The sequence below is a fragment of the Musca autumnalis genome, unplaced genomic scaffold (assembly GCF_047663935.1).
Source record: "Musca autumnalis isolate F117 unplaced genomic scaffold, ASM4766393v1 scaffold_3, whole genome shotgun sequence".
Taxonomy (NCBI): Eukaryota; Metazoa; Arthropoda; class Insecta; order Diptera; family Muscidae; genus Musca; species Musca autumnalis.
Genome location: NW_027411866.1, coordinates 36,963,033 through 37,251,390, shown reverse-complemented (window position 1 = coordinate 37,251,390; position 288,358 = coordinate 36,963,033). Strand labels below are relative to the sequence as shown.

Below are 288,358 nucleotides of genomic sequence, written 5' to 3'. Positions count from 1 at the left end.
ATGCTCTTGCTAAAACAAAAAAAAAAAAAAAAACAGTACTTGTCTATGTGTGTGTGTGGTTATTATGTACATGTAATTGCCTAAGTAGCTTGTGGTTTTATATTTGTAATCACTTCATTTTCTTTTAATTCGTGTTTAATTTTCGTTATAACAACAACAAAAGGCAAAGGAGTTGCTAATTATGTTATGTGTATTAATTTTTTAGGTTAGGTTTTTTTAGGTTATGTTCTCTCTGTAAAGGGTATTTAATTTCGAATTATTTTTAATTTGTTGTTGTTTTGTTTTGTGCTTTAATTTATCGTTTATATATTAATGGAATTACTTAATCTTAAGAACCAAATATAAAAAAATATTTTCTTCTCTATATTTTATATATTAAAAAAAAAATAAATAGTTATTAAACAAAATATTACAAAATAGCTGAAGATGTATAAAAAACACAACTCCTTGCTTAAATTAATACTACGATATATAAATATATTTAATAAATATGAAACCATAATAAATAAACACTAAACTAAAGTTATATATACATAGTCAATAAAATAATAATTTATTAAAAATAATTACCCATAAACCACACAACAAACACAAAAACAAAAATTATATAAAATCAAATAAGGCAAGAAGCTTAACAAAAACAAAACATAAATTAAAAACACAACACAAAAAAAAAAACTTTCTTAAACAAACAACAAAATATATATAAATATACATAAAGTAATATTAAATATAAATAAAGTTAAATATTAGTCAGTTATTATTAATTATTAACAACTAAAAAAATAATAAAAACTATTTTTTAAATAAAAAACAAAGTCCTATATTATTATTAATAAAATTAATAGTCATATGTAGATATATATGTATGTGTAACAATCAAAAGTAAATGAGCAAAAAAAAGTTTAAAAAATTTAATATATACATAATAAATAATAATAGTATATGTAATCTTTTTATAAACAAAAACAAACAAACAGAAAAATAATTGCTATTTTTTTCTTTAACTAATGCTTATAACCAATAAAAATAAATAAATAATATTAACTATTAAAAGCATAATAATAATACTACAAATATGAATTACAACAACAAGCTAGATATGCCGTACATTAATATGCAAAAAAAAAAGAAATATAATTTTTGTTTTGTTTAATTGATTTTTTTTTTTAATTTTCAACAGTTCCTAAGTCAAATTTATATCTTTTTAATTTTTTCTTTTTATTTAATTTTCCCCCCACAATTTGCCATGTTTTTTTTTTTGTGAAATTTATCTACACATCAATATTTCCTAATAAACTAGTCTAATAAGACTGAACGAATATCGGTAATATTACAAAAACAAACAATTGTGCATTTAATTTTGTGTTTTTTTTTATAATTTTTGAGGTTAACAGATTTGAATTGGTTTATGACATTTGGTCTCTGAAGGGTCTTAAGAAGTACCCTTGCCCTTGGAAAGGGTCTTACGAAGCAATTTTTCCCTTGGGAAGGGTCTTATGTAGCACCCTTTCCTTAGAAAAGGGTTTTACGAAGCAACTATTCCCTTGGAAAGGGTCTTAAGAAGTACCCTTTCCCTTGGAAAGGGTCTTAGGAAACACCCTTTCCCTAGAAAAGGGTTTTACGAAGCAACTTTTCCCTTGGAAAGGGTCTTAAGAAGTACCCTTTCCCTTGGAAAAGGTCTTAAGAAGTACCCTTTCCCATGGAAAGGGTCTTAAGGAGTACCCTTTCCCTTGGAAAGGGTCTTAAGGAGTACCCTTTCCCTTGGAAAGGGTCTTAAGAGGTAGGTACCCTTTCCCTTGCAAAGTGTCTTAAGAAGTATCCTTTCCCTTGGAAAAGGTCTTAAGAAGTACCCTTTCCCTTGAAAAGGGTCTTAAGAAGTACCCTTTCCCTTGTAAAGGGTCTTAAGAGGTACCCTTTCCCTTGCAAAGTGTCTTAAGAAGTACCCTTTCCCTTGGAAAAGGTCTTAAGAAGTACCCTTTCCCTTGCAAAGGGTCTTAAGAAGTACACTTTCCCTAGCAAAGGGTCTTAAAAAGTACCCTTTCCCTTGGAAAAGGTCTTAAGAAGTACCCTTTCCCATGGAAAGGGTCTTAAGGATTACCCTTTCCCTTGAAAAGGGTCTTAAGGATTACCCTTTCCCTTGAAAAGGGTCTTAAAAAGTACCCTTTTCCCTGAAAAGGGTCTTAGGAAGGACACTTTCTCCTGAAAAGAGTCTTAGGAACCACCCTTTCCCCTGGAAAGGGTGTTAGGTAGCACGCTTTCCCCTGGAAAGGGTCTTAAGAAGTACCCTTTTCCTTGGAAAGGGTCTTACGAAGCAATTTTTCCCTCGGGAAGGGTCTTACGTAGCACCCTTTCCCTTGAAAAGGGTCTTAGGAAACACCCTTTCCCTAGAAAAGGGTTTTACGAAGCAACTTTTCCCTTGGAAAGGGTCTTAAGAAGTACCCTTTCCCTTGGAAAAGGTCTTAAGAAGTACCCTTTCCCATGGAAAGGGTCTTAAGGAGAGTACCCTTTCCCTTGGAAAGGGTCTTAAGGAGTACCCTTTCCCTTGGAAAGGGTCTTAAGAGGTACCCTTTCCCTTGCAAAGTGTCTTAAGAAGTATCCTTTCCCTTGGAAAAGGTCTTAAGAAGTACCCTTTCCCTTGAAAAGGGTCTTAAGAGGTACCCTTTTCCTTGGAAAGGGTCTTAAGAAGTACCCTTTTCCTTGGAAATGTCTAGCCACTTGTAGACCTGTCGCTCCATTGTGATCACACTTACTTTCAGAAAGGGTCTATAGAAACACACTCTCTTTCAGAAAGGGTCCATAGAAACACACTCTCTTTCAGAAAGGATCTAGAGAAGCGCACTTTCTTTCAGAAAGGTTCTATAAAAGGACAGCATCTTTCCAAAAGCGTCTATAGAAACACACTCTCTTTCAGAAGGGGTCTATAGAAACATACTTTCCTTCAGAAAGGGTCTATAGAAACACACTCTCTTTCAGAAAGGGTCTATAGAACAATTTCTTTCAGAAAGGGCTTATATAAGCACATTTTCTTTCAGCAAGGGTCTGTAGAAGCACACCTTCTTTCAGAAAGGGTCCATAGAAACACACTTTCCTTCAAAAAGGGTCTATAGAAGCACCCTTTCCTTCAGAAAATGTCTATAGAAGCACCCTCTCTTTCAAAAGTTCTTGGAAAACACTACATTCGTTGTCGATCTTATGTGAGTGTTCTAGACCAAGCCCTTTATAGTGGACGCTAGTATCGTTTCCTTCATCCATTATGGAGCCGTCGTTTGGAATGCCAGACCGTCGAAAAGAGACTTTTTCAGTCCCGTCATCTCTACATCGGATAACAACAGTAATAGCTTAACAACAGTAATAGCTGTGGGAGATTTTCACTTTTATTTTCTCGCCCTATTGTAAGAGAACAGAGAGGAGCCAAGAAACGGATACGCTGTTACAATTTTAAACAAAATTCATTTAGAATATTTCCATATGCCTGTTCCAGAACCTGCAAGAAGCTACTAGTTTTTACTACGATAACATTTTTTCCTTTATGTTATCGAAAAATATTGTAAAAAATAGTAGATTATTGCAGTTCTGGATCACACCACATATTTCAATTTCAAAAGTTTAAATTTTTCGTACTTATTTTGACTTCTCCCTGTATATCGGAATGCAATACTAACTCCCAGCCTATGGAACTCCACATCAAATGTTTGGCAGCGCGTAGTGCTCTAAAGGTAGAAACACGATGAAATACGCCGCTTTTTTCACGCTCAGTTTCATGTAAAAGATTAAAGGCCAAGTACGTACTACCTAATTCAAATGCTGCCAAATTCATTTGAATTAGGTAGTACTTGGCCTTTAGTCTTTTACATGAAACTGAGCGTGAAAAAGTGGCGTATTTCATTGTGTTTCTACCTTTAGAACACTACGCGCTGCCAAACATTTAATGTGGAGTTCCATAGGCTGGGAGTTAGTATTGCATTCCGATCTGATTGTGGTGTATTTCTAAAAGTCTATTTTGCTGAAAACCTGGGAGTGACACCTAACAAGAGATTTATATGATGGGCCTTATCACAGTGTTATACATTCAGTTTGTAACCGATCGGCTTATTACCTTCAGTTTTTTTTCTCAATCGAGTTCTTATACAAATAGAGTGCGATTAACCCTCTCTAGGATTTCGCTTGTGGGAAATTTCTCACTTCCACTATTTCTCTCTATTATAAATGATCAGGGAGCAGCCTAAAATAATGGAAAGTATACATGATTTTCGAAATATTAATCCTCTGTTGGAGACCAGGATTAAATACACACATTTTTATTTAAAAAATTTAAAGATGTCGTTCTTATTTTGGCTTCTCATTTATAATAGGGTGAGATAGTGAAAGTGAGAAATCTTCCAAAAGTGAACATTTGTTTTTTTATTTATGAATGCGAGAAATCTCCCGCAAGTGAAGATTTATAATTGGACTGCATATTTCTGCTTTCCAGCATTTAATTTTATTGTCATGTGTTAACATTTAAAAGTGAGAGGTGAATTGAATCAAGTTTTACATGCTCCTCTCAATATAAACCACCACCTCATGAGCTATTTCTACAGATTTATTTGCCTTTAGCTTAGAGTGGTGTTTGCCTACATGGCTCCGGATCTTCCAAGTCGATCAGTCTTTCGAGTATCTTGAGGAGAAAGGAGGATAAGTTAATCGGGTATGTTCTGAGGCACACTTCAATCACTTCTCAATCATTTTGTTCATATAAAGAAACATCATTAAAATGTGCAGTTTTCTTTTTTTTTTGAAGTTTCAGGCACCAATCTTGACTCACTAAGAAAAAAAATATATTTTTGTAATAAGAACTGCGAAAATAGTCTGTAATATTCGCGAACAAGTCTCAATCGGTACTTAAGCCAAAATGTTTGAACTTTTGTCGACTTGTGGGAAATAACCGAACCCATTCGAGAGTTATCTTGCGCACTAACCACTTTATTTTAGTTGCTTTTTGTAGCTATAGGGTAAGTATCTCTGGAAGTATATGAAGTACCCGAAAGAGAGGACCGATATTGTCCATGTTCGTAAAAATATTACGAAGTGCAAAGCATTCACCAAATGAGTTACTCCCGCAAAGAGTTTTAGTGCATGCCATTTAAGCGATAAATTTGAACTTTTAAGTTGTAGGCCAAACTTCGCACTTAATTCAGAAGATTTTTCACTTTCTCGCTCTTTTGATCGTGGAGGAGCTAAAAACCGGATATTGGGAGTTATTGTGAACGTAAATTACCCGTCAGTCTTGCCTTTCCGCCGTTTCAATTTAAGGGAGAAAGTGAAAGGAACTAATGGGGAATTTTCTTTCAGAATAAAGCCAATTGTGAACATAAATTCGCGTGAGTTTTCTCACTCTTTTCTTTTATTTTCGTAATTAAAACATCAAACAATTCATAGGTATTTTTGTTCTATATTTTAGTTTAAAAAAATTAAAGTTTTCGTTCCTTTTTGTCTTCTTCCTGTTCATTTATAATAGAGCAAGATATTCAAAGTGTGAAATCTCCCACAAAGTGAACATTCAAATGTGCGCTGAATAAGATTGGGCAAAATGTTGCCAGGCGTCTATTATTTACTCCAAACATGTTAGCGGGTTTTGAAACTATAACCTTATTTAATTGTACTATGTATGTATGTTATATTATTATTATTATTATTATTTTTTTTTTTTTTTTTTTTTTGAATATTAAGGTGACGGCTTTATTACTTTGTTAGCTAACATCGACTGAATGTGTGATTGTCGGAAAAAGTTGTCCTAAATTTGTAATAATTCGTTATATTTATTTCTCTAGTCATAATTTCTTGTGGTCTTTGGGCAAGTTCAGAACAAAAATATTTTTTGTATAATTTTTATTAAAACAATCAGAGCAATCATGAAAAAAAACTATTCCTTGCGGAATTCGTTCCCTTTCCCCAATTTTACAATTTTTTATTTCCATATTTATGTACAAAAAAGAAATATTTTTGTCGATTCGCCGAGAATATTCCAGAACTAATTGATTCTAGTATTTTTCATCGTTTTTAATTATTGATTAAAAAATCATAATAATAATTAATAATTGTTCCACAAACATCCCATAAGGGACAAGGGAGACTTCTCTCATATCAATGTGTGCACCCCGATTCATATTAGCTCAATGATATTGGACGTGTCTAAGACACAACTTTTGTAGAGACGTTTTACATGGCTGAGGTGTATTTTGCCATCGTTGAAAAGTGTTTTGATGTTGCCTGGCCGAGGAATCGAACCCACGACCTTATGTGTGCAAGGCGGGTGTGCATACGATTGCACCTCGGTGGCACATTTCTAAATTATTTTCCGTGGGTACAAATTTCGAGATTTCACAGACTATGTTTTCACAGCAAAAAAGATTTCTGTAACTCATTTTTCGCTTACCGATAAAAATCGGTAAAATTAAAGCGCAAATTTATGAATGAAAAGTACCAGTAAAAGTTTGAAACATTAGAGCTTCGTTCTCGTACTTTTTAATGGTAAAACTCGTAAAAGAGAGAACTGCAAAAATTTTTTCTGACACACAAGTTTTTTTAAATAGTTCGGGAATGGAAAAATGGAAAATACGTCAAAAAAACTGGAATAAATGTCAAAGTCGGCGTATCAGCCAATCAGACGCCGGCAACCATGTTACTATTTTTTTACTCGCCCAAATTTGTCGTGTAAAAAGTTTTTAAAGAGAGCGTCAATCAGCGCCATTTTTGATTAAAGAGAAGTGAACATTTTACAACTTTTTTGTGTACGGGAACGCTTTTTCGAGTAAAATGTGTAAAAGTCGTAAACATTTTAAAAACTGTTTAGTTCTGGAACACAGCTTAGGTGTGTACGATAACTTTCCCAGCTATAATTACTCAGTCAGTTCCAGTAACCTCTCTCAGTGAATTTTACTCTCTCCCAGGAAGAAAAATTGCAGAAAGTTAGTCCCGGTCCACACTAGAGTGATTTCATTGGAAAAATTGCATGAAATTATGCGTCTATAGATCGACTTCCATAGTAGAGTATAATCACAAAATTGCTGTAGTGGGGAATTCGATTTAAGAACACCTAATTTCATAAAATTTTTTAATGAAATTCACGCTAGTGTGGACCGGGACTTATCGAACAGCATTTTGCAAAAACTTGCAAGAAAATCAGCTGTTTCCGAAAATGTATGAAATTTGTTTTTGTTTCTTTCGATATTTTAAACCAAACGGAACAAAAACATAAATTTTAAAATTGCAGTTTACTTAGTCCCAATTTACATTAGGCGAGTTTTCTTGCGGCAATTGCCAGTTTGTTGGTGAGAGAGGGTGCTGAGAGGCAAAGGGTTACCATATGCCTCACCTCTCTCTCCTACAAAATGACAATTGCCGCAAGTAAACTCGCCCAATGTAAATTGGGACTTATTTAATGCTTTATTCCTATCTACAACGCTTTAGAATCTAAAAAAATTTGCAATTGTGAAATTTTCTTGGTCAAAAATAGGTGTGTACGATAACTTTCCCAGCAAAAATTACTCAGTCAATTCCAACAATCCCTCTCAGTGAATTTTACTCTCTCAAGCAAGAAAAATTGCAGAAAGTTATCCAACAACAATTTGTAAAAACTTGCAAGGAATCAACTGTTTTGAAAAAGAAGTTTTTGCATCAATTTGATGTTCTTGTTTTCCATGATTTTTTTTTTATATTTTTCAGCTTTTGATGTTTAATTTTTTGATATTTCAATGTTTATTTTTGTTTTCGCCAAACAAGAATAAAAAATAAAACAAAACAAATGTTTTCAAATCAGCTGATCAGACTTGCAAATTTTTGCGGGACAAATTTTCCCAGCAAAAATTTGCAAGTTCTCAGTCACAAAACTCTCCAAAAATCTCTCCAAACTCGCTCTCTTTTGCTGGATAATTTTGTTATCGAACAGCATTCAGCAAAAATTTGTACGAATTTGTACAAATTATTGGGTTATCGTACACACCTTATAAATGATCAGGGGAAAGAAAAAAATGGAGATTCATTTTGAAAATTAAATTATTAAATAATATACAAAAATTATTGTTCCCTATTTTGATTTTAGAAATTCGGTGTTTTTGTTCTTATTTCTCCCTGTTAAATTTCCCTTCCCCCAATTTCACAATTTTGCAATTCTATATTTATCCCCAAAAAGGAATATTTTTGTCAATATTTTTTGGCGAGAATATTCTATAATTAAGTGATTCTAGTAGTTTTCAAGGTTTTAAGATATTGATTTTTAAAAGAATTTAACTTTTAAAATTATTTTCCGTTCGGAAAGTTCTGAGGGAAATATTCATGATTGCCCTGATTAGGAAGAGATACTGAACGTGGGAAATCTCCCAAAAGTTAACATTTATAAAAATTTTAGGCATCGGATTTTGCATATTTTTCAAATAAAAAAAAATTAATATTTTTGAGTGATTTTATATATGTATATTTAAGTCACATTTAATGGCCTGTTTCTCTAAGACGATTCGAATTCAAATTCAAATTCGTTCGAATTACTACCAAACTCCTGTTGTAGTAAGTTATAGTATATAGAAAATAACAATTCAAATATTTTTCAAAAAACAGAAATTTGTTAGTAGTTCGAACGAATTTTTATTCGAATCGTCTTAGTGAAACAGGCCGTAAGAAAAATATATTAAAGTAGTTTAAAATGTGGCGAAATATATATTTAAAATCACATAATAATAGCTCTGTTCCTTTACGTGCCTGAGGTTACCATTTCTTACCATTTTTAACCTGCAAAGTGTTCCTTTACTTTAAAAAGCATACAATTTATATGAGATCAGTTCACCACTTTTACCATTTTTTGCCACTGTTACCATTTTTAAAAGTAAAGGAACAGACCAAAAATAAGAATTTTCCCATTATAATTTTTGAAAAATAAGCAAAATCCGATGTCTTATAATTAGACTGTATAAATTGCCTGAATCACTTCCAGATTGAAAAAATTAAAGGTGTCATTAGTCTCGGTCCAAACTAGAGTGAAATAGTTTAATGGAATTATGCGTTCTGACATCGAGTTCCATACTAAAGTAAATTTATGTAATTGCTGTAGTGGGGAACTCGATCTAAGAACACCTTATTTCATGGAATTTTTCATTGAAATCACTCTAGTGTTGACCGGGACTTAATGGGTGACAATTTTATCTTTTTTGTAAACCACAAAGACATATTCAGTCCAAGTTATAAAACTGTAGAATGTATATAAAAATTTAATAAACAAAAAAACAACGTATCAAAAAGAATTATTAATTATATTAAATACCATATATGTTTATGTAATAAGATTTAGTTAGTAATTTAATATAAATAAATAAAAGAAAACATGAACTAATTAATAATAAATTAATAAAAATACTACCATTGCTAAATAAATATTAATATAAATGAAATAAATGCATTAAAATTAAACGAAAAAAATAAAAATAAATTACAAAAAAAAAAAAAAAACAAATCTATATTCAATGAAAAGGGGGACTTTCCTGATACGAACTCGTGTAGGTGTCGACTTTCATGTTTAAAGTTTGTTTGGTTTGGTTTTAGGACGCGCAGCTATCGTTGTTGGCAGCTACTTCACTCGGAGACCTTGAGGTCCATTGTGATCATCCTTAAAGAAACTGTGTGTTGTGGTTGGACTATATGTGATGATGATAGATGCTGGACTATTACGGATTTGTGGATTTGTTTGTGAAGTTGATTGTGTAGGTGATGCTGTGATGATGGATGTAAGTTTATAGGTTGTTGTTGAGGTTGTGATGATGGATGAGGTTGTGATTATAAGATGGGTGTTGTAAGTGGTGACTGGTCTATTCTGAAGTAATATATGGTGGTTGGTCTATTGCAGGTTTTGTTGATGTAGAGTGGTTTAGTGTGATGGATGCGATGAGTAATGGATATGGGTGTGCGGCTGCTATGGTTGTGGCAAAGATGTTGATGTAGTGGATGTGATGCGGATGTGGGTGTGTTGCCGCTGAGGGTGTGGTTCAGAGTTGAGCCGATTTCCATCCCCCTGTGTGAAGAAGAATGAAAAAACAGAGATTAATTAGTTTTTTTTATTTGAAAATTTTGCCTATTAGGCGAAGGCGAAAATTAATTAGTTTTGTTTGCCAAGCTATGTGAGATTTTTGGCAAATTGGTACATGTAGATGGGGTCTATGTCGGAGAAGAAAGTCAGAGTATTTATCTCATATCTACCGAAGAATCGATGTCTCCTCGTGAGGAACGAGGGGCACCTACATAAAGGGTGTTTTTTAAGCTAGATAGAACTTTAAATTGTAAAACGTAACACAAAAAAATAAATTTTGATGAAACTTGAACAACGCTACGAAATTATCCAAATTTACTTTGAAAATCAGTCGTAGATTCGCGCAACTTATAGACGACTTCGTCATTTGTATGGCGTACATAATCGTCCATCTGAACAAGCCATTCGTCGAACTGTGGATAGATTTAATAAGCAAAATTGCCGCATATGGAGTGAGAACAATCCACAAGAGACCCTACAGACTCTATTACATCCAGAAAAATGCACCGTATGGTACGGTTTTCACGCTGGTGGCATCATCGGACCTTATTTCTTCAAAAATGAGGCCGGAGCTCGCGTTACGGTCAATGGAGATCGTTACCGCACCATGATCAATGATTTTTTGTTTGAAAATATGGATGACATTGATCCGGAGGAGATGTGGTTTCAACAGGATGGCGCTACGTGCCATACGGCGAACGCGACCATCGACTTATTGAAATCAAAATTTGGCGATAAGTTGATTTCGAGAAGTGGACCTGTCAATTGGCCTCCAAGGTCGTGCGATTTGACACCTCTCGATTATTTCCTGTGGGGCTACGTGAAGTCACTGGTTTATGCTGATAAACCAGCAACAATTGATGACTTGGAGGCCAGCATTGTTCGTGTTATTCGTGACATACGGCCAGCAGTGCTCGAAAAAGTGGCCAAAAATTGGACGTCCAGAATGCTCTTCGTCAAGAACAGCCGCGGTGCCCATATGCCCGAAATCATTTTCAAATGTTAATGTCACTTATTGATCTTTCGAATAAAAAAAATTGATTACAATTTAATTTTTTGTGTTATTTTTTACAATTTCAAGTTCTATCGGCCTTAAAAAACACCCTTTAGTAGATGCTCGACCGTCTCTGTTTCTTCTGGATCTTGACATCGCCTCCAGTATTCTACACTACTGTTGTCCCATCTAGAAGTTAGGGACCTGACCATGTTATGACCGGTAATGAGACATACAGTGGTCTTTATCCCTAACTTATTTAGTGAAAAAAGAGAGTTGGTTCTATGTTGAGAATAGCTGGGCCAGATTGCCTTGGATACCTTACAGCCAGGTTCCATTTGTCATCTTTGCCCCGCCTTCTCAAGGAAGTAACCGCGAAGTTTTCGGATGTAGTAGCACTTTGGTGGTCTGATAGATGACTCAACTAGTAAGTCAGTCGACTTAGAGCCACCCCGTCCGCCTCTTCGTTTCCCTTTATATCACTGTGTCCTGGAACACAGCAAAGCCAACGAAGTCGCGAACTTCAAGCAGAGCATTTTTGCGGTCGAGGATAGCTTTTGAATTTATGGTCCATGACTTGAGAGCTTGACTATCGACAAAAATAGTCAACGGTCCTTTACTATGATAACATTTTTTACTAAAGTATAAAGCAGTTCTGGAACAGACCATAAAAATTCTTTATGTGGAATTGAAGTTAATTTCTGTTTATTTTAAGAGATATGAAGCCATATGAACAACATCGCTCATAACAACTCCCAACACTCGCCTATATTTAAAACAAATCTGTAAAAACAGATCTTCATCGGTTACAGTAAAACTCAAAATCAATGCACCACTCACTTAGAAATATAAACACGCCTGACGAACTCTAACAAATTGGATAAATGCAGTGCTGGAAAGCAGAATTATACAGCTCAATTATAAATGTTCACTTGCGGGAGATTTCTCACTTCCCCTATCTCGCTCTATTGTAAATTAACAGGGAGGAGCCAAAGTAACGGAAAGTATACTTTCTCGAAGTGAGAAATCTCTCACAAGTGAATATTTCTTATTGAGGTGATACCAATTCAAGTATTGCGGTGGCGAAAATTAGAATATCTTTGGAACGACAGCACCTATGGGCATGGATGCAACTTAAGCGAGTTGGGAGAAAAAAAAACATTGTTCCACAACATCCCATACGGGACAAGGGAGACTTCTCTCATATCAATGAGTGCACCCCGATTCATATTTAGCTCAATGACATGGGACCTACTGTTTATCGCCGAGTCCGAACGGCGTGTCTTAAGACACCACTTGTGGAGAAGTTTTTTCAAGGCTGAAATAATCAGGAAATGTCGCCAACATTTCTGAGGGGTATTTTGCCACCGTTGAAAAATGTTTGATGTTACTTGGCCGGGGAATCGAACCACCGACCTTCTGCGTGCAAGGCGGGCGTGCATACCATTGCACCACGGTGGCACGAGTTGGGAGCAAACATTAAATCTAGCGACTGGATAGTCAAGGGGATCTTAAAGCCTTCAAATCTGCAACCTTTCTTCCAGAAAGTGTCGATAGAAGTCAGAAAGGGTCTATAGAAGCGTCCTTTCTTTCAGAAAGGGTCTATAGAAGCTCCCTTTCAGAATGGGTCTGTTCCAGAACGGTACTTACTAAATGTTTACATTTTATTTATTTTTTATTGACGTTGCTGCCAAGCGCTATTATTGTGTTTGCGATCGATTCTATTGATATCGATCGTCATTGTGATTATGTTTCTGTTTGTGATGTTGATAGTTATCGCAGTTTCCTCCATTCTCTCTCTTAGACAATTTCTGATTAAGGAATTTGATATTTGCAATGCCATTATTCTTCGTATTTGTCTTTTTGCAGTCAAAGAAAAAGGTGAAAAACTGCGGCAGCAATGATATTTGTTATTGTAATTTGTGTTAATGACTACATTTTTAGAAATAAACGCGATCTACTGTATAAATTGTTTTACGCAGTAAATATAAACAAAATTTGTTTAGCGTTCAACGCAAGCCATCCTTCTTTGACGTTTAATCCATAACAGGGTCTGTAGAAGTACGATTTCTTCCAGAAGGAGGGGTATATAACACACCCTTTCTTTCAGAAGAGGTCTATAGAAACACCCTTTCTTTTAGAAGGGGTCTATAGAACAGTCTTCACCAGCAACAACAAATTCAACCGCTGCGTTTGTGTTGGGCACACACACAGGATTATCTATCCCTCTCTAGATAAACATCGTGTGCGTTCATTCATTGCCATGGTACAATAAGAAAGGTAGATGCATCGGCGAATTGCTACAACAAAGCAACTATTTTTGTAATGTAAACTGTCAAAATTTTCGCCAAAAGGTCTCTTTTTGTCTCTTTTTATCGCTTGTGTTTGTCTATAAAGTGTAGACATGCTATCTCTTACTTATCGAATCATATGGTTTTTTGTTTTGATTTTTCATGGCGAATTCATAGTTTTTTGACGTTTTAGATTCGATCAGCTGGGCTGAGGCATCTACCTTTCTAATTGTACCATGTTCATTGCTAAAACAAAGAAGATGATCGGTGGTGAAAGCAACGCTCAAACTCACCACAATTGAGATTGTGTGTGTTCACACAGACACAGCTCGCGAGCCCAGTGGTGATTAACACTGCTATAGAAGCATCCTTTCTTTCAGAAAGTGTACACAGAAGCATCCATTCTTTTAGAAAGGGTCTATAGAAGAATCCTTTCCTTCAGAATGGGTCTATAGAAGCATACTTTCTTTCAGAGAGGTTCTATAGAAGTACTCTTTCTTTCAGAAAGGGTCTAAAAAAGCGTACTTTCTTTCGTGAACGGTCTATAGAAGCATCCTTTATTTCAGAAAGGATCTATAGAAGCATTCTTTCTTTCAGAAAGACTCTGTAGAAGTATCCATTCTTTCAGAAGGGGTCTATAGAAGCATTTTTTCTTTCAGAGGGGGTCTATAAAAGCATCCTTTCTTTCAGAAGGGGTCTGAAGAAACACCCATTCTTTCAAAAAGAAGCATTCAAATCCATTAATCATTTATTTAAAAATATTTTTCCTTGTTAAAATTCTTAGCAATAACTAAAAAATATATATTTTTTTTCAAATTTCTTTCGTTTTTTTTTTTATTTTACTAAAAAATCAGTAAAAACCTCTTAAAATAACTATAATATACAACAAAACAAAAAAGTTAACATAATTTCTTCTCTTAAACAATTCTCGCCCTTAGAGCAACATTACTTGGTATTTCAACATTGTTGGTTTTGAGTAAATTAACCAAATTACGCAAAAAGTCTTGTGATATTTTCATTTCATCATCCGCCTCCAGGCGTTCGTAGAGATTTAAGGCCGCCTGATAATCATTTGATTTTGTGAAATTATTCAACAGCATATTGTAGATATTCTGTTCATCAATGACACGATTTAAACCTCTGGCTCCCCGGGCTAAACGCAGCAATGTTTTCACTGCACCCTCTTTACCCAAATGTTCGCAATTTTTCAGCAGCAAATCTTCATTAATACGGAATTCTGGGGTCAACAATAATCGCCTCAATTGATTATCTGACCCAGATTCAGCAAAAGCCAATAGAAGACCACTGTTCATATTAACAGTACCATGTATCTTGGTAATTATTTCGGTAATTTCACTTAGAAATTGTTGAGCCTCCTCGGCGGTGCAGTTATATTTGGCACGATCCTCTTCGCCAGCATTGCACAGACGTACAATAAGGGAAAGTAACTCAAATTGCAGTGGTGTGTGTTTATATTGTGTGGCCAGTTGTTTGAATTCCTTTAGGGCTCCAGCTAAATCATTTCTTAGCAAACGTTCTCTAACAATGGGTCCCAATATGGCATTGTGGGTACGACAGTAACCTAACTTTTGTATAAATGCATATGTTTCGCGTGTCAAGTTGCGTTCAGGGGATAAATCTTTTTGGCTGGCGGCATATTGGGCAACATTTGTTAGCAGATTCCAAACATTTTTCAATATATAATCACCACCCACAATACGATGTTTTAAGGAACGTTCTTCCAATAGATCCTTGGCTGCATCCAATTGGCCACAAGACACCAACAACGAAGCATAGTCCACAAATTTATGTTCATCAATTTGGAAACCTAAAATGGAAAGAAGGAAAAAAGGACATATCATGAACGGCCAAAAAAAAAGAGCAACAATATGAGGTAAGGGCAGCAGGACAATTAGGACTTTATAATCAAAACTATTTTTTCAGAAGTTAAAGTGACATCTGCGCTCTGGCAAAAACAACTATCAAAGTTTCTCATTGAACCATTCGAAATCTAGCAAATTAATCAAAAATGTTAATCAGATTTAACCTCAACATTTGAAACTGCCTTTAGGGGCAGGCTTCCTGTTTACAATGTGGTTCTTTGAAAAGAGCATCCAAAATGTTTTCAGATAAAATAAAAAATAAAATAATTTTTTAAAAAGGCCATGAAAAGCACATCCAGTCTATGCTTATTCGGAATACCCAGTATATTTTGATTTCTGTGCTGATCGGATTTAAATATAATTCTTTTGATGTCTTACACAAAAAAGGCGAAATTGGTTTGGGTCCACTTTACAAACATAGTCGAGGTAAAGAGATTTTAATGTAGATAGATGAAATGGGTATCAGAAATGCTTGCAAACAATTAATATACCGCGCGCCCAAGTATATCCATATTCATTTGGTGGTCTCATTTAAATTTACTTATTCTTATTTCTAATGCAAAAAATGTCAAATTTGTTTGGACCCGTGTTGCGGACATGCTGGGGAAATACATGGTTCTAATGTGAATTGTCGAAAACCACTCCTATTAGGAATTTAATGTGTTATAAGGGTCCTTCGGTAGTCATAATTAAAATCAATTATTTTTATGTCCAACTCAAATGGGGTGAAATTTGTTTGGGTCCACTGTGCAAACATAGTCGAGGTAACGAGCCTACAATGAGGATGGATGAAAAGAGTATCATAACGGCTTCCAGGTAATCAATATACCGAGCGCCCAAGTATATCCAGATTCCATTGGTGGACATATTTAAATTTCTTTCAAAAAGAATTCTTCAATAGTTAAATTTGCTGTGAACCCATCCATGGTGCGGATATGCTTGGGGAATACATGGTTCTAATGTGAATTGTCGAAAAGTTCACTTCTTGGCCACGCCTATTAGGAATTTAATGTGTTATAAGGGACCTTCGGTAGTCATAATTAAAATCAATTATTTTTATGTCCAACTCAAATGGGGTGAAATTTGTTTGGGTCCACGGTGCTAAAATAGTCGAGCCTACAATGAGAATGGATGAAAAGAGCGTCAGAAGTGCTTCCAGCTAATCAATATACCGAGCGCCCAAGTATATCCAGATTCCATTGGTGGACATATTTAAATTCAAAAAGAATTCTTCAAAAGTTAAAATTGCGGATATGGTCGGAGAATACATGCTTCAAATGTGAATTGTCGAAAAGATCACTAAAATACTTCCTGGCTACGATTTCCATATGTTATGTGGGACCTCTTCCGCAAGGTGAACATGTTAAATATTGTTTTTTCAAGAGTGTATCAAACTTCTTCAATATAACACTTCACTCAATATAACAACTGGCTTAATCATCCTCCGATTCCTTCACAATACAAACCAATGTGCAGACGATGCCCAAAACAATACATACCTGGATAACTTTCGCGTATGGTTTTCAAATATTTTTGAGCATTAGGTAGATCCTTCAATTTGGTATACATATCAAATATGCTAGCCAACATGCCGGGACTTGTTTGGACCTGAAGTTGATCACATTTTTTCTTAATTTCTTGAGCACGTTCTAAACGATTTTCCCGAACACATAACTGCAGCAAACGTCTGAGGACACCGCGCGTGTTCATTTGTTTTGCTTCCAACTCAACCAAATGACATTCCAACTCATCCAAATTCATATCACGTGGATGTTTTATAAAAGATGATGTCATGGGATCTTCTTCTCCGGAAGAAGAATTATGTAAACTCAAGGAACGTTTGGTCATATCCTTTAACAGCTGATTTATTGTTTGCATACTATTGCTATTGGTTTCCAGTGTTGTACTTTGATTCAACAATGATGTAATGGAGGATACGGCAGTGGGGGATATTTTAACACCACATTTGTTCAGTTCGTTTAGCAAGCGCTGAACACTATTAAGATCCGAACGCACACGAACTTGAGTGTTAAGTAAATCGATTAAAAATTTCCCCACAACATCTTGCTGGCGTTCCATATTCTTATTGGCCAAAGTATTTATCAGTTTGGCAAAGTGGTGATAACGTTTAGTGGCCCGAACATGCACAGCTACACTAACCAAGGGTGTAATGAGTTCAGAGACTTGTAACTTTGTTGGATATGCCTCGAGAAGGGGCACCACATCAAACCATTTACTTTGTGTCAGCATGTGTGATACAATTGGTGTCATTACCAGTGATGTTTTGATGCCGACCTCTTCCATCTGTTTTAAAGCCATTTGGGGATTGGTAAGGGTTATCGACAGTCTGGGCAAAACGTATTGGCAAATGGTATCATGATCGCACTCCACTTTAAAATTTTGCATTATTTTCAAGGTTCTTAAAATACCCGACTCATTGTGTCGTCTAAAGTTATACATCATCAAGGGCCAAAAATAATGTGTCTTTAGTGTATGACCCTTTTTCTGTAATTCCTCGAATATGGGCAATGCCATGGGTGGTGAACGCCTAAGGGCTATTTCAGCTGCAATGTAGAGAGCTCGAGAATTTTTATTTGTCTCCTCCAAGTGAGCAGCCACCTCTATGATCTTTCCAACTTCACAATTTGAACGGAAAAGGGCATGTAATAGGAAGACACCATAGGTATCAATACTTTGATTCTCCTGGAATTTAGGATTGGGCAAGGCATCAATCACCGTCATTACATAGTCCAGTTTGCTAGAAGAAAGATGGAGATGCCTTCATAAATTTCCCATGTTCACAAATTCCCATAAAATTACTTACTTGTTGTGCAAAAACTCCACACAAACTCTACGCAATGCCAAGGGTACCTCCACACACTTAACATATTCCGATTTCAACTCCTTAACCAATTGCTTGACAAATTCCTGGGAACCAATTGGTGATGCATTTACACTGCGCAACATGTTCAACACCTGTTCAGGTTCAAATTGTCCCCTGTAGTCTTGTAAGATACTCAAAGCCTTGTCCTTGTCACCATTTTCCATAAAGGCTACAAACAATGTTGACTGGGTATTTATGCTCAAAGATAAACCAGCAGCGGCCATGCTATCCTGTACCGTCTCAAAACCTTGCATATCTTTGGCTCTGGCATGTGCTAGCAAAAGGGAATTAAAATCACGTTCCGACAAAGCCATTTGCATAGAACGCATTTCAGCCAATATATCTGTCGTTTGCTTAACATTTCCAGTTGCTCCTGCAATGACCAATAAATCTGAATAGATTTCCTTAGGTGAGCCCTCCAATTTTTCATATTCTTGCAACAAAGTCTTGTAGTCACTGAGCGGATGTTGATTGTATTGTAAAACATTAAGCAAAATGTGATAGTGGTCCCTGGTAATCATCTCGGAATCTTGCAAATACTTCCAAACCTCTTGAAAATTGGCCATTCTTTCCGCTGCCGTCACCGAAGGCATTTCGCAGCCACAAATATTCAACAAAAACAAACCCTGTTCATGTGACAACTGTTTACTGCCCGAACTGCCCGACTTGATTTGTTCTAAGATCGCTAAGACCGGTTGTAGTTGTTCACTGCCAATGAAGCCATTCCATTGATAGAAAGAATCCAGGCGTCCCAATACACTTTCCAAGGTGTGTTTAGAACGAAATTCACGGTTTTCGGGAGTCGCAGCTACATTTGGTTTTTGATTCGAACTCTGGGTAGTTGTGGAATATTGTTGGATATTGAGAATATTCCTCTTCTCAATGGTTGCATAACTTTTGGTGGCTGATACTGTGGCCCAGTCGCGCTGCATTAGGAGGGGCATCCTTTGCAGTATTCGTAGAGTTTGTATTGATCGTAGAAACATGTTGTCGTAATTATTTAATGAGAGTTTTATTTAAGAAATTTAATAATCAACCGGTCCACACAAGCCACACACAATATGATGGATGTGACACGCTTTTTACCTTTGGGTTTACCTTGGTGAATAAGTGTTCAATGAAGATACGAATGTGGAGATGGACGAGAATGGCCAATAAAAATTGGTAGCCAAAACAAAACTGCAGACTGGGCATATTGTTACGAATAAGGCATGAGAAATCAGATAATCAGCTGATCACAGTGTTTCAAAGAAACGAAACAATATCGTATAGTGTGTTATCAATTTAAAGTGCATGAAAAAGGTACAAAGCCTTTTATTTGCAAATTATGCTATTGAGAGGGAAACGTTTGGTTTGACTGCGGCATTTCATGCTGTAGTTTATTCTGTTTCGATTTAATCCTTATTATGCTTAGTTTACATTTGGCGTCGTTTCGTGATTTCGAAGGCGTTTCGTGATTTCGCGCGGAATCAAGCAAAATTTTTCATGATTTCGCATACAAAAATGAAATCCTCTCATTTCGTGATTTCAGCGAAATCAACATCGAAATCACAGTACACATGATATACAACCCTGCTTTTGCCTAAAAAAGTACCAAAAGTTGCAACACTTTTCACGTATCACAATAAACAAGGTAGATGGTCAATTGCTGCAACAAAAAATTTTATTATCAAAATTTGTAAACAATGTGAAAAAATACTAAATTACTTTGTTACAATGATATTTTTTATTGTGTTCCCGTACTTTTTAATGGTAATGGTAGAAAAAAGAGTGAATTGTCAAAACTTGCTTCCCCATACAAATTTCTTAAAAAATAAGGGAACGGAAAAATGACGGAAATTGCAAAAACTCCAGCATAAATATCAAAATCAACGTATCGGCTATCATATTAGATGCCAATGAACATGCTTGCTGCTAGTTTCTACTAGGCCAAAATTGTATGGCAGAAAACAGAAGAAGAGGGTGTTATTCGGCGCTATTTTTGTTTAAAGAGAAGTGCAAATCTTGCTAGATTTCGGAGTATGGGAACGCATTTTTAGCACTAAACGGGAAAACTACTGCAAGTACTAATTTTGTGCAGGTTCTGAGCACAATTTTTATCTATCAAATGGCCTGTTCCCGTACTTTATAAAGTGGTAAAAGTTGTAAAAGTCGTAAACGATTTTCATATAAATTTTGTGTAAGGGAACGAAAATGTGTAAAAGTGGTAAACATTGTAAAAACTTTTTAGTTCTGGAACAGAGCTAAAATTTATTATAACGAAGTCTCAACGATAAAATCATTTTTTGATATTTTAATTAATACGATATATAGATCATTTTGCAATAATTTTCCAAATAAAGTTTTAAAGTTCTATATTGTCGTATATTTTTGATGCTTAATTCAATTTACAACAACTTGTTTTGAAAATTCATGTTCGATCAGCTGCGCATATGCATCCACCTTGATCATTGTGATATGTTTGAAATCAACAAAAAAATAAGTGTAAACACCGGGGTGTATTTCAGGATTTCGTGAAATCCAGTGGATTTTGGAGCGCAAGTATAAACTTGGCATTATCCTACTTATATCAAATTATTTTTTTCATTCACTTTACATTAATGACAACACACGATTGAGAGATAAAAGCTTCGTTCCAGTACTTTTTTAATGATAAAAGCTGTGTTCCAGAACTAAAAAGTTTTTACAATTTTTACGACTTTTACACATTTTACTCGAAAAAGCGTTCCCGTACACAAAAAAGTTGTAAAATGTTCACTTCTCTTTAAACAAAAATGGCGCTGAATGACGCTCTCTTTAAAAACTTTTTACACGACAAATTTCGGCGAGTAAAAAAATAGTAACATGGTTGCCGGCGTCTGATTGGCTGATACGCCGACTTTGACATTTGTTCCAGTTTTTTTGACGTGTTTTCCATTTTTCCGTTCCCGAACTATTTCAAAAAACTTCTGTGTGAAAACAAATTTTTTGCAGTTCTCTCTTTTACGAGTTTTACTATTAAAAAGTACGGGAACGAAGCTAAAATGTGCAAAAGAGAGAATCGTCAAAAATGAGTTCAACGCACACATATTTCCAAAATGTAAGGGAATAGAAAAATGGCAGAAACGTCAAAAAACTGGAACAAATGTCAAAGTCGCCGTGTCAGCCAATCGGAAGCCGGCAAACTTGTTGCACATATTTGCTCGCTCAAATTTGTTTCTAAAAAGAGAGCCATTCAGCGCCATTTTTGTTCAAAGAGAAGTGAGCATTTTGCAACTCTTTTGGTGTACGGGAACGCATTTCGGGGAAAAATGTTCAAAATGTGTTAAATGTGTAAAAACTTTTTAGTTCTGGAACGAAGCTAAAACCTCTGTTCCTTTACGTTCAAGAATCTTCAAGTTTTTTCTACTTTTTACTGAAAAACCGATCCTTTACCTTAGACACAATAAAATTCATATAGGAGCAGTTTCATATAGGAGCAGTTAAGCTGAAAACAGATACAACGTTTGATTAAAGTTTTGCGTTGGGCGTTGAGAAAAAAACAACAACAACAGGGCGACGACGATACCAAAGTCCAGCGTTTATCTGTTTGTCGGCATATATTTCAAATGAATTTGAATTTTACGACATCATGTCCAACAGTGTAAAAACGGCCAAAACGACACAAAACTTTAATCAAACGTTGTATCTGTTTTCAGCTTTACGACTTCTTTTGCCGATTGTACCATTTTCAGAAGTAAAGGAAAATACCTAATATATTATGGTCAGCTGATTATCAATTTTCCCATTGCTCTTTCGTTACAATCTCCCCAATCAGGATTTTTGTTTTGGCTATTTATTTTCATCAGTTTTTCTCTTTTATCTTCTTATTCATAGTACATGTTCATACAAGCATCTTATCATTTAATCATAATCTGCATCCGGTTCGTCTTTGGAGCAATAATCTCATAATCTTAAATGTGGGCGAGAATTATTTTTGTATTAAGCATCTTCATAACAATATTAACGTCAGCGGTCTCCTCGAATCCTGCGGACACCTGCCCAAATCTTCCCAAATACCTCCTTGACACCCTTACCAAATTACAATTTCCCAACTGTCCCTTTGACATTGGTAACAAAACAAATTCTATTTATCTCATCTATGATGTGAATCGACCAGAAGGCTTCAATTTAAGACGTGATGTCTACATTCGGCTGTCTACATTTGTTCGCAAGTTACAACGCCGCAAACCGGGCTATGAAAATGTTCGTCTGGTCTTGCCTCCATGGCCTCGTTTATATCATTGGCGTTCACATCACATCGAACAAGATCACCTGCCATGGGAACATTTCTTTGATATTGAGAGTTTGCGAAGATATGCTCCAGTATTGGATTATCCGGAATGGATTAATGAAATGCAACAACTGGGATTGGAGGAAAATAACCTTGTACCGGTACATAAAATTCTCCAATTGAAACATTTTAAAGATATGTTTGAAAATGGCGTATTTAAAGATAAATGGGAGTTCAGTGGAGATTGTGAGGATGATAGCAAACAAGCCATACAGGGATCTTTCCTAAAGCAGGAACCAATATTATTGAAAGACCCTTCAATACAATGTGTTAACTTTCAAGGAAGTGCAAATCTTTTGAGTCAAGTTATACAACGTACATGGCGTAGTTTGGAGAATGATGGTTTACCCAAAGTTATTGCCATACTCAATGCGGAGGTGGTCTTACATGACCATTGGGCCGATAGAGAATTTTGGAGAGCTCGACGTTCAATGCGTTTCGCAAAGAACTTAGTGGAAATCGCCAATAACTTTCGCCGAACAAATTTCGACAGTAACGATGAATTGGATTTGGTACAACGTCCAGCAATGTGGGAATATGAAAGTCCTAAACATAAAGGACAAGCTCTTGGTGGTCCATATCTTTGTGTCCACCTGAGACGCGGAGATTTCCTGTATGGTCGTGAAACAACAACACCCTCGCTCAAGTCTTCAGCTTTACAAGTTAAATATCATTTGTTGAATTACAATCTCAGCACAGTCTTTCTAGCCACCGATGCCACTGCATTTGAAATTAAAAATTTCAAATCTTATATACCAAGACATCGTGTTGTGCGTTTTGTCACCGAAGATCTTCATCAGAAATCCCTGGTAAAAGATGGTGGCATTGCAATAATAGATCAACTAATCTGTTCACATGCCCATTACTTTGTGGGTACATATGAAAGTACTTTTACCTATCGCATCTATGAGGAACGTGAAATTTTGGGGTTTCCCAAAGAAAGGACATTCAATACCCTGTGTAAAAAGTCGACAATGGAAAATTGTTCGCAGAATTCGGTCTGGCCGATTGTTTATTAAAGGAAGGTACATATATGTAAGTCCATATTTACATTAGGCAATTTTCCTTGCGGCAATTGTTAGTTTGTCGGTGAGAGTGTTGAGAGGCAAAGGTTTACCAAATGCTTCACCCCTCTCTCCATCAAACTGACAATTGCCGTACGGAAAATTGCGTGATGTAAATACCTATGAACTAAGTTTTGCAATTTCAAAAATTGTGATAAAATGTATTTAAAAAAAATTCTCATATGGAATACAAATTTGTGTCACTCAATATTGGGGGGCTTTATAACGCTTTATGTAGAATGTAGTTAATAATAAGCTATTTTTAAGAATCGCCAATAATTTTAGCTGCTAATTGTTATTTTTAATGATGCTGTTCATAGAAATAAGTCAATAAAAAAGTTATGGCATATACGAAAATCAAATCTTAAGAAGCTCTTTTTGAAACAAGAATTTTTTTAATTCATAAACGAAACAACACTGCCCAACATTTTACAATGTTGTGTCTTTCATATTCAACAAATAGCAACTACAAACCTGATGGTCCCCGCCTGCGATGTAAGGCACATTTGCATGTCATCACCCTCGACCAAAAAAAAAAAAAACGATTCTACAAAGAAATTATTAAAAAAAAAAAACAATTTTTGATTTGAATTTTTCGTAACATTTTTATTTGTATTTAATTTTTATTGTTTTTAAGATACCTCATGAAGTTGTGTCTGTGTGATTTGTTTATTATTTTCATTCTTATATCATCTAAATAACTTAATTGTATGTTTTTTTAAATATTTTTTATATATTTTATCTTTTACTTTCATTATTTTTTTGTCTAAAACATAAAAATAATAAATGTATTAAGTGAAATGTTTTTTTTTTACTTTGCAGATTTCATTGTTTTTTATTTATTTTATTCTGTTCTGTCTATATGTATGCATAATGATTATTAAACTTAGATAGTTGGTTTTGTTATTTGTTCGCTCCATTTTATTTTGTTTTTCTTTTTTATTTTCTTTATAGTTTAAAGAGTTTTATTATTAAACAGTATATAGGCACTTTCTCTTAAAATTTATGTGTATAATTTTCATATACATACATATGTATGTTTTGGGTATCCACCCATACTTTCAATATTATTTATTCAAAAATTGAATAATTATAAACCCACATAAAAAGGAATTTGTTTTTAAAGAAAGTTCTTTTCATTATTTATTAAGCAAGAAAATGTATTAAGCTGAAAACAGATACAACGTTTGATTAAAGTTTTGCGTTGGGCGTCGAGAAAAAAACAACAACAACAGGGGGACGACGATACCAAAGTCCAGCGTTTATCTGTTTGCCGGCATATATTTCAAATGAATTTGAATTTTTCGGCATCATGCCCAGCAGTGTAAAAACGGCCAAAACGACACAAAACTTTACCCAAACGTTGTATCTGTTTACAGCTTTAGTATTAGGTCTGTCTAGTTACTTTCCCAGCAAGAACTTTCTTGGAGAGTAAAACTGAAAACACATGCAACGTTTGAGTAAAGTTTTGTATTGGGCGTTGAGAAAAAAACAACAACAACAGGGCGACACCGACATCAAAGTCCAGCGTTGATATGTTTGCGGCATATATTTCAAATGAATTTGAATTTTTCGGCATCATGCCGAACAGTGTAAAAACGGCTAAAACGACACAAAACTTTACCCAAACGTTGGATGTGTTTTCAGCTTAAGGAGTTGTTATTCTCTTTTGCAATAAAACTGTAATGGCTGCGGCACATACGGTACGTTGTGGGTCGCGTCACGCGTTTAAAACAACAACCACATGAAAAAGTGTAAGTGATGCCAAGTTTGTTGTTGAAGTTGCGTTGCGTTACAACAACCACATAAAAAAAGTGTAAGTGAAGCCAAGTGTTTGCAAAAACAACAATATGGCTGACGCATTAAACTTAAACATAATTTAACTGTTTTGGGACAACGCGTGTCCCATCGTGGCACATACGGTTCGTTTAATGACACGTTGGGACACGCGTTGTCCCAAAAAATTAAATTATAAAGCCCTCGGCACATACGGTCCGTTTAGTGACACGTTGGGACACGCGTTGTCCCAAAACAGTTAAATTATGTTTAACTTTAATGCGTCAGCCATGTTGTTGTTTTTCAAAAAACTTGGCTTCACTTACACTTTTTTCATGTGGTTGTTGTAACGCAACGCTCAACGCACCGTATGTGCCGAGGACTTAAAGCCCTCGGCACATACGGTCCGTTTAGTGACACGTTGGGACATGCGTTGTCCCAAAACAGTTAAATTATGTTTAACTTTAATGCGCCAGCCATGTTGTTGTTTTTCAAAAAACTTGGCATCACTTACACATTTTTCATGTGGTTGTTGTAGCGCGACGCACAACGCACCATATGTGCCGACCGCTTAAGTCTGTCTGGTTACTTTCCCAGCAAGAATTGTCCAGCAAGAACTTTCTCAGAGAGTAAAGCGCTCGGCACATACGGTGCGCTGTGCGTCGCGCTACAACAACCACATGAAAAAACTTGGCATCACTTACACTTTTTTCATGTGGTTGTTGTACCGCGACGCTCAACGCATCGTATGTGCCGAGCGCTTAAGGGGTTTTTATTCTCTTTTGCTAGAAAATTGTAAAAAGTAAACAGACACCTTCCCAGCAAAAACCAGCAAGCAATCAGCTGACTTGCCAAAACAGAATAATTTGTCCGCCAACAAAGGAAGCAAACACGTTGTATTTTATTAAAAATAAAAAAGAAAATGTAACAAAAAAGTGTTTTTCCACTTTACAAATTTGTTCTCCATAAAACAATACAATTAGACTATGTTATTTCCACAATAAAATTGTTTTTGATGTTCACAAACATAAATCAACAAAAAACTAAAAACGGCTGATTGATTGTTTTCAGGAAGAAGAAGAGCTTGCAAGTGCTTGCTAGAAGAAATTTGTCCAGCAAGAATTTGCAAGCTCTCAGTGAAAGAACTGTCAAAATGTCTCTCTCGAATCGCTCTCTTTTGCTGGTTTTTTGTGTTAACAGACGACTTCCAGCAACAATTGGTACAAATTGTTAAGGCCTGCGTACATAAGCTGCTCTGCCTGATTGCCTTGCTTTCCTGCTTCATTTTTGACATAATAAAAATAAAAGAATAAAGAAGGCCGAGGAAATTTCGAACTGGGTTGCCCTTTTCTTTTTTATTCTTTTATCAGAAGTAAGCAAGGTAAGCAGGCAAGGCAGCTTATGTACGCAGGCCTTTACAAATTTTAGGGTAACCAGACACAGCTTATGTTTAACTTTAATGCGTCAGCCATCATGTTTTTCAAACAACTTGGCATCACTTACACATTTTTCATGTGGTTGTTGTAGCGCGACGTTCAACGCACCGTATGTGCCGAGCGCTTAAAAAGTAAACACATACCTTCCCAGCAAAAACACGCAAGCTATCAGCTGACTTGCGAAAACAGAACAATTTGTCCGTCATTAAAGGAACCTAAACAAGCAAAAAAATTGAATTTTATTAAAAATAAAAAAGAAAATGACCCAAAAAAGGAATTTTCCCTCTTGCTTGCTATTTTGACAATAAAATTGTTTTTAATTTTCACAAACATAAATCACCGAATAATTAAAAACAGATGATTGATTGTTTTCAGGAAGAAAAAGAGTTGCATGTGCTTGCTTGAAGAAATTTGTTCAGCAAGAATTTGGAAACTCTCAGTAAAAGAACTGTCAAAATGTCTCTCTCGAATCGTTCTCTTTTGCTGGACTTTTGTGTCATACGACTACCAGAACAATTGTTACATATTTTAGGGTAACCAGACAGACCTATTATCTTGGTTGTTATCATGGTACAATAATACAGGTAGCATTATCATGCCAGCTGATGGTAACATAATGTGTCAACTTCATTGAATTGATGTCAAATTTTGACACCTTATGTTACCAACAATTGCCGATGCGGCTACCTGTGTATTTGTACCATGGTTGTTATCATGAATATGGATCAAGTTCTGGGTATTTCAATGGTACATATTTGTTATGTTCCAGAACTGCAACAATCTACTAATGTTTACTATTTTTTCCGATAACATAGAGGAAAAAATGTTATCGTAGTAAAAATAGTAGCTTCTTGCAGGTTCTGGAACAGAGCAATTTATTATAATAAATATTTTATTTCGTTTTTCATTAAAGCATAAATCACCAAAGGATTGTCTACCATATTTATTTATTCAATTAATTTTGTAATACAAGCCATCAAGGCAAAAAACATTACAAAGTTATAATTCAACTGAGTAAGATAATAAAATTATAAAATTAAAACATCAAAGAATATAAGTAAATATGGTTCCCCAACCATGAAATTTGAGAAAGAATTAATTAATCAAATAATAAGTCCTAGTCAGCAGTAGTCATACATAAAAATCAAAGTGCCTAGTTTAGGCAACAAGGAACTGGAGAAGTTTAAACTTAAATAGATTGCTAGAATGAGAGAATACCCATAACTCCGTTTAGTCCCGGTCCACAGTAGTATGAATTTCCTTAGAAAAATTCATGAAATTAGGCGTTCTTAGCCCGAATTCCCCACTACAGCATTTTTATGATTTTACTCATGGTACAATTACTTAGGTAGAAACATCGCTACAACAAAGCAACTTTTTTGTAATGTAAACTGTCAAAATTTTCGCCAAATGGTTTCTTGTTGTCTCTTTTTATCACTTGTGTTTGTACGGTGAAGTGAACACATGCTATCTCTTACTTGCCGAATCATATGGTTTTTTGTTTTGATTTTTCATGGCCAATTCCTAGTTTTTTGACGTTTTAAATTCGATCAGCTGGGCTGAGACATCTACCTAAGTAATTGTACCATGATTTTACTCTACAACCATGGTACAAATACACAGGTAGCCGCATCGGCAATTGTTGGTAACATAAGATGTCAAAATTTGACATTAATTCAATGCAATTGACACATTATTGCTCTGTTCCTTTACGTGCCTGAGGTTACCAATTCTTACCATTTTTAACCTGTAAAGTGTTCCCTTACTTTTAATAGCATACAATTTATATGATAGCAGATTACCACTTTTACCATTTTCTGCCACTGTTACCATTTTTAAAAGTAAAGGAACAGACCATATGTTACCATCAGCTGGCTTGATAATGCTACCTGTATTATTGTACCATGTCTACAAAGTCCCTGTTTATACAGGGAAAGTTGATGGGAAAGAAAATTGAGTTTATGGGCGAGGGAGTAGAGAGGAATAAGAGGGGGTACACACACCTCTGTACTGGCAAATTCTGTTTTATTTCGTTTTTCTTCGTATACAACCTGAAGTTGGCTGCATATTTGTTTTTGCATTTTCTTTCATTTTATTTTCTATGTCGAGAAACAAACAACAGCGGAGACAATTGAAAAAACCCATTTGGAGGAAAAACAATTTTTTTAAGCAAAAACAATTCGAAATAAGTGGAAACATCAAAATTAAAATGCAATTCAAGGGTTCCTTTAATAATTAATTGTTTATCACACACGTCCATTTTTACTTTTCATTACAATTTTGCCTTGGCTTTGTTTTTGAACAGCGCAATGAGAAAATGAGTGTGAAGAAGAATAAGAAAAATTATAAAATTGACACAAACATGGTTTCCGTGTCTAAACAACAAGGAAATTTTAAAAGAAATTGAGAAGAAAATTTTTCTTTCCAGTTTGAATGTCTAAACACGGTCAAAGGAACTCGATCTAGGGACGCATAATTTCGTGCATGGTAGAATAAAGTAAAGGTAGGCCACAGCTAACAGCTGATTACAATTTTTTTCTTTTTATGGCCTAATCTGTCAAAAGCAGGGTTGACATTTTGTACTGTTTTTGACATTATGCAATCATAAAGGTAGATGTATCGCTGAATTGTTCCAACAAAAAACTTCTGCTGTAACACTATATCTTAAAATTGATTGATTTTTTTAGCAAAACTTACGAATGAACGATTTATCAAATATTGATATTAATTTAAATTTGTTCCAAAAGTACAGGAATTTAAAAATTACATTTTTTGTAAAAATTCTGATGACATTTATCAGCAAATCGGATGGCAGCAATCACGATGTCAGATTAGCCAAACTTGTCAAATAGAAAATAAGTGAATGACATTTCTTTCACTGTCATAAGTTTGGGAAGAACTTTTGCTATTTTTGGAACACTTTTCCAACGAGAATATTCTGAAGCCTAGCTAAAGAAATGTTTTTACACTATATGGCACTTTTAACATATAAAGAGTGAAGCTCTAAGTTCCATATGTTTTTGTAATACGGGATAGTTATGCAGGTACATCTACCATTATTATTGTACCATGCCATTTGACGTTTTAAGCCATGGCTGCAGGGTGATATTTTTTAATGATTTTCATACCTGGCCTACCTCTACTTTATTCTACCATGATTTCGTGTCAAAATTTCAGTGAAATTACTGTAGTGTGGCCCGGGACTTAGTGACACGTTGGGACACCCGTTGTCCCAAAAAAGTTAAATTATGTTTAAAGGCCTCGGCACATACGATCCGTTTAGTGACACGTGTCGTCCCAAAACCGTTAAATTATGTTTAACTTTAATGCGTCAGCCATGTTGCTGTTTTTCAAAAAACTTGGCATTACTTACAAATTTTGCATGTGGTTGTTGTAGCGCGACGCTCCACGCACCGTATGTGCCGAGCGCTTAACTTTAATGCAGGGGTGAGCACGCCTGTGTGCTAGCACACAGGCAAATTGTGAAAACGTACTCTTAAGGCCTGCGTACATAAGCTGCTCTGCCTGATTGCCTTGCTTTCCTGCTTCTTTTTTGACATAATAAAAATAAAAGAATAAAGAAGGCCGAGGAAATTTCGAACTGGGTTGCCCTTTTCTTTTTTATTCTTTTATCAGAAGTAAGCAAGGTAAGCAGGCAAGGCAGCTTATGTACGCAGGCCTTTAGTTTTTTGTGAGACCTAAACAATTACAAGTTTATGAAATTTTTTATTTATATTTTTTTAATAATTTGCATCGTGGACGATTTTATACACAATTAATGTTTAAAAAATGTTAAAATAAGTAATGAAACATTAAGAAAAATTAAATATTAATTCTCCCTTAAATTTGCCTCTCTCTCGATTTGCTCAGCTCTGCTTTAATGCGTCAGCCACATTGTTGTTTTTAAGAGAGTGAGAGAAGAGGCTACCAGACAAATTTCTGCAGGTAAAAAATGGTAGAACTCATTTTTCGACATTTGTTTGAAGATTATTTCACAATGAAAAAATGTCAACGAAAAAACAGAAGAAAAAGAAAAATTGGAAGTTGTTATCTGGCTTTATTTGACATATGTTGTATGAAAATGACAACTTAAATCCACTGGATTTGCTAAATCCAGCATAGTCTAAATCAGGCATTAAGCTGAAAACAGATACAACGTTTGATTAAAGTTTTGTGTCGTTTTGGCCGTTTTTACACTGTTGGGCATGATGCCGAAAAATTCAAATTCATTTGAAATATATGCCGACAAACAGATAAACGCTGGACTTTGGTGTCGTCGTCGCCCTGTTGTTGTTGTTTTTTCTCGACGCCCAACGCAAAACTTTAATCAAACGTTGTATCTGTTTTCAGCTTTATGATTTCACAACATCTTTCGATGTAGTCCAACAGAGCTATGAAAAATGCACTCCGTTCAACACATTTTAGCTGTGTTCCTTTACTTACCTGAGGTCACCATTTTTAACCTGCAAAGCGTTCCTTAACCCCGAAAAGTGGCAAAACTGGAAGCAATTTTAAAGAGAGTGAGAGTGGAGAGAGAGCGAAAATGGCTTTCTCTTCTACCACTGGCTACCAGCAAAATTTCTGCAGGTAAAAATGGCAGAACTGATTTTTCGACTTTTGTTTGACGATTAACGACGAAACTGGACGAAAAACAGAAGAAAAAGTCGAACGCTGACAAAACTAAATTAAAAACTGAAATAAAAGACGAAAATTGATTTTTTATGTTTTTTGTGACATTGCTGTCAGATCTACCATTTTTCCGTTCCTTTACTTTTCTGGTATAAATTTTCATGAGAGAGCAATTTTGACACTTTTCTCTTTTACCACCCTTATGCTTGGTTTACATTTACGAAATCCACTCGATTTCAACTGTCAAATCCATAGGTTAAACGTCAAATGAAATCCAGATGAGATTTCATTTGACATTTGAGCTATGGAATTGACAGTTGAAATCGAGTGGATTTCGTAAATGTAAAGGCCTGCGTACATAAGCTGCTTTGCCTGATTGCCTTGCTTTCCTGCTTCATTTTTGACATAATAAAAATAAAAGAATAAAGAAGGCCGAGGAAATTTCGAACTGGGTTGCCCTTTTCTTTTTTATTCTTTTATCAGAAGTAAGCAAGGTAAGCAGGCAAGGCAGCTTATGTACGCAGGCCTTAAACTTAGCATTACCATTAAAAAAGTAAAGGAACAAAGCTTTTATAAGCAGTTGCTGTAGAGATCCCTACAGAAAAAAAACAGTTGGTTGATCCCTACAAATTTCTTTAAAAGATAAGCAAGAGTATATACATTTCGAAGAATTAGTTACCCAACAAAAAAGTTTGGAAGTAGTGCAATGCAGAGTTATGATTTCAATACATCTTTCGATGCAGTCCACACGGAGTTATGAAAATGCACTGCGCTCGATACATTTTGGAAGCAATCGCTTAAAGATCCCTAGCCAAACAAGCCAATTTTTTGATCCCTACAGTCGCAGTCTTTTTTTCTGAACACAAGAGTGTTAAAATTCTAAGAATTTGTTTTATAAAAATAAAAGAAATACAAATTAAAGTTATGAACATTGCTGTAATTCACGAGACGTAAATTATTATTGAAGTGGAGTTGGAGTTTTTTTGGAAATCTGAACTGAAGTAGGAGGAAAAATGAAAAACCATTTGGATGATGAAGCAATATAAATTTCGATGTCATAAAAAGCAGAGTAGAGGAAGTAAACTTAGTTACGATCAAATTTAATGGAGAGTTTTTATAATTTGTGTTAATGTAATAAAGTTAATATTCTTGTTTTACACGAATAAGCAATGTAGTATTTTATTTATTTTGGGATATTTGCAATGGCTTGCATTTTATAACATCTTTAGACTGCATTTAAATTCAATCCAAAACACTACATCAAAGGTAGTGATTTGGATCGAAAATGGAGTGCATCCTAGCTGCGCGCTCTCTTGCAAAATTCATAGGTGAAGGAAAAGATGTACTCCAGCGGCAATTGTTCTAGTGATTTAACTGCATCCGCGGATGCAAACTTTTTGCTGGATTATAAAATAAAGAAATAACAACTTAAGTTGCGAACTTTTTTGCGGTAATTCACGAGAGAAAAATTTTAAATGGAGTGGAGTCCAGTTGGAGTCCATGTCGAAAGCTGAACTACTGATGCGAAGGCAACATAAAGTCCAATTTACATATGCACATTAAATGATTTCGTTTTACGAAATCCTAGAATAAAATGAAGTGTATTTACATCTGTTTTTTTGCGCCATTTGCTTACGCACACAATCGCACACACACACTTATACAATAACACAAACACACGCACACAATATATTTATTCAGAGAAATAGGAATTTCACAACACAAATGTGTATCAAATAACTTAAATTAATTCTAAAAACAAAAAAACATAATTTTTGCATGTTTTTTTAAACATTTATTTTCACTTTTGTCATCGTTTGAGTATTTTTGTTTTTCTACAACAAACACAAATAAACAAAGACATCAAAAACAGTTGCATTTTTTGGTAGTTTATGGCGAAAAGGCTGGGTTGCATATAATAGTATGGTGTTTTCGTGTGTTGTTTAGAATAAATGACGCAGCTATCGTCATTTATTTTTGTATGGTAAATGACGCAAAATGTTGCAAATAAATGACGAAACAGCTCTAAATGACGAAAAAGTTGCTAATGTAAATTGGACATAAAAAACCTTTAGGATGATGAAGCAAAATCAGATGCGCTTGGATTAAATGGAGATTGAATGTGATTGAATTTAATGGAAACTTTTTTTAATTTGTGTTTATATAATAAAGTTCTTTGTATTATTGTTTTACACAAATAATAAATGTATTTTATTTATTCTGGGATATTTCGCAATGGCTTGCATTTTTATTGCATCTTTAGACTGACTAAAAATGCAGTCCGAAGAGTGCCTTTAAATTCAATTCAAAACACTGCATCAAAAGCTGTGATTTGGATCGAAAATGGAGTGCATCCTAGCTGTTTGCTGTGGAAGCAAAATGGAGTGCATCCTAGCTGTGCGCTCTCTTGTAAAATTCATAAGTGAATTCATAGGAAAAGATGTACTCCAACGGCAAATGTACCGTACACTTGTAGTGTTTCAACTGCATCCACGGATGCAAACTTTTTGCTGGGAAGCTACAAGAGAGCGCGCAGCTAGGATGCACTCCATTTTGCTTCCACAGGACACAGCTAGGATGCACTCCGTTCCAAATCACAAATTGTTATGTAGTATTTTGGATTGAATTTGAAGGCACTCTGCGGATTGTGTTTTTAATCAATCCAAAGATGCAGTATAAATGCAAGCTATTGCGAAATATCCCAGAATAAACAAAATGCATTTATTATTTGTGTAAAACAAGAATACAAAGAACTTTATTAAACACAAATTAAAAAAGTTTCCATTAAATTCAATCACATTTGAGTTTACTTTCTCCGTTTTCCAATTAATGCAAGCGTATCTGATTTTGCTTCATCAGTAGCTGCTGTATCTCAGCAGAAGCACTTAAAGTATACTTCGAGGACCTCCTAAACCCCGTTTGCAATATTTCATCAATTCTTTTCGCACCCAATATATCTAATGATTTGCTCATGGATAGTGCATTTACCATCGAAGAACTAAAAGAACAATTAAAGAAAGTAAAAACAAATAAAGCACCAGGTGAAGATCGAGTTCCCTATGAGTTTTTTATACACGCAACAGACGACTTTCTAAAAAAGTTATGCAATAGTTTCAACAACATTCTAAATGGTTTTGACGATTTTGAAACGTTTCGTTCTGGCATTATTTTCCCAATCCACAAAAAGGGAGATGTAAATGATGTTACCAACTATCGAGGAATTACATTCATGAACAGCGTTGGCAAATTAATGATCGGAATGATAAACCAGAGAATAACTGAATGGGTGGAGAGAAAGAACATTTTAAACGAGTTTCAAGCTGGTTTTAGAAAAGGTTATTCGACGGTGGACAACATATTTAACCTGGCAGCGATAACTAAGTTAAAAATAAACGAGGGTAAGAAGGTTTACGCTTTTTTCGTAGACTTCAAGGCTGCTTTTGATAGAGTGCCAAGTGATATGTTAATATATAAATTGTATGAGATTGGGATGTCTACAAAGGTCGTTAATTTTATTCAAAAAATTTACGAAAATACAAAGTCTGCAGTTTGGTCAGGTCAAGATTTATCAGATTATTTTGAAACACGTTCTGGAGTAAAACAAGGATGCTTGCTATCCCCAATTCTGTTTGCTATTTACCTCAACGATCTGCATGAGTATCTGAAAGGAGGAATTTATATAGACGACACAAACATCCGCGTACTAATGTACGCGGACGACATAGTCATTCTGGCCGATAATGCATCAATAATGCAGCAAATGATCAACAGATTAGAATCGTATTGTACGTTATGGGGAATGGAGGTAAATCAGACAAAGTCCGAGATAATGGTGTTTAGAAAAGGAGGCAAACTATCATCAAGCGAGCAGTGGGTATACAAAAACGAACAAATTCGAATAGTTAATGAATACAAATATTTGGGAATACTGCTAACACCGAAATTCGCCTTTACTAAACACATACAGAAAAAAGAGGAAGCAACAAAACTGTCTCTGCTATCCACCTGGAAACATTTTATTTCAAAACCCTCGGTGAATGTCAAGGCAAAATGGAAGATGTTCTTGGCTGTATGTCGATCAATTTTTAGTCACGGGGCGCAAATCTGGGGTAATGCCTACTTTGGCGAAGTGGAAAAGATGTATCGTTTCTTTATCAAGAAGATATTGAGTCTACCGGAGTCTACGCCAAATTACGTGATCTCACTTGAAACAGGATACGAACCTGGGTACATATATACGTACTCTCTGCACCTACAATATTTGTCGAAAGTCTTATTTGATTTAAAGAGTCACAGATTACCTCACATACTCGGAAGGAAATTGGCCACCAAAAACATATCCTGGTTTAAGGATTTCAAGCAAAAACTGTTAGAAAATGACATTGATCACGCTAATATAATGACAAATAAGATTTATTGGATGGATGCAGTGCAGAAATTGTTGACGGAGTTGAAATCCAAAAATATAATTGAACATACTGAAAAAGCAGAAGCTAGTGAAAGTCGGATATATAAATATCTGAACTTTAATGTTGGACCTCTTTATTGTAATGATAAGTACAGCCAAGAGCAAATCTCATTAATAATGAAGGCTAGAGGTGGCTTACTACGGCTAAACTGTAAGACATGGCGAACTGATGAGGAACAACGATGCTCCTTATGCAATACTGGGGAAGCAGAAACAGTAGAACACTTTATCGGACGTTGCCCAGTTTTAAAAAATATGCGTGTAAGGCATTTACAAAAGCCCTTATTGTCAAACCTTGAAATTATTAGTATATTAAATGGTGGTGAAGAATTTTGCTGGCTTCAGTTATATAAATTTTTGAAAGAATCATGGAAATTTAGAAAAAGCTTAATTGAAGAATTCAATTATTAACAAAACACTTGTTATATATTGTCAAATAAGCACTCAACTATCCAGCAGACGGTTCATAAAACCATGCTGTAAATATTCTTTATGTAACATAAGATTTATTTATTTAAAAACAATATTTTATAATGATATTAAAAATCAAATAAAGAATCATTGAATTGAAAAATTGAAATTGAATACTAAAGGTTTTTATGTTGACTTCCCATCACTAGTTCAGCTTTCGACATGGACTCCAACTGCATTACACTCCATTAACAATTTCCGTCTCGTGAATTACAGCAAAAATGTTCGCAACTTCAGTTTTTATTTCTTTATTTTATAACAAACTCTCCGAAATGTATACACTCTTGTTTGTCTTATGAAGAAATGTGTAGGGATCAACCAACTGGTTTTTTCCGTAGGGATATCTACATCAACTGCTTATAAAATGTATGTTACGGAGTGCATTTTTCATAACTCTGTTGGACTACATCGAAAGATGTTGTGAAATCATAACTCCAATTGCACAACTTCCAAAATTGTTTGCTTGGTTCTTTCAGGTTCTGGAACAAAGCAATCATTGACATGTAACCTCCTCAAGGTCCGAACGACGTGCCGCACACTAAAGCACCGTTTATAGTGGCGGTACAATATTTCTTAAAGCCCTAATAAATGTGTGCTATTTTGATTTCAATAACAAAAGATTGAAGCAGCTTCTCCTTTTTCGATGAATTACCAGCGACCCCAAACATTTTTGAAAGAATTCTCCTTTCTGCGAGAAATTATGCATGATGATATCGAAAAATTCAATTGAAAATCTGACGAGTTTTTATTCATATTTTCCAAAAAAATAAATAAATGTGAAAAAATATTAGTTTTTTAAATTCCAATAATTTATAGTCATTTCCTTATTTTGTTTACACTTACCAAAGACATAGAATTGTAAAGATTGGACATAGTGCATAACACAGTTCAAATTTACTATTAACCCATAGATGGTGTTTGTGTACAACAGACAACTAACAGAACACGACGACAACAAAAACAAGTATAACATAATTTTATGCCACAATATTGGAACATAACATTGTGTTAGACCTCCAGCGCCATCTGCCGATGTATAGTAGCAATGGAAATATGTCCAAACTCTTATGTTACACGCTGAAACTTTCATACGAAACTTTCCCATTATTTTGGCGTTCTTAGGTCGAGTTCCCCATTACAGTAATTTCATAAAATTAGTTTTGTATGGAACTCGATCTATGAACGCCAAAATAATGGGAAAGTTTCGTATGAAAGTTTTAGCGTGTAACATAAGAGTATCTTGTTATATTTTAGCCCTGTTCCTTTACGTTCAAGAATCTTCAAGTTTTACAACTTTTTACTCGAAAAGCGTTCCTTTACTTCAGACACAATACAATTCATATGGGAGCAGTTTTCAACTTTTACTACTTTTGCCGGTTTTACCATTTTCAGAAGTAAAGGAACAGACCATTTATGTCTTTGCATTTACCGTTGATACTAACATTAGGCGTGTTCGTTTACTCAACAATTTGTACAAGTCCAGTAACTTCTTGAAATCGACTAAGGTCTTTTGCATTGAACTGTAGAGTAAACGAACAACATCCAGTAACAATTTGTACAAATTTTGAGTAAACGAACACACATATTACAAACAAAAACAAATTTCTATGTGCTTGTTGGTTAGTTGTATTTGTTGTAGTATTTACTTTACCTGAATTGTTCTACCATGGGTTTGTTAACCCTGCGTTTACAAATGCCAGTATTGGCATGACAATAGCAAAAATACAAACCTTTTTCACAAATACCTTTATACATTTTTAAATATGTATAGAGAAAAGTATGAATGTATTGGTGAAAATGGTTTGTTACTTTGCTATTGTCTTGCCAATACTGTCTATGTGTAAACGCCTAGTAAAATGCATTTACATTTACAATTGGTCTGTTCCTGAACTGCAAGAATCTAATATTTTTTACTATTTTTTCCGATAACATAAAGGAAAAATGTTATCGTAGTAAAAAATAGTAGCTTCTTGCAGGTTCTGGCACAGTGCTAATATTTTGCCTTCGTAATCCGAACAAGCTTACATTGGATAAAAGATAAATAATAAAAAAATGAAATAAAATTAAAAAAATAAAAGATGGACCCAACAACGGGATGCACATTAGAACTGTTTGTCGGGTTAAAGCCTTATGTGTATTTTACACGATATGTTATTTTAAATATGTGTTGTCACTTTGCATATACATTTTGAATACAAAATGTGACAATCCATATCCAAAAAACATATCGTTTAAAGTACCCATAATTAAACATGAAACTACAGGTCTGTACGATAACCCAAAAGTTTGTACAAATTTGTAAAAACTTTTACAAAATGCTGTTCGATAACAAACTTGTTCCGTAAAAGAAAACTGAGAAGTACTTGCAAGTAGTTACAAGAACTTGCAAAGTTATCGAACATGCCTTATATAGTATTTGGGGCAAATATGTCATTTATTTGATATATATTCAATGGAATTGGCAACTTAAAGTCAAAAACTCAAGTCTGCCAAAACTCTTTCAGCTCTTCGCTTATTTTTTCTGTTTTGTTTAAGTTATTCCTGGTAAAAGAGTAGAAGGCAACGGCCAAACTAGATTTTTATTCTTTATACTTTATCCAAAAATGGCAGGTCAAGAAAACGAAGCAAGCAAAAAAAAAAAAAATACATAAGATTATAGTATAATATGATTTCACTATAAGTTTCAATGCAGTCCACACCGAGTCGTGAATAATTTCATTTTTGGTCTGTTCCTTTACTTTTGAAAATGGTAAACCGGCAAAAGTAGCAAAAGTTATAAACTGCTCCCATATGAATTGTGGTGTCTGAAGTAAGGAAACTCTTTCCAGAATAAAGTGGCAAAACTTGAAGATTCTTGCACGTAAAGGAACAGAGCTTTTATAAACAGTTGCTTAATGCCGGTCCACACTACAGTGATTTCATTGAAAAAAAGCATGAAATTATACGTCCCTAGATCGAGTTCTATAGTAGAGTAATATCATGAAATTGCTGTAGTGGGGAACTCGATCTAAGAACGCATAATTTCATGAAATTTTTTCAATGAAATCACTCTAGTGTAAACAGGAACTTAGAGACCCCTACAAGTAGCAACATTACTTTTTTCCAAAGACAAAAAAGAGTGAATAAATTCCTAAAATGTTGTTATAAATAAAGAATAGAAACTAAAGCTTTATAAAATAATATATTTATTTGTTATATTAAATGTATGCTCTGTTCCAGAACCTGCAAGAAGCTACTATTTTTTACTACGATAACATTTCTTCCCTTATGTTATCGGAAAAAAGAGTAAAAATTAGTAGATTCTTGCAGTTCTGGAACAGACTAGTAATGTTATTCATCAAACTTAATAAAACATAAGGTCTGTTCCTTTACTTTTGAAAATGGTAACATTGTCAACAAATGGTAAATGTGGTGGCTGCGATCATATAAATTGAATGCTTTTTAAAGTAAGGAACACTTTGCAGGTAAAAACTGGTAACCTCAGTCACGTAAAGGAACACGACTACAATAAATTGCGCTTTAATGAAATGTCTCTGCGAAGAATTTAAAATTATATCATAACCTTACTTTTGAAAGTTTTATTGTTGCAAAATTCAAAATAAATACATCAAAAAGTTCTGTTTTCATCGTCAACTAGATTTAGACTAGATATACTCTATGCATTTAAATTGATCAAAGAAAGTAGTTGTTGTTTCAAACATTTATTATAACAAATTATTTCTTAAACTAACTTAGAATTCGTCTAATGAAAAATCAAAAAATTAGACTACGTCTTTTATTTTGTTTAACATGTTAAAGCAATATTTTAATTATTTGATAGTGTTCTTGTTCCAATATTTGAAGTTATTATTAAGAAATAATATATTTTCATAATAAGAAAATTTATTAAATCGAGTCTTTTTATTGACGAAGATATATTTTTTCAATTCACTATTCAAAAAAGATTTAAAATACAATAACACATAAAATGAAACAAATTTTACGTGGTCTAATAAAGTTAGTTCAAAAATAAAATCACAAAAAAAAAAATAAAATATAAACATTTTTTTATTTGTATAACATTTTATTTTGGGTTATAATAATAGTTTTCTTTTAACATTTATGAATATATGTTTGTATTTTGGTACGCTGTGTTATTTAAAACTAATCTGTAAGCTACTTTGGAAATTATTTTTAGCAAAATCGGAATTCTATTGCAACTAAGGGTTGAATAATAAAAAATAAAAACATGTAATTTACATTACATTTCGTAAAATATTAAAATGATCCAGTCTAATACTTTGTTTACATTGAATTGAATGACTCATGTTTTATAATATGTTTTTTATACTATGTTTACATTTACGAAATCCACTTAACCGGATTTAATAAACCCACTGAGTTTCAAAAGTCAATTCCATAGCGCAAACGTCAAATAAATCCTCATGAAGTGGAACCCGGCAAAACTCTAATGTAACCGTACTATTAAACGTCAGAACAATATACACAATCTGTGTATGTATGTACTGTTTGAACAATATGTTAAATATGGTATGTTCCAGTACTGCAAGAATCTACTAATTTTTACTATTTTTTCGATAACATAAAGGAAAAAATGTTATCGTAGTAAAAAATAGTAGCTTCTTGCAGGTTCTGGAACAGAGCAATAGTTTAAAAAAAAATCGAATTCAATGATTTTTAAAATTGTTTTTAAAACATTTGTGTGGAAGAAATTCTTCCGTTTTGCATTTGAATAGACATTTATGCTTTGTTCCAGAACCTGCAAGAAGCTACTATTTTTTACTACGATAGCATTTTTCCCTTTATGTTATCGGAAAAAATAGCAAAAATTAGTAGATTCTTGCAGTTCTGGAACAGACCATTAATGATATCCACAACTCGATTAGGTGAATAAACCGTGACACTTCATTCATTTTTCGCGTTTTTTTATAAAATGCTCAAAAATTGTCTTGTAAACAAATCCACTTGTTGCTTTTCTCTCTCTCTCTCTCTCTCTCTCTAATGCTGGGTGTACCTTTACGAAATCCATTCGATTTCAGCTGTCAATTCTATTGCTTAAACGTGAAATGAAATCCAATGGATTTCAAATGAGATTTAATTTGACGTATACACAAAGGAATTGACAGTTGAAATCCACTCGATTTTGTAAATGTACTATAATTCTTGCTCTGTTCCAGAACCTGCATGAAGCTACTATTTTTTACTACGATAACATTTTTTCCTTTATGTTATCGGAAAAAATAGTACAAATTAAGGGCTGTTTACACCATCTATCAATGTCATATGAGCTGTCATTTCTTTCACCCATTCGACATTCTCTATGTTTGTCAAAATTGACGTCATCCATACAACTTTCAATTTGTGCGTTCATACCTACAAGTGTTATTTTCGTATGACATAGCCTATAAATATAATAACAGCTGTTTTTGTCATTGTTTACATTTATTGTTGAGTTACAAATTTGAGCAAATTTTTAATTTTGGTTGAAGGAAAATGAATATCTAACATGTTTGTTGTGGTAGAATAGGTTTTTGGGGTTATAGAGGCATTCATGTTTTGCCACAAAGCAATAATTTCCAACACTGCTCCTTTCGACCAATCGATCTAAAAATAACATTATAAACACCCTTTATTTACTTTTCTAAATACTTAAATATACATAACTTTCCATTTTCTTTTTTAAAAGATATTGTTTTTCAATTTTTTTTTTTTTTTTTTGAGAATGCCAGGTCGATGGTCAGACTAGCACGATTTCAACATGGCGACGTCAAGTTTATAGGCGAGGGGTATGAAGTAGTGAAACCCATGTACATGGTTTTCTGTGTTTGTTGTGTTGCCTCTTCTTGTTGTTCGTTGCAAGATTTTTTCTTTCATTTTCTTTCATTGTGATTTTCTCAAGCCAACGTTAACAACGAAACAAGCATAAAAATATTTAACAAAAACATTTTATTAATGAAATAGACAAGATTTAGCTATTACTATTAATTTAATTATTAATGTTAATTATTTTGTGTTGTTGTTTAGTTTATTTATATATGTTTGCTTTGTTTTTTGGTATGAGAAACACAACAAATGCGAATAGTAAAATAAAGGGACACGAAAAAATCTTAAATTTCATGTTAACTTGTGTGGACACTAACGAAACTTGAAAAGAAACTTTAACGAAATTGGTTTCAAGAAACCTTGCTAGTCTGACCATCGACCAGAAAACATCTGATAAATTTATGTTTACATACGAGAATGCCGTATCAAATAGAGCGCTCCCTAAATGAAAAATTTACATATGAGTTGCCAAATCGTTTTGATAGATGAAAATTTTCATAGTGGTCACACTATAGCTCTGTTCCTTTACGTGCAAGAATCTTACACTTTTACCACTTTTTACTCGAAAAGCGTTCCTTTACTTCAGGCACAATAAAATTCATATGGGAGTAGTTTACAACTTATACTACTTTTGCCGGTTTTACCATTTTCAAAAGTAAAGGAACAGACCATATGTGTACAACATTCGCAGGTAGAAAATTTGACATCTCATACGACATTGATAGATGGTGTAAACAACCCTTTAGTAGATTCTTGCAGTACTGGAACACACATTCTATAATTTGTTTTCATCTAGATCTTATACAATGGATTTAAATAAAAAATCTTTTGAACCCTGCACTTACCTGAATTCCTAAACTTCAAAATTACTTAATTATTTTTGTTTATAAAACCTTTTTTGAGCATTTTATAAAAAACCACGAAAAATAAATGGAGTGTCAAGGTTTCTCCACATTACCTTTGTTCCTTTACTTTTTTAATGGTAATACTATGTTTACATTTACGAAATCCACTCGATTTCATCTGTCAATTCCTTTGTGTATACGTCAAATGAAAACTCATCTGAAATCATCATTTGACGTTTGAGCAATGAAATTGACAGTTGAAATCGAGAGGATTTCGTAAATGTAAACATAGTTTAAGGGTGGTAAAAGAGAAAAGTGTCAAAATTGCTCTCTCATGAACATTTTTACCAGAAAAGTAAAGGAACGGAAAAATGGTAGATCTGGGAGCAATGTCAAAAAGAAACATAAAAATCAATTTTCGTCTTTTATTTCACAGTTTTTAATTTAGTTTTGTCAGCGTTCGACTTTTTCTTCTGTTTTGCATCCATTTTCTTATTCATTGTGAAATAATCGTCAAACAAAAGTCGAAAAATCAGTTCTGCCATTTTTTACCTGCAGAAATTTTGTTGGTAGCCTGTGGTAGAAGAGAAAGCCAATTTCGCTCTCACTCCACTCTCACTCTCTTAAAAATTGCTTCCAGTTTTGCCACTTTTCGGGGTTAAGGAACGCTTTGCAGGTTAAAAATGGTAACAAATGGTAACCTCAGGTAAGTAAAGAACACAGCTATTATTGAGTCGTGGATATGATTAAATTTTTGTTCCAATGCCGGTTTTGCATGGAATTTCTTTCTTAATTTCGATTGTATTCAAAATTGTTTGGCATATTTTTCAAACAGTAAACACACATACACAAATTGTGTATATTGTTTTGAAGTTTTAGAGACACTACAAGAAAAAAATTGTTATTGACAGGTAGCTTTTGCTCTGTTCCAGAACCTGCATGAAGCTACTACTTTTTACTACGATAACAATTTTTCCTTTATGTTATCGGAAAAAAAAAGAAAAATTAATAGATTCTTGCAGTATTGGAACAGACCATTTAACATACTTTTCTAGTTCTATCATGGGGTTAACCTTCATTGTCCGGATTTAATAAATATCCTGGGTTTCAAAAGTCCCGGTCCACACTAGAGTGATTTCATTGAAAAAATTGCATGAAATTATGCGTCTCTAGATCGACCTCCATGTTAGAGCAAAATCATAAAATTGCTGTAGTGGGGAATTCGATTTAAGAACGCCTAATTTCATGAAATTTTTTAATGAAATTCACGCTAGTGTGGACCGGGACTGACTGAACAAGTTTGTTATCGAACTGAATTTTGTAAAAGTTTGTACAAACTTTTTGGTTATCGAACAGACCTATTCACTGTTACATCAAACCTAGCCTAACCTAATGCTAGGTTTACATTAACGAAATCCACTCGCTATCAACCGTCAATTCCTTTGCATATGCTTGGTTTACATTTACGAAATCCACTCGACTTCAACTGACAAATCCATAGGTTAAACGTCAAATGAAATCCAGATGAGATTTCATTTGACGTTTGAGCTATGGAATTGATTGTTGAAATCGAGTGGATTTCGTAAATGTAAACTTAGCATTATACGTCAAATGAAAACTCACCTGAAATCCATTGGATTTCATTTGACGTTTAAGCAATGGAATTGACAGTTGAAATCGAGTGGATTTCGCAAATGTAAGGGCAAAACCTAGAACTTTGCGTGTTGCGTGTGCGTATAAAAAACCAAAACAAAATACATGTATTTCAATTTGAAAAAAAACAAAATACATGTATTTCAATTAAAAAAAAAGAACAAAATACATGTATTTCAATTTGAAATACATCTATTTTGTTTTTGTTTTTTTATACGCACACGTAAAGTTCTTGAACAAGAAGGCCGAAAACACAACCAACTTTTCAGTAAACTTGAACATCATTTCTGATAAAAGGATAAAGAAAAAATCGATCTATATTGCCTTAGTCGATGGTCAGACTAGCAAGGTTTCTTGAAACCAATTTCGTTAAAGTTTCTTTTCAAGTTTCGTTAGTGTCCACACAGGTTAACGTGAAATTTAAGATTTTTTCGTGTCTCTTTATTATACTATTCGCCTTTGTTGTGTTTCTCATACCAAAAAACAAAGCAAACATATATAAATAAACTAAACAACAACACAAAATAATTAACATTAATAATTAAATTAATAGTAATAGCTAAATCTTGTCTATTTCATTAATAAAATGTTTTTGTTAAATCTTTTTATGCTTGTTTCGTTATTAACGTTGGCTTGAGAAAATCACAATGAAAGAAAATAGAAGAAAAAATCTTGCAACGAACAACAAGAAGAGGCAAAACACCAAACACAGAAAACCATGTACATGGGTTTCACTACTTCACACCCCTCGCCTATAAACTTGACGTCGCCATGTTGAAATCGTGCTAGTCTGACCATCGACTTACTCTTTCATTCTTTTATCAGAATTGACGCCCAACTTTACTGAAACGTTGGATGAGTTTTCGGCTGAAGGTTGCCAAACTTCAGACTAAACGTCAATATTGTTTAGTCCCGGGCGACACTAGAACAATATCACTGAAATTTTGACATGAAATTATGAGTCTATAGTTTGAGTTCCATAGTCCCGGGCCACACTAGAGAAATTTCAGTGAAATTTTGACATGAAACTTTGTATTTTTTGGGAAAAACACATAATTTCAAGAAACTAGTGTACACGGTTTCATGTGTTCTGCAATTTTGCTTTGTTGCAATGTTCGTATGAAACAAACAGACCGTTTTATTTTACATTTTCTTTTACTTTCATGTCAAAATTTCAGTGAAATTACTCTTAGTGTGGCCCGGGACATAGTAGAGTAAAATCATGAAATTGCTGTAATGGAGAATTCGGCCTAAGAACACCTAATTGCATGATTTTTTTTGATTTTTATTTATGTCCGTTATGAAATTAATAACCAGAGATTCTGTAACTATTTTTTTTACTCTTATGTTACACATTGAAACTTTTATAAGAAACTTTCTTTCTTCCTGCGCCTCCGTTCTCTCCCAAAAGCTGTGAAAGTTTCAACTAGAGGTGGGCGATTGTCGTGGTCGTGGCACTAGAAAACACGACACAACAACAAATACGCAAATAAACAACAACACTTTAGCGACGACTAATGCTTGGTTTACATTTACGAAATCCACTCGATTTCAACTGTCAATTCTATTGATTAAACGTCAAACGAAATCCAATTGATTTCAGATGAGTTTTAATTTGACGTATACGCAAAGGAATTGACAGTTGAAATCGAGTGTATTTCGTAATGTAAACCAAGCATAAAGCCGTAAACATATCCAGCGTTTCGGTTAAAGTTGTTAAATCTACTGAACTAGTTCAGTACTATAGTTCGCTTGCGTATGATTTATTTCATTAACACAAAGAGATAATATAACTCATTCGCAGTTCGTTCTTGAAAATGACCGGTGTTCACTGAACTATATTGTGAACTAGGTCGTTCAATTGAACTAGATGTTAGTCCCAATTTACATTAGGCGAGTTTACTTGCGGCAATTGTCAGTTTGTTGGTGAGAGAGGGTGTTGAGAGGCAAAGGGTTACCATATGCCTCACCTCTCTCTCCTACAAAATGACAATTGCCGCAAGTAAACTCGCCTAATGTAAATTGGGACTTAACAACTCTAGTTTCGATAAAGAGCAAGGGTAACATAGATCGATTTGTTCTTTACTGAAACGTTGAATGTGTTTAAGGCTTAAGTACTAAAGGCCGTGGCACAGTTATGGCCCCGGCACATAGGTTCCGTTGTGCGTCGCGTCAATAACAACAATCACATGAAAAAAGTGTAAGTAATGCCAAGTTTGCTCTTGAAGTTTTCATGTGGTTGTAGTAACGCGACGCCCAACGGACCGTATGTGCCGCGGCCTTCAGTCCGTTGAGTGCGCGTTACAACCACATGAAAACTTCAAGAAATAACTTGGCATCACTTACACATTTTTCATGGTCTTGTGCCAGACTATGAAAATTTTCATGAAAATGTTTTGAGTTTATGGGTAAGAAGGGAGAAAGGGAGCTCTATCACCTCCTCTCTCTCTCTTAAAAGTTAAAATATTTTCATGTTATATTTTCAATGTTTGGCATAAGATATGTGGTTGTTGTTTAACGCGTGAAGCGACTCACAACGGACCGTATGAGCCGCAGCCTTAATGGGCCAAACACATACGGTCCATTGTGTAACGCGTCGAAAACAACAACCACATGAAATATGTGTAAGTTATGCCAAGTTTGTTCTCGAAGTTTTCATGTGGTTGTTGCAACGCAACACTCAACGCGCCGGCCTTAAGCTGAAAGCACATACAACGTTTGAGTAAAGTTTTGCGTTGGGCGTTGACAAAAAAACAACAACAACAGGGCGACGCCGACATCAAAGTCCGACGATGATGTGTTTGCCGGCATATATTTCAAATGAATTTGATTTTTTCGGCGTCATGCCCAACAGTGTAAAAACGGCTAAAACGACACAAAACTTTACTCAAACGTTGTATGTGTTTTCAGCTTTAAGCCCTTTGGCGTTGTTGTGTCGTCTAGTCTAGTGCCACGAACAGTGTTGTCTACCTTTATTTGTACTTTTCATTAATAATTGTACGTTTTAATTTTATCGATTTTTGCCGATAACCAAAAAATCAGTTCCATAATTAAATTACAGTTCTTCTCGTAAAGTATTCAGCTAGTTCCATGGTCCATAAACAACGGCACTTAGACCTATTTCAGACGAGCCATCAATGTCATATGTAGCGAAATAGAAAACATTTCATATCTACCCACACAGACAGACCATGTGGAGACGTAATTTCAATGCCTTTTTGTGGTGTGATTAAAACCCAAGTATTTTTAGAAACTTTGTCTTGTCTAACTCAAGATCCTGTTTTATATGTCTGACTTTGCAGATAATAAAGAAAATCAAAAACCCATTTTTTGTTCGTTTATAACCTCATATTTTGAATATTACCATAATAGGCCTTTATTTTTATATATAGACTGGATCATTTTTGTTTACAATTTAATTTTGGCTATAGCACTTTTGTTATTACAATTTTTGTTTGTTTTTTAATTGAAACTAATTTTATTTTTATACTTAGTTCCCATATAACATACGATGTATATGTGTGTTGTGTATTTTTGTATATAAAAACATTTTGATTTTGTTTGGTTTTGGTTTTAACAGTTTTTGTTTGTGTTAAGTTTTAGTTGGACATAAGGCTCTAGAATTATTTTAAACATATTTTATGCTATATAAGTTATATATACTATATAATGTATGTATTTATAGACGAGAATTTTTTTTTGTTATAGCTTTTGTTTATTTTCTTTCTGTTTTGTTTTTTTTTTTGTATTAATAATAATGCGTTTTAAACACTTTTAAAATATTGAATTTATGTTAATAGGTTTTTTTTTGTTTTTATTGTTTTGGTAACAAATATAGGCTTTGTTGTGGCTTGTTTTTCTTTTGTAAAGTTCGTTTGTAAAGTAGTAAAGCAAAAACGAGAAAAACGGATTTAAAAAGGAAACGTAATATATGCATTAAACTAAAAGAGCAAAAAAAAACGTAATATATAAATATATTTATAATATATATAAAACAATAGAGCAAACACTTATTTACTAAACATTTTCTTTTTTTGTGGTAACATTATGTTTAACAATTTTTTTTTAATATTTTTCATTTATGTATAGATTTTTTTAGATGATATTTTCACTAGATTTAACTATTTAAAGTTTAATTGTATAATAATATTATGTATATATTTTGTTTGTCTGTTTTTAAAGATAATTGGTTTGATTTTTTCTTAATGTTTTTATTTTTGTTTTTTGGAAGTTGGATAAAACAGAGAAGAATAATGAGTTGCTTAAAAATACAATTTGCAACGTAAAAACAAAACAAGGCAGCTAATATCTTCTAACAACTTCAGTGACATATTTCGGGGGGACAATTGGAAATGGTTGTAATGATAATGATACATGCATATATTTTTGTTTAAAACAATATTATTGATATAACAATGATTTATTTCCCTATAGATAGTTTTTCACTTCAACACCATTTCCAATTGTGTGTGGGGGGTTTTGATTTGGAGGTTAATTTTAGTCTCTTACCAAGTTCATCTCATCCAGGTAGCCTTGCGCTTGATTTTGGTGCGTAAACTCTTTAAGGATTTGGGTTTCCTTGTCGATGTTAGGCTATGATGATGTAAACTGTGATGGCTACCACCACCGCCGCCATAGTGGGGATGATGGTTAACAGCAGCTGTAGCATTTCCATTTGTAGAGGAACCAAAATAACTTTGTGTATTATAGCCTTCATCCAATAGTGATGATGATGTTGAATTGTTAAGTCTGTTGTTGTTATTGCTATTGTTGTTGCTGTTGCCATTATTAATACTAACATACGACAAATTTGCTGCCGCCGTACTAAGCAAGGCCATTTTGCTCATATTATGCGGTTGTTGTAGAGTATGAAGATGATGTTGCTGCTGTTGCTGCTGATTATGAAGATAATTACTGTCTCTATTATTATCCATGGTGGATATGTGGTATTCCTCCTCCACTGTGGTCGAAGGTGGTCTTTTAATCGGTGAGTTAGAGCTAAGACTGGAGTTTTGACTATTGGTGGTTGTAGAACTAGTATCAATACCTGAGGATAAAGAAAGTGAAAGTAAGGCATCTACACCATCACGATGGCGTTGTTGATCTTCCAATTCTTCGGGTGTTATATTGTGGCTGTGAAAGAGGAAACATAGGCGAATTATTAATAATATGTTTCCATTTTATGTCACTCTTATAATCTTTACCTTTCTTCGCTACTTTCATAAGCAGCATCGGAGGATGCACAATTACTTTGATTATCAGCACAGCCTTGTTGATGATTTGTTAATTGTCCATTACCATTTAATATTAATGATGATGTGGATCCACTTATTAAGGGCGTTGAAGCACCACTGCCTGTGCCACTACTACCTCCAGTACCAGCGGCACCACCAGCAGAATAGGTGTGATCCTCACTAGGTGAAGATGTAATAACTGGAGCTCTAAAAATAGTTAACAAACAATTTTAAATTAGTTGCGTTCATTTTTGTTTTAAGGTGGTAAGTGACGTTATAACCACAATTTAACCTCACTTTTATTGGAATTCCAATAGGTATCTGTTTCTTGGTTCTAATAACCTCCTGCGGGACTTTTCTCAACCGGTTTACAAAATAGTTAGCTATAAATGCATTATTCTACAACTATAAATTGGTTGAAAATTCATCTATAGATCAACCAGATCGAAAACTAAAAAAATGGACAACTGACTATCTCTGCATTATTTTTCAACTAGTTATTAACCAGTTTGAAAATAGTCGGTTACAAAGCATTTTTTCTACAACCAACTATATAAGTAAAAAAATACTTTTTCACTCTCTTCAAGACAAAAACAACATTTTTAAACTGACTATAAAAAGTAAAAAAAAATTAGATATAAATTAGTTAAAAATAGTTGGTTTATAACTAGTTAAAAGTAATGCAGAGATGGACAATTATCCACCGCCTAGCTCATCCCCATGTTCAAATAGTTAGTTGGCGTAATGGAAAATAATCGAAAAATAACCACTTGTAGTTACTTTTAATCTAGTTATAAACTACTTTTAAACTAAATTATTTCCCCGCAGGGAACCCTTAAGCCTATGAAACCACTACATTTATTTTTTTCTGGTGAACGTTTCAAAAGAATCTGTTATTTGTATTTTTAATAGAAATAAAAACGAAAATTGTAAGTGAAGTTGACAACACTGTTGCTTTCAGTAAGTCTAGGTCATGTTTACATCAGTGTTCCATATTGATTTATTTGATGTTCATTTTTATTTAAATTTTACACTGTGTAGAATATAATTGAGATGATTATCACCATAATAAACAAATTACACTAGCGTTTATTGTCCCGAATAACTGCTCAATCTTGATTTATTTGATGTTTTAATTGTGAAAATATACACAAATCAAATAACGAGATTATTATTATTATGATAATTAGTTCTAATGTAAACGTAGCATAGGACTTACAGGTAACAGCAGTGTTGTCAACGATAGAAAAATTAAAAAAAAATGTGTTAATTTTAAATAATTTCTATAGTTAACTAAAAACAGTTACAGAATTTCACTACCGAGATCGACATGGTAGAACAATATAAGGTAACAGCAATACCTAGCTGACTGAACTGGGATGTAAAGCAATGTCGTGCTTTGATATTGTTAAAGTTACGAAGTTTTTCGGCAATTCACACACTCATGACCCGAACGCAGTTTTTATCGAAACAAATTAATTATTAAAACAGCAAAATACAACATTTAAAAATGTATGAAAAACAACAACATTTTTAGAAAAACTGCAAAACATGAATGAAAAGTAAACGGTAGATAAAGTTTCCTATTAATCCAGAAAACCATATTAACCTACATTTATAAAATCTATTGGTCTGTTCCAGAACTGCAAGAATCTACTAATGCTTACTATTTTTTTCCGATAACACAAAGGAAAAAATGTTATGGAAGTAAAAAATAGTAGCTTCTTGCAGCTTCTGGAACAGACCATTTAAAAGGAAATAGACAAAAACAAACTTACCCATTTTGAAAGGTTTCCTCGAAAACTTTTGGTCCGTGTTTTAAGGCTAACATAGCAGTGGCTGCATTTACATCATCAATACTTTCAGCACCACAATCACGGGCTAAACGTTCGATACTTTCATAATTACTGAATGTACCCATTAATGATGACGATGATGAATTGTTATTATTCGCTTGGCAGGTATTTTCTGTTTGTCCAACAACACCGCCAGCAGCATTTCCATTTGGAATGGGACTGCTATTCTGATAGATGCCACAATTATTATAATTGTTATTATTATTGGTGTTGTTGTTGCTATTTTTGTGTGGTGTTGAGGATAAATTTGTTGTAAATGTATTTCCTTTGGTTGTTGTACTATAATCGGACGGATATTCATCATCTGGTACATCGGGTACCACATCACTGATGTCTTTAAAAGCTTTCGATAAGTTAGGAAATAGATTTGGATCAAAACGTGAATTAATATGGGATGTTGATGAAGCTGTTGATGATTTTGAACCACCGAGAACATCATAACCGCCACCGGCACCATTAACATTGGATGACATCATTGTTGTACCACCAGGACTTTTTAAATTGATCTTATCCGCTGATGAATTTTGAAAGAATGGTGAACGATTTAAGGCTTGGATAAGATTTTGTCGCTGCATTTGTTCAACACGCCACAAGGAACCTTTGCCCATATTCTAGAACAAGAATAGATTACAAATATAGAGGGGTTGACAACTGAAATGGAACACGCAGAAGAAGTAAGTTCTTCTTCACTTACCGGTGCCTTTTCCACCTTTACAAAACTTTTGTTCAACGATAGATTATGGCGTACACTATTCTTCCAGCCCGTGGGTGCGGTCTTAAAATAAGGAAAATGTTGTACAATCCAAGCATAGATTTCCTTAACAGGCAATGCCTTTTCTTCCGAACCTTCTATGGCCATAAATATTAAAGAACTAGAGGAGAGAAAATGAAGATAAAGTTAAAAATAAGTGGAATCCTATATATCGAACTCTTCAAAAGCTCATATTTACCTAAAACTATATGGTGGCTTATTATGGGTATGTACCAATGGATCATATGGCACTTTATTGGCATGTTTTTGTTTTTGTGGTGTTGTAACAATGTTGTTGTTGTTGCTAGAACTATTGGTATTAATTGTTAAAGAGCTGGAAGAAGATGATTTTGGCGTTAAAGGTGCTTGTTGTTGTTGTTGCTGCTGCTGCTGATGTAATTGTGGCGTTGAACCATTTATTCTTTGGCTTGAAATGTTTGAATTACTATTGGATATTTCGAAATCTTTTAGAGAATCATTGTCATAACTTGAATAGGAGGTAGGGCTACGTATTGCTTGATGTTGTTGCTGTTGCAAATGTTGTTGTAACTGTTGGGGTGTACTTAAATTATAATATTCTTTGGTTGTTGTTGTGTGTTGCTGTTGTTGTTGAGGTTGCTGTTGTGTTTCAGGTGAAACCATAAGATTTGGCGAGGAACTGAAAAGGAAGAAAAAGAAGTTAGTAAAATTATAATTATAATCCAAAAACAAAAATCTTATAGACCTCAAAAAGTGTTCCAAACACGTCCTAAAACCCAGTATCAAATGTTCAAAGTATTATTTAACAATCCACCACTAGCGACGATGTGAAAGATTCTCAAAAACAATAACAGCCTGTTTATGTATGTCGATAAGAAAATGAATACCTAAGAAAAACCACCAAACTCGAGTGGGTTTTTTAAACTTGTTTTTTTGTTTTGAAGCAAAAGCAAAGGAAATAATATTTCCAAAACTAAAGTTTGGGTGTGCTTCATGCGCACACATTTTCGTTTCGAAATACATAAACATGCTGTAAATGTAGGGGTCAAAGATGTGATAGGAAAATTTTCCGACTGAAGGACTCAAACTTTTCTACAAAAATCTTAAAAATCAGTCAAATTATCGTGTAAAACGCCTGTTAGACTATGAACTTGTACTATGATTTAAACTATCAATCCCATAGAATATACGTCATACAAAATCCAGTGGATTTAGAACTACGATTTATTTGACGTATACACTATGGAATTGACATTTGAAATCGAGTGGATTTATAAGTCTAAACGTACTATAAAATACGCAATTAAGCTGGAAACACATACAACGTTTGGGCAAAGTTTTGTGCCATTTTGGCCGTTTTTACACTGTTGGGCATGATGCCGAAAAATTCAAATTCATTTGAAATATATGCCGACAAACAGATAAACGCTGGACTTTGGTATCGTCGTCGCCCTGTTGTTGTTGTTTTTTCTCGGCGCCCAACGCAAAACTTTAATCAAACGTTGTATCTGTTTTCAGCTTTAGTGTTTTATAAATCTGTGCATTTTACTTCAAATAACGCTATATTTTTATGTTGTGTTTCTGAAAAACGCTGCGTTAGCATTATTGACAGTTGTGCATCAATAACGGTAAACTAAAACTTCCGCTTAAAGCCATGTTCACACGACAATACTTATTTTGTTGTTTGTTCTCAATTGCATTTAATGCATCTTTTAGGATAATTTTCGTGCCATTTATTATAAATAAATAACAAGTGAAGTGATCTCAGTGTTTTTTTTACAAGGCACGAAGATACCACATACTATTTTTTAATTAAAAAATTGCAGTTAAACTTTATATTAGAACCGGCATCAACAAAACAAATAATAGTCGGTTAATTGTTTAAATCATTTTCAGGGGTTACCTTCTTTATGAAGATTTATTTGACATATACGCAATGGACAATTGAAATCCAGTGACATTTAAAACCCAGTGGGTTTTTTTAAATCCAGTTATATGTAAACGTACTATAAGATAAGAATGATAATGGCCAGTAGATGCCACTTTGAACTGAGTAAGCGCAATTCAGCTGCTACTAACTGATCAAATGGAAAGCTCAAATGAAGGAGAATAACCCGCATGGATATCTTAAGATTCCGGTAGAATTTATAAGACCCTGATTGCAACCTGATAAACATTGTATTTTTGTCTATACTTACACCACAATATGTTGTTGCTGTTGTTGAGGTTGCTGCTGCAGATGATGATGAGATGTGTTATTGTTGTTGTGGGTGGTGGTAACAGTTAATGGTGTATTAACCAGTGGCAAAGCTGGATGACTGACTAATGTATAACCCGGAGGTATACCCGTTGTAGTGCATATTGTAGAATTAGGTGAAGCAGCCGATGATGAGGAATTTGTAGAAGAAACCGCTATAAAAGGTGCTGCTGCAGTCGATGAGTTTGAGCTACTATAATTGAGAGCTATGGGGGTCGAAGAACCACTTAATGTAAAATAGGAGGTTTTACTTAACGGTGGACTATTACCACCATTAATAGCTGCAGTAGACAAGGATGAAGATAATGAGGTATTGGATGAAGCTGGGGAGGATACTACGGTTATGGTAGAACCCAAAGCAGCGGTGGCCATACTTGAAGAGGATGGATTGTTTGCTACGGTTGTAGTGGTTGAGGTTGTACTATTTGAGGAGTATGCAGGAGACGAGGAGGAAGATATGCCACCACTACTGCCACCACCTCCTTGATCTAAAACATTCATTTTCTCTCTTAAATACTTTTTGTGGGGATGATGGGTTGTGCTGCTGCTAGTTGTGGTGCTGCTGTTACTATTATTATTAGTGGAGGAAGTTGTATTGGTATTTTGTTGTTTATGACCTTGATAAATTGTTGTGTTGTTGCCATTTGTTGTCACTGTATTTAGGTTGCCATTAGTAACATTGCCATTGGCAACAATTGAAGTGGTACTGGGCAAAGTTAATTGCTTTGATCCACCCCCAGCACCCCCGCTGGCAACTATTAAAGGAGTTGCACTGGATGCCGCCGCTGAAGATGCAGATGATGTAGACGACGAAGAAGAAGGCACAAAAGTAGTATGATTATTGCTTAGATTGGTGGCAACCAGGCCACTGGTATTACTCAATATTTGGCGGCTGGGTATAAAATTGGTACCAGCCTTATATTCCACCACTGTGGTTGTACCACTTGGACCCACATGCACCGTTGTGGTGGCACCCAGTGCTGCAATATTTCCATAAATTGTATGTGATTTTAGATCTTTCAGATCACTGGCACTAAAACGTTTAAATTGTTGCTGGAAATCACTGACACTTAGTGTGGTAATTTGTGTTTCGGCTGGTAATTCAGCAATGGCCGCTGGAGTCGCCGACGAGTTGGGTGAAACATTTGTGGCTATGACCTGTTCCTCACCGGCCACATGATGGGGTAATTCCTCAATTAAATCATGGGCATTGGCGGCATTAACAATACAAATGTTGCTATTGGTAAAAAAGGAACGATGATGTTGTTGGTGCTGCTTGGCAGCTGTTGAGGCTGATGATGTGATAGCAGGAGTTGTTGTCGTTGTGGTACTGCAGCTGTTACTGCTGGTACTTGAAGGCGTTGTGGTTGTTACAATTTCTTTTATTAAATTTGAATTATTCAACCAGGCTAATGAATGTAATTCTTCATCATTGTCATTAGTTGTTGTTGTTGCTGCTGCTGCTGCAACAGATTGATGATGTTGTTGATGTTGCAGGTGATGATGGGGACTGCTGTTTTGATGATGATGGTGCTGCTGTTGCTGCAGCTGATGTTGATTATGATGTTCTGTTGGTGGCTCAAATGGTTCTGTCGCCAACAGCACAATATTGCCATTGTTGTTGCCATTGGCATTATTTGTTGTTATGGCCGTTGTACTACCATCATATGCTGTAAATTGGCCATTACGATTTTGTTGCAAAAGGACATACTTTGAAGTGGCCGGCATTGTTGCTGCTGCTGCATTAAATGCTGTCGAGGCTGATGTATTGAAAATATGATGATGTTGTTGTTGTTGTTGCTGTTGATTGGAGACCTTTGAGGCCGCCGCCAAAAGATTACTCAAATTATTTGTGCTTGCTGTTCCTGCTGTTGTGATATTTATCGATGATGATGATGACGTTGGAGGTTGTTGTTGTTGTTGTTGCGGTTGCTGATGATGATGTAGTTGATTAATATTTGTTCCTGTAGCAGCAACTGCTCTTAAGCTATTTGTAGCCGCTGCGGCTGCAGCAACGACAGTGGCTGTTGTCACTGTTTGTTGTAAGGTACGAAATTGGCTCAAATCATGAGACGTCAATATTTGTGTGGGATTGTCTGGCGACATTCTACAAGAAAAAGAATAGACAAAAAGAAAAAAACAAAAAAAAATATTGTTAGTTATTGATTACAAGGGAAGGTATCACAATGGTATACATGTAAGTACTAATGTCAAACAAATTTATAACGAAACGAAATTGCAGACTTTTGCTAACTTTACAGGTGTTCTATAACCCCACTCTCTAATGATAATTTATATGTACCTATGTAATTTCATTTATGTATATATTAAAACATCTACAGCTACTTGTCTTGATATTATTTATGATGACGTAAAATACCACCCATGCTCCATTAGAAGAAAAGGAGGTTATTTAAATGACAGTAAGATATCTTATCTTAAGTTTGTCAACTAAAAGTTTCGCTTTCACAATCTTTAATGGCCCAACAAAACATTAGCTCACGTGCTGAAAAATAATATTAATAAGTTCTTATTGGCGCTTTATGTTTAATACAATTTAATTCTACTCAAGTATTGATGTTAAGAGCACATTTTCCGAAGGTACAACAAAATTTATCAAATTCAATTTAATTATACAGTTAATTTAATTATTTTCTCTTTTAATAGCTCTGTCTGGTTACACGATATTTAGTAACAACGAGAAGGACAAAAACACCACCATAAAGTGAAATCAAAGTAGGTATCAGCCAATAATATGCCTGCAAACATGCTGCTAAATTCTACTGTCCGGCATAAAATGGGAGAAAAGAGCGACGGTTTGAGTTTAGCTAGTTTCTGTGGTATGGAAACTGTCTAAAAGAAAATTGCAAAATAGTACGATATAGTATTATTTTGCAGTTACTGAAATACAACTAATATAAGGGCTTCACAAATTTCTATATATGTTTCTTTAAATAACGCAACATTAGCACTATTGTGATAGGTTTAATTGCTACAATGTTCCTTAGAAAACGCTGCATTAGCAATATTGATAGGTGTGCACCAATAACGGTAAACTTGAATTTCCGCTTAAGCCCATGTTCACACGGCATTATTTATATTGTTCTTTCTCAGTTGCACTTATCATCCTTTACGCTTGGTTTACATTTACGAAATCCACTCGATTTCAACTGTCAATCCCATTGCTTATACTATGTTTACATTTACGAAATCCACTCGATTTCATATGTCAATTCCATTGTGTATACGTCAAATGAAAACTCATCTGAAATCGATTGGATTTCATTTGAAGTTTGAGCAATGGAATTGAAATCAGTTGAAATCAAGTGGATTTCGTAAATGTAAACATAGTATTAAACGTCAAATGAAATCGAATGGATTTCAGATAAGTTTTCATTTGACGTATACGCAAAGGAATTGACAGTTGGAATCGAGTGGATTTAAATTTCGTGTAATTTATGATTAATAAGAAGAGAATGACGATATCAGTGTTTTTTTTTTTTTTTGGACACGAAAGTTGGATCTCAAATTGTCAATGTCAGTAGCTGAGCAAATTTCTTCCAGCAAGAACAAAACACACAACCTTGTCGTTGTCTTCAAAAAGTCCCGTTTAATTCAAAGTAATTGCATTTCATCTCTTAAATAGTAACAGCACATTTAGACTTTACTCGATTTAGAAAATTCAGTGGATTTATCATTTCCATACAATATATGTATGTCAAATAAATAAATAAGTGTATAGTCTAAAAGACGTTTAATTTTGGAACTATAACAGATTGCTGTTACATTAGGTAAGGTAAATTAAGCGTTTTTAATACCAATGCTACGTTTACATTACATGAACATTCAAATGAAATGTCATCAATGAAACGGAAATGTTATTATAAAACAGTTTATAAATAATAAATTCGAATGTTAATACAAATTATATAACATAAAATATTAAGTTATGTTTATTTTTTAAGAAAAATACATTCCATTTAATGATCACCTGCCCTGTGTGGAATATTATGTGTGTTCGTTTACTCAAAATTTGTAAAAATTGTTACTGGATGTTGTTCGTTTACTCTACAGTATAATGCAAAAGACCTTAGCCGATTACAAGAAGTTACTGAACTTGTACAAATTTGTACAAATTGTTGAGTAAACGAACACACCTATTATTACAAATTAAATTTGATCTTTTAATATCCTCACAAAATGTTAGGGGGCCTGATGTTGCGTATATTTTTTGTTGACAAACTAGATTTTCGAGCAGAATAACATTACTTACTAAAATAGTTGAATTAAATGCCTCTGTTTTGTTATCAATTAATTAGTTAAAGACGTCGATTCAATATTCTCGATATTCACTATTTTTTATTGTTTATATAACACACTGTTTTTTGTATGGCAAAATAAGAAAAGAACAAATGAAAATAGTTGAAAACAAAACAAAAAAAAAAGGTGGCTGGTGGTGTTGTACACATACAACACCTCACACTATTTTATTTTCAAGTACCATCAAAACAACTACACATATCTATAGCACATATCTGTTGTTCCTATTGTGTGTACGAAATAGTTGGTTTTTTAAGTAAAATTAAACATTATGTAGATATGCACAAGATAGAATGTAAAATCACTTATAAAAAATCTAATACACACCATGATATTGTTATTTTTAAATATAAATCTTTTATTTTAATTTTTCTATTTAGGTTTTATTTTCGCTTCTTTTAAATTATTTTTATTCCATTCTTGTTTTTTATTGTAATTCTGTTTATTTTTTAGCGTCCACCATTAAAACAAAAAATAACAAACGGAACGCGCAAAATATACAACACGAGGCGACGAAGATTAAAAAAGAAACGAACAACCCAACCGACCGTAACAGAAAATTATCGGCCCCGCTATGGCATGCGAAGCATCAACTAAATTGTCAACTGAACTGAAAACAATTAGAACGTTTTCTGTTTTCTTCGTTTCGTAGTCGACGCGACGCAAATGAATACAAACACCATTCAAAAAACTAAAAAAAAAACTACACACACTTCACTCTCCAAGCCAAATACCGAATGAGCAGAACAGAGCGGCAGCGGCAATGGGGGCAAACATTAACGTTCAAAAACAATAATAACAACAACAGCAACAAGACAAAATCGTCTGCAGTCAATAGTTTTTTATTTGGCTTTGATGAAAAACTCAAATAGACGACTACTACACCAAACCAATACACTTGCAGTCATCGTCATTTGCTAACATAAAAAACAACAACAACGAAACTGAACAGAATATTTACGCATTTTTTAAATAATACTAATAGAAACAACAACAACAACGGCGATATTCTATGCTACAAAGTTAAATAACAAGACAATAACAATATTTAGAAGAATACACAGAGAAAAAGTGAACACAATTTTAAATTGTAAAACATAAATCAAAATTTATGGTAACCCCCTATTTGTTTTCATCATAAATGTCACATCATCAGCTGTGCAGGAGGTATTGAGGAAATGGACAAACGGTAACTTATAGCGCATTTGCATTAACCCTGCTTTCATGTGTAACAGTACATTTAGACTAGATTTAGTATTCAGCAAATCTAGTGGATTTAAGTTGACATTTTCATACAATATTAGTCAAATAAATCTAGATAATGCACCACTTAATCATAGTGTAGGTGTCTAGTCTAAAAGGTGTTTAAGGGAACGCTTTCGGTTAAAAAATAAGCTTCGTTCCAGTACCAGTACGGGAACGGAAAATGGCAGAAGCGTCAAAAAACTGGAACAAATGTCAAAGTCGGCGAATCAGCCAATCAGTAGCCGGCAAACATGTTGCACATTTTTGCTCGTCCAAATTTGTCGTGTAAAAAGTTTTTAAAGAGAAAGCTATTCAGCTCCATTTTTGTTCAAAGAGAAGTGAACATGTTGCAATTTTTTTGGTGTACGGGAACGCATTTTGGGGAAAAAAACTTATTGGTTCTCGAACGAAGCTATAGTAAAACATCAAGATTCATGCAGACCAATATTGTTATTAGAATCACAGTGAAGTGAGCACCAGTTTCAATTACTTTTCTCGAAATGTGAGAACTGGAACGCTTCTAGCTCAAATTTTAGCAATATTTTGCAGGTTCTGGAACACAACTAATATAATGGCTGTGTATATCTGTGTATTTTTCTTTAAATAACGCACCATTAGCTCTATTGATAGTTTACAATTTTTAAAAAACGCTACATTGGCATTATTGGTAGTTGTGCACCAACGGTCAACTTGAACTTTCGCTCAAACCATGTTCACACGAGACTATATCGTTATTCCTTCTCAATTGCACTTTGTATTAAAGCTTTTTGCCGGGTTAGAGTTGGTTTACATTTACGAAATCCATTCGATTTCAACTGTCAATTCCATTGGTTAAACGTCAAATGAAATCCAATGGATTTCAGATGTGATTTCATTTGACGTTTGAGCTATGGAATTGACAGTTGAAATCGAGTGGATTTCGTAAATGTAAACCTAGCATTAAACTTCGTTATGAGCATTTATTTCACATATATGCTATGGAATTGATATTTGAATGCCAGTGGGTTTATTAAATCCGATCATATGCAAACGCACTATTAGCCACTTTTAGGGACAATTTCGTGTAATAACAATTACCTAAATATCCAGCAAAACGTTTGAAAGACATAATGTCATTGGATTTTGATAAATCGCATAATTTAATACCCCGTTTAGACTATGCTTGGTTTAGCAAATTCAGTGGATTTTGGATGGATTTTTCAGTTGTCATTTTCATACAATACATGGCAAATAAATCCAGATAGTGCACTTTATCATCGTATAAGTGCATAGTCTAAACCAAGTTTAATTCCACGTTTGCACTTAATCGGATTTAATAAACCCGCTGGGTTTCAAATGTCAATTCCATAGCGCAAACGTCAAATAAATCCCCATAAAGAAGGAAAAAAATTCTAATGCAAACGCCGTTTAAGTTGTTAATTTTATTGAATAAATCTGTCCAATAAATTACTTATTTTCCAAAAAGCAGTTGTTTTAGATGGCAGCCTAAAAAAAGTTTAGTTATTTGACTCAAGCATGAAGAGCTTATTATGTTCTAGAATAAAACTATAACAGCACATTTAGACTACGCTGGACTTAGCAAATCCAATGGATTTAAGTTGTCAATTTCATACAATGTCGTATAATCTAAAAGACGCATAAGTATGATGATTTTTCACGTGTTAAGAGGTCTAGAAGAAAATCTATAGCATCAACAAACCAAACAACGCCACCAGGCATAAAGTGGACTGTGCACACCACCAACATATGTATATATCAACAACAGACATACATCCATATATCTGTGTATGCGTATAGTATGTGTATTTAATATATGCACACAAAGTCAACTATAGTTTTATTTGTACGCACATCAACAAATGATAAAGTTATTGATAAGATAAGCGAACAAACTAAACGGGCAAACAGGCAAATTCGAAATGGGCTGTTTCGTCTTTTTTTATTTTCCTTCCTTTCCTCTACAACCTAAGACACGATCATATAGGGAAGGGGGCGGGTGGTTATATCAACATATATGCATAATATTTGGTATGGGTTTTTGTTGTTCTAACCATGTGTGCAAAATATTAGTAAAGCAATTTCTAGCAAAAACAAAAAAAATGGGCGTGTTATGTTAAAAATTTTCCTTTTCAGTATTGCGATTCTCTAACTCATTTTTTTAATTACCGACAAATGTCGGTAAAATTAAAATGCTTGTAATATCGGTATTTAACGATGTTTTTCGGCAAGTTAGAGACGAATAAAAAGTAGTCGTAAAGTTTACCGATAGCAACAGTGCTGTCAACTTTTATTTGAACTTTTCATTCATAATTTTGCGTTTTAATGTTACCGATTTTTGTCGGCAACTCAAAAAATGATTTAGAGAATCGCACTACAGGAGCCAGACACAAGAAATTTTATGGAAAAAACTGTGAATTTGTAAAAAAGCGGTGGTGAAAAACTTGAAAATTTCCTTGTTAAATTCTCTTCTATGTATAGAATAAATTTCATAATAGGATACTATTTCTTAATCTAAACATCATAATAGAAATGTGTGTATAAGAAAGTGAGTGCGTATGTCTGTCAAAAAAGAAAACAAAAACGCGACAACAACCATAGTTTGTTGCGTAAACAAATCATTTTTTACTTTTGTTTGCTTTCATGTTACGCCAAACACGCCAAATATATCAGTGGAAAAAAGTAAAATACACTCAAACCTACATAAATGTGCTGTATGTATGTATGATGACAAGAAGCTCTAATATAAAGTGACAACAACCGCGGAAGGTCTTGCTCTTCTTCGTTTTCCAAATAGTTTAGACGCAGCAAACAAACACAGCCTAGCTTTTTTTTTGACAAGTTTAAATAAAAGTTAACAGGTGGCATTATTATTTATTTTGACATATACACATATGTGTTCAAATATACATACATACATACAAATGTGGTAAGTTTATCTTAGTCTTAAGAAAGCACAATGGGATGTCAAAAAATCAAGGAAACAAAAAATAAATTAATTACAATTGTGATAGTAAATCATCAAGGCCAGAAAAGGGTTTATAACTTTCTGTTAACTAATATGTAAAGCTGCATTTACATCTAACATGTAAAAAATACGTGATTTAAGTTGTCAAATCCACTTAGTAGCTGTCAAATATATAACGTATTTGGCCCAAATACTTATATTAGATGTAAGTGTAAATTAGGCCTAATGCGTTAATGTGACATTAGTTTATATAATAGTACGTTTGGATTTACAATATCCACTTACCCGGCGTTTACAAATGCCAGTATTGGCAAGACAGTAGCAAAAATACAAACCATTTTCACAAATACATTTGTAAATTTTTAAATCTGTATAGAGAAAAGTATGAATGTATTGGTGAAAATGGTTTGTAACTTTGCTATTGTCTTGCCAATACTGTCTGTGTGTAAACGCCTAGTTAGTTTCAAGGGTCAATTGTATAGGGTATGCGTCAAATGGAATCCACTGGATTTATGACAAGGATAAAGTAGTCAATTACACTTCCAGAAGGAGATTAAACCGCCAAAAAACTCTAATCTGAACATGCCATTAGCAATATGTGTTCTAATGTCATGTTTACACTAGAGTTTTTTGCTGGGTTAACCTTCTTTATGAGGATATAGTTCACCCATGATACAATTAGTCCCGGTCCACACTAGCGTGAATTTCATTAAAAAATTTTATGAAATTAGGTGTTCTTAAATCGGGGAATACAGCAATTTTATGATTTTACTCTACTATGGACGTCGATCTAGAGACGCATAATTTCATATCAAAATTTCAGTGAAATTACTGTAGTGTGGCCCGGGACTTAATAAGGTGAACCGGAAACTACAATAACAATACTAGTTAGATTGAAAGTCCTTCAAAGTGTCACAATTTTTGTGTACAAATAATTCACAGTAATAATGAATTTGACAGATTGGGTGTAAACAGCTAGGGTTTCTGTTCCACCTTATGTATTGCATCGTGATTTGACGTATACGCAATGAATTTGACAATTTTAATGCAGTGGATTTACTAAATTCAGTTATATGTAAACGTAGTATAACCTTTAATACACTGTGTCATAAAACATAAACATAAAAACCCAATATGTATTTAGATTAAAATAAACATTTGTATAAACAAAATTTGTTAATAGAGATTAATTAATCAAAAACGTCAAATAATATTAAACTATATATTATTTGACAATAGTTCGTACAAATTAGAACAATTTGTATTTTCTGTTATACTAATTGTTTTGGTGGCAAAATTGTATTAAAATAACAGAATTCAAAAGAAAAATACAAGCTTCTTTTTTTGAAATCAATTTACCTTAAATTATATTTTAATACATTATGGAATGTTCCAAGACAATTTGTCATTTGCCTAAATTTAAACATATCTACATATTTAATTTTTGAGTAATTGCCAAAAGTTAGTTTTCTTTTTGTATATTATTTTTCCACTTGTTCTAAATAACTTTTTGGTGTTTTTCAATTTGCATTTTTCTATTTCATTTATTTATGACACTCAATACGAAAAATCTATATGTGTTGACATGTTCTTTTTTAATATTTTTAACGGAATAATCAAACAAAAATGTTGTATGTTCATATATTTGTAGGATAGTGAATTTTGTGTTATGTGGATTATTATGTCTCGGTATCAACAAATTTCATAGAAGTTCTCTGATTTACTTGTAGCAATGTAGTAGATGGTTATTGTAATATCCAGAAATGTCGCTATTTGTCAGTGTCATGTTAATGTCGAAACTATAGTATCGTAAAACCTTACAACAAAGTGAACACGGATGTCAGGGTGCCGACGACACTATTCCTGAGGATCAGTCTTCGTCTTCATTGGTGGTATAACATTTTCCCCCAGAAATTTGTCGGTATAGGTCCAAGCCTGCATTTAGCCCCCACAGAACGGTAGCTCCCGATTTTCGGTATTTTGAAGGTTGTGGCCACAATAACCCACCGAAATGGCTGAAATTCGTCGGTATTGGCCCACGCTTATATGTATATAGGCCCTACAGAACGGTTCCTCCAGATTTGCGTAATTATGAATGTTGTGACGTCAATATCCCACCGAAAGACTGAAGTTTGTTATTTAGTCTTCCATGGGGTTATAAAATATTCCAGAAGAGAATTATCAGTATAGGTCTACGTCTTCCTATAACCCTATAGAAGCGTACCTCTTCATTTTTGGTATTTTGAAGGTTTTAGCCACCTTATCTTATCGAAATATAGAAAACTTGGTATTTAGTCTTCTTTGAGTCTAAAAACTTTCCGCCAGAAATGTGTAGGTATAGATCGATGTTTTGATATAGCTCCCATAGAACGGTACCTTCCGAATTTCGGTATTTTGAAGGTTAGCCACATTGTTTTACCGAAATTGCTGAAATTTGGTATTTAGTCTCGTAGTGGAGGGTATAACCAGTTCAGCCTGGCCGGAATTGAAGCGCGTTCTTACCTGTTTTTTTTTTTAATTTTGTTTTGTAAGCGTTCGCTTTTGTTAATTTTTTTGCCTATAATCGTCAAATGTCGAGAAATCAGTTCTACCATCTTTACCCGAAGAATTTTGTCTGGTAGCCTGTGTTTGAAAACCATATTTGTTCTCTCTTTCCCTTAAAAATTGCTTTCAGTTTTACCACTTTTTGGGATTAAGGAACGCTTTGCTGGTTAAAAATTTTAACCTCAGGCAATCAAGGAACACAACTAGTAATAAAACACACACTACAATAGAGTAATTACACGAAAGAAATGCCATGAAATTATCCGCTCTTTGTTAAAGTCCACATGTTATAGTCTAAACGCCTGCCTTAAAGGAAAGTTTAAAGCAGTTTGATATGTGCCCAAGACGCTCTAAAATTTTAGCAACATATATTGTAACGTGTGAAAGTTTTGGTATTTTAAGCTTAATTTACAAATACGCAATATATTGTTTTAGTATTTTACACATTATTTACACTCGTACCGCTTTTGGGTAAACAATTTATCCCTTTGAATATCTAGGGAATTGACAACTCAAATGCCTAGTTTGATGTAAATGCTAATTTTGTGCCGTATAACACCTTGATGTAAACGTGGCTTAAGGTACCTGTCTTTTGAATGCGACCTTATGCTAGGTTTACATCTAAATCCAATGAATTTCAGTAGTGGGATTCTGTAATGCCAAGTTTACACTAGCGCTCCAAAATCCACTCGATTTCACGAAATCCTGAAATACACCCCGGTGTTTACACTTATTTTTTGTTGATTTCAAACATATCACAATGATCAAGGTAGATGCATATGCGCAGCTGATCGAACATAGATTTTCAAAACAAGTTGTTGTAAATTGAATTAGTCATCAAAAATATACGACAATATAGAACTTTACAACTTTATTTGGAAAATTATCGTAAAATTATCTATATATAGTATTAATTGTGTATAGTACTAACAAATGAAAATATAAAAAAAAAAATTTATCGTTAAGATATCATAATAATAAATTTTGATAAATAAAAGTTGTGCTCAGAACCTGCACAATATTAGTACTTGCAGTAGCGCCGAATAACACCCCCTTCTCCTGTTTTCTGCCATACAATTTTGGCCTAGTAGAAACTAGCGTTGCCGTACTTCGAAATCTAGCAAGACTTGCACTTCTCTTTAAACAAAAATAGCGCCGAATAACACTCCCTTCTCCTGTTTTCTGCCATACAATTTTGGCCTAGTAGAAACTAGCAGCAAGCTTGTTCATTGACATCTAATATGATAGCTGATACGTTGATTTTGACATTTATGCTGGGGTTTTTGCAATTTCCTACATTTTTCCGTTCCCGTATTTTTTTAAGAAATTTGTATGGGGAAGCAATTTTTGACAATTTGCTCTTTTTTCTAACATTACCTTTTTAATGGTACGGGAAAACAATGAAAAATAGCATTGTAACAAAGTAATTTAATATTTTTTCACATTGTTTACAAATTTTGATTCTAACATTTTTTTGTAGCAGCAATTGACCATCTACCTTGTTTATTGTGATACATGAAAAGTGTTGAAATTTTTGGTACTTTTTTAGGCAAAAGCAGGGTTGTATATCATGTGTACTGTGATTTCGATGTTGATTTCGCTGAAATCACGAAATGAGATGATTTCATTTTTGTATGCGAAATCATGATAAATTTTGCTTGATTCCGCGCGAAATCACGAAACGCCTTCGAAATCACGAAACGACGACGAATGTAAACCAAGCATAACTCATTTTTGCTGTTATCGATAATTGTCGGTAAAATTAAAATGCTTATAATTTCGGTAATTACCGATGTGTTTCGGTAAGTTAGCGACGAATTAAAAGCAGTCGTACAGTTCTGCCGATAGCAAGAGTGTTGTCAACTTTTATTTGAACTTTTCATTCATAATTCTGCGTTTTAATTTTACCGATTTTTGTCGGTAACTCAAAAATTGTGTTAGAGAATCGCACTACAGATGAGATTTCAAAGGAATTGATAGCTGAAATCCACTCAATTTCGTAAATGTAAATGTACTATAAGACCAACCCTACTATAATAGTTTTTTGCTATTTTAACTACGTCATTGTTAAATAGTTACACATTCGAACTAAGTAGGGAGACACAGTGAAGGAATTTAAGTACCTTGTATACTTTTTGTTATAATTTCTTCATACAACTGGTAATAGATTTACCATTTTCACATATAAACATTTACACATACAATACGTTTATATAGGTATTGTATATTTTGTATTTCTGTGTTTTTTTTTTTTTGCAAATGCAAACAGAAGTAATAAATGCCAAGAAAAAAACAGCAAAACAAACACAAAACGGAAGCGTTAAAATCACCATAGTTACCTAAAATGTAAACAAATACAAAAATATGACAATGGAAAAGCACCACAAACAGAGACCAAAGTTTACTTAGGTTAAGAGAAAGGCAAATCATATCTCGTGAGAGCAACAAAGAGAGAAAGTTTATTTGTGGTTAAGAGTGGGTGATTAGACGAAAAATGGGCGCGAAATACATATATGAAAAGAAATGCAACCAGGAAAAATAATGCTTAAAATGTCATCGTCATCATTATTTTGCCTCTAATACATATTTTCTTTTCGAAGAGGCATGGTTATACAATTAGTATGTGGAAAATAAGTGGTTTACTTATAAATACCAAAATGCTTTACTTTGTTGTGACTAATTTACCACGTTGCCAGATGTTAGATTTGAACGGGGAGGCTTTCGAATTGTATATGTATCATAATGCATTTACAGGGTGACACAAAAAGGGCGTGCTTGTTATGATAAACTTTTCCATTTGAACATAAATAATGTCAAATTGTATGAAAGTACCCCCAGCAAAATGTTTGGCGGATGCAGTTGAATCACTACAAGTGTACAGTACAATTGCCGTTGGAGTACACCTTTGTCTATGAATTTTACAAGAGAGCGCGCAGCTAGGATGCACTACAGCTAGGATGCACTCTATTTTCAATCCAAATCACAGATTTGTAGTGTTTTGATTGAATTTAACGGCATTCTTCGGATTGAATTTTTAATCAGTCTAAAGATGCAATAAAAATGCAAGCCATTTGCGAAATATCCCAGAATAAATAAAATACATTTATTATTGTGTAAAACAAGAATACAAAGAACTTTATTATATAAATACAAATTAAAAAAGTTTCCATTAAATTCAATCACATTTGAGCGAATTTGGCACATTACCAGATTTTATTTGCTAAATCCAGCCAAAATCTATCAGATTTCACATATAAAAATAAATCCTCGTATTGAGTGGATTTGTTTAAAATCCGGCATAAATCCTCGTATACAACTCTGTTTTTTGCAACATGTTGCTAAGAAATACAAAAAGTTGCAAGCTGGCACAAGAAACAAGGTAGATACATCGCTGAGTTGCTACAACTAAAATAATTTAAAATGTCAAAATTTGTAAACAAGGCGGCAAGACTAAAGGCCTGGGTACATAAGCTGCCTCGCCTGGTTGCCTAGCTTTCCTACTTCATTTCTGACATAATAAAAATAAAAGAAGTAGGTCGAGCAATTTTCGGACTGGGTTGCCCTTTTATTTTTTATTCTTTTATCATAAGCAGGCAAGGTAAGCAGGCGAGGCAGCTTATGAACCCAGGCCTTAAGTCCCAATTTACATTAGGCGAGTTTACTTGCGGCAATTGTCAGTTTGTAGGTGAGAGAGGGTGCTGAGAGGCAAAGGGTTACCATATGCTTCACCTCTCTCTCCTACAAAATGACAATTGCCGCAAGTAAACTCGCCCAATGTAAATTGGGACTAATATTTACGATGTCTAAACAATAGGTCTGTTCGATAACCCAAAAGCTTGCACAAATTTGTACAAACTTTTACAAAATGCTGTTGAATAACAAACTTGTTCAATAAAAGAGAAACGAGTTATCGAACAGACCTAATAAAAGAATCCATTATTTGCTCATTAGTTAGCATTAGTAGCATATTTTGGCGTATTTTTTGTGACGAATTCAATTTGCAACAGCTTATTTTGACGTTTCAAATTCGATCAATTGAACAAAAATCAACTGACTGTCATTCAAATCTTGCTAAAGGTATATCTAAATGCCGTGAGATTTGTACTGGATTTATTAAATCCAATTGAGGATTTATGGCTAGTCTAAATAAGCTATAATTCAGTACGTAGCCTTTTTGTGTGGACTGATATCTCAAACCTAATTTTCACGACACTTCTAATGTCACGTTTTATAAAAAATGTTTGGATTAAAAATGCTTGTAATGCTTGGTTTGCGTATACGTTCAATGAACACTCATCTGAAATCCATTGGATTTCTTTTGACGTTTATGCAATGGAATTGACAGTTGAAATCGAGTGGATTTCGTAAATGTAAACTTATTATAAAAAGATTATATATTTAATGTCGTCGACATCTTACATGGTCCCGGTCCACACTAGAGTGAATTTCATTAAAAAAATTCATGAAATTAGGTGTTCTTAGGTCGAATTCCCCATTACAGCAATTTCATGATTTTACTCTACCATGGTAAAAGTAAAGAGGTAGATTTAAATTAAAAAAATCTATAGAACCCTTGTTTTTCTTGAATTCCTAAAACTTCAAAATTAAGCAACAAGTGGGTTTGTTTACAACACCAATTTTGAGCATTTTATAAAAATCGCGAAAAATGAATGAAGGACCAATGTTTCTCCGCATAATCAAGTTGTGGATATGATAAAATGTTTGTTTCAATGATAACCTGACGAATTATTTCCATACAAATGTTCCAAAAATAATTTTAAAAATCATTGAATTCGATTGTTTTTAAAATTGTTTGGCATTTTATTCAAACACCACACACACATACACAGTTTGTGTATATTGTTTTGAAGTTTTAGGAATACTCGAATGAAAAAATTTAAACTGACATAAAGCTTTGGCTATCCTTTCTTATTAAACCATGTACTCTACTATGGAACTCGATCTAGAGACTCATAATTTCATGTCAAAATTTCAGTGAAATTACCTAGTGTGGCCCGGGACATGACTCGTTTTTTTAAAGCTGTTTGGTGTAAATGTGTGATGTGATCTATACATTCTTAGTTTGGAGAATATAGCTAGAATCATGGTTTAATTAGAAAGTTTGGATAAAGCTTTGCGACAGCTTAAGTTATTTCTTTCGATTGTTCCTAAAACGTCAAAACAATAAGTGTGTCTGCGTACTCGATAATTTGAAATAATTATTACAAATTTTTATTGAATGTTGTTTTTTTACACAAATGTTCAGTAAAAGAGAATGAATTGAGAAACTTGGTTTGAAATTTTTATTACTGAGAACTTATAATTTTTACTGAAGGAATTTTGTTCAGTTACATTTTGTAGCTTTAGGCAGTTGTCAAAAGTTTCAAATATTCAAATATCATAATCGTAATTATTAATCAAATTGAAAATTTTTACTGAATGTTGTCTTTTTACTTTTTTATTTTTTCCTTTGAAAGAGTATAAAATGCTTTACTCTCTAAAAAGAAGTTACTGAGTAATATTTACTGAGAAAGTACAAGGACCAACCTAATATACACAATCTGTGTATGTGTGTGTACTGTTTGGAAAATATGCCAAACAATTTTAAAAACAATCAAATTCAATGATTTTTAAAATTGTTTTTAGAATATTTGTGTGGAAGAAATTTTTCAGTTTTGCATTGAAACAAACATGTATTCATATCCACAATTCGATTATGCGGAGAAACTTTGATACTTCATTTTTCTCGTTTTTTTTAAATGCCCAAAAAAAGTATTATAAACTAATGCCAAGTTTACACTTGCGCTCCAAAATCCACTGGATTTCACGAAATCCTGAAATACACCCCGATGTTTACATTTATTTTTTGTTGATTTCAAACATATCACAATGATCAAGGTAGATGCATATGTGCAGATGATCGAACACGAAATTTCAAAACAAGTTGTTGTAAATTGAATTAATCATCAAAAATATACGACAATATAGAACTTTACAACTTTATTTGGAAACTTATCGTAAAATTATCTATATATCGTATTAATTGTGTATAGTACTAACAAATGAAAAAATAAAAAAATGATTTTATTGTTGAGACATCGTTATAATAAATTTTGATAGGTAAAAGTTGTGCTCAGAACCTGCACAATATTAGTACTTGCAGTAGTTTTCCCGTTTAGTGCTAAAAATGCGTTCCCGTACTCCGAAATCTAGCAAGACTTGCACTTATCTTTAAACAAAAATAGCGCCGAATAACACCCTCTTCTCCTGTTTTCTGCCATACAATTTTGGCCTAGTAGAAACTAGCAGCAAGCATGTTCATTGGCATCTAATATGATAGCTGATACGTTAATTTTGACGTTTATGATGGAGTTTTTGCAATTTCCGTCATTTTTTCGTTCCTGTATTTTTTAAGAAATTTGTATTGGGAAGCGATTTTTGACAATTCGCTCTTTTTCTAACATTACTATTAAAAAAGTACGGGAACACAATGAAAAATAGCATTGTAACAAAGTAATTTAATATTTTTTTCACATTGTTTACAAATTTTGACACTAAATTTTTTTGTTACAGCAATTGACCAACTACCTTGTTTATTGTGATACGTGAAAAGTGTTGCAAATTTTGGTACTTTTTAGGCAAAAGCAGGGTTGTATATCATGTGTACTGTGATTTCAATGTTGATTTCGCTGAAATCACGAAATGAGATGATTTCATTTTTGTATGCGAAATCATGAAAAATTTTGCTTGATTCCGCGCGAAATCACGAAACGCCTTCGAAATCACGAAACGACGCCAAATGTAAACTAAGCATAACCCACTTGTTGCTCCTGCATTTACTATTTTTGACTTTTTAGAAATTCAGGAAAACCCAGGGTTCTATAAATTGTTTTCATTTAGATCTACCTTTTTACTTATACCATGACCAAATATCTTTATTTTATAATTTTGTTTCTACATTTTCCTCCGTGAAGAAAAACAACTTAAATGCCATCACACAACCTTTGTTGTGATTCCTTTCTATGAATCTCCCACATTTTTTGTTTCCCTCATAATCATACATATGTACAAATGTATGAAATATGTGATATGTAATCATAAAATAAGAAGGAGAGCGGGGTGATTTAAGAGTCATATATCGTGCATATACGCCACATTTACTGGGCGTTTGTCTATAAGTAATAACTGCAGTGATTACCCTAGTTGTGACAGACAATTATGTTAGTACATACATATGTACACGACGAGCAAAAAAAAAAAAAACACTCACAATTCTTGTAAATGTCATGCAGGGGTTGTACACTTACCCATATAGAATGTGTCCCTTTCATAAGGGTTGTTAAAAATGTGACACTTATTTGTTTGTGTCACTTTATCTAATATGTTTTTATGGGGAATATAAGGGTATACATATGAATATGAAGAAAATTTAATTGAACACAATAATGCGGTACATTTCCCTGGTTTTAATCAGACATTTACATTTAATACATTTGTATTTCTTCTTTCTCTCTTAAATGAACACTCAAATCAATCCACTGACACCCACATTGGAATTTGTCAATGCACAAAAACAGAGAATTGTAGAGAATTTCCTCTCATCACAGTGACATCAGAGAGAGTGGCACACAGCCAGCCGGTTATATTGGATATAGAAATGTCATTAATTATAATGGAATTCAATGCGAAACAACAAATGATTCATTTTGTCCATTAAAAAATAGTTATATTTATTCTATAGTTGGCACATTTTGTTTCTCTCTCTCTCCTTACCCTGCGTTTACAAATGACAGGACAGTTGACTTCATGTATTGGTTGTCAAAATCCCAAAACTTGCCTTTATGACGTAGGCGTCCAGACAACTGCAAAAACAGTTGTAAAATTATGAATGAAAATCATCGAATTCCTTTTGTTTTCCGTTCACAAATTTTGTTTTTGTTCATGTTCTTTTGTTTTCAACACATTTCAATTATTATCTCACACATTTTTACAAAAAATGTCAAAATTTTGTTAACCCGGCTGTCTGTGAAAGAATGATGGACAGCTGGGAGACAAACGACAAATGTATGTATGTGTTAGTAAATCAGAGTTGTATTTGAAGACAAACTGTCTAGTGTAAACGCCTAGTTATATTTATTGCGATTCTTATGCTAGCATATTTATTATCATTGACATCCATTTGGATTCATATAATAATAAAATTACAAAGAGTGTGAATAGTAGTAATCTGCCCTTCAGTTTGTCAGTGCCTCTCATATTACTCAACGGAGTGTAGAGAACATCAGTGCGCCTAAAAGTATAAGTGAGAGGTTCACTTTGTTTTTTTAGTGGATAAACAACAAAAAGACCCCCACAATGTCAACAACAATAAAAGAAAAACATCAACCGGTTGTATGTGTGAAAACATAATGAAAAAGTCAACGCTTTGTGATGAAAATTCATTGCAACCACAATAGCAACAACAATAACGTTGTGTAGGTACATACACAGTGACCATCAACATAATGCAAAATAACAAAATTGAAACTAAAATCTTCGGATATTCCTTGAGGAAACTTTCATATGGTACTCACAACAGTAATTTCATAAAATCACTTTAGTATGGAACTCGACCTAAGGACGTCTAATTGCATGAAATTATTTCATTGAAATTGCTTAAGTGTAGGCCAGGACTATGTCTCACGGCCTTAAAATGTTTCACATTACTTATAGCGCGTTCACATTAGAGTTTTTTGACTCCTTTATGAGGATTTTTTACGTATGTATGTATATGCAATGAAATTAACAATCTTTCATATAAATCCATAAGATTTACTAAATCCAGTAAAATGTAAACATAATAATGTAAACACAATACATAATTGTACTTTTATAGCAATACTCCGTTTAGACTATGTCTTGTGCCAGACTATGAAAATTTTCATGAAAATGTTTTCAGCTTATGGGTAAGAAGGGAGTCTGACAGTGTCTGACACAAGAGTATGCTTGGTTTAGCATACTTTCATATTCATATTTGTAAGGGCGAAACCTATAACTTTACGTGTTGCGTGTGCGTATAAAAAAACAAAATACATGTATTTCAAATTAAAATGCATGTATTTTGTTTTTTATAAGCACACGCAACACGCAAAGTTATAGGTTTTGCCCTAAAGTAAATCGAGCAAAGGTAACATAGGTCCGTGTTTAGACACACACATTTCTCGGGAAAGTAAATTCAGTTTTTAGGCAATAGGGGGTAGGAAAGAGTATTGAGGAGCTCTTTCCTCTCCGCTCTCTCCCAAAAAACTCAATTTACTTTCCCGAGAAATTTGTGTGTCTAAACACAGAATAGCTCGAATGGTAAATAGATCTTGATTGGACTTTAACGTCATATAATAGTAGGCTTACACATAACTGAATTTGGCAATACCACTGGATTTCGAATGTCAAGTTCGTTTACACATAACTGGACTTAGTAAATCTAGTGGATTTAAAATATCAAATCCATTGCGTAGATGTCAAATAAATTATCATAAAGAAGGTTAACCCGGCAAATGGTCTAATTTATACCAGCCATAGCATTTTATTTCAGAATAACGCATATAAATAAATAAAAAACAATTTCAAATTTAACTTTGATTAATAATAAAGTAATTGCAAATACAAACTTTGTTCAATAGTTCAAACTGATTGTCCAATGGTCGTGGTCTGCCTAAAGCGAATCAACCAAGCATTTGTTCTCCTTCTTTCGTTTTCAATACTTGCGTTTTATTCATTCTTATCAGAGAAAATGTAACAACAGCAACAACAAATTTATGTATTTATTTATAAACGTCAATAAACTAATACACAAAATATGTACACAGAAATAACCAAACCGCACAAGATGGTGCCTACAAAAAAGAAACACATACCTACTTTGAATTGAATACCAACATACATACTTTAAAACATATGAAATTAATAACATCCTCATAATAAAGATAAAAAGTGGACATAAAATAAATTAAAAGATATGTTCAAAAGAATTCAGCGACAAATTTTTAACGTCTTAAAGCATATCTGATAAATTTCAAGTTTTTATTTTGAAAAATGTCAACGACCAAAGCGCAAATTTGTGTTTAAAATGCATAAGTAGTATGCCCTACATTCAAGATTCTTTTATTGGAAAAGAAAACTTTTAAAAAAAACTTGTAATTTAGACAGAATAGGTCTGTTTGATAACCCAAAAGTTTGTACAAATTTGTACAAACTTTTACAATATGCTATTCGATAAGAAACTTGTTCAATAATAGAGAAATGAGAAGCAGTTGCAAGAAGTTGCAAATACTTTTTACTTGCGAAGTTATCGAACCAACCTAATGTTTCTTTATGGAAGCCTGAATACCATGGTACAAATACACAGGTAGCCGCATCGGCAATTGTAGGCAACATAATATGTCAAAATTTGACATCAATTCAATGCAATTGACACATTATGTTACCATCAGCTGGCATGATAATGCTACCTGTATTATTGTACCATGCTGAATACAATAGCCTAAAACTTGGTTTAGACTATACACTTATACGATGATTAAGTACATTATCTCGATTTATTCGACATATACTGTATGGAAATCATCTGGATTTGCGCAAATGTATCCGCAACTCATCTTCCGCATTTGGACTAAAAACAATCGTACCTTATAGTAAGTTTACATTTGCGTATTGGTCAAATGAAATCTCATCTGAAATCCATTGGATTTCATTTGACGTTTAAGCAATCGAATTGACAGTTGAAATCGATTTGATTTCGTAAATGTAAACCTAGCATCAGATTGCTAATAACCTAGGCAAATTTATATAAGGTATATGCATGAATTACAATAACTAACAAATTTACAAAAACAACATTGTTGTTATTGAACATTAATTGTCAAAGAAAATATTGAAGATCTATTTAACAGGTCACGTAAGTAGCACAACAACAACTCATTTTTGGCGGAAAATTCTTCAATATGTCAAAATGTTTGTTTACGATTTCATACAATTTATTCACAATAACAAAAAATTTGACAGATTGAAACCAATCAGCTGGACATTTTACACCACCTTATTATTTCATCATGGGTGGTTCCAATTGTTTTTTTTTTTTTTCAGGAAAACATAAATACACTTTGATAATCCTCTAAAATAGAACAAATTTGAATGAAAATGTAAATATAACGCATTCAGAACTCTCGTAGGTAATTTTTATTACACGTTCCGGATGAAAAGCAGTATTTTATGGTATCAAATTTCGAAGTTTCAATTTTCATGAGTAGACCCTATTACATTTTGAAAACTAAATTCACAAAAAAGTAAGAATGCAGCTGAATACACTTTTACCGTATATAAATATGTCCCAATTTACATTAGGCGAGTTTACTTGCGGCAATTGTCAGTTTGATGGAGAGAGAGGTGAGGCATATTGTAACCCTTTGCCTCTCAGCCCCCTCTCTCACCTACAAACTGACAATTGCCGCAAGTAAACTCGCCTAATGTAATTTGGGACTATGCCTTGCTAATAACTACATTCATGGTACAATAATACAGGTACTACACCGAAAAAAGATGATTACCACACTACTTGTGTGGTTGTGAATAAAATCACATTGGTATGGTAAATGGAACAATTATGCGGAAAATACATACAACGTTTCAGTAAAGTTGGGCGTCAATTCCGATAAAAGAATAAAAGAGCAAGGGCAATATAGAACGAATTTGTCTTTATTCTGTTATCCGAAATGACGCCCAACTTGACTGAAACGTTGAATGTGTTTTTGGTTTATTGTTATTGATGTAACACCTTATCCCACCATAGAGTTGTTAAAATCTAGTTCGTTTGAACGACCTAGTTCACTATATAGTTCAGTGGACACCGGTCATTTGTATGAACGAACTGCGAATGAGTTATATTATCTCTTTGTTTTCAAGAAATAACTAAATTGCAAACGAACTATGATACTAAACTAGTTCACTAAATTTAACAACTCTATTGTTATTATGTCTATAGCTTCGTTGCCGTACTTTTTAATTGTAAACCTCGTAAAAGAGAGAACTATAAAAAATATTTTCTCACACAAAAGTTTTTTGAAATAGTTCGGGAACGGAAAAATGGAAAATACGTCAAAAAAACTGGAACAAATGTCAAAGTCGGCGTATCAGCCAATCAGACGCCGACAAACATGTTTCTATTTTTTTACTCGCTCAAATTTGTCGAGTAAAAAGTTTTTAAAAAGAGCGCCATTCAGTGCCATTTTTGTTCAAAGAGAAGTGAACATTTTACAACTTTTTTGTGTACGGAAACGGTTTTTCCGGTAAAATGTGTAAAAGACGTAAAAATTGTAAAAACTTTTTCGTTCTGGAACAAACTCTTATGTTACACGCTAAAACTTTCATACGAAACTTTCCCATTATTTTGGCGTTCATAGATCGAGTTCCATACAAAAGTAATTTTATGAAATTACTGTAATGGGGAACTCGACCTAAGAACGCCAAAATAATGGGAAAGTTTCGTATGAAAGTTTCAGCGTGTAACATAAGAGATAAGAAAATGTTTATGTCATTAAATTATTAGATTTACAGGTCCCTAATCATTAATTAAATTCAGGCATAAAGTGCACGGGCAACACATCAAATCAACAAACTCATGAAAGTTTTTTTTTTTATTTTAACAATAAAATCATTAGACGAAGGTCACACTAGCGCTGTTTCAACATGGCGACTTCGAGTTTATTGGCGAGGGGTATGAGTGAAACCGCTGTACATAGTTTTCTGCGTAGTGCGATGTTACCTCGTTCTATTATTCGTTTTAGGAAACTCCTAGTGTGACCTAGGACTAAGCTTAATTCATCTTGTATATTCAAAGGTATACAGCGTTATGTTCCAATAACCTAAGCAAACACTTTATACCCCGTTTGCACTTAACTGGATTTAATAAACCCAGTGGGTTTACATTATCTCGATTTATTCAAACTTCAATTCCATAGCGCAAACGTCAAATAAATCCCCATAAAGAAGGTTAAGTCGGCAAAAAGCTCTAAAGGCCTGCGTACATAAGCTGCTCTGCTTGATTGCCTTGCTTTCCTGCTTCATTTTTGACATAATAAAAATAAAAGAATAAAGAAGGCCGAGCAAATTCCAAACTGGGTTGCCCTTTTCTTTTTTATTCTTTTATCAGAAGCAAGCAAGGTAAGCAGGCGAGGCAGCTTATGCACGCAGGCCTTAATGCAAACGCCGCTTTATGCTTTTTACCAACAATGTCGACGACAGATAATGTCAATCGAATGATTCAATTAACCTTGATATACAGTCAGAGTCAAAAGAAAGTTTACACCTCACAAAAAGTTGTTAATAGCATAATTACACCGGTATAATGATATAATAAATATAAAACACAAATACAATTTTTTAAGTGTTTAGTGTTGAATTAAAATCCAGAAAATATTAGGCCTTGTATAAACTTAATTATGAAATAAATGAAGATAGATAAAACAACCCCCAATTTTAAGAGTCAAAAGAAAGTTTACACTCTTGCCAAAAGTAAGACATTTTTTAAATTCTTTAGCTTGGCATGCCTTTATTTTGGCTTTTTAGCTTGTTTTTATTCTATTCGAGTGTCTAAATAATAAATCCACCAGTATTTTGGTGAAATCCGGTGATAATACCACATTGGACCCGAAGTACAGCTTTCGGGCAATTTTGGCACAAAATGGGGCTTTATTTAACATTCTTTTGGATTTTTTTGGTAAGTACTCAATGGATTTGAGTTCTAGAGACCACAATGAGTGATCCTAGAGGCATGGGGGTAAAACATAGCAATACGTTATCCATAAATATGGGCGAAGCCTTCATATCCCTGCCCACATGTCAGACCCCCTTTGATATAATCCCCATTTCAGTTCACTAGGATCTGTGATCTCGTGTCAATATGAGTATATGATATTTTTCTTGTACCCTTGAACCCATACAAACTGTTTCTTTGAAGCCCGCTTCTATCAGACACCCGATGAACACTTATAGGACACTCCATCAAGTTTGATTTTGTATACAACATTTTCACCGTTAAAAGCTTCGTTCAAATTTTTCGAAAGTTATGGCATATTTTGCGACGAAATATGTGAAAATGGTTATGATAGTTATATAAAAAAATTTTCCCCAACTATATTTGGTGAAAAAATCCCAAATCTGTGGAAAAATATGAACGAAGCTTTTAACGGTGGAAATGTTGTATACAAAATCAATCTTGATGGAATGTCCTATACATGTTCATCGTGTCCCTGACAGAAGCGGGCTTCAAAGAAATAGTTTGTATGGGTTCAAAGATACAAGAAAAATATCATATACTCATATTGACACGAGGTCACAGATCCTAGTGAACTGAAATGGGGCTTATATCAAAGGGGGATCCGACATGTGGGCAGGGATATGAAGGCTTCGTCCATATTTATGGATAACATATTGCTATGTTTTACTCCCATGCATCTAGAATCACTCATTGTAGTCTCTAGACCTCAAATCCATTGAGTACTTACCGAAAAAATCCAAAAGAATGTTAAATAAAGCCCCATTTTATGCCAAAATTGCCCGAAAGCTGTAATTCGGGTCCAATGGGGTATTGTCACCGGATTTCACCAAAATACTGGTGGATTTATTATTTAGACACTCGAATAGAATAAAAACAAGCTAAAAAGCCAAAATAAAGACATGTCAAGCTAAAGAATTTAAAAAATGTCTTACTTTTGGCAAGAGTGTAAACTTTCTTTTGACTCTTAAAATTGGGGGTTGTTTTATCTATCTTCATTTATTTCATAATTAAGTTTATACAAGGCCTAATATTTTCTGGATTTTAATTCAACACTAAACACTTAAAAAAATTGTATTTGTGTTTTATATTTATTATATCATTATACCGGTGTAATTATGCTATTAACAACTTTTTGTGAGGTGTAAACTTTCTTTTGACTCTGACTGTAATTTTTGTTTTCATTGATCTGGCAACATGTCAAATGCTTTTTTTTTTAAAAGGTCTTCAGGTATGGGCATGCAAAGCATAAAATTCTCCCTCTCTAACACTATCTGCTTACTCTCTATAAATATATAAATAGTAAACAAATATATTTTTGCAAATTTCTCATGAAAAAAATAAGAATTGAAAGAAAAAATGTGTACCATATAACAATTGGAGAAAACAGTTTTATGATAACCTGTAATAAGTTGCATGTAAGTGTTTAGCTACGGTTGTTCTATTGTTTGTATGTATGTAATTTGACAGCAATATGAAGTATTGGGCCCAATTAAAATCTATTTCACAATGTAATTCTTTATTGCAGCTATTTTATATTACTTTTGTTGTTGTTATTGTTTGCATATTTTGTTGGTGTTGTTTCTGATTGTCAACAAACAACTACGTTGTATAGTTGTTGATGTTTGACTTTCTAGATACTACCTTGTATTTAATAATATAAACATCGCACAAACGACGCCATTATACGAATAAATACGACCGACCAGTTTTTGAGCGACGACAACAATGAAAAATAGTAAATGTTCTCAAAATGTTATTAAACAATTGAATGGAGAATCTTCAATACACAATCAGTAAGAATTGGTGCTTGTTGTTGCGGTGTTGTGTAAAAACATACACAAAAAACGATGACACAAAGTGAGAATATAATAATAGAAGAAATGAAAACAATAAAGAAAATGCGACGACGACATACTACATTTCGTTGTCGTTGGAGACGATGACAACAACAATGACTGTGCGAATAACGACGACCTGACTGGTCTGGTGGTCTTCTGGTCATGACGATACCTCTTCTCATCGGTTTTTGCTTTGCTTTGTTTTCTAACAAAAAAAAAACCATGTGAAAATGCTAACCAATTCACAAATGCCGAGAGAAAAAGAGTGTGGTGGAGCTTTTTTTACAATAATTTAAAATTTACATGCAATTCGTTGACGCTGATGTCTGTTTTATTTAAGTAATATTATAGAATGTTTACATATAAACGGACTTAATGAATGCACTGGATTTCAAATGTCAATTCCATTGTTTATACTTCACATAAATCCTAATAAAGCAGATTAATCCGGCAAAACGCTATAATGTGAGTGACGTTTTAAGTCGCACTTACACCAAAAAACGACGTTTGCATTGGTGCTTTTTGTCGGGTTAGGCCTTGTTTATAGCTCTGTTTCTTTACGTTCAAAAATCTTCAAGTTTTATATGTTTTTACTCGAAAAGCGTTCCTTTACTTCAGACACAATACAATTCATATGGGAGCAGTTTTAAACTTTTACTACTTTTGCCGGTTTTACCATTTTCAGAAGTAAAGGAACAGACCATATATTATAGCATTTTGCAGAGTTAACCTTCTTAATGAAGATTTTGAAGTATACGCAAAGGAATTGACATTTGAAACCCAGTGGATTTGTTAAATCCGGTTATGTATAAACGTACTATTAACATTTTTTATGAGGATTTATTTGATGTTTACGCTATGGAATTGAAATTAGAAACCCAGTGGGTTTATTAAATGCAGTTGGGCGCAAACGGGGTAAAAGGGGATTTAATTAACGCGTTATTTATATTGCCAGTTTCATTGAATACCTTTCAAATAAATGACATACAAATTTTTTAAAACACTTATAAATAATAATATATAGTTTACATTAAGCATTTTATCGGATTAATGGTGCTTATATACCTAACGAGATTTAATAAACCCAGATGATTTCAAATAAATCATCATAGAGAAAGTTAACCCGACAAATAGCTCTAATGTAAACGGCATATAACGCTCCTTATTGACGTACATATGTATGTGCAATAGAGTTGGCAGAAAATACTTGAACAATGATTTAATTGGCACATATACATAACTTTAACATCTTTTGAAACAAGATAAGCAAACTACTAATAATTTGCCTTTAAGATAAATTGAAAATTTTGAATATTTTCCTGAAGCAAAACAACAAATGTTATAATTTAATTATATGCTTAAAAACTTAACTTCAAAAAAAAAAAACCATAAACAAAAATGACAAATTTGTAAGATATAAACACCGATTAGATTAGAAGCATTTAGTAGCTATAGCCGTTTTTTCGTTTTCACGCACGTGTTTTTGTATTTGTTCTAATTTCAGCTTATGTAAATCGTAAAGAAAAAAGAACACAAAATGTAGATGAAAAATTTCTGGTTATATTACTATACAACAACAAAAAAATAAAAAATTCTAGAGACAAGTGGAAGCTCAACACAGTCACACAACTGTGAAGAGAATGATACAGGTTTTGGCCTTTTGGCCCCCCACAAAACAAGAGAGAGATGAGACAAATAGAAATACAGGTGGAGCAAGAGAGTTTAACACAGAAACTGTGTATGTTTTGCCCTGTCATATGGTGATGTAAACAAGTTTTTGTTATGATTTTTTTTCGAATGAAATACTATTGAGAGAGTCTGCTAAAGATAGAGAACGAAAAGAAAAAGGTTAAGTTTGCGTAAACAAATGTGTGCTGAGATGCCAGCCAGCGAGTATTTAGCGGTACTTTTCGTAGTTTGTCATTCTTTCATTTGCATTATATATAGACAAGTAGAAAAGGGTTGCCAGATACATGTGCAATTGTAGTCATAGGTAGTTAATGTTTTCGCATTTATTGACGTATATTAAATGAAATTGACAATTTAAATTTTATATCTTATGCTAAGTTTACATTTACGAAATCCACTCGATTTCAACTGTCAATTCCATAGCTCAAACGTCAAATGAAATCTCATCTGGATTTCATTTGACGTTTAACCTATGGATTTGACAGTTGAAATCGAGTGGATTTCGTAAATGTAAACCAAGCATTATTTACATTCGAGATTTTATAGTGACTTCATCGACTTTTTGTGCGAAAATGAAATCGGTTCATATCTTGATTGTAGCGAAACCATTCGCGAAATTGCATTGCATAAAACGCTGTTTTTATCGAAAAAAAAATTGTACCAAAGTTTGCAACAGTTTTTGCATTTTGTTTGTTCACATTTGGATTAACTAGCATAAAATTTCCAGTTTTCTAAATTTTTATAGTCAAATTCAATTTACAACTTATAGCTTGTTTAGACTATACACTTATACGATAATTAAGTGAATGATCTCGATTTATTTGACATATTTGCATGGTACAATAGTGTAAAAGGTAGGCCACAGCTAACAGCTGATTACACTTTTTTCTTGTTATGGCCTATTCTGTCAAAAGCAGGGTTGATATTGTTTACTGTTGTTGATATTACGCAATTATTAAGGTAGATGCATCGGTGAATTGTTCCAACAAAAACTGTTTTAACACTATATCTTAAAACTGAAAACAAGGACAAGAAATTTTATTCGCGTGGCTAAATAAAATTGTTGATTTTTTAATATGCAGTAATACTTGCGAATGAACGATTTGTCAAGTATTGACATTTATTGAAATTTGTTCTAAAAGTACTGGGAACGAAAAAATTACAAATATTGTAAAATTTCTAGCTGAAATGTCGCCGTATCTGCAAATCCGATGCCAGCAATCACGATGTTAGATCAACCAAACTTTTCAAGTAGAAGATGAGAGAATGGCATTTTTGTTTTCGCTGTCTTAAGTTTTGGGTACAACTTTTGCTATTTTTGGAACACTTATCGAGCAATAATATTCTGGAACATAACTAGTGATTTTCATTTTTTACTCTATTTGGTACTTTTAAAATAAACAGTAAGGTTCTAAATTTTATGTTTTTGTAAAAACGAGTAACTATACATATACCTTTATTATTGCTCCATGTCATTTGTCGTTATAAGCCATGGCTACAAGGATGTATTTTTCAGCGATTTTCATACCTGGTCTACCTCTACTTTATTATACCACGATATATTGTATGGAAATGACAACATTAATACTCTGGATTTGCTAAATCAAGCCTAGTCTAAACGTACTGTTATTCATGTTCGATCAGCTGTGTTGTATAATGTCAAAATAAAGACGAAAATATATCCAACGTTTCAGTTGGGTGTCATTTCTGATAGAAGAAACGTAATAGACCTGTTATAATTATAAAATCAACGAATCTACCAAAAAGAAGCCCAAATTTATCGTGTAAAAAGTTTCCAAAAGGAACGATATTCTGTGCCTTTTTAAAGAGAAGTGAACATTTCGTATTTTTTTGGAATATGGGAACGCTTTTTTGGGAAATGTGCAAAAGTGGTGAAAATTTTAGAATGGCTTTTTCATTCCGATATTTTGCTCTATAAAATTGTATTAAAAATAAGTGACGATCTCTCAACTAGAAGTCTCAATCAGTCTAATTATGCGAACTCAGCCGGAGGTATTCAATACCTGCGAAAACAATTTTATCAGGGAAATCTTCTTGGCCCAATCACGAATAACATTCGAAAAATAGTGGAAATTTAATTTGGCAACACTGAAGATTCTTTTTCTTAAGGTGTGAACAGAATGAAATACGCCGCTTTTTTCACGTGCAGTTTCATGTAAAAGATTAAAGGCCAAGTATGTACTACCTAATTCAAATGCTGCTTCGTTCATTTGAATTAGGTACTACTTGGCCTTCAGGCTTTTACATGAAATTGAGTGTGATAAAGCGGTGTATTTCATTGTGTTTCTACCTTTACTTTGTGTGCCCATAAGCTGAAAACACCTCCAACGTTTGAGTAAAGTTTTTGTAGAAGAATAAAAAAAAATGAAATTTGGCAGCACTTTGTCTTTTATTCTTTTACTAGAAATGATACAAAACTTTACCCAAACGTTAGATGTGTTTTCAGCTTGATTGCTGAGAAAATTGTATGGCTCAAAAAAAACAAAATACATGTATTTAAATAAAAAAATCTGTAATATAAACAGGCTCTATGACCTAGTGCCAACAGTTTTGCAAAGGAGATTTTTTGGAGGAATCCCATATTTGAATAAAGCGTTTATAATACCTAATTTTCTCCCTCGGAATTTTTTGCGTGCGAATTTTTTGTTCATGATAGGAGGAAATGGAAAAGGAAAAATTCCGCACGGAATAGCTACATATTCATGATTGCGTTGAATTATTTGGGCGAATTTATAATTTTCTACCTTCCTTTATTGATACCTATGAAAGCTTTTTCACTCCATCAAACAAAAAATTTCAAAATTTGACAATAAAAAAGGCCTGGTACTTTCCAGCCAACCAGCCATTAAAAAATAATTTACAAGGCCATTCGTACAATGAACAAACCAACCAACACACATACAGTGTTGTGCAAATATATACAAACAGTGGAAGAGAGAGAGAAATGTCTGGCAATTATTAAACAGAATGGCAACTCTAATATTGTATCTCGCACTTTTATTCCTTCTTGTTTGTTATGTTTGTGTGGGTATGTTTGTTTGTTTATCTATCGCACTTGGGGGCAGGATTATTATTAAAAATAAATGAACCGTAATAGTGTGCTCTCACAAAGTTTTTTTCTACTCTCTCTCTAAGTGGGCAACTCTGCAATATATACATGTTTCTCTCCTTAAAGAGTTACGGCGACGTTTCATGGTAAGGGGAATAAAAATTAATAATTCATACTAAAAAGACCGATTCAATTTCTTTTAATGGTAATTTTGCCAACTATTTTGTTGATATAGAATAATTTATTGCCTAAAAAATTTTGCAAGGCAAGACAAATTATTTACCCATAACTCTCTCCGTTTGTGGAAACTTCTATCTGAAATATGGCTAACCGCTATGACTAAGCTTATTCTAAAACCCAGGTTTCAAGACCATATATAGGTTTTTATTAATCTTATTTATATATTTTTGAAAAATACTATATTTTATATAAAAACAGCAACAACCATATTTACATACATACTTCTTATTTAAATCCATTTTTTGTTTTTTTTTTCTTCTGTATTTAATTCTGCATTTAAATTGTATTTTATTAAACACACACTACCATCATCAACAAAATAAAGTAAAAAAAAAAACGTTCAACGTTCTTATTTGGTGGATTTTGTTTTGTTGTATTCGTAGCTTTCGCTCCGCTCGCTGGGGTTTTTTGTTAAACAAATTATCATTCACTTTTTTCCCCTTAGCTTCTTGTTATGTATATTTTTATAAGCAGTGATTCAAAACCACATGTTTTTTTGCCTTGTATTCCACATTAAAAATTTCAATTTGTTGAGTATTTCAATGACCGATCAATAACTTTCAATCAAATTTTTTCATTTGATTTTTGTCAGAAAACACGTTTTTGTCAAGACACACATATTTTTATTACTTTTTCTGGAACATCACACACATAAAACTTGTTCTTATTGTTTTTCCTCGTTTTTTTCCAGTTTTATAAAAATTTCACAAATTTTCTGCATTAAACATTTAAAGAAATATAACAATCCCATAAAAATACACTCAAAAATAAAATAATAACAATTTTATAAACTTTTCAAAAACTTTTTTTTTTTGTTTAAAATAAATTTTCTTCTTAAGCCAAGTGGGAGAGAGTACGGTGAAAACGTTGTTTTTGCAACAACGACGCCTTTTGTAATGATTATTGTGCTGTTGTGTTGTCGTCGTCGTGGTTTGTTTGGAAAAAACAAACACACACAATTTTCAATTCACATTCTGTTTTCGACGCCAACGACATCGTTATACGGCGGCATTTAGCGGCGATTGGATGTTTGCCTCGATGATTTAGTAGTAGTGTCTGGTGCTGCTGGTCCGTTGTTGTGGGTCTCTGTGTACACATGACGGTATTATGGGTATGATGAGTTATATTGAGATATTGTTTTTGTTGGGGATTGGTTGTCAGGCTGTTGTTGTTGTTATTGGGATTTTTTTTCGTTTGTATTGCTGCTACTACTCTTTTTAGCTTCTATATTATTGTTATGGTTGACCCACAAACAACCAGCATAACGAAACCCATGGATAGCCGTTAGCCACCAGCAAAAATTCTCTCACTCTCACCCTGCAACCTTACCCCAAAAATAAACATTACTAAAATCTCTTCATATCAACAAATTTCACTCTCCCACCAATAATACACTTAGCTCTCTTATTGTCTAGTTGTGACCGCTCTCCACTTCAAGTCTCTATTCATTCAATGCATTTATTTAGTTTGAGTGGGATTTGTTTACCCCAGAGAGCGTAGAAATAATGTTGTTCGGAATGTTGTCACCACTCATCGGAGAGAGAGAGAGAGAGAACAAAAACAAATCATCATAAACAAAAAATCCACGTTGTTTAGTGCAAAAAAATAGAAAGAAAACAAAACAAAAAGATAACATCTCTCTGAAATTGTCTACCCCACATTTCATCAGTAAAAGAATGCGGGCTCAGGGTTGCCAGTGTCCTAAAAAAACAATGTGAGTTCTGTTTCCGAAACGAACGGGAATTAAATTTTGCAAAATAGGTACTATAGTTTTTATTTTTATCGTTGTGCACTGGCGAATAACTTCATGTAAGTTCATGGTAGAACAAAGAAGGTAGAGTAAATACTACAACAAATACAACTCAACAACAACCACATAGAAATTTGTTTTTGTTTATAATGTTAGTGTCACCGGTACATGTAAATAAAACAAGGAAATTTCTATAAATTATTAGAATTTATATAACTAATATTTTTTCACATTTGATAGAATATTTTGAAACACATGAATGAAAATTCGTTACATTTTCAATTTGAAAGTATCCATATCATTCTACTAAATGGATAATTTCTCAAATTGATATGGAGAAGTCTTTACGGGAAATGGTTTTTTTTCTAAATGATATAGTTTTCTTTAAAAAATATATGTCCCTAATATACATCGAAAATAGAAACAAAAATATAAAATGTCGCATGGAATTTGATACTAACATTACAGCCCAGTTTAATCAGCTGGGTATTGCTGTTACCTTATATTGTCCTACCATGATTTAAATTAATCATAAAGCCACTTCTAATGTCAATCTACCCGAACAGCTGCGAACCTTTTGTATTGCAGACGTCCGATTATTGGCGGAATAACATTAAAAATCTGTTTCTAAGAGGTAATTAGTAGAAACCGCATCATAACTATGGCAGGCATCATAACTATTATAAAAAAACAATCCAAACACATGATGGCAGCACTACCACCGAACAAAGTATAGTTGGTCTAATCTACAGTCGGTTGCCGAATAAGTATGGATTCGAGTATTTACAAATAAGGAACGGAACTATTTGATGACTAACAAAGGCTATGTTTGTTAAAAGGATAAGATTTGCACAATGGAATGTCAGAACGCTCTATCAATCTGGGAAATTTGCTGAATTATCGAAAACATGTGATCGACTGAATATCAGTGTATGTGGTCTCAGCGAAGTCAGATGGAATGGATGTGGAGAGATGCGCATTAGAAACGGCGATATACTATTGTAATCCGGAATGCCGAACCAAGATGATAACCACATAATAGGCGTATGTATATTTTTGACAAGGTCATGTTACTGCCAACATAAGAACCAAGTTAATAAAATTACTGAAATCCAGTGCTACGGTCCCACAGAAGAGACTGATCTATCAGAAAAAGATTCATCTGAGCAGCCTACTTGCCAATATACCAAAGAAAAAATATTGTACTATTGCTTGGAGATTTTAATGATCATGTGGCATCTGACAATGATGGGTACGAGAGTATTTTAGAAACACACGCTTTGGGAAACCGAAACATCAACGGCGAACTGCTTTTAGAACTGGGAAAGCAAGTAAAAAAGGAAAAAAAGTCTTACAATGGAAGAATGAGAAATGAGGCTCAAACAACAGCTAACAAGGGGAACTCAAACCAACTCTACAAAATTATAAGGAAATTGAGTGTCAAGGGTAAACTCATAACTAACATGCCTCATGGTAGAACAAATATAAGGTAAAGTTAATACTACAACAAATACAACTCGAACATCAACCACAAAGGAATTTGTTTTTGTTTTTAACGTTACTGCCAGTTGTATTTGTAAACAAAACAAGGAAATGTCTATAAATTATTGGTATTTAAAAAACTAATAATTTTTCACACTTGGTTGAATATTTTGGAAAACATGAATGAAAATTCGTTACATTTTCAATTTTTATGTTTCCACATCATTCCACAAAATCCATAAATTCTCGTAGAAAGTAGAATTCTTGCAGAAAAGTTTGGGGTCGCTGGAAATTCATAAAAAAAGGAGAAGCTGTTTCAATGTTTTGTTTTAGAAATCAAAGAAGCACATGTTTATTAGGGCCTTATTTTTTTAAATTTTAACAAAATACCTCACATATTAACAAACGTTGTATCGCGTCTACAAGCGGGGATTTACTGCGCGGCTTATCGTTCGAACTTGGAGGAGGTTACATATCGTTGATATGAAGAAGTCTTTCTGGGAAATAGTTTTTCCGAATGATATATTTTTTTTTTTTTTCTCAAAAAATATATGTCCCTAATGTACATCGAACTAGAAATAAATGTATAAAATGTCATATGAAATTTGACACTAACGTTACAACCCAGTTTAGTCAGCTGTGTATTGCTGCTACCTTTTCTTATTCTACCATGAACATGCCTATAGAAGATGAAGCAGTGTATCTCGAGACATCAAAAGACGACCAAATAAAAATTTGGAAAAGTTATCTTGAAAAAAACCTTGATTTTGAGTTGGGAAAATTGCTCGCCAATGAACGAAGATGCCATGCTTCTGATATTGCCAAAGTGGATGCGGAATTACAATTGCGTGATGAAGTGACACAACAACAACAAGAAAGTGCTGTCGACGACAAAGTACTGTGGGGCGAAGAAGATATTAGCCAAACGCAATATTTTGTAATCAGCCGAGAGAAGGATGACGTCGAAATTTTCAGAGGTGATCCTAAGGCAAGGGTATCCAAGAAAGGTATCAATGAAGTGCAAACCGTTGGCAGGCGAGTTAAACGTAAAATTCGCTTAGAAAGAATCGATGGTGGTGCTCCCGCTCCCGTGTCTCAATGGTATGCAACGAGTGCAGCACATGAACCAGCCAACATTGTTATGAAATCACTAAAATGGCAGTGTGGCGAAAGCATAAAGAGGTCGCCGTGTAATGCCGTTGTTGAAGAAGCTGGCGGTGCAGATGGTTTCAAGCGCACAGTTATAAGTCGTGTATCATATCATGGTGCTACCGGAACCGGTGCCAGAAGTTGTCTCCAAAACGGGTCCAGTTATGAAGAAAGATTTATTGGAAAACAGTATCCTACAAAAAGAAATGGGATATACAAAATGATTCATCGATGGAAGAAAGATCCACGTCGTCATAGCTGGTTGCTGAAGGTGTTGGGTGTTATCACCTAGACATAAGTTCTTATAATTCTCTATATTTTATGATTAATTTAGAACCTACGTAATGCCTTCAGCAGTTCGAAAATATAATATATAAAAATATTATGTTAATGATAATATCTCTATTTGCAACATATTTACATAGTTGTTAAAAGATTAGAATACTTTGAAGCCAGAAGAATGTTTAGTTTTGTATCTAAAATATTTTGTGTAAATGAAGTCAGATAAATAGCCGATCAAGAAGGTGTTCAATGACGGACCTGCAATAATTGTTAAAAGATTAGGATCTTTTCACGGCGAGGAGTAACCAAGAAAAGAAAACAAGTGTGATACTTGTTCTTTCTTTTCACAAACATGGCAATCTTTGTTCTTCTAAAATTAAAATCTCAATCAGTATTGTCACAAAAATTGGTGACTTTTTAATATGGTTGTTGTTGGCGTCTCATTAAACATGTTCACTTTTTTTATACATATGTGGGTATGTACTTTAGTTGTTACTTTGTTGTGTTTATGTTTATTGTATGCTTTCTTTTGTGTTACTGATTTGTAAACAGTTTTGTGACTCACTTCTCTCTTTCACATTTTCTGCTCTCTTGTAGATGATTGGGGCTTGTATTTTTTTTATAGATTATTGTTGTTGTTTGTATATATATTTTTTTCAAATGTATCTTTAGGTTAGTGAGCTTTTTTGTTGTGTGTTTTGTTTAATTTTTTTAATAGTTAAAGCAAGCACTAACACTGTTGCACACGCGAGTGAGTGCGTATATTATCTAGCAAAAGGTAACAGTGAAAAATAATAAGACTGTTGTTGTTGTTAGAAAAAAAATGAAAACAAACATACAATTGAAGAAAAGGAGAGCAAAATAGTGCGGCACCGCGGCAATTGTAATTGTTTTTTGGGTTTGTTTTGATATGTGGATGTGAGTCGGTCTGTCTGTTTTCTTATAACTATCGGAGTTCTTATGCAATTAACACTTGCTTCCATGGTGCCGCCGTGCCCATGATACAGGAAGAAGGGGGAGCGAGCGGCGGGGCAGTCATCTGTAACTTGCATGTTTTACTAATATGTACTGGTAATATTGCTGAAAAATACATACAGAAAAATCATATTAGTACTCCCCTTGCATATTGAGAACATTTAATTCAATTTGAGTCGTCATTGAGAGCACCAAAAATGTAGAACAATGTTTGTTTTTGCAATAGAATTCTAGAAAAAAACTGAAAATGCTGTACTCTACGCTATTTTTTCTTGGTTAAATACAATCCAAAAATTGTATTATATTGTATTGTTGCCATCCCTGAACTTGTCTGGTAGCCTGTTGTCCTGAAAACAACAGAACAATTTCGGGTTAGCGGCGCTTGAAAAGAAAACGTCGTTTGCATTAGAGCTATTTTGCCGGGTTAAACTTCTTTATGATGATTTATTTGTGGTTTGCACTATGGAATTGACATTTGAAACCCAGTGGGTTTATTAAATCCGGTTAAGTGTAAACGGGGTAGAAGCTTCCATCAGAACGTAAAATCTCGTAGAAGATATGAATCATAAAAAAACCAATATAAAGAAAGCATTACAAAAAATGCCAGGTGTCTTAAGACACGTACCATTTAGAGTTGCAACCTTAAACGGCGTTTGCATTAGAGCATTTTGTCGGGTTAGCCTTCTTTATGGGGATTTATTTGAAGTTTGCGCTATGGAATTGACATTTTAAATCCGGCTTAAAGCAAACGCACTATTAACGTAAAAGAATTTGATATCAGTGATCAGGTGACACATTTCTCCTTGTATATGCTCCATAGATAAGCATGAATCATCCAAAAAGGTATCAAAAATACAAAATTGACCTGTAATTATTTCTTTATTCTATTATACGCGAAGTTGACTTATTGCCTGTTGTCCTAAAGCAGTGTTGCCTACTGCCATATTGGAGTGCAATTAGGTATTACATTAGGCGTATATTTACTAGATAATATCGTCCGTACAAGGAGATTATTAAGAAAAATAATCATAAGATAACTAAACGATGAGAATGTTCATAAAATATGCAAAAAATTTGCAATTATAAATTATTTGTTATTAATGCTATTTTCGTTTTTCTTCAAATGCAAACAAAATTGTATTGTTTATTTTTTTGCAAATCACACAAAAAAATACCACGAAAACGCTAAACATACACTTTTATATAGTTGTTGTTGTACACTAATCACCAAATGGTGGCTAGAAGTAGTTTCAAATCATCTCTGTTTTGTAGATAGTTGGTTGGTATGTATTGTTTCTGTTTTCATTTTGTTTTGTTTAAAAATAAAACAATGTCTCTCTCATTTGTTGTTTCTGTTTGGACGCTATTTTATGTTTTAACAAGTTAAAACAACAACAAAAATTGCTAATATATTTTTTTGTTATTGATAGAGGTTTTCTTGGCGTTTAGCAAACGCGCTTTCTTTTCCCGTATTTGAGTATGTGTATGTGCGCGTTCGTTGTTTTTGTTATATTTATAAGTTTTTGTTAAATGATTAGCATTTGGCGTCGTTCCCAATAAGAAGAGCAGCAGGCAAGCAAACAACGGCAGGCTAAGATTGAAAGCAGAGAAAGAAGCACATATCATGCCCAAAAAGAAACACGTTGTTTTTCTTTTTTCTTCAACAATGTGCTTTGATTTTGTTGTTGTTAAGAATGCGTTTAGCGTCGTGAACACCATCATCAGTTTGTTGTATAACTTTCATTTTTTATACTTGCCTTAGTAGTCCAACGTCGCCGTCGTGGGTCGTACACATGCGGCCGCATTAAGTTTAATTGTTGTTGTTGTCAAATTATATTTTTATCTTATCTTGCAAACAGTTGCGAACCTAATTAACCGCATTAATGTTTTTCTTGTTGTTATTGTAGTTGCTGAGGAATTCAAATGTTGCTGCTATTTGGGCACTACCTTCTTTCGGCTCCCTCACAAAAAAACTAGCCAAGTTGCCAAATGATAAAAAACTGGCGTGCAAATAAAAAACTTTGTTGCAAAAAACTGTTCACCATGTTTCGGCCAACAAATTTTATGTAGATCCTATAAATACTCTTAGAATAATCGTGAAACGATTTACAGAAGGCTTTTGACTGTATGTCCAACCATATTGTTTCAAATCTAGGCGTTTACACAAGACAATTTGTCTTAAAATACAACCCTGATTTACTAACACATACCTACATTTGTCGTTTGTCTCCCAGCTGTCCACTATTTTTTCACAGACAGTGGGGTAAAAAAATTGTAACATTTTTTGTAAAAATAAGTGAGATCATATTTGAAAATTTTCGTACAAAATATGAGAATGGAAAAAAGAAATTGATGATTTTCATTCATAATTTTTCAACGGTATTTGCAAGACGATGGAAATTTTCAGGTCATATGACATTGATGGCTAGTGTAAACACGGCTTAAAATGCGTTATTTATTTGACATATATGTATACTTGTAGTTCTGGAACAGAATAATTTTTTATCTCCGTTCCCATACTCTTTTAATGGTAAAAGTTGCAAAAAACAACCATTCAAACATCAAAGTTCAAACGTCAGTTGCTAAACGTCAACATTTGTTAACAATAAAGCATTATGTTTTGTTTAAACGATAAAAATACTCGCATAACTTACACAAAAGTTGAATGTGTTTTCAGCTTAATAGATTTAATCATATCCATTGTTCCAGTTTTTTACGCTAATTCATTTTTCCGTTCCCGTATATTTTGGAAAAATTTGTATGTCTTATGTTAGACTACGAAAATTTCATTAACGCGAAATCGAGTTTATATGTAAGAAGGTTGAAGGTGGTGAAACTCTGTACACAAGGTTATGCAATTCAGTACTCACACGCGCAAAATTTGCGGCCAAGAAACATCAAATTTTCAACGGGGACATTTCCTGAGTATTTCAGCTGTGTAAACTTCTATACGAGTGATGTCTTAATAGGCCATTTTGATATGACCTCATTAGCCGGATTTAATGCTTGGTTTACATTTACGAAATCCACTCGATTTCAACTGTCAATTCCTTTGTGTATACGTCAAATAAAATCTCATCTGAAATCCATTGGATTTCATTTGACATTAAAGCAATGGAGTTGACAGTTAAAAATCGACTGGATTTCGTAAATGTAAACTTACTATAAGGCATTATCAAAATTTATTTGCTGAATCCGGCGATAATCTACCAGATCTCCCATACAAAAATAAATCCTAAATCCTCGTATTGAGTGGATTTGTTTTAAATCGGACATAAATTCTCGTATACAACTCTGTTTTTGCAACTTGTTGATAGAAAATGCAAAATGTTGCAAGATGGTACAAGAAACAAGGTAGATGAATCAGTGAATTGCTACAATAAAAATAATTTAAAATGTCAAAATTTGTAAACGAGACTGAAAAATTAAATTTGCTTTGATATACAAAGTTGGTTTTAATCAACCAAGACTAATAATTACGATGTCTAAACGATAAAATAATTCTTTATTTGCTCATTAGTTAGCATTAGTAGTATAATGTGCTAACGTTTTCAATATTAAACAATAAAATGAATTTTTTGAGAGGAATTCAATTTACATCATCTTCTTTTGACGTTTCAAATTCGAGCTGATACATATACCTTGGTAATTGTGCTATGAACAAAACTTAGCTGACAATCATTTAAATCCTCCAAAGGTACAGTGGTGGCCAATACATTTGCAACAAAATTGCACGTTTCAGGAATTTTATTTAAAATATTTTTTTGAAAGTAAAATTAAGTATTTTTTGCAATTATTTATAGTTCGTCGTCTCAAATATAAGAATATAAAAGGTTTTGACACGTTATACAGCAAAAAATTTGAAAAAATATGAAAATACATAACACACCATAAAATTCAATGGTCAAACATATGCAACTGAACCAAATCCGATGCAAAAATCTTCAATATTTTGTAAAATATAATTTTATTGTATGATTCAAATCATGTGTATTTGTTTTGGGAAGATTAAAAGTGAATAAAATTTTGAAACTGATATCAGCCATACGTACTTCTTCGGGGGAGTGGCGGGTCGTACGGGAGAAGCATGGTTATGGGTCCAAGGGTCAAAATTTTCAAAACTAATTGAAATTTCTTCACATTTAAGTTGTCAATTTAATAAAATCCCATGTTTAGAATGCAGTTGCATTATTTATTTTCAAAAGCCAAAAGTCTGGGTCTTGAAAAACATATGATCGTAGGGATTTGGTCCATATCAGTGTGATGGATACCCATTAACATTACATTACAACTACGGTGTTTTATACTTTTTTGATTGAATTTTTGATTGTATTCTTGTTATTTGAGCATTAAATAACTGTTTTTGTCATCCTATTCCATTATAAACGCATTTTTTAAATTTTTCTGGGATTCCACATACAAAGCCTAATTGTTTTAAGGTAGAATTAGACGTGACATAACCATAACGCCATATCAATCAGCTGATTGAACCAAGCCTATGGAAATCAATGTATTCGATTAGTAGTAACATAACGTAATGCAATAGCCATAACCATAAGAACCAATTGGGTTTTGGTTTTCTATGGTTATGCCTATGTCACGTCTAATTCTACTTTTAAAATATTTTGGTTGGACCCTATTTACATTAGGAAATTTTCCTTGCGGCAATTGTCAATTTGTCGGTGAGAGAGGGTGTTGAGAGGCAAAGGATTACCATATGCCTCACCTCTCTCCTCATCAAGCTGGCAATTGCCGCAAGGAAAATTGCCTAATATATGGTCTGTTCCTTTACTTTTGAAAATGGTAAAACCGGCAAAAGTAGTAAAAGTTGTAAACTGCCCCCATATGAATTGTATGGTGTCAGAAGTAAAGGAACGCTTTACGAGTAAAAAGCGGTAAAACTTTAAGATTCTTGCACGTAAAGGGAGCTATAAATATGGACTTGGTTGTGGTGGCAACCAAAATCCAAGTTTAAGCTGTCTGGCCACATATCAAATTATTTTAGTAAGTAGTGTCAATTTGGCGTTTTTTATAGTTAAACCTCACTCTTGTTTTGTGTAGTTTACAAACAGGTTCTACTGCACGGTTTACTTGAAAAGGATAACTAAAACGGCGTTTGCATTAACCTACTTTATGAGGATTTATTTGACATTTGCGCCATGGAATTGGCATTTGAAATCCAGTGGGTTTATTAAATCCGGTAAAGTGCAAAGGGGGCATAACTTGACCGTTTTTACCGGCACCATTAGTACGTTTAGATTTAAGAAATCCATTGCATTTGCAATATCAACGTATAGGTAAAATCGGTTTTATGACGAGGATTTATTTGACGTATACCCAGTGTCATTGACATTTGAAATTCTGTAGATTTCGTACATCTAATAGGAAGTTTACATTTACGAAATCCACTAGATTTCAAATGAAATTCAATGGATTTCGGGTGAGTTTTCATTTGGCCTATAAGCAAAGGAACTGACAGTTGAAATGAGGTGGATTTTGTAAATGTAAACAAAGCATAAACGTGCTATTAAAGGAGTTTTGAGTAAATAAAATTATTACTGAGCCTTTAATCTTTACTGAAAATAATTAGAAAACCCGTTCATATTCTTAGGACAGTTGTAAATGTTTTTTTCTGAATTTCCAATGAGGTATTAAAAAACAAGTAAATATCAAATAATATGAGACACGCGTTTTTTAAAGTTGTAGGTCCAAGGTTGCAATGCGACGATTTCAAAGCCACATGTTTGCTATTATCGCAATATTTCATACGTTTGTTGTTGTTGTCGACGTAAGATATACACATATATACCTACACACATTGTGTGTTTGAATGTACATAAAATGCATACACACACGCATACGTATCTTACCGCATAGCCAAGTATGTTTGTACGTATATTTGTTTATTCAATTCTTAGCATTTGGCCCAGTTTCTTCAACCAATCAAGAAAGAAAAAAATTAAAGATAGCCGAAAAAAGTTAATAAAAGATAGTCGAAAAAAATAGTTTTTGTTTCGGCTGTTGCCGTGTTCAAGGAAAACACAAAAAAGAAAGGTGTGAGTTTGGCATTTTGATGTTTATACTGGCCGATAACTTTGATATTATCTTCGATTGCAATAAAAAAGCAACTACAAGTAAATGTGACTAGTTATAATTTATAATCTTCAATAATGTCACTATTTGTTTACAATATTGATCAATACAATTAAGCTAGAGTAAAACGAGTTTGTTTGCGGGATTAATACCCAGGTTACACTTAACCAGATTAACCCAGTGGGTTTGGATTTCAAATGCCAATTCCATAGCGCAAACGTCAAATAAATCCTCTCGAAGTGGGTTAACCCGGCAAAACAACTGTAGTGTAACCGTGCTATAACCTACTTTATGAGGATTTTTTGACGTATACACAATGGAATTGTCATTTGAAAACCGTTGGGTTTATTATTATCTTCAAAATTCTAAATATAAAGGAAAACAAACACATGAAAACATATTTTGGCATTTCACAATAAATGTTCAAAGCAAATATGGGACATGTTGTTAGTGGTCACTGTTTTACAATCATACTAAAAAGAGTAGAAGATGATCTACATCTAAGCATTTGCTACCCAAGGAGATGAGATTGAAGAAAATCGCAAAACAGAAAAACTAAAAACCCACCTGGCAACTAAAATATTTCTTTTGCATGCATGCAATTTTCAATGGGAGGTTATAACTATTTACCTATAGTTACCCAAGTAGCAGTTCTACCAAGCAAAAAAAAAAAAAAAAAAACATCAGTGACGTTGACGCTACTGATGGTGATAGTTATGGCGGTGGTCGTAGTCGTCGTTATAGTACATCATGAACTGGCTGTATGGTATGGCAGGTTTTATGGGTCTCGTGGTTGAATGATTAGTATGGTCTTGCTATTACACAGTCATTATTTGTTGAGCACAGAGTGAAGAGGGGCGAATATGAGGCGACGACTCACTATCTGTATCTACGCGAGTCACGAGTCTATTATGTGTGATTATCATTAATTTAATGTATGGGCAATGTGACGAAAACAAAACTATGTTGGTTTGTTTTTTTTAAGTTATTCTTGCTATTTGTTCTGCCAAGAAACTAAAATAGACACTAACAGAGGCAAGAAATTAAATATGATTTATAAATTATATAGAATCTAGAGTAATAGTACATTTAGACTATGCTGGATTTAGCAAATCCAGTGGATTTAAGTTGTCATTTTCATACAATTTATGTCAAATAAAACCAGATAATTGCTAAATCCATCATAGTCTAAATCAGGCATAACACTGTAAATCATCTAGAGTTAGACTGTAGAAACACCCTTTCTTTCAGAAAAAAGGGTGCTCCTATAAAGAAAAGGTGCAATATGAAAGTAAGGGTGCTTCTTTGCACTTAAGATTTCACAAATTTTTCTTCGATAAAGTCAATAAATAAAAATAATATATATTTAAATGTAAACAAGTATCAGCGGACATCCACTTTAATCCTCTCAATGGTAAATCCAATAGATCCATTGGGTTAATCTTCATCTGCTAAAACCCTGCGTTTTCACACAGACTATTTTGGACAGACAATAGCAAAGTTACAAACCATTTTCACCAATCCATTAATACCCCAATAGAATATCGGATTGTAGATGACATTTTCGTCGACGATTCGTTGAAGAATCTATGAATTTTTCATGTACGACAACATGCATGATCATGTATTGCATTGTGTCTTGGCAACAAACCCAAAAATTGCTCAAAAAAGCTAGCTTTGAAATAACAGTACATATAAATAAATCCTCCTTAAGAAGGTTCCACCGACAAACAGCTCTAATTTCGACACCTCCAAATAATAGTATGCTAAGTCTAAAAAGTGAGTTTTGCAGGAGAAGCTCTCAAAGTTTGTTTATAACTTCTGTTCGGATTTAGTAGGGCCGTCAATGACAAATAGCAAGGCAATGTCTGTAAAGCAGTCGTCAACGAAATAACGGGGTTTTTGTCTTCCAAGTCGCCATTGACAACAGCTTCGCTTAACTTGTCGCCCATGTTGTCGTGCATGAATACTGGGACACTTGTGTGAAAAAGTCGTCAACTATCGCACTCTTGTCTTAAAGACACTTTCTATTGGGACTTTGCTCAAAACACATTTGAAAATGTGTAAATGTATAGCTGAAAAAGGTATGTATTTTTGCTATTGTCTGCTCATGGCAGAATTAACAGTTCAGTACTGTGAAATGTCAAAAATGTTTTCCAAAAATAAAGCGATTCACATAACTTTTTTCAACAAAATTTCATTAGGAAGGTATTCAGAAAGGTAAGTCAGGTAGTATTCATAAAGGCAGGTATCCTAAAAAAATCACAACTATTAATTTAAAGGTTTGTCCTTTTATTTTTGTGTTTTCAATTTCAACAACTTTTTTGACAGCTTGCAGTACATCAGCTGGTCTGATGCGGGTACCTTGTATGCCCAAATCTGTCGTTTGTAAACGCCTGGTTAAAGCATGATACAATAAGAAGGTAGCGTTATCAGCCCAGCTGATGGTAACATAATGTGTCAATTGCATTGAATTTATGTCAAATTTTGACATCTAATGTTACCAAGGTTAAAGTGACACTAAAATCTGCCTGGCCACATATCAAACTTAAGCGGGGTACACACGATCAGTTTTGACTGTCGATTTTTCGGAATTATCGATAACTGTCCAACCGTACAGCAACCACAAAATATTTTGTGGTTGCCTGATGTCTGACAAAAATGAACGGTCACATTGGCAAGCAACCGATTATTTGAGCAAAACTGACAGCCAAAACTGATCGTGGGTACCCCGCTTTAAGGCATGGGTACATAAGCTGCCTCGTCTGGTTGCCTTGCTTTCCTGCTTCATTTCTGACATAACATCAAATAAATGGACAAAGAAGGCCGAGCCAATTTCGAACTAGGTTGCCCTTTATATGTCAAAAATGAAGCAGGAAAGCAAGGCAATCAGGCAGATCAGCTTATGTACGCAGGCCTTTAGAGATGGCAAACTATCGACATTTCCAATATTAGATATTTTCGATATTTCATTTCAAAAAAATCTATAGCTATCGATATTATCGTTAATTTTTCATCACCATTAATTTGGAAATAAAACTGGCGGAAATGTCTAAGCTTTTTTGATATTTTGCACAAGCACTGCACAGATATATAAAGTAAAAAACAAAACTGCTTTTATTTGATAAGAAGTCACAAAAATACAATTTACTTTTCCGAAAAATTTGTACCGTGTGACTAAGGACCTTTTTTCTCTGATCCACAAAATTCTGTTCATCTGTTCATTTCCATAGATTTTAGGTTAAAGATTTTTAATCCGTAATATCAATAGGCAAAACTTTCTATCGATATTGAATATTTAAAAAGTAGACGATACAATCGACAGTGCCATCGATTTTTTGCCAGCTCTAAGTCCGTATTTAGTCCCGGTCCACACTAGCGTGAATTTCATTAAAAAATTTCATGAAACTAGGCGTTTTTAGGTCGAATCCCCCACTACACCAATTTCATGATTTTACCCTACTATGGAACTCGATCTAGAAACGCCTAATTTCATGAAATTTTTTAATGAAATTCAAGCTAGTGTGAACCGGGACTTACATTAGGCAATTTTCCTTGCGGCAATTGTCAGTTTGATGGAGAGGGAGGTAAGGTATATGGCAGAGATGCACACGAAAAGCATGCTATTGTTGGCAATTGTATGGGAAAGAGAGTTGTGTTTAACGTTTTCGTAAAGGCGTGTGCATGGCTGGTATATGGTAACCCTTTGCCTCTCAACACCCTCTCTCATCCAAAAACTGACAATTGCCGCAAGGAAAATGGCCTAATGTAAATTGGGATTAATCAAATTGTTTTAATAAGTAGTGTCAATTTAGCGTTGTTTTTATTAACACCTTGCTCTAGTTTTGTGTAGTTCACAAACTAGTTCCACTGTGGGATTTGCTTGTAGAGGATAACTGACACCACCGATAGAAGCTATAGATTGCAATGGTACCTTAAACTTGGGACCTTATGGTACGTTTAGATTTACGAAAAACACAGGATTTAAACATTTATGTATGTTATGCCTGATTAAGACCCGTTCTTACATCTTGTCTGTAAAGTCCATTTTTGTTATGCCTTACTTTAAGAAAAGTAAGGAATAAAGTTCGCAATATCAAGGATTTGTTATTACATCTTTCATTTAGAATAAATGTTATATTTTGTAAAAATATGGCAATATCAAGCAAAAAAATCTGCATACGTCAAATTACTCAAAGTTTGCCTGTTTGCAGCATACTCCCGGGCGCACTTTAAATTTTAAAGGAAACACAAAGTTCCTTTTAATTTATCTGACACTTTTTTAAACCAAACTTGTAAGAATAAAAAACGGTTTATCTGTCTGATACCGGCCAACATTTAACTACAGAGAGGATATAATAACGTGCCTTAGAATATTCATAAATCCTCCACTCGATTTAATAAATCCAGTACAACAAATCCTACAGCATTTAGATATACCATTGTAGGATTTATATGACAGTCAGTTGATGCATTATTTTGCCATCGCCACTATAGACATTTGCGGATGTCGAAACAAATATGGAAATTTAAAACAAACGTTAAAGAACTTTTTATTTAATTAGTTCCTACTTCCTTCTTTTTTTCAGTTTTTGTTGTTTGCCAAGCAAAATGTATACAAACTGCACGTGAAATAAAGGGTGTCCAAGTAGAACGATATTTTGAAATTTGGCGCCATTCGAAGTGTCATTGTTTGACATTTGAACAATTGTTATTGTTTGCTAGTAGAAGGTACGAGGTTAGTAAAAATGGAGTGCTACACGAATGAACAACGCATTATCATTGGTATTGTAGAGACAACATGAAAATGCTGATTTTGCCGATAAAATCATCTTCATTGACTAGGCCTATTTACATCTTGATGTGTTCGTCAATAGGCAGAATTGTCGCATTTGGGGTGAGGAAAATCATCGAGTGATTCACGAGAAGCAAATGCATCCGTTTCACTGTTTGGTGTGGTTTTTGGGCTGGAGGAATCATTGGACCTTCTTTATGAAAATCAAGCAGGTCAAGCGCAAACAGTCAGTGGTGTTCAGTTTTTTTCTTGCCTAGAATTGAATAAATGAATGTGAAGGACATGCGGTTTCAACAAGACGGCGCGACATGTCATGCAGCCAGATAAACAATTCAATTTCTGCATCAGTCATTTCCCGGTCGTGTTATTTCGCGTTTTGGAGACCAGAATTGGCCGCCTAGACCGTGCGATTTAACATCTTCAGATTTTTTCTTTGGGGTTTTTTGGAAGTCGATGGTTTACGCGAATAAGCCGAATGACAAAACAAATCCACTCAATGCGAGATTTTTTCTGTATGGCAAATCTGGTAGATTATGACCGGGTTTAGCAAATAAATTCTGATAATGCACTAAATCCGGCTAATACCCCATTTGCACTTAACCGGATTTAATAAACCCTCTGGTTTGCAAATGTAAATTCCATAGCGCAAACGTCAAATAAATCCTGGCAAAAAAGGTTAACCCAGTAAAAAATGATTTGTTTGCTTGCCTCACGCTCAATTTCATTTAAATGAACAAAGGTCAGGTACTATCTGATATAAATGCGATCTTGGATTTCTTTATTCTTTTACACATGGTAGAATAAAGTAAAGGTAGGCCACAGCTCACAGCTGATTACAATTTTTTTCTTTTCATGGCCTAATCTGTCAAAAGCAGTGTTGACATTTTGTACTGTTTTGGACATTATGCAATAATAAAGGTAGATGTATCGCTGAATTGTTCCAACAAAAAACTTCTGCTGTATCACTATATCTTAAAATTGAAAACATGGACAAAAAATGTGTATTCGCGTGGCAAAATTGATTGTTGTTGAAATTGTTGATTTTTAATAGTAAAACTTACGGATGAACGATTTATCAATTATTGATATTAATTCAAATTTGTTCAAAAAAGTTCGGGAATGTAAATGTTACGATTTTTTTAAAAATTATACTGATATTTATCTGCAAATCGGATGCCAGCAATCAAGGCCAGCGTACATAAGCTGCCTCGCCTGGCTGCCTTGCTTTCCTGCTTCATTTCTGACATAATCAAAATAAAAGAATAAAGAAGGCGGAGCAAATTTCGAACTGTGTTGCCCTTTTCTTCTTTATAATCTTATCAGAAGCAAGCAAGGCTAGTAGGCGATGTAGCTTATGTACCGAAGGCTTTAGTTCCATATGTTTTTATAAAACGGACTAGCTATGCAGATACATCTACCATTATTATTGTACCATGCCATTTGACGTTTTAAGCCATGGCTGCAGGGTAGCATTTTTCAGTGATTTTCATACCTGGCCTACCTCCACTTTATTGTATCATGCTTTTACAGAAATTGAGGCTTGGATAAGCCTGAATTGCTCATTGTGTTCTCACCTTTGTGCAAAGGCCGTTTGGTAACTCATATCTAAATAGCCTATGAAAGTGGCAACCCACGTTTAATGGCCTGTTCCCGTACTTTATAAAGTGGTAAAAGTCGTAAACGATTTTCATGTAAATTTTGTGTACGATAACGCAAAATGTGTAAAAGTGGTAAAAATTTTAAAAACTTTTTAGTTCTGGAACAGAGCTTGAATTGTTTTAATAAGTAGTGTCAATTTAGCGTTTTTCTACTAAAATTTCAATCTGTTTTGTGTAGTTTACAAAAGGTCTGTGCGATAACCCAAAAGTTTGTACAACAGCTTGTTTATATTATAGATTTTTGACGGATTAACCTTCTATATAAGGATTTATTTGACGTATAGACAATAGAAGTGACATTTGATTGGTTATGTGTAAACGTACTATAAGTCAAAGAACCCATTGGATTATGGGGATTTATTTAACATATAAGCAGTGGAATTGAAATTTGAAATCCAGTGGTTTTCGTAAATCTAAATGTACTATAATAACGTAAATCTTTAAATCCACACACACCCACACACAAAATCTCAATATTTGTTGTTTGTACCGTCATAAGTAGTCCATTATTAGAATTTCATCAGTTTGCAAAACAACTGAAAGTTGAAATAATCACGAGAATGCCTATACATTTCTATAAATAGACAAACAAATTTTTAAAACATGTAAAATAATGTCACGAGATCTAAATTAAAAATCCATTTAGAATTTTTGTTTGCAAAATTAAAGTGTTTGTATACACACACATATTGACCAGAAAGAACAAAATGTTGTCAATACCAAGGCATATTTATAGAAGGTAGAAGTGACAATCAGCTGTATTTTTATTTTCAAAGTGTAATAGGGTCTACTCATGAAATTTGAAACTTCGAAATTTGTTACCATAAAATATTTCTTTTCACCCAAAGTCTGTGTTTAGACACACAAATTTCTCGGGAAAGTAAATTGAGTTTTTGGGAGAGAGCGGAGAGGAAAGAGCTCCTCAATACTCTTTCCTACCCCCTATTGCCTAAAAACTGAATTTACTTACCCGTGTGTCTAAACACGGACTAAACGTGTAATAAAAACGGCCTACGACAGTTCTGAATACTTTATATTTACATTTTAATTCAAATTTGTTCTATTTTATTGATTGATTCCGTATTTAGCTTCTTCAGAAACCGAAAAACGAAATTTTTTTCGGAATGAAACCACTTTTAGTTTCTAAAGTGGAATAGTATTTGTTGGAAACATGTCACTTTAAAACACTCCAAAAACACTTAAAAATAATAAAAATATTGTTTTATTAAGAAAATTTCATTTAATTTCATAATTGTTTATCCTTTTATTTTAAAAATTCGCACATTTCCATTATTTCTCAATCAAAGAAACCAATCATTAACAAAGTATTGCCACATAATTTTTTCGTTGCTAATTTGTAAAAACTAAACAAGCTGGCATTACGAATGATAAATCAAAAGCTTTGTTCCTTTACGTTAAAGTTCCTTCATGTTTTACCATTTTTAACTCGAAAAGCGTTCCTTAACAACAAAAAGTAGTAAAACTGGAAGCAATTTTTAAGAGAGTGAGAGAGAGCCAAAATGGCTTTCTCTTTTACTACATTCTGCCCGACAAATTTCGTTGTGTAAAAAATGGAAAATCTGTCAAACTGCTGATTTGACATTTATTTGACAATTAAGGCAAAAGGAAAAAAAAAGAAACTACGCGCTTTGTCAAAGCAAAATAAAAATAAATTAAATAAAATAATAAAAATTTAAACCAGTGGAACAAAAAATAAAAAACAGTGAAATTTATTTTGTTTGTTATTTTGTTTTTAAGCAGCCATTTTTGTTTTTTGACATTGCTGCCAGATATACTATTTTTCCGTTTACGTGAGAGCAATTTTCGCAGTTCTCTGAGAGAACTTCCCTCTTTTGCTACTTTTACTATTAAAAAAAATTAAGGAACAAAGCTAAAGCAATGATAAAAGAAAACAAAAGGCGAAAGAAGTGCGCCTCAATTACAGAAACAATAGAAAAATTGAAAATCCAATAAAAATTAACTTTCTTTTCGCACAAAAAATGCTTTTTTGCACAACATTTTCACAATTCCCACATCTACAGTGTTTACTAATCATATGTTTTTGTTTTGTTTCTTTTGATTCCTCTAATGTTGCCATATTTATAATAATAAGATTTTCGGAATTCACCAAATCGATCGAAATCTGAAGAAGCTAAAACAAAAACGATCGAAATAAAAGTACGAAATTGAAACCATTCCGATCAGAATCTGTGACATGCCTGTTAGTTTTTCCTAAAAAATGTTAAAACGACCCTATTATTCAATATATTTGTTTTTACTTTTATTTTCAATAACAACAATGTTGTTTTTGTAAAATTGTTAGTTGTTGCAATTCATGCAACTACCAATATGCCTTGCATTAATGGGTACTTTACACGATATGTATTTTACATATGGGTTGTCACTTTTTATATACGAAATGTATACGCAAAGTGACAACCCATATGTAAAATACATATCGTGTAAAGTACCCATAAGCTTTTTAAACTTTTTGTCCCGATTTACATTAGTCCATATTTACATTAGGCAATTTTCCTTGCGGCAATTGTCAGTTTGTCGGTAAGAGAGGGTGTTGAGAGGCAAAGGGTTACCATATTCCTCAGCCCTCTCTTCACCAAACTGGCGAGTTTATTATTATTATTAATATCCAGGTTCCTAGGTGGAACATAGGGCAACAAAAAACTGGCGAATTTACTTGCGGCAATTTTCTCGTTCCTTGCCTCTTGCGCTTATAAAAGGCAATTCTGTTCCGACAAGTTTGTTTTCAAAACAAAGAAAATAATGTCAAATGCGAAAAATATAAAAGGAATTGCCTTAAAATTGCCGGTACGAGCAATTTTTTCCATTTCCATTCCCCTTACGCGTTTCTCCTACAAAAAGGGACTTGTCGCAAGTAAACTTGCCTAATGTAAATAGGGACTTTAATAATAATTTTCAACTCATGGTAGAACAAACCAGGTAAAGTAAATACTACAACAAATAAAGGTTGTTTTTTAAGCCCGATAGAACTTGAAATTTTAAAAAATAACACAAAAAATTAAATTGTAATCAACAATTTTTTTATTCGAAAGATCAATACGTGACATTAACATTTGAAAATGATTTCGGGCATATGGGCACCGCGGCTGTTCTTGACGAAGTGCATTCTGGACGTCCAATTTTTGGCCACCTTTTCGAGCACTGCTGGCCGTATGTCACGAATAACACGAACAATGCTGGCCTCCAAGGCATCAATTGTTGCTGGTTTATCAGTATAAACCAGTGACTTCACGTAGCCCCACAGGAAATAATCGAGAGGTGTCAAATCGCACGACCTTGGAGGCCAATTGACAGATCCACTTCTCGAAATCAACTTATCGCCAAATTTTGATTTCAATAAGTCGATGGTTGCGTTCGCCGTATGGCACGTAGCGCCATCCTGTTGAAACCACATCTCCTCCGGATCAATGTCATCCATATTTTCAAACAAAAAATCATTGATCATGGTGCGGTAACGATCTCCATTGACCGTAACGCGAGCTCCGGCCTCATTTTTAAAGAAATAAGGTCCGATGATGCCACCAGCGTGAAAACCGCACCATACGGTGCATTTTTCTAGATGTAATGGAGTCTGTAGGGTCTCTTGTGGATTGGTGTCACTCCATATGCGGCAATTTTGCTTATTAACAAACCCGTTAAAAATTTGTTTTTGTTTGTAATGTTACTGTCACCGGAAAATGTAAACAAAATAAGAAAATGTCTATAAATTATTTGAATTTAAAAAACTATTAATTTTTCACATTTGATTGAATATTTTGGAAAACATGAATGAAAACTCGTTAGATTTTCAATTTGAATGTTTCCATATCATTCCACCAAATGCTTTTTTCCCGCAGAGAGTATAATTCTTGCAAATATGTTTGAGGTCGCTGGAAATTCATTGAAAAAGGAGAAGCTGTTTCAATCTTTTGTTTTTGAAATCAAAGAACACATGTTTATTAGGGCTTTATTTTTTCAAACTTATCAAAATACCACACCATATTAACAAATTTTCTACCGCCTCTATAAGCGGTGTTTTAGTGTTCGGCATGTCATTTATATGAAGAAGTTTTTTCTGAAGAATATATTTAAATCCCTAATATACATTGAACGTAGAAATAAATATAAAAAATGTCTTATGGAATTTGAAACTAACATTACAAATATATTTTGTTTATTGCTAAAACCCATTGATGATATGACAACAATCTTTTTACCATTTTTCAACATTTTCTTCTAGTTTCTTCTTTTCATCTAGTCCAACAATATTTTCTTCTTTTTTCGTGTGTTCTTCCGGGTTTTTTGCATATAAAAGCCCACACAAAAATGTTCTTTTTATTAACCTAATATTGTTCTGTTGGAAGAGCGAAAAAAAACATAAAAACAAAAAAAAATCTTTTCTCTCTTTGCGGAGGAGAGGAATGTATATTTTTTTGAGTTTTTGAACAAAAATATGTTTTTTATTGCGGTTGTCTTTTGCTTTTGGGGTTAAAAATAAAATGCATTTATAAATACAAAGTACAATAAATTCAACAATGTCTTTTAAAATAGGCAGGTATGTACGAACGTGCATACATATCATATGTATGTTTGTATCTGTATGTGTTAGAAATTCAATTTCATTTACATGTTTTTATTTTAACTTCCTCATAATAATGGGGGTCATCATTGGTCAAACCAAAGTCTCGTGGTACGGAAGTAGGGACACATACATACAAACACTATGATTTTGTTCATTGTTGTTTTTTGTTTTCCTGTTATCTGCTATGCCTTGTTTTGTTTACATCGGAAACTGGTATAAAAGAAATGTGCAATCGATTTTCATTAGCATGAAAAAGGTTACTTTACTGGGAGTATTTTCAAAATGGTGCATATTAAATGCCCTAAAATCAAATCAATGACGCGCAAAATTCTGTAGATGCTAAGTCATACCGCTTGCTTTAAAATAGTTTTTATATGTTTTAAACAAAATATCCTATTACTTATGGAATTCTGTAACTCATTTTTCGAGTTACCGACAAAAATCGATAAAATTAAAATGCTTATTATTTCGGTAATTTCCGATTTTCTTCGGTAAGTTTACAACCAAAATAAAGCTGACGCTAAGTCCTATCGATAGCAACAGTATTTTATTGAAACTTTTCATTCATAATTTTGCGTTTTAATTCTACCGATTTCTGTCGGTAACTTAAAAAATGAGTTATAGAATTCCACTACTGCTTGTCATCTAACATTTCCTTAAAATTTGTTTGTTGCTTTTTTATTTCTTTTTTCCTATGTGTGTGAACACACATGCCTATTTATATACATATATAGACTTAAAACAAATGCCACATTTCGTTTAGCGGCTTTTAATAATGTGGCTAGGGTGTGAAATTATGACACATTCAATTATGTAGATATGTTGTGTTGTTATGACATTTACTCTACTTTTAGAAATAGACACAAATTTTACAGTGGTTCGATTGTTTACCTGTTGTAGGAAAATGTGCATGTTTTTAAACTTGTATTTAACGGAAGTGACAACTTAAATGATGATTTTTTTCTAAAATCCATTTGAGGTTAACTACCCAGCAAAAAAAATAGAAGTGGTGCAATGTAGAGTTATGATTTCACTACATCCTTCGATGCAGTCCACACGGAGTTATGAAAAATGAACTCCGTTCGAAACATTTTATAAGCAGTTGCTTTAGGATCTCTACAAAAAAACCAGTTGGTTGATCCCTATAAACGACACATTCCTTCAAAAGACAAACAAGAGGGTATACGTTTTGAAGAATTTGAGGAATTTTATATGCCATTTAGATATGACACCATTAGCCGGATTTAGCGCATTATCAGGTTTTATTTGCTAAATCCAGTCAAAATCTACCAGATTTCCCATACAAAAATAAATCCTCCTATTAAGTGGATTTGTTTTAAATCTGGCATAAATCCTCGTATACAACTCTGTTTTTTGCAACATGTTGCTAGAAAATATAAAATGTTGCAAGCTGGCACAAGAAACAAGGTAGATGCATCTGTGAATTGCTACACTAAAAATAATTTAAAATGTAAAAATTTGTAAACAAGGCGGAAACATTAAATTTGTTTTGATGTACAAAGTTGATTTTAATCAACCAAGACTAATATTTATGGTGTCTAAACGATAAAATAATTCGTTTGTTTATTTTAGATGCGATAAAATAATTCTTTATTTATTTTAGATGGGATAAAATAATTCTTTATTTGCTCTTTAGTTAGCATTAGTAGCATAATGTGCTAACATTTTCAGTATTAAACAATACATTTGTAATTTGACGTATGTTTTTGAGACGAATTCAATTTACAAAAAATTCTTTTGACGTTTCACATTCGTTCAGATGGGCTGATGCATCTACCTTGGTAATTGTTCTATGAACAAAAATCAGCTGACTGCCATTTAAATCTTCCAAATGTATATCTAAATGCAATGAGATTTGTACTGGATTTATTAAATCCAGTCGAGGATTTATGGCTAGTCTAAATGACCTATTATAGAAAAAGATGAACACCAGCGGCATTTGCACTGTACACTTGCACTTATTTAACTGCATCCGTGGATGCAAAATTTTAAAGGGTACGTAATCGAAAGCAAAATTCGCCTTTTATAGTACGTTTACACTATAGCTAAACATCCATTAAAAAAGAAAGGGCATCATAATTCAAAACTGGCTCGGCCTCCCTTATTCTTTTATTTACATCTAAAGCCCGCGGCACATACGGTCCGTTGTGCGACACGTTGCGCGTTGAAAACAACAACCACATGAACAATGTGTAAGTGATGCCAAGTTTGTTCTTGAAGTTTTCATGTGGTTGTTGTAACGCAACGCTCAACGCGCCGTATGTGCAGCGGCCTTAAGAGATTTAAAAAAGGGGCATTTACATCTAATAGATTTTAAAAAATGGGTAATAGCCAGTTTATATTGTTACGAATGATAGGTTTATGTTAATTTAGTTTAATTGTTACGTAAAGTTTTATTACGCAGTTACTTTATTTAAGCAACAACAATTACCATGTAGAATTCTCTTCATCATTCTAGTTCTTACTTTACCTTTCATTAATGTGCTTTTGTTTGTTTTGCCATAATCATGTAATTATCGTTTAGTTTGCCACTTCTTGCATTTGTTTGTTGTTGTAATTACATCATTAGTGTGCTTATCCACTTGTATTGATCTTCGCCCATGTATGTGAGTATGGTTGTTCGCTTATGGGTACTTTACACGGTTTGTTTTTTTACATATGAGTTGGCACTTTGCATATACATTTTGTATGCGAGAAGTGACAACTCATATGTAAAAAACATACCGTGTAAAGTACCCATTAGTGCGAATGTGCGTCTGTGTGCTCGTTGCACAGATTCGAGGTGTTACCAGATGTTCTGGATAATTCCCGAACAGGGAGATTTTGGGATAAATACAGGTGGAATCAGCAACGGCGAGTAAGTTGTGTTTTATAGAGCTGGCAAACTATCGATAGCCGCACCATTCGTAGTTTCGATATTTCTTATAAAAATATCGATAGTATCGATACTATCGTTAGTTTTTCATCGCCTTTATTTGAAACCAAAATGGTGGATTTTAAATGTCAACTACATAGAGTATACGTCAAATAAAATCCACTGGATTTATTTGTAAAGATTCATTTGACAAATAAGCAAGGTGACAACTGAAATCCAGTGGATTTCCTACATTTAAAACGCCATACACATTAGACCTTTTTGTCAGGTTAGCTTTCTTTATGAAAATTACAGCCTGTTTATGTATAACCTTTCCCTTCCCCTTTATGTTCCAGTAAACAAAAACATTTAAAACTTGCAAATTCATAGTTCGTTTGCATTTACGAAATCGAGTTGATTTCAACTGTCAATTCTTTGGGTACATGGCAAATGAAAACTCATGTGAAATCCATTGGATTTTATTTGACGTTTAAGCAAAGGAATTGACAGTTGAAATAGAATGGATTTCATAAATGGATTTCATATAGGGGTTCAATTTTGTTCCTCGAGAGCAAAAACGCATCATTATTTTACAAAAGAAAAAATGCTTCGTAGTGTCATTGTGCGGCAAAAAATATAAAAATAAAAAAGACTTTTCAGTTATAATTGATCCAAACAATTTTCATTTGTGTTGACTCTGGCGTTATTCTTTTGATTATTCTTTCATTATTACTAATGGCGGAATTCTGTCGATAATATCGATAGAAAAAATAGCTATCGATATTAGCTCAAAAAATAAAATATCGATAGTATCGATAGTGCTATCGATATTTTGCCAGCTCTAGTGTTTTAAGCGTTGAACTGAACAGATCGGTTAAAGAAGTGTTGCGTGCTAACTAGAGACAAACTGTGTGCTTGGTAATTAAAGTCAATTCCGAATAAGTGTAATAAAGTAAATAAAGCATTGTAGAAACGTAATCTGAAACGAACCCTGTTTTATTTGGTACAAATCGTATCGGGGAGTAAAACAACGTCTACACGGAGATTAGTTAAACCTAATTTCGTAACAATATTATAGCTTTTTGCAGGGTTATGTCTTATATGACTATTCATAAAACCTCCTCTGGATTTAATATTTTTCTGCGTGGAGATACTTGCAACTACTGGTACTTTTCCAGCAACAGGTTGCAGCAAACAGAGTTGTATACGAGGATTTCAGGCGGATTACAAACAAATCTACTAAATTACGAGGAATTATTTTTGTATGGTAAATCTGGTAGATTATGGCTAGATTTTGCGAATAAATGCTGATAAGTCGCTAAATCCGGCTAATGTAGTCATATCTAAGTGGCTTATTAACTTTCTTTATGAGAATTGATATGACGTGTACGCAATGGAATTGTGGGTTTATTGAATCCGGTTGTATGTAAACGTACTACAATGTTAGGCCATGTTTATACTATGGCTTTTTGCAGGGTTAACATTCTTTTTGAAATATAAGCAATGGAATTGACATATGAAACCCAGTGGGTTTGTTAAATCCGGTTATATATAAAAGTACTATAAGTTGTCAATTCCATTCCATGCTAGTGTTAAGTTAATTTTAAGGTAAGGTCACATTAGGCAAATATTTGCTCCAACGACCGGCAGCGTGCGCTTACTGAGGGCAAGTGAGCATAAATGTCAATGCATTACTTATCACTTGCTCCCAATAACATTACACACATTATCACATTACGCACATTATCGGTCGCTGGAACAGATATTTGTCTAATGTGACTTTTCCTTTATGGCCCCAGCACATACGGTACGTTGTGCGTCGCGTTACAACAACCACATGAAAACTTCAAGAACAAACTTGGCATCACTTACATTTTTTCATGTGGTTGTTGTTTTTAACGCGTGACGTAACGCACAACGTACTGTATGTGCCGGGGCCATTAGTCCTTTCCTTTAGCATACTAAATGGCAAAGGCATGATGCCGAAAATTCAAAATCATTTGAAATATATGCCGGCAAACATATCAACGCTGGAATTTGGTGTCGGCGTTGCCCTGTTGTTATTGTTTTTTTCTCAACGCCCAACACAAAACTTTAAAAGTTTGAATGTGTTTTCAGCTTGAGGGCCGGGTTACAACACCCACATGAAAACTTCAGGAACAAACTTGGCATCACCTATACATTTTTAATGTGTTTTTTTTTTGAGTTTGCTTTCGTAATTTTACGAAAGATGGTTTGGTACCCAGAGTACTCATCACCAAAACTGATTACTCCTAATGGGTACTTTACACGATATGTTTTTTGCATATGAGTTGTCACTTCTCCAATACAAAATGTATACGCAAAGTTACAACTCATATGTAAAATACATATCGTGTAAAGTACCCATAAGACTGGTTATGTATAAGACTGGTTACTTGTTATCTTCGTCTGTTTTGTTTTGATACGTTGTTTCGATGCATCGTATTTGTTTACAATTCTATCTTGGATTTGTGGTTAATTGACACAATTCCTTAAAGTTTTCAAACGAAAAGGTTTTCAGTAATGAGGGTAAATCTTTATATTTTTGGAAGATTCTGTACTGCGCCCTCAGATTGCTGTGGTTGGTGCACTGAAATATAAGATGCGATTTAAATATATTTTGCCGTAGGTATGACCCGTCAGGAGCCGATTTTTTAACTTAATATCATGAGGAGACATTTTTTGGGAGGTGTTGGAAAAAATTGGAAGAAGTGTGTGCCTTTAGTTGTCGAAATCTCTCTGTATTCTGTTACCCATTCTTGATATTTTTGGTCCTATATGTCCGTTTTGTGACGCGTTGCGCGTTCAAAACAACAACCAAATGAAAAATGTGTAAGTGATGCCAAGTTTGTTTTTGATGTTTTCATATGGTTGATGTAACGCGACATTCAACGTATCGTTATTCAGAGCCCTTATGTTAAATGAATTTCGTTCCCATACATTTTTAATGGTAAAGGCCTCAGCACATACGATACATTGTGTGCCGCGTTACAATAACCAGATGAAAACTTGAAGAAAGCGTTTGGTAATTTCTACCTGCCATTTACCGAGGCGTGTAAATTTTGAAAACTTGTGGTAACATTGGTGACTTTCATTCATTATTTCGTAAAAACATTGCCACATAAAAGTTTTTTTACAATTTTTAACACATTGACAACGATCAACCAGGCAAAATCCTTGGTGTACATTGGCAACGATCAACCAGGCAAAATCCTTGTTGTAAGTAACGCCCGTAATTTCTTGCCCTAGGTAACCGGGTAGGTAGGTACGCCTAGAAATTACGGGCATGAGGGGTATTTGGACACCGTTGAAAATGTATGTTCCTGGGCCGCATGTGACTACTGAATTACATAACCTTGTGTACAGAGTTTCACCACCATCACCCTTCTTGCATAGTCCCGGTCCACACTAGCGTGAATTTCAATAAAAATTTCATGAAATTAGGCGCTCTTAGATCGAATTCCCCACTACAGCATAAGACATGCACATTTTTCCAAAATAAACGGGAACGAAAAAATGAAGTAACGTAAAAAAACTGGAACAAATGTCAAAGTCGACGTGTCAACGAATCAGAAGCCTACAAACATGTTGCACATTTTTGCTCGCCCAAATTTGTTGTTATAAAAAGTTTCTAAAGAGAATTGAACATTTTGAAACTTTTTGGCATATTTATGATTTTATCTTTTTCTGTTGCCATAAATTATCTTCTAAAGATGATAAGATGCGCTAATGTGTTTGCTGTGAGTCACTGTACATGGCAGATGTCATCATTAATGGGGCCATGAATACCGTCTAATGTGTCACTAGCTAGTACTAAATTTGTTAAAATAATTTTGTTTATTTTTAACACAACTTTAACATATTAAATCAATTTTCGTGTTCGAAATAATTTCATCATGTAAAATGCGTATTAAAATAAATTTTGTATATTCCATTTTACGCTAATATCACTACGAGATTGCTCTCAATTGCACTTGTACTCACATTTAAGAAAGCAAATAATAGATGAATGTCCTCCTTTTCTTGTTTTTGTATTTTTTACAACTTTTTCTTGTATAATTCGTCGCCTATCGTTGCAGTTTTTGTTTTGCTGTATATTTTTGTTGTTGTTGTGTAAAAGTATTGAATGTTATAGCCATCCACACACGAATAGCAATCGTTTGTTTGTAAGTATTTGTAAAAATTAAACAAAAAGTTTCAATTGTAAGCCACACTGTGTTGTTGTGTCGGTTTTTTAACAGAGTTTTGTACTGTGGGGTGGGGTGTATTTTGGGGGATACTAAAATATTGCACTTGTTTTCTGTGTTATTCTTTTTTATTCACTGTGTTGATACATGCGATTTCATGATGATTTTCTTTTTCGTTACTTCTTTATTAATTCGTTTATAATTTCTTACTTTTTTTAATGACAGTACTTTTTTTAAGTTGTTTTAGAAGTTTTTTTTTATAAAGAATTGTTTAGCTATTTTTCATATTTGTATTTAGTTTTTCTTCGATTTTTAACACTCATAATAAATTTGCAAATTTGTAATTTCTTTGATTTCTCCACGTCATTGTTGTTGATGCTCTTGATTGTTTTTTTTTTAATAAATTAGTTTGTATCATATACAAATAATAGAATATTTTATAAGAATTTTGGGCGAAAAACGCAACCGTATGCTTGCTTGTAAGGCACAAAACAGATTATAAATTACGCCGCCGCTGTCGCCAGACGCAAATCGTCAACAAAACAAACACACAGTAAAAATGACAACAACAAAAACGAGAAAAAAGCTAAGCAAAAATAAAAAACCAAAACAACGTAGAAAATCGCATCGTGTGTCTGTTGTTGTCATGAGAGAGTCAAGAGTGTTGCCAATGCTTCATAACATCAAAAGGTCCTCAATGAAAAATGCACTATGGATAAACAGAATATCGGGATATATAAAACATAATGTGGCTCTGACAACTGTCAAATAAGGGCGCATTTACAGTGCGTTTACATTTACGAAATCCACTCGATTTCAACTGTCAATTCCATTGCTTAAACGTCAAATGAAATCCAATTTCAGTTGAGTTTCATTTGACGTATACGCAAAGGAATTGACAGTTGAAATCCACTCAATTTCGTACTATTAGGCTACATTCTATTATAGTACATTTATATATAACCGGATTTAAGTCGGTGTATAGACGTTCAAAGTTATTGGGAAAGAAAATTGAGTGTATGGTAGAGGGAGTAGAGAGAAATAAGAGGGGTACACACACCCCTGTACTCTCAAATTCTGTTTTGTTTCTTTATTCTTTGCACTTTTTTGCATTTGCTTAAACAATAAACAGCAACGCATACATTTGTTTGTGATGAAAAATAAATTGAACAAAAAATTATCAGTAAAAATTTATAGTAAACATATACATATGTTTTTTATTTAATTTTTAATTAAATTTAATTTAATTTCTATAAGAAATATCGCCTTAGTATTGGCTTTGAATGATAAAATGAGTGTGAAGAAGAATCACAGAAAATTGACAACAACATTATTTGCGTGTCCAAAGTGCAAGGAAATTTTAAAAGAAATTGAGAAGAAAATTTGCCATTCCAGTTTGAACGTATAAACATGGACTAATAATATAAACGTGTTCTCTATTTCCCTGTAAAACACTTAATAGAATTCGTTCTCGTGTATTTCATATGACAAATACCCTTAACAGGTGATAATACAAAATTATGCCAGTTCAATGATGTTGATTAATTTCACCTTTAACAAATCAATTTCAATTGACAACACTTAATATTTCATCAAACAATGGAAACGATGAGAGATTTTTTTCTCATTCTCGCCGCTTCATTGTGTACGTCAAAGTGCGAAGTAATCAAACAAAAGAATCAAGTGTAAACATACAACAATTCATGTTGTTGTTATTTATTTATGTTTGTTTATGATGACAGGATATTTGTTATTACTTTGTCATCAGTGGTGATATGTCATGGGACACATTTCACTCTCTCAAAATTGTTGTATGGAAAAAGTGATGTTCTCTTGGAGTATTTTTGTTTTGAAAAACAATGTCAAAATGACATTCACAAACAGGGACAGTGGTTCAAAGTAAATACAAACTGGAATTTCTATAATGAAAATTTTTATCAAAAAAAAAAGATAAAGAAAACTTTCAAAAAAAAAAAAAAAAACTGTTATCGAACATCGTTTCTGCAATCGAAGAAATTTTAAGCTGGGTACACATTGTCAGTTTTGAATGACAGCTTTGTTGGTGCTTGCTAGTGTGGCCGTTCATTTTTGTCATTCATCATGCAACCACAAAATATTTTGTGGTTGCTGGACGGTTGGACAGTTATCGATAATTGAAAAAATCGTCATTCAAAAATGGCAATGTGTACTGTACTTTATATTGGAAAAAATATTTTTTTAACAAAACATTGCTGTCGACGAGATTTTCTGTAGTAAATAGGATCTGCTCCGGAACCTAATAGAATCTAAAAAATTTACTACGATAACAAATTTTTCCTTTATAATATCGCAAAAAATATATAGTAAAATTAGTAGATTCTTGCAGGTTCTGAAACCAAACATTAAATTTTGATGAAAAACCACATGGCTTTTAAAAAGCTTTTCCATAAAAAAGATGTAATAGTACGTTTATATATGTATAACCGGATTTAACAAACCCTCTGGGTTTCAAATGTCAATTCCTTTGCGTCTACGCCAAATAAATCATCATTAAGAAGGTTAACCCTGCAAAAGGCTATAATATAAACATTGCCTTAATTCGTATAGGTACGTAATTGTGAGAGCGAACAATGTAATAAAAGTAATGGTATGAACATTGCACTACAATTGCTTTTATCGAACAATTTTTCTTTTGTAAAATTTGTTATCGACTGGCTTTTCCAGGGTAAAATTAGTTATCCAACAGTAATTAAATTGTAAAAGTTGTTATCGAAAAACTTTTCCATAGTAAAAATTATTGTTGAACCTCTTCTTCACAGTAAACCACTTCTTTTGAAAGCGTTTCTGGGAATATTATATTTTCTTATAATGTTTCCCTCTGAATATTCTATTTTCTTATAATATGTGCGTTCGTTTACTCAAAATTTGTACAAATGGTTACTGGATGTTGTTCGATTACTCTACAGTACAATGCAAAAGACCTTAGCCGATTACCAGAAGTTACTGAACTTGTACGAATTTGTACAAATTGTTGAGTAAACGAACACACCCAATGTTTTCCTCTGACACACAGTAGCTTCGTTCCAGAACTAAAAAGTTTTTACACATTTAACACATTTTGAACATTTTTCCCCGAAATGCGTTCCCGTACACCAAAAAAAGTTGCAAAATGTTCGCTTCTCTTTGAACAAAAATGGCGCTGAATGGCTCTCGCTTTAGAAACTTTTTACACGACAAATTTGAGCGAGCAAAAATGTGCACCATGTTTGCCGGCTTCCGATTCGCTGACACGCCGACTTTGACATTTGTTCCAGATTTTTTGACGTTTCTGCCATTTTTCCGTTCCCGTACATTTTGGAAAAATGTGTGGGTTGAACTCATTTTTGACAGTTTTCTTTTTTGAACATATTACCATTAAAAAAGTACTGGAACGAAGCTTATGTTACCATCAGCTGGCATGATAATGCTACCTGGGGCTCAATTCTGTTTCTATGAAAATGTGAAATGAAAACTTTTATAAAGGAGAAAACTGTCAAATGAAAAAAAATATAAAGGAAATATTTTTCATTTCAAATTTTCATAGAACAAGAATCCAGCCCCTGGTCCCAATTTACATTAGGCGAGTTTACTTGCGGCAATTGTCAGTTTGTGGGTGGGAGAGGGTGTTGAGAGGCAAAGGGTTACCATATACCTCACCTCTCTCTCCATCAAACTGACAATTGCCGCAAGTAAACTCGCCTAATGTAAATTGGGACCTGTATTATTGTACCATGGATACCACACTGTGAAACACGTCGATTATTGTAGTCGTGTTCCTTTACGTACCTGAGGTTACCAGTTTTTACCACTTTTTACCCGCAAAGTGTTCCCTTACTTTTATAAGCATACAATTTATATGAGAGCAGTTCACCACTTTTACCATTTTCTGCCATTGTTACCATTTTTAAAAGTAAAGGAACAGACTATCTGTTTTTATCCCATTTCAACGCTTAATTCTTTACCCCGCGTTTACACATGACAGGACAGTCGAGTTCATGTATTGATTGTCAAAAACCCAAAACTTGCTTGTGTGACATAAGCATCCCGATAACTGCAAAAAAAAGTTCTAAAATTATGAATGAAAATCATCGATTTCTTTTTATTTTTCGTTCACATATTTTGTTTTTGTTCATGATCTTGTGTTTTCAACACATTTCAATTATAATAGGTCTGTTCGATAACTTCGCAAGTAAAAAGTACATGGAAGTTCTTGCAACTACTTCTCATTTCTCGTTTACTGAACAAGATTGTTATCGAAAATGTCAACAATTTGTTAACCCGACAGTCTGTGAAAAAATGATGGACAGCTGTTAAGTGTTAGTAAATCAGAGTTGTATTTGAAGACAAATTGTCTAGTGTAAACGCCTAGTTAACAAAACTAATGCATGGTACAAATACACAGGTAGCCGCATCGGCAATTGTTGGTAACATAAGATGTCAAAATTTGACATCAGTTCAATGCAATTGACACATTATGTTACCATCAGCTGGGTTGATAATGCTACCTGTATTATTGTACCATGACTAATGTTTACTGAGATATAGTCAAGGTGGAACAATAAAAGGTAACAGCAATACACAGCTGACTAAACTGGGTTGTAACTTTAGTGTCAAATTCGAAATTTTATATGTTTATTTCTATGTCGATGTACATTAGGGATATATATATATATATATATATATATATATATATATATATATATATATATATTTTTTTTTTTTTTTTTTTAGGAAAAAATGTATCATTCAGAAAAAACGACGTGCCGCACAATAAAACACCGCTTATAGAGGCGGTACAACGTTTGTTAATATGTGAGATATTTTCTTAAATTAAAAAAAAAAAAAAAAAATAAAGCCCAAATAAACATGTGCTTCTTTGATTTCAAAAACAAAAGATTGAAGCAGCTCCTCCTTTTTCGATGAATTACCAGCGACCCCAAACATTTTTGCACGAATTCTACTTTCTGCGAGAAATTATGCATTCAGTGGATTGACGTGGAAACATCCAAATTGAAAATGTAACGAATTTTCATTCATGTTTTCCAAAATATTCAATAAAATGTGAAAAATTATTAGTTTTTTAAATTCAAATAATTTATAGACATTTTCTTATTTTGTTTACAATTACCTTTGACACTAGCGTTACAAACAAAAACAAATTTCTATGTGGTTGTTGTTGAGTTGTATTTGTTGTAGTATTTACTTTACCTTATATTTGATATACCATGGGAGATGGTAAGTATTTTTTTTTTTGACCATACGCAATTACTATGTAGACAAATTACAAGAGAGGATCCTTTTTGATATCGATATACAAATGTAATGGCTGTTCCAGAGCCTGAAAGAATCTACAAATTTTTACAACGACAACAAATTTTCCTTTATGTTAGAAAAATATAGTAGAAATTAGTAGATTATTGCAGTTCTGGAACAGAACAGTATTCTGTAATAATTGTGTTCATTTTGAAGAGTATCACTGTAGTTTTTTATTGTTTTTTTCTTTTCTGATTCTATAACACGATTACTAAGCACACAGTACAGCTATAAGCATGACCAAAAAATACTGACCACATGGAGAGTAGTAGCTCAGTTGTATGTAAATGTTGAGCGTTCACAACGATGACGTCTTTACTAAAGTACCTCACACAAAAACAATATTCAACAAACTCAATTTATGTACATTTAAAAATATTTTAAGTGTAGATAGATGAACATCTTTAATAGGTTTCAAAGATACTTGTCAACAAAAAATATGTATATACAAACATAGGTGTTTCGTTAAACAGTTTCGTTTCCATTTGTATTTAACGTATGTATATAAAAACAAAACAAAATGTTCCAGAACTGCAAGAATTTAATAATTTTTACTATTTTTCGATATCATAAAGGAAACATTGTTTATCGTAGTAATCATTTGTAGATTCTTGCAGATTCTGGGACAAACATAAAATCAATAAAAGTCACATATTCGTACCTATATAGAAAATTTACATTATCTTATAGCTTGTTTACATTGGAGCGTTTTTTTACATAAATGTAGAAAACCGCTCCAATTACAAATTATTGTGTTCAGATATCAGATATGGAAAACTGGTTAATAAATAACTCGTATGCAACACATGCCACTTTTGCAGCTTTTGGGAGAGAATGAAGGTGAAGGAGCCCCCTTTCTCCGATCTAAGAACGCCTATCAAATGATAATGTTTTTAGTGCAAGTTTCACCGTGTGGCATAAGACTAAAAGGGTGAGCTATTTATGTAACGCCATGTTTACATCAAAGCTTCTTGCCGGGTTTAACTTCTTTACGAAGATTTATTTGACGTATACGCAATGTTTATATGTATGTAAACGCACTATATTGCTGTTTCTCTACTCTTTTAATGATCATAATTATTTAAATATTTATTGTTTACTATTTTTTCTTTCTATTTTGTTATCTATTTTTTTCATTCCACTCCAGTATAGGAATTTTGTATAAATGCATACATAGATGTTTGTTGACACGCGCGTGCTCAATAAATGCGCAAAAAAGTAAACAACAACAGTGTTTCTGCGAATAACAAACAAAAGGCAAATATAAAAAAAATATTACGTTTACATTAGAGTTGTTTGCCGGGTTAACCCACTTCATGAGGATTTATGTGAGGATTGCGTTATGGAATTGACATTTGAAACCCAAACGCACTGAGTTAATCCGGTTAAGTGTAACCGGGGTATAAAAATTAATTATAGCAACAATAACACTAAATTTATTCTATGAAGGTATGCGAAAGTCATATGATTAGTAAGAAAACTAAATGTGTGGTTGTGTGCTTCACACATGCAATGAATTCTTTAATATTTTTTTATTTGAACGGAGTATAGCCACATTTGTTTTGGCAACAAAAACATACATAGGCTGTGTTTAGACACACAAATTTCTCGGGACAGTAAATTGAGTTTTTTGGGAGAGAGCGGAGAGGAAACAACTCCTCAATACTCTTCCCTACCCCCTATTGCCTAAAAACTGAATTTACTTTCCCGAGAAATTTGTGTGTCTAAACACGGACATAGTAGCATACAATTTTAAACAAAATGCTATTAGATTCTGAAAAATTTACATACTCACATATGATTACATATGTATGTACATACATGCGGAGGTGCGAATATACAAGTATGTAATAATCACTTGTTTTCATATGTTCTACATTTATTTACTATAAACAAAAACACGTTTTTTTGAAGGAGAAATTATGTCGCAGAGAATTAAACAGTGAGAAGACAGAAATGGACCTTGAAGGAGCACGAGAGTAATATTACTGCAATACAATAGGTTTGTCTGGTTACCCTAATATTTCTAACAATTTGTACCAATTGTTGCTGGAAGTCGTCTGTTAACACAAAAATCAGCAAAAGAGAGCGATTCGAGAGAGACATTAGGTCTGCCTGGCTACTTTCCCAGCAAGAATTGTCCAGCAACAACTTTCTCAGAGAGTAAAAAGTTTTTATTCTTTTTGCAAGAAAATTGTAAAAAGTGGACACCTTCCCAGCAAAAATCAACAAGCAATCAGCTGACTTGCCAAAACAGAAAAATTTTTCCGCCAATGAAGGAACCAAAGGAAGCAGAAATGTTCCTATTTTATTGAAAATAAAAAAATGCAGTTTGTCTTTGAACGGCTCACAGAGCACACTCATTTTAATTTGTGAAACACGCCTACGGGCTATAATTATTTTATTCCAAATGGCGGATTGTTAAACCGTCGTATACAAACCATTTTTTTTCTTAACAAGGATATATTTCGCAAAATATTACGTTTTCTTCGCAGAAGAAGAATTCGTAACCTCCGCATGGCTAAATGCCAATAAGATTACCCGACGAGTTGTGCGAGATTATTCAACGCAAAGACGATTATTAAATAAAATCTGATCGGATAAACAGACAGACGTAGAAAGTCTACATTTGGCATGGCATTGTATCAACTAATTCCACCGTTTTCTTTAGAGCTATGGTGATGGTGTGGAGGGAGTAAAATCCAAAAAAAAACGAAAATAAGCCAAAAAAAGGATTTTTTCCACTTTGCAACTTTGTTCTCCAAAACACAATACAATAACAGTTGTTATTTCCACAATAAAATTGTTTTCAATTTTCACAAACATCAATCAACAAACATCAATCAAAACAGATGATTCATTGTTTTCAGGAAGAAGAAGAGTTGCAAGTGCTTGCTGTAAAAGAACTGTCAAAATGTCTCTCTCGATTCGCTCTCTTTTGCTGGGCTTTTGTGTTAACATACGACTATTTTGACAGTTCTTTTACTGAGAGTTTGCAAATTCTTGCTGAACAAATTGGTTTCTAGCAAGCACATGCAACTCTTCTTCTTCCTGCAAACAATAAATCAGCTGTTTTTAATTATTCGGTTATATGTTTATGCAAATTGAAAACAATTTTATTGTGGAAATAACAAGCGTAATTGAATTGTTCTTTGGAGAACAAAGTTGCAAAGTGGAAAAAATCCTTTTTTGGCTCAGTTCCGTTTTTTTTTTTTTTTTTTTTTTTACTCCCTTCTTCAAACCTTCACCATAACCCCAAAGAAAATGGTGGAATTAGTTGGTACAGTGCCATGCCAAATGTAGACTTTCTACGTCTGTCTGTTTATCCGATCGGATTTTATTTAATAATCGTCTTTGCGTTGAATAATCTCGCACAACTCGTCGAGTAATCTTATTGGCATACATACAGTATGCAAAGTTCATATTCGTACACCCCTAAAAAAATGGATAAAATCGTTATAAATTCCCTATTTTTGGTGCAAATATGAAATAATTGATAGGAATTACCGTAACGAAGAAAGATTTAAGAATAACAAAACATATTTTTAATTTATTCCGTCATTTAGGTATAGATGGCGCCTGTGTGGGTGGCAAAGTTCGTATTCGTACACCTATAAGCACTATATATTTGGAGTTTTTAAGGATTTTCAAAGCTGTTCGGACCCGTATTCTAAAACTTCAATACATTTAATGTCAAAAATATAAATTGAAACATGCGATTTTCACCAAGTAAAAACCAAAAATGTGTTTACTTTACCTAAGCCCGGATTACGTTTCTTTGCATTTCCAGACGCTGACAACATTTATTTTCATATAAGACCTCAAATATTTTTACAGAAGGACTGCTTTTAGCTATTTTCGTCCAAAATTCGGGAATTAATTACAATAGTTAATCATATTTAGCACATTTTTCTTAAGTATTTCAAATATTCGTCCGACTTTTTATTCGTGCAAATTTTTTAATAAAATTACCGTTATGTTTACATATTTCTATAGCAGAGGCATTCTAAAAGAAGAAAAGAAAAAAATTTTGCGGTATTTTGCTTTGAAAATCCTTAAAAACTCCAAATATATAGTGCTTATAGGTGTACGAATACGAACTTTGCCACCCACACAGGCGCCATCTATACCTAAATGACGGAATAAATTAAAAATATGTTTTGTTATTCTTAAATCTTTCTTCGTTACGGTAATTCCTATCAATTATTTCATATTTGCACAAAAAATATGGAATTTATAACGATTTTATCCATTTTTTAGGGGTGTACGAATATGAACTTTGCATACTGTATCTTTATTCTTTTACATAAATTGAAGCTTGGGTAAGCATGAATTTCTCATTGTGTTCGCACGTTTAAGCTGAAAACACATCCAACGTTTGATTAAAGTTTTGTGTTGGCGACAGGGCGACGCCGACACCAAAGTCCAGCGTTGATCTGTTTGCCGGCATATATTTCAAATGAATTTGAATTTTTCGGCATCATGCCCAACAGTGTAAAAACGGCCAAAACGACACAAAACGTTACCCAGACGTTTTATGTGTTTTCAGCTATACTCTTCGAGAAATTCTTGCTGGACAATTCTTTGCTTTGTTCCTTTATTTTTCTAATGGTAAAAGTGGTAAAATTTTTAGCAAGCGAGAGTTAAATATGTAATGTTATGAATGAAGATGTTTTAAAGCTGAAAACAGATACAACGTTTGATTTAAGTTTTGCGTTGGGCGTCGAGAAAAAAACAACAACAGGGCGACGACGATACCAAAGTCCAGCGTTTATCTGTTTGCCGGCATATATTTCAAATGAATTTGAATTTTTCGGCATCATGCCCAACAGTGTAAAAACGGCCAAAACGACACAAAACTTTACCCAAACGTTGTATCTGTTTACAGCTTTACGTTATAATAAGATTTATACAGTTGAATCGATTATCCGGAAACCTCCATTATCCGGGATAGAAAATAAATGTTGGTCTTTTTGCCATTCCCTATATTTTTCGTTTTAAACTTCATTATTCAGGAGTAAAAATACACTTTGCAATTCATTTAATTAAACAAACAAAAGAAAACTGGAAATTCTCCCCTATTACACAATTTGTGTATCTATGGTATCACAAAGACCGTGGGACAAAGTCAATTCAGATGAATCTGATGATGATGTTATTATGTATCCGTCTAAAATTGGTGGATTATATGCTGTTTATATTAGAGCTTTTTGCGGGGTTAACCTTCTTTATGAGGATTTGTTTGACGTATATGTAATGGAATTTACATTTAAAACCCAGTGGGTTTGTTAAATCCGGTTATATATAAACGTACTATTACCTTTAAAAAATATAATACAAATTGCAGATTTTATTATTGTACAATATTATGCCATTTTTACTTAAAAATATGTTCGAACACTGCATAAAAACATTTCCTCCATTATTCGGGAAAATCGATGATCCGTAATGCCTCCGGTCCCGACCATCACGGATAATCGAGGTCCGACTGTATATTTAAACATTTATTTTAATTGAGGACGCAGTTTAAAACACGATCGTTCTCTTTGAACTCTTTCTTTCACAGTTTTTAGTTTTGTTTATTTTGCAGTTTTTAAATTTGTTCTGTCAGCGTTCGCTTTTTTCTTCTGTTTTTGTTCATTTTTTTTTCTTCATTGTCAAATAATTCTCAAACAAATGTCGAAAAATCAGTTCTACCATTTTACCCGAAGAAATTTGTCTGGTTGCGTGGTAGAAGAGAAAGGCATTTATGGTCTCTCTGCTCTCCCTCTCTTTTAAAAATTGCTTCCAGTTTTACCACTTTTTGGGGTTAAGGAACGCGTAAGCAGGTTAAAAATGGTAACCTCATGTGAGTAAAGGAATACAACTCTTGCTGGGAAAGTAACCAGACAGACCTAATATAAGCAGCATTGCCAATAGTTTCCTTTCCTCAATACCAACTTACTTGAATACTAATGCTCTGTTCCAGAACCTGCAAGAAGCTACAAGCTTTGTTCCAGAACCTGCAAGAAGCTACTATTTTTTACTACGATAGCATTTTCCCTTTATGTTATCGGAAAAAATAGTAAAAATTAGTAGATTCTTGCAGTTCTGGAACAGACCGAACTTCTGTAGAAAAAGTCCCAATTTACATTAGGCGAGTTTACTTGCGGCAATTGTCAGTTTGTAGGTGAGAGAGGGTGCTGAGAGGCAAAGGGTTACCATATGCCTCACCTCTCTCTCCTACAAAATGACAATTGCCGCAAGTAAACTCGCCCAATGTAAATTGGGACAAAGGCTATGAAATAGAGCTGGCAAAAAATCGATGGCACTATCGATAATATCGATATTTTTAAAAATACAATATCGATAGATAGTTTTGTCTATCGATATTATTGGATTAAAAACCCCTAACCAAAAATTCATTGCAATTAATAGAAATTTCGCGGCTTTTCGGTTTTGTGGATGTAAGAAAGTAAGTCGGTAGTCACACGTAAAATTTGTTCGGAAAAGTAAAATGTATTTTTATTAAATAAAAGCAATTGTTTTTTCTCCTTTTTGATTTCTGTGAACTATTTTTGCAAAATGTCAACAAAAGCGTAGACATTTCCGCCATTTTAATTTCCAAATTAATGGTGGTGACAAATTAACGATAATATCGATAGCAGTCGATTTTTTAAACTATCGAAAATATCTAATGTTGGGAATATCGATGGTTTGCCAGCTCTACTATGAAAGCAATAACTTTTCCATCCCAGCAAAAATTTTGGAGTTGGAGTACATCTTTTCCTATAAATTCACTTATGAATTTTACAAGAGAGCGCGCAGCTAGGATGCACTCTATTTTGCTTCCACAGCACACAGCTAGGATGTGTGTTTTGGATTGAATTTAAAGGCACTCTTCGGATTGCATTTTTAATCAGTCCAAAGATGCAATTAAAATGCAAGCCATTGCGAAATATCCCAAAATAAATAAAATGCATTTATTATTTGTGTAAAACAAGAATACAAAGAACTTTATTATATAAACACAAATTAAAAAAGTTTCCATTAAATTCAATCACATTTGAGCTTACTTTCTCCGTTCTTGATTTAATCCAAGCGCATCTGATTTTCTTTGATCATCCTAAAAGTGTTTTATGTTGCCTTTCCATCACTAGTTCAGCTTTCGACATGGACTCCAACTCCACTCCATTAAAAATTTCCGTCTCGTGAATTACCGCAAAAATGTTCGCAACTTAAGTTGTTATTTTTTTATTTTATAACAAATTCTTCGAAATGTATACACTCTTGTTTAACTTTTGAAGAAATGTGTAGGGATCAACCAACTGTTTTTTTTCTGTAGGCATATTTGCTTATATTTCATAACTCTGTTGGACTACATCGAAATATGTTGTGAAATCATAACTCCAATTACACAACTTCCAAAATTTTTTTGCTGGTATGGTACAATTACAAATGTAGATGCCTCAGCCCGATGCATCTACCTTTGTAATTGTACCATGGTCTGTTCCTTTACTTTTGAAAATGGTAAAACCGGCAAAAATTTTTAAAAGTTGTAAACTGGTAAAATTTGAAGATTCTTGCACGTAAAGGAACAGAGCTATTGTTATCGTAAAACTATTCTATAGCACAGTACACATTTGGGACACGCGTTGTCCCAAAAAAGTTAAATTATGTTTAACTTTTGGTCTGTTCCTTTACTTTTAAAAATGGTAACAGTGGCAAAAAATGGTAAAAGTGGTGAACTGTTCTCATATAAACTGTATGCTTTTAAAAGTAAGGGAACACTTTGCGGGTAAAAAATGGTAAAAACTGGTAACCTCAGGAACGTAAAGGAACACGAATTTTAATGCGTCAGCCACATTGTTGTTTTTCAAAAAACTTGGCTTCACATACACTTTTTTTATGTGGCGACGCTCAACGCATCGTATGTGCCGAGCGCACATGTTTTGAAAACCAACAAATTATGAAAATGAAAAGCTTTCATTTATTTGTCACACGAATACAAACGTCAAGGGATATGAAAACCAAATTGTGTCTTCTTTCATAAAATCGACGAACGCATGGACAAAAACTTACTGTAAGGCCAAAACGCAATGGATTTTTCTTGCTTGCGTCGTTTCATTTCTGCTAAAATAATAAAAAACCGCAGAAACGAATTCGAAATAGGTTGCTTTTTAAATTTATTCTTTTATTAGAGTAAAGCGAAGAAAGCAAGCGACGGGCTGATTGAGTTTGGGCTTTTAAGGTGCAAACGCAATGGGAGATTCATGCTTATCCAAGCCTCAATTTATGTAAAATAATAAAGAAATGCAAGATCGCACATTAATTTGGTAATTATCTTTATCAAATCAGCTGACTTCTTGCAAGTTTTTGCAAATTGCTGTTCGATAACAATCTGCAAATTTTTTGCTTCGAGAGAGTAAAATTGGTGGAGAGACGTTACTGAGAACTTGCTTAGTGCTTGCAAGTACTTTTTACTTGCGAAGTTATCGTACACACCTAATCTGCCACTTACATTTTGTAAGTCCCGGTCCACATTAGAGTGATTTCATTGAAAAAATTGCATGAAATTATGCGTCTCTAGATCGACTTCAATAGTAGAGTAAAATTATAAAATTGCTTTTGTGGGGAATTCGATTTAAGAACGCCTAATTTCATGAAATTTTTGTAATGAAATTCACGTTAGTGTGGACCGGGACTAGTTAAACAAACATTAAATCATATCAACAACTCGATTATGTGAAGAAACCTTGACACTTCATTCATTTTTCGCGTTTTTTATAAAATGCTCAAGAAAGGTTTTATAAACAAACTCGCTTGTTGCTTTTGTGTTTAGTACCGGTCCACACTAGCCTGAGTTTCATTAAAAAATTTATGATATTATGCGTTTCAAGATCGAATTCCATAGTCCAGATCCACACTAGAGCGATTTTATTGAAACAATTTTCTGAAATTATGCGTCCCTAGATTGAGTTACATAGTAGAGTAATAGTACGTTTACATATAGCCGGATTGCTTATATTTCCAATAAATCCTCATAAAGAAGGTTAACCCTGCAAAAGGCTGTAATATAAACATGGCCTAATACCATGAAATTGCCGTAGAGGGGAACTTAATCTAAAAATGCCTGTTTTCATGATTTTTTTTTCAATGAAATCGCTTTATTGTGGACCGGGACATAGTAGAGTAAAATCATCAAAATGTTGTTATCAAACAACTTTTCTAAAGAAAATTTCGTTTTCGAACAACTTTTCTATAGAATATGTCCTTAACGAATTACTTTTTATAGAAAAGTACGAACCATATAAATTGCAAGAATAATAACGTTTTATAAAATCTATATTTTTTTGTGATATTATACCCCCTAAATGGGGGTGGAGGCACAAACAATGTATAAATGTATTAATCAATAAAATAAATAAACAATTATGTGTGAAGTTGTTAGCATATGCAATTAACACAATGCAAATGAAACTGCTTAGAAAATTTAAGTAATTTTGTGTGTAAACAATAAAAATATCAACCAAAAATAGAGCATATGAATAAAGTTCGCTTTATGCTCAGTTCACGTTTTTGTTTTTGAAAAAAAAATGAGCTGAATAAATTTCAGTTTTAGATTGTAGCAAGAGATAAAAGTGAACAGAATGCAATATGAACAGATGAGTCTAGAGAAAACATCTCAGTTTCATTAAAAAAAAAAAAAAACATTATAAACTTTTTAGTTGTACACGAACAAATACATGAATAAGCATAAATATAAGCCACAAGAATTGTTTGTGTATGATGTCCAAAATCAATCAGTCAGTAGTTTTACATGACGGACATGACGGAAACGAGATCAAATCACATGTGCATGTTAATTTATCTTCGAAGGTTGTCTTGTTATTTTGATGACGGACCGCCAAAATGGAATTGCTGGCGCTGAAAACTGATATTACATTTAAATATTCAAATTCAAACCAATTGCGGAGGATTTTTTTCAATTACTTTAGAAAGTGTTTACATATAACAACAATGGTATTTGTCATAGGGCCGTTATTTCAAGTTTGAATTAGTTTGTGGCTGGATTTTATCGGACATATCAGTTTTTGCTGAAAATATCAGCTTATAGTGCGGATCAAAAATGAGTAAATGTTCACTAATTTAAAGTACAGTACACATTGTCAGTTTTGAATGACGATTTTTGGCAATTATCCATAACTGTCCAACCGTCCAGCAACCACAAAATATTTTGTGGTTGCATGATGAATGACAAAAATGAACGGCCACTCTAGCAAGCAACAACAAAGCTGTCATTCAAAACTGACAATGTGTACCCAGCTTAACCGTATTTTGTAAATAATACTGAGCAACACAAACAAATTAACCATATTCTGCCACTGGGCGTGATAGAAGACCAAAAAAGAGATAAAACGGTGTTTGCATTATGGCCTAAACACACCCAACGTTTGAATAAAATGTTGTGCCATTTCTGGTAGATGAATATAAGACAAAGTGCTGCCAAGTTTATATTTTTCTTTATTCTTTTACCAGAAATGACACAAAACTTTACTCAAACGTTGGATGTGTTTTCAGCTTAAAGGACGCTGCACATGCGATCCGTTGAGCGTCGCGTTACAACAACCACATGTGGTTGTTGTTTTCAACGCACAACGCGTCACGCAATGGACCGTATGTATTTGGCCCTTTACTGATTAAAGCCCTCGGCACATACGGTCCGTTTAGTGACAGTTGCGACACGCGTTGTCCCAAAACAGTTAAATTATGTTTAACTTTAATGCGTCAGCCATGTTGTTGTTTTTCAAAAAACTTGGCTTCACTTACACATTTTTCATGTGGTTGTTGTAACGCAACGCAGAACGCACCGTATGTGCCGAGCGCTAAAAGCCCTCGGCACATACGGTCCGTTTAGTGACACGTTGGGACACGCGTTGTCCCAAAACAGTTAAATTATGTTTAACTTTAATGCGCAGCCATGTTGTTGTTTTTCAAAAAACTTGGCATCACTTACACATTTTTCATGTGGTTGTTGTAGCGCAACGCACAACGCACCGTATGTGCCGAGCGCTAAAGAGTTATGTATGTGTTAGTAAATCAGAGTTGTATTTGAAGACAAATTGTCCGGTGTAAACGCCTAGTTATTACTTAAATATTTCAGTTTTCATTCAAAACGATGGGTCTTTTCTATTCGTTTATTTCTGATGTATTCGTTCGTCTTACTTTGTAATGGAAACCAAAAAATTATGAAAATGAAAAGCTTTCATTTATTTGTCACACGAATACAAACGTCAAGGGATATGCAAAACAAATTGTGTCTTCTTTCATGAAATCGACGAACGCATGGACAAAAACTTACTGTAAGGCCAAAACTCAGTGGATTTTTCTTTCTTGCGTCGCTTCATTTCTGGCAAAATAATAAAAAAAAACGCAGAAACGAATTAGAAATAGGTTGCTTTTTTCATTTATTCTTTTATTAGAGTAAAGAAAGCAAGAGATAAAAGTGAACATAATGCAATATGAACAGATGAGTCTAGAGAAAACATCTCAGTTTCATTAAGAAAAAAAAAACATTATAAACTTTTTAGTTGTCTACGAAATAATACATGAATAAGCATAAATATAAGCCACAAGAATTGTTTGTGTAATTGTAATTAATTTGGTTTTAAGAGAAGTGAACATATTGCAACTTTTTTGGTGTACGGGAACGCATTTCGGTGACAAACGTTTAAAATGTGTTAAATGTTTAAAAACTTTTTAGTTCTGGAACGAAGCTATTGTGTATATAATTTCGCAGATTAAGTCCCAATTTACATTAGGCGAGTTTACTTGCGGCAATTGTCAGTTTGTGGGTGAGAGAGGGTGCTGAGAGGCAAAGGGTTACCATATGCCTCACTTCTCTCTCCTGCAAAATGACAATTGCCGCAAGTAAACTCGCCCAATGTAAACTGGGACTTAGGAACACTCGAAAGAAAAAATGTAAACTGACAGATGGCTTTAGCTAACCTTTTTAATTAAACCATGGTTCACACCATTTGTACAAAATTCAGATTTGTAAAAAGTAACAGTTGGTATGCACCATGATACAATTATAAACAAACACAAGCGATAAAAAGAGACAACAAGAGATCATTTGGCGAAAATTTTGACATTTTACATTACAAAAAAGTGACTTTGTTGTAGGAATTCGCCATTGTTTCTACCTTTTTAATTGTACCATGGTATGCACAAATTTGTAACATGGTGTAAGAAAGAAGGTGATACAATTGGTCTGTTCCTTTACTATTGAAATTGGTAAAATCGGCAAAAGTTGTAATCTGCTTCCATATGAATTGTATAGTGTCTGAAGTAAAGGAACGCTTTTCGAGTAAAAAGTTGTAAAACTTGAAGATTCTTGCACGTTAAGGAACAGAGCTTATAATAGCAACCTATGTCTTCATTTGCTGCCAAAACATATTTTTAATCAAAAATAAACAACAAATATTTCGCTTCTATAAAAAATATCTGTGTACAACATATTTGTTTAAGCTTCGCGAATAATATTTTAACGTTTTCTTCTAACCTTTGTGGATATTTCGCGCAAAAAAAAATTTGACAGCAAATGAAGACTACAACCTAACTTCAACTATTGGATCACCTTGTTAAATTCGCCTTGATTTGTAAAAAACATACCGTGTAGAACACCCTTAAAAATAATTCTTTGGGGGCGTACATGGTACAATGAAACAAGGTATTCGCTTCAGCTCAGCTGATGTACCGCGAGCTGTCAAAAAAGTTGTAATTGAAAACAAAAATAAAAAACAAAACTTTAAATGAAAATTTTTGATGGGTTTTTGTAATAATGCCTTTAATACCTGCCTAATGAAATTTTGTTGAAAAAATTATGAGAATCGTTTTATTTTTGGAAATCATTTTTGACATTTCACAGTACTGAACTGGTTTTTGCTGTAGTTGTTGGCTGATGCATTTATCTGGTATGAGCCAGATATGAACGAATAAACGAAAGGAACGAAATGAAAGAAAGAGCCTAGTTACAAGTTTTCTTTAAGAGAATATTTCAGTTGAACTAGTTCGTCCCAAACACAGGACTCACTGTTAATAGGTGTGTACGATAACCCAATAATTTGTACAAATTCGTACAAATTATTGCTGAATGCTGTTCGATAACAAAATTATCCAGCAAAAGAGAGCGAGTTTGGAGAGATTTTTGGAGAGTTTTGTGACTGAGAACTTGCAAATTTTTGCTGGGAAAATTTGTCCCGCAAAAATTTGCAAGTCTGATCAGCTGATTTGAAAACATTTGTTTTGTTTTATTTATTATTCTTGTTTGGCGAAAACAAAATTAAACATTGAAATATCAAAAAATTAAACATCAAAAGCTGAAAAATATAAAAAATCATGGAAAACAAGAACATCAAATTGATGCAAAACTTTTCTTCTTCTTCTTTTTCAAAACAGTTGATTTCTTGCAAGTTTTTACAAATTGTTGTTCGATAACTTTCTGCAATTTTTCTTGCTTGAGAGAGGTTGCTGGAATTGACTGAGTAATTTTTGCTGGGAAAGTTATCGTACACACCTAATATTGTTTGTCCCAATTTAGTCCCAATTTACATTATGCGAGTTTACTTGCGGCAATTTTCTCGTTCCTTTTTAAACTTGCCTCTTGCGTTTATAAAAGGCAATTCTGTTCCGAAAAGTTTTGTTTTCAAACCAATGAAAATAATGTCAGATACAAAGAATATAAAAGGAATTGCCCAAAAATTGCCGGTACGAGCAATTTTCTTCCATTTCCATTCCCCTTGCATGTCTCTCCTACAAGTAAACTCGCCGCAAGTAAACTCGCCCAATGTAAATTGGGACTTTATTGCTAAAAACAAACATTTATTTTTTAAGACATATTTATAAAAATGCCTCTCTATGAGACAGCAATGCAGGGGCTGGATTCTTGTTCTATGAAAATTGGAAATGAAAAATATTTCCTTTATAATTTTTTTCATTTGACAGTTTTTTCCTTTATAAAAGTTTTCATTTTACATTTTCATAGAAACAGAATTGAGCCCCAGGAAAGCACCTGTCGTGCTAGATATTGGATCGGCTTATACAAAGTAAGGGAAAGCGACCGCTAAGTCCCGGGGCACACTAGAGTAATTTCACTGAAATTTTAACATGAAATTATGCGTCTCTAGATCGAGTTCCATAGTTGAGTAAAATCATGAAATTGCTGTAATGGGGAATTCGGCCTAAGAACACCTAATTTTATAAATTTTTAATGAAATTTGCTCTAGTGTGGACCGGGACTAAGCGGTCGCTTTCCCTTACTTTGTATAAGCCGATTTGGATTTGCGGCAGAAGCATATCCGCGGAAAATTATACCCACAGAAGTCATCTTGTCATCGAATGGCGAGACTCTCTTCGAGATTATGGTGACAAATTGCAGTTCTATGATCGAAATTTTATTTTTTGAAACTTACTTAAATTAAATTTTTCCCAATTCACATGAGAAAAGCCGTGAATGTTTCTGAATAATGCAAACATATTTGATAGGTGTTGGTTTAGTCTGATAAATAAGAGCCCCGGTTATAAGGTGGAACAAAATTTAGTGTGAGTAAACCTTGCAATTCCATATAAAAATATTTCATATTTTAGATGAGAAAAATTAGATTTTTTCTGAATGGCGCAAATATGCGCAATTTTTTATGATTGAATCTGATATTTGAGACTCAAGCGCATAAAACATTAGAAGAAACTATGGTCGGGAAACGACGGGGAAATAGACTTTTTCACTATTGAAATTGTAGCAATCTTAAAAATTATCATAAAAAATTTTCATAAAGAGGATATGTATCACCACTATTAAAGAGCAAAGATGTATAACCAATCTGAAAATTTTAAATGCTAATCTTGTTCGGAGACTGTACAAAAACAATAAATCTTGAAAAATATAAATTTTCGCGAAAATAATGTCATTTTAGTGTTCACCTAATTTCTTAGTTTTCGAAAATTTACTTTTTGTTTTCAGTATGGCTGAGTTCAATCGACTGCTGCATTGGATTGGTTAATCTTACAAAGTCGAGGATGGTTATAGCAAATGTAGAAAAGAGTCTGATTGCCGTTTATCAAAATTTTTTCATAAAAAACGATTTTCATATTTTGAGCTTTGAGCAACTTTAGGCATATGTTTCCCCTCTGTGCGCTGGTAGCGCTTCATTTGACCTACGCATTTCCACGCAATTGACCAAAAACCCAAGCTATTCAAAAAAATCGACTTTTTTGTAATTTTCGACTTTTGATGAAAAATTTAAATATGCGATAAAAATTTAATCAAAAATGTTAGAATCATATAAAGTCAGGGATTTGTTAGGAATATATTAAGAGTATTTTCTCAATCAAAAACCAAGGGATTGGCATGTAAGGATACACCAATATTACCTTCCAAAGTTTTTGGAACTTCTTAAAGGCCCGATTGCAGGAAAACTATATGTTTTAGAGAATAAAGTTATTTTTTAAAAAAATGCTTAAAAAATCTCAAAAATATAATTTTCATAAAAAATTAAATTTTTCTCGCAAAAAAAATCTCGGCGCTAAGTGGGTTAATATACCATTATGGTTTCTTATTTTTCCAGATATTTATTGGTTAGTCCCAAGGAACGAAAAATAGTCGTGGTTGAAAATGTGTTTGGCGAAACAATTATGAAACATTGAAACATTGACCAAGGCATTGTTTCGACATTTTGAAGTTGCGTTGCTTCTGTCTTGTATGTACCAGAATCAGGAACAAGTTGAGTTGACGCAATATGCTCAATTTTTTTTCTTTTCGACTTTTACCACCATTTTTTTCGATATGTCAAATATCGTAACAACAGAACAACAGAAAAATTGTTACATATTAATTTTTACAAACATACATCAACCACAAATTAGAAACAGATGATTGCTTGTTTTCAGGAAGAAGAAGAATTGCTTTGCCAGTTGCTGCTAGAAGAAATTTGTCCAGCAAGAATTTGCAAGCTCTCAGCGAAAGAACTGTCAAAATGTCTCTCTCGAATCGCTCTCTTTTGCTGGTTTTTTGTGTTAACAGACGACTTCCAGCAACAACTGGTACAAATTGTTGCAAATTTTAGGTTAACCAGACAGAGCTATTATGTCCTATGTTGTTATATTTAAATTTCAAAAAATATCAAAGTAGCTTTGATTTTTTTTCATATTTGACTAAAATTAAGAATTGTTGTGATGACATTTATAACCACAGCCCAGTTCGCTTATATGGTGGGGGCGAATGTGTTGAGGTACCCCACCACACTCTTTATGCAAATAGCAGACTTTTCAGGGACTCTCTCAAATACTCAACATGCTCATTACATCATTCTATAGCAATTCAAAATGTATCGGTCGAGACTTTACATTCGATTTTAAATTATTTGAGCTATGGCGAGTGCTATGTATATCTCAGAGCTACACTGGCCAGAATTCGAGCCGGCTCTAAAATTTTTGGGAGTCTGCGGTAACTTCGCTTACACAGGCGGCGTGTCGATTGTTCCCGAAAATTCTAATTATATAATAAATGTGCCACAGTTGCCTATACAGGACCTCCTGCCTTTGGTGCTGGTCCAGAAGGTGGTGTTGTTGCTGGTGCGAGTGCAGAAGGTGGTGTTGCTGCAGGTTCAGAAGTTGGTGTTGCTGCTGGTGCTGGTCCAGAAGGTGGTGTTGCTGCTGGTGCAGATGGTGGAGCTGCTGCTGCTCTTATAATGGTTCCTGAAGATGTCTTTAGTTCTGCAGGTAGCGATGCTGATTACGAGGCTCCTAAAAATGACCACGATGCTGTTGGTGATGAATATGTGCCTGGCAGTGAATATACACCAAGCAAAAAATATGAAAGGATTATGATGAAAACGAAATGGAAGAAGCGGTTAAAAAAATATGCGCAGGCGAAATGACAATTCCGCAAGCTCACCATAAATATGAAGTCCCTATTTCGACAATGCGGTCTCGTCTGATTAAAATTCCTGGAAGCCCACTATTTCATTTAAGCGAACCGCAAAACCACGTGCAAAATGCAGAAAATCAAGGTGGGTTTGGGGGTAAAATATAACAAATTCACACGATTGTTAATGTCCTTTTTTCTTTGCAAGATGAATTGCATCAGTTAATGGTGATTGGATCTCTCTCTATGTTTGCATTGGTTGCTTTGGTGTGTTGTTGGTGTTGAATGAATAATTACAATCTCTTCAAATCGTTTCCGTAATATACATACATATTAGAATGTTAACTCTTGGACTTGATAGAAAAATATCTAAATCATGTTTTATTAAACATACATAAAACAAATCATAAATATCATCATGATAATTCATATCTGTCAAGTGCAAAAATGAACACGAAACCTACAATCGAAATCTCTTTCTCTTTGTCTCAACAACTTTACATCTCTTTATTGTCAAATTATCATTAGACAGCGGAATTTTATGCAACCCCAATTTTTGGTCCGTTTCATGTAGAATTTTGGGGCTAGGCATATTTTTGGCTTCTGATTACATTGCAATCGAAACATATGACATATGCAAAATTATGCAGTATGCATAAAAATTTGCATATGCAAAATTTATGCATTTTGCATATTTACGTATGCAACAAATATTTCAATAATAGATACAAAAAATGTTTGTGTGTAAAATGTTTCTGTTAAAAACTCTCTTAAGACAAATCAATAAAATAAAGAAATGTATGATTTAACTGAAAACAATCCAAATATATGGGAAATAATTTTAAAACTAAAGAATTTTAAAAATCCACCTAGCTTCAATTTAAATAATTCAAACCTAGTTTAAATTTAAATAAATGCAGTTATTTTTTATTCATTAAAATACTATGAAATATAATTGATATTGCAGTATGTAACAAGAATCATTTCCAAATTGTCCACCGTTAAATTTCGCCGTTTTTCTGAAAATATCATTTTGTAAGTCGAAAAACTTCGTTCGACGTCACAAGAAGTCATTTGTGCAAATTTTTATTTCATAATATTTTCCTTGTTTACATCTTCGAAATCAGCCAATGCAGCATAGTTGTTTATAATTTTGTTACGATGTTTAGGTGTCTGAAAATCGGGATTTCTTTCCAATATTTTACTTATTGCCTGTTTCACTAAGACGATTCAAATTCGTTCGAACTTCTTCCAAATTTCTGGTTTTGAAATTTGACTCATTTGTGTTTTCAGTCAAGTACATTTTTTATACAATAACAGGCGTTTGGTCGCAATTCGAACGAATTTTAATTCGATTCGTCTTAGAGAAACATGTTACCAAATCACCGGGTATTGTTTTTATAACATAGTCTCAGCATCATTAAATAGTTTAAATTATTCATTTAAAGGCATGCCCTTTTCTTTCATAGGTTTAATATTAAAATAAAGCTGTTCGAAATTATTTTTAATAAAAACTAAGTCGTTAAACAGCTGATCATTTTCCAATAAATTTTGTGCAGATTTTATTGAAGCGGCTTCATCAGGGTCTAGTGATTCAATTACCTAAAACGGTAAAGGATTACCTGATTATTGACAATTTAACGTTTTATAATGGGCTACTTACACTTTTTATGCCATTATAATTATCAGAATAGAATACTGCCGCTTTAATCCACGTTCCCCATCTCGTTAGTATAAGTTCTGGGGGAAGTTCAATATTTACCATACTTTTATATAAAGTTATTCGATGTGGAGCTTTCAAAAATATTTTTTAACGCAGATATATAATCATTGACCAAGGGAAACGCTAATCTTATTGATTCCGATATTAAATTGAGAGCATGTGCTATGCTAAGCATGTTTGATACAGAACTTTCAAAGTTTTACCTGCTTTAATCATACAAGAAGCTCCATCACTCACAAACAAGATAACTTTTTCTTCATTCTTATCGCGCCATAACAACCGGAGTCCACTGTTTACAAGTCTTGTTATTGAACTAGGAGTGCCATGTTGGTGGTTTTCCTGCTACTTGTGGTGATTTTTGACGTACAAAACCCACTGTTTAAGCAGGAATGTTAACTGTTTTTCTGCTTCATTTCTGACATAACTTAAACCAAGCAAAAAAGTTTGGATGTAGTGCAATGCTGAGTTATGATTTCAATACATCTTTCGATGCAGTCCACACGGTGTTATGAAAAATGCGCTCCGCTCGATGCATTTTAGAAGCACTCGCTCAGGCCGTGTTTAGACACACAAATTTCTCGGGAATGTAAATACAGTTTTTAGGCAATAGGGGGTAGGAAAGAGTATTGAGGAGCTCTTTCCTCCCCGCTCTATCCCAAAAACACAATTATTTTCACGAGAAATTTGTGTGTCTAAACAAAGACTTATAGATCCCTAGCCAAGCAAGCCAATTTTTTGATCCCTACAGTCGCAGTTTTTTTTCTGAACACCAATGCCAAGTTTACACTTGCGCTCTAAAATCCACTGGATTTCACGAAATCCTGAAATACACCCCGGTGTTTACACTTATTTTTTTGTTGATTTCAAACATATCACACTAATCAAGGTAGATGCATAGGCGCAGCTGATCGAACATGAATTTTCAAAACAAGTTGTTGTAAATTGAATTAGTCATCAAAAATATACGACGATATAGAACTTTACAACTTTATTTCGAAAATTATCGTAAACTTATCTATATATCGTATTAATTGTGTATAGCACTAACAAATGAAAATATAAAAAATGATTTTATCGTTGAGACATCATAATAATAAATTTTGATAGATAAAACTTGTGTTCAGAACTTGAAAAATATTACTACTTGCAGCAGTTTTCCCGTTTAGTGCTAAAAATGCGTTACCGTACTAAGAAATCTAGCAAGACTTGCACTACTCTTTAAACCAAAAAAAGCGCCGAATAACGCCCTATTCTCCTGTTTTCTGCCATACAATTTTGGCATAGTAGAAAATAGCAACATGTTCATTATCATCTAAATACGATAGCTGATACGTTGATTTTGACATTTTTACTGGAGTTTTTGCAATTTCTGCCATTTTTCCGTTCTAGTATTTTTTTAGAAATTTGTATGGGGAAGCAATTTTTGACAATTCGCTGTTTTTTTCCAACATTACCATTAAAAAAGTACGGGACACAATGAAAAATAGCATTGTAGCAAAGTAATTTAATATTTTTTCACATTATTTACAAATTTTGATACTAAAATTTTGTTGTTGCAGCAATTGACCATCTACCTTGTTTATTGTGATACGTGAAAAGTGTTGCAACTTTTGGTACTTTTTCAGTCAGAAACAGGGTCGTATATCATGTGTACTGTGATTTCGATGTTGATTTCGCTGAAATCACGAAATGAGATGATTTCATTTTTGTATGCGAAATCATGATAAATTTTGCTTGATTCCGCGCGAAATCACGAAACGCCTTCGAAATCACGAAAAGACGCCGAATGTAAACCAAACACAAGAAAGAGTGTCTAAAATTATATGAATTTGTTTAAAAAATAAAGATACGAACATTGCTGTAATTCTCGAAGCGCAAATTATTTTTGAAGTGAAGTTAGACTTTTTTTTTGGAAATCTGAACTGGAGTTGGAGGAAAAATTAAAAACCATTTGGATGACGAAGCAATATCAGTTGCGGTGTCACAAAAAGCAGAGCAGAGGAAGTAAACTCAGTTATGATCAAATTTAATGGAGAGTTTTTATAATTTGTATTAGTGTAATAAAGTTAATATTCTTGTTTACACGAATAAGCAATGCATTTTATTTATTTTGGGATATTTGCAATGGCTTGCATTTTATAGCATCTTTAGACCAAAGCCGACCAGGAAGAGCGAGCGCTTAAATTGTTTATGTGTGGGTAAAATTACACTGACAGGACAGAACAGGGTGATGATTTTCATATTGAGTATGAAATGAACATAGTGGTGGGTGTGTGGGTTCGAATCGTTGGCTTTCCTTTTTCATTTGCATTATAGATCATAAAAAAGCTCGATTAATAAATTAAAAAAACATTAATACTAAAAATGATCTTCGACTAGAAAGGCAAAATTTTCAAATAGAAAAAATATATTGTTGGCGCGTTCGCTTTGTATGACTAAAATTAAAAATAATATACAGTGAATCACAGTCAAAAGTATCCACTTCAGTTTCTTTTATTAAAACTGCGATTGCTAAGAGTTAATTAATGATAGCGATTTCGTTCTTTTTTATATTTTTACATTAGGGTCTTAACTTAAATATAATAAAATAAAATTAACGAATTTCGGGTAAATTTGAAATATCTTCCATTTTTCTACCAGTATCTTCAAAAAAAGGTAATACTGACATAAAAACTTCTTTAAAAAACCCCCCATCTTCAAAAGGTCTACATTTCTTGGCCAATTCCAAAGCAATCTTATATGAGGCCTTGATTGTGGCATTATCATAATTGCCTTTGTCTTTTATATCTATCTATGCTTTAGACCCATGGCATAATAAGAGAATGCTATTTTGGGGTTTTGTATGGGAAATAAAAGAATAAAGAAGGCCGAGCCAATTTCGAACTTTTTATCTTTATTCTGTTATTTTTGTTATGTCAGAAATGAAGCAGGAAAACAAGACAACCCGGCGAGATTGCCTTCATTTCTCTTTATTTTTACAATTTTCCCACTTGTTATTACTTCTTTCTGAAATGATCTCATTTAAGGCCAATGCCTGAATACGTCCGTATTCCCAAAGCGTTTGTGGGGAAAAAAGTAGAACACATGTATTCTTAGTCCATATTTACATTAGGCGATTTTCCTTGTGGCAATTGTCTGTTTGTTGTTTGTTACCTTTCTCACCATCAAACTGACAATTGCCGCAACGAAAATTGTCTAATGTAAATATGAACTTCTGAATACTAACGAAATACATCGAGCGTATTTTATTTCAAGTTGAAAAAAATCAACTCTGACAGAACGTATATGTTTTGTATATATGTATGTGTGTGTTTTCTATTTTCAAAACAAAAGCCAAACAAGTCATGAAAGTCAACTTATTGTAAAAGAAAATTATTTGTGTCTACGAATGAAAAAAGTTTAATATGTTTTAATCGCGGTTTTGTGGTTTAAACTGGATTTCGGTCATAACGTTTTTGGACGCCCAAAGAGCGCTTTTGTGGTAAGATGGTGAATAATTATAGTACGTCGCGTTGAATATAAGGTATAGGCGTAAAAAATTATTTGTCATAAATTTGATAGGTTTCCCTGTCGCCTAACGGAAGCTAAACGATAACAATGTAATCGACAACAATTTCTGTAATCGGCATGGTTTCCGTTTTTTTTCCACAGCATCATATATCGGCGTTGCAAAGAGACCGGCTTTGTTGTCTGTTATACCAAAAGATAAAGAAAAATACAGAAAGCGACAGACACACAAGAAAAACAATTAGGGGAACAATTAAAGGGAAAACAATTTATACAACTATTTCTACAAAGTTTGCAAACTTTAAAAATATTTTACGAAAAGAAAACATTAAACTTTACTTGGAAACAGAATTCAAGGTTTTTCATTTAGTGTCTATATGTCAAGATGAAGATGTGTGGCAATACATAAGCACCAAGAAAAATTGCGCGAAAACAAGAGACAACAAAAATGCTTCTACAGCGGCGAAAACAAAATTATTTGCGATCATATTAAGTGCGGAAAATAACAGTAGCCGATAGATAGGAAAAAATAGCAAAACAAAAAGGCAGTAATGTTTTTGTAGTGTTGGTGATTTCGTATTTATTTCGTCGTTTGTATACAAACAGAGCAAAGCAAAAAAACAAGTTTAATTTGCTTTCTTATTTTGCAAAGAAAAACTTTCTTCAGGATTGTGAGATTTATGGTGGAAAGTTGCTGTATTATTGTCAAATAATAGTTATTTTTTGGAAAATGTCAATTATGCATTGCTAAATTCAACGTGCACACTATTACACTATTTCTATGACATAAATCATGGTAAGTTTTTTTTTCTTATTTGCTTAGTATAAAGTTTCTCAATTTCCCTATTTGTGAGGTACAACGAGGTCAATGTTGATAGAGTGAGAAGCGTTTCTTTTTGCTTATGGATGGATTGCAGAGGTGTGGGTTTCACGGTTTTCCCCCACCACGTTCATCGTTCATATTTTTTTCGTTTTCTTTTGGCTTTTTGTAATCTGTTGCCGTATTGTTTTAATTAGAACTAACTACTTGTGTAATAGCAAAATAGGGCAAAATTTATGAAAATATATTTCCCCTTTGTTTATTGACAGGATTGATTACCTTTCCTACACTACCGGCAGTAAAAAAGCTATTTCAATGTCTTGAAAGAATAACGCTTTTAATGCATTGTGCAAATAGTTTAAGGGAATTTGTTGCCAGTCTTGTATGTCTAGATGTGTTATAAGGATAATTCCCTCAAGATATCCTTGATTGGCCTATTTTCCAATTCTGTTTCTCAATAAGAATGACCAACATTACTAAAGAATCCCCCACACTGTTTTAAAAATAGCATTGGCTTTGTAGGTCCTTGGTGGGAGTCCTTGTTATCATCATTAACAAGTGACTACATGGGGTATTTGCATGTGTACAATGTTCAGTATTTGTGTGTCTTCAAATTTTCGTCACCGTAAATACTTGGAAATCAGTAGATTGTCCATTGAAGAGCACAATTTGTAGCATAAATATGTTTGCCAGAGCCGGTTCAAATCACACAACCCTGTGGTGACTCCACTAATAGGACAGATATAATAAACATTTAACATCCACTTTTTCATAATCATCTCATCAGCAAACTTTGGGCTATAGAAAAATTATTCCATAGGGCATAAATATACTACTCTCCCAGCTGGCGGAAATTTAGAAGATTTATGAAAATTGTATCATAAATTGATTATTCTAACAGCTGGCGGAATTTCCTCCTTTTCCTCCTGATTACAAAAATGAAATGTTCGTTGGGGGAAGTCCATACTTACCGAGATGTGGGCCTCTGAAATTCCGAAAATTCCTTTGTTTAAAGGCCTGCTACTTGGAAAAAAATTTACAATTTCAAAGAAAATATAGCTCCCGTGCGCGAGATTTGCTCCTGTCCATAGGAGAAAGTCTTAAATCCCCGGCCGAAGGCCGTCTACTTGTAAAAAAATTTACAATTAAAAAAAAAAAAAACAGTTTTTTGGCCAGCTGGGAGAATAGTAAATTTGTTCCAAGCTGTTTGATAAGATTATTTTTTTTATAAAAAAGTTATTCGACAACAACATTTGTTACATCAATAAAAAAATCTATAGAAAAGTTCTATAAAATTTGTCTATAGAAAAGTTGCTCGATACCAAATTTTCTATGGAAAAGTTGTTCGATAACAACATTTCTTTAGAAAATATGTTCAATAATAACATAACAATACTTTCTATAGAAAAGTTGTTGGATAACATTTTCGGAAGAAAATTTATGCGGACCATACTTTTACTGCCAAACTGCGGCTGCCGATGAACCCTTTGTGTACGTGTGAGATTGAGTAGTGTATTGCATTCCTTCAATCCACATTCCAGAAATGATAAATTTTCCTCCAAAACACGGTTTTTAGTTGAAATGTTCAAAAATTGTTAATTTCCCCACAAATAATATTTATTATTTTCAATAATTGTTTTTTTGATCAATTCGAAAATAAACAAGAAATTAAACCCCTTCAATACTATTACAAATGCTGTCCTGCATGCCCACAGTGTATGGGCCCCATTATTCGATAAAAAGTTGTTCGATAAAAGCATTTTTTATAGAAAAGTTGTTCGATAACAATATTTTCTAAAGGAAATTTGTTCGATAACAGCAATTTTTACTACTTTTGCCGGTTTTATTATTTTCAAAAGTAAAGGAACAGACCAATACATAGAAATGTTGATCGATAACAACATTTTCTAAAGACCTAAAGACCAACCTTTTCATATGCATTACTTTCTATTGATATGCAATCCTGCAATATTTATTATATGGTTTATATTAAACGCTTTTATTTTTTAAGTTTTAACTGTTTTTTATTTAATTGCATTTGTTGCTTTTGCCTATCTTTCTAGACACTGCCAAAACTTTTCACTTTGACTTCTAAAGAATTTAATAATTTTGATACAATGTCATTTGAATCACCCGCCGCCCATCATATTTCAACATCAAATGCACAGCAACAACAACAATTACCAATTAATACAGAACAAGAGATTGTAAATACTAATGCAACAAGTACTTCTTTGCCACCACTCACCCAGCAGCAGAATATGGAACAAATAAATCACAATACAATGTTTAATAGCACAACCCCAGGTATTGGACAACAACAGATGTCATCTTTACCTAGAGATGTGGACCTAATGGTTGAAAATGTTATGCCTGGCATATATTTAACAAAAAATTTCATTTCATGGCAAAACGAACAACTTAGAGCTCATGGTTTTACCCATGTCATCATTATCGATAAACATATACAAGAACTGTACTATCCACACCAACAACCGGAAATCTTTAAACTTTGTGCTAACGATACGGCAGGTGCAAATAAAAGATCGAACACCATAAGTGGCTTACATGATGACAGTTCCTCTTTGCTTAGTAGCTTTGGGGATTATGATCCCAATCCAAGAGGTGGTGCTGCGGCATTAAATTTTGGCAAGGAATTTGATGTTATTGACTTGAATTTTGGTGAGAAGTCATATCTTACAACTGTCTTGCCCAACTGCTATAGGGCTGTGAAGTTCATCAATAAAGCACTACAAAGTGGTGGCACCATATTGGTGATTGACTGTAATGGTGGAGAGCAGAAATGTTTAACCATCATTGTGGCCTACTTAATGTATAAACATAATATTAGTTTCAGGTAAGTGTGTGTGTGGAAACAAAGGCGATATCAATCTAGTCCAACTAATATTGATTTTATTCTTTGCAGTAACGCCTTTGCCCGCCTTAAAGAATTTTACAACAAAGCTGATTTGGATCGTTTCTATATAAGCCAGTTATATGAATATGAACCTATCTTACAAGTACAACGCGCCCAGTCAAGGGGCCACAGCTGTTCCCGAGAGCTCCATGCTGCCATTTTAAAACGCAAAAAGACCAATGAAGATGATGCTGCTGATGTTGGCGGCTCAGAGAATCATAGCCAGGCTTTTTCTTTTTCCTCCACATACACAAATGCCCACACGTTGTTGGATAATTGTAATCCTTTGAATCGTTTTGATAGCACACAAATGGACATCAATTCATCCAACACCATTAATAGCCGTAGTGTTGGTATAAAAGCCTCAACAAAAACAAATTCATCATCAACCACTTTTACACAATTTATGGGCGGTACAACAAGAACAGGTGGTTGGTATAATTGGGATGATTATGCCATGGAATAAGTTACATAGATTCTTAATGCAGTTTAGTTCAAAACAGAACAAAAAAGAGAAATTGTTTAACCTTGCGGTTTACAAAGTAAAAGCAAACAGAGAAACGATTTTAAAAACAACTCCCTAAACGAAGGTGCTACTAATGTAAACATTTATTGTAAAGTGTTTCTTGAAGAAAAGCTATATGGTAGAAACCCTATCTAAATTTTATACATTCGATGCTATTCCAAAGAAAGTTTCCTCGATAGTTGTCTGATAACAAAATTTTCTATAGAAAATGTGTTCGATAACCACATTTTCTATAGACAAGTTGTTCGATAACCACATTTTCTATAGACAAGTTGTTCGATATCAACACTTTCTGTAGAAAAGTTTTTCGATAACAATATTTTCTATAGAGAAGTTGTTCGATAACAAGATTTTTTATAGAAACATTTTTCGCTAACAACATTTTCTATAGAAAAGTTGTCCGATAACAATATTTTCAGTAGAAAAGTTGTTCGATAACATCCTTTTCTATAGGAAAGTTGTTCGATAAAAACCTTTTCTAGAGAAAAGATGTTCGATAACAATTTTTTCTATAGAAAAGTTGTTCGATAACAACCTTTTCTATAGAAAAGTTGTTCGATAACAACCTTTTCTATAGAAAAGTTGTTCGATAACAACCTTTTCTATAGAAAAGTTGTTCGATAACAACCTTTTCTATAGAAAAGTTGTTCGATAACAACCTTTTCTATAGAAAAGTTGTTCGATAACAACCTTTTCTATAGAAAAGTTGTTCGATAACAACCTTTTCTATAGAAAAGTTGTTCGATAACATTTTTCGCTAACAACATTTTCTATAGAAAATTTGTCCGATAACAATATTTTCAGTAGATAACATCCTTTTCTATAGGAAAGTTGGTCGATAACAACCTTTTCTATTAAAAAGTTGTTCGATAACAACCTTTTCTATAGAAAAGTTGTTCGATAACAACCTTTTCTATAGAAAAGTTGTTCGATAACAACCTTTTCTATAGAAAAGTTGTTCGATAACAACCTTTTCTATAGAAAAGTTGTTCGATTGCAACCTTTTCTATAGAAAAATTGTTTTCTATAGAAAAGTTGTTCGATTGCAACCTTTTCTATAGAAAAATTGTTCGATGACAACCTTTTCTATAGAAAAGTTGTTCGATAACAACCTTTTCTATAGAAAAATTGTTCGATAACAACCTTTTCTATAGAGTTGTTCGATAACAACCTTTTCTATAGAAAAATTGTTCGATAACATTTTTCGCTAACAACATTTTCTATAGAAAAGTTGTCCGATAACAATATTTTCAGTAGATAACATCCTTTTCTATAGGAAAGTTGGTCGATAACATCCTTTTCTATTGAAAAGTTGTTCGATAACAACCTTTTCTATAGAAAAATTGTTCGATTACAACCTTTTCTATAGAAAAGTTGTTCGATAACAACCTTTTCTATAGAAAAGTGGTTCGATAACAACCTTTTCTATAGAAAAGTTGCTTGATAACAAACTTTTCTAAAGAAAAGTTGTTCGATAACAACCTTTTCTATAGAAAAGTTGTTCGATAACAACCTTTTCTTTTAAAATGTTGTTCGATAACAACTTTTTCTATAGAAAAGTTGTTCGATAACAACCTTTTCTATAGAAAAGTTGTTCGATAACAACCTTTTCTATAGAAAAGTTGTTCGATAACAACCTTCTCTATAGACAAGTTGTTCGATAACAACCTTCTCTATAGACAAGTTGTTCGATAACAACCTTTTCTATAGAAAAGTTTTTCGATAACAATCTTTTCTATAGATGCTCGATGTTATTATAGAGAAGTTGTGTAAAAACTATAAACAACATTTTGGAAATATATATCGATAACAATAATTTATCTAGAAAGTAGATATATTATTGTTATCGATTACATTTTATACCGGTAATCTTTTCTATTATTCAATAATATTTTCCCTATAATACCTCACACTTTGAGTGGTTCTGTAGCCCTTCGCATGTTTAAATCTAAGTATAATTGTGTATAAGAAATATATGTAAATAATTTTAAATTTTATACAAAACAGTTCTTTTTATTGCGAATCAATTCCTATTTTCTGCAAACATACAAATCACAATAATGAGTAACATTTACTTTTCTTCAGCTTTTGTAAAAAAATGTCATTCATTCTGCATGAAAAATAAACGAAAAATATTGCAACAATTTGGGATTAGAAGGGTACAAAAAAAAAATAGTTTCTGTTATACGAAATGCATAAGAACGGTTAGTACCCTTATTAATGGACTACTATTGTAAAGAAGAAGTAAATTTTTATAGTATCATTTTATACTTGCAAACGAAGAGTACAACACTAACAAACTGAAAGTAAACTTTAAAACTGATCTTGCTTTCTTTTCAATGTCTTGAACGCTAAATAATTTCTTATAGTTTGCAGTTTTATTTGTTAAGTGTTTCATAAGTTTTTAGTCAATCGACATTAATTATATTACATCATTTTTTAATTTGTAATTATCTTTCATGTGATAAGAATTTCACCGTTTACTCTTAACATCTTAATAGTGTATATGATTTATACATTTTGTTTTTAATATAAATAAGTTTCCATTTCATCAACCAACAATCACAATACAGATTTTCCATTCGCATACATTCTCGTCTTGTATCAAACCATTTATCTATAATTTTTTTCCCAACCTTAAGTGATTTTATGTTTTGTAGAATGAGCAGAAGAATTTAAATATTATAAGAAATTATTAATTTTTGCATAAATTCGAATATATATTTACATACAAGTATGTATTATGTATAAATAAATGAATTTTCTATATGTTTACAAGCTGTTGTTTTGTATAACGTTCTATTTTGAGGTTATAGTAAGTTGGTATTAGTTTAAATCTTCACCGTCTATACATTGGATTGGGATTTTTTCAGAATTACTCTATAACAACATTTTCTAAAGGAATTTGAACAATAGCAACATTTTATAAAGAAAATCTGTTCTATAATTTTTTTGTTATAGAAAATTGGTCAATAACATCATTTTCCGTGGAAAAGATGTTCGATAACAAAATTTTCCATAGAAAAGTAGTTCGATAACAACATTTTCTACAAAAGAGTAGTTCGATAACAACATTTTCCATAGAATAGTTGCTCGTAACAACCTTTTCTGTAGGGAAGGTAGGCAGCAACAGCTCAGAGAATCATAGTCGGGCTTTTGCTTTTTCCTCCACATACACAAATGCTCACACGTTGTTGGATAATTGTAATCCTCTGAATCGTTTTGATAGCACACAAATGGACATCAATTCATCCAACACCATTAATAGCCGTAGTGTTGGTATAAAAGCCTCAACAAAAACAAATTCATCATCAACCACTTTTACACAATTTATGGGCGGTACAACAAGAACAGGTGGTTGGTATAATTGGGATGATTATGCCATGGAATAAGTTACATAGATTCTTAATGCAGTTGAGTTCAAAACAAAACAAAAACGAGAAATTGTTTAACCTTGCGGATTACAAAGTAAAAGCAAACAGAGAAACGATTTTAAAAACAACTCCCTAAACGAAGGTGCTACTAATGAAAACATTTTTTGTAAGGTGTTTCCTGAAGAAAAGCTATACGATATAAAATTTATATGTACATACATTCGATGCTATTCCAAAGAAAGTTTCCTCGATAGTTGTCCGATAACAAAATTTTCTATAGAAAATGTGTTCGATAACATTTACTATAGAAAATTTGATCGATATCAATACTTTCTGTAGAAAAGTTTTTCGATAACAATATTTTCTATAGAGAAGTTGTTCGATAACAAGATTTTTTGTAGAAACATTTTTCGCTAACAACATTTTCTATAGAAAAGTTGTCCGATAACAAGTCGATAACAACCTTTTCTATAGAAAAGTTGTTCGATGACAACCTTTTCTATAGAAAAGTTATCGAACCACTTTGCTATAGAAAAGTTGTTCGATAACAACCTTTTTCAATAGAAAAGTTGTTCGATAACAACCTTTTCTATAGAAAAGTTGTTCGTTAACAACCTTTTCTACAGAAAAGTTGCTCAATAACAACCTTTTCTATAGAAAAGTTGTTCGATAACAACCTTTTCTATAGGAAAGTTGTTCGATAACAACATTTTCTATAGAAAAGTTGTTCGATAACAACCTTTTCTATAGAAAAGTTGTTCGATAGTAACCTTTTCTATAGAAAAGTTGTTCGATAGTAACCTTTTCTATAGAAAATTTGTTCGATAACAACCTTTCTATAGAAAAGTTGTTCGATAGCAACCTTTTCTATAGAAAAGTTGTTCGATAACAACCTTTTCTATAGAAAAGTTGTTCGATAACAACCTTTTCTATAGAAAAGTTGTTCGATAACAACCTTTTCTATAGAAAAGTTGTTCGATAACAACCTTTTCTATAGAAAAGTTGTTCGATAACAACCTTTTCTATAGAAAAGTTGTTCGATAACAACCTTTTCTATAGAAAAGTTGTTCGATAACAACCTTTTCTATAGAAAAGTTGTTCGATAACAACCTTTTCTATAGAAAAGTTGTTCGATAACAACCTTTTCTATAGAAAAGTTGTTCGATAACAACCTTTTCTATAGAAAAGTTGTTCGATAACAACCTCTTCTATAGCAAAGTGGTTCGATAACAACCTTTTCTATAGAAAAGTTGCTCTATAACAACCTTTTCTATAGAAAAGTTGCTCGATAACAACCTTTTCTATAGAAAAGTTGATCGATAACAACCTTTTCTATAGAAAAGTTGATCGATAACAACCTTTTCTATAGAAAAGTTGTTCGATAACAACCTTTTCTAAAGACAAGTTGTTCGATAACAACCTTTTCTATAGAAAAGTTGTTCGATAACAACCTTTTCTATAGAAAAGTTGTTCGATAACAACCTTTTCTATAGAAAAGTTGTTCGATAGCAACCTTTTCTATAGAAAATTTGTTCGATAACAACCTTTCTATAGAAAAGTTGTTCGATAACAACCTTTTCTATAGAAAAGTTGCTCTATAACAACCTTTTCTATAAAAAAGTTGTTCGATAACAACCTTTTCTATAGAAAAGTTGTTCGATAACAACCTTATCTATAGAAAAGTTGCTCGATAACAACCTTTTCTATAGAAAAGTTGCTCGATAACAACCTTTTCTATAGAAAAGTTGTTCGATAACAACCTTTTCTATAGAAAAGTTGTTCGATAACAACCTTTTCTATAGAAAAGTTGTTCGATAACAACCTTTTCTATAGAAAAGTTGTTCGATAACAACCTTTTCTATAGAAAAGTTGTTCGATAACAACCTTTTCTATAGAAAAGTTGTTCGATAACAACCTTTTCTATAGAAAAGTTGTTCGATAACAACCTTTTCTATAGAAAAGTTGTTCGATAACAACCTTTTCTATAGAAAAGTTGTTCGATAACAACCTTTTTTATAGAAAAGTTGCTCGATAAAAACCTTTTCTATAGAAAAGTTGTTCGATAACAACCTTTTCTATAGAAAAGTTGTTCGATAACAACCTTTTCTATAGAAAAGTTGTTCGATAACAACCTTTTCTATAGAAAAGTTGTTCGATAACAACCTTTTCTATAGAAAAGTTGTTCGATAACAACCTTTTCTATAGAAAAGTCGTTCGATAACAACCTTTTCTATAGAAAAGTTGTTCGATAACAACCTTTTCTATAGAAAAGTTGTTCGATAACAACTTTTTCTATAGAAAAGTGGTTAGATAACAACCTTTTCTATAGAAAAGTTGTTCGATAACAATATTTTCAGTAGAAAAGTTGTTCGATAACATCCTTTTCTATAGAAAAGTTGTTCGATAACATCCTTTTCTATAGAAAAGTTGTTCGATAACATCCTTTTCTATAGAAAAGTTGTTCGATAACAACCTTTTCTATAGAAAAGTTGTTCGATAACAACCTTTTCTATAGAAAAGTCGTTCGATAACAACCTTTTCTATAGAAAAGTTGTTCGATAACAACCTTTTCTATAGAAAAGTTGTTCGATAACAACTTTTTCTATAGAAAAGTGGTTAGATAACAACCTTTTCTATAGAAAAGTTGTTCGATAACAATATTTTCAGTAGAAAAGTTGTTCGATAACATCCTTTTCTATAGAAAAGTTGTTCGATAACATCCTTTTCTATAGAAAAGTTGTTCGATAACATCCTTTTCTATAGAAAAGTTGTTCGATAACAGCCTTTTCTATAGAAAAGTTGTTCGATAAAAACCTTTTCTATAGAAAAGTTGTTCGATAAAAACCTTTTCTATAAAAGAATTGTAAGATAAAATGATTTCCTGTATGAAAGATGTTCAATAACAAAATTTTCTTTCTATAGATGCTCGATGTTATTATATAAAAGTTGTGTAAAAACTATAAACAACATTTTGGGAATATTAATCGATAAATTATTGTTATCGATTACATTTTATGCGGAAAAAGATAGTACCGGTAATCTTTTCTAATATGCAATAATATTTTCTCTATTATACCTCACACTTTGAGTGGTCTTTGGTAAACATTTTACTATAGAAATGTGTTCTGTAGCCCTTCGCATGTTTAAATCTAAGTATAATTGTGTATAAGAAATATATGTAAATAATTTTAAATTTTATACAAAACAGTTCTTTTTATTGCGAATCAATTCCTATTTTCTGCAAACATACAAATCACAATAATGAGTAACATTTACTTTTCTTCAGCTTTTGTAAAAAAATGTCATTCATTCTGCATGAAAAATAAACGAAAAATATTGCAACAATTTGGGATTAGAAGGGTACAAAAAAAAAAATAGTTTCTGTTATACGAAATGCATAAGAACGGTTAGTACCCTTATTAATGGACTACTATTGTAAAGAAGAAGTAAATTTTTATAGTATCATTTTATACTTGCAAACGAAGAGTACAACACTAACAAACTGAAAGTAAACTTTAAAACTGATCTTGCTTTCTTTTCAATGTCTTGAACGCTAAATAATTTCTTATAGTTTGCAGTTTTATTTGTTAAGTGTTTCATAAGTTTTTAGTCAATCGACATTAATTATATTACATCATTTTTTAATTTGTAATTATCTTTCATGTGATAAGAATTTCACCGTTTACTCTTAACATCTTAATAGTGTATATGATTTATACATTTTGTTTTTATTATAAATAAGTTTCCATTTCATCAACCAACAATCACAATACAGATTTTCCATTCGCATACATTCTCGTCTTGTATCAAACCATTTATCTATAATTTTTTTCCCAACCTTAAGTGATTTTATGTTTTGTAGAATGAGCAGAAGAATTTAAATATTATAAGAAATTATTAATTTTTGCATAAATTCGAATATATATTTACATACAAGTATGTATTATGTATAAATAAATGAATTTTCTATATGTTTACAAGCTGTTTTTTTGTATAACGTTCTATTTTGAGGTTATAGTAAGTTGGTATTAGTTTAAATCTTCGCCGTCTATACATCGGATTGGGATTTATTCAGAATTATCCTATAACAATATTTTATAATGGAATTGGAACAATAGCAACATTTTATAAAGAAAACCTGTTCCATAATTTTTTTCTATAGAAAATTGGTCAATAACATCATTTTTTATGGAAAAGATGTTCGATAACAAAATTTTCCATAGAAAAGTAGTTTGATAGCAACATTTTCTACAAAAGAGTTGTTCGATAACAATATTTTCTGTAGAATAGTTTTTCGTAACAACCTTTTCTGTAGGGAAGGTAGGCAGCAACAGCTCAGAGAATCATAGTCGGGCTTTTGCTTTTTCCTCCACATACACAAATGCTCACACGTTGTTGGATAATTGTAATCCTCTGAATAGTTTTGATAGCACACAAATGGACATCAATTCCATTAATAGCCGTAGTGTTGGTATAAAAGCCTCAACAAAAACAAATTCATCATCAACCACTTTTACACAATTTATGGGCGGTACAACAAGAACAGGTGGTTGGTATAATTGGGATGATTATGCCATGGAATAAGTTACATAGATTCTTAATGCAGTTGAGTTCAAAACAAAACGAAAACGAGAAATTGTTTAACCTTGCGGTTTACAAAGTAAAAGCAAACAGAGAAACGATTTTAAAAACAACTCCCTAAACGAAGGTGCTACTAATGAAAACATTTTTTGTAAGGTGTTTCCTGAAGAAAAGCTATACGATATAAAATTTATATGTACATACATTCGATGCTATTCCAAAGAAAGTTTCCTCGATAGTTGTGCGATAACAACATTTTCTATAGAAAATGTGTTCGATAACATTTACTATAGAAAATTTGATCGATATCAATACTTTCTATAGAAAAGTTTTTCGATAACAATATTTTCTATAGACAAGTTGTTCGATAACAAGATTTTTTGTAGAAACATTTTTCGCTAACATTTTCTATAGAAAAGTTGTCCGATAACAATATTTTCAGTAGAAAAGTTGTTCGATAACAACCTTTCCTATAGAAAAGTTGTTCGATAACAACGTTTTCTATAGAAAATTGTTCGATAACAACCTTTTCTATAGAAAAGTTGTTCGATAACAACGTTTTCTATAGAAAAGTTGTTCGATAACAACCTTTTCTATAGAAAAGTTGTTCGATAGCAACCTTTTCTATAGAAAAGTTGTTCGATAGCAACCTTTTCTATAGAAATGTTGTTCTATAGCAACCTTTTCTATAAAAAAGTTGTTCGATATCAACCATTTCTATAGAAAAGTTGTTCGATAACAACCTTTTCTATAGAAAAGTTGTTCGATAACAACCTTTTCTATAGAAAAGTTGTTCGATAACAACCTTTTCTATAGAAAAGTTGTTCGATAACAACCTTTTCTATAGAAAAGTTGTTCGATAACAACCTTTTCTATAGAAAAGTTGTTCGATAACAACCTTTTCTGTAGAAAAGTTGTTCGATAACAACCTTTTCTATAGAAAAGTTGTTCGATAACAACCTTTTCTATAGAAAAGTTGTTCGATAACAACCTTTTCTATAGAAAAGTTGTTCGATAACAACCTTTTCTATAGAAAAGTTGTTCGATAACAACCTTTTCTATAGAAAAGTTGTTCGATAACAACCTTTTCTATAGAAAAGTTGTTCGATAACAACCTTTTCTATAGAAAAGTTGTTCGATAACAACTTTTTCTATAGAAAAGTTGTTCGATAACAACTTTTTCTATAGAAAAGTTGTTCGATAACAACCTTTTCTATAGAAAAGTTTTTCGATAACAACCTTTTCTATAGAAAAGTTTTTCGATAACAACCATTTCTATAGAAAAGTTGTTCGATAACAACCTTTTCTAAAGACAAGTTGTTCGATAACAACCTTTTCTATAGAAAAGTTGTTCGATAACAACCTTTTCTATAGAAAAGTTGTTCGATAACAACCTTTTCTATAGAAAAGTTGTTCGATAACAAACTTTTCTATAAAAGAGTTGTTCGATAACAACCTTTTGTTGTTGGATAACAACCTTTTCTATAGAAAAGTTTTTCGATAACAATCGTTTCTATAGATGCTCGATGTTATTATAGAAAAGTTGTGTAAAAACTATAAACAACATTTTGGAAATATATATCGATAACAATAATTTATCTAGAAAGTAGGTATTTACTTCATTCCTGTCCAATTTAATATAACTTCACATTATGCTAAAGAAAAACAAAATCAAACAACTATTTTCTTTTATTTATAAAACTTAAAACATTTATTGAAAATTTGAGAATTTGTTTTTATAATTTGCATATATAATTTATGTATTTATACCACTGACGAAGTCAAAACTACACAGTTTTATTGTATCTTGGCTGGAATCTCTACACAAACAATATCTTCATTATTTTGATCTTTCAATTCCCATTTGACCATAACATTAACTTTAGGATATGCCTTCAAAACGGGAAGACTGGCTGTGTATTCATAGGTTTCACCCTTTTCCAGAGGGCATTTTAAGCCGCTATCGACACAGGCATCAGGATTTTGTAAATGGAATGGCATTTCAACGCCCATTACTTTGCCATGAACAACAGTTTGAATGGCAGTAACATCCTCGGCTATAGAGAGGAAACACGTTTTATTACAAACTTGAAAAAAAATTCATTCACTTGTCTTCTTACCCAATGAAAAATCAATGCTAATTGACACCGTGGAATTACGCTTTAATATGCACTCATTTTTTGTCGTATCACAATCGGAAACGGAGACTTTTGTAAATTTACCCGTTTTGGAGCCTATAAAAGAATTGAAAAAACACAGAGGAAAGCATTAATTAATAAATATTATTAAACACGTTCTTACATACAAAATGAAAAAAAAACAACACCAGTGAATGAAAGACAAGTGTTCGAAGATGTTTACAATTACTCAGAAATAAAAGTCAGCTATAACAACAAGATTACGTGATATATTCGAAATTATTAATTGTTTAATTGCTGTAGTTTAATTTAGATGATTAACGTCGGCCGGAAAATGTTTTTTTTCGTTGATATATTTTGAGACATGTCAGCTAATTCCAAGTCGTATCTGCTTTTGGTCTGGTTTTGCTTATATTGATACACGATCTGATGGAAAGGAACCTCCACAAACCGTTCAGTAAAAGCTAAATAGCGAATTACACCTACATACATACAATTGACCTCATTTTTAACGTTTTTTCATCATTTTTCTAAAGAAGAAAAACTGAGAGGGAACATACTGCATTCAATTAAATGTAAATGAAATCTATCTATTATTGTATATTAGAGTGGTTTAACCAAAATGTGGTTGAACCAAAATGTACATAAGTATATACATATATAATCTTGTTTTAAAAGTTGTCTTATCTATACATTGAAATAGGGACTGAAAGATACCAAACAACATTTTCGATCAGATTTAAGACGAAGGGTTATCTTTTTTCCTCCTCTTTTATCCCCCAGTGAGATATCCATGCGAAATGGAATTCTTCTACAGGGCGCGGATGGGTTTTGGGGCATGTTCAATGAAAACTGTCTGAGGGTAATCTCCTATAGACCTGATCCAACATGCATCTTCAATCATCGTCTTCTGAGAAGACCAACAAAGCTTCGTTCTTTCGAAGGCACCCAGACATCGAGCTCCTACGCTGCCTTTGTCCAGAAATTCAAGGAGCTTGCTGAGGGTCTATAGAAACAGCTTTTCTTTCAGAAATAGTCTATAGAACAACCCTTTCTTTCAGAAAGAGTGTGTAGAAGCACCATTTCTTTCACAAAAGGGTCAGGAAACCTCCGATAGACCTGATCGAACATGTATTTTCAATCTTGGGGATCCAGCAAACGACATCCGTAAAGGAGATCAATTGGAGATGGGGTCTGTTTCTAAGCCCTTTCTTTCAGAAAGGGTCTATAGAAGCACCTTTTCTTTCAGAAAGGGTCTATAGAAGCACCCTTTCTTTCAGAAAGGGTCTATAGAAGCACCCTTTCTTTCAGAAAGGGTCTATAGAAGCATCCTTTCTTTCAGAAAGGGTCTATAGAAGCACCCTTTCTTTCAGAAAGGGTCTATAGAAGCACCCTTTCTTTTAGAAAGGGTCTATAGAAGCACCCTTTCTTTCAGAAAGGGTCTATAGAAGCACCCTTTCTTTCAGAAAGGGTCTATAGAAGCACCCTTTCTTTCAGAAAGGGTCTATAGAAGCACCCTTTCTTTCAGAAAGGGTCTATAGAAGCACCCTTTCTTTCAGAAAGGGTCTATAGGAGCACCCTTTCTTTCAGAAAGGGTCTATAGGAGCACCCTTTCTTTCAGAAAGGGTCTATAGAAGCACCCTTTCTTTCAGAAAGGGTCTATAGAAGTACCCTTTCTTTCAAAAAGTGTCTATAGAAGCACCCTTTCTTTTAGAAAGGGTCTATAGAAGCACCCTTTCTTTCAGAAAGGGTCTATAGAAGCACCCTTTCTTTCAGAAAGGGTCTATAGAAGCATCCTTTCTTTCAGAAAGGGTCTATAGAAGCACCCTTTCTTTCAGAAAGGGTCTATAGAAGTACCCTTTCTTTCAAAAAGTGTCTATAGAAGCACCCTTTCTTTTAGAAAGGGTCTATAGAAGCACCCTTTCTTTCAGAAAGGGTCTATAGAAGCACCCTTTCTTTCAGAAAGGGTCTATAGAAGCACCCTTTCTTTCAGAAAGGGTCTATAGAAGCACCCTTTCTTTCAGAAAGGGTCTATAGAAGCACCCTTTCTTTCAGAAAGGGTCTATAGAAGCACCCTTTCTTTCAGAAAGGGTCTATAGAAGCACCCTTTCTTTCAGAAAGGGTCTATAGAAGCACCCTTTCTTTCAGAAAGGGTCTATAGGAGCACCCTTTCTTTCAGAAAGGGTCTATAGGAGCACCCTTTCTTTCAGAAAGGGTCTATAGAAGCAACCTTTCTTTCAGAAAGGGTCTATAGAAGCGCCCTTTCTTTCAGAAAGGGTCTATAGAAGCACCCTTTCTTTCAGAAAGGGTCTATAGAAGCACCCTTTCTTTCAGAAAGGGTCTATAGAAGCACCCTTTCTTTCAGAAAGGGTCTATAGAAGCACCTTTTCTTTCAGAAAGGGTCTATAGAAGCATCCTTTCTTTCAGAAAGGGTCTATAGAAGCACCCTTTCTTTCAGAAAGGGTCTATAGAAGCACCCTTTCTTTCAGAAAGGGTCTATAGAAGCATCCTTTCTTTCAGAAAGGGTCTATAGAAGCACCCTTTCTTTCAGAAAGGGTCTATAGAAGCACCCTTTCTTTCAGAAACGGTCTATAGAAGCACCCTTTCTTTCAGAAAGGATCTATAGAAGCACCCTTTCTTTCAGAAACGGTCTATAGAAGCACCCTTTCTTTCAGAAAGGGTCTATAGAAGAATGGACCAGTAGAAGCACCTTTTCATTCAGAAAAGGCCTAAAGAAGCGCCCTTACTTTCAGAAAGCGACAATAGGAACACCTTTTCTTTCAGAGAGTGCCTATAGAAGCATCTTTTCTTTCAGAAAGGGCCTATAGAAACACCCTCTCTTTCAGAAACGTTACAAAAGCTGACCCCGATGGAAGAATCAGCGAGAGTCACTGTTTGCTAGTCGAAATAGGTCTTCCGAGTGTCATTGTTTCTGTGATGGGAAATGTGGGTGACCGTCGGTTCGGCAGCGCCTTCCTTCAAAGGGCATCAAGGTCATTAATCCCCATAACAAGAAATCGCGAGGTTTGCTTGGTGAACTTTGGGAAGGGACTTATCTTGTTACCGTGGATAAGAAGCTCATTATGAAACTGCAGGAGTTTCAAAATCAAGATCACCTTACATCTGGCTGGACTATAATTAGTCTAACCCCTTGTAAGGAAAATGGACGGATGGATATCAGTGTGGCTGTGGACTCCATAGAGGAGGATTTTTTAAGGAATCGTGGATGGAAGCTAAATTTCGGCATGTGATGAATTCAGTCCGTCTAATTTAACCTCATACATGCATGTCAATCTGAACCATTGTAAAGCCGCTACCTCTGAACTACTCATGTCCTTCACGAATTCTGAAGTAGACAAGGGGGGCAAGGTGAGAACTTGTGTACGAACATGTAATATGGGCAATACTCCAACTTTTAAAATTAGGTATGAGGTCATTGATCGAACTCTCTACAAACTAGATGACTCTGTCATGAGAAACTAGGAGCCATCTGATAGATGTTCCTTATACGACCATATGAAGATATTTTTCTAAATCTCTTTTGGCGAAGCTTGCCAAAATCCTTATAGAAACCCGATAAGAACAAACTCAAAGCTGACGACTATTGGATATATAGACACAATTGAGGAGGTTAATACAACTGTGGACAACTTGGCCGATGTTCTTTTTCGCTGTCATAGAGCCGAAAACACATACAACGTTTCATTAAAGTTGACGTCATTTCTGATAAAATAATAAACAACAACTCGATCTATGTTGCCTTTGCTCTCTGATTCTCTTATCAAAATTGACGCCAAACTTTACTGAAACGTTGGACATGTTTACAGCTTAAGAGCGAGATCAAACGTGCCAAGAAAAATCTTGGGTTAGTTTGTGTGAGGCGATAGAAAGAGCCAACGACGAAGCTAGCTTTCGATTAATACTTTCAAAGGACCCCAAAACCATTGGGAGTCTTAAGAAATCCGATGGTACGTGGACAGACTCTGGTTTCGAGACTCTAAGCCTCCTAGTATTAAATTAAATTAGAGTTTTTTGCCAGGTTAACATTCCAACATTTTCCTCAAAAATGCAACTGCCATACAATCAATTTATATCAACTGGATTACAAGGTAAGCCTATTATTAGGCTCTCTTAAAAATTGAATAAGAAAAAAATACTAATCCTCTACACCAAAAAGAGGATGTGTGAGCCCTACTTTCTCAATTAAAAAAGTAAAGGAGCAGACCAATTGTTCAACAAATTTCGGTATTCATGCATTAAAGCTGTAAACACATCCAACGTTTGAGTAAAGTAAGTTTTGTGTCATTTCTGGAACATTAGTAAAAGACAAAGTGTTGCCAAGTTTCAATTTGTCCTTACTCTTCTACCAGAAATGACACAAAACTTTACTCAAACGTTGGATGTGTTTAGGGCTTAACATAATACGTTTCAAATGCAAAATCTACATAGCGTCTTATTTTTATTTATTTAACTGTAGAATTTAAAAGAAGTCTTCTCTAAAACAAATCTAGATCCGTATTGAAAAAAAAACAAGTTCAATTTTGTTCAGATCCTTACCGCAATCGGTGAATTGCAAAGCGTTGATGTTATCCAAGAATAATCCAGCAACTATAAAAATAGTCAATAATCCAAATTGCTGCTTCATTTTTATGGAAATTTGTTGTTTTCTTCTTTGTAATTTTTTTTTTAATTTTTTGAAGGTAGATAAATGCACAAAATTTTTGTTTGTAAAGAAAGAAAAACAACGTTATTATCACTAAAACGAAGAAGAAAACGTCTCTACACAACGAGTGCTAATTTTGAAATGAAACGAAGTGAGTGAGGCTTGGAGATTATTCGTCATTTGTAAAATCATCGTGCAATGCAAAATGTTCAACCCCCAACCCCTGTCATCGCTGCTTGTTGTGTTTGTTATTTGTGAGAGAATCACTTTCGGTGTGTAAATGTGCGGGTTTTAAACAAAATTAAATTAAATAAAGAATAAACGTATGTACGTGTTGATGGACAATAGCTGGAGATTATTTGAGACAAATAGACGGTGCGCGGGCTATGTATGCTGTGTTCTGTGTCATCTGTAGCCATATCATGTTCAAGAGTATGTATGTATTTGTGTGTGTCAACTTAAATCGTAGGTGTTTGTGTAAACAATATGCATTGCATTTCCATTTCCGTTTTTCAAATTCAATTAATACCGCACTAACATGTACAGACAAACATACATACGTATTTATGTCCCTACATTCCTATTTATAATTTTTTTTCTCGTGTATACCTTATTGGACGTCACTTGTAGTATTTACTCATTGTTTTGGGTTCTTTTATAATACAATTAGTTTATTTTTTGTTGTTGTTTTATTTATTTTTTTTTTCTTTAGCAATTTTTTTTTTTTTTCTGATTTTTGAATGAGCAACAACAATTTACTACTGCATATCAATGACTCAAACAATGAATTCTAAAAACACAATGAATGAACGTTGTCGTTTAAAGTTTCTTATCAGTGTTCTCAGGGAATTTGATAAGTTGTTTTGCTTTTCTTTTATGACAAACATTGATCTTTTGTTTACTTTTTTGTGCTCTTTGTCATGTTCCCCGACATAAAAAATAACTATCGCTTTGTTCTTTATTAATCTTTTAATCTTATCAACGACAATTGCAAAAGTATTTGTTTTAGGTTTGTTATCAAATTACATGCAATAATTTGCATATACTCGTACATACATCCATACATATGTATTTGTTATGCAATACTTCAGATATGATAGTGAAGTCATAGGAATTATATCTCCTCAATAGATAGAATATATGTATTAAACAAATTAAATCTAAAAATTTTTCGATCATTCTTTAAATAGAAAAAAAAATCTCTAATACAACAACCAAATTCAAAAGTGGTGGAACAACATATTCTTGCCTGGCAATACTGTCATCTTATACTGTTTATCTACAAACCTTTTGCCTTTTTTATTTGTAAATAATAAGCAAGTATTTTATGTTTTCAAATTTCAAGTGTTTAGTTTTATTTAGTGGTAATTCAATGAATGTTATGTGTGAGTGTGTATGTACAATGTGTGTTGATTTTAGCTAGGCTTTGTAATGCAATCTAGGTTTTTAACTAGCACAACGTAAGGTAAGTTTAAATTCACAATTTTTAGGGTATTTTAAGTAGATGTAAGTTTTAGTTAAGTTCAGGCAAATTTTACACAGTGCAATATTAGGTTTAAGTAGCAAAATTCTAATTATTTATTTAATTGTATTTTATTTTTTATTGTTTTGTGTATATTTTAACTTCAATGTTTAACTTTGTGTTTGTTCATATAACAAAATGTAACTTGTTTGTATTTTTGTATGTAACTATTTGTTCTTAGTTTTTAACAAAGTGTTTATGTTTCAAATTTTTAACTTGTAAGTATGTATGTAACTTGAGCGAGGAGATGCACGGTCGAACGCTTTAAAATATCACTGACGAACTAATTGATTGCTGTCCTTTGCACTGCTTTTAAAATAGACAACTTCCAGGATTTATTGGAAAAGAGAGCAATATCGACGCCTCCAAACAATAGTATGCTAAGTCGACTTAGCATGTTTTCAAGTTCTTTACATTTTTATGTTTAACGTCCTTTAACTTAAATTCTGTCAAATTTTGGTAATGATCGGACAATCCGAACAGAAGTTATAAACAAATATTTACTTAGCATAGTACTGAAGGTCAAAGAAATTTCCAAACTTTTAGAGCTTGTCCTGCAAAACTCGCTTTTCAGAATTAGCAAAGTATTATTTGGAGGTGTCGAACGTCCTTTACCTTAAATTCTGTCTAATTTTGGTAACGATCGGTCAATCCGAACAGAAGTTATAAACAAATATTGACTTAGCATAGTACAGAAGTTCAAAAAAAATTTTCAAACTTTGAGAGCTTCTCCTGCAAAACTCACTTTTTAGACTTAGCATACTATTATTTGGAGGTGTCGATATGTTAATAGCTAGCGACCGCGGGTTATATGTATGTGTGTATATATGTACAAATGTAAATACTGCGGACCGCTAGCCAAAAATTCATCAAAACAACGCTACAGTGCTCGCAATAAGTATGGTCCTAGACATACATTCTCCGCCCCCAAGACTCAGTGCATCCTTCTCATCTTATCGTCTTGGGCTTTGCTCGAGGCGGCAATCTTGATTTGGTAAGTATGGAGTCATCTGTAAATAAACGGGAAAAAGGAGTACTATGTTTTTTATTAAAGAAGCGGTCCGACTAACTAGTCGGAAATAACTTGACGACCTTCGTTATGGGTCGGCTGATGTTACCACCAGCAGTCTTTATGTCTACCACTCTTACGTTTTGGTCGATTCCCTGGTGGGTCTTTATAATTCGTCCTCCAATCAGTTGGAGCTGAACGTTCATCCTTAAGTACAATTAAATCACCCTCCTTAAGATTGTCTTGTTGATACTTCCATTTAGTACGTCGATGGAGCTCATGTAAATATTCAGTTTTCCATCTATTACAAAAACATTGGGAGATAATTTTCAAACGCTTCCACCTATTGACAATGCTAACATCTTGGTCTGAAACATCGGGTTCGGGAGGGGCTAAAATTGGTGTACCGATTAAGAAGTGACCTGGGGTCAGAGGCGACAAATCGCGAGGATCCTCACTAGCTGAACTTAAGGGTCTTGAATTAAGACAAGCTTCGATTTTTGACAAAATTGTGGAAAATTCTTCGAAGGTAAAAGTCATTTTTGGTATGCACTTCTTCAAATGCGTTTTGAAAGACTTCACGCCGGCCTCCCACAAACCTCCCATGTGTGGAGCGCCGGGTGGAATGAACTTCCAATCGAGATTTTGATGGGAATTTTGTACAATCGCTTTATTTTTTAATTCTTTCATGAACAAGAGTCTGTCTTTCTTTAGGACATCGACTGCTCCAACAAAATTAGTTCCGTTGTCGGAGTATACACAAGATGGGCATCCACGCCTACTAATAAATCTGGAGAATGCCGCTAGGAATGACTGAGTCGAGAGGTCACTAGTTGGTTCGAGGTGTATGGCTTTCGTAGCAAAGCATACGAAAAGGCAGACATATCCCTTTGTAATAAGACATGCTCTTCCCGTAAAATTTCGTATACTGAAGGGTCCCGCAAAATCTACGCCGGTGTTAGTAAAGGGTCTAGATAGCAAAGTTCTTTCAGGTGGGAGTGAAGCCATAATTTGATTCTCTGTTCGTCGCTTATACAGAATGCAGACTCGGCAATTCCGAATAGTCTTTTTGATCAGTGATTTGAATCTGGGTATGCAAAAACCGGATCTCAAAACTCTCAACATCAATTGGTTCCCACCGTGTAAAGTCACCTTGTGAGTGTGTTCGACTAGTAAAGTAGTAAATCTCGCATTGTGCGGGAGAATGATTGGGTGTCGTTCTTCGAAAGTGAGTGCTGGCGATTGAACCAGTCTACCATGAGCTCGCATAATACCCTTTGGATCTAAGTATGGGTTAAAAGATAGCAAAGGACTCTTTGGAGGAATTCTGGATCTTTTCTCTAATGCTTGAAACTCTTCTGGGAAAAAGAACCGTTGGGTGCGAATTATACTGGCACGTTTGCCGGCCTGAATTTCATCAGCAGTAAGTTCAACTTCAGAAGTTAGAGGGTTTTGTCTACAAACAATGGTGTTTTTCCAAAATCTGAGTGCTTGCGCATATGCTCTGTATACTCTTGTTAACGAAGATATGTTTCTCATGGGGTCTTTTTCCGTCATTTCTTCCATATTTAGCATCAGCACTTTCGATGTTTTTGCTTCCAGTGTAACTTCGCAAATTTCTTTCGATGGCCAACTATTTTTCGGTAATTTTAACCAATCTGGCCCAGTCCACCAGAGTTGGTAATTACTAAGCTCGTTGGGTGAGCACCCACGACTAGCAATGTCCGCTGGGTTATCCTTAGAGTCAACGTGGGCCCAATTTTCTAAAATTTCAGATACACGGTTTCCCACAAACGTTGACCAGTGGCAAGGGGGTTTTCTCAGCCATGCGAGGAAAATGGTTGAGTCTGTCCAAAAGTGAACGTTAAACTTTGAAATTTGAAGATTATTTAGTATCGATGATGACAATTTTGATAGCAGAACTGCTCCACAAAGTTCGAGTCTGGGAAGTGAAATTTTCTTAATTGGGGCAACTCTTGTTTTAGCAGTTAGTAAGGCTGTTTTTATTTCATTATTTGTGTCTCGGGTTCTGATGTATAATGCTGCTGCATATGCGCTCTCAGACGCGTCACAGAATCCGTGAATTTCCACGTCATTGTCTGGAGAGTAATTTATCCACCGTGGAATCTTTAAATGCTCAATGTCTCCGCTATTCTTAACAAAGTTCTGCCAGTTCATAAGAGTAATTGCCTTCAATATGTCATCCCAGTTAATCTTGTCCAACCAAATCTGCTGCATCACTAATTTGGCGACAACTACAATGGGAGCAAGCCACCCACATGGGTCGAATAGTTTGGCAATTGTCGATAGGACTTCTCTTTTTGTGTAAGATGTTTTAATTTCCATTGTGGGTGGTGTGAACGAGAAAAAATCACCAGAAATATTCCATTTTATTCCAAGTGTCTTTGTGGAGGCATCATCGGAAATATCAAGTGAATTAACTGGATTTAGTTGTTCTTTGGCCAGATCCTTTATTATTTTTGGGTCGTTAGCTGTCCATTTCATAAGCTCAAAACCAGCCGATTCCATAGCAGCCGTTAACTCTTTGCGAGATTTAATAGTATCTTCTATTGAATGACCTCCTGCTAGTACGTCGTCAACGTATAAATTTTCCAAAATAACTTTTGAGGCAATTGGGTATGTGTCTTTTGTATCTTCAGCTAATTGTATAAGTGTTCTAAGCACCAAGAAGGGTGCGCAGTTTACGCCAAAGGTAACAGTTTGTAATTCGTAATCCTCTATGGGGTCAGACGGAGATTTCCTGAATAATATTCTTTGAAATTTTGTTTGAGTAGGATCCAATAATATCTGCCGGTACATCTTGGTAACGTCGGCATTATAAACGTATCGGAAAAATCTCAACTTTAATACTTGCAACACGATATCTTGCTGTAAAACTGGACTAGCGTACAAGTTATCATTCAGACTTCTTTTATTTGAAGTGGGACATGATGCATTGAACACTACACGCAATTTTGAAGTAATCTTTTCGGGTCTAATTACTGCATGGTGCGGTAGATAGTAATTTGGAGTCTTGGTGATATCACTTGGAGAAATTTTCCTCATGTGTCCCAGCTCAAGGTATTCAAGAATCATATAATTCCTTAATTTCTGGGGTCTTCATGAGCTTTCTTTCCATCCGATAAAATTGAGCTAGAGCAATATTTCTTGAGTCTCCAAGTTCTTCGCATTTTTTAAAGGGGAGGGTCACTATGTATCGCCCTTCCGTGTTCCTTTTAGTAGTATCCAAGTAGTTTTGCTCACAAAATGCATCTTCATCTGATCTCAAAACTTGTTTTGGGGTCTCCTTTCCCTTGTGTAACAAGGTATGGTGTTTTAAATTACAAGTTCTGCATCCAAAACGGCTTTTGCATTCTTTCACGCCGTGATTAGCAGATAAGCAATTATAGCAAAGTTGTGAGATTTTCACAACATGAATCCGGTCATTCACGTTTTTAGCCAGAAACTGTGGGCAATCTCGTATAAAATGGTTGGCTTTGCAAATTTGACACGAATTTTGATATTGTGTCTTGGGTTGCTGAGGAGCATTTGCATTTAATTTACCCGTTGAACTCTGAACCTTCTGATTTATATTAGTTTGAAAGCTGCTTGTGAACTTCATTTTCTTCGAATTATCTTGTCTGTATGGAGTTTGTTGATTTTGTTTCGAAAAACTTGGCATTATATTTCCGACCGATTCCAAAGTTTTGAATTTGTGGGTCAAAAAATTATTAAAACCGTTCCACGTTGGCAGTGTCTTACAATCTTCAAGAGTATTCTCGAATTCTTCTAAAAATGTTCTTGGAAGTTTGCTGGAACAAATATATACTAATATTGGGTCCCATCCTGAAACTTCAACTTTCAGAGTCTCCAAAGTTTGAATGCAGCTATTCACCGTTCGCTGTAATTTTTGAATGCTGTGACTTGAGTCGGAAGTAACATTTGGTAAATTGAATAAAATTTTCAGTTGCTCGTTCACCTGCATGCTCTTATTTTCATATCTGTCGGTTAAAATCTTCCAAGCTAGCTCAAAACCATCATTTGTAAGAGGAACATGGCTTATTAATTCTCTTGCTTCACCAGCAGTCTTCTGAGTCAAATGAAAATATTTCTCGACATTACTCAATTTGGAGCCTTTTATGTAGATTGCGGTAAATAAGTCACGGAAACTCGGCCAAGCATTATAGCCTCCCTTGAAAACGTCTGTGTCACATGCTGGTAATCTTGAAATTGGTGTTGAATCGATTTGCTTCTGTGCCAACAGGGTCTCTCGTTTTATTTTCTCCTCTGATTCCTTCTGCTTGAGCGTCTGAATTTGTCCATTTACAGCAGCAATCGCCTTTTTATAAATATCAATAGCCTCTAAGTAATGTTTCCTCAGCTGGTTTTTATCGATTGGTTTTTGTCCCTCTTCTGGCTCGTAATCGCGGCATTCCACATAAGCTTTCTTTACTTGGTCGTAAAAAGAGTTAAGTTCCACTCGTGATGCCTCCAGGGTATGTATGTCATCATCAGTGTTTGCAATGCTTAAAATTGAAACGTAATCCTGCAAGTCATTAACGCAGTTTGCAAATTTTGAGCACTTAGCTTTATCCATCCTTATGGTAATGAGGGTCAGACTTTAGAACAAATTTTTGTTTTACAAAGGTTTGACAAAGTTGCCCTTTACGAGGACAAAGTATTATTAAGTATTATTTATTGGGTCTTTAAACCAAATCAAGAATTTTGTCTTTGCAAAATCTTTGTTGTTACTTCCCAATTAAATTGACTTGACGACAAAAGGATCTAATTTGTGGAGAGCCGAGGAGTCGACAGCAAATTAAAGTATTTGATAACAAATATTTCCCAACGAAAAGCCAGGAAATGAGTCAAAAAGTTGGATAATAAAACCGCTGGTATTTATTTAGTTGAGTAACAAATCTTATAAAAATGCTTTTCCACAAAAGATATTATGCAAATTCAAGAAACGATAGCAAAAAGAATCAAAAAGAAAAATTCCAATCCAAAAAATATCCGACTAGAAAAGGTGTGTTGGGTTGCACAGAAGAAATTATAATTTTCAAAGAGTCGTGTAGCAAAGTACAATAAAATCACTTAATTCCTTTGTTAGGAGTATTTTATAATTTGTTAAAGCTCAAAACACAGTATAATGTAGAATCGAAACCAGACAATAATCAAATCAGAAAATTTTAAGAATCCCAGCAAAATGTTGCAATCGCGAACAAATTTTTGAGTCGGTAGAAAATTTTCAGCAAAAAATTTGAAAAACTCCAATTATTTCCAACAGAAGAATGATTTGGGTCAAATGTAAAATATTTCAGCAAAGTTTAAAGTAATTTTAAGTTTCGAAGAAAAAATGGCAGCAATATGTTGTAAAAAAATCACAGAAAATGTTTCAGCATAAGAGTTCAAGAAAGATGAAAGTATTTTGTATCAAGAACAAAAATTTCCATCAGCAAGAATTCAAAAAATTGTTCAAAAGTTTTCAAATAGTTGTGTAAATTCAGGTTAAGTGTTTTCAAAGAAATGTATAGAAAAATGTTTAGGTAAATGTTTTAAGGTTAGTTAACCTAAAAATCACTGCGCTTGTATGTATACCAAATGCTTTGTAAAAAATGCTCACATTTTTGTGGTTAGTTAACCTCAAAGTATTTTAGCGCTTGTCCACCAAACGCGTCTATTTATCAAAAAGGCGCAAAAAATTCCAAGAATTCCCAAAAGTAATTTATTGGGAATCCAATATGGCGATTATATGTAAATATTTAGCAATGTTCAAAAGTGTCTGTGTCTCCAAAAAAAGTTCCCACAAAAATTTATGTAAAAATTGCAAGGTTATGTTTGTTAAATGATGACGCCCAAAAGTTGCGCCAAAATTTGCATATAAACGCTATGTATGTGTTTATTGTAGTTGTTGTGTAAGATATTCTATTTATGTAAATTATTGTGTCACAATTATGACGCCACAAATTTTCGCCAAATTGCAAAAAAATCTCTTGTTGTGTATGTAAAGAGAATATTCCAAAAAAATGAGACAGCAAGATTCCAAAAAACAAACAGTTTTCCAAAAAGAATCAATAATTTCGAAGAGAATTGATTTGTAAAGTGTTTGTGGCAATATGAAATGTTTTTCTCCAATATGGCTCCACCAACGTGTAATGTAGGAAAAGTTTAATTATGGCGGGTCAATTTCATAAAGGTCCCACTGTAAACGGACAGATCTTGAGATTAGGAAGGGAGGAAAGAGAGTATATTTCTTTCCAAATGTTCCAATTTTTCCAGTAAAATTATCTCCCTTTGAAAACACACTGGTAATTTCCCAATTTTTGGAAGAAATTTCCAAATATTCAAGGAGAGAAATAGAGAGTCGTGTATGTATGTGTAAAAGTGTGGACGTATTTGTGTATTCCCACGAACAAAGAAAGGGTCAACATCAGTCCTTGGTTGCAAAATGTTGTTAAACTAGGGTCAAAGGGTGTCAAATTGTATGTTTTATAGCGTTTTAATCTTTAAGGTACAGTGTCGGTGTCAAATTTCGCTGCACCCTGTAGTCCTTTCCACGCTTTCAAAGCACAAAAAAACTCATTGGTACTCACTTTGACTCTCTGTGTATAGTTGGGAGTGTGTCTGTGTGTTTTTACCCTGGTGTTGTGTCCAGTGCTTCTTCTTCCTCTCTGTTTTGGCGCCTTGTGTTGTTGTTGTTGGTTTGTAATTGTTATTTGCCCGAGCCGACCGATAATTAATTGTTGAATTTTGTTGATTTGATTTGTTGTAAAAATGTGCCAAAGTTCTGTTTTTCTTATTTATTTGTTGTTTTTCACAATGTTCCACTGTCCTGTTTCACTATTTGTTGTTGCTATGTTCCACTTTTTGATAATGTTATTGTATTTGTTCACCAAAATTATGTCGTTTTTGTTATTTGGTTTCAATGTTTGTTTTATCTGTGGCCCACTGTAGATCTTGTATTTGTTGTTGTAATTCACAGTATGTTGTTGTATTTTTGTGTGTTTCAATATTTAATTAAATATTTAATTGATTTTAAATTTTTTGATAATAATATGTGTGTTCGTTTACTCAAAATTTGTACAAATTGTTGCTGGATTTTGTTCGTTTACTATCCAGTACATATAAAAGACCTTGGCCGCTTACAAGAAGTTACTGGATTTGTACAAATTATTGAGTAAACGAACACACCTATTCACTGGGACCACTGTATGTTGTTTTTTTTTATTGTTTATTTTCTCACTTCTCTCACAATATGTTTCTATGTTTGTTGTTGTTGTGCACTGGATGTTTCCAAAATATCACTTGTTCGTATTGTTGTTGTATTTAAATGTAATTTTACCGGATTTTTCTCACTCTTATTGAAACACTTTTGTTTGACATTTTTCGTTATTCACCTCTTTCACTGTCACTATTTTTATTCCAAAATGTGTTTTTTGTTGTTTTTGTATTGTTGTAACACTGTTTGTATGTAATTTTGTTAATTTTTCCACTAAATTATTTATTAACTGTCACTCGTTTGCTAATTGGTATTGTTTGTTTTGATTATTTTCTTTTATTGTTCCAATTAGGTAGGTATTCACAAGAATGAACCATGTGTTCAAGTTCACTTTTTTAATATTGATTACTATTTTTTATGATTTAAATTTTTAATGTAATAACTTTTTTGATAAAAACTCTCACTCAGTGCAATTTTTTAAATATTTTAAAAACCACAATCTGGCTCGATATGGACCAAATGTTTATTTACAAACCTTTTGCCTTTTTTATTTGTAAATAATAAGCAAGTATTTTATGTTTTCAAATTTCAAGTGTTTAGTTTTATTTAGTGGTAATTCAATGAATGTTATGTGTGAGTGTGTATGTACAATGTGTGTTGATTTTAGCTAGGCTTTGTAATGCAATCTAGGTTTTTAACTAGCACAACGTAAGGTAAGTTTAAATTCACAATTTTTAGGGTATTTTAAGTAGATGTAAGTTTTAGTTAAGTTCAGGCAAATTTTACACAGTGCAATATTAGGTTTAAGTAGCAAAATTCTAATTATTTATTTAATTGTATTTTATTTTTTATTGTTTTGTGTATATTTTAACTTCAATGTTTAACTTTGTGTTTGTTCATATAACAAAATGTAACTTGTTTGTATTTTTGTATGTAACTATTTGTTCTTAGTTTTTAACAAAGTGTTTATGTTTCAAATTTTTAACTTGTAAGTATGTATGTAACTTGAGCGAGGAGATGCACGGTCGAACGCTTTAAAAGATCACTGACGAACTAATTGATTGCTGTCCTTTGCACTGCTTTTAAAGTAGACAACTTCCAGGATTTATTGGAAAAGAGAGCAATATGTTAATAGCTAGCGACCGCGGGTTATATGTATGTGTGTATATATGTACAAATGTAAATACTGCGGACCGCTAGCCAAAAATTCATCAAAACAACGCTACAGTGCTCGCAATAAGTATGGTCCTAGACCATACATATACTATAAACCGATAGATGTCAGCCTGTACTTCACCATTCACAATAAGTTTGTAGGGTTCTTGCAAGGCATATTTATATAGGGCAGATGCATGAATTACAACATCTAACAAATTTACAAAAACAACATTGTTGTAATTGATGGTCTGTTCCAGTACTGCAAGAATCTACTAATTTATCCGATAACATAAAGGAAAAAATGTTATCGTAGTAAAAATAGTAGTTTCTTGCAGGTTCTGGACTTTGAGTAACAGTATAGGAAGTCTGGATTGTTAAGCAAATAATTGTTTTGCCTTATTTTCTTTTATTTTTTGCATTATTAGACTGATGCCAGATAAGTTTGGTCGAAAATTTTCGGGTTCCAAAATCGTCAAATACAATAACATGTATTTTAGTTCAAATCATTACTGAATTTAATATGCATAAGTAGATTCTTGCAGTACTGGAACAGACCCTGTGTTTTGTAGGTAGCCACAGAACTATGTAAAGCCTTTACAAAGACATAAATACAACAAGATAAGACATTTTGTTTGCTATCATTCTTCAGTGAATGGCTTTTGAATTTAACATAATGTTATATCACGATATGGTGATATAACATTTTTTTCTTTTATACATTTTTACGTATTTAACCGAATTTACCGATCCATTTGACATAGAATTATTCTTGAATAGATCCTTGAATTCATAAATTTCGTTTCTGATACCATTACATGAAATGTTCCTCCTTGGTTGCGATTTTGAATTAACTGCAACCTGTTAAGGGTAATGTTTCTATACAAAGTTTCGTAAACATTTTTTTGTTGCATGCATTTTGTCTAGTCTTAGTTGTATTTATGTCTTTGGCCTTTACCTAATCAACTGCGTGTTGCGTGTGCGTTCAAAAAAACAAAAACAAAATACATGTATTTGTTTTTGTTGTCAATTTGAAATACATGTATTTTGTTTTTGTATTTTTGAACGCACACGCAACACGCATTTAATTAGGTAAAGGCTTAATATTTTTCAACAAAAAATTACCGAAGGTATATCAAAATGTGCCTTTTCTAAAGAAAAAAAAATTATCTTTTTAAAAACATTTGCACTATTCTTGGAAAAACACACACAACCCACATTTTATGTAATCGATTGCCTACCAGTGTTGCCGTTCATTTTTGTCAGATATCAGTAGTTCAGTTCTGTAACTCATTTTTGCTGTTACCGACAAAAATCTGTAAAATTAAATCGTTAAATTATGACTAAAAACATAAAGAAAAGTTGGCATCACTGTTTGTGTATGTAGAGGCTAGCGACTACTTTTTATTCATCGTTAACTTACCGAAAAATTTCGTTAATTATCGAAATTATAACCATTTTTATTTTACCGACAATTATCGATAACAGCAAAAATGAGTTACAAACTCCCACTGCAGACAACCACAAAATATTTTGATGTCGCTGGACAGTTTGACAGTTATCGATATTTCCGAAAAATCGACAGTCAAAACTGATCGTGTGTATCCCGCTTTAGTGTGCGACACGCCGTTCCAACTTGGGAGAGGTTACGTGTCATTCATATGAAGAAGTCTTTATGGGAAATAGTTTTTTTTGGATGATATATTTTCCCTAAAAGAATATATCCCTAATATACATCGAAAATAGAAATGAATATATCATGGTACAATAATACAGGTAGCATTATCATGCCAGCTGATGGTAACATAATGTGTCAATTGCATGCGGCTACCTGTGTATTTGTACCATGGAATATATAAAACATGGTACAATAATACAGGTAGCATTATCAAGCCAGCTGATGGTTACATAATGTGTCAATTGCATTGAATTGATGTCAAATTTTGACATCTTATGTTACCAACAATTGCCGATGCGGCTACCTGTGTATTTGTACCATGATATAAAATATCATACGGAATTTGACACTAAGGGGTCGATTATCGATAGCAATTATCGTTGAGTGGAGTTGTCAGTTGTTAAAATTACTTTATGTATGGCAACCTTCAACTGAAGTTGCGAATATCAGTTGACGAACCGGCTATTTTTCAGCAACCAGTTTTTATACCCTACACCACTATGTGGTAAGGGGTATTGTGTGTTAGTGCATTTGTATGTAACATACAAAAGGAAGCGAGATAGACCCATAGTTCCTTCTAGGGATATACATAGAATCACTTTCTGAGTCGATTTATGCATGTCGGTCCGTCCGTCCGTTCGCAACATACAGGTCGCATTTGTTGACCGATTTCGCTGAAAATTGGGGAATACCATTTTTTTAGCCGTCGGAAGACCAAGTTCGAAGATGGGCTATATCGGTCCAAGTTTTGGTATAGCCCCCATATAACGGTACCTCCCGATTTAAGGTATTTTAATGATCTTAGCCGCATTTGTTGCCCAAACCAGCTGAAATATTACATTTGAGGTTCCCAATGGCCGCGAAATTGCTCCACTAAAAATTGTCAAGATAGGTCCACGGTTCGGTATAGTCCCCATATAACGATACCTCCCGATTTAAGGTATTTTATGGATCTTAGCCACATTTTTTGCCCAAACTAGCTGAAATTTTACATTTGAGGTTCTCAATGGCCGCGAAATTGCTCCACTAAAAATTGCCAAGATAGAACCACGGTTCGGTATAGTCCCCATATAACGATACCTCCCGATTTAAGGTATTTTAGGGATCTTAGCCACATTTTTTGCTTGAACTAGCTGAAATTTTACATATGTGGTTCCCAGTGGCCACGAAATTTCGCCACTTAAAATTGTTAAGATAGGCCCATGTTTTTTATAGCCCCCATATAACGGTACCTCCCGATTTTAGGTATTTTGAAGATTGTGGCCACATTAATCCACCGAAATGGCTGAAATTTGTTGTGGAGGGTATAAAAAGTTCGGCCCGACCGAACTTAACGCTTTTCTTACTTGTTTTCAATTGCAGTGAACATTTTCGAAGAAATAAGTAAAATTGAAAGGGAAAAACTTATTTTCATAACAATTGTTGATTATTGTCATGGTTAATTAATTTTGTGTATCAAAAATATGGTGAAAATGACAATAAAACAACAGTTTGAAATATTAATTGATAAATTGAGTGCAATTCCAATGTGCACTTGGGTCCATCTATACAGCCGACAACACCAGGGAATTTCGTTTTTGAATAAAAATGATTTTTGTCCCAATTTACATTAGGCGAGTTTACTTGCGGCAATTGTCAGTTTGTAGGTGAGAGAGGGTGCTGAGAGGCAAAGGGTTACCATATGTCTCACCTCTCTCTCCTACAAAATGACAATTGCCGCAAGTGAACTCGCCCAATGTAAATTGGGACTTTGCTTTATCTTTTTTCCTTTTCCGGCAATTTCGAAACGATCCAATTTTGGCAAAATTTGCCCTCTATAATTTTTGAATAAAAATGATTTTTTTTTTTTTATTTTTGCCTTATTAAGGCGAAGGCCATTTATAAATGGCCTTCGCCTTAATAAGGCAAAAATAAAAAATAATTTCAGCATGAGCCAGGCTGGGATTCGAACCTGGGTCTCCGATAACTGAGTGTCAAGGTTGCCGGCGTCTTAGCGTTCTAAGCCACCATCAACTTGTCAAAACTTTAGTAGACAATAATTGATGATCAAAAAATAAAATCTTCTGATATAGAAGAGCAATTACTAATGATGTAGGAATAAAACTTACCATAGTATTTGTGAACATTGAAAAATGAGGTTACCAAGCAGGACTATAGGAAAAGTTTGGAGTTTCAATTAACTGACATAATTTCGCATATATATTTATCTAATGAAGTTCGATATATATACCAGTTACCAAGCTTTGCCTTCGTCTGCCACAAAAACAACATCCTAATACACCTGAAGATCGGATTTACCACCCGTGAAACGTAGTGTAATGGTTGGATGCGTGGGACTTCGGTAGACTCCTAATTTTTCAATGTATTTCTAAAGGCCTAACAGCTCAACTCGAAAGAGAATTAATTAAAATGATTTTTGCTTTGTCTTTTTTCCTTTTCCGGCAATTTCGAAACGATCCAATTTTGGCAAAATTTGCCCTCTATAATTTTTGAATAAAAATGATTTTTGCTTTGTCTTTTTTCCTTTTCCGACAATTTCGATACGACCCAATATTGAATTTGCCCTCTATCAAGTGGACAACTTCCTTCAATACGTTCGACAATGTAGACTGAGCCATGCAATTGTTGTAATCATTACCATGGGACTTTTGGAAACTTCCCTCCGCAAAAAAATCTCAACGCAGCGCACACATTTAAAAGTGTTTCCACAATGTAAACTACGGCATCCTTTTCAATCGAAACTACGCCTTAAACCTAAAATAATTTACTGATTATACAGATCTTTCCAATATGAGCTTCAAATTACAGTGCAGATGGCAATTCCAATGGATTCGACTTGTCCCTCAAATTTATTCTAATAAATGCTATGTCCTGTACATTAGGGTTAGTCATTTTTTCATTTTTTTCGAATATCAAAAATCTGTGGAAATGGCATGTAGGGCAGGCAAAAATAATAACAATTGCGTTTTTACTTTTTCGAAATTGTAAAAAAACCTTCCGCACAAAATGCAATTACTTTAGCTAAAAACAAACATTTTTAGTTTACTTTTTTTAAATGTTTAAATTTGAGAAATTTTTTTCTGCAATAGTTGTTCTTGGAAATAATTTTTTTTAGTTGGTTTTAGTGCATCGATTACAAATATTCAATTTGATCAAAAATCTGTGATATAGTTTTTAAGCTACATCGATTTTAAAATTTGCAACTCGGTTTCATTTCCCAGTTTTATAAAATTTTAAACGAGTTGCTCTAATAAAAGTTTGACAATACAGAAGTAATGTCATAATACATAATTTATATCGTTTCTTTTGTTCTCATGTTTCTTTTTATATATCTTGTTGAATTTAAGTGGTAGAAAATGCTACTGCATTTGAGTAATTTATTATAAATGTTATTTTTCTAAGGCGTTACTTTAAATAAAATTTTAATCTTATTAACATTATTGCATAATATCTTCAATTTTATTTAAAAAATAGTATTGCATATTTTACAATCGATATATCTCGAAAAATAAATGACATATTTCGGATCAAATTGCACTTTATTAAAAATTTATCAAAATTTAAAAAAAAATATTATCAAATTTTAGAAATCACAAAAAAATTCAAATAAAAAAGTTGGTTTTGAGCTAAAGTAATTGCATTTTGTGCGGAACGTTTTTTTCACAATTTCGAAAAAGTAAAAACGCAAATCTGCTTGCTTTTGCCTGCCCTATATGCTATTTCCACAGATTTTGAATCTAAAAAAATGACTAACCGTACTGTACATTTTCTTCATCATCGAAAAATAATTGTACTGAACTTATCATTTTAAAATAGTTTTTGTTGGCGAATTGTGCCTTTTGGATTTTAGAGTCCACAAGTTTGAAAAAACGTTGATCGATAACACGTTTATCGACAACCCAGTTGGTTTGGCAACAATAATAAAATATTTCATCTCAGTTGCGCTGACAATTGACAACGCAACTCAAGTTTAGTGGCAATGCAAAATCGACCCCTAACATTACAGTTCAGTCAGCTAGGTATTATTACCTTATATTGTTCTACCATGGGTTAAGGCCTGCGTACATAACATGGTACAAATACACAGGTAGCCGCATCGGCAATTGTTGGTAACATAAGGTGTCAAAATTTGACATTAATTCAATGCAGTTGACACATTATGTTACCATGATAATGCTACCTGTATTATTGTACCATGGTACATAAGTCCCAATTTACATTAGGCGAGTTTACTTGCGGCAATTGTCAGTTTGTGGGTGAGAGAGGGTGTTGAGAGGCAAAGGGTTACCATATACCTCACCTCTCTCTGCATCAAACTGACAATTGCCGCAAGTAAACTCGCCTAATGTAAATTGGGACTAAGCTGCCTTGCCTGCTTACCTTGCTTACTTCTGATAAAAGAATAAAAAAGAAAAGGGCAACCCATTTCGAAATTTCCTCGGCCTTCTTTATTCTTTTATTTTTATTATGTCAAAAATGAAGCAGGAAAGCAAGGCAATCAGGCAGAGCAGCTTATGTACGCAGGCCTTTAAGCAGATCCCTAGCATGGCACAATAATTTACAGGTAGAATTAAAGGCGAGAACACAATGGATTTTTGTTGTTTTTTCCGACTCGCTTCAAAGCGCAAAAATGAAATTGTACTGTTTTCATTAGGACAGACCACAACGAAGCGAGGCTGAAGTTTAAATTCTTCGCCTGGCTTCATTTTTGACATTTCGTTTCGACATTCAATTTGATATAAACACGTTTTCAATCTGAAAAACAGAATTTGGCTTTAATTTTTATGTGCGGTACTAATTATTTACAAACAATTCAAATTAAAAAATTCCCTACCCTCCGCCCGCAACTAATCAATTTCATATCCACTGTAAAACATTTTGTTGTTATTCAAATACTTGAATACAACAAAATATGGACTAAAGCTGAAATAAACACAAAGATGTAAAATTCTGCAGTCCAACAATAAAAAACGCCAACAAAAAATTGAATTTTATTTGATATATTGAAATAATTATGTTTATAGAGCCCATGAATTTTACGCTTCGTTGTGTGATACCAAGAAATAAGCGGCCTAGTGAAGAAATGAGCTAAGCAGGAAAAATAAGCTAAGAGCTGACTGTTTTCTCACCTTAAAGCTGAAAACAGATACAACGTTTGATTAAAGTTTTGCGTTGGGCGTCGAGAAAAAAACAACAACAACAGGGCGACGACGATACCAAAGTCCAGCGTTTATCTGTTTGTCGGCATATATTTCAAATGAATTTGAATTTTTCGGCATCATGCCCAACAGTGTAAAAACGGCCAAAACGACACAAAACTTTACCCAAACGTTGTATGTGTTTCCAGCTTAAGTGCCAGATGTTTTGATTCTCCTCAAATTTTGGAGATCGATTTACTCGCTTTAGCGCAAATGAGGAGCGCTGATTTTTAGATGAGGAAATCTTAACGATATATGGAACGGGTATACGAAAAATTACATATGTATGTCTTATGGGGGCTGGATGCCTAAATTATTACAAATATAGACGAACGAACAAAAATTAGTTACAAAAACAGGTGGTTATTTCTATTTCCTATATACATTAGGGATATATATTTTTTAAAGCAAAATATCGTTCAGAATAAAAACTATTTCCCACCAATATCTCCGAAGATAAAACGGGAAGACCTACATACCTCATATCAATGAAAGATTCTTCGATTCCGAACGAACTGCCTCACATATTATGACGGGACGTTTCTTCAGAACAATTCACCCAATATCGATCTTCACACTGCGATCTTGCATAATATGAACCAGAGTGAGGCAGAGAACATTTTTGGGTCTCTCAATGAGCGTAAATTTGTTGTTGTTTACAACGTGTTAGCATCAGGGATTCCAACTGTTCCGAGATAAAACTCGCTACAACCACATACGCACCATAGGTCTGTAGCGATTTTTACCTTAAAACACTTGACATTCCTGCTTAAACAGTGGTTTTTGTACGTCAAAAATCACCACAAGTAGCGGGAAAACCACCAACTTGGCACCCCTGGTTAGCATCTACACAGGCTGTGAGCGATAACAAATTTACGCTCACTTAGAGCACATGTGCTCTCTTGTGAGTCACAATGCCTTCCCCTGATATGAACATATTTGTGTAATTTTTTGTTATATGCTAAACTTAAGAGAATATGTTTTTGTAGAACAGGGCTTCTCTCCGTCCGTTGTCTTACCATATATCAATCCGTAGGTGGCATATATTGACCGATTTTGCTCTGGAGTAAATGTAGTCGATGTTTATGTATGATGCATTAATCAACCTAGTGCCAATTTAAGATAATTTTTGCAATATGTGATTCCGTTCTGAACAGACAATACTTAAATTGTTTCGATGAAAAAACTGTTTTCGCAATGGAGAGAAGGTGACAAAAATGTGTTTTATTTTGTTAAATTTTAAAAAAATTAAAGCCCTAATATACAAGTTTTTGTATTTCAAAAACAAAAGTTTGCAGCAGCCTTTGTTTTTTCATTAAATTTTTAGCGATCCCAAACATATTGGTAACAAATATCCTTCCTGCAAAAATCGATTGGAAACATTGGAATTGAATATAAATCGAATTCTCATTCATTAATTTCAAATTTATGAAACCAAATCTAAAAATATTTATTTTTGAAATTAAAATAATTTGTTGACATTCTTTATGTTTTGTTTACCCTGCGTTTACAAATGACAGGATAGTTGACTTCATGTATTGGTTGTCAAAATTTCAAAACTTGCCTTTGTGACGTAGGCGTCCAGACAACTGCAAAAACAGTTGTATGTAAAATTATGAATGAAAATCATCGAATTCCTTTTGTTTTCCGTTCACATATTTTGTTTTTATACATGTTCTTTTGTTTTTAACACATTTCAATTATTTCTCACACATTTTTACAAAAAATGTCCAAAATTTGTTAACCCGGCTGTCTGTGAAAGAATGATAGACAGCTGGTAGCCAAACGACAAATGTATGTATGTGTTAGTAAATCAGAGTTGTATTTGAAGACAAACTGTCTAGTGTAAACGCCTAGTAACAAATACCAGTGACACTACACCATTTTCAACTGAAGTTCCAAAAATAGCAGTAGTAATTCAGAAATTCTATTTGAAATTCAGATACTTTATTTGTAATTCAGAATTTCCATTTGAAACTCAGATATTTTATTTGTAATTCAGAAATTCTATTTGAAATTCAGATCTTTTATTTGTAATTCGGATATTCCATTTGAAGTTCAGATATTATATTTGTAATTCAGAAATTCTATTTGAAATTCAGATATTTAGTTAAAAATCATACCCTTCTTAATACAGTCGAACCTCAATTATCAGTAAAACTCCATTAACCGGGAAAGTAAATCACATAATTTTTTGTTCATGTTTATGACAAGGGAACATAAATCATGTGTGTGTTCCCGTACTATTTTAATGGTAAAAGTCGTAAAAGGGCGAACTGTGAAAAATGAGACACACATACAACTTTGTTCAAAAAGTACGGGAACGTAAAACGGAAAAAAATTACAAAAACTGGAAGAAATGTCAAACTCAGCCTACCAGCCAATTAGAAGGCGGCAACTATGCTACTATTTGTTAAACGCTCAAATTTGTCGTGTAGAGATTTTTTACCACGGTTACACTTAACCGGACTAACCCATTGGGTTTGGATTTCAAAAGTCAATTCCATAGCGCAAACGTCAAATAATTCCTCTCGAAGTGGGTTAACCCGGCAAAAAACTCTGGTGTAACCGTACTATTAAAGAGAGTGTCATTCAGCGCCATTTTGTTTAAAGAGAAGTGAACATTTATAACCATTTTGTGTACGGGAACTGGTTATCGGGCACAATGTGTTTAAAGAGAAGTGAACATTTTATAATTTTTTTTTGTGTATGGGAACGGTTTTTCGGGTAAAAGTGGTAAAAATTGTAAAAACTTTTTAGTTCGGGAACAAAGTTCATTAAACCAAAATTTCAGTGGACAAAAACAGTGCTCAAATGAATTATTTTAGAACAGTTTAAATTAAATTTGGGTTTCTTTATTTATATAAGAATATACATTACAATTACATTTTACATGTATTTATTAAATCTTAAAAGATATTTACTTCGGAAATTCTACATCACTATAAAATAATATATTCGCTTCTTCGTTATTATTTGTGCGCTCAAGGGCCGCATCAAATCTCCTCTTGGCGTATGACATAGTGTACATGCTTGGAGAACCTTGTACACGTACTCTTATATCGTGGACAAATTTTTCTATAGTGCAATGTGTTGTTAATTTGTTTACATTTATATTTCCGAAGTGGACCAGCATTATTTCCCACGCTGTCAGTGATGAAAAAAATAAAGTCCTACTAGCAGTTTCAGTTCTGTCTAAAAATTCTTTAAGGTGTCCTATTATTTTCAGCTTCTCCGCAAAATTTATAGTTTTTTCTCCCGCTTCTATTGATAGCATTCTGAGGAATTCTGCCATGGCTGACACAAATATTATTGTTCGATTCAAGCCCTCTAAGTCCTCTGCTTCTGGGTTCATTTCTGCCAGTGCCATTAGATCACGCACAACTCCATAATTGAAGATTTGTTGATAGCTTTCAATTTTGAAGGAATCGTAGTCACAATATCCTCCCAAATACTCTGCATTTGTGCAGTAGACATCGACATAGGTAAAATCAAGCACAGTTCCTCGGTACTTTAAGTCTCCACTTTTGAATGCTTTGACAATATTTACAATAAATTGGTAGATATCAAAGGCCCAAAGTTTGCCTTCATAATATATATCTCCTTCATCGTAAGCTGGCAACATACCTCGGTGCACGCCATTTACATGACAGACGTTGTATACTATATTAGCACCGATGCTTTCAGCTGCATTATAGATCCTTAATACCATCTCCTTCACAGTATGTGTCGTGTAATATTCATGCCCCTCTGTGCCAATGAAAATGGTCCAATTGTTACGTATGCCGGTTAGTAGAAAGCAGTACTGCGACCGTACTGCTTCGTTGTCGACCTGTAGTGCGGCAAAACTCATGACGCATGCTCTGTGCATTTCCTCCATGTTTTCAAAAAATTGCCTCAGTTTACTTATTGTTGAATTCGCGAATCCCATTGGAGAATTCGGTAGCCACTCCTCAACAATATTGATATTGGGCGTTTTTGTTCCTAGGAGCCGCTGATCGTTGATGTAGGCCGTCTTGGAAAGCAAAGCTTTGATAATTATTATTCTTTTCTCATCTTCGTTGTATGGGGGACTGGATGCTCCAGTAGCAATATTATTATATATTTCTTGATTTTCCATTTTGTTGATTTGGTTTGATGATTTTTCAAATTCGACTTATCTGATTAGCTAACACCTATTGAATGAGAAAAATCAGTGAAGGAACGTTCTTATAAGGTTAAGTTTTAATTCTTAGGTAGGAAAAAGGAAAACCATTGCATTTTTCCCATTCTCAGGTATTAATAGTACGTTTAGACTTATAAATCCACTTGACATATATTCTATGGGATTGACAGTTTAAATCATAGTACACGTTCATAGTCTAACAGGCATTTAACAGGTAATGTATCCTTCAATACTTTAGGGTTTTCCAAATTTTTGCAGGCAATTCTACCTGTAAAAAAGTCAATTCCACGAATGCCCAAACAAGCAAACAAGGCCATAAAAGAGACAATACCGCGAATGCGCAAACAAACAAGGCCATAAAAGGCCTTTACCTTTTAAAGTAGAATTACATATTTTCAGAAATTAATGGAGAAAGTGGCGCCGTCAGAACAACAACACAAATAAATAAAAAACAGACGACAAGCGTGGGGATACTCAGCACATTAAAGAATATGCGGATAGGAGACGCGGACATCAGCACTACCAACAATTCCAGCAGTACCAAAAACTCCAGCACTAACAGCAAATTCAAGCAGTACCAAAAACTCCAGCACTGCCAGCAAATTCAGCAGTATCAAAAACTCCAGCAAAGTCAGCAGTACCAAAAACTCCAGCACTAACAGTAAATTCAGCAGTACCAAAAACTCCAGTACTATGAGCAAATTCAGTAGTACCAAAAGCTTCAGGAGTACCACCAAACCCTACAAAGCGTACTCAATGAATTTGATGAGGAAACAAGCTCATATTGTGAAGAAACATACCAAAACAGTGATGATGGTCTGCTAATACACCAAAACAGTAATGATACTCTGCAAACACACCAAAACAGTGATGATACTCTGCAAACACACCAAAACAGTGATGATATTCTGGAATAATAAGAAAATACATTAGGGGTCAAAAGACAAAACCTATGTGGATATATAAGCCAACAACGAAAGCAACGGCATTAAAACATTCAAACATCATTATCAAGTATTAGTGATTGGTGCAAACAACAGGCCAAAAATACATTAAAGATTACAACAAAAACTACAACCCCAGTTCGATGTAGAGAAAAGGCTACTTGCTCTGTTGTGAGTTTTCCAAACTCGTACTTAAAAATAAACAATTTGTAAAAATATTTTCCTTAATTTTTAATGTAAACAAATATTTTCCTCAATATGTGTTTTAGATAGGCACATGGTCACACAGGTCAATCGTCATTCGTTTGTGAAGAATGTGGTGGAGATTTTATACGAGCAACACAACCATTTGAATCCCAACAATATCCAGAGAAAATTAAAACGCTAATACAGTAAGGATATCTCCTTTATTTATTTTTTCAAATCTATTTAAAAATTAATGTTGTTGCAGGCTTATATGACAGTACTGAAGACTGAATTCTTGCTGAGAGTACAAAAATTTATCCTACTTGCCACTGGATGAATATAACAAACATAAATCTGGGTACACATTGTCAGTTTTGAATGACAACTTTGCTCAAATAATCGCTTGCTTGCCGGTGTGGCCATTAATTTTTGTCATTCATCAGGCAACCACAACATTTTTTTTTTTTTGGATTTTGAACAGTCAGCTGTTGGTTGTATGATGGTTTTATAATGTGAACCAAAAAGTGTCATTCAAACAATAAATTTCAAAGATAACAATGGACTCAGACAACGAATTTTTAAAAGAATTTATTTGTTGCTACAGAAAGACGTCTCTGGGAATATGGAGCCCAGAGTACATGTTGCGTGAAGTTAAAACCATATCATATGGCGAATTGCTGAAAGTTAAGCATAAAAAATAAATCGCTGGAAGACGTTAAGAGGACGATAAACACAATTCGTTCCTCATACAGACGAGAACTACAAAAAAATTAAGCAATCTGAATCTTCTACAGCTGGAGTTGAAAATGTTTACCAGCCAAAAGTCTGTCACAATAGAAGTAGAAGAAAAGAACAGCATTCCGTTCTTGGACATCAAACTTTATAAAATTGGAAATAAATTATATACCGATTGGTATATAAAACCAAATTCATCGGTAAGAATAATAAATTTCCACTCAACGCAACCTTTACAACAAAAAATTAACACTGCCACCAGTCTCATCAAAAAGGTATTAACACTAAGACAAGCCTTAAAATGAAAATCATTACAAAATTAAAGGAATTACTCAAACAAAATAGTTAGTTACCCGACAAAAATAATCAACAATCTTTTAAAAAAATCCATTTCCCATCAAGAACCGAAAAGCAATACATCTGGCAACACTAAATTCTATAGTATTCAATATATTACAAAGTTAAGTCCCGATTTACATTAGGAGAGTTTACCTGCGGCAATTTTTCTCGTTCCTTTTTAAACTTGCCTCTTGCGTTTATAAAAGCCAATTCTGTTTCGACAACTTTCGTTTTCAAAACAATGAAAATAATGTCAAATACGAAAAATATAAAAGGCATTGCCTGAAAATTGCCGGTACGAGCGATTTTTTTTCATTTCCATTCCCCTTACGTGTCTCTCACACAAACTGAGACTTGCCGCAAGTAAACTCGCCAAATGTAAATTGGGTCTAACAGAAACAAAACAAATAATAAATGAAGAACACACAAAGCTTACCGAACAATTTCTTCACTATACACAAAACACAACGTTGTTTATGAAATAAAATGCAATGGAAAGAAATCGATGCGGGAAAATTTACATTTACACAACAAAACAAAGCTTAGGCACACGAATAGCAGAGCACAGTACGTACATACAAAAGAAAAAACAAACAATAGCATTAGTTCAACACTGCTTTGACAAAGATCACCCAGCTGAGTATAAAAACGTCAAAATTTTAGATAAAGAGGGAATAGAGAATAAAAGATATACATTAGAGAGCATAAGGATACAACAAAAAATGGAATCTGCAATAAATAGAAAAGATGACAAACAATACAAACGCGATTTATATTAGAGCTGGCAAAAAATCGATGGCGCTATCGATAATATTGATTATTTTTTAAATATTCAATATCGATTGATAGTTTTGTCTATCGATATTATCGGATTAAAAGCCCCTAACCTAAAATTCATATAAATAAATATAAATCTCCTTTATATTCTGTAAAGTACTTGGGCAAAACGTCAACAATAGCATAGACTTTTCCGCCATTTTCATTTCCAAATAATGGTGATGACAAATTAACGATAACATCGAAGCAATCGATTTTTTGAAATGAAATATCAAATATATCTAATGTTGGGAATATCGATAGTTTGCCAGCACTACTTTATAAAATATGGTCTGTTCCTTTAAGGCCCCGGCACATACGGCGAGTTGAGCGTTGCGTAACAACAACCACATGAAAACTGCAAGAACAAACTTGGCATCACTTACACATTTTTCATGTGGTTGTTGTTTTCAACGCGCAACGTGTCACAAAACGGACCGTATGTGCCGAGGGCTTTAGTCCCAATTTACATTGGGTGAGTTTACTTGCGGCAATTGTCATTTTTGGTCTGTTCCAGAACTGCAAGAATCTACTAATTTTTACTATTTTTTTCGATAACATAAAGGAAAAAATGTTATCGTAGTAAAAAATAGTAGCTTCTTGCAGGTTCTGGAACAGAGCATTTGTAGGAGAGAGAGGTGAGGCATATGGTAACCCTTTGCCTCTCAGCACCCTCTCTCACCTACAAACTGACAATTGCCGCAAGTAAACTCGCCTAATGTAAATTGGGACTTACTTTTGAAAATGTAAAAAGTGGTAAAACTTGAAGATTCTTGCACGTAAAGGAACAGAGCTATAACAATATTTTAGTTGTAATTTAAATGGATGTGATCCGTAGTATTAAGAAAAGCGTTGATATTTACAATTATTATTTTTGTAATTACACCAAGACCTCGCTTTGCGTTGTTTTCGAAGTTGCGTCGTTGCCCAAATTAGTACAAATTTTCACTGTTAGTCGTACGATTTTCAATGCTGCGTTTTTTTTTAGGTTCGAAGCTACACCCATGGTACAATAAAGTAGAGGTAGGCCAGATATGAAAATCACCTATATGGCCCCGGCACATACGGTACGTTGTGCGTTGCGTCACGCGTTAAAAACAACAACCACATGAAAAAAATGTAAGTGATGCCAAGTTTGTTCTTGAAGTTTTCATGTGGTTGTTGTAACGCGACGCACAACGTACCGTATGTGCCGGGGCCAATAGCTCTGCGTGTTGCGTGTGCGTTCAAAAATACAAAAACAAATTTTGGGAAAAATTATACTATTCATTTACTCATTTGTAGGAAATTGTTGCCATTTATAGTGTGGCAACACATTTTGTTTAAAATAGTAGCTGTCAAATTATTTGTTTTCTTTCGTGTATACAGTTGCAGTGCTGGCAACTTCCCACTGTGTGACGTCATGACAGGTGACAATAGAGTGCTGTGGCCACACATAAAACTGTGAAACAACGGCAAATTATATATATATATATATATATATATATTTGACATATATATAAATCGGGGTAATGCACTTAATCATCGTTTATGAGCCGTTATTACCATTCATGGTATAATAAGAAAGCTATGGCAGAGCTCACAGCTGATTACAATTTTTTTTTTTTCGTTGGTGACCGACTTGTGTCAAACCCATTTTGATAGGTTTTGTTTTTAATGTTCAAATTATGACAAATTTAAATTTCATAAACATATACATACATAGTCCCGGTCCACGCTAGCGTGAATTTCGTTAAAAAATTTCATGTAATTAGGTGTTCTTAAATCGAATTCCCTCCCCACTACAGCAATTTTATGATTTTACTTTACGATGGAGACGCATAATTTCATGCAATTTTTTCAATGAAATCACTCTAGTGTGGACCGGGACATACAGAATTTTTTATCGTAATAGAAACAAAACTAAACAAAAGTCGTTATAATTAAAAAAGAGAAGTTGTCGCGTGTGACACCCCCAGACGGCATTGAGGCTGTAATGTATGCGGATGATTGTACGACCTTAGCGTCGGATCCTATAGTCGATGGCATATGTGATAGGTTAAATGTCTGCATAGATGACCTAGTGCATTACTTTCATCTGAAAATCTCCGTCACTAAATCCACCGCTACTCTGTTCAGCACATAGACGGCTGAAATGGGTCTCCCCGCAACATATTGGTCCATGATTTCGACCACTATCTCCCCCAAGATATTGTGTTTAATTTCCAAACTTTTTTTTTCAAACGTGCCAGAATGCCGTCTTAAAGTATAGTACACATTGACAAGCAAAACTGACAGTCATCGAGGTCCATTTCGTGAATATCAAAGCCTAACAGAAAAATTTCTTTTGTAATCTCTATAATCTAAATAATACCATATATATTGTATTTCAAAAGTTTTTAGCTAAATAAAAGTTGTTATTTGCCGGAAAATTGTCCTAAAAGTACGCTGACTGTCAGTTTTGAATGATAATGTGTACTCCCCTTAAGAACTGCAATAGGGTGACTCCTCATGACACCATTGGATCATATTCGAGAGGAGACGAAGATTTTACCCTTGCATCACCAAAACAAAATGTTGCATTACCTGATTGGGTGTTATCGCCTTGAGCACCTTTGTAATTTATTTGACACTTATTTTTAAAGCAAACTTGTAAGAATAAAAACGGGTTATTTTCGGATACCGGCCAACAGTTAACTACGGAATAGTGGTAACATGGTAGAAAAAGGAAGGTAGAACAGGTTCATAACTGCAAGTTCATCAATACAAATTATTGTGTGTTTTATTTTTAATTATGTTGGGCGAGCAGCCTTGCTGGCTCTTATGTTCTTGACTTGCGACGGCAGAGTGAGTGTTACTTTTTGTTTTGAAAATGTTCTTCCCACCAAACTGCAACATCAGCATTTTCATTTTATTTTACTTCTCGCAGCAAACTGCAAGCTCAGCGTCTGGCAATTCAGTTGGTATTTTGTATGTTTATGTGTTAACTCAATTCAGTTGGTATTTTTTATATTTATGTGTTAACTCCTCTCTCGTTTAAATGGAGGACGTCCCCGGACTCCCTGAGACCATCAATAACAACTTGAAGATTTTGTCGGCGTTTGGTCTTTTGATGGTTCTGGTAGTTTTTAACATGGTACAATCATTACAAGGTAGGACAGAGCAAACATCTGATTACAATTTTTTCTTGAGGTCCTCCTATTGTGTCAAAACAGTTTTGACAAGGTTGACAAACAAATTTATTTAAAATCAAATAGGGCATTGATAAATAAAAATAGAAGACATTCATATATGTATATTTGAAAACAGAAATAACTTCAACATTGTCGAGGGATACTTTCGTTAAGCAATTTGGCCAGATGAGTGGAAATGCTGTGGCTGTCTGTTGTGATTGCAGCTTGCCGATGTTCAACTTCCGTTATAAGAGCACTTAGAAGAAAGGAATGAGGCTGATAGACTTCGCAGCGGCCAAAGCATGGTAGTTTCACTGGTACAAGTTTCATCAGGGGCAAGTCCATACTTCCTGAGAAAATAGCATGAAAGTTGCAAAAAACCCCTATGACACCGTGTAATGTGGTTGGAGCGCACGATAACTCTCGAACGGATCTGCCGATTCGGTCCAAAATATGGTCTTAGCAATATTTTGTCCAAACATAGTTTAAGATTGAAGATAAGCCATATCGGTTCACTCCTTCAGGTACCTCCCCACAAAAGTTGAAAAATGTTCGGAAAAATTGTTCGTACGATAACTCTTGAAGGGAGTGGCCGAATTGGCCTATACTTTACACATCCTAATACATCTACCAGATATAGATCAGGTTCAAATATGGACTATATTTGTCCACTCTATCCGGTACCTCCCACACAAAATTTCGGATAAGTTCACTTTAAGACCTGATATCGTATCACTTTGATTTTTATTAAAGCAACTTGCATTCGCTGCCTCATTTACGATGTTAAAAGTTTTTTTAGGGGCAAGTCCATACTTCTTGAGCAAACAGCCCGAAGAGTGTAAAAACCCCCTGTGGCACCATATGTTGCGGCTGAAGATCCACTTCCATAACGGTCAATGTCGATCCATTCCTTTTAGTATCTCCTCCGAAAAACTTTTGATCTTTAATCCTAATCAACATTTTTGTCGGTTTAAATGCCCAACATTTTTAAAACCCCCTAAATACATACGTTTCTTGGGAAAAATTGTTTCAATATACTCGTACACAGGCTGAGGGTATATCTCTGTCGGCAAAGCCGACTGATACTTTTTTACTTGTTATTCTTACAAGTTTGCTTTAAAAATAAGTGTCAAATAAATTACAAAGGTGCTCAAGGCGATAACACCCAATCAGGTAATTCAACATTTTGTTGTGGTGATGCAAGGGTAAAATCTTCGTCTCCTCTCGAATATGATCCAATGGTGTCATGAGGAGTCACCCTATTGCAGTTCTTAAGGGGAGTACACATTATCATTCAAAACTGACAGTCAGCGTACTTTTAGGGCAATTTTCCGGCAAATAACAACTTTTATTTAGCTAAAAACTTTTGAAATACAATATATATGGTATTATTTAGATTATAGAGATTACAAAAGAAATTTTTCTGTTAGGCTTTGATATTCACGAAATGGACCTCGATGACTGTCAGTTTTGCTTGTCAATGTGTACTATACTTTAAGACGGCATTCTGGCACGTTTGAAAAAAAAAGTTTGGAAATTAAACACAATATCTTGGGGGAGATAGTGGTCGGAATCATGGACCAATATGTTGCGGGGAGACCCATTTCAGCCGTCTATGTGCTGAACAGAGTAGCGGTGGATTTAGTGACGGAGATATTCAGATGAAAGTAATGCACTAGGTCATCTATGCAGACATTTAACCTATCACATATGCCATCGACTATAGGATCCGACGCTAAGGTCGTACAATCATCCGCATACATTACAGCCTCAATGCCGTCTGGGGGTGTCACACGCGACAACTTCTCTTTTTTAATTATAACGACTTTTGTTTAGTTTTGTTTCTATTACGATAAAAAATTCTGTATGTCCCGGTCCACACTAGAGTGATTTCACCTAATTTCATGAAATTTCTTAATGAAATTCACGCTAGCGTGGACCGGGACTATGTATGTATATGTTTATGAAATTTAAATTTGTCATAATTTGAACATTAAAAACAAAACCTATCAAAATGGGTTTGACACAAGTCGGTCACCAACGAAAAAAAAATTGTAATCAGCTGTGAGCTCTGCCATAGCTTTCTTATTATACCATGAATGGTAACATGGCAGAATAAGAAGGTAATCTCATTTGAAAACCCCGTCCTTGAGCTGCCAAATACAACCATGCATTCGAAACAATATGAAAGTTGTTGTTATTGTATGTCAAATACAACAATAATAACATACAGTTTTGTTTACATTCTCGTAAATATTTGTGTATATAATTTGATTGGAGCAGAATAAAAAATTGCGACCAAATATGGTAAGCAGTGTGCAAGAAATGAAACAGACATCGCGGCCAATTATGGATATATCGGAATTCTGTGAAAATTTCGCTATAATAACTGCGTAGAAGCAGATAGAAATTTCGTTTTTCTGTTTCTGGGAAGAAAATTGTGACTTCGTGAAAAAAGTTCTGATTTTGATGCTTTTGTTTATTTGTTCATGTTATTGCAGAGTTTAGCAATGTGTATTCAGAATGACAAACTAAGGAAAAGAACATTTGCTTGCCAGCAGCGTTCAAAGTACGCATCCTGAGTAACAACATCCAGATACAATCATCAACCACATGCTGTCAGCTAAAAAGCCTACAAATCACCAAACCTCTATTTGCTGAATAATGGGCTACTGGTAATGTTCGTCGTGTCTGAGATGGTGACATCATTGATGTCGTCTTTGAATTCCCTTTGGTCATTTCTTATTAACATATTGTTGTTTATGATTGAACCACCTTTTGTTGGAAAACAGATCATTGTGCAGGTACTTCCTTTTGGTCCCATATGTCGGGAAAACATACATTTCCCAGACAAAAAATATTCATCGTTGGAATCAGGCTAGAAAGGGCTACCAGTAGTAAAAATATAGCCATCCCCGCTAAGAGCCCATGGTAGCTGCTAGATAAAACCTGTTTTCGGTAAGTGTTCCTTTATAAATTTTTCAATACTTTCGAACCAGTTAACTTAAGTCAACATATGCTCTGTTCCATTACCTGCAAGAAGCTACTACTTTTTACTACGATAACATTTTTTCCTTTATGTTATCGAAAAAAATAGTTAAAATTAGTAGATTCTTGCAGTACTGGAACAGACCAATATTAAACGTTCATCTTTTTAGACAATTTTCTTTTGGAAACTCTACTGTGCTGGTCGTAGTACCATGTGTGATCATCGCCGCATTGCCCTCGTGGGCCCTCATCGTCTACTACAAGGATTAAGGTCGCGCTTTGCGTAACATACTAGGCATTGAAATTACGAGATTTGACATGAAATCAAATCAGAAAATCATTTCGCGAAGAGCTAGAAATGTATTTTTTTCGGTGTTTGATACGGAACATCATAGGCTCTTAATTCCTACAAGATTAAAAACGTAGATTCATTCGCTTCGGGATAAATAAGCTATCATTAACAGAAATTTAGGTGTTCTATTCTACTGACGTGGAGTGTATATACTCCGTTGTGTTCATCCAGTATAAGTTAAGATGATAAGAGTTTTAAGAGTTATATTGAAGATGAAGAACGAAATGGTGTAATGATGATGAGAGAGTTCTGTGGTGGCTGCTTGTCGGATTAAGGATAAAAATGAAGAATAGGTTTCCAGAGTATTGCCGCGAGTTCGATCTGTAGGTTTTGCTGAAAATAGATAGAAGGAAATCATGATTGGTGGCAAAATTAACAATGATTATGGGGTCTATGTTATATAGATACACCACATTACTTATATTAGCGACATTTCCTCTATACATTTTTCGTCACAATCCCTTGAAAACTGGGAACATTTGAATTTTGCGAAAAACCATATTTTTTGTTGAGAATTTTATATATTTAGATATTTATTTTGAAATTGTCGTTTAATTTTCAAATTAAAATGTAACTGACATATGTGTATATGTTTGTTTACATACACATACATACAAGGTGTGTCAAAAATTTTTGACTATGAAGGGACGTCGAAGCTAATACAACCCTGTGAGTTGTGAGCGTAAGACTACCTTGTATCATGGAATGGTAATAACGGCTCATATACGATGATTAAGTGCATTATCTCGATTTATATATATGTCAAATATATATATATATATATATATATATATATATATATATATATATATATATATATATATATATAATTTGCCGTTGTTTCACAGTTTTATGTGTGGCCACAGCACTCTATTGTCACCTGTCATGACGTCACACAGTGGGAAGTTGCCAGCACAGCACAGCCCCATTGTCAAACAACTGTCAAAATCTATACACGAAAGAAAACAAATAATTTGACAGCTACTATTTTAAACAAAATGTGTTGCCACACTATAAATGGCAACAATTTCCTACAAATGAGTAGGTTAAAAAGGTTAGATAGGATAGTTTACGTCTAATACTTTTCATTTAATATGTCCAACTTTTCAATAATCGCTTTGGGATGAAAATAAATGTACATGCTTTGTATTTTGTTGTTTTCACAGGATTGTCAGTTTTCCCCCCAAATATTAACCGAACGCATTTTGATTTGAGTGGCAACACTGTTGCCACGTCGTTTCTGCTGTCAACTATTCGTGTCTTCGTCAATACAACAAATTTCAGTCGCCTTCATTCGTGTTACTCTTTCTGCAACGAAAACAAGGTGCGTGGTGTTTGTGCATTGAAAAAATTTAAATATTAAATAAAAAGACTGTTCTTACGTTTTATAACAAAAAAAAATTGTTGAAAAGGTTTTTATTAACATATTGTTAGACAGATATTTAAATTTGTTTTTGTTGCTATTAAAGAAAAATCTATTCAAAAGAGCCTACTAATTTGTTAACCATCTTTTGGAGTTGGAGAAGGGGAAAGTGGTGGCAAAAGTGAAAATTCCAATTATAAGTTGAAGGTGTTGAAAGTAATCATTTGATTTTTATTATATGAATGAAATCTTCTATAAAATATACATTTTAATTGTAAATATCAGTGCCGCTGACTGAAAATCTATTGTGAAAATGTTTCTCTGTAATGAAAGTAAATGTGTGACGTATGCCACGACGACAAACCCCCGTCATCTAATCACAACAAGTGATTGTTCTTTGACTTGCTGCTGCTTTTCTCCACTCCAACTATCATTTGCTTTTGTTCGACTTATTTTATGTTTAATTCTAATTAATTTCCTTTCTTTTCTTACAGCTAAACTAACCCGCCATGGATAAAGTTGTAAAATTCTGTGAACCTGGCCGTGTCTTCGCCAAGGACTCCATCCGTTTGGTGAAACGTTGCACCAAACCCGACCGCAAAGAGTTCCAAAAGATCGCTATTGCCACCGCCATTGGTTTCTGCATCATGGGTTTCATTGGTTTCTTCGTCAAATTGATCCACATCCCCATCAACAACATTATTGTCGGCTCATAAGTTAGAGAACATAGAAATGGATTTTCTTATTCGTGTGTACACAACATAACATTCTAAGGCTGCATCAGCTTTTCCCACTTTTGTTTGTATCCTACCTAATAACAACAACATCAAGATGATATATCCGTTTCATATGTTTAATTATGTTAATATTTCATAAGTTTTTACACATCCCTCAAGAAAAAAATACAATCTTCTTCCTGATGATTTTTCGATAAACGAACGATTTGTGTATTTGTCTGACATAGATCGATCTATTTTGTTTTTCTTAGTAAATACTTTTTTAATAGACTTAAGAGATTACATGAATTTTCATATCGAAAATAATTTAACAGGGAGTTGTGACGTTTCCATCTTTGTGAGAATTTGTAATTTTTCTCCCATTTTCCATTTTTATAAGAATTCTTTATTTTCATTGATTCGAGAAAAATTCTTGTGTTTAATTTATAATTTTGTAAAAGATAATAAAATTTAAACAAAAAAAAAAATGTAAAATCTGTTGTTTTAAATGGTTTAATGGTGCAGGAAGAATATCCATTAAAAGATCGATAATATAAATATACGTAGGGGGAATTCTATGTAGTGAGTGATATAAGCCAACAATAAAAATACCTGGAGATATAAAGGTATAAGTCCATATTTATATTAAGCAATTTTACTTGAGGCAATTTCCAGTTTGAAGGGAGAGAGGTGAGGCATATGGTAACCCTTTGCTCTTGAACGCCCTCTTTCACCGACAAACTGATAATTGCCGCAAGGGCAATTGCCTAATGTAAATATGGACTTAGAAAGTCTATACAGGTATCAGCGAGCTCCTATCGGAGATGTCCTAATGACGGAAATGACTAGAAGGCTTGTCGTGGTCGGAATGGGTTAGGTTTATGTGAATTAATTGATAAGGAAACACCAAAAAGCCATAAAGACGCAAACCCATTTTCAACATCCTTCTCTTTAAGGTTCAATTTATTGAGCCTTCTTTCTTATTTATTTATTTTATTCATTTATTGCGATTAAAGCTTTTAAGCCAATAAACATCGCAATGCGCAAAACTACTACAAAATCATATTCTGCATAACAAAAAATCTTAAAACTATTATTAAGTAATTAAAAAATTAAGTTATTAACAATTTTTAAGCAAAAACAAAATATAGTATAGGCTCCCCAGCCATAAATAAATAAATACGTATAAAAATTACATCTATTGCTGATGGTTCAAAATCAAATCAAAGCCAGAGCAAGCAGAATCTACTCAGCAACATCAGCCGACGCTGCTATAAAAAATCATTAACATACATACAGTGAGTGTCAAAAATATTCGGTTTTCAATTTCACCAATAATAACACCTCAGTATTTTAGAAGCCCATGACCAATAGTCCTAATTTACATTAGGCGAGTTTACTTGCGGCAATTGTCAGTTTGTAGGTGAGAGAGGGTGCTGAGAGGCAAAGGGTTACCGTATGCCTCACCTCTCTCTCCTACAAAATGACAATTGCCGCAAGTAAACTCGCCCAATGTAAATTGGGACTTATCCAAAAAACCAAATACTTAAAAATATGTTGGTCCTGTGGCAATTAAAAAGTGTATGTAACATGGATCCATGGCAACCCTATAAGCGAGAATAACAAAGAAAACGTGGTTAACCCTGTTTTCTATGCGTCAAAAATATTCGGTTTTTGTAACTTTTGTTAAATATTTTGCCAAAAAACAGGTCATTACCGAACTTTTTCTGCAATATTAGTATACATTTTAATAATTGCGAACAGAATCTTTGTTTCTGTGTGCAAAAATATTATATTTTATAGCAAATTATTAAAATTTAGCTCTAAGGAAAAACGCTATCCCAGAAAAGAGAAAACTGGTCATATTTCATTATAAAAACAGCAGAAATAAAAGGAAATTTTGCTTATTTTTGAATATTTAGTCAAATATAGTTGAAATCATGTGCAAAAGTCACAAAAATATATAAATAATCGATTTCGTGAAACACATAAGCCAGCCAAAACCAAGAACTGGGAGGGAAGGTAGAGGAATCTCCTGAAAAATTACGGCTAAACCGCCCTTAATTTTCTTGAAATTGGTCGCTGAGTCCTAAATGACGTTCAGAAGATAGAAAATATGCACTTAGATTACAAAAAATCGCAAGGATAAAGCCTTTCATGGCCTTGTAACACATCACAAACCATCTGCTATTTACATAACCAAAAATCTAGTTCAAGTTTCGCCTTGATGTACCTTCAAAACTTGATGTACATCAGAAACTTGGTTAAATGGAGTTAGTTTTGAATGCCTAAGCCGGAAAATCAGTATACCACCAAGTTTCCGGCCTTTCTGTGTACTCCAATACAAAAAGTACAAAGGAGCTTCTAGGAGACATGTATTTATCAATGACTTATGATGTGTTACAAGGCCATGAAAGGCTTTATCCTTGCAATTTTTTTGTAATGTAAGTGCATACTTTCTATCATCTGAACGTCGTTTAGGACTCAGTGACCAGTTTCAAGAAAATTAAGGGCGATTTAGCCTTAATTTTTCAGGAGATTCCTCTACCTTCCCTCCCAGTCTTGGTTTGGCTGGCTTATGTGCTTCACGAAATCGATTATTTCTGTATTTTCGTAACTTTTGCACATTATTTCAACTATATTCGACTAATTATTCAAAAATAAGCAAAAATTCCCTTTATTTCTGCCGTTTTTATAATAAAATACAAACAGTTTTCTCTTTTCTAGGATAGCGTTTTTCCTTAGCCCTAAATTTTGATAATTTGCCATGAAATCTGATATTTTTGCACACAGGAACAAAGATTCTGTTCGCAATTATTGAAATGTATACTAATATTGCAGAAAAAGTTCGATATTGACCGGTTTTTTGTCAAAATACAGTTTGTCAAGAAATTGTTTTCGAACCACGAAAACTAACATTTTTCTGTATTAATTAATGAAAAAATTACTGATAATTGTGATAAAAATGTCGGGTTTTTTGCAAAAATTAGTTGGACCACTTATTTAAGACAAGATAGGATGTATAAATAAAAAATTAACCCACGTGGTCCAACAAAAATTAACGAAAAGCAATAACTACATGTAATGCAAGTTGTCAAATAAATGTTTTCGAAATGTAATGGAGGTTCCAATATACCCCACATTTTCGGTAAATACTTGAAAATCAGGACAATTTATGAATTTTATTTTTAACAGGGAGTAACTACTAACAAGTATCAACAATATTAGTCATCGAATATCCGTACTAGGAGGGTTACCATATGGACCATGGGAGTACCAGGTCATATTACATGTAAACAGGGTCCTGTAGGTTTTAAACCGGGCATATTTGAAAACTAAGACGTTTTATGAGTTTCTTTAGTTCACTAGGACGGATTGTCATCAACTAAAAAAAAAAATACCATCAGAATAATTAAATCAGGAGGGTTGCCAGATGTACGAAAAAGGTACCAGGTTATATAAACAGTAAACGAGACCACCTGTGTCTCAAAATAGGGCACTGAAGTTTGTTGTTTCACTTAATATTAATTAAGAGGTAATACCATTTCACGAAACCATCGGAAATATCGCAGTAAGAGACTAATATTGCTTAGAAATGTATGGGGTACAGATTCCGACAATTTTCAGAAATGCTTACTACGACCTATTGGACACATTTCGTGTACTCTGCGATACTACTCAGCATATTTTTTTAAGAAAAAATAATGCTGGCGGCAAAATAATGCTTCAATTTTACCATGGAAGCCAAAAAACTTAGAGAATTCCTCTAAACTGGCTATAAACAGTTGACATCGGATGTCCATTATAAAATCAGTATAGACTGACAATATCTTGCATATGTATTTCTAAGCGATATTTGTACTTTTATGTCATATTTTGATTTGTTTTAGAGAATTGTTTCATCCATTAATTCAATTTGAGTTAAATAAACAAATCTTAAGCCCTGGTTATGGATTCAGGTGGTCTCGTTTACTGTTTATATAACCTGGTACCTTTTTCGTACATCTGGCAACCCTCCTGATTTAATTATTCTGAAGGTAATTTTTTTTAGTTGATGACAATCCGTCCTAGTGAACTAAAGAAACTCATAAAACGTCTTAGTTTTCAAATATTCCCGGGTTAAAACCTACAGGACCCTGTTTACATGTAATACGACCTGGTACTCCCTTGGTCCATATGGTAACCCTCCTAGTACGGATATTCGATGACTAATATTGTTGATACTTGTTAGTAGTTACTCCCTGTTAAAAATAAAATTCATAAATTGTCCTGATTTTCAAGTATTTACCGAAAATATGGGGTATATTGGAACCTCCATTACATTTCGAAAACATTTATTTGACAACTTGCATTACATGTAGTTATTGCTTTTCGTTATTTTTTGTTGGATCACGTGGGTTAATTTTTTATTTATACATCCTATCTTGTCTTAAATAAGTCGCCCAACTAATTTTTGCAAAAAACCTGACATTTTTATCACAATTATCAGTAATTTTTTCATTAATTAATACAGAAAAATGTTAGTTTTCTTGGTTCGAAAACAATTACTTGACAAACTGTATTTAACAAAAGTTACAAAAACCGAATATTTTTGACGCATAGAAAACAGGGTTAACAACGTTTTCTTTGTTATTCTCGCTTATAGGGTTGCCATGGATCCATGTTAGATACATTTTTTAATTGCCACAGGACCAACATTTTTTTAAGTATTTGGGTTTTTGAATATTGAGTATGGGCTTCTAATATACTGAGGTGTTATTATTTAATTTAAAACCGAATATTTTTGACACTCACTGTATATGTGTCATGTCGAACCTACTATGGTTCAGCTGGTCTGAGAGCAAAGCTTTCAAACTTGTTACGAAATACTCTTCGGGAAAAAGAAAATTGACGTAGCTCATTGGGAAGTCCGTTCCACAAATGCGCAGAGCGAACAATAAATGATCTTTCGTAAACGGATGAATAAAATCGTGGATAACGTAATTGTGTATTCCTAGTAGATCTGAAAAAACACAGTCTTTCTCGTAGAACACCAGGTAGGTCCAAAAGCACAGATTTGTAAAGAAATGATATAACACGTTCTTTAACATATATTTTAAAGGGAACTCCAAGAAAGTTACAGGCATGAGCAGAAACATGTTGAGATCTACGCAAATTGTAGACAAATCTAATTATCATATTGAAAAGTCTTTCTAGTTTATCAATATTCTCCTCCGTTGTACCAGAAATGACTTCTATGCCATAAGATATAATAGACATTAACATGGAATAATCTAAGTTTCTCTTAATACTAAATGGCAAAAACAGTTCGGTAGAATACAACCTTCGAAGTATACTTATTACCCTAGGGTATAAGCCATCAATATGGGCAGAAAAATCCAGCTTTGAGTCTATAACAACTCCTAAACATTTTAATCTGTCAACAAAACCAATCGTTGTGCCATCAATCTGTATATTCATACTACCATCCATACGCCATATTGGACCGAATAGCATGGCTGTAGTCTTAGAAGCATTTACAATCAATTTGTTGTTTCGACGCCAATTTGAAATGGCGCATAAGTTAATACTGACGTTATCTTCCAATTGAGCAACAGATTTCCCATTAAAAAATAAATGTATGTCATCTGCATACAAAAAAGGACGACAGGCATTGCCCAGAACACAACTACCAATGTCATTAATATATAAAATAAAAAGAAGGGGTCCCAAAATGGACCCTTGGGGCACACCACTGTAAATATTACGCCTGTTGGAAATACTTCCATTGTATGTAACATACTGGGAACGCCCTGACAAGAATGAGTTGATTAACATACACGATGTCGAATCAAACAAAAACCTAGATTTGAGTTTATCAAGTAGTATTGTGTAATCTACTCGCTCAAAAGCTTTAGATAGATCTAGGGCAATTAAGACACCACTGTCACCTCTATCAACCGTCTCCCTTATCGAGTCGGTAAGATCTACTAAAAGTGAAGTAGTGCTAAGTCCACGTCTGAAGCCATATTGATAGTTGTGGATACATTTTCTGTCATCAACAAATGCTTGAATTTGATTCAAAATAAGGGGCTCAGCAACTTTTGAGAGCGCTGGCAAAATGCTTATTGGTCTCATGTTATCGATTGTGTGAACTTCTTTTACCTTGGGAATGGGAACGACCCTAGCTACTTTCCACACTTGTGGAAAGACTGAAGTGGTGAAAATAACATTGAAAAAATAAGTCAAATACCTTGAGATATAGGGAAAGATGAGTTTTAAAAACTTGACGGGTATACCATCTACGCCCATAGCTTGCGATTTAATACGCCGCAAAGCCTCGAAAACGTCCATCTCAAAAACACAGCTAAATGAAAAGTTATTACCTTCGACGTCGTGAAAGTTTGAAGATCCATTATTACAAACCGCATTACCCTCTGTAAAAAAATCATTCAATGCATTAGCATCAATACTATCACAATGACTATCATCGTTACCAATGATACCATTATTCCGGAGATGCCTCCACACCTGTGTCGGGCCAAGTCTACCAAAAAATGTTTTGTAGTATTTACTACGCTCACTTCTCATAACAGATTTAGCTCTGTTTCTAAGACCGCAATATGTTGACCAATTCACTTGGGTGGGGTAACGCATATAATGTTTGTACGCCATATCACGAAGAGACTTGGACAATATTTCATAGATAATGCTGAAGTCAGTATCCACTAAATAATTATGCAGGCTTTGCCAATCAATGTTATTGTAATCGCGATATTCGACCAAGCGCTCTGTGAGATTGATGTTTATATTGATGGCACCAAAAATTAAAGAGTGATGTGAAATAGCAGGACATTGAACTTGGTCAGTAAAAATAATAGAGCACGATTGACTATAAACTACATAATCAATCAAGGAAACAGTGTCAGTGGCCATATTAAAATGTGTAGGCAAGGAGTTGTGATTAATAGACAGACCAAGACGGAGACATGTGTTCCTCATTTCATTCGATTTCGAAAATTCAAATAAGTTGCAGTTAAAGTCGCCGACTGCAATAACAGATTCGTACTGTGACAGAATATCTGCATGGGTTTCCTCAAAGCTGGGAATGTTGCCATGAGGCAAATAAACCACACCAAATAGAACTTTCCTACTACCAATAATAATTTCAATAAATAGGGATTCACATACTCCTGGGGGTTACACTGTATTGCGATGCGTAAGAAAATTGTACCGAATCAAGTAATTTGTACTCTCTAATGCGTTTTCGCATCTCCAAATTCTTTATTTGTCACCCAAAGTAGTAGGTAATTCTTATTTTTCACTGTATTTTTTATAAATCGTAAAAACCCTTTGTATAGTTAAATGGAATATTGTTTTGAGGACCAATAGCAAGAAATTTGTACAAGAAACCGTATAGCTTTTACATTATTTGTTGCTATAAACGAACAATTAAAATGAAAATGTTCAAATTTTGGTTTTTGCAATACATTAGTTGTCTAAATGTACATAACCGCATCTTTATTGAGACGAAACAAATTTTTCTCCTTGTAATCCGTTCCGCCACCGAATGAATCCATAATTATTTTTTTTTTGTTATAAACGATTAGCAAGTTTTAAGAACGCACGTACCGAACAAATAATTTTTTAAAATGTTTTTATTTACAATTTTTACATTTCTTTTTCCCATTCTTCGATATTGTTTACATTGTGCAGCCAGCATTGCCACATTTTCAGTTTATTTTGCGAAAGCGTTTGCGTTTGTGATACAGAGTACCAAATTGTACTCTTAACGCATTTAACATTCGCATCGCATTTGGTTTCGCATCGCGATACAGAGTAACCCCCCTGGTTTATTAGAACGGAAAACAACTTTGTATTTAACACCATTCAAAATGTATATACCGACACCTCCACCCCTAGCAATCAGGCGGTCATTACGAACAAATGAATAACCAGGTATCGTAACCGCTCTAGATGAAACGTACGGTTTCAACCAGGTTTCAGAAACTGCGAATAAGCACAGGCTACTATCACAAATGAGATTTTTAATCTCACTTAAAGTGGTGTTGTAGCTCGATGGACGCAAGCTTTGGCAATTTAGATGACCGAAAGACATTAAATTGTTATATTGGCTCAATATATTTTTGAAATGAGACGAACAACCAGCAATAGGCCCGAGATCATGATTAGGCGCCATAAAAAAATGAGAGTAAAAAAATATCGCTGGGGAACCTAACTGTATGCAAAAGTGGAATCATCATGAAAAATATAAAAAAAAACAATCAAAAAAGACATTCCTTTCGGGAAAACTATTAAGAACTACTCAAATCACATTAATGTAGACCAATAGTAGTTAAAAAAGAACAAAAGGTATTTAAATAATAAAAAAAGATCGAACATTTGCTATTTAACTATTAATCAAAACCTCTCACAATCAGCCACCTTAAGGACACGTTCGTTACCACTGGGAAAGACGGCATTAACTACAGGCTCGTCACCATTAATCAGGACAAATTTCATCAGCTTTCCCTGATTTCTAAGCTTTCTACAAACAAACATTAGCCTGGCAGAATCAGGTGTTAGATGATCGTCCAAGTATATATTAGTTTGAAGACTACCACCAATAACGGCATCCAATTTGATCGGAGGACCCCGACGGTTTTTAACGTTCTTATGGGTGAACGCGCGGCACATGTTAGCTCACTACCTTTAACGGGTGTTAAAGACAGTTCCCCAGGTGACACCACGGGGAGGTCAGTGTCCACTTGGGATGAAAGAGGGACCAGATAAATCCTGGGCTTTGCCTTGTTAAAACCGGTCAGGACCGTTGCTTGGTATCTTACATCCCCTACGTCACCCTTCATCATCATCATCATCATCATTTTGTATATAGCAGCTGTAATACACAAACATAGCAGAATCTCCTATATTTCAATTTAAGGTTACGTCCGATCATATTTAATTGTTTATCGACTTATTTCTCCTATAGTTTTTATTAAAGATAATAAATGTTGTAATTTTATCTATAAAAGCAGTGATTTTTACACAAATCTAAAAGAATTCCTGGTATTTAAATTTGAGGTTAGGTCCGGTCACATTAGAAATTTTCAAAAAGCTCTATATACCCTAAATTGGGACTAATACCCTAGACAGACGGCAGCGTTAATTTGTATTAACTGACTTAATTCAAATTAATTCGTGCATTATCCACATTCTTAGTGCACAAAATCAAAGGAAATTTAAACTGAATTTAGGTATTTCAATATGGCAATGCTGAAAAAGAGAGACCATATTCATGTAGGAGAGAGAGCATATTCATGCTCTGAGACACAATTTGCATTGAAAATCAATTGTCTTTTGTCAAATTTCCACGTTTAAGAAAATAAAAAAGGAAAACAAATCAGAAATTTTTTTCTTATAAACGTTATAATTATAAAGAGTGGAAGTAGTAATAGGCAAACTTAAGATTATAATGTATTATCTAAATTTGCAATGTATATAATATTGTGTACAGCACCATGCTTTTACACACATAATTTAGGAATAACAGCAATAATTAAATGATTATAATGTGATGAATTCCTTGCTCCCGAGAATGCAGTATTTTTAAGTGTTAAAATCTCAGTAATATTACAAACTAAAATAAAAAATAAAACAAAAAGGATATATAAAAAAATAAACATCCAAGTTATGCGTACCAAATATAGCTTTAGAATAAAATGCATATCGCAAATTAGCATTGATTTCGAAATTCGATGGAATCTCATTTATGTAGCCGATTGGAGATAAATAATTAATGTTCGTCCAACTATATGGTTGTTGGTTGTCAAAAATGCATGATATATAACTGTTTTGAAGATTTCTAACTCGTTCAACAAATTTTGAAATTAAGTCACAAACGTATAAACCAACAGGTGTAATCTTGGACTCGCCATACATCCTTCTCTTTGAGGGAAATGGATAGGGAGAAAGCCTCATATTTCCATGGTCGCCACATTTACAGAATTTTGGTAGAATAGATTGAGAATACTGTACTTACTTAAGAATTACCATTGAGATTCTGTGTTTAACTGTGTCCATCAATCGATAAATTGGACAGTTCTCAAAGCAAGTTACTTACTTAGCTGGCCTTTTACAGAACATTTGTTCCATAAGCCGAACTAAGAAAAAATGTCCAATCCTCTCTGTTTGCTGCTGTATTTTCCCAATCTGGGATATGTAGCTTACTGATATGTCGTTTCACTTGTTCGCTCCAACGAAGCATTGGCCTTCCAGATCTGCGAGAACCTCCATGCGGCGCGTATTTATACGCCTTTTTAGCGGGTTCATCATCACTCATTCTTATAACATGGCCTAGCCATCGCAATCGTTGTATCTCGATTTGTTCAACTACATTGATGTCATTGTAAAGTTGGTACAGCTCGTTGTTCATACGACGCCGATATTCGCAGTCAACACAGATTGGCCTGTAGATCTTTCGAAGAATTTTTCTCTCAAACACACAAAGCACTGCCTTATCTGCTTGAGCAAGTACCCATGCTTCGGAACCATACATTTGTAGCATACAACGTTGAAATTCCTGTGGCTGATGTTGATGACAAACTTTGTGTGGCAGTGGCACGCAGATACACGGCCTTATTAGCTCGCCGGTGGGGTTGGGTTCATCTACTGCCAGGTTTGTAGGTCCACTGGACATAATAAATAAAAAAAAAAAATGATTGCGTGCACTAACATTTTTCTTTGAGTGTATTTGGTACTGATTGAATGTAAAGATACACAATCATTTTAAACTCGAAGATGAAATTTGGTGATACAAGATATATCAGCTTTAGATATTTCACACACGGAAAAAAAAAGTGGGGTAGAAGGGGAGAAAGTAATGAGTGAAAAAGATGACACTACAAATGATCTGAAGCTACAGCTGTTGATGTGCTCTTGCGCCCTCCCAACCATGGTCACATTAATAACTAATCCAAACAAACATAGAAGACATTTCAGTGACCCCCAGAATCTCATGGAGCAAGCAACCTTACACGGGGAAATCAAAAAGTTGAATATTAATTTACTCGGAATTCATGATAATTTTTATTTTCATAATCAAAAGGCTTAACAAAAACGTATGATTAATAGCCTAATTAAAACTAGATTTTGAAATAAAACTAAAAAAATTAGATCTATGAATTTCATTCGCGAAGACAAGTAATGTAACTCGCATTGTAATCAGCTTAATCTACTTATTTGTTTTAACAATGGAAACAACAATAGTTATCAATGATGCATGCAAAATCACTAAATAACCAATTGAGAATAATAAACTTATTGCTTTACAGTATAAATCAAGAAGCTGCCTATGTCCGAATCAGTTTCTGTTATAGTTTATTAACTTCATACCCAGTAAATTAAAATATTATGACTCCAAAGATAGTTGAGTAGAACTGATTATGGTTTTCATCAATCAACCAAAACATCTTTATATGGTATCATTCCCAAATTCCAATCACAAAAAATATAACAAAAGAAAATAAAAAGGTAAACAATGCAGTAAGGTTAGAATGCAAAGAACTAAAATGGCTTGTTCTTTTGCTCTATTTCTTTGACTATACCTCCACGGTACCAACAGTTGTTCATAGTATGGAATCAAAACAAAAATGATAATAAAAACTTACTTGGTCATTTTATGGCTCCCACGCAGAAAGTACTTTCGGCGAATTCAGAGTGTGATTGCTGACCATTACAGGGTAATGTTAACTATGATGTTATGCTGGCAAGAGAGGTAGGTTATTGGCCTGTTCCTTTACTTTTGAAAATGGTAAAACCGGCAAAAGTTGTAAACTGCTACCATATGAATTGTATGGTGTCTGAAGTAAAGGAACGCTTTTCGAGTAAAAAGTGGTAAAACTTGAAGATTCTTGCACGTAAAGGAACAGGGCTTATGTTAACATTATATGGTTTAAAATATATGAGAATGTGTTTGAGATCTTTTGGCTGAGTATTGATGTTGATAATGAGAGTTGTTCCTGAATGGTTCTCATTTAATCACAATAAGCGTTTTGCTATCTCATCAAAGACTATCTTCTGCATCACTTACACCATGTAATAAAGAGGAATAGAATAATTTTGGTAATGATCATTAAACCATATAAGGAGAAAAAAAAACATGTGGTAAGCGATGTAGATGATGATCTTTGATGGATTATAACTGTATCACTTAACAAACCAATCAATTAAATTTTCGATTTTATAAATGCAAAAGATAAATTGAATATGAATATTTAAAGAATCACAAGCACTTTAAAATTAAATTCTAATTATCTTTACCGATGTGATATACGAACAATTTCGTGCTTTCTATCTTGGACACGAGGATATTAAAAATCCAAGCTTTGTACACTATATGTATCGTTTGATTTGAGGTTTTGTTTTTTTTTTCTTTTTGTTTTTAAATAGATTAAATTCTTATGGCTTATGTTGAGACAAAAAAGTTTGGTAACTGATCTCTATACACATTTGATCATACCATGCAACGACAAAACTTCCACTGGATTCGCAAGTAGCAATTTAGATAACTTTTTTTGAATATATTACGATCCGGGCCGAAATGGGTTTTACTTCATATCTTGTAAAGTTAAGCAGTTTGTAATAATACATCAAATTTCACATTTCTTCCATATTTCTGGTTATTGATTGACACAGCACATTTGCCCGTTTTGATGTAATTGACACTGTTGGGGTAATAGTTAAAAATCACACTGACGCTGCTTTGCAGATTTGGCATGTGTGAGGCCGGAAAAAATGTGATTTGTGAGAACAAAAGCTTTTGTTCAATAATATCTCTTCCTTCACAAAACAGTTGTTGTAATTAAATGTGAGCCTAGTGGAAATAAATAAATGATCGAGGAGAGAATCTAAATAAGGTTTCCTATAACTTTCAAGAAATAAAGTTAAATTTACCTTCTTCTTCGTGTATGGATTTTATTCCTCAGGGTAATTATTAAGAGAATCACAAAGCTATGTCCAAAATGCGCAATATTACATGGCCACTAGACAAATTGAATTCCTTGTTAAATACTATTTATTATTAATTGCAAATTTAAATGTTCTTACAGTCAGACAAAACAATGTAACCGCAAATTACATCAATTTAATGACTTTCTGAAGGTTAACAAAACTTATTTTTAGAAACTTTAGATGGACTATATACTTCCTCTAATGGGTTAGATGACAAAATGGACGATGCTATGCAATTTTTATCAGCTTAAACCCTCGCTAATTTCAACTGCTAGCGAGTTAATTCCAGAATTTGAGTTAAAAATGCAGCACACGAATAGTAACGAGAAACGAATGCACTGATGGATAGATTCATGCCTTATTACAACTTCATATCCAGGTGGCATTTGAAAATACGTTACAAAAAGTAATTTTCGAGTTTGTTTTTAAATGCAAATGAAAAAAATGGAGAAACAATCTTGCAGGGCAAGCGCCACTACACATTAGCACGGGTAGTATCAGTGTTTTGTAAAGTGTTACTTTTGTTTGACGAGAGGTGGCTTTATTCCTAAACTGCTTACTCAGCCCAAAGTAGCATCTGTTAGCAAACACTATTCTTCTTCGTATTTCACAACTGATGTTATTTGTTGTGTTTATGGCGGTGCCGAGGTAGACGAAGTCCTTTACTACCACATTCACAGATGGTGCGGGGTTTGTGGACATATTACGCGTCGATACCATCAACTTGGTTTTTTCGCCTTTTACTGCCAGACCAACTTTAGCATTCTCTTCTCGACTTTTGCAAAGGTGTCAGTTACTTCCTTTACCGATCGACCCGTGATGTGAATGTCGTCTGCATAAGACAGTAACATATGGCTGTTCGTATATGTCGTTCCATTTCTTTTGACCTTCGCGTCTCGTATGACCTTTTCCAGCAGAATGTTGAATAGATCATACGACAGGCCGTCTCCTTGTCTGAAACCTCTTCTGGTAATAAACTCTTCGGAGAGGTTCTTTCCTATTTTAACTGAGGATCTCGTCTCAGTTAATGTCATTCTACAAAGCCAAATGAGCTTTGCAGGAATACCAAAATCAGACATGGCTTGAAACACCTTTGAACATATAGGACTGTCGAATGCTGCTTTATAATCGACGAAAAGATGGAAGGTGTCGATCTGCATTTCTTGGGTCTTTTCCAGGATTTGTCTCAAGGTAAATATCTGGTCAATGGTGGATTTGCCATGTCTAAAGCGGCACTGATAGGGTCCAATAATTTCATTGACCATAGGCTCTAGTCTCTCACAGAATATGCCAGATACTATCTTATATGCAATAGGGAGCAGACTTATGACCCTGTAATTGGAGCACACAGTCTTATCACGCTTCTTGTGGACTGGACATAGGATGCTCACGTTCCAATCGTCGGGTACGCGTTCTTCCTGCCAGATGGTGCTAACTAGCTGATACATACACCTTATCAGCGTGTCGCCTCCGGTTTTGAACAGCTCGGCTGGTAAGCCATCGGCTCCTGCTGCTTTATTATTATTTAGCCGGTTGATTGATGTTTTTACCTCATCTTGGCCGGGCGGTATACATTCTATACCATCTTCTGGGATTGGATCTGTGGTATCATCATCTTCGCTACTATTGGATACCAGCAGATTGGAGAAATGTTCCTTCCATATCCTGAGTACGCTATCTGTATCTGTTACCAGATTACCTTGCTTGTCTCTACAGGAGGATTTGCCTGTATCAAAGCCCTCTGTTTGATGTTTTGCTCTTTGGTAGACTTTTCGGACTTCATTCTGGCTCCCGCTTTTCCATTTCTCTCTTTTTCTTGCGGAAAAGACGTTTCTCTTCTTTTCTCTCGATATCTCTCTCGTGCGCTACCCTTTGCTACTGATTGTAAAGTAGCTCTATATGCCGCATTTTTCTCTTCGGTGGCAGCACGACACTCCTGATCATACCATGGATACCTTGGTGGAGGCCTCTGGTATCCAAGTATGGATTTTGCGGCTGTTTGCATGGAGTGGGCAATGCTTTGCCATTGCGCTGATATGTTATCGGGATAAGGAGTGCTTTGATTAAGCAATTGGGCTAGTTGAGTGGAATATGCTGTGGCTATCTGTTGTGATTGCAGCTTACCGATGTCTAACTTTCGTGTTGTGTCTGTTCGTACTTTGTTTGCTACGTTTAAGCGGGTGCGTACCTTTGCTGCAACAAGGTAGTGGTCCGAATCAATGTTTGCGTCTTGGAACGATCGTACATCCAACACGCTCGATGAATGTCTTCCATCTATCACAACATGATCAATTTGACTTCTCGTTTTCTGATCTGGAGACAGCCGGGTGCCCTTATGAATATCGAGATGATTAAATCTGGTACTGCTAACTACCATGTTTTTTGCAGCTGCAAAGTCTATCAGCCTCATACCATTGTCAGATGTTTCACTGTGGAGACTGAATTTCCCGACTGTTGGGCCAAAGATATTCTCCTTTCCAATTTTGGCATTAAAATCGCCTAGAATGATTTTAATGTCATGGTCAGGGCAACGGTCATATGTTTCTTCTAAGCGCTCGTAAAATATATCTTTGGTCTGTTCGTCCTTTTCTTCAGTGGGAGCATGAGCGCAAATAAAGCTAATCTTGAAGAATTTTGCTTTTATTCGAATTGCAGCAAGTCTTTCATTCACTGGGCTGAAGCTGGATACAAGATGTTTTAGTCTCCGACTAACTACGAATCCGCAACCAAACTCATGCTTTACGTCATGGCAGCTATAAAACAGTGCATCACCTTTAGGTGTTGTTGTGACATCTTTCCCAATCCATCGTATTTCCTGTATGGCAGTAATATCGGTCTTTTACTTTTCAAGTACGTCTGCCAATGCGAAGACTGCACCTTCTCTATAAAGAGTGCGAACATTCCAGGTGAAGATTCGCAGATCATGGTCCTTAAAACGTTTGCGGGGTTCGTCAACTTTAGAGGGGTTTGTTTTTCTTTTCTTTCGTTTTTTCATAGTAGGCTGTTTTTTCTAGGGGAGGGTTACTAACCCGACGCCCAAACCCAAGTTTTTAAGGTTCTTATGGGTGAACGCGCGGCACATGTTAGCTCACTACCTTTAACGGGTGTTAAAGGCAGTTCCCCAGGTGACACCACGGGGAGGTCAGTGTTAAAACCGGTCAGGACCGTTGCTTGGTATCTTACATCCCCTACGTCACCCTTCATCATCATCATCATCATCATTTTGTATATAGCAGCTGTAATACACAAACATAGCAGAATCTCCTATATTTCAATTTAAGGTTACGTCCGATCATATTTAATTGTTTATCGACTTATTTCTCCTATAGTTTTTATTAAAGATAATAAATGTTGTAATTTTATCTATAAAAGCAATGATTTTTACACAAATCTAAAAGAATTCCTGGTATTTAAATTTGAGGTTAGGTCCGGTCACATTAGAAATTTTCAAAAAGCTCTATATACCCTAAATTGGGACTAATACCCTAGACAGACGGCAGCGTTAATTTGTATTAACTGACTTTTTTTTTTTTTTTTTTTTTTTTTTTTTTTTTTTTTACTTCATTTATTTATTTCAACAATTCTTACAATTTGTTTTTGTGAAGCCTCAGCGCCAATATGGCATTTTTGAGGCAGTTGGCAATACTTAAACTATATTACAATACATTATATAAATTTTTTTTATTAAGTATTATGTAAAATAATAAAAATTATGTGCAATAAAATGAATTTATTTACAATAGAAGTGTTTCCTTCATGCTACACAAGTATTTTTTACAAGCTCTTTTAAAGATTGAAACATTGGGTAGAGATTTTATATAATCTGGTAACTCATTATACATTTTTGTCCCAGTGTAATCAATTCTTTGCTTCGTTTTCTCCAACCTACATCTTGCTACTCTCAGGTTGTTGCGGTTCCGAGTATGAAAATTATTTTGATTTTGTTGTAATAAGAGCGTTTGATGACCAATCTTGTTAATATTTTTGAAAACATACACTAATGTTTGATAACAGTGCAATTAATTCAAATTAATTCGTGCATTATCCACATTCTTAGTGCACAAAATCAAAGGAAATTTAAACTGAATTTAGGTATTTCAATATGGCAATGCTAAAAAAGAGAGACCATATTCATGTAGGAGAGAGAGCATATTCATGCTCTGAGACACAATTTGCATTGAAAATCAATTGTCTTTTGTCAAATTTCCATGTTTAAGAAAATAAAAATGGAAAACAAATCAGAAATTTTCGCGTTTCTTTCAAATAAGTAGTGGTCTTTCTCGAATAGAATAGCAGCTAAACGTTTTACGCGCCTTCTATCAAATCTATTTTTAAAGTTTTTATTTTCACAAGCATTTCATTACCCACCATACCAATTCTATCGAAAATAATATCTTCTTCAAATGTTCCTTTAGAGTTTTACGACATTTTTTATATTAAAAGGACTCAAAAATATCGCGAATAAATTTAATTTATTTTTGCATTATCGTGGTGAAAAGGTCAATGGTAGAAAATATATTTGTTTCGCATATTTTGGCGAACTTTTGTAATACTTTATAAAATGGTCTGCTGGGTACAAACAAACAACACAAACAGCTGTTTCATAAATGCAGAAACTATCGTCTGTCTGGGTAAAAAGTTAATTCAAATTAAGAATTTTTAATGCAAATTAACTCTGCCGTCTGTCTAGGGTATTATTGTAGCTACCACTAGCTCATGGTCGTTTTTCGAGTAAAAAGTGGTAAAACTTGAAGATTCTTGAACGTAAAGGAACAGAGCTAATAAGAAAACATAAATAACGCCAAGCCTGAAATTATGCTTTGTAATTTACTTTCCGTAAATTATGCGTTTTTTATAAAAATTTAAATGTGTAAATATGACACAGCTCCTAAAGGTATGCAAAGATTTTTTATACAAATGAGAAAAAATCAAGGTAAAAGAACAATACAAAAAACAGCTAACTTTTAGGTGTCATCGAATCACCAATTGCTCCTATTTATGAACTGATATTAACACATCCGTGGGGAATGGTCAACATGGCTTGAATGTCATGGGTTCTATACTATGCCCCTTTAGAGAAATGTCGACTTCGAATTCGGCGTTAAGAGATAGATACAAATTGGGATTGGGCTCCACTCATTCATGTGGGGAGATAGAAGTCTTAGTCTTGGCAAATATTTTTGTATTTCATATCGTATTTAAATTACTTATTAAAAATTAAGAAACACAAATCCACTTTTAGAAATATGTTTTCTTTTATTTTATATTTATTAATACTTAATATCTATACACAGAAAAAATATCAGTAAATTCATAATAAACATCATTAGCTGTTTTTTTTTTTTTTGTTTTGATTGATTTTGCTTGTGATGCTGCTTCTTCTAACTCATCTAAAACTTAATCTATGGTATACGTTTTGTTGTTGTTTTATGTGCATACAGTACGATGTATATATGTAGTATGTTGTTGTAAAAATAGTGATTTTTTGTATGTGTGCTGAATTTCACATGATTGGCCAACAAGAGCACCAGCTCTTTTCTTTTTATAGCTATTTATTTATGTATTTATGATTGCTCTCATTAATGTGTAATAAAATTTAATGATTTAAAATCACATTTTTGGATTTTCATCCGTTACAACTCCTCAAAGAAGGCCACACGTGCTTTGGTTGAACCAGATTTTAATTTTTTCAATGTTGAATATTTTGTTTCGCCCGCCTTTAATTGAGCTTCACTTAAAATATCCAAATTGGTTTGATTCTCTTCGATTTTCAATAATTCAATCTCTGAACGCAGAGTTTGTAATTGATTCTGGACCTGTTTGTGTTTCTTTAAATACTCTAAACGGCTGCGTTCTATTTCATTGGTGATCTGCTCCATTTCGCTGTCGGTTAAAATGAATTCCTTGGTCTCAAATTCATTTTCCGAATCATCATCAGCGCGTTGTTCCTGATCTAACGGATGGCGAAGATGATGCTCATTAAGATCATTGGTGGTTAATTCAACAGCAGCCGTGGACGTATCATTAATGTCGGCAGTTGAACTTGAATTTGTTAGAGAGGGTGTACTCACAGAGGCGGTAATATTATTGGAAGAACTAGATGAAGAGTTAACAGTAATTGTTGGTGGCAGCATACTGTCTTGGGAGTTTTTACGACCACGATTTAAAAAGTTAAGCAGGCGAGCCGTGGCCTCACGCTCCGCTAATTTGGCACATATAAGTTCTTTGCGTAATTTTTCCGCTTCAGCTTCTCGTTTGTCCTTTTCCATGGTTAGTTGATGGACAAAAAAATCAGCTTCACGTATCTTCTTTTCCAGATCCATTTTTTCTCGTTCGATTTTCATTTGTCGTTCACGCAAACGATCCATTTCAGACTTGAAATGATTTGCCTTGCATTCGGTCAACTGCATTTGCTCCTCGTTGACACGACTCTTTTCGAAATATAGCTCCTTAGTTTCTTCGGAACGTCGCAGAGCATCACTGGCGCAACGCATTTCTTCCTGCAGCCGTTCCAATTGTGCTTCCAACATATACCGTTCTTGTTCGGCTCGTTCGCGTAGTTTCTTTTCTCGTAGAAACTTTTTCCGCTCCATTTGCCGACGTTGTTTTTCTTCCTTGGCTTGGGCTTTCATTTGTTGAATTTCCATAGTGTCGGGTTTACGACGTCTCATGTAGAGATCGTGGTTACCCTTGCAAAGATCTAGAATCTGAAAAAGATTATATTTCGTATAAGGTTTGGTCTTTACTTGTTAAAAAAAGAGTTCGTAAAGGTTCCCTAGGCTTAAAATAGTGGAATTTTTAACGACGTAGACCGGAAAAATACCACTATTCCAAGGTAAACTGTCATTGCTGAGGTTAATGAAGAAGAAAACCAAAACTTGGGCGACTAATAGCAGACAGAAAAATCATGATAAAGAACGTATTTAAATTTGAGGTTAGGTCCGATCACATTCTAATGCTCACAAAAATCGACTTATGTACTCTACAGTTTTCATTAAAGTTGGCACCTATCATTATTTACTCTATAACACTTGCAATTTTTACACAAGTATAGCGGAATATCTGGTATTTAAGTTTGAGATTAGGTCCGATCAAGTTCCAAAGTTTTTGAAAATCAACTTTTTCTTCTCTAGTTTTTACTAAAATTATTAAGTTTTATCACTTTGCCTGCAGTTGTTGTCAGTTTTACACAAATCTGATATTAAATTTGAGGTTAGGTCCGATCATATGCGAATGTTTACAAAAATCGACTTATTTCCTTTATAGTTCTTATTAATGTTGACATATGTTGTCATTATGTCCGTAAAACTGATAATTTTTACAAAAATCTCACAGAATTTTTTATATTTAAGTTTGAGGTTAGGTCCGATCAAGTTCCAATATTTTTAAAAATCAATTTTTCTCCTCTCAAATTGTTATTAAAGTTGTTAAGTTTTATCATTTTGTCTACAGTAGTTGTCTGTTTTACACAAATCTGATATTAAATTTGAGGTTAGGTCCGATCATATGTGAATGTTTACGAAAATCGATTTATTTTCTCTAAAGTTCTTATTAATGTTAACATATCTTGTCAATTGGTCTGTGGCAATTGTAATTTTCACAAAAACCTGTAGAATTCCTCTGTAGTTCTTTTTTCTATAGCATTTGCAATTTTTACACAAATCATATATTTAAATTTGAGGTTAGGTCCGATCTTATTTAAAGATTTTTAAAATTGTCTGAAAAATTTGTATTGTTAGAGATCATAATCGCACTAAGAGTAGGTATAACTGATCTCGGCCTAGATAGATCTAGAACTTGTAAATGGGATGCAACAAATATTGATTTTGCAGGCTCTGTATCAGAGAGAGAGAAAGAAAAGTTTGGGTGGCCTTAGCCGCCATATGCCTAGACGCACTTGACTATTACTCGCTTATGGCATTGAAACCCTTACCAATCCCTCCCTTCAGTTGTGCCGATTACGTAATCGTGGTGTTTAAGACCATCAACTTAGCAATACATCTTACAGTGCGGCCCGGATATTCACATGGGCTTTTCAACAAATTTCGAGGAAGTCCAGTAAAGGGGTTTGTTTTGAATACTTTGTGGTCCTAATTAAATCTAAACGATTTATTTCGTTAGGTAGTCCATTCTTAAATTCCCTGGGAAAACCAATTGAAATGACTGATGAGCACAACAACAATCAAATCTATGCTTCTACGTTGGTTACAAGTTTTATATTCGTTCATTGTAGTTTTAATAACATTTTTTTCCTGGTGATACCTTTGGGAGAAAAATACAATTTGAGAAAGTCAATATTTGCCGTTGCTATATATCTGCCATTCCCTGCCGCCACTGCGACTGTCTTTCACATCTTTCTGCTTGCACCCCAAGTTCTGGTTATTATTTTCAAAATTATGAAATCGTAAACATATATATGTATAAATGATGGCGTGAAGTTCTTCACTTACTACTCGTGATCACTAGGAAGCCTACAATCACTTCTCACACTACATAGTAGTGTTTTTGTTTCAGCTGTCAAAATCAATCGCTACTTCTTTTCCCACCAATTTCGTTTAAAACATTGACCTAGCTTTGATTTAATACAATTCTGGCGCTTTTAATTGCTGTTGAGATAATAAAAACTCAATAAGCCAATCATGCGCTTATGACCTTGAAATGCGATAGTGATAAAGCACAAAATGCGAGCGAGCTTGTGTTAACAAACTTTAAAAACCGTTGACATAGTTTAAATCTATGTTTATGTATTCGTATGTTTGTATGTATGTCACATATTTTCTTACCATTTTATTGATGTGTAAATCCTGTGAGTAGAAAATGAAGCTGGAAACTTTAGCATCCACCAATCGGATGGTAAATTTTTTATCATCAAAACTAACGTGGCGTATTTCATTCCATTGGAAAGTTGTTTTGGGTGTTAGTTTATTGTGATAATCATAGATATTTAAACCGACAGCCGTTACACCAAGCCACAACTTTGTTTTGTTTTTGTTCTTAAAAAAGGAAAGAAAAGAAAATCAGTTTAAGTATCGGAAAGCCTATGGCCACAACTTACCGTTATAGGAAAATAATTAACACCATACATGTCTAGGTCTTGTGCTATTTTCAAGTATTCCATTTCAACTTCATCGCGTGTCATTGGTTCGTGATCCATATACCTAGAACAGAGAACAATATTCGTTCGGTTTCCTTTTTCTAGTCCCCCCTTTATTAATATTGTACTACCCACCAAGTTTTAATACGTTCCTCCCACATCTTGGGTGTCATTTGATACTGATCGGTAACACCCTTTGGCAGTAAATCCATGCCCTGCAATTTGCCATCTTGATATGTTTCAGCATCATAGGGTCCATATTGTACATGCACAGCATAGGAGGCCAAAAGCACCGAGGCCTCAGGCCTACAATAAATATCCATGGACAAAATACTTTGTTTCACTTGCAGAAAAAACAAGTGCTGCGTTATCTCTTGTATTAACTCTTCGCTAACATTTTCCGGAAAATATTTCGCATAAAAACTAAAAACATAAAATCCATTTGGTTGTAGTTTTAAACGTTGATCTTTCACTTTCTTTTCCATTTTTAGCCAGGCTACATTATCCCGAGTATCTATGTATTGCAGACCAAAATACCAATATTCACGCAGGCCTATTGTCCGGCACACAAGATCAAATAAGTCCTGACCACTGGCATTTTTCTCCAATTCGAATGTTATTTCCGAATCGAATGTTATTACCTTGACAGGAAACACCTTTTTACTTCGAAATGCCCGCATTTTTTCTTTTTTAATAACAACTTTTGTTTTCGTTTTGGTTGGTGTTATTGTTTTAATTGGGTTGCGCACTCATGTCGAAGTTCAATTATATGTAGTTGTTGTCTGGTGCTGATCAATTCCCATAGACCCTAATTTTATGCTTGCTTATCCCTATTTCTTCTTAAAGGCACTTGTTTACAAATTGCGTAACATTTATGGAATTTAGACCATCCGCGCAGTTTTGTTTTATTAATTTTTGTAAACCAATTGCAAAAAGAAAACAAAACATTAACAATTTTACATGAACGAAACAGAAACTAAAAATAAAATTAATTAAAAAGCAACAACTTCACACTTAAAAAGCAACAAATGAATGCAAACACAAAAATGACAAGTGAGGCAGGGTTGCCAAGTAATTAGTTTTGAGAACGATTACTTGTGTGTCAAATGATTACTTAATGTAACTGATTTAAAAATATCAACTTTTTATAAATCAGGGGCTCAATTCTTGTTCTATGAAAATTTGAAATGAAAGCTTGTATAATTGAAATGAATGTCAAATGAAGAATTTTATAAAGAAAAAATTTTTCATTTCAAATTTTCATAGAACAAGAATCCAGCCCCAGGGATGCTCAAAATATTTCATACGTTAGTAGTGTTGCCATCAGACAATCTGCTTTTTCACATGTATGTTGTCACTTTGTCTTGTAATTGAAAACACACACACGGATTTATGAAGGAAATATTTTTTAAGCAAAGGAAAAATGGGTTTTGTTCGAAGAATGTATAAAAAAATAGCACAGACAAACATAATTCTAAAAATCTGTGCAATGCTATCCCAGCAAAATGTTCGATGCCAAAGTTGTCATTCAATCACAGTTGCAAGTGATCTGGCATGTCATCTTTTTAGCATCTTCATCGATGAATTTAATATGAGCGTGAACCCCAAAAGATGCTATTCATTTTTGGATCCAAAGCATGTCATTTACACCAATGCTTTGACATGCCATTTTCACCAATACTTTGCATATCATTTCCACCAATGTTTTGGCATGTCATTTTCACCAACCCTTTGCAACGACATTCAGGCATGTTCTGGCATTCACCTCTGCACCTCACGTGCGTCGAACACACCTAAAGCTGTTCTGCAACACACTTTACACCTAGTTGGGGTGTATTCCTCACGCTGTAATTTTGATGGCGAGAGCTGAGTGAATCCTTATTTTTTAAAGAAACTAATTGAAATTTTCTACAAAAACTGCATAGGACTAAAATCCAGGAGTCGATTACGGATAGCAATCCGACTCCAGTTGCGTTGCCCACAGCAAATTTAGTAATATAATTTTCTATTTCTGCATAAAAATTTATACTTTTTTACAATTGAATTAATAGCTGAAGGTTCAAAACACTGATATCGATTGAATTTGACAAAAATTTCCGTCTTTTTACTTATTTTAATTGCATGATTTTCTCTTCTGGCAACGCAACTACAGTTGAGTTGCTATCCATAATCGACCACTTAATGTGTTCTCTATTAGCATTTAAAAAAAATATTTAATTTTCTTAACAAAATATGATTAAAAAATTTATTTTTTCCTAAAGTACCAAATTCAACATGTCCGCGCTCTTGTAGAAGTTCGTTTCTTTGTTTGTAAACAATCAAACAACAAAGCGTACATACCCTGTAGGAAGCATGGGGACATGTGTCGACATGTCACCACTTTGTCTACTATTATGGTGACAAAGTCAACAGGTTGTCAACAATTGATACTTTTACCTTAATAAGAAGAAGCATTGTTTATGGTGAAAACTGATAGCCCAACGAAGCATCTTACTTTTTCTTCATTTTCTTAATTGTTTGGCATAAAATAATGTGTTTTGTATATAGATATTGTTGACCTTTGATCAGTAATTTTTGTTTCCATTTGTTCGGCTTAAGGTCAGAAAATTAATTAAAAACAGAAAATTTTTCGGTTTTTAGTTTATGTTTTATTTCCGATATTTCGACTATCTTCGATAGTCATCATCAGGGATTTATTTGCTTTAAAAGAAACAATTATCATTTGTTTATATATAAACATAAATAAAACAATCATATAACAATATTTACTTTATTTTAGTATTATTTGTTGTTAAACTGCAACCGCTTTGTCATCCTCTTTTGCTGACATTAACTTTCCAACTAAATTTCTTTGGTGTTTTTCAATTGTATTCCTATAAATCTGCGCACAGTGTTCTGTGTCAGACTTATAATTCATTCTGTTTTCAGCAGGTACGTTCCCAATATGCAACATTTCTAGTATGAATCTGCGTTTGTAATTGTTTTCCTGCGCTAGGATATCTACGTCTTTAAAATTGGGCGTGTGTCCTTCTTTGATGCAATGGGCTGCAAGAGCTGTTTTTTGCTCCTGTTATGAACTTAGAAGACTTTTTCCGTTAATTTGAAATTTAAATTTATTAACGTTCGCTTTATGATTTTTATAAAATTTATGTTTTTTGTATAACGTACAATTTGTTTTGTATGATCTATTTTATTAAGATCGATTTTATTTTAATAGTGTAAACGCTCTATAATATGTTTGTTATCGTTTTAAAAAATGTGTTCAGTAATTTGTAATAGATAAACGATATATTATCGTTTGGTATTTCTTTTCTCACAATGGCTCCTTTAAGTCATTCCAGGAGAAACCGCCAAGAGAGAAAGAATTAAGTAAGATCAACCTTTGTACCATATTTGATTACGCAATCATTTCATTTAATTTACTTTGTAATTTCATTTAATTTATTTAATTTACATTGTCATTTCAATTTCATTTATTTTAGATAATAAAACATCATCAAATATTATCAACCCGACAACAATTACAAACAGATGTACAAACCAACGTACAATCGCATAAATAAACAGACTTTGTAAAAGAACGAAAGGCCAAAGGGTTTGGTTTCATTTCAATCGAGGGCAAAGTTTGTGTTTTATTATAATTCTTCTGCCAAAAACAATAAGTTGGCCATTTGCCATAGTGGAAACTTATTCGAAAACGTTACAGCCGTAACATTATTTTTATTATTTAATTAATATTTGTATTAATTAATTCTCCTGGAACAAGTGTATGCTACGTCGTAGCCAACGACTGCAAAAGAAGATGTCTCAAGGTAATGAGAATACAAAAAAGCCGCTGCCTGCGGAAGTCACTGCGTCAGCATCATCGTCTGAGAGTGAACTCGAAAAAACAATAGTGGAGCAACAACAAAATACCGCAGGCGAAAACATAGAAAGCCTGAAAGAAGAAATTCGTGCTTTAAAATCATCATTGCAGATGTACATAAATGCCGCCAATACAACGACAAGCGTTGCTGTATCACAACCGCCAACTTTTCATCACAATTGGTCTGTTCCTTTACTCTTGAAAATGGTAAAACCGGCAAAAGTAGTAAAAGTTGAAAACTGCTCTCATATGAATTGAATTGTGTCTGAAGTAAAGGAACGCGTTTCGAGTAAAAAGTTGTAAAACTTGAAGATTCTTGAACGTAAAGGAACAGAGCTAATGTAGTAGCTGCGCCGTCTACTACAATGTATTATAGTGTTGCGTCGATGCCCAGCAGAACTATGGATGTGCCGTATACGCCGACGGCACAAAAGTTAAGTATCGACCATCAGCATATGTTTAGTCAAAACATAAACTCTGCTCAATACATAACCCCTCTTTTTCCACAGCCGCTTGTACAACAACAAACATACTGTCCACCATCGTATGCACCAACACAACAACAATTGCATTACATGCCGTTTTCCACACCACAGAGTGCTTCATATAATTTGCCGCCGTCACTTTTATCACAAGCGCCAATGGTATCCTACCCGTCATACGCCACGCATTTGTTTAGTGGTGTACCTAATTCAACGTCAAACGATCAACCATCACAGAGATTGACAGTATCGCCGTCAACAATAATAAAAACATCAACACAGCCGAATGTGGTGCTGCAATCACAACAAAATAATTTTAGTGAAAAAACAAATAATTATGAGCCGCTGTCACAACAATCACAGCAACAGAATACAACGATGCCGTCAACATACTCACAGCCACAAACATCGACTTTCGCTGCAACTCAAAATGCCGGTAATGTCAACAATTGTTTATTGCAAGTGCCGCAACAAATTATGCAGACAAGTATGCAAAATTCAATACGCAAATTACACGACCTACCGGAATTTAATGGACAACCTGAACAGTGGCCCATGTTTGCCGTTTCATATAAAGAAACAACACGTATGTATAATTATACAAAACTGGAAAATTTAACGCGGTTGCAAAAAGCCCTAAAAGGAGAAGCTAAGGCAAAAGTGGAGGCTTATTTAATTCACCCTGAATGTGTAGATCAGGTGATGTCAACGTTGGAATTTCATTTTGGACGCCCGCAGATAATGATTCGATCCCAAATAGCGAAGGTACGATCATTTCCCACAATTTCTGGTAAGAAAATGTCGGAAATAATAAATTACAGTACAATGGTGTCGAATCTTACCGTTTTTTTGGAAAATGCAGGGGCAACTCCGCATTTGTGTAATTTAACGTTGCTTGAAGAATTGGTCAACAAGCTGCCTCTTTCTAAACGTGAAGAATGGGCAAGATTTTCATTGAATAATTTGGGACAATACCCAACAATACGCCAGTTTAGTACATGGCTGCAAGAGGTTGCCACATACGTTTCTTTTGCCACGGAAGCTGATACCCCTAAAGCCGATTTTGTGCAGAATAAAAATGGAAAAGTGAAGCAGTCTTTTGCCATAACAACGGATGTCAACAGGAAGAATTTGTGCGTTGTTTGTGGACAAAAACATTTAATCTATTATTGCAGCAAATTTAAGAATTTTTCCACAGCTGGAAAGTGGTAAAAGAAAATCGTTTGTGCTTTACATGTTTAAAAGCTGATCACATTTCCCAAAAATGTAGTAATCGCCAGCAGTGTTCAGTGGGTGGTTGCCAAAAATACCACAACCGTTTATTGCATGAAGCTGGCAAAAACAACAACAATATAAATGGAAATAGTAATATGGGTAATGGTAAAAAGCGAGCATCAGTGGGTGACAGTGAAAATGCCACATCGTCTGTAACAACAATAGTGGATGAATATACAAACAAAAAAACACTATTTAAATACTTACCTGTGAGATTGAGAGGACCTAAAGGCTACATAAACATAATTGCATTTATTGACGAGGGGTCAAAAATTTCTTTGCTGGAAGAAAAGGTTGCCAAACAGATTGGATTGAGTGGACCTTATAGTAATTTGTCACTAGGCTGGATTGTTGGCAAAAAATCAAGTGAAATGTCTATGCGAATTGATGTGGAAATCGCGAGTAAGAATGGAGAGTATTTGCAGATGAGAAATGTTAGAACTACTAACCATTTAAAATTACCAAAACAATCTCTGAATATTGCCGATTTTAAAAAACGTTTTTCTATTTTAGAAAATATTATTGTTGATGATTATTTTGATGTGACCCCGAAGCTGTTAATTGGATTACCCCACATAAGATTGGTTCGACCACAAAAATTAATGGATCTTGATGAAAACTTTTCTGTGCAACAAACACTTTTGGGCAACATTGTATTTGGCTCCAATGAAGAATCAGCTGACAACATGGTTTGTGTGACTGACGTCAGCGACTATAATGATATTCAGAAGGAAATAGCTGAATATTTTTCAATTGAAGGATTTGGTATGAAACCTGTTTTGCCCGTCGAGTCTGAGGAAGACAAAAGAGCAGAAGCTATCCTTAAAAATACAACTTTGAAAATTGGTAACCAATATGAAACCGGTCTTTTATGGAGGAATGACGATTATGCATTTAAGGATACGTATTCTGTGGCGCTCAGACGACTTCAAGGTATTGAAGCAAAGATGAAAAATGAAATCCTGGCTTTAAAAATGGGTCGTCGTATTTCCAAAAAGAGCCCAATATTTAAATTAAATCCGTGTTTAGGCGATGATGGTTTAATAAGAATTTCCGGACGCATTAATAATGCAACCTGCGTTGGACCTTCCACTAGAAAGCCAATAATTATGCCAAAAAATAATTTGATTGCAAAATTGATTGTCAAACAGTACCACGAAGATTTTCTTCACCAAAATCAGGAATCCATTTGTGCAGCTATTCGGACCAAATTTTGGATACCTTCGTTAAGACAACTGGTAAGAAGTTCAAAGAAAAATTGTCAAATTTGTAAAAACCGTAGTGCAGTTCCAAGGCCTCCTTTAATGGGTCAACTTCCCGAAGATCGTGTCATACCATTTGTGAGAGCATTCTCGTATACCGGAGTTGATTTTATTGACCCATATACAGTTTCATTGGGCAGACGTAGTGAAAAGAGATGGGTCGCACTATTCACTTGCCTAACTACGAGAGCAATTCATCTCGACCTTGCGAAAGATTTATCAACAGATGCAGTCATTCTTTGCCTAAGAAATTTCATATATAGAAGAGGAGTTCCTGTGCGTATTAGGAGCGACAGAGGTACCAACTTTATTGGAGCAAGCAAGGAAAACTTCGTTTTTGATTCTTGTAAAATTGGCGATGAATGTACAAGGCGTGGAATTGAGTGGGTATTTAATAATCCAGCGGACCCCTCAGCTGGCGGAGCATGGGAGAGGATGGTGCGTGCTGTAAAAAACGTTTTGGCTTTCACCCTGAAAGAAAAGTCCCCTCAAGTGGAGACGTTAAATAGTTTACTCATCGAAGCAGAAAATTTAGTAAATTCTCGTCCATTAACGCATTCACCAATTGAGAGCGAAGACAGTGAGCCTCTTACCCCAAACCATTTTTTGGTGGGTGGTCCTAATTTTATTCAAACACCAACAGTAAATGAAAACATCTGTCTACGAAAGCAGTGGCACATATTACAACAAATGAAGCAAACGTTTTGGAAACGGTGGATACAGGAATATCTTCCAGATCTAGTAAGGCGAACAAAGTGGTTTCATCCTGTACCACCAATTAAAGTTGGAGATGTTGTTGTTGTATGTGATAGTAATGTGGCGCGTGGTGAATGGAAGCGAGGTGTGGTGGTGGAAGTATGTACAGCGGCTGATGGTCAAGTTCGTTCGGCAGTGGTGAAAACATCGGCAGGCAAGTTACGTCGTCCAGCATCAAAGTTAGCAGTCCTGGATGTTAGTGGTGAATCTCCCGATCGATTCACGGGCGGCGGGATGTTATGAACTTAGAAGACTTTTTCCGTTAATTTGAAATTTAAATTTATTAACGTTCGCTTTATGATTTTTATAAAATTTATGTTTTTTTGTATAACGTACAATTTGTTTTGTATGATCTATTTTATTAAGATCGATTTTATTTTAATAGTGTAAACGCTCTATAATATGTTTGTTATCGTTTTAAAAGATGTGTTCAGTAATTTGTAATAGATAAACGATATATTATCGTTTGGTATTTCTTTTCTCACAATGGCTCCTTTAAGTCATTCCAGGAGAAACCGCCAAGAGAGAAAGAATTAAGTAAGATCAACCTTTGTACCATATTTGATTACGCAATCATTTCATTTAATTTACTTTGTAATTTCATTTAATTTATTTAATTTACATTGTCATTTCAATTTCATTTATTTTAGATAATAAAACATCATCAAATATTATCAACCCGACAACAATTACAAACAGATGTACAAACCAACGTACAATCGCATAAATAAACAGACTTTGTAAAAGAACGAAAGGCCAAAGGGTTTGGTTTCATTTCAATCGAGGGCAAAGTTTGTGTTTTATTATAATTCTTCTGCCAAAAACAATAAGTTGGCCATTTGCCATAGTGGAAACTTATTCGAAAACGTTACAGCCGTAACAGCTCCAGTGACTTGTTTTTAGCCTTTTGATCAGATTTATGGGACCTGAGCCTGGTCTTTAGTTTTGTTTTTGTTGTTCCAACATATGTCTGTTTACATATATTGGATCCGTCACCATTGCATTTGATTTTATACACCACATTAGACTTCTCTTCATTTGGTACTTTTGACTTTGTTTGATTAAAGAAGTTGTTGTTGGTATTGGAGCTTTTGAAAGCTAATTGGTATTTTTCATTATTAAACAAATTGGAATGTGAAAATCGTTCAGAAAAGCCTGGAATGTATGTTGACCTTTTGTATATTTTTTCGACTCTTTGTATGTTTCGATCGTTTTTGTTCTTTTCTACGTGCTTAATTAAGCCATTAATAGTTTTAGTGGGAAAATCATTCATTTTTAGAATGGTTCTTATTTTCATTTTGTTTTTGTTGTGAAACTTCTTGTCACTTATATTCAGTACCCTGTTGATACAATTTGTCGCAGTATTGATTTTCATTCTACGAGGGTGTTTTGAATGATAGTTTATGAGTCTGCCGGAGGCAGTTGGTTTTTGATACCAGTCCAATACCAATATATTATTCTGGAATCAAGGTATGGCAATTGATTATTAGTTTCACCTTCCATGGTGAAACGTAACTGTTTGTGGAATGTATTTAGAATGCTCAATGTTTTATCTACTTCGTTCTTCCTAATGATACAAAATATGTCGTCTACATACTTAGTTAGAATTCTGGGTTTTATGGTCAGTTTTGCCAAGGAATCATCGAGAAGTTTTTCCATTATGATATCGGCAATAACTGGTGAGATTGGCGATCCCATTGGCATCCCTTTTAACTGCTCGAATACCTTGTCCTTATATAAAAAATATCTTGCATCCTTAATACAGGTAGATAAAATTTCAATGAAAAGGTTCATTGGGATGTGTGTGTGGTCTTTGATAATTGTCCAGTTTTCTTTTATCGTATTAATAGCTAAGTTAACTGGGATACTAGGGAACAGGGAGGTTCCATCTTTGTGGATTTTAGGCAGTCCATAAATTTTTGGGGCTACGGATGTTCTACTCGTTAATTTTTGTTTTTCTCCTTCATCTATTATATTTAGATCAAATAATTTCGCTACTAACTTATTGTTCCTTTCCTGTAATGATGTTGTAGGATCTTTTCTTAAGCGTTTATATGTACACATATCTGATAATATTTCGTTCATCTTTGACTCATAGTCCAATTTTGAAAGAACTACTGTTTTTCCACCCTTATCTGCATTCAGTATCAAAATATGTTTGTTTTGTTTTAACCATTTTGCTGTTTGGCCCACTGTATTTAATGTAAAACGGTCTCTTTTTCCTAATGTGTGGGATTTTGTGTGATCGTTAATAAGAGTTATCAGGTTAGTTCTAGCTTTCTCTTGCTGTTCTCTGTTCTCCAACGTTTGAATACAATCTTCTCCTTCTGCTATTATATTGAACAGAGGAAACGTGGTTTTTGTTGTTGGTAAAGAGAATTTTGGTCCGAGAGAAAGCAACCACTGAACGTTGATTGGTACTTCAACATCTGTTTTGTTGATGAACCATTCTTTGTTGTGTTGAATATTAAGTTGACAATGTTGTTGTTGTTCTAATGCATTTAGTTTCTTTCTGTGTGTGGCTTTCAATTTTGTGCTCTGTGTTTGGAGAATGGTGTTTTCACTTTCCATGAGTAAGGCTAGATCTTCTCTTTCTAATAGCTCCTGAAGGCGATGTGTGGTATTGGTTAGAATATCTCTTGTGATATTGGACTGTTTATGTTTTTGTTGTATGAGAAGTTTTAGTAATTTTACGTGAAAATTGTAAATTAGAGATTCTAATGAAGTTTTTAGATGTGGTGGTACTGTGTTATTGATTTTGAATATCTTGTCTATATGCTTTGTTGTGTTGGAAATAAAATTGGGGATAATACCTGTATCTCTGCACTTGATGAGGAATGTTGCTGTTGATTTAAGGCGTGCTGCTTGCCTGTTACTTTTTGAAAATTGTTTTATGACTTTTTTAGTTTCATCATCATATTTTTGTTTTATAATTTTATATAGATGCATGTTGATTTTGTTGCTTTTTTCGGCGTGCCTTCCGTGTTTTAATTTGTATATAGATATTGTTGACCTTTGATCAGTAATTTTTGTTTCCATTTGTTCGGCTTAAGGTCAGAAAATTAATTAAAAACAGAAAATTTTTCGGTTTTTAGTTTATGTTTTATTTCCGATATTTCGACTATCTTCGATAGTCATCATCAGGGATTTATTTGCTTTAAAAGAAACAATTATCATTTGTTTATATATAAACATAAATAAAACAATCATATAACAATATTTACTTTATTTTAGTATTATTTGTTGTTAAACTGCAACCGCTTTGTCATCCTCTTTTGCTGACATTAACTTTCCAACTAAAGTTCTTTGGTGTTTTTCAATTATATTCCTATAAATCTGCGCACAGTGTTCTGTGTCAGACTTATAATTCATTCTGTTTTCAGCAGGTACGTTCCCAATATGCAACATTTCTAGTATGAATCTGCGTTTGTAATTGTTTTCCTGCGCTAGGATATCTACGTCTTTAAAATTGGGGGTGTGTCCTTCTTTGATGCAATGGGCTGCAAGAGCTGTTTTTTGCTCCAGTGGCTTGTTTTTAGCCTTTTGATCAGATTTATGGGAATTGAGTCTGGTCTTTAGTTTTGTTTTTGTTGTTCCAACATATGTCTGTTTACATATATTGGATCCGTCACCATTGCATTTGATTTTATACACCACATTAGACTTCTCTTCATTTGGTACTTTTGACTTTGTTTGACTAAATATATGTTGGAACAACAAAAACAAAACTAAAGACCAGGCTCAGTTCCCATAAATCTGATCAAAAGGCTAAAAACAAGCCACTGGAGCAAAAAACAGCTCTTGCAGCCCATTGCATCAAAGAAGGACACACGCCCAATTTTAAAGACGTAGATATCCTAGCGCAGGAAAACAATTACAAACGCAGATTCATACTAGAAATCATGGTACAATAATTCTTAGGTAGGCCACAGCTAACAGCTGATTACAATTTTTTTTTGTTATGGCTTAATCTGTCAAAACCGTGTGGACATGCAGAGTTGATATTTATTATTGATCAAAAAATTCAACTCTGTTTTGTTTTCATTTCAACATTTCGTTCTTCTTCTTCTTTGTTTACTCATCCGTTATCATTCATCAAAACAATTTTGACGTTTTAAGCCATAGCGACAGGGTTGTATTTTTTTGGCGATTCTCATACCTGGCCTACCTATGAATTATTGTACCATGCTAGAAATGTTGCATATTGTGAACGTACCTGCTGAAAACAGAATGAATTATAAGTCTGACACAGAACACTGTGCGCAGATTTATAGGAATATAATTGAAAAACACCAAAGAACTTTAGTTGGAAAGTTAATGTCAGCAAAAGAGGATGACAAAGCGGTTGCAGTTTAACAACAAATAATACTAAAATAAAGTAAATATTGTTATATGATTGTTTTATTTATGTTTATATATAGCATTTCCAGATTAAATGAAACCTTTTCCAAATTAAATGAAACCTTTTCCAAATTAAATGAAACCTTTTCCAAATTAAACGAAACCTTTCCCAAATGAAATGAAACCTTTTCCAATTGAAATGAAACCTTTTCCATTTGAAATGAAACTTTTTTCAAATTAAATGATACCTTTATTTATTATTATAATGAACATTAAACTGATATTGATTTTTCTTGTCTTAAAATAAAAAAATTATAACAAATATAGTTATATAGGAATGTATTTGTGAATAAGCGTTACAGATACCATTGTTTTTTATTTATTTTTTTGTTTTGTTTTTTGAGTTATTATTTCATAGTTTTTACTTCAGTCTTAACAATAAAAAACTATGTTTTCCAAACCTTAAAAATGAAATACGGAAATTGAAAACTACTTTAAAAACAGCCTCAGTCGAAATAGAACGAGCCTAAAACGTCGAAGTTATGAAAAAACAGGCTCGGTATTTTCCAAAATGGAGACTTCAACAAAGGGAACATTTAATATTTATAGAAGATAGTGGATTTAATCTTCAGACTGTGTTGCCTTCATTATAAGATCGATATGTAACTCTAATGGCAGTAAATAAATTCGGGGGTTTGGTGTACCATAATATAATTTCAAGTTTAAGTCTGAATGCAGACAAATTCAAACAATTTATAGAAGGTATTTTGAGGAAGATTACACCAGACTTAGAAAACTCGTTTCTGATAATGGATAATCAGCAAATACGTAAGAGGAATGACATAAGAACTTTATTAGAATTAAACAGATATCAGCTTAAATTCCTGCAGCCATATTCCCAAAGTTCAACCGATTTAGAAAGCATTTTCAAAAATAAAATGCTGCGCTACAACTGAACTTCGAGATCCTTCATCTGACCATAACATAACTGAGGCGATAGAGCGCAGCATACAACAGAAAAATCAGCAAGATTGTTCGAAAAGGCGATTGTATTGAAAGTTTCCCAAGCAGAAAACTGAAGGGACTGACTACGTAAGAAAATTATTAACATAGTCAATTGATATATTTCTCATTTCCAGATCTATATTTAACAAAACAATCAAGAATTTCAGCTTTGGTTTTTCGTTTATTGATAAAAATAAAGTTAAAACTATGAAATAAGAGCTCAAAAAGAGTCGAAAAAAAAACAATGATACCTGTAGTGAGATTCTGTAACACATTGTTGTCCTTACCGACAAAAGTCGTTAAAATTAAAATGCCCATAATTTCGGTAATTAACGAATTTTTGCGGTAAGTTAACGATGAATAAATAGTAGTCGCTAACCTTTACCGACACCAACAGTGATGCCAACTTTTATTGAACATTTTCAATAATAATTTTGCGATTTAATTCTACCGATTTTTGTCGGTAAAGGTAAAATGAGTTAAAAAATCCCACTACTGTAAGGTTTATTCACAAATACATACCTATATATCTATGCTTGTTTTAATTACATACAATAAACAATAAAAATCAATATTAGTTTCAAGTTCCTTATAATAAAAAATAAAGGTTTCATTTAATTTGGAAAAAGTTTCATTTCAAATGGAAAAGGTTCATTTAATTTGGAAAAGGTTTCATTTAATTTGGAAAATGTTTCATTTAATCTGGAAATGCTATATAAACAAATGATAATTGTTTCTTTTAAAGCAAATAAATCCCTGATGATGACTATCGAAGATAGTCGAAATATCGGAAATAAAACATAAACTAAAAACCGAAAAATTTTCTGTTTTTCATTAATTTTCTGACCTTAAGCCGAACAAATGGAAACAAAAATTACTGATCAAAGGTCAACAATATCTATATACAAATTAAAACACGGAAGCATGGTAGAACAAGAAAAGGTAGCAGCAATACCCAGCTGACTGAACTGGCCCAGCAAAATGTTCGATACCAAAGATGACATTCAATCATGGGTGCAAGTGATCTAGCATGTCATCTTTTTAGCATCATCATCGATGAATTTTATATGAGCGTGAACCCCAAAAGATGACGTTCTTTTCTGGATCCTAAGCATGTCATCTTAACCAATGCGTTGACATGTCATTTCCACCAATGCTTTGGCATGTCATTTCCACCAATGATTTGACATGTCATTTTCACCAATGCTTTGACACGTCATTTTCACCCATGCTTTGACATGTCATTTTAACCAATGCTTTGGCATGTCATTTTCACCAACCCCTTGGCATGAAATTTTCATGTCTCGTTTGGAAAATGGAAATGCTGTATTGAAATATGGTTTTCATGAAAAACAAAACTCTTTATTAATTCAAACGAATTCATTTAATAGCTACAATTAATTTATCAGTTTAGTTTTTCAAAAGTTTACATCCAAAATTGCAATGTAATCACCACCGCTGCAACGCAAAAGATTACTTCCTCCGTTCTCCGCAACTGATATTCTTTCATCTTACAAAAGGTTTTTTCAATTATCTTCCCATCACCAGTTCAGATTTCAACATGGACTCCAAATGCACTCCTTTAAGTATTTTTATTTCGTAAATTACTTATATTTTATAATTTTGTTATTTTATAACAACATTTTGGTAATTTATACTCTTTTGTTTAGTGACGGAAATATGTAGGGATCTACAACCCGGCTTGCTTTAGGGATCTCTAAGAACAAAATGTAACGAACGGGGAGGAGAGACTTTTTATGGAAAATACCATTTATGCTTAATTAATTTATTTTTAATTGTTTCTTTCCAAAAGTAGTTTCTTCTTTATTTTCAGATTCTTGTTCCTTTTCGTTTCGGACTTTTTTTTTCAAATTCCAAGAAGCGAGATTTGATTGATTTCATTCTATGTCAGATTTAGAACAGACAAGGGAACTTTTAAAATAGCAATGTGTGCAGTCCGATTCTATTTTTAGCTCGATGGTTGGGACTTCATACAATACCAATTGTTTAGAAGTTTTAGTTGTTTGATATGCAGGAAACGTGAGACAACATCACGACGACAGTTCTAACAACTTTGGTCTGTTCCAGAAACTGCAAGAATCTACTTATTTTTACTACGATAACAATTTTTCCTTTATGTTATCGGAAAAAATAGTAAAAATTAGTAGATTTTTGCAGTGCTGGAACATACCAAAATGAAAATAAACAGGTGTGTAAATAAAAACACAAACATCATCTCTATTGGATCGATGGAATGGGTACAAATGCTGATGAAAAGATCGGATCTTTCACGACTTACTTTGCATTGGCTCAAATCCTAATGAAAAGATCGGATCTTTCACGACTTCCTTTGAACCAATGCAAAAGATGACATGAAATCATCGCAAAGAACTCCTTCCGTCAAATTTTGCTGGGGGCTGTAGTGTTAGTGTCAAATTCCATACGACATTTTATATATTTATTTCTATGTTCGATGTATAATAGGGATATATATTTTTTGAAGAAAAAAATTATTCATCTGAAATAAAAACAATTTCCCATAAAGACTCCTTCATATCAATGACATGTAACCTCCTCCAGGTCCGAACGACATGTCGCACACTAAAACACCACTTATAGAGGCGGTACAATATTTGTTAATATGTGTGGTATTTTATTAAACTTGAAAATAATAAAGCCCTAATAAACATGTGCTTTTTGTTTTCAAAAACAAAAGATTGAAACAGCTTCTCTTTTTTCAATGAATTACGAGCGACCCCAAACATTTTGGCAAGAATTCTACTTCCTGCGTGATATTGTGTATTTAGTGGAATGATACGGAAACATTCAAACTGAAAATCTAACCAGTTTTCATTCATGTTTTTCAAAATATTCAATCAAATGTGAAAAATTATTAGTTTTTTAAATTCCAATAATTTATAGACATTTCCTTATTTTGTTTAGTTCCAAACAAAAACAAATTCCTTTGTGGTTGTTGTTCGAGTTGTATTTGTTGTAGTATTAACTTTACCTTGTATTTGTTCTACCATGACACGGAAGGCACGCCGAAAAAAGTAACAAAATCAACATGCATCTATACAAAATTATAAAACAAAAATATGATGATGAAACTAAAAAAGTCATAAAACAATTTTCAAAAAGTAACAGGCAAGCAGCACGCCTTAAATCAACAGCAACATTCCTCATCAAGTGCAGAGATACAGGTATTATCCCCAATTTTATTTCCAACACAACAAAGCATATAGACAAGATATTCAAAATCAATAACACAGTACCACCACATCTAAAAACTTCATTAGAATCTCTCATTTACAATTTTCACGTAAAATTACTAAAACTTCTCATACAACAAAAACATAAACAGTCCAATATCACAAGAGATATTCTAACCAATACCACACATCGCCTTCAGGAGCTATTAGAAAGAGAAGATCTAGCCTTACTCATGGAAAGTGAAAACACAGAGCACAAAATTGAAAGCCACACACATTTCTTTCTGTGCTCAAAATATTTTGTTCATTAGTCTCTCTGAGCGAGCCATTCCTTTGCTAAACCACGGGCGAAGAGAAAAAATGAGAACATATGTTGTTGTTGCAATCACGTTAACGTATATGGGTGATCTTGGCTGACACACAGAAAGAAACTAAATCAGGCATGACCAAAAAGAGAACGGAGAAAATGTGAATGTATTCAAAATATTGGCAACTTATAACAGTGTGTTAGTAAGTTTGTATTCACGCAAGCTATAAAACAATAACAAATCAAAACATTTGTTCTCTTTTGTACGCTATTTCTGTGCATTTGGGTCGTGTGCGTGTAAATTGCAGAAAATCATCGGCACCGCCGTGCCAAATGTGACCATGCTTGAACTAAATGCATTAGAACAACAACAACATTGTCAACTTAATATTCAACACAACAAAGAATGTTTCATCAACAAAACATATATTGAAGTACCAATCAACGTTCAGTGGTTGCTTTCTCTCGGACCAAAATTCTCTTTACCAACCACAAAAAACTACGTTTCCTCTGTTCAATATAATAGCAGAAGGAGAAGATTGTATTCAAACGTTGGAGAACAGAGAACAGCAAGAGAAAGCTAGAATTAACCTGATAACTCTTATTAACGATCACACAAAAACCCACACATTAGGAAAAAGAGACCGTTTTACATTAAATACAGTGGGCCAAACAGCAAAATGGTTAAAACAAAACAAACATATTTTGATACTGAATGCAGATAAGGGTGGAAAAACAGTAGTTCTTTCAAAATTGGACTATGAGTCAAAGATGAACGAAATATTATCAGATATGTGTACATATAAACGATTAAGAAAAGATCCTACAACATCATTACAGGAAAAGAACAATAAGTTAGTAGCGAAATTATTTGATCTAAATATAATAGATGAAGGAGAAAAACAAAAATTAACGAGTAGAACATCCGTAGCCCCAAAAATTTATGGACTGCCTAAAATCCACAAAGATGGAACCCCATTGCGCCCTATATGTTCATTCTTAAATTCTCCGACGTACGAACTTTCGAGATATATGGCTAAAATTCTGAAAGTACTGACCACTAATTCAAAATACAATATCAAAGACGCGATAGATTTCAAATCAAGAATAAACAAACAACGGATTGAAGACGATGAAATGTTAATATCGTTTGATGTCGTCTCCCTGTTCCCTAGTATCCCAGTTAACTTAGCTATTAATACGATAAAAGAAAACTGGAAAATTATCAAAGACCACACACACATCCCAATGAACCTTTTCATTGAAATTTTATCTACCTGTATTAAGGATGCAAGATATTTTTTATATAAGGACAAGGTATTCGAGCAGTTAAAAGGGATGCCAATGGGATCACCAATCTCACCAGTTATCGCCGATATCATAATGGAAAAACTTCTCGATGATTCCTTGGCAAAACTGACCATAAAACCCAAAATTCTAACTAAGTATGTAGACGACATATTTTGTATCATTAAGAAGAACGAAGTAGATAAAACATTGAGCATTCTAAATACATTCCACAAACAGTTACGTTTTACCATGGAAGGTGAAACTAATAATCAATTGCCATACCTTGATTCCATAATACATAGGCAGAATAATATTGTTACGAATGTAACTGATAGGTTTAAGTTAGTTTAGTTTAATTTCCGTTAATTTAAAAATTTGAATTGTAACGTAAAGTTTTTATTACGCAGTTACTTTATTTAAGCAACAACAACTACCATGTAGAACTCTCTTCATTATTCTAGATGTTACTTTACCTTTCATTAATGTGCTTTTATTTTGTTTTGCCATAATCATGTAATTATCGTTTAGTTGCTACTTCTTTCTTGCATTTGTTTGTTGTTGTCATTACTTTGCTTGTCGTCCGCCTGTATTCCCCCCATGTATGTATGTGAGTATGGTTGTTCGCTTAGTGCGAATGTGCGTCTGTGTGTTCGTTGCACAGATTCGAGGTGTTGCCATATGTGTTCTAGAGGACTCTAGAACAGGGAGACTTTGGGGTATAAATACAGGGCAACTGGCCATGACGAGTTGAGTTGTGTTTTAAGCGTTGAACTGAACAGATCGGTTAAATAAGAGCTGTGTGCTAACTAGAGACTTGCTGTGTGCTTTGTAATTAAATTCGGTTCTGAATAAGTGTAATAAAGTAAATAAAGCATTGTAGAAACGTAATCTAAAACGAACCCTGTTTTATTTGGTACAAATCGTATCGGGGAATAAAACAACGTCTACACGGAGATTAGTTAAACCTAATTCCGTAACAATATATTGGTATTGGACTGGTATCAAAAACCAACTGCCTCCGGCAGACTCATAAACTATCATTCAAAACACCCTCGAAGAATGAAAATCAATACTGCGACAAATTGTATCAACAGGGTACTGAATATAAGTGACAAGAAGTTTCACAACAAAAACAAAATGAAAATAAGAACCATTCTAAAAATGAATGATTTTCTCACTAAAACTATTAATGGCTTAATTAAGCACGTAGAAAAGAACAAAAACGATCGAAACATACAAAGAGTCGAAAAAATATACAAAAGGTCAACATACATTCCAGGCTTTTCTGAACGATTTTCACATTCCAATTTGTTTAATAATGAAAAATACCAATTAGCTTTCAAAAGCTCCAATACCAACAACAAATTCTTTAGTCAAACAAAGTCAAAAGTACCAAATGAAGAGAAGTCTAATGTGGTATATAAAATCAAATGCAATGGTGACGGATCCAATATATGTAAACAGACATATGTTGGAACAACAAAAACAAAACTAAAGACCAGGCTCAGTAGTGCGATTCTCTAACACAATTTTTGAGTTACCAACAAAAACCGGTAAAATTAAAATGCTTATAATTTCGGTAATTAACGATATATTTCGGTAAGTTAGCGACGAATAAAAAGTAGTCGTAAAGTTCTACCGATAGCCAAAGTGTTGTCAACTTTTATTTGATATTTTCATTCATAATTTTACGTTTAAAAGTTACCGATTATTGTCGGTAATTCAAAAAATGTGTTAAAGAATGGCACTACAGGTCCCATAAATCTGATCAAAAGGCTAAAAACAAGTCACTGGAGCAAAAAACAGCTCTTGCAGCCCATTGCATCAAAGAAGGACACACGCCCAATTTTAAAGACGTAGATATCCTAGCACAGGAAAACAATTACAAACGCAGATTCATACTAGAAATGTTGCATATTGGGAACGTACCTGCTGAAAACAGAATGAATTATAAGTCTGACACAGAACACTGTGCGCAGATTTATAGGAATACAATTGAAAAACACCAAAGAACTTTAGTTGGAAAGTTAATGTCAGCAAAAGAGGATGACAAAGCGGTTGCAGTTTAACAACAAATAATACTAAAATAAAGTAAATATTGTTATATGATTGTTTTATTTATGTTTATATATAAACAAATGATAATTGTTTCTTTTAAAGCAAATAAATCCCTGATGATGACTATCGAAGATAGTCGAAATATCGGAAATAAAACATAAACTAAAAACCGAAAAATTTTCTGTTTTTAATTAATTTTCTGACCTTAAGCCGAACAAATGGAAACAAAAAATAATGTGTTTTTGTGAAAAATCAATAAAATATATGATTTTAATAACAAGTATGAGCAAAGGAAATTAGAAAAGGAAAGTAACAGACAAGTGAAAAAATAGACAATTCTATATCAAAATGCAGTTTCTGAGGCGGCTGACATCATTTGTGGTGAAACTTCGACTATTAGACATTTTATGGAATCTTTAGAGAAGATGACGAATATTGTCATCTGATATTTGACATCTGATATTTGGACACGGCATAATAATGAGTTAGAATGTTGAAGGGTTATTTGGCAAAAATTGCTTGCGAGATTTTTCCAATATTTATACGGCTGTAATGTAAGAAAATTTAAGGACATTTTGTTTATTTATGCTTTTTTTATACATGTTTATTCTTTTCAATTCTTAGATGTTATATCAATATTCAGCGAATCGCCTAATAAAAAGCGAAGTGCAGCAGAAGAAGAAATATTTTAAGCAGATAAATCACACCAATTCTTATGGTCAAGAACCACCAATTCTTAGGCGATGATATTTCTGACAATGAAAACGATATTTTTTATTTTTGGTTAGTCAGCCTTGAAAACATTGGCTCTATTTACTAATTTTGTGCTTATGTGGAATCTTGGGCTTAGCCCTTTATAAAGATAAAAAGACTGTAATACGCAATTTGTACTTTTTGGTATTTTCATAATTATATGTTATTCTTTAATAAAATGTACTACTTAAACAAAAGTATAAGTTCATCGTCTTATAAAACACACTATATAGCCTTTTAATCTATAAAAAGTTTCAAATAGGCCAACAAAACTTAATAGTGAACAATTTGGTACCAATGTCTCAATATGACCCTTTATGTACTATTAACTCACTACCTCCAATGTCTCTATTGACTCACTACTTCCAATGTCTCTACTGACTTACTACCTCCAATGTCTATACTGACTCACTACCTCCAATGTCAACACATGGTTCCTCAGGAACTACTGACTTACTATTGACATAGTAGTTCCATTGTCAGTACTGACTTTCGAATGACACGTTCATACAAAATGTCTATAGGAAATTCCATTAGTTGTCTACAGTTTGTCAGTAATACTGTTGACAATGTCAGTAGTAAGTCAGTATAAATTCACTATTGACATTTCCTACAGGGTACCCACACTCGCATGTGTATTCGTTGATGCGCCAACGCAGACTGATATTTTGTCATTGTTAATGATAAAGCTTGAAAGCTGTAATAAAGCTTTCCAAAGTCCTTTCTTGAAATATGAAAGCTCTTTTCACGTGAAATACAGAACATCAGTTGCTTTCACAGGTGAAGTGCATGTGTGATGTGAAATGGATACACGGTGAATTCCAGAACATGCCCGATTATCATTACGACGAGAGTTTAAACAACGTTGGTTGTGATTTCGAGTCTCCGACAACATCAAGCCTATCTTATAGGTATATTTAAGAAATGTGTATAAATAAAAACACAGAATTCATCTCTATTAGATCGATGGAATGGGTTCAAATGCTGATGAAAAGATCGGATCTTTCACGACTTCTTTTGCATTGGTTCAAATGCTAGTGAAATGATCGGACCTTTCACGACTTCGTTTGAACCAATGCAAAACATGCCATGAAATCACGTCATCGCATGGAACCCCTTCCTTCAAATTTTGCTGGGATGTTATTTTCCCTAACGTAACACGCAGAGCTATAGGTTTGACCTTTACTTGGTTTTCGATCGAGTTTTCTCATGCCGTTTTTTTTATCGTGTCGAAAACTTATTCACGAGCAAATTCTCGATCGAATCGAATCACGTAATTAGGCCGTTGATTGTTTAGTCCGTCTTGGTCACCAAAAAAAAAACAGCTGGCACTTAATTCTATCTGAAAATTATTTTTCCATGTGCGTAACCCAAATAATTAATGACTAGATTATAGGTGAAGTATTATTATTTTAAATATTTTTATTACGCTTACATTTAATAACAAAATCAAATTAATAACTTATCGTATAGTTTAGTGTGAATATGGTATTTCGAATAGCCACTTTTTAAAGTCCAATTTACACGTGAATACTATTCAAAATGGCTAGAAAAACGTTTCAAATAATGCCAAAGATAATAAGCAACTTTGTGTTTGCAAAACAAGCTAAAGCTTAGGACATACAACACTTGATTTGTATGCCAAATAGTAAAGGGAGAGAGGAATGCAGTGCAATATGATGTGGATGCAGCAGAAGATATCTATTCTTCAAATGGATTTAAATTTGAATCATATTGATTTGTTGGTTCATCCACTTCATCATCAAAGGGATTGTTTGATTTGGCGACATGTGGTGCTGCTGATGCTTTGGATTGACTTGGTGGTTTGTATTGATTTTGTGATGGTACTGCTTTGGAGTAAGTTTGATGTTGTGGCGGCGTTGAATTATCAAATGGATTTGAATTTATCATTTTTGTCATTTGTATTTCCATTATCTTTGATTTACCAAAATCACTGCCAAGCGGTTTAATACTGTGGTGTATTTGTGGAAGTTTAGCGGGGGGTGCCGGGGAGGAGAGATATTGATGCTTATGTAAAAAAACTCCAGTAGATAATTTTTGGGATATATTTTTCAAGGGTGTGGAGGGAGTATTGTTTGCCAAGGCAATTTCATTACTGGCCATCGATAAGTCGGTGGATTTGTTATCCGAGTATTTTTGTGAAATACTTAAACAAACCAGGCAACCACTGATTTCCGAATACGAAGATAAACATTCCTTGTGATATGCATGCTGGCAGAGATAAAAAATGGATGGAAATTTAAGCAGCTGCTTACAAATATCACATTTACTGTTACGAAATTCCATTGGCTTTTGTTGATAGTCGGAGAGTAGGGATTTAATTTGCTTCAGTTTTATATCGGCTGATTGGACATCTTGGAAATTTTCAAAAGCCAATTGTTTGAGGAAAATGTCCTTTGGTAGTGCTTTATTCAGATGGGACAAATTGAAATGGGTATTTGCCGAAATCTTTTGCAATATTGTCAATGTGTATTGGGTATTGCAGTGCAGAGTTTTTGATAGAATATACTTTACAAATGCCGAAGACTGGGCAGATTGTAAATTATCTTTACTTAATGTTTGCATCCACATGAGGGAATATTTATTGGTATCCAAATCAATGGCACTGGTGTCCATTGGCAAATCGAAGCAACACTTCAAAAAACTACTAAAATTCAAGGCATTTAGGCCAAATTTTTCATACATTAACTTAATCCCCGGTAGATATTTGTGGCTGCGACATATTATGAATACATCATTGAGACTAAGTTGTAAGCCATTTTCCTTTATGGTTTCCATTAGGGTATTTGCATTCATTCCAGAGGATTTCCATTTTTGCAAGAGAATCTCTGCCCATATAATATTGATGGCGGCATTTTTACGATATTCAAAATCCAATGAATCCAACACCTTCAACACCAAGTCCTTTTGGCTCAAAAGTAAGGGTAATATAATTTTAATAAACACCTCAATGGATGCCTGCACATCCAACTTCTGTGACAATATGTGTTTTATCACATCCACAATGTCCAAGGGATAATGTCGAACCAGCCAGTTTCCATATTCTGCAAAAACTTCTATTGCTTTATCCTCCCTGAGTTGGGAAAAATATTTCATTATATCCTTTTCCTGACATATGGTATCAAACATTCCCAAATTTTCACCATTTTGGAAAATTTTATTCATATCTCCAGGTAATTCCAGACGACGATCACAATTCCTCAACAAATCATAATACTCCTGCGAGGCCACCTCAGATTTCATTAGACTTCTTAAATATTGTATGAGAAACTCATTGTAGCGAAAGTTCAGGAGTTTACTAATTACTCTAAAGGGCGGTACCTGACCAATAGTTTTGATGTACATATTTACCGATTCATTGATGTCACCCCGTTGCAGCAGATGGTCTCCATAGTTAAGGAAAACATTGGCAGCTAAATCAGGATACATAACCTGGCCCTCCACCAACTTCAAGGCAATATCGTAAAGGTTCTTGTTGTACAACAACTGCAGTTTATATCTCAGCTCCTGGTCCCTTAGGGTGTAAATCACTCCATCTTTGGTGAAAATCAGACAATTATCAAGGTCCGAGGTGGGAAAGATGCACTCAATCTCCGACAGTTCTTCATTAAGTACCATCATATTATTTTCAATATTAATAATGACTAGTTGGGAGCTTCTGCGGCTGCTATTTGCCGCATTGTTGTTGGCCTTTACCACAATCAAGTGTTTGCCAAACCATCGTACAATATGTTTGCTGCCATTAATGGCAAAACAGGGACCTCTTCCCTCCACCGTATAGCAATATAGGGCATCTTCTCGAGCCACCACAAAGTAACGTTCTTCATTTGCCTCTCTCGCTGGTTTCAGAGCACAGCAACTAATGGGAGCCACCTCATCATCAATGACAATTTTACTCTCAGTATAATTACCATTAGCCAAAACACTATAACACACTACTCCCGTGTCGGAACACACAAACATATTCAACTCCCCACGTTCTTTGCGTAAAAACTCTATACCCTTAATAGGTTTCATACACACCTGCAGAGTTTTAAAGTTAGCCGATATATCACGAGATATCACGGATTTATATAAAAGTATGTGACCCTTCTCCAAACCAGCTGCCAGATACAATTGATTATCCATATAAAATGATTTCAAAACTGAAACCTTGCAGTGGCGTGGTAGAGCGGCTGTGCTAACCGGAACTGCAGGTCTCCGTTTCAACAGCTTCGAGACACTGTAGACTTTCAAAACACTCTCGGTTGGGGAGATCTCTTCATGTATGGTCAACAAATCTGAGTCTTCTGTTATACAGCAATTGTTAATGGCGTTATTGGATGCCTGAAATGTTATACATTCCCAATCGCCCAAAAAGACATAAACCAATCCATCGACACTACAAAATATCTTGTATTGCATGTTGCTGCAATTGGCTGTCACCGTATCCCGTATATTTACATATTTCGTGTGGACATTCAAGACTTCCAGCTTGAAGAAATTGCACATCTTCCATTCGAGCACACCCATCGTTTCTCTATCCTTGATTTGGGCTTATAATTTGTTTTGTATTTTCGTAAAAATTCCTTTGGTTTCCACGTCCTGTGCGTGGAATAGTCACAGACGAAACAGTTTTTATTCTCTTAATGGCTAAATCTTTAAATCCTTCCCAAATCTTCTTTTGTTTGTGTTTAGAGGGGAAAATGAAAATTCGCTATTAAATTCTGACAGCTCTGTCACTTAACGGATGAACAGAGTTGCCAAAACTCAAAGAATGTTTTTCGGTGGTTTTGCGAATAGTTGTGGTAACATACGGCAGATAGACTTAGTCCCGGCCCACACTATCGTGAATTTCATTAAAAAATTTCATGAAATTAGGCGTTCTTAAATCGAATTTCCCACTACAACAATTTTATGATTTTACTCTACTATGGAAGTCGATCTAGAGACGCATAATTTCATGCAATTTTTTCAATGAAATCACTCTAGTGTGGACCGGGACTTTGGAGACGGAGATACAAATGTACATCTTTATTCCTTTATGGGTACTAGGTGGAATAAGAAGGTGTTACATCAAATCATACCAAACGTCAAATTTGATCACAATAATGCAGTGCTGTGAATTGCTTGTTTACATTTTGTATGAGATTTTATTCACAATAATGCATTTTGACAACTAGTCTGAAAATCAGCTGTTTTTGGCGTTACACCTTAGCTGTGTTCCAGAACTAAAAAGTTTTTACAATTTTTACGACTTTTACACATTTTACTCGAAAAAGCGTTCCCGTACACAAAAAAGTTGTAAAATGTTCACTTCTCTTTAAACAAAAATGGCGCTGAATGACGCTCTCTTTAAAAACTTTTTACACGACAAATTTGGGCGAGTAAAAAAATGGTAACATAGTTGCCGGCGTCTGATTGGCTGATACGCCGACATTGACATTTGTTCAAGTTTTTTTGACGTATTTTCCATTTTTCCGTTCCCGAACTATTTCAGTAAACTTGTGTGTGAGAACAAATTTTTTGCAGTTCTCTCTTTTACGAGTTTTACCATTAAAAAGTACGGGAACGAAGCTCTTATTATTCCACCATGCTCCATGCCCTCCAATTCAAATCTTTGAAATATGGCAATCCTTTTGAAAAGAAAACAACAAACAAATACAATGACTGACAGCTGCTAAAATCACAAATGTTTCTTTTGTTGTTATAAAAATGTAAAATAAGAACAAGCTTGAACAATTAATTCAGAACTTTTTTCAACAAAAGAAATAAAATTGTGAAATTATTAAGTGGATTGTGCCCAATCATGGCTGGATTAATTGACAAAAGGTAAAAGATGGATGACATTAAGAAGAATTGGCGAATGTTTCATGATGATTTCTCATTTCAATTTTAGAAAACGTAGCAGGGAAGATGATGCATCCTGTGATTCAACGCCCTTATCAAAACGCATCAATAATTTGCATTTATCTAATTTTGAGGAGGCTTCTCAATACAATCACCAATCGACACAAGATAGCCACCTACATAATAATAACAACAATCATATACAGCAGGTACCACTAAAATAACATTGATGGAAACTGGAGAGACTTTGGGAAGGGTGACAAATGGATTTGGAAAATAAGATAGGAATATCGAGGATTTGGGACTGGATTACGATAAAGTTGATATTGTTTATGTTGATAGAATGTCAATGACCAATGAAAACTACCACAGAAACTACTTCTATGCCGACACATTAAGATGGAAATGGCCTCGACCCCCTTCAAATTTAATAGACCGAACAGACCAAACATTAATTAATAAATTAACCCCCTGTTGTTGTAACTATTTTTTTGTTCGTTCGTCTACATTCGTAATAATTTGGACATCCATATCTCAGCCCCTAGATCACATACAGTCGAATTCTTCGTAGACACGTTCTATATAGTTAAGAATTCCTCATTCAAAAATCAGCGTTCCACATTTCCGCTAAGACGAGTAAATCGATCTACAAAATTTGACAATTCGTGTGAGAACATAAAATTTTTTTTACAAAAACCGGGGGTAAATTTAGGACCACCACCATTCATGTTCTGTAATAAATTAAAAAGCCCTATTCCGATAGCTAAGCAATTTTTACAAGATATAGGCCAAATTGTCCTGATACATATGCTTATACTTTAGTTGGTTTGAAGTTCCACAATTAAAAAAAAAAATACAATTTCAAGCTAGCAGTCGACCCTTGTATATGTATGTGGATTCTTGGTGGTACTATCAGTAAAAATTCCAATTTAATATTAACTTTGGTTAGAGGACTAAATAGCTTAACCCAAAAATATCAAAACAATTCTTGTGCCCAATTAATTAGCTTGCTCCGAATCTATTACCATTTTCTACATAAATTAAATAACCCAAAGTAAACTTTATACAGATGTGGAGACTCTTATATATTATGTTATTGTGTTTACAACAACTCTCATTTGTCTTTATCCACAGCACATGTCCAAAGAAGCTATGAACATGCATAATGGAACATCGTCTGTTTCAAAACAACAAATGCATGTTGCCAATGGAGGAGAATCACATGCAATGTATCATCCCGAATTGAACAAATCGGAAAATCCATTCTATTATGATAAAAATAAATTATTGCATGAATTACATTTGGAACGCATGAAACGATGTACGGTTTAGAAGCAAATGTGTTACTACTTCTTCACTGAAAAACTCCTGGAATAGAGTATTATGGTTAAGTCGTTTTCTTCTCATTTAATATTTATATTCGCCATGCCATTTATTAACATTCTTCTATCTTCGGTTTTGTGTATTTTCAATTATATTTAACACATACAAAACATTATATAATTCGTTAATTTAAACAACTTCTAATATAACTCAGTAAAATTGAAGTTCACATCTATTTTTTTAGTTCAAATCTTATTTGTAAGAAGCATATGTGATTAACAAATAATAAATAAAAAACAAAATGCTATAGTCTATGATATAATATTTATCTTCTTGAATAATATTTACTATATTTTCCTATTTTAAAATATATTTTTCAATTTTATCCAAAGTTCTAATAGACCTTAAAACGTGGATCATTTTAATTTGAATTACCATTCTCAACATTAATTGCAGCAGAATAATGCTAGCAACCTGAGTATAGCAGTATTGTCTATTGTCTTAATTATTTTGTTGTTGTAGCAGCTTCTACAAGAACATGTACAGTATGCAAAGTTCATATTCGTACAAACTTCAAAAATGAATAAAATCGTTATTAATTCTATATTTTATATGCAAATATGATACAATTGGTGGGGATTACTATAAAACTATGTTTACATTTACGAAATCCACTCGATTTCAACTGTCAATTCCTTTGCGTATACGTCAAATGAAAACTCAGCTGAAATCCATTCGATTTCATTTGACGTTTAAGCAATGGAATTGACAGTTGAAATCGAGTGGATTTCGTAAATGTAAACCAAGACTATGTTTACATTTACGAAATCCACTCGATTTCATCTGTCAATTCCCTTATGTATACGTCAAATGAAAACTCATTTGAAATCGATTGGATTTCATTTGACGTTTGAGCAATGGAATTGACAGTTGAAATCGAGTGGATTTCGTAAATGTAAACCAAGCACAAGCATAACAAAGAAAAATTTAAAATTAACAAAACAAATTTTTAATTTATTGCATCATTTAGGTATAGATGGCGCCTGTGTGGATGGCAAAGTTCGTATACGTACACCTGTAGGCACTATATATTTGTGGTATATAAGGATTTTTAAAGCATAAAGGACTTATTTTTGCGACTACTAATCATAACAAATATGAAAAATATTTTTATCTCTATGGAAAATAATTCGGGGTTCAAAGGGTTAAGTGCATTATCTCGATATATTTGACATATAATGGCTATATCACACCATATGCTTTTTCACATGTATGTTGTCACATTGGCAAAAAATTTTGGAAGTTGTGCAATTGGAGTTATGATTTCACAACATCTTTCGATGTCCAACAGAGTTATGAAAAATGCACTCCGTTCGATACATTTTATAAGCAGTTGCTGTAGAGATCCCTACGGAAAAACAGTTGGTTGATCCCTACACATTTCTTCAAAAGATAAACGAGAGTGTATATATTTCGAAGAATTTGTTATAAAATAAAGAAATAACAACTTCAGTTGCGAAAATTTTTGCAGTAATTCACGAGACGGAAATTTTTAATGGAGTGGAGTTACAGTCTATGTCGAAAGCTGAACTAGTGATGAGAAGGCAACATAAAAAATTTAGGATGATGAAACCCAGCAAAAAAGTTTGGAAGTATTGCAATGCAGAGTTATGATTTCAATACATCTTTCGATGCAGTCCACACGGAGTTATGCACTCCGCTCGCTATATTTTAGAATCACTCGCTTATAGATCCCTAGCCAAGCAAGCCAATTTGTTGATCCCTACAGTCGCAGTCTTATTTTTCTGAGCACAAGAAAGAGTGTCTAATGCCTTGTTCATACTAAGGCTAATTCGCTCTCTATTCGTTGTTCGAGCCCAAATTATGTATTAATTACTTCATCTCCCATACAAAATTTTAAGAACGAACAACGATTTTTGTACATTGTTCAATATAAATTACTCTCAGAACGACGATAAAATATGTCCCATCTCTGACAAATGAGAGAATTTATCGAAATAAATAAATTATGACAGGAAAAATAAAAAAAATAAAAATTTATTAAAAACCCAAAACATTTTTAGAAAAACTGAAAAATATTCTATTTATTCAAATAGAAAAATAAAAAATATTCTGCAAACACCAAAATTGTGAGAAAAAATAGAAAACATGAATGAAAACAACATAATTTAAAAATAAATAGATAGATAGAGGGACAAAAATTTAACTTGTCTTTTGGCTGAAATTTTCTTTAAAATCAGTAATGCCATGTTCATACCAGCATTTGAATAACGTCGTTCGTTCTCATAATTACGTACACGAATTAACCCGTTCATACGACATGGTACACAATTCGTAGCAACATGATTCATATTTTCATAGTTTTTGTTTACTGATTTTAAAGAAAGTTTCAGCCAAAAGACGAGCAAAGCTAATTGATATAAATTGAAAAAATATGTGTCCTTCTTTCAGATATCTATTTAATATTAAATTATATTAGTTTCATTAATGTTTTCTATTTTTTCTCACAATTTTGGTGTTTTCAGTATATTATCAAATTTTTCTATTTTAAAAATTAACGAGAGAGAGACCTGCCAAAATAACTTTTTGGTATACAGACTATCCGGCAGGCATTTGATTTTTGTTTCTAAATTTGTACGCGATTTTGAAACGATAGACGAGAAATGTAACTGCAATGAAAGATAAGACAAAATTTGCTATGATTTGAATGTATACTAGTCGTTAAACCGTTTACTTTTCATTCACATTTTGCAGTTTTTCTAAAAAGGTTTGGATTTTTAATACATTTTTAATTTTTTTTATTTTTCCTGTCATAATTAATTTATTTCGATAAATTCTCTCATTTGTTAGAGATGGGACATATTTTATCGTCGTTCTGAGAGTAATTTAAATTGAACAATGTACACAAATCGTTGTTCGTTCTCAATATTTTGTATGGGAAATGAAGTAATTACATCGTAATTTCGGGTCGAACAACGAATAGAGAGCGAAACACCGTTAGTCTGAACAAGGCATAAATAAAATGTACGAAAATACGAATTTTGTTGCTATGAATTGTGTTCCATGTCTTATGAACGTGTTAATTCGTGTACGTAATTATTTATTTATTTATTATTCATACATAGTAATGCAAAAAGTCTTTAAGACAAAAGTGCGCATTACAAATAAATACAAAATATCTTGCTGATTAATCCATGACTAAGATAACATTATACAAAAATTAAAAAAAATATATAGTTTGCAAAAATAATGACAAAAATTAAAAGAAAAGGAAACTAGAAAAACGGCTCCCCAGCCAAAAAGAATGAAAGGTAATGAATTAAAATTCCATGTTAATAATAATGCACGTACTACAGGCACCGGGCTACGTTACGTTTAAATGCATTGGGTGAATACGCAAAACTTGTACTTGTACTGCGGCTGGAGTACATCTTTTTCTATGAATTCACCTATGAATTTTACAAGAGAGCGCGCAGCTAGGATGCACTCAATTTTGCTTCCACGGCACACAGCTAGGATGCACTCCATTTTCAATCCAAATCACAGCCTTTGATGTAGTGTTTTGGATTGAATTTAAATGCAGTCTAAAGATGCTATAAAATGCAAGCCATTGCAAATATCCCAAAATAAATAAAATACGTTCGTTTAAAAAAAGAATATTAACTTTATTACATTAACGCAAATTTTAAAAACTCTCCATTAAATTTGATCTTAACTGAGTTTACTTCCTTTGCTCTGCTTTTTATGACACCGCAACTGATATTAGGTGTGTTCGTTTACTCAACAATTCGTACAAATTTGTACAAGTTCGGTAACTTCTTGTAATCGGCTGAGGTATTTTGCATTGTACTGAAGAGTAAACGAACAACATCCAGTAACAATTTGTAAAAATGTTGTGTAAACGAACACACTGATTGCTTCATCATCCAAATGGGTTTTTCATGGTACAATAATTCTTAGGTAGGCCACAGCTAACAGCTGATTCCAATTTTTTTTTTTGTTATGGCTTAATCTGTCAAAACCGTGTTGACATGCAGAGTTGATATTTATTATTGATCAAAAAATTCAACTCTGTTTTGTTTTCATTTCAACATTTCGTTCTTCTTCTTCTTTGTTTACTCAACCGTTATCATTCATCAAAACAATTTTGACGTTTTAAGCCATAGCGACAGGGTTGTATTTTTTGGCGATTCTCATACCTGGCCTACCTATGAATTATTGTACCATGGGGTTTTTCATTTTGCCTCCAACTCCAATTCAGATTCCCAAAAAAAACTCCAACTCCACTTCAAAACTAATTTCTCTTTCTTGTGTTCAGAAAAAAAGACTGCGACTGTTGGGATCAAAAAATTGGTTTGCTTGGCAAGGGATCTTTAAGCGAGTGCTTCTAAAATGTATGGAGCGGAGTGCATTTTTCATAACTCCGTGTGGACTGCATCGAAAGAGGTATTGAAATCCTAACTCTGCATTGCACTACTTCCAAACTTTTTTGCTGGGTTGTTCTAGTGATTTAACTGCATCCATGGATGCAAACTTTTTGCTGGGTATGAGAACGAAAAAACTTGATTCAAATGCTGGTATGAACATGACATAAAATTATAAGAATTTGTTTAAAAAAATAAAGAAATACAAACTAAAGATGCAACCATTGCTGTAATTCACGAGACGCAAATTATTTTTGAAGCGGAGATATGCTAGGTTTAAATTTACGAAATCCACTCGATTTCAACTGTCAGTTTCATGCAATACTACAATCATGGTACAATGAAGTAGAGGTAGGCCAGGTATGAAAATCACTGAGAAATGCCACCCTGCAGTCATGGCTTAAAACGTCAAATGGCATGGTAAAATAATAATGGTAGATGTACCTGCATAGCTATCCCGTATTACAAAAACATATGGAACTTAGAGCTTCACTTTTTATATGTTAAAAGTGCCATATAGTGTAAAAACATTTCTTTAGCTATGCTCCAGAATATTCTTGTTGGAAAAGTGTTCAAAAAATAGCAAAAGTTCTTCCCAAACTTATGACAGTGAAAATGTCATTCACTTATTTTCTACTTGACAAGTTTGGCTAATCTGACATCGTGATTGCTCCCATCTGATTTGCAGATAAATGTCAGCAGAATTTTTACAAAAATTGTAATTTTTACATTCCCGAACTTTTGGAACAAATTTAAAATAATATCAATAATTGATAAATCGTTCATTCGTAAGTTTTGTTAAAAAAATCAACAATTTTATTTTGCCACGCGAATACACATTTTTTGTCCTTGTTTTCAATTTTAAGATATAGTGTTACATCAGACGTTTTTTGTTGGAACAATTCAGCGATACATCTACCTTTATGATTGCATAATGTCAAAAACAGTACAATATGTCAACCCTGCTTTTGACAGATTAGGCCACAAAAAGAAAAAAAATTTAATGAGCTGTTAGCTGTGGCCTACCCTTACTTTATTCTACCATGACTACAACTATTAATATAAGCTCTGTTCCTTTACCTGTCTGAGGTTACCATTTCTTAGTCTTATGCCAGACTATAAAAATTTTCATTGAAAACGTTTTGCCATTTTCTTCCAAATTTTCATTGACGTCTACACACATATATGAAATTATATGAAAATGTTGATATTTTTATTGCTTTGCATTGGTTCGAGAGTTACGAATTTAAACACAAAGAATAATTTCAGATTACAGAACTTTGTGTACAGAGTTTCACCCCCTTCACGCCTCTTGCCTATAAACTCATTTTCACGTACATGAAAATTTTCATAGTGTGGCATAAGACTTACCATTTTTAACATGCAAAGCGTTCCTTTACTTTAACAAGCATACAATTTATATGAGACCAGTTCACCACTTTTACCATTTTTTGCCACTGTTACCAGACCAATATTGTATGAAATTGACAACTTAGATCACAATAGTCTAAACGTACTGTTACGAATGGAACTGATAGGTTTAAGTTAATTTAGTTTAATTTCCGTTAATTTAAAAATTTGAATTGTAACGTAAAGTTTTATTACGCAGTTACTTTATTTAAGCAACAACAATTATCATGTAGAATTATCTTCATTATTCTAGATGTTCTTTACCTTTCATTAATGTGCTTTTGTTTTGCCACAATCATGTAATTATCGTTTAGTTTGTTACTACTTTATTGCACTTGTTTGTTGTTGTAGTTACGTCATTACTGTGCTTGTCGTCCAATTGTATTCCCCCATGTATGTATGTGAGTATGGTTGTTCGCTTAGTGCGAATGTGCGTCTGTGTGTTCGCTGCACAGATTCGAGATGTTGCCATATGTGTTCTGGAGGACTCTAGAACAGGGAGACTTTGGGATATAAATACCGGGGAAATGGCAATGACGGAGTAGTCGTGTTTTAAGCGTTGAACTGAACAGATCGGTTAAAGAATGGCTGCGTGCTAACTAGAGACTAGCTGTGTGCTAAGTAATTAAAGTCGGTTCCGAATAAGTGTAATAAAGTAAATAAAGCATTGTAGAAACGTAATCTAAAACGAACCCTGTTTTATTTGGTACAAATCGTATCGGGGAATAAAACAACGTCTACACGGCCATTAGTTAAATCTAATTCCGTAACAGTACTAATAATTTTTCATAGCCTGTTCTTCCTTCCTTTATCGTATCATGTACATATGTGAGCTAAAACCTTTAAAGTACGCCATATATGCTGTTTTGCTAGGTTTACATATACGAAATCCACTCGATTTCAACTGTCAATTCCATTGCATAAACGTCAAATGAAATCCAATGTATTTAAGATGAGATTTCATTTGACCTATATGCAAAGGAATTGACAGTTGAAATCCACTCGATTTCGTAAATGTAAATGTACTTTTATAGTACGTTTATATTTACGAAATCCAGTAGATTTCGAATGTCAAATCCATTAGCTATACGTCAAATTAATTCTCCTCACAAATTCAGTTGATTTTTTTTAAGTATACGCAATGAATTTGACATATGCAAAACTTTTTTAATGTTTTAGCTCACATATAGTGTACTACGCCTTTTAGACTAGCTTGGTTTAGCAAATCCAGTGGATGAAGTTGTCATATTAAAGCCATAATCACATCCAACGTTTGAGTAAAGTTGGTTTATAGCATGTTTGCATATAACTGGATTTATTAAATTCACGGCTTTTCAAATGTCAATTCTATTACGTATACGTCAAATAAATTTTCACAAAGACAGTTAATACGGCAAAAAGCTCTAATGTAAACATTAACGGTAATTCCTGTTTTGTTTGGCGTATTTTACGACAAACGTTCAACGCCAAAATTGTTTCCCTGCTATTTCAAACAGAGTTGCAATTTGTATCACTACAATAAACGGCGCATATACAACACTGTCGGCATACATGCCATAACAAACGGCGTGATTATTTTCATTGTAAGCTCTGTTCTCCGGTACGACGACGAATTGATCTGTGCCCAACCCATAAATTTCTTGTTAAAAATGTAAGTAAATTAACAAGAATTTTTGCTAAATATTGCAAAATATGCAATTAAAGTAAAGTGCAATAGAATGTGCTAAAAATTAAGTTTAAAAATTATAAAAAATTGTGATGCGGAAAAGAGAAAATTCTAAAGTGAAAAGTTGAGACACAACCGAAAGAAAGAAGTAGAAGAAGAAGCACAAAAAATATAAAAAGGTGATGACAGCAGCGGCGTCGGTCGACTGCGGTGCGCTGATGATGAAGTCGTTGAAGAAGCAGTCAACAAAGAAGAATGATGATGAGAATATTGAATTGTTGTTGTTGGTGTGTGTGTTTGCTTGATGAAAACGGAGTGGGGGAAAATGTAGCCTAAATAATTTCCCTATTGAAAATTTTTGCGTATTTGCCTGTTTTATGGTTTGTAAGCTTCTTTGTTTAGATGGGGAACGAGCCGATAAAAACAATAGCTAAATTGGACAAATGGTTAAAAAAGGGAACAGTCCTCTGCCCTACCATCCATCGTCTGTCGCCTAATCCATATTTAATTCCTCTAAAAGAACTTTGCAAAATGCTAATATGTTGATGGAGCGCGGACTGAGATGATGTTGTTTTTCTTGTTGTTAGTTGAGCAGCAACTGCAGACGACTTTGCTGTTGCTATTTGTGTGTTTGTATGGTGGATTATTTCAATTATTCTTGTGCTAAATTCCTAAAAACAAGTTTGGAAATCAGACTTTCAATCGTAATGCAATGTTAAACAACATCAGCTCCTCCGCCGCTTCTGCTGCTGCTTGCATACATCAATCGAAGTAAAAAAAGAATAATCGTGTATGGGTGTGTGTTTATGTGGTCTGACTTTCCTCCGCTAGAGTATGGTGACTGTAGGAGTTTAGCTTGTGTGTATGTTGTTTGAACGTACTACGTCCATATTAATCGGGTGGGAGTTGGTAAGGGACGTGATGAACGAACAATTGCCTGAAATCGTTAACTATGCTTGCTTTGCGAGTTCTTGTTGTTATTGTTTTTTACTTGTTTCCAATTTTGTCTCTTTGTTTTTGCTTCGATTGGCAGTTCTTTTCTTATCATGTTATCACACATTTAGTTTTCCCCCGGACATTGTGTACTGGCAGAGCAGAGCGTCGTTTATTGTGTTGACTCATAGTAAGATAGGCGGCGACGAGAAGTATCGGCTGGCTAGGCCACAACACAACCAAACCAACGATCCGATCACTTCTCGCTGTGCAAAAAGGGCTGAAGAAATACAATTTCTTTTCACTTCATTGATTAATTAATTGAATGTGCAGTGCATTCCAAGAATTGTGGGGAGTTGGAAAAACAAAAATTACAAAAGTCAAAACGATCAATTGCGTTGCTGTCATTCATTGTCCATTGTTGGCAACTTCCGATATTGGGAATTTCTTCATAGCTGTCTGTCCATAACTCTATTCTGTTTGCAATCGCCAAAGCTGTTCTGCTGCAGTCGCGCCCTGCCATTAAAAACACACAATAAAATCGTATGTATGTTTGTATTATTGTCTGTCAGTCTGCCTGCATTGGGGGCTCTGCTGCCTGTATTTTATGTGTAGGAGCAGTGCTTAAATTGTGAAACCCCAGTGTTTGAAAAAAAGAAGATATTTCATATACACAAGTGTCGTCGTATCTTTTGCTACATTTGTGTTTTACTCCTCGCCCTCGCCGTCGACATTATAATAACGATGATTATTACAAAGTGTAGAATGCAGGAAGGAAGTAAGGAAGTTATCACAGCCACTGAAGAATGTTAATGACTGTGTTGTTGTGTTGCAAACAAAGCAACTCCTCCCTCCCGGATTATCAAACAGCAGAAAAGACATTTTTATTTCACAGCTGAAATAAAATCACTGGCTTACGTTTCAATTTTGAGTCACGTGCTATGTTTAGTTTCTTATTCAGCTGTTAATGGAACTTGCTGGGACGTTTTAGCAAAATATACAGAAGTTTGGCAATTAGTAAATTAGACATCACAAGTTTTATGTTTTTTTTTGTTTTTGTTTGCTATTCCTTCCAATTTATTTGAGCAGAAGCAAATGTCGTTTAAAGGCATATCTAGGATTGGTTTGAATTTTTTGCCATTGGTAGGCCCTATTAAGCTGATCACAACGATAAGTTGTTTTCCGTGGGAAATCTATACTTTTCGAGATAACATTCTTGGCGTTTTCGGAAATGAATTTGTTGTTTTTTTATTTTTAGAATGGGTGTCACTATGCTAATCACTACCATATATAGAGGATATTCTGAAAATTGTACCACAAATATGTCTCATTGTCTGGAACACAACGACATATTTTTTATCTATGGGAAGTCCTTACTTTCTGATGTATATGCGCAAGTGATATTAGGAAAAACTTATTATTTACAAGAAAACTGAGTTCGCGTTGACAAGTTCTGTACCTGTCTATTGGAGAAAGTGTTAAATTTTCGGCCGAAGGCCGCCTATTTTAAATATTAATATTTATAAAAAAAAACTTTGGGGTAAGATAGGCTATAGGTGCGTCCCTGAGATTCCTTTGGACTTTCTACCACAGGTAGGGGTTATTGTCCTGAACACAAACATATATTTTTTATCTGGGCAAGTCCATACATCCCGAAAAAGGCCTTCAAAGTTCCAGAAACGACAGGTCGCGCGTAATCCCGACTTGTTTGGAGATATGTGTCATTGGCGAAAGTCGAAGAATTCTTGTGTTGATCTCAAAAATACACATTTTGTTTAGAGTAAATGAAATTATTGGGCTTAAAAAAGTTCAGAAATTAAAGTAGCCTGAGTGTCCAATTTAGAAGTTCTAAAATATTCAACATTTGATAGCGGATCCCATAGATACCCACTTCAGTGATAATCCTAGATTGTCCTATCGGAATGTTCTGAAATATTCACTATAGTTTGTCGTAATTAAGCTGATCACTAGGACATGCATTTCATAGAGGGGATATTTGGAAACTTTAGTAGATAGGAAAGAACCTTCAAAGTGTAAAAGCTTGATAGGTCAACTCTGAAGCTCAGCTCGACTTGTTGTGGAACTTCAACCACTGTTAGTTGATCATCATTCGATAAGGATGGTCTCCTTTTAGATTGTTGTGAAATATCCATCGGCTGTGCGGATCACAATCTTCCTGAATCTGATTTTTTTTTTAGTTGTAAGTTTTTTCTAAGTAGCCGGTCTTCGGCCGGGGATTTAAGACTTTCTCCTATGGACAGTAGCCAATTTAGGGCACGAAAACAACATTTTTTTTAATTTAAATTTTTTTCTTACTTTAACAAGGGAATTTTCGGAACTTCAGGGACCCATATCTCGGGAAGTATGGACTTCCCCCAACAAACTTTATATTTTTGTACTCAGGACGTAAAGATCTACCTGTGGTAAACATTTCAGATTTTTCCGCCAGCTGGTAGAGTATTCTATTTATGCCCAGGACACAACGCCATTTGACCTTCCAGAGATAACAACCTTCAAAAATCAGAAACTGTTCACTAAGTCTGGTTTTGTCTGAAATAATAGACAAACTAGAGAGATCTTCTGTAGATAGAAGGCACCTTAAAGATTATCCTACTGATATAAGATCTACTAAAGTGGTCTTGCATTCATGGAATACCTTCCTACGACCTTTGTAAATAGAAGACCTTCTAGAGGAATCTTCAATAAAAATGGGATCTCCTATATATGAGTGACTTCGACGAATATAAGACCTAGTAAGGCTGTCCTCTATCCGGAGAAGGGTTCTTCTACAGATAACAGGTCTCTTAAAGTGAGGGGGGTAATCTATAGACATAAGACAGATTAGCCATTAAGAGCCTGAAGACGGAAATTTCGCGATTTTTTGTTATAACAGTTGGCGTCCTTTTGAAGGAAGGTGCTGCCGAACTGACCGTCACCCTGATGTACCATCACAGAAGTACACCCTTTTCAGATGTAATTCGAATTATTTTAATTGTAATTCGAGAATTCTATTTGTAATTCGTAACATTTTATAAGTAATTCGAGAATTCCATTTGTAATTCGAATTATTCCATTTGTAATTCGAATTATTCCATTTGTAATTCGAATTATTCCATTTGAAATTCGAATTATTCCATTTGTAATTCGAATTATTCCATTTGTAATTTGAATTATTCCATTTGTAATTCGAATGATTTCATGTGTATTTCCAAATAAAATAATTCAAATTTCAAATGTAATAATTCGAATTACAAATGGAATAATTCAAATTACAAATGGAATAATTCGAATTACAAATGGAATAATTCAAATTACAAATGGAATAATTCGAACTTCAAATGGAATAATTCGAATTACACATGGAATAATTCAAATTTCAAATGGAATAATTCGAATTACAAATGGAATAATACGAATTTCAAATGAAATAATTCGAATTGCAAATAAAATAATTCGAATTACAAATAGAATAATTCGAATTACAAATGGAATATTTCGAATTTCGAAGTGTTACGAATTACAACTAGAATGTTTCGAATTACATCAGAAAAAGGTGTAGACCGGGTTTGTCTAACAACTAGTGATTTTCGCTGATTCTCTCTTCTGTGTATAATTGCCACTCAAAGTTCATCAGCGGGCATCATTGGAGCCGGTCTGGTGTAAGGATTTTTGTGCCCATGAAACTTTTCCGCATTTTTTTTTTTTGCTTTGTTGTTCGTTTTTTAAGAAGATGATGGTTTTTAGTTGGCCCAATCACCTCGACTTCTTGAAGTTCCCAGAACCGATTGTCCTCCGATTAACCCTTGTCTTCCGGGTATGGGTCGGTTTAAGAAACGTAACGCTCCGTCAATTTATCTCCTTTACGGATATTGTTGGTGTAGGGGCCGATTCTTTCGCCTTCATTCCCTCCTGGGAAGATTGACTCCACCATGTTGCTTGAGGCTGTAGGTTGCGTCATTTCTACTTTTTTGCTTTGTTTTGAACAGCTACAGAGTCTGGAAAGAAGATTTTGTCCACCCGATTTTCGCTTCGAGGTACATTGGGGTCAGTTCTTTCGCATTTTCTCATGTATGTACCTTCTTCTGATAAAGAAGACCTCCTCAGAATGTAAATTAGGATCTCGTCCTACGAATTTGCGAATATACATCATGACAAGTTTGTAGTGTTTTGTATCTTTAACTTCTCTGGCAGATCTATCCTTAGGGTCATTGACTGATGTTGGATTCTCCGCCGTCAGTAAATGTCCCTGTGGCATTCTACCCGTGAAGTTTTTTTTTAATTGGATTTGCTGCCAGTTAAGCATCTGAGTCCAGATGAGAGTAACATGGAATAAGGGAGAGCTCAATGTTGATCTCATTTTTCCTAGTATACTTAGCTGTGATCACCTAGCTCGTCGTCGGTTAGAGTCAGATTGCGTAATATTTCCTCAGGGGCATATACCTGTTCTGCTCTTCTCGACCAAGTAGTTCTCTACATAGTCGATCTAATATTTTCTTCAATTGTCTTTAGAGTCCCGTGTTGGTAGGCTCCGCCCATAACTTTGGTCCCGTCAGGCGCAGACCGGTCTGCAACAATTTTGTCTTTATCTTTGTCCTTAAAGTTCACCTCATTTCGATAAGTAAAGCTTAGTGACTTGTAGCAGGTACCAACCACACCTGATACAGCCAAAGGATCCACAGAGTGCAGAGGAGAGACGATCATACATCTATTAGAGGTTACTCTCTGTTAGATGCCACTTCTCTAACCCCAGCATTCTGAGGATCCAGAAGATCCCCAAAATGCTTGTTTTTTCGTAATATTTATATTTTTTTACGTACAAATGAACTGTTTTATAGGATCTAGAGGGGGGCAGCTGACCCTCCCTAGCTATTCCTGGCTACGCCCATGCAGCTAAACCAAGGTTATTGTCATATTTTCCTAACCACCCCCCCACTTAATGCTTTACATGACAACGTCAATTTTGAAAATATTCTCCTTAAAAAGTTGCCCCCTTTTAATGCATTTTTAAAAAATTTACATAATTTCCACTCTTCAAAAGGTGTGTCAACTTTCGACACAGCATAAGTTATAAGGGACGATATATGGTTGGTGGTTGATTGCTTTTGTATTTTGTTTGTATTTGGGGATGTGTCTTAAAGGTGTTTAAATTCACAATATATTTATTGAATCTAAAAGTGAAAACTTCGACATACTGAATGTTGTTTTATTGAATGCACAGAATATCTAAAAAAGTAATTGTAATAAACCGTTTAAAGTAGAAACCGAGTTAATCTTTGTATTTCGTAGAAAAATAAATTTTGCAAAAATTAAAAAATGTAACTTTTGTTTCTTTCTCACAAATTTTTCTTTTTTTTTTCAGCTAACGCAGAACAATGCAGACCATAAAGTGTGTTGTTGTTGGCGATGGTGCTGTGGGTAAAACATGCCTACTGATTTCGTATACCACCAATAAATTTCCCTCGGAATATGTACCCACAGTATTCGATAATTATGCTGTCACTGTTATGATCGGCGGTGAACCATACACACTGGGTCTATTCGATACAGCTGGTCAAGAAGATTACGATCGTTTGCGTCCATTGTCATATCCACAAACAGATGTATTTTTGGTGTGTTTCTCAGTCGTTAGTCCTAGTTCATTTGAAAACGTCAAAGAAAAGGTAAGTGCAAGAAATTTGGAAATAATAAATTCGTAATATTTTTAATACACTCAGCACGTCAGCATCAGGCTCTATCCAAAATCTCATCCACATACATATATTTAGAAAAAAATCCATTCAGCCAGACATTTTTTAGTCGATCAGACAAATTGTAGTGGAGAATACGAAAAAGGCAGCAGGGGGGTCAAAAACTGTTCCGAAGCCGAGTCCAACCGAAATAGGAATGAAAAAACCTAAAGAACCTACTTCTAAACCAAACGACATCCGTAAAGAAGTGGTCTGCTTCTAAACCTGAAAGGCTAGGGTAACGCGGAGGGGCAACTTTCACAGGCTGTAAGAGGAAGTCAAAGTGGTTGGGCCGACAGGGAAACAATTATCTTCTAAGAAGGCGAAAAAAGCTCCGTCTAACAACAACAACTCAATTTTGATCGAAGCTTCAAGCTGTCAAAATTGTTGTTTACGTTTTCATACAATTTATTTACAATAACAAAAAAATTGACAGATTGAAACCAACCACCATGCGGTTTTACGTCAACTTATAATTTCATCATGAGCTAGGGTAACGCTCACAGGCTGTAAGGAAGTTCTAAACAAACGACATCTGTAAAAGAGGGGTCTGCTTCTAAGCCCGATTTAAACTTGAGAGGCTAGGGTAACGCGGAGGAGAACATTTCACAGGCAGTAGGGAAGTCAAGGTGGTTGGGCCGACTGGGAAACCATTACCTTCTAAGAAAACGATAAAAGCTCAGCAGTAAAAAACGCGTTTGCTCTTCCAAAAATAGTACCCTCATCGGGAAAAGTGACCTCCAAGACGCAAGTCGAAACCGGTCTTCGAAGCGTTATAGTTTCCGCAATGGTAAATTGACATTTACACCTCTTTAGCGAACCTCAACAAATTTCAACTATGTCCAGTTAAGGGGGGCTGTTCGAGGATTGTATTGTCACAAATTTGCAGCAATATCCGTATGCTGGTGAGGTATTTCATCCTTCCTCACCAGCTTCAATTTGCCTATCCTAACAAACAAACATTGTTCCACAACATCCCATACAGGACAAGGGAGACTTCTCTCATATCAATGAGTGCACCCCGATTCATATTTGGCTCAATGGTATGGGACCTACTGTTTATCGCCGAGTCGGAACGGCGTATCCTAAGACACCACTTGTAGAGAAGTTTTTCAAGGCTGAAGTACTCAGGAAATGTCGCCAACATTAGTGAGGGGTATTTTGCCATTGCACCACGGTGGCACCCAATCCTAAGGGGTAGATAAACTGCTGATTACATCGCCGAGAGCGGCCGTGCTCGCATGCGGGCCCATGTGGTACAATAAGAGGCCCCCAATTCTTAGTATTCCAATAAATCATTGACATATATTTAGGGTACCTCAACAAATTTTAACTATGTCCAGTTAAGGGCTGTTCGAGGATTGTGTTGTCTCGAATTTGCAACCAACCCCTTGACGTATACAGCCGCTTTGGACAGGTGAAGTATTTCATCCTTCCTCATCAGCTTCAATTTGCCTATCCTATCATTCCCGTATTTCTTTCCGGCTACCTTGGCGTAAGTAGATGGCGGCTCCGCTCCGGTCTCCATGGCATCAAATTTCAAGATGGTCTATATCGGATCACTCCATCTGGCATCTTTCCATAAGGCTTTCGCTTAAGTGCAGTTGAAGGCATGTTTGACCATCTGGATGAGGGAGAGCCTATCAATCTCAGGATTTCTCTTGGGTAGGTGATGATACTTTTTCTCGTATTTACTCACCGCCTTGAGATTGATTTTGATTAATTTTCAATCCCTCACCGAGATAGTCGAAGGTTCCCTGGCGATGCACTTCTTGAGGTAGTGCAAGGACCTTGGGTAGCCCCACTTGTATTTTGCCAATCGATCTGCAGTTATGCTTGAGGTGGAGGGAACTTTGTCGTCCAAAGCTTTGGTCGTGGTTTCCTCCACAGTGGCAATTTGTCTCTGCAGGTTTGGCCTGTCGGCTACGGCCGATGTACAGATACCCCGGGTTAATGGTGATCCCGTGTCCGCAGGTTTTGTAGTTTCCGCTGAGTTCGAGGACAGTTTATCCGCAACTGCAACTGCTGGAACAACTGTGTTGTTGAGTTCGTCGTCGGATAAATTGTCCTCGGCCTCATCAGAAACACATCTCCGACTAGGGCTTGGGGAAACCATCCGCTCCAGCATGGCCAGGAGCTACTACTTTGCTCGGCAAGGCTGTCCTCAACGAGTAGAACTAGTCCGTCCCCTACCGAAGATGTTGTCCTATCAACCGTAGATTGAATCTCGTCAGATATGGTCGTGGTAGTATCATAGTCCATGGGCGTTGCGGTTTTGTTGTCATCATTGGGTTTTGGATTTTTGGGGGTTTTTGTTTTGTTTTTGTTTTTAAAAGTGTTCAGATCCATGTGTCATTGATTAATGGGGGAATGGAGGTCGACCATGGCATAGCCCTCCTGTACCATGGCAAGGACTTGTCAACTAAGTCTATACTACATTGATGCGCCCAGGTGTTCAATGAGGCTCGGTTCTAATACAGTTGGCACCCTAACTGCAAACCTTGAAACACCGATAGGCACGGACTCGCCTGACACCCCGGCGTTAGGGGATCTCTGTTACGTAGGAGATCACTATGTGGGTAACCTTTGGTCGACCACAATCTCCTCGGCCCAAGCTTTCAGAAGATTGGGTGGGGGGGATTGTGACCTTAAGCCCTCACATCGCGTCAAGATTGTTACCCCTGGCTAGGGGAGACCATACTTTTCGAGATGTGAGCATCGAAGAAATTGCTTAAATTCAATTTGGGTCCTTTTTTGAAATTTATAAATTTATTAGAGTAAATTCCCTACCTACCTCCTGAGATAATAGCCCGACAGCTGTAAGCCAACAATAAAAGTGAGTGGTGGATAGGAAATTAGATCCATTGGGCGGTATGAGTGAGATTCCTCCTCGGTAAATACATCTAATAATGTCTCTTTTCTAATCACCATCCTACATTATTAACCTCCCCACTAATCTTTCGTTGTTGTCTTTTCCTCCATTGCAGTGGGTACCAGAAATTCAACATCATGCCCAGAAGACACCCTTCCTGTTGGTGGGAACGCAAATAGATTTGCGTGATGAGACCAGTACATTGGAAAAATTGGCCAAGAATAAACAAAAACCCATTGGCATTGAAATGGGTGAGAAATTGGCCAAGGAATTGAAGGCAGTCAAATATGTGGAATGCTCTGCTTTAACACAGGTATGACGGAAAATAGATCTAATACTTATTCTCGAACAAATTTTACTAATTTTCATTTTCTTTTCCTGGAACACTTGCAGAAAGGTCTTAAAAATGTTTTCGATGAGGCAATTTTAGCTGCATTGGAACCACCAGAACCCGCCAAGAAAAAGAAGTGCAGATTCTTATAATTTTTTATGTGTATTATAATTTATTTGAAGAGAAACACAAGAAAGTTTACATACACACGCAATCAATAATTTCTAAAAACAAAAAGAAAGAAAAACATAACAACAAACACTGCAACAACAACATTAAACTATTGGATTTATATGAAAAAAAACAGATGGATTAATTATATTTGAAAAGCGTCATAAGTTTAAATGGAATACTAAAAAACAATGAAAACTAACAACAACAAAAAACGAAACTCGGATTTCTAGCTTAGTCACTGCAGCAAAAATAAAAAAAAAAAAACTAAGGAACCAGCAATAAATTACATAACATACACAATTTAATATAAAACAAAAACAACAATTTTGCATTAATCAATATTTGATGGTCCTAAATTCTATAAGAAAAAAAATTGAAACAAAAAGAACACCAACAAAAATAACATTCAAAGTAATGTTAAAACTATTTTTTAGAAATGCAACAACAAACAACAATTTAAATGAAGCTCGTCGTAAACAACAACAACAGCAACAGACATCTAACACCCTCTACTACATTCACACATCCATACTGATGATGGCAGTAACAAAAATTATTTATCTTTAAATTAAATATTACAAAAATAATATAAAATTAAATGAATTGATGATTTATTGAAATAATAAAACAGAAACGCAACATTTAAATGAAACAAGAAAAAACAAAACAGAAAGCTAATGTTATTTGTCATTGAAAAAAAAAAACAACATCAAAACAGAAAACAAACAAGAACTAACACAAGATCATCATGAAAAAGCAATCTTGATTTAAGGCATCAACACAACACCCAGCCGAGTTGTTATAACATTCAAACGCTAACTAACATCTCCACTGTTCGACAGATTTAGACATTTTTCTCTCTCTTTCCCCAACTCTCTTAACACACAATCCACCCACACAGTAAAACAATACCCGCATACTAGTGTTTCGTTTTGTTTCTTTTCTTACACTGACGCCGCGCTTTGTGTGGTTTACCATCTTAAGCGTAAATTATAAGCGCCCACAATAAAAAGTACATTGTTTTCTTTTAATTAATCATCCATTTAAAAAAAACCCCAGCAACAAGTGCATAAAATAGTAAACAACAACAAAAATAAAACAAAATTAAGAGACAAAAATGATTTCTAGTTCGTCTTACTTGAACTAATGCATTTTTTATTTAAAATAAAAACAAAAAAAATATATTAATATATACAATATTAATCATTAATAAAAATAAATAATAATAATAATATATTAAACGAGAAACAAAACAAAAAAGCAAAAAAACATATTTTTATATATACAATTATCAATTTTTACATTATATTTTAGTTTCTAGACATTGTAACTATTGATTTCAGATATTATAATAAAAAACAAAACAAAAAACAAAGTATAAAAAGCGAAACAATAAAATTCTTAAATTCTAAAACTACATTCAAAAAAATACAATACATTTTTAAACGCTAACCTATGGGCCATTGTGGAGCAATCTAATGATATACCTATAGTCCATCTGCGAAATTAATTCGAATTTGGGAGAAATATTGCGATGTGCAAAGTTTGGAGCAAACCCAAATCGCCATACTTCTTTAAAACACAACTACAACAATAACCAGTTCAGTAATGTGAAATGTCAAAAATGTTTTCCAAAAATAAAGCGATTCACACAATTTTTTCAACAAAATTTTGTTTGGCAAAAAAGCAGAGTTATGTCTTTTCATTAGGAAAACGAAATTGGGCTCCGTCGAGGAACCAGTTTTCCTGAATAAGACATTAACTATACCTCCAACAGTTAAATATCTGGGGGTAATTCTAGACAGGAAACTCAAATGGAAAGACCATATTCAGGAAAGGGCTGTCAAAGTACACAGATGTTGGTCAACTTGTAGAAGGGCTATAGGCTCAAAAAGTGGTTTTAATCCTAGCATGATACACTGGCTATACAGAAGCGTAAAAAGACCGATTCTTACTTACGCATCTGTTGTATGGTGGACAGCTATGGAAAAAAAATACAATGTGGAAACATTGCAAAGAGTCCAAGAATGTGCTGCCTAGGCATTAGGGGGCGATGAGGACTACACCAACTAGGGCTTTAGAGACAATTCTATTTGTCCACCCAATAGAAATACAGGTAAGGTATGAAGCAGCCATCACGGCTATAAGACTGAAAGCGATGAGCGAGTGGATCGAAAGAGACCACCAAACATACCACAAATGCATATTATGGTTCACAACGGGTGAATCTATAAATCAAATAGTATCGGGCCGGATACCGGAATCAAGTGAAGTAGCTCTGTGTGAAGTTCTAATACCGGACAGAGATATGTGGATCGATGGAACCCTTGCACAGATTCCCGCCGGAAGCTGCGGGTTTACGGATGGGGCTGTGTTAGGGGGGAGAACGGGACTGGGTCTTTATATCGTAGACACGGAAACGAGGATCTTCCTTCGTCTGCCGGATCATAACACGATCCTCCAGGCCGAAATCCGATCGATCACAGAATGTCTGAACTGGTTTAAAACAAATACAAGGCCACTCACAGTTAACATCCTTACGGATAGTAAAGCAGCAATTAGAGCTATAACAAGCAAGGCAACAATATCGAAAACTGTCTTAGAGTGTAAAAATTCAATTAACGACTATTCCCATTATGGCTCGGTAAACATTATATGGGTACCAGGACACATAGGGATTACGGGAAACGAAGTAGCAAACTCCTTAGCAAAACAAGCCAGGGAGCTACCTACAGTTATGCTTGGTTTACATTTACGAAGTCCACTCGATTTCATCTGTCAAATCCATAGGTTAAACGTCAAATTAAATCCAATGGATTTTAGATGAGATTTCATTTGACATTAGAGCTAATGTAAACTTAGCATAAGTCTAGACAATGCCAATGGGCCGATTCCGTACAGCGAGGCGAGTCATGTCGCGTCGTCTATCGTCTCTGCGACAAAATTTAAATCGTCGATAACAAGTTATTTTTATTTTTTTTTTATTTTATTTTTATTCGTTAGTAAAAATGAACGGCGACAGCTAATTTGTTGTCGCCGAAAAATGAACATTACGGCGACAATATTTGACGTCGTCGTGCGACTTTTGCCATACGTAATGGAAAAATTGCAACTGGCAACGCGACACGACTCGCCTCGCTGTACGGAATCGGCCCACAAATCTTTAAAGGCGGCGCGTATAGAACTAAAAGCTTAGGCAAAGAATGCTCATGTATCCCTATGGAATAACCAGGAAAAGGGAAAAACTACAAAAATCCTATGGGGAAACCCAGACCAGGACAAAACAAGTGACCTCCTAGTGATGAGTAAAAAGGATATCAGTAGACTGATCGGTGTCCTCACAGGGCATCTAGGACTACAAGCGCATCTGCACAGGATAGGTTGTGCAGAGAATAGTGAATGCAGGGCATGTGGCGAGGATAACGAAACGTTGGAACACTATCTCTGCCACTGCCAGGCTTTCACAAACTTGAGAACTCAACTAATGGGAAACGACATAATTACAGGACTCGACGATATGAAGGACATCGGGTTCAAAAACTTGAGGGACTACGTCAATGGGACGGAACTCCTAAACTAACAACAACTTCCAGGACACATAAAATTAGAGCGCACAACAGGCCTCTTCTGGCTTAAGTATATGCCCTTTTTTTAAGGACATGTGGTGATCTCGAATCACCCCTCTTCTCAACCTAACCTATCGGTCATTTCATTTAGAGCCCCCAGGGGTTTCAAAAGCTTTTTGGCCATTTTATCTGGAAGAAAGTACGTGTTCCCTTAAAAGGTTTTTTTGTGAACTAAGGAACCCCTTAGTCTATAAACGGCCTTAATTTAGAAATAAGAAGCCTAAGACCCGAAAAATGAAAATCTCCGGAACTGCTTAACCTCTGCCTTTCTGAAATCCCACACCCTCCAGACGGCATAGAAATTATAATGTTTGCGGATGATTAAACGATCTTAGTGTTACGTCCTGATCATCTCTGTCAAAATCTATTGGAAAGGTTTTCCACACTCAGGCATATCAGAAGGGACCTTCGTGTTATAGTGGGAGAGATCCGGTACAAGCTAAAACCTATAGATCAACGAGCCTATCGGCAGACCTAAATAGCATTAACAGTTGCGCATGTGTAATTTTCTAGGAAGGTTCAACTTCTCGAAAAAACTCTTCTAGTTTTCTTTAATTCAATTGTAGAATTCTGCAATATCAGAGCAAGTATCACGATAATAAATGAAAGCCTGAGCGTAATTTTAACGATTTTTGGCGGTAACTCAACTCGACTCAAACTTAACGGTTACATTAGAGCTTTTTTGCCGGGTTAACCCACTTCATTGGGATTTATTTGACGTTTGCGCTGTGGAATTGGCATTTGAAACCCAAACCCAGTGGGTTAATCCGGTTAAGTGTAACCGGGGTAATACGGTCCTTTGTGCGTCCCGTCACGCGTAAAAAACAATAACCACATGAAAAATGGGTAAGTGATGCCAAGTTTTGTCTTGAAGTTTTCATGTGGTTGTTGTAACGCGAAGCTCAAAATTAATTATTAATTAAAAATTAATTATAGCAACAGAATTTCACTACAGATAGCTAATTGTCCGCTTTTTGAAGGGTTAACCATCTTTATGAGAATTTATTTGACGTATACACAATGGAATTGACCTTTGAAACACAGTGGGTTTATTAAATCGGGTTATATGTAAACGTACTATGAGTCAGTTATACTACGTTTACATTTACGAAATCCACTCGATTTCAACTGTCAATTCCTTTGCGCATACGTCAAATGAAAACTCAACTGAAATCCATTGGATTTCATTTGACGTTTAACTAATGAAATTGACAGTTGCAATCGAGTGGATTTCGTAAATGTAAACCTAGCATTAATCTATTAGTTTATCTTCCATCTTGTCTTCTGGTTCCAATTGTTTAAAACTCCTAACATCCATTCAGACAATGGATCCACTATTCTTCGCATTCCTATCGACCAATTAGTGGCCTCGACATATTAATAATTGGCCTGTTCCCGTACTTTATAAAGTGGTAAAAGTCGTAAAAGTTGTAAAAGTCGTAAACGATTTTCATATAAATTTTGTGTACGGGAACGCAAAATGTGTAAAAGTGGTAAAAATTGTAAAAACTTTTTAGTTCTGGAACAGAGCTAATATGTTATTTCAAAATTTTCTTTATGTTGTTGGGGAAATTACAACAAAAATATTTTTTTATAAAGAGATTTGACACTTCATATTCGAATAGCTGGGGCTCAATGCTGTTTCTATGAAAATGTGAAATGAACAATTTTATAAAGAAAATAAATTTTAAATGAAAAGTATTATAAAGGAAATATTTTTCGTTTCAAATTTTCATAGAACAAGAATCCAGCCCCAGGTGTGGTGTGATACCACTACCTTGGTAATTGTGCCATGCTAACCCTGTAAAGCTGAAAACAGATACAACGTTTGATTAATGGTCTGTTCCTTTACTTTTAAAAATGGTAAAACCGGCAAAAGTAGTAAAAATTGTAAACTGCTCCCATATGAATTGCATGGTGTAAGAAGTAAAGGAACGCTTTTCGAGTAAAAAGTGGTAAAACTTGAAGATTCTTGAACGTAAAGGAACAGAGCTTAAAGTTTTGCGTTGGGCGTCGAGAAAAAAACAACAACAACAGGGCGACGACGATACCAAAGTCCAGCGTTTATCTGTTTGTAGACATATATTTCAAATGAATTTGAATTTTTCGGCATCATGCCCAACAGTGTAAAAACGGCCAAAACGACACAAAACTTTACCCAAACGTTGTATGTGTTTCCAGCTTAACGAGCATTTTACGCTCGTTCATGTAGACCGTTATACCATGGTAGAATAAAGTAAAGGTAGGCCACAGCTAGGTTAGGTTAGAGGATGTGCAGCCACTAATTGTGACTGCGCCACTCGGAGACCTTACGGTCCATTGTGATCATCCTTTAGAAAAGTGGAGAGAGAGATAAAGATAGATAAGAGAGATAAATAGAAATAATAGAATAAATAAATAAATAGGAATAAAAAGAATTAAGAAACAAATAAGAAACAAGGTAGGCAGAATAATCGAAAAAACAAAGCGTTACGCGTTTAGGTTGCGCTGTCCCAGCCACTTTAGATTTTTAACGATGTTGCAGATTACAGCAAGTTCCACAGTTGAGTAGAAGGTTAGAGACGGCGGAAAACGAACACCCACTAGTCTGTGTCGTCTACGAGCCAGGGCTGGACAACGACACAGGAGGTGTTCGATCGACTCCGACTCCTCCTCATCCTCACAGAGTCTGCAGTAGTCATTAACATCCCTATCCCATTTAATGGTAAAGGCCCTGACATAGCAGTGTCCAGTGATGACTCCCGTCGTTACCTTCACTTCCGCTTTGCTCAGGTTCAACAGCGAATTCGTTCTTTTGGCTGACAGAGACGGCCATATGGATCTTGCCACAATGCACCTAGGTTCATTGCGCCACAATTCACTGGCTCTTTCGTAAGAGAACGCTTCGACTTTTTGGAAAAAGTGACAGATGGGTGGTTTGATAGAGTCAGTGATAGCTAGATCAGCGGACTGTGATCCTCGTCTAGCTAATTCATCTGCTTTTTCATTACCCTGGTAGTCACGATGTCCAGGTACCCAACATAGCCGAAAGCCGTTAGTTAGCGCATCCAGAGCTGTTCTACACTTGAGGACGACGTCGGATTTGATGTTGCAGGATTTGATGGCTTTAAGAGCCGCTTGACTATCCACATAGATAGTCACCGGTTCAAAGATTTCTGCATCCAGATTTTTAATCAATTCCGCCGCCTTCCAAATCGCGAAGATTTCAGCCTGGAACACACTACAGTTGCTGTCTAGCCTGTATGTGCGTTCAAGTGATAAACTTTCACAGTAGACACCGGCACCGGTACCTTCCTCCATCTTGGAGCCGTCTGTATATATAGCCAGACCGCCCAGAGGGGGGTTACTGCGGTTCCAGTCGTCTCTACTAGGTATAATGACTTCTATATCGTCAAATCTCAAGACTGGTGATATATAGTCACTTATTTTACCACAATGGTTCACAAAAATACCCGATTCATTCAGGATACACCCATGCCCATAGGTACGACCCCGCCAAAGACCCTGTTCATGAAGCCGCAGGGCACTCCTGGTTGCCTGACACTTAATGCTGATACTCAGTGGTCTTAAGTTCAGCATTGCGTTCAGTGCAGCCTGTGGCGTGCTCCTGGTAGTTCCAGTAATAAGAGTTGCGGCGGCTCTTTGTACCTTATCAAGCTTAGTGGATGTTGACTTTTGATGCAATGAGTGCCACCAAACGAGAGAACCATAGGATAGGATGGGTCTAACCACTGTATTATACAGCCAGCGTATAATCGAAGGAGTTAGTCCCCAGCTTTTCCCAATGGAATTCTTACATGAATAAAGTGCAATCATTCCCTTCTTCGCCCGCTCCTCAGCATTCCTATTCCATCGCAATTGACAGTCAAGGATTGTGCCAAGGTACTTTGCTTCGGGGGAGAGTTGGAGCTGCACCCCATCCAGTGTTGGTGGAACAAAGGCGCCGAGCTTACGCTTTCTTGTGAACATTACCAGTTCCGTCTTCGTTGGGTTAACCCCAAGACCATTAGCCTTGGCCCAGCGTGATAGAGTCGATAATGCTCCCTGCATAAGCTCCGAAATGGTTGACGGAAATTTACCGGAAACCAGCAGTACCACGTCATCAGCATAAGCAACAACTTTGATACCTTGATTGTCCAGCTCCATCAAAATATTGTTTATAACAAGGAGCCACAGTAATGGCGAGAGCACACCTCCTTGAGGGGTGCCTCTAGTCACTGTTTTCCTTATTTTTACCTCCCCAATGCTAGAATTTATAATTCTGCTTTGAAGCATATTATTAATCCAGCACGTTAGGGGTTCAGGTGCATTAACTTTCTTCAGTGAGAGATTGATGGACTCAAGTTTTACATTGTTAAAAGCTCCTTCTATGTCTAGAAAGGCAGCCAAGGTAAAGTTTGAGTCTTCCATGTTTTTCTCAATGAAGCCGACCACCTCATGCAAGGCAGACTCAACAGATTTACCTTTAACATAGGCGTGCTGTGAGTTGCTTATAGAGACGGTGTCTACATGACTCCTTATCTCCAGGTCGATCAGTCTTTCGAGTGTCTTAAGGAGAAAGGATGATAAACTTATGGGTCTGTAGTCTTTAGGTGCAGAGTGACTAGGTTTTCCCGCTTTGGGAATGTAAGTTACCTTTACCTCCTTCCACAGCCCCGGTATAAATGAGAAAGTCAAACACGCCCTAAAAATCTCCTCCAGGATTTGGTATAAGATCGGTGATGCAAATTGTAGCATCGCCGTCGTTATGCCATCCGGCCCAGGAGACTTGTAAGGCTTGAAAGTGCTGACCGCCCACTTAATTCTACTTCCGTTGACCACCCTGTCAATGAGTACCAAATCCAAAGGCTCCTGAACTCGGAAGTCGTCACGCTCATTGTTGACAGTATCCTCATCCTTGCAGCCTGGGAAGTGGGTCTCCGCAAGGAGATCAAGAGTCTCAGTAGCGGAGTCTGTCCACGCACCATCTTGTTTCTTGATACTTCCAATGGATTTGGGGTCCTTGGAGAGTAGTCGTCGAAACCTAGCTGCGTCGTTAACTCCTTCTACCGACTCACAGAAGTTAACCCAAGATGTTTTCTTTGCCCGCTTGATTTCACTCTTATATTTATTGAAACTCACTTTATAGGAGTCCCAATCAATATCGAGTTTAGTCTCATGCGCCCTGTTATACAGTCGTCTAGTGTTTTTCCTAAGTTCGCCAAGCTCCTTGCTCCACCACACCGGCTGAGATTTCCTCCCAGGATATGTTAGTGGACAGGACTCCTTATGGCAACGAAGAAGAACATCAGTGAGATTATTTACGGTTCCATTGAGGTCATCAACTGTTTCCCTACTAATATTAGGAGTCAGTTGCGAGTTCGTTAGTTCCGTGTATTTGTCCCAGTTTGTCCTTCGTGGGTTTCTATAAGGAATTTGGCGACCTCTGTCCAGACAGACATCAAAGAATATCTTCATATGGTCCGAAAAGGAACATTCTTTAGATACCCTCCAATTCCTCAGGACAGAGTCATCTAAATTAGAAAGGGTTAGGTCAATGACCTCTTCCCTGTTCCTAATTTTAAACGTTGGATCACTACCCCTATTACATATCCGTAAATTATAAGATAAAATAAAATCGAATATGGACTCACCCCTCTTGTTGGTGTCCTTGCTGCCCCACTGGAAATGGTGTGCGTTTGCGTCGCAACCCAGGATTACGTTACAGGTACCCATCATCTCGTCAAGCAGACGTCGGACACACTGGTTGGGTGGGTCTGGGGCCTCAAAAGGCATATATATCGATGACAGCAGCGTGGCCTTGCTTTCTCCATGCTCCATCCTGACCGTGCATATGTCACCGTTACTGTAATTAGATAGAAAGATTAGATTTAAACTCTTTTTACCTACTATACAAGTCCTTACCTTGTCCCCCTCGGACGCGGCAAAGATGTCGAAGTTGGCATTGTTTAGTCCAGAAACCTTATTTTTATAGATATAAGGCTCCTGGACTAAGACAATGTCTACTTCAGAGTTCGTGAGGGACAAGAGCAGTTCAGCGGCAGCGGCCTTGCAATGGTGCAGATTAATCTGCAGTATGCGCAACCTTTGCCGCTTCCCTACCCTTACTGTTTTTCGTGAGGTGGACTCAGTCGAAACCGAACCCATCCTGAACCGAAATTCAGCTTTCCCTCACGTTCTCTTAAGTATAACTCCCCAGGGGGGTCGACCGCCACTCTGGCCACTAAGCCACCCAACTCGCTACAGGGGACTAGACTAATAACAGTCCAGCCCGCTGTAACAAGATTGGGATTCTGCAACCTCAGCATTCTCAGCAGGATTTCCTTGCTTACCGTAGGTGGGGGAATCCACGCTGAGAGTACCTTTCTGGACGGGATGTCCGATAGGGAGACCGCCGCCAGATCAGCTCCTTCCCACAGAGCACCAAGACCACTCACTGTCTGAACGAGAAAGTCTCGCGACCTTTCATTCATACAGTTGATGACCTTGACACCCTTACGCAAGAAGGCGCTGCCAAGCTGACGGTCTTCCGGATCTTCCGGTCCAGAAACTATCGCAGACCGAAGACCAGTTTCAAATAGCAACCAGTGACTGTCGCTGATTTTTCCATTTGGATAAGCTCTGTCGATGATTGCTATTTGCAGGCCATCGTCTGTCACAGCAGTTGGTCTACCGTATGGCTTATTGCGCCTTTGACCGCGTACCTTGGATTTAACTTTTCCAGAAGAGGCGGAAACCTTCTCCGTACTCAGTTGCTTCTCCTTGGTCACACGCTCAGCGGCCGCTGCATACGAGGTTGATGGTTCGATCAGCTGAGAAGTCATCGTCTTCTTGGCTGAAGGCTGCGGACCCTCAGAGGAGCGTACACGCTTTACAGATTTAATCTGCGGGGCGCTGTTCTCTCCACCCGAAGACGATGTTTCCTTAGCTGGTCCAACCTTCTCCCTGTTGAGACCAGCATCTCCGATTGCGTCACCCTTGCCTTTTGGAGCAGAATCGGGCTTTGAGGCAGAGTCCTTTACCGCTCGATCACCACTAGGGGTGACTGTTGGCTTAGGGGTGCTCTCAATAGTCCTTTTCTTTACCTCTCGGTTCGGGTTAGGCTTCGGAGAAGATTTTGGCGCAGCACATTTACCGGAGGTAGCAGGCTTTGCCTTCTCTACTACGTCTTCCGGGAGGAAGATCCTCTCCACCGGGAATTCGCGATGAAATTTACGAGGGTACATTCTTTCGAACTTCCTCATAAATTTCAACTTGCCCTTGATGAGGTGGACCTCCCTCTCCGAATGCAAGTTCGCATCTCTCCCTACAAACCTGCGGAGATAGGATACGGCACGCTTGTAGTGTCTCGAATCCGATGCTTTGCGGGCCGAGGCAAACTTTGAGCCGCTGTCCGTTTTCGGGTCATCTTCCGATTCCCCGTCGTCGGACATCGTTTCCGTCGCCTCCTGCCTTTCAAGCTTTTTGTCGGCATGTGCCGACACAGGACCAGTCGGAATACGACTTGCCTCCGGTTGAGTCACCAGGCTTATACCCCCTTCGTCAGGGCTGCAACAATCTACCCGTGTAGACTTGGCCGGGATCACCGTGGTGTCCAGCTCATCGTCAGTCAGAGTAAGATTGTGCAGCAGTTCCTCCGGGAGCATGTCCTCAGTGGTTTCTTCCGGCACAAGCCTTACCAGCTGGTCGAGGAGTTCCCTACTCTGTCTCTCTAAACTGTCGTCGATAGTTTTTTTGAGATTCGTCCTAGGGTCGTCCCCGCCCAAACTTGCAGTCCTGTCTGCCTTGGACTGGCTTTCACCAGCCCTGGTCAAATCATGATCCTTACGAAAAACCGAGTCGTCAACTTTGGGGTTAGAAACTGAGGCACTTGTAGCAGGTACAGCTGTAGGTGCCAAGGCATCCACACCTAAAACAGCCGGATCACAATCACTTGATCTCGACGACACATGGCTTGTGGTCACACCAACACTTGCCGCCGGTACTGGGTTATTAACTCCCTGCACCGTAACTTTATTCCTTCTTTTTCTTCTACCCATGTTTAGTTAATTATTTAAGGGGACTACCCCGATCCAGTTTTTGGTCTACGGGGGGTCCAAAGACCCCCAGAGTCCCCACAATGTGCGGAAACGGCCCCGTCTTTGGTTGCCCTAGGACGATTTCGCTTTCGCACATTGCAGTGACCCCCTTCCCATCCGCCACCCGGGAAGACGCGCCTGGTAGGAGAACGGCAAACTCCCCCAGGAGGCCACAGCTAACAGCTGATTACAATTTTTTTCTTTTTATGGCCTAATCTGTCAAAAGCAGGGTTGACATTTTGTACTGTTTTTGACATTATGGAATCATAAAGGTAGATGTATCGCTGAATTGTTCCAACAAAAAACTTCTGCTGTAACAGTATATCATAAAATTGAAAACAAGGACAAAAAATGTGCATTCGCGTGGCAAAATAAAATTGTTGATTTTTTTAGCAAAACTTACGAATGAACAATTTATCAAATATTGATATTAATTTAAATTTGTTCCAAAAGTACGGGAATGTAAAAATTACAATTTTTGTAAAAATTCTGCTGACATTTATCTGCAAATCGGATACAAGCATCACGATGTCAGATTAGCCAAACTTGCCAAGTAGAAAATAAGTGAATGACATTTTTTCACTGTCATAAGTTTGTGAAGAACTTTTGCTATTTTTGGAACACTTTTATAACAAGAATATTCTGGAGCCTAGCTAAAGAAATTTTTTTACACTATATGACACTTTTAACATATAAAAAGTGAAGCTTTAAGTTCCATATGTTTTTATAATACGGGATAGCTATGCAGGTACATCTACCATTATTATTGTACCATGCCATTTGACGTTTTAAGCCATGGCTGCAGGGTGGCATTTCTCAGTGATTTTCATACCTGGCCTACCTCTACTTTATTGTACCATGCGTTAAGTATAGTACACACTGACAAGCAAAAAAAGTTATGGGCCTGAACGCGTTAAAGATTTTAATTTGTTAAACTTTTTTGAGATTACGACATCGATCTGTAATGGCAACGAACAATAACCTTATTGAGAAGCTACGCGGAAATGAAAACTTCGAGGATTGGAAATTTGCCGTAATGGCTTATTTTCAAATGAAGGAATCATGGTTTAATTATAAAGGTTAGCTAAAGCTTCCTGTCAATTTAATTTTTTTCTTTCGACTGTTCCTAAAACGTCAAAACAATATACACAATCTTTGTATGTGTGTGTGATGTTTGAATAATATGCCAACAATTTTAAAAACAATCGAATTCAATGAATTTCAAAATTGTTTTTAGAGCATTTTTATGGAAGAAATCCTTCAGCTTATTATTGAAACAATCATTTTATCATATCCACAACTCGATTATGTGGAGAAACCTTGGCCTTCATACATTTTTCGCGTTTTTTATAAAATGCTCATTGGTATTTTGTAAACAAACCCACTCGTTGCCTTTTTGTTTACTAATTTTGAAGTTTTATGAATTCAGGAAAAACTAGGGTTCTATAGATTTTTTTCATTTAAATCTACCTCTTTACTTATACCATGGAAGGAATTATGGGCGTCCGTGGAAGGCACGGAAACCAAGCCGGAGAAGAAGACCCAAGCTAGAGCAGAATTAATAATGTTAGTGGATAAATGTGTGTATCCTCATATTCGAGAGTGCAGCAGTGCCAAAGAAATATGGGATACATTGAACGAAGTCTTTGCTGATTCTGGTCTAATAAGAAGAGTCGGCCTTATCCAGAGGTTCTGTTCAGCGAAACTTAATAGCTTTGCGTCCGTGGAAGCGTATGTAAACGATATATTGACGAGTGCGCATAAGCTAAGGAGTGCTGGATTGAAGTTGGATGAAGAATGGGTCGGATCCATGATGCTGGCTGGTCTTCCAGAGGAGTACAAACCAATGATCATGGGCATACAAAGTTCAGGAATGAAAATCACTGGTGATTCTATCAAGCTCAAACTTTTGCAGGATGTACGAACCCGTGATGACGAAAATCTAGCTCTTCCTAGCCGCCAGAAACAAAAATCGAAAGGTCCAAAATGTTTTAATTGCCAGAAATTTGGACATATTGCTGCTAAGTGTCCAAATAAGTCGAATACAAAGAAGAAGGCAAATGCTATGATTGGTTCTTTCTCTGTAAGTAGCACCGCAAAGGAAAATTGGTATTTTTACTCTGGAGCTTCGGCTCATATGTCCTCCAATGAGATGTTCTTCAATGGGAAGCTGGAACCCAAGACTGCCGAAGTGACAATTGCGAACAATTCAAAAATCAATGTTAAAGGCATGGGTAAGGTGGAATTGACAACTCGTGTGGATAAGCAATCCGGAAGCGTTGTGCTCAATGATGTACTGCTTGTACCTGAATTGTGCCTTAATCTTTTGTCAGTATCAAAAATAGTGCAAAATGGTCACGAAGTTCATTTTAATAATAATGGCTGCAAAGTTATCAACAAAGATAAGGAAGTAATTGCAGCTGGATATCATGTGAATGGCATGTTTCAATTGAAGACTTCAAATCATGGTGCTTACATGGGCAAAACTCCACAAGATGGTAAAATGTGGCACAAGCGAGTAGGACATGTGAGTAGTGAAATTTTAAAGAAAATGGTTGAAGGAGCTGTAGCTGGGATCTCTTGTGAGCCATGCAACATTGAGTGTGTTACGTGCTACAAAGGAAAATTTACAAGGCATCCATTTCACGAATCAGCAAATCGTACCACTGATGTCCTTCAGTTGATACACAGTGATGTTTGCGGTCCAATGGAATGCTGTTCATTTGCAGGCTCAAGATACATGCTATTCTTTGTTGATGATTTTTCCTCAAAAGTTTTCGTATATTTTTTAAAGGCAAAAAGTGAAGTGGCTGATAAGTTTTTGGAATTCAAGAACAAAGTCGAAAACGAGACTGGCAAAACAATAAAAATTCTCAGGACCGACAATGGATCTGAGTTCTGCAATTCTAGAATGAAATCTATCACCGTGCAAAGTGGTATTCAGCATCAAACTACCGTGCCTTACACACCGCAACAGAACGGTAAGTCAGAAAGAATGAATCGTTCTATTATCGACAAAGCAAGATGCCTCCTAATTGATTCCAATCTGCCTAAAGATTTTTGGGCAGAGGCTGTTAATACTGCGGTATACTTATTGAATCGCACTCCTTGCAAAAGCCAAAATTTCAAGAGTCCTGATGAAGCCTGGTATGGTGTAAAGCCTAATGTAAAAAATTTAAAGGTTTTTGGATGCAAAGCTGTCATTCAGATTCCAAAGGAGAAACGCAAGAAGTTGGACCCAAAAGGCAAAGAGGTTATTTTTGTTGGTTATTCAAAACATCCGACTTCTTACAGATTCTACGATTCCAAAACCAACAATGTAATCTTAAGTAGAGATGCGAAATTTTTCGAGACAGATTTCATGTACGAATCGGAACCTAAACAAAATGGAGTTTCATTTTACAAAATTGATCTCGGATGTGATTCAGTGGGGGAAGAAAGTTCCATCATTCAGGAAGTACACAACATTGAAAATATTACTGGTCCGGAAGAAAATTCCGAAGAAGAGTTTGAAGAATGTACTGATTTGACAAACGAAATTAATGATGAAGTTGGAATCACATCTCCGCAATTAAGAAGGTCTTCCAGAGCTATGAAACCCAACCCAAAATATGCACAAGTGAGTCATATTGAATGCCCTGAAGAGCCGACAAGTATGAAACAAGCTCTAAAAAGTGAACACTGGAAAAGAGTTATCGCTGATGAACTAAATGCTTTAGCTGAAAATGGTACTTGGGAAATAGCAAATTTGCCTCCAGGAAAGAATGCAATTGATAGCAAATGGACATTCAAAATAAAAAGAAATTCCAACGGTGAAATTGAACGCTACAAGGCGAGACTCGTAGCAAAAGGATACTCACAGAAAGAAGGAATCGACTACAGTGAAACCTTTTCTCCTGTTGTGCGCTATTCATCAGTTCGACTCCTCATGAGCTTGGCAGTGCGTTACGATTTGGACATAGATCAAATGGACGTGGTGACTGCATTTCTACAAAGTGATCTCAAGGAAGAAATATACTTGAAGATTCCAGAAGGGTGCAAAGAGGACAAACGCAAAGTTTACCGCCTAAAGAAATCGATATACGGCTTGAAACAGGCAAGTAGGGTTTGGAACAGAAAATTGGACGAAGAACTTAAGAAAATTGGTCTTACACAATCCAAAACCGAGCCCTGTATTTATTTCAAAACACAAAATGGAGAGAAAACTTACGTTGCAATTTATGTAGATGACATATTAATTTTCTCAAATAATCAAAAGCGAAAAGTACATATAAAGGAAAGTCTCTCAAAATGCTTCAAGATGAAGGACATTGGTCCGGCGCATTACATATTGGGGATGAAACTTACAAGATATAGAGAAAATGGAAAGCTATGGTTGGATCAAAAACTATATATAGATGATATGCTGAAAAAGTTTAACATGGATCAATGCAACCCAATTTCAACTCCAATGGACATTAATCAGAAAGTTACCAAAGCTATGTGTCCTACAAGCGAAGAAGAAATAAGTGAAATGGCAAACGTACCATATCAAGAAGCTATTGGAAGCATTATATATGCAGCCCAGGTAACAAGACCAGATATTTCATATGCAGTGGCGGTGCTTTCGAGATTTAATAAAAATCCGGGGAAAGCTCACTGGCAAGCCGTCAAGAGAATTTTTCGGTACTTGAAAGGCACAAACCACTACGCATTGGAATTCAGCAAAGATGATTCAAGCCAAATAGATGGATTTACTGACGCAGATTGGGCTGGTGACGTGGACGACAGAAAGTCGACCACCGGTTATGTTTTCAAATTCCAAAACGGGCCAATATCCTGGAACTCAAAGAAGCAACAAACCACAGCACTTTCTACCACCGAAGCTGAGTACATGGCACTATCGACTTCAGCACAAGAAGCCATGTGGTTGAAATCACTTCTCACAGAGCTTAATGAATTTCAATCTATCGAAATCAAATGTGACAACAAGAGTGCAATTTGTCTTTCTCGAAATAGCAAGTTTCATGCTCGGTCTAAACACATCGACATTCGCCACCACTTTATTAGAGAATTAATTGAAGAAGATCAAATAAAGATATCCTATATAAAAACAGGAGATATGGTAGCAGACGTGATGACCAAAGCATTGCCATCCTCTAAGCATATCCACTGCTGCAATTTACTTGGAGTCAAAGACCAATCTAGTGGGGTGTTGAGATTGAAGATTGTACTTTGATAAAATAAACTGTAATAATATACATTGTAGTTTGCTTTGATATAATGTTTGTCATACATAAGTTTTATATGTATATATCGAAAATAAAATTTTCATTCGTTTGCTTGTTTTCAATATTAAAACACGTCTTTTAACATTTACCTAGTCCACGTTACGTTTCCAATTACGCCTTACTTACGTTACAGCTTTCACTAATTCCATATAAATCAGCTGTTGCGCAATCAGCTGTTTGAGATAAAAACAAAAGTGTTGGTTTGTGAGTGAAGCGCTAATTGCGAGTGTTGCAGTCGATTTATTGTATGAAAAATGTTAAAAAATTTCACAAAAATACAACTAAACCATCCAAAACAATGTTTGTCAGCGATTTTGAAAAGAAATCTAACTGTAATGGGCATTGAAACTTCATGCGATGATACGGGCATAGCAATAATACGTTGTGAAAATGGTAACAATAAAGTGTTAGCCAATGTTATGAACTCGCAACAAAGTTTTCACATAAGGTAACACAAAAAAATAGTTTTCATTAGGCAGCCTGTATTGAAAAACCGTTGCGATATCGTTTTGGTTTGTTTTAAAAAGGGAAGAAATGCTGTTTTGCACTTAGATTACTATGAAAAATTTAACTATTTTGGGTTAATTGTCTTGATTGCTTATATTTTTTGGGAATTACATCTATTTGTCTCCTTGTCCCTGTTATTCTTTATCTTTAATGTTTGTTTAAATCTAGATATGGCGGCATTATACCACCACGTGCCCAAGATTTACATAGATCTAAAATAGCTGAGGTCTATGAACGTTGCTTGGCAGAAGCCAGAATAAAACCTGAAGATATCGATGCTATTGCTGTAACAACTAGGCCTGGTAACTATTAAAACCCGTATTTTCAATATTTTACGTGTGATTTATTTTCATTTCTTTCCTTTTAGGTTTACCTCTCAGTCTGATGGTTGGCTTACGCTTTGCCCGTTACATTGCCCGCACATACAACAAACCATTGGTTCCCGTCCACCACATGAAAGCGCATGCCTTGCAGGCTCGTATGGAACACAACATACCATATCCGTTTTTGTGCCTCCTCATAAGTGGTGGTCATTCACAGTTGTGTTTTATAAAAAGTCCTGAAGAATTCCTCCTGCTAGGTGAAACATTAGATGATGCACCTGGTGAGGCATTTGATAAAATTGCCCGCCGCTTACGTTTATATATTAATCCGGAATATCGTAATTGGAATGGTGGACAAATTGTTGAACATGCATCACGTGCAGCCAATAATCCAGATGCATTTGAATTTCCCTTGCCCTTGGCTAGAATGCGTGATTGTAATTTTAGTTTTGCTGGTATTAAGAATAATTCGTTTCGTGCCATAAAGCGACAGGAGAGGGTGGAAGGTATGTTAATGGAGTTATAGGTTTTAATGACATTTATGGATAATAATTACATGAAGATTTCTCTATAACTTATAGAAGCCAAGTAGGTTTTCTCATGGAAGATAAAAAGGACTCCCTATAGGAAAATTGGTTTCTACAAGAAGACCTCTGGGAAGATCTTTTAGTCTTCTATAAGAAGATCTTTTTGTCTTCTATAAGAAGACCTACTGGACTCCTATACTATGGCCTACTGGTCCGTTTGATCTTCTGCAAGAAGACATTTCGGTCTTCCATAAGAAAACTTTTTTGTCTTCTATAAGAAACCCTTTTTGTCTTCAATAAGAAAACATTTGGTCTCCTACTAGAAGACTGTTTGATCTTTTATTAGAAGAACGGCCCTTTTGGTCTTCTGTAAGAAAAAGATCTTTTTGTCTTATACAAGAAGACATTTTGTCTTCTAAAAGGATACCATTTTGTCTCCTATAAAAAGTCCTGCTACTAGAGGGCCTTCCTACAAATACAAATAGGTCTTGTTAGGTTAAGCTGATTGGTCTTCCAATTAGCCATCTAAAAGAAAATCGAAATGTCTTCCAATAGAAGAACTGTAGGTTTATTTACTTCCCAGGAAAAATACTCATTACAAAACCCCCCTACTAACCCATTATTTTAACAAGGGCATGTCGCGCGAAATAAGTAGTAATTTTGTGACAACTTAAATAAGTAGTCCTGACTAAATCGCGACTACTTATTATTTAAGTGGTCACAAAATAACTATATATTTCGCGCGACATGCCCTTGTTAAAATAATGGGTTAGTAGGGGTTTTGTAATGAGTATTTTTGCAGGGTTTCATTTATTTTTTGTATTTAATTATTAATGAATTCGCATTGCGATGAATGAATAAATAAATATTCTGTATGTTTCTATTTCCAGCTTGTACCCCCGATTCGGTGATTAGCAATTATGCCGATTTCTGTGCTGGCCTGCTAAATGCTATTTCCCGCCATCTAATGAATCGCACCCAGAGAGCCTTGGAATTTTGTATAGAACGTGAGTTGTTTGCTAAAAATATTAACAGATCATTGGTTGTATCGGGAGGCGTGGCTAATAATGATACCATTTTCAATGACATAACCCACTTGGCTAAACAATATCATTGCCAAACATATCGTCCCTCAAAAAAATATTGTTCAGATAATGGTGTTATGATTGCCTGGAATGCCATAGAACAAATAATGCATAATGATAAGGAATGTTTGAGATATGATTATTATAATATTGATGTCCAAGGGAAGGCAGCCTTGGGTAAGTCTTTGCTACAAGAAGTTTTGGCGGCTGATATCAAATGTAAATGGATAAAACCCTTGAGAAAAAGTGGAAATGACGATTGCTTATAGTCTCTTGTTTTTATTTTCTTCTTTGTTTTTTCTCAGTGTGTATACATACAGTCATACATTCATTGGCCAAGTAGTATAAACATTAATGGATACTAGACGATAATATACAGAAGATTAAAAATTGTTGTTATTGTATCGTTTACTACAACAATGTGAGTTGTATGCGAATGTTTTAGTTTTGATTTTTCTTTTGTTTTCTTTTATAAAATATAATAATAAATATTATTAAATAATATATTGGAACTATATGGATGCAAGTACAATGCAAAACATAAATGGGATGTCTAGACTTAACAACTAATAGAGTTACACCTCATCTTTCACTTTCAACTCCCCTGCTCAACGTTCATAATAAACTCTATAGTATAAAGTTTTTGAACGCCATATACTGTAGCTGTTGTCAAATTTAAGCAAATAAACACCCTCGCCCGGATAGCTGTGAGAGCCAACATAAACCTCATTAAAGCACTCACGACGATAGATGGGTACAATAATTGATATAGGGGGTTTCATGGAGCTGGTGTTATTGGCCAAATTACTACGTTCGTTGGCCAAAGAACCACATTCCAAGTCTTCATTTGTTGACAAGTAATCCTCATCAAGAAATTCATCATCATCATCACTGTCGCTGACGTGGACCGTGACTTCTTGGCTAACCGGTTTACTCCACTCAAAATATATGCCAAAACCAATGTCATAATTATCTGTGGCAAATTCCCAAAATATTGATTTGCCATTCATGTTGGTTGGAACACGTACCTTCGAAGATAAAAAAATTATTAAACGCTACAATTTCATCTTATAACAAAAAAATGCTTACCGTAACTGTATCACCATGACCAATGGTTATAACTCCATCGCCATCTCCTGCCGAGACTTCAGCCTTAAATTCCTCAATATCGGGGCGTGTCCATATTTTGGCCGGTTGTATTAAAACATAATCATCATCATCACTGTTATGATTTTGTTGTAGTTGTTGATTTTCGTCAAGAAGATGATGTTGCTGCTGCTGATGTTGCTGTTCATCAATTGCCAACTTGGCCAAATCTGCAGTTAAGGCATCTTGAGAGGGGTTTTTATGTTCTGTTGTGGAGCTATTGTTGTTATTGTTTGCTGTAGCCGATGATTCGCCAATGACATTATGATTTTGCATATGCAACTGTTGCATATATTGGTGATAGTGTTCCTGTTGCAGTTGGTGTATTAGTACGGCCTGTTGTTCTGGATTACCGGGAAATTGTTTTTCAGCATAGGTCTAAAAGAAGAAATAGAAGAGTTAGTCATACAATTTACCGGCATTATAAAAACATTATTATGATATTTAAAAAAAGAGCTAATAACTGATTCCATTCATAGACAAAGATAAGTTCAAAAACGAAATTAAGAAAATAAAAGGAAATTCCTAAATACACTTTTTCCGTTTGCAACATTTTTATCACATGTCTGTTTTTCATTACAACCTCCTTTGTCTTACTCTCCACATTATACGTTTGATTTTTTTAAGTTTTCTGACCCCGGTTGAAAGCTGACTTCCTTTTGCAATTCAATGTTATCAGTGATCTGTGTGCGTGTGGTCAAAGTGGTGTCCATACACACATTCATTGTTTATGTATCTTAACGAGGTGGTACAGTTGAGGAAAAAAGTCTTAGAAGGAATACTAAAGAGCACATTTTCTTTGAAAAAAGACATAAAGGGTAATAAAAAGCACACTTTCTTTGAGAAAGGATTCTAAAGAGCAAGCTTTCTTTGAGATAGGGTTCCAAAGGGGCGCCCTTTCTTTGAGAAAGGGTTCTTAAGAGCACCCTTTCTTTGAGAAAGGGTTCTTTAGAGCACCCTTTCCTTGAGAAAGGGTTCTAAAGAGCACACTTTCTTTGAGAAAACGTACTAAAGAGCATCCTTTCTTTGAGAAAACGTACTAAAGAGCATCCTTTCTTTGAGAAACGATACTAAAGAACACCCCTTCTTTATGAGGGCATAATAAAATCTTTCTTGGGGACCCAAGGCTTTCGCCGGATATTGGTCCTCTATCTTATCGACAACAATAACACAACTGATTACGAGCTTTTTATAGCACAAAAAAGCACACTTTCTTTGAGAAAGGATTCTAAAGAGCAAGCTTTCTTTGAGATAGGGTTCCAAAGGGGCGCCCTTTCTTTGAGAAAGGGTTCTTAAGAGCACCCTTTCTTTGAGAAAGGGTTCTTTAGAGCACCCTTTCCTTGAGAAAGGGTTCTTTAGAGCACCCTTTCCTTGAGAAAGGGTTCTAAAGAGCACACTTTCTTTGAGAAAACGTACTAAAGAGCATCCTTTCTTTGAGAAATTATACTAAAGAACACCCCTTCTTTATGAGGGCATACTAAAATCTTTCTTGGGGACCAAAGTCTTTCGCCGGATATTGGTCCTCTATCTTATCGACAACAAAAACACAACTGATTACGCGCTTTTTATAGCAAAGGACACTCTAAAAACTCGTGCTGGCTAGCATGCAGTTATCTTTAAGGCATTGACACATACATTAACTCTGTACTGTCGTTACAACAAGAAATCACCATATTAATTACATTACCCCTCAAAAACACTTGTCTAACAAAACCCGGTAACCTATAAATAATTGATGTCAAATGTCCTTTGTTGTCTGCTCAATCAATGAGTGTGTGTGGCGGCGCTGTATATTGACCTAATTCAAGGTAATGACACACACAAACAAAGTAATAAACAAATAACACATACACAATACCCCTTGCAGGTGGCTCCTCACAACATCATTACCCACATTTTCCGATAGACACGTATGATAATATCGTACACACAGAAAAATGTACATACATACCTTAAACTGTTGATATGTTTGTTTATTCAATGCATCCTGTAATTGTCGACGTTGCATTTCTTCTTTATAGCCCTCCTCCAGCAGCTCTTGTTGTTCACGTTCTTTGCGTTCCTTTTCCAATTTCTCCTTTTCCATACGTTTCAGTTCTTCTTTTAGGGTTTCATCGCGATTTTTACGCACCGCTTCAACATAAGGACGAAATGCACTACACATCGAATCTAATAAATCAATAAAACCTTCCATGGCCTGTTCACGACTGATGTCGCCCAGTGCAGCCCAATGCATACGACGATCTTTACCGATGACATCGAGTACACCAAGGTCGGGTGCAGTTTTGGGATCGAAAGGACCACAGGTTTGTTGTTGTTTAAATGCAATCAGCTTCAAGTTATCTTCATAGGATAGATGCAAGGCTTTTCCAGAGTTTTCTAGACATGGTCGAAGGAGTTAAGCAGTTTGAAAGAAAAGGGGGGGAAGAAAAGAAAACATAAACGAATACAGTCAGCAAAAACTGGAACACACTCATTTTTAGGCCTTTACTTACGTTTGTAAAATTGCAAAGCCATGCGATAGAGTTCCACCAATGGAAACCCCCATTTTTCTAATTCATCTACATTCTTGTCCATGTTTTTTTTCTGGATTTTTGGTTGCAAAATCTGTTAGGGAGCTGTTGTTTTCTTTATACAAAAGAATTTACGTATTGTCAGGGTTCTAAAGTTGACGGTTGACGTTCTGTTTAGTAATTTATCGATTAATCTTCTTTTATCGATTGTTCTAAAAGTTAGTTTCGATAACACAGAATTAAAAGGTTTGTCTGGCTACTTGATATTATTGTTACAAATGTTCTTATGCCTGATTTAGACTATGCTGGATTTAGCAAATCCAGTGGATTTAAGTTGTCATTTTCATACAACATATGTCAAATAAAACCAGATAATTGCTAAATCCAGCGTAGTCTAAATGAACTTTTAGCCAATAAATTGGAAATGTTACGATCATGGTTTAATAAGAAAGGTTAGCCAAAGCTTTATGCCAATTTAAATTTTTTCATTCGAGTATGCCTAAAACTTCAAAACAATATAAACAAACTGTGTATGTGGTGTTTGAATAATATGCCAAACAATTTTGAAAACAATCGAATTCAATGATTTTTAAAATTGTTTTTAAGAGCAGTACACATTGTCAGTTTTGAATGTCGATATTTTGCAGTTATCGATAACTGTCCAACCGTCCAGCAACCACAAAACATTTTGTGGTTGCATGATGAATGACAAAAATGAACGGCCACACTAGCAAGCACCAACAAAGCTGTCATTCAAAACTGGCAATGTGTACTCAGCTTTAGACCATTTGTATGGAAGAAATTGGTGAGATTTGCATTGAAACATCAGTTGATCATATTCACAACTCGATTATGTGGAGAAAACTTAACTCTTCATTCATTTTTCGCGTTTTTTATAAAATGCTCAAAAAATGCATTGTAAACATACCCACTTGTTGCTTTTATTTTGAAGTTTTAGGAATTCAAGAAAAACAAGGGTTCTATAGATTTTTTTCATTTAAATCTACCTCTTTACTTATACCGTGGTTACGATGCATTCCACATGAGCTCTGTTCCAGAACCTGCAAGAAGCTACTACTTTTTACTACGATAACAATTTTTCCTTTATGTTATCGGAAAAAATAGTAAAAATTAGTAGATTCTTGCAGTACTGGAACAGACCAATGGTGTCGTGAAAAATGGGGTACCGCCCGATTTTCGGTGTCTTCGAAGTAATCTGACAGTCAACGTACTTTTACGACAATTTTCTCGCAAATAAAAACTTGTATGTAGTTGAAAATCGTTGAAATACAATAGCTTTGTTCCCGTACTTTTTAATAGTAAAACTCGTAAAAGAGAGAAATAGAGAAAAATTGTTGTAACACAAAAGTATTTTCAAAAAGTTCGGGAACGCAAAAATGGAAAAAAACGTCAAAAAATCTGGAACAAATGTCAAAGTCGGCATCCCAGCCAATCAGACGCCGGCATCCATGTTACTATTTTTTACACGCTCAAATTTGTCGAGTAAAAAGTTTTTAAAGAGAGCGGCATTCAGCGCCATTTTTGTTTAAAGAGAAGTGAACATTTTACAACTTTTCTGTGTACGGGAACGCTTT

The 288,358-nt window shown here is 34.3% G+C and overlaps 14 protein-coding genes and 5 long non-coding RNA genes across 43 annotated transcripts; 11 read left to right on the top strand and 8 right to left on the bottom strand.

Annotated features, from left to right (window-relative positions):
- Nucleotides 1-14,143: 14,143 nt before the first annotated feature.
- Nucleotides 14,144-19,249, bottom strand: Lrpprc2 (Leucine-rich pentatricopeptide repeat containing 2). The gene is made up of 3 exons (XM_073972119.1): nt 18,047-19,249; nt 16,722-17,980; nt 14,144-15,167 (listed from the first exon to the last, which is right to left on the bottom strand). The coding sequence occupies exons 1-3, from the start codon at nt 19,090-19,092 to the stop codon at nt 14,257-14,259; spliced, it is 3,216 nt and encodes a 1,071-aa protein (XP_073828220.1). The 5' UTR covers nt 19,093-19,249; the 3' UTR covers nt 14,144-14,256.
- A 2,665-nt stretch (nt 19,250-21,914) lies between these two features.
- Nucleotides 21,915-23,844, top strand: O-fut2 (O-fucosyltransferase 2). The gene has a single exon (XM_073972121.1). It carries the CDS (start codon nt 22,043-22,045, stop codon nt 23,435-23,437), a length of 1,395 nt encoding a protein of 464 aa, XP_073828222.1. The 5' UTR covers nt 21,915-22,042; the 3' UTR covers nt 23,438-23,844.
- Nucleotides 23,845-48,312: 24,468 nt separating this feature from the next.
- Nucleotides 48,313-116,812, bottom strand: CHES-1-like (Checkpoint suppressor 1-like). 7 transcript variants are annotated; one of them, XM_073979329.1, is made up of 8 exons: nt 87,766-87,848; nt 86,604-87,698; nt 54,602-56,767; nt 52,624-53,082; nt 52,368-52,545; nt 51,596-52,284; nt 49,788-50,024; nt 48,313-49,716 (listed from the first exon to the last, which is right to left on the bottom strand). In XM_073979329.1, exons 2-8 carry the CDS (start codon nt 86,618-86,620, stop codon nt 49,098-49,100), a joined length of 4,365 nt encoding a protein of 1,454 aa, XP_073835430.1. In that variant the 5' UTR covers nt 86,621-87,698; nt 87,766-87,848; the 3' UTR covers nt 48,313-49,097. The 7 variants fall into 7 exon arrangements, with proteins under 7 accessions (XP_073835430.1, XP_073835435.1, XP_073835431.1 ...); XM_073979334.1 differs by lacking the exon at nt 87,766-87,848 and having other exon boundaries at nt 86,600-87,096; nt 87,239-87,585; XM_073979330.1 differs by lacking the exon at nt 87,766-87,848 and having other exon boundaries at nt 86,604-87,096; nt 87,239-87,585.
- LOC141399981 (uncharacterized) lies at nt 88,019-96,003 on the top strand. Of its 3 annotated transcripts, none has more exons than XR_012412042.1 (2): nt 88,019-88,190; nt 93,927-96,003. It is a non-coding gene; the product is annotated as an uncharacterized lncRNA (long non-coding RNA). The 3 variants fall into 3 exon arrangements; XR_012412041.1 differs by lacking the exon at nt 88,019-88,190 and adding an exon at nt 91,761-91,822; XR_012412043.1 differs by lacking the exon at nt 88,019-88,190 and adding an exon at nt 91,957-92,115.
- Nucleotides 116,813-143,857: 27,045 nt separating the features above from the next.
- Nucleotides 143,858-150,750, top strand: LOC141399966 (uncharacterized). 3 transcript variants are annotated; one of them, XM_073979356.1, is made up of 3 exons: nt 143,858-144,508; nt 146,596-147,389; nt 147,459-150,750. In XM_073979356.1, exons 1-3 carry the CDS (start codon nt 144,506-144,508, stop codon nt 147,913-147,915), a joined length of 1,254 nt encoding a protein of 417 aa, XP_073835457.1. In that variant the 5' UTR covers nt 143,858-144,505; the 3' UTR covers nt 147,916-150,750. The 3 variants fall into 3 exon arrangements, with proteins under 3 accessions (XP_073835457.1, XP_073835458.1, XP_073835459.1); XM_073979357.1 differs by having other exon boundaries at nt 143,868-144,508; nt 146,788-147,389; XM_073979358.1 differs by lacking the exon at nt 143,858-144,508 and adding an exon at nt 144,613-144,631 and having other exon boundaries at nt 146,788-147,389.
- Nucleotides 150,751-157,612: 6,862 nt separating this feature from the next.
- On the bottom strand, nt 157,613-162,910 carry Npc2a (Niemann-Pick type C-2a). The gene is made up of 3 exons (XM_073979360.1): nt 162,626-162,910; nt 158,051-158,164; nt 157,613-157,987 (listed from the first exon to the last, which is right to left on the bottom strand). Exons 1-3 carry the CDS (start codon nt 162,711-162,713, stop codon nt 157,728-157,730), a joined length of 462 nt encoding a protein of 153 aa, XP_073835461.1. The 5' UTR covers nt 162,714-162,910; the 3' UTR covers nt 157,613-157,727.
- A 1,144-nt stretch (nt 162,911-164,054) lies between these two features.
- LOC141399978 (uncharacterized) lies at nt 164,055-172,856 on the bottom strand. Of its 5 annotated transcripts, none has more exons than XR_012412036.1 (3): nt 172,454-172,856; nt 171,856-172,218; nt 164,055-165,263 (listed from the first exon to the last, which is right to left on the bottom strand). It is a non-coding gene; the product is annotated as an uncharacterized lncRNA (long non-coding RNA). The 5 variants fall into 5 exon arrangements; XR_012412039.1 differs by having other exon boundaries at nt 172,605-172,851; XR_012412037.1 differs by having other exon boundaries at nt 171,856-172,210; nt 172,454-172,822.
- A 10,475-nt stretch (nt 172,857-183,331) lies between these two features.
- Nucleotides 183,332-187,525, bottom strand: LOC141399965 (uncharacterized). Of its 5 annotated transcripts, none has more exons than XM_073979354.1 (3): nt 187,318-187,525; nt 185,478-185,585; nt 183,332-184,687 (listed from the first exon to the last, which is right to left on the bottom strand). In XM_073979354.1, exon 3 carries the CDS (start codon nt 184,630-184,632, stop codon nt 183,433-183,435), a length of 1,200 nt encoding a protein of 399 aa, XP_073835455.1. In that variant the 5' UTR covers nt 184,633-184,687; nt 185,478-185,585; nt 187,318-187,525; the 3' UTR covers nt 183,332-183,432. The 5 variants fall into 5 exon arrangements, with proteins under 5 accessions (XP_073835455.1, XP_073835454.1, XP_073835452.1 ...); XM_073979353.1 differs by having other exon boundaries at nt 183,332-185,417; nt 187,457-187,513; XM_073979351.1 differs by having other exon boundaries at nt 183,332-185,417; nt 187,318-187,506.
- On the top strand, nt 185,580-186,369 carry LOC141399980 (uncharacterized). Its single transcript, XR_012412040.1, has 3 exons — nt 185,580-185,792; nt 185,891-186,013; nt 186,073-186,369. It is a non-coding gene; the product is annotated as an uncharacterized lncRNA (long non-coding RNA).
- Nucleotides 187,526-193,039: 5,514 nt separating the features above from the next.
- On the top strand, nt 193,040-194,147 carry LOC141398702 (uncharacterized). Its single transcript, XR_012411694.1, has 3 exons — nt 193,040-193,156; nt 193,351-193,807; nt 194,008-194,147. It is a non-coding gene; the product is annotated as an uncharacterized lncRNA (long non-coding RNA).
- A 1,081-nt stretch (nt 194,148-195,228) lies between these two features.
- Nucleotides 195,229-196,763, top strand: LOC141396460 (protein transport protein Sec61 gamma-2 subunit). Of its 3 annotated transcripts, XR_012411166.1 has the most exons (3): nt 195,229-195,243; nt 195,356-195,601; nt 196,047-196,763. XR_012411166.1 is itself a non-coding variant. In XM_073971938.1 (2 exons), exon 2 carries the CDS (start codon nt 196,062-196,064, stop codon nt 196,266-196,268), a length of 207 nt encoding a protein of 68 aa, XP_073828039.1. In that variant the 5' UTR covers nt 195,367-195,513; nt 196,047-196,061; the 3' UTR covers nt 196,269-196,763. The 3 variants fall into 3 exon arrangements, 2 of the variants coding, with proteins under 2 accessions (XP_073828039.1, XP_073828038.1); XM_073971938.1 differs by lacking the exon at nt 195,229-195,243 and having other exon boundaries at nt 195,367-195,513; XM_073971937.1 differs by lacking the exon at nt 195,229-195,243 and having other exon boundaries at nt 195,474-195,601.
- A 17,826-nt stretch (nt 196,764-214,589) lies between these two features.
- On the bottom strand, nt 214,590-219,425 carry Mer (ezrin/radixin/moesin family protein merlin). 2 transcript variants are annotated; one of them, XM_073979326.1, is made up of 5 exons: nt 218,994-219,407; nt 218,488-218,775; nt 218,314-218,416; nt 218,042-218,251; nt 214,590-215,965 (listed from the first exon to the last, which is right to left on the bottom strand). In XM_073979326.1, the coding sequence occupies exons 2-5, from the start codon at nt 218,673-218,675 to the stop codon at nt 214,892-214,894; spliced, it is 1,575 nt and encodes a 524-aa protein (XP_073835427.1). In that variant the 5' UTR covers nt 218,676-218,775; nt 218,994-219,407; the 3' UTR covers nt 214,590-214,891. The 2 variants fall into 2 exon arrangements, with proteins under 2 accessions (XP_073835427.1, XP_073835425.1); XM_073979324.1 differs by having other exon boundaries at nt 218,488-219,425.
- A 2,169-nt stretch (nt 219,426-221,594) lies between these two features.
- Nucleotides 221,595-226,753, top strand: LOC141399953 (uncharacterized). 2 transcript variants are annotated; one of them, XR_012412032.1, is made up of 2 exons: nt 221,595-224,408; nt 224,488-226,753. XR_012412032.1 is itself a non-coding variant. In XM_073979323.1 (2 exons), the coding sequence occupies exon 2, from the start codon at nt 222,583-222,585 to the stop codon at nt 223,909-223,911; it is 1,329 nt and encodes a 442-aa protein (XP_073835424.1). In that variant the 5' UTR covers nt 221,687-221,721; nt 221,835-222,582; the 3' UTR covers nt 223,912-226,753. The 2 variants fall into 2 exon arrangements, 1 of the variants encoding a protein (XP_073835424.1); XM_073979323.1 differs by having other exon boundaries at nt 221,687-221,721; nt 221,835-226,753.
- Nucleotides 226,754-238,102: 11,349 nt separating this feature from the next.
- LOC141398565 (uncharacterized) lies at nt 238,103-239,155 on the top strand. The gene is made up of 3 exons (XR_012411663.1): nt 238,103-238,238; nt 238,308-238,759; nt 238,830-239,155. It is a non-coding gene; the product is annotated as an uncharacterized lncRNA (long non-coding RNA).
- A 1,193-nt stretch (nt 239,156-240,348) lies between these two features.
- On the bottom strand, nt 240,349-243,734 carry Vps11 (vacuolar protein sorting 11). The gene has a single exon (XM_073979344.1). The coding sequence runs from the start codon at nt 243,489-243,491 to the stop codon at nt 240,660-240,662; it is 2,832 nt and encodes a 943-aa protein (XP_073835445.1). The 5' UTR covers nt 243,492-243,734; the 3' UTR covers nt 240,349-240,659.
- An 856-nt stretch (nt 243,735-244,590) lies between these two features.
- LOC141396540 (uncharacterized) lies at nt 244,591-246,448 on the top strand. Its single transcript, XM_073972094.1, has 3 exons — nt 244,591-244,790; nt 244,858-245,017; nt 245,943-246,448. The coding sequence occupies exons 1-3, from the start codon at nt 244,768-244,770 to the stop codon at nt 246,138-246,140; spliced, it is 381 nt and encodes a 126-aa protein (XP_073828195.1). The 5' UTR covers nt 244,591-244,767; the 3' UTR covers nt 246,141-246,448.
- A 7,027-nt stretch (nt 246,449-253,475) lies between these two features.
- Cdc42 (Cell division cycle 42) lies at nt 253,476-264,792 on the top strand. Of its 3 annotated transcripts, none has more exons than XM_073979632.1 (4): nt 253,476-253,637; nt 259,945-260,245; nt 263,299-263,496; nt 263,577-264,792. In XM_073979632.1, exons 2-4 carry the CDS (start codon nt 259,958-259,960, stop codon nt 263,664-263,666), a joined length of 576 nt encoding a protein of 191 aa, XP_073835733.1. In that variant the 5' UTR covers nt 253,476-253,637; nt 259,945-259,957; the 3' UTR covers nt 263,667-264,792. The 3 variants fall into 3 exon arrangements, with proteins under 3 accessions (XP_073835733.1, XP_073835735.1, XP_073835734.1); XM_073979634.1 differs by having other exon boundaries at nt 253,614-253,831; XM_073979633.1 differs by lacking the exon at nt 253,476-253,637 and adding an exon at nt 254,753-255,128.
- A 16,045-nt stretch (nt 264,793-280,837) lies between these two features.
- Tcs4 (Threonyl-carbamoyl synthesis 4) lies at nt 280,838-283,581 on the top strand. The gene is made up of 4 exons (XM_073979439.1): nt 280,838-281,110; nt 281,338-281,471; nt 281,537-281,998; nt 282,910-283,581. Exons 1-4 carry the CDS (start codon nt 280,917-280,919, stop codon nt 283,371-283,373), a joined length of 1,254 nt encoding a protein of 417 aa, XP_073835540.1. The 5' UTR covers nt 280,838-280,916; the 3' UTR covers nt 283,374-283,581.
- Nucleotides 283,364-286,949, bottom strand: LOC141400033 (Golgi resident protein GCP60). Its single transcript, XM_073979438.1, has 4 exons — nt 286,746-286,949; nt 286,202-286,629; nt 284,194-284,628; nt 283,364-284,132 (listed from the first exon to the last, which is right to left on the bottom strand). Exons 1-4 carry the CDS (start codon nt 286,825-286,827, stop codon nt 283,713-283,715), a joined length of 1,365 nt encoding a protein of 454 aa, XP_073835539.1. The 5' UTR covers nt 286,828-286,949; the 3' UTR covers nt 283,364-283,712.
- Between the last annotated feature and the right edge of the window lie 1,409 nt (nt 286,950-288,358).

What these genes read in the sequence shown, in the direction of transcription:
- Lrpprc2 (XM_073972119.1), bottom strand. Translation starts at nt 19,092, where the DNA reads ATGTTTCTACGATCAATACAAACTCTACGAATACTGCAAAGGATGCCC. An exon ending in GTGGAGTTTTTGCACAACAA is followed by an intron (nt 17,981 to 18,046) that starts GTAAGTAATTTT and finishes TCTTTCTTCTAG; the next exon opens with CAAACTGGACTATGTAATGA. An exon ending in CATACGCGAAAGTTATCCAG is followed by an intron (nt 15,168 to 16,721) that starts GTATGTATTGTT and finishes TTTCCATTTTAG; the next exon opens with GTTTCCAAATTGATGAACAT.
- O-fut2 (XM_073972121.1), top strand. Translation starts at nt 22,043, where the DNA reads ATGTGGGCGAGAATTATTTTTGTATTAAGCATCTTCATAACAATATTA.
- CHES-1-like (XM_073979329.1), bottom strand. An exon ending in AAGCCACCATATAGTTTTAG is followed by an intron (nt 52,546 to 52,623) that starts GTAAATATGAGC and finishes TCTCTCCTCTAG; the next exon opens with TTCTTTAATATTTATGGCCA. An exon ending in GAGGAAACCTTTCAAAATGG is followed by an intron (nt 50,025 to 51,595) that starts GTAAGTTTGTTT and finishes AACTATTTTTAG; the next exon opens with AGCTCCAGTTATTACATCTT.
- LOC141399966 (XM_073979356.1), top strand. An exon ending in AAACATAATATTAGTTTCAG is followed by an intron (nt 147,390 to 147,458) that starts GTAAGTGTGTGT and finishes TATTCTTTGCAG; the next exon opens with TAACGCCTTTGCCCGCCTTA.
- Npc2a (XM_073979360.1), bottom strand. Translation starts at nt 162,713, where the DNA reads ATGAAGCAGCAATTTGGATTATTGACTATTTTTATAGTTGCTGGATTA. An exon ending in TTTGCAATTCACCGATTGCG is followed by an intron (nt 158,165 to 162,625) that starts GTAAGGATCTGA and finishes ATTCTTTTATAG; the next exon opens with GCTCCAAAACGGGTAAATTT. An exon ending in TAGCATTGATTTTTCATTGG is followed by an intron (nt 157,988 to 158,050) that starts GTAAGAAGACAA and finishes TCCTCTCTATAG; the next exon opens with CCGAGGATGTTACTGCCATT.
- LOC141399965 (XM_073979354.1), bottom strand. Translation starts at nt 184,632, where the DNA reads ATGGAAAATCAAGAAATATATAATAATATTGCTACTGGAGCATCCAGT.
- LOC141396460 (XM_073971938.1), top strand. Translation starts at nt 196,062, where the DNA reads ATGGATAAAGTTGTAAAATTCTGTGAACCTGGCCGTGTCTTCGCCAAG.
- Mer (XM_073979324.1), bottom strand. Translation starts at nt 219,032, where the DNA reads ATGCGGGCATTTCGAAGTAAAAAGGTGTTTCCTGTCAAGGTAATAACA. An exon ending in TTAATTATTTTCCTATAACG is followed by an intron (nt 218,252 to 218,313) that starts GTAAGTTGTGGC and finishes TCCTTTTTTAAG; the next exon opens with AACAAAAACAAAACAAAGTT. An exon ending in ATTTACACATCAATAAAATG is followed by an intron (nt 215,966 to 218,041) that starts GTAAGAAAATAT and finishes AATCTTTTTCAG; the next exon opens with ATTCTAGATCTTTGCAAGGG.
- LOC141399953 (XM_073979323.1), top strand. Translation starts at nt 222,583, where the DNA reads ATGTATTATAGTGTTGCGTCGATGCCCAGCAGAACTATGGATGTGCCG.
- Vps11 (XM_073979344.1), bottom strand. Translation starts at nt 243,491, where the DNA reads ATGGGTGTGCTCGAATGGAAGATGTGCAATTTCTTCAAGCTGGAAGTC.
- LOC141396540 (XM_073972094.1), top strand. Translation starts at nt 244,768, where the DNA reads ATGGCTGGATTAATTGACAAAAG. An exon ending in GCTGGATTAATTGACAAAAG is followed by an intron (nt 244,791 to 244,857) that starts GTAAAAGATGGA and finishes TTTCAATTTTAG; the next exon opens with AAAACGTAGCAGGGAAGATG. An exon ending in ACAACAATCATATACAGCAG is followed by an intron (nt 245,018 to 245,942) that starts GTACCACTAAAA and finishes CTTTATCCACAG; the next exon opens with CACATGTCCAAAGAAGCTAT.
- Cdc42 (XM_073979632.1), top strand. Translation starts at nt 259,958, where the DNA reads ATGCAGACCATAAAGTGTGTTGTTGTTGGCGATGGTGCTGTGGGTAAA. An exon ending in TTGAAAACGTCAAAGAAAAG is followed by an intron (nt 260,246 to 263,298) that starts GTAAGTGCAAGA and finishes CCTCCATTGCAG; the next exon opens with TGGGTACCAGAAATTCAACA. An exon ending in AATGCTCTGCTTTAACACAG is followed by an intron (nt 263,497 to 263,576) that starts GTATGACGGAAA and finishes GAACACTTGCAG; the next exon opens with AAAGGTCTTAAAAATGTTTT.
- Tcs4 (XM_073979439.1), top strand. Translation starts at nt 280,917, where the DNA reads ATGTTAAAAAATTTCACAAAAATACAACTAAACCATCCAAAACAATGT. An exon ending in CAACAAAGTTTTCACATAAG is followed by an intron (nt 281,111 to 281,337) that starts GTAACACAAAAA and finishes GTTTAAATCTAG; the next exon opens with ATATGGCGGCATTATACCAC. An exon ending in TGCTGTAACAACTAGGCCTG is followed by an intron (nt 281,472 to 281,536) that starts GTAACTATTAAA and finishes CTTTCCTTTTAG; the next exon opens with GTTTACCTCTCAGTCTGATG.
- LOC141400033 (XM_073979438.1), bottom strand. Translation starts at nt 286,827, where the DNA reads ATGGACAAGAATGTAGATGAATTAGAAAAATGGGGGTTTCCATTGGTG. An exon ending in AAACATATCAACAGTTTAAG is followed by an intron (nt 284,629 to 286,201) that starts GTATGTATGTAC and finishes TTCTTCTTTTAG; the next exon opens with ACCTATGCTGAAAAACAATT. An exon ending in GTCATGGTGATACAGTTACG is followed by an intron (nt 284,133 to 284,193) that starts GTAAGCATTTTT and finishes TTATCTTCGAAG; the next exon opens with GTACGTGTTCCAACCAACAT.